The following is a 288,358-nucleotide window of genomic DNA, read 5'->3' on the forward strand; positions in this document are numbered from 1 at the left end:
TACGACGTGATCAGAGACATCTTGGTAAATGCTAAACAGTTAGTTCTCTTAAAAAAAAAGTATACATGTCATACTTTTAATTTTAATTGGTATTATTAACATTTTCTTCATCACTTTCTTAAGTCTAGACAATCAATAGAACAACAAATCAACCCCCCATCTGTAGTGTTTGCTGATTTCTAAGACATAAATACTCACCCTGAAAATTTAATAATCAGCTCCACTGAGCTGGTTTGAGCTGCTTCCAGCAAACGCCAACCCTTTCTTTCCCCCTCCCCCCCAGTCTAGAACTTCCTGTGAGGGATGGGGAGAGGGCCCTCCTCACCCCAACTCTTATGGTGGCTTTGAATAGGTGTTGCTCATTAAGCTTGAGCTGGGTCTCTTTTATGTTTTTTTTTTTTTTTGAGCATCATTGGCCAAGCAGCATTCCTGATATGAAAGTGCCCAGCCTTGGAGGTAACCTTGTGAATTCAAAAAGTTGGAAGCTCTTGGATCCCTCAGTTACTTCTAGCTGTTCTGTGGGAGGTGACCCCGATAGCCACTACAGGATTTCCTGGAGGAAAAGATGTTCACTGACAGAAGGATGAGCCCAATACCTCATCTGGCTTTTGAAGACACTGAGGGAGACCGTGAAGAACTGAAGTGAAGGTCAAATGTGGATTCAGCAGTCTTGAGAAATATTTCATGTTTTGATGTTTTAAGTATCACTCTTCCAGAAGAGTATTATAGTATCTATAAATTACTGCTTCATGTTTAAGTCTTTGTCAGTATGTGCTTGTGAGCCTTTTGTCTTTTAAGCATATCTGCTGTTATTTTAGAGGAAATAAATAGCTGCCCCATACTTGATCTATACTAGACATTGAATTCCTTTCTACTACCTCTTTTACAGATTCCGTTGACATTATGGAAACCTAATCATTAAGTGATTTTTACTGGGCTCCAATAACAACAATGAACATTTACATAGTGCTTTAAGGTTTGCAAACCTCTTTGCATATAGTTTCTCATGCGATCCTTGCAATAACCCTGTGAAGTAGATCCTATAATTATCCCCATTTTACACATGAGGAAACTGAAGCTAAGAAAGGCTTAATGAATTGGCCAAAGTCACACAGCTGGTAAGTATTTGAGGCAGAAGTCAAACTCAGGTCTAGCATTCAATCCACCATGATTGTAAGGTGTCTAGGTACATTAAATTTTGGCTTCTTCATCATCAGGGTCCTATAGATTGTATTTGCACTTTGAACCCTATTCAAAAACAAATAATTCAGTAACTATTTTGACAGCTCCTTGGAATACAGCGTTCAAATTCTTATTTTAAAATACATTTTTCAGAGATGTCAGTAACTCTTAAATTTTTGTAGAACTATCACTTGAGCCAGTGTGTTTTCTACTTTTCTGCATAATTCAGTAATTTTTTTATGTCTGTATTCCCAGCTGGGAAATTATTATTTTTTCCCCTACCGAACTGCCTGATGCTGGTTACTTCTGTGGATTTTTTTGAGGTTTTTTTATTATAGTCTCCATAGCTGCCATTTTCCTCCACTACTTTGTCTTGACCTTTATTTTAAAAATTTTTAATTCTTTTGATTTCTTCTTTGAGCTTCTTCTGTGAATGTTTTTACTTTATAATCTCTCATTTATTCTTACAACTTTATTATGAGGTTAATTCTTATTTGTTTTCTATAAATGTGGCATTTTTCTATTTGAGGTCATCTTGAATGTTTCCTTTTTCCATTTCCATTGCTTCTAGTATTTTTACCTATTTAGTAGCTCCAGGCCTTGCTCATTTCCTAATGTGGTTGATTTTTATTTTCTTGGGCAGTTTTTAGCTGTTCTTTCCTTCTGTGTATCTCTTTGTTGTTTTCCAAAGTATGTGTGTGAGAAGCTTGTTCACGCTTTTCGCATTGCACCATCATGATTGGAAAGCTTTTAAAAATGACCATTATAAAAATCTTGTATGTGTCTTGATAAGTCAATAAAAGTATTTGTAAATTTTTTATTATTCTTACTCTTTGTTCTTCCTATCAATTTCTTTTAGAGTTTTTTTTTGTGGTTGTTTTTCAGTCATTTTTCAGCTGTGTCCAATTCTTTGTGACCCTATTTGGGGTTTTCTTGGCAAAGGTATTGGAGTGGTTTGCCATTTCCTTCTCCAGCTCATCTTATAGATGAGGAACTGAGGCAGCCAGGATTAAATGGCTTGCCCAGGGTCACACAGCTAGTAAGTGTCTGAGGCAGTACTTGAACTCAGGAAGATAAATCTTCTTAATTCCCAGCCCAGTGCTCTATCTGATTTGCCACCTAGCTGCCCTTTGTTTTGGTGGTTGTTGTTAATGAGATGGAGAGATGTCAGTAATGTTTTTCCATTTATTTTATATCATTCTGCATATTTTATCAAAATTGGTTGATTTTTAAAGTAAATTTCTTGGGTTTAAGTAAACCATTATGTCATCTACAAATACAAATATTTACCTTCATTTTTATTGCTAATTACCTATATTTATTTATTTTCTTGTCTCATTGCTATAACTAGCCTATTCAGAAAAGTCCAGTAGTGATTGTGAAAAGGATAAGCCCTGCTTTACTCCTAGCCTTAGTACAAAAACTTGTACTGTTTCTTTCACTTAGTGCTGACTCTTGGTTTTAAATAGTTACTTTTAAAAAAATCAGATCTAGGAAGAGTTCTTTCACTCCCAATGTTTTCATCATTGAGGGTTGTCATATTTTAGCAAAAAGCCTTTAATACATCTATTGAGATAACCCATATATATAATTTTAATTAATTTTATTATTAAGAAAATTATTTTCCTAATGTTGCATTCCTGAATCTGATTTGATCAGAAGGTATAATTTGATTATGATTATGATTTGATCATAATGTGTAACCTGCTTTTTTCTGCTATTTGGTAGAATTTTATTCAATGCCTTTGCATTTATTAAGCAATTACTATGTGGCAGTTTTCATTTCACTCTAGGCTGTACTCTTGACTCTCCCAGACTTTCTCTATAGTGCGCCATAAAACTCTTCACCCTAGAAGCTCACTTCACTCTTGGACTTCACACACTGGAAATACCCTCCAGTCCTTCAGCCTCTCCCTCTGATTGACTGATTCCTCTTAGAACCACCATTTGAAAGAGGCCCAAGCCAATCGTGGCTTCATTCCTCTCCAGGCTGTTCTCCCAGAATTTCTCAGCCATGGCCCTTTTCCACCTATATTTATCTCTTCCCCCAATTCCCTTTATGTATTATCTCCATCCACTGGAACATAAGCTCCTTGAGGGTGGGGACTATCTTTTTTGCCTATATGGTCAGTTCTGCTATAACAGAAAATGTGAATTTGTTTCAATGTGATTGATATATTAGGAAACATTTTGAGCATGACTTTTTGCTTCTGTACAATTTCTTCCGCAAAAAAACAGCGAGAAGGCAGAAAATCCTATTTCAAAATAACACGTAAGCAACAGCCCTTTTGATGGTCTCTTCCACAAGCCAATTTTAGGTTTTTTGTTGAAATAAAGTGCCGTATTTATTGTATATGTTCTGGTGCTGTAGGAGCAATGGGTAGAGAAAGGCTGATCCTCCCCACCCTCTCCACCCCATGGCCTCCTGCCCCCTGGCCTTAAGTTTTTGGCTTGCCCAACACAGGGGAGACTTTGCCAGAGGAGGGGCATGGGGGTGTGTCCTGTACCCTGGGTACAGCCTGAGCAGCAAGCTGAGGCCTCAGAGATCACAACTATTGTATTTATGTATTTCTAAACCATTTAACACGTATAAAAATAGGTTACCATTTTTTGGTATGTTCCTATTTATTTATTATGCCATTGACAGAGTTTTTGAGTGTTGTGCACCTAGCTCCATTTCTCCCATAAGCCTTTGCGGTTTTTCTTGTGAGATTTTGCATAATGTAGGTGCTTTTAGGGAACCTATAGGTCATACTATAGCAGAATTGACTGAATTTGTATTCCCAACACTTAGCACAGTGCCTGGCACATAGTAGGTGCTTAATGAGTGCTTGTTGACTTGGTTTGATAAGTACTCTAATAAATGCTGAGAATAAAAAAAAAACCCCAAAAGAAAAGGTCTCTGTCCTTAGAGCATAGATTCTGATTGGGGAGGTCACATGTACATAAATAGGTGTATATCAGACTCATGTATAGTGGATAGAAGGCAGCCTTGGCTGGAAAGGTACCATCCTCTAGGGCAGAGCTTCTTTAACTTTTTCCACTCTTGACCCCTTTTCATGTTTTGGCTGCATTCATTGGCTCTGCATGTCCTGAGGGCATGTGCAGTGCAAAGTGCGCATGCTTTGTGTTCAGAACCAAGGCTGCAGTCAAGTTGCACTGATACAACATGGGCAAACACTGCCTGAAACAACTCGGATTCACTAGGTGTTTGATTTTTCATTAATTTTTGGTCACTGTGTGTTCAGAAACATTCTACCGATGCCAATTTTTTTGTGGGTCACGCCCCACAGTTTAGGAAGTGCTATGGGAGGTAGGACCAGGAAAGGCTTGTTGTACGAGGTAAAGTTTGAACTGAATCTTGAAGGGAACCAGGAATTCCAAGAGGTGTGTATGAGGAGACAGGACATTCCAGGCTTGGAGGACAGACTGTGGGAAAGCCAGAGATGAGAGATGAAGCCTCCTGTGAGGAACAGCAAACAGTCTAATATGGTTGGATTTTAGCTGCATTGGGGGGAATAATATTTAAGAGGGCAGCTAGGTGGTGTCATAGTGCACAGAGTGGGCCTGGAGTCAGCAAGACTCATCTGCCTTGAGTTCAGATCTAATCTCAGACGCTTACTAGTTGTGTGACCTTGGGTGAGTCACTTAACCCTGTTTGCCTCAGTTTCTTGCCTCATCTGTAAAATTGAGCTGGAGGAGGAAATGGCAATCCAGTTCAGTAACTCTGCCAAAAAAATCCCAAAAAACCCAAGTGGGATCACGAAAAGCTGGACATTTCTGAAAGGACTGAACAAATGAACAATATTTAAGAAGGCTAGAAAGATAAGAAGGAACTAGGTTGTGAAGAGTTTTAAGTGCCAAACAAAGACATTTACATTTGATTCTATAGGTAATAGGAAGTCATTGGAGTTTATTGAGTGTGTGTGTGTGTGTGTGTGTGTGTGTGTGTGTGTGTGTGAAGTATGAGATAAGATTCTCAGTTAAAAAGGTGGGGAAGGGGAGCTTTGAGGAAAGAAGAAAAGGCCTGGAACAGATGTTGTGGTGAATAGGATAGAGAGTCAATTGGAGAAGAGGAGAAAGATTGATTGCCTTGCTGAAGTGAGGGCCCAGTAGAGATTGTGGAAAATTTGTAGTGGTCTATTCGACACAATTTCATGACTTCCTTCACTTCTGTTCAATAGCACATGAATAGATACTAAAGAGGTGGATGGTGAGGGTCATTGAGTGTTAGGGTTAAAGACTTGAGAAATCAAGACCACATTTGCTTCATAAAAGGAGGTCGGTGGAGTGCTCTCTGCAGTCTTGAAACTCTTTTATATTGTACAAAGATTTATTAATGCTTTAAATGTTTGACAGAATTTACTTATAAATATGTCTGGTCCTAAGATCTTTTCACATGACATTTCCTTAATAATATGGTCAATTTATCATTCTGATGGTGGTTGATTTGAGTCATCTATTTCCTGTTTTATGAATTTGGGCTTCTTATGCTTTTGCAAATATTAACTCATTTCTTTCAAGGTTTGCTGTATCATTAATCCATTTGTTTTATCAACTTTTTTATGTTCTTAGATTGGTTAGTATATGGTTGTTTCTAATAATTGCTGGCAATTTTCTTTAATCTTCATTTGTTATGATTTTTCCTCACTCTTTCCTAGTTTTGGAAAAGCTATTTATCTCTCTATTCTTTTGATTAAACTTGCTAATAGTTTATCAGCTTTATTGGTCTTTTCACCAAATCAACTCTTTTATTTTAAAATTAGATTGTACTTTCATCTTATACTTTATTAATTTCTCTTTTCACTCTGACATATTCTTGTTTTGTACTTTTGATATGATAATTTGTTCATTTATTCTTCAAATTGCAACTGATTTTATTTTTCTCTTGTTAATATAAATATTAAAAAATGTTCAAAAATTTTGCAAAGATGTAAAATTACCTTTCAGTCTTTGTTTAGTTACTTTACATGCATTTTCATATGATGTATTTATATTATCATTCTCTTTAATATAATTTTATTCTTTATATAATTTGATTTTTAAATCGAGATTTATTTAATTGTAGCAGCGTCAGACTGTGTCTTGCTAACAGTCATGGCCCTGGAGTATTTGGTTATCAAACATCCATGGCTCTACCCCTCACCACTACATTCCAGGCTTTTTACTGAGGGGTATATGACAATCATCATCTATCACATGTGGTTCTGCCCCCAATTACTAACCATATTCCTTCCTTTCCAGATCCAGGATATGGTTTTAGTCACCTATTTAATGGATTACTTTGACAAGCAATTAAATCAAGTTAGATGAGAGCATAATAAATTTCAAAAGTCATAAATGCATTATTGAAAAACACAATAGACACTCAATCCCAGTTCCAAAGCTACACCAACCCACAAAACCCCAACTGTCTCAGGTTAGAGTTCAATTCCTCCCTCTTCTGCCACTCAGAAGACAAACAACCAAGGAGTTGGAGGGACCTAACCTATGACTAATTAAACGCATTGTTCTTTTTCTAAAAAATAAGTTTTTATGAGTATCTTCTGTTTCTTACATAGCTATCCCAAGAATCCCTGCCCCTCTGCCACCCAGAGAACGATCCCATAGGGCAAATAGTATTTTTCCGCTTTTAAAATTATTAATTTATTTATTTTTAGTTCTCAGCATTCACTTCCATAAGTTTTAAATTTTCTCCCCCTCCCTCCCCTCCCCCCCACCTGAGATGGCATGCAATCTGATATGGGCTCTATACATACGTTCCTATTAAACGCAGACAAATAGTACATTTTAGAGAGGAAAAAAATCAGCACAACAGATGGACACATTGAAAAAGTCTAAAAATGTGTGCAATGTGCAATACTTGTGGACTCCCCACCTCCACAAAGGGGTGTGTGTGTCCATTTGAGTCCTGCTTGGTCTTCATAATTTTTTTAGATTTATTTTTAATTTTTTGGTGGATCATTGTCCTTTCCATTTCCCTTGTTATTCTCGTGTCTGTTGCTTTCTTGGCACTGCCTACTTCACTCTGCATCAGTTCATACAGACCTTTCCACGCTTCTTTGTATTTATCATGCACACGATTCCTTTAGCTCAGTAGTATTCCATGGCATTCCTGTTCCACAATTTGCTTAGTCATTTCCCCAAAAGGCATCTACTCTGGAGTTCAATGCTTTTATAATTGACATACCAGCTCTCCTGATTGAGGCCACAGAGGAGGAAGACCAGTATTGCTCTGGCTATGAGTGCCCACCAGAGTGGGCATGGGGCTTCTCCTTTTGGGTTGTGACTGCTTCCGCAAAAGTAAGGCACCTCAGGCTTAGCTGTGGCTTGCAATGTCTCCAGCCTCACAGTGTCTCCCAGAGTACAGGAGGAAGGAGGAGAAAACTCTCAAAGTCTTGTGTCACTTGGTCAAAGGAAGGAAGAGAAAGTCTTGGTTTTCACAGTTGTCATTTCTCCCACTTTGAATTCTGCTTATTGCCCTGTACCTGATGTCACTTCCCCACATACTTTCTGTATCACTTCTTCCAAGATTCCTCCTCAACCTCACCCTAATTAGTGTGCATCCCAAGAAGCAAAGAGGCAATTGGAGCTTTGTCAGAGGTGGAAAAGGAGCAATCTCTGGAATCAGAAACCCTATAAGTCCCAACTCTGACCCTTACTACCTGTGTGTCCTTGGGAAACTCACTTAACTTTCCCTTGGACCTCAGTTTCTTTCTCTTTCAAATGAGGGGTTGAACTAGATAACCTCTAAGGTTTCTTGGAACTTCAAATCTATGATCTCATGACTGTTATTAATAGGGTATTCCTTCTTGTTCCCCCCAATAAATTGTAATTTAACCTTAATAAAGTCCTATGCTTTTATTAAATTTTCTTAATTTGCTGTCATTTTATTGCATTAAGATGTAGTATTTAAAGCTTCTCTCTGTCTCTGTCTCTGAATTCATTTAATAGCAGAGGTATCAAACTCAAGCTAGGCAAAACTCCTGGGTGAGGCCTGAATCAGATTAGAACATCACTGGGAAATGTTTAATAAAATATAATACAATATAACTAATGTTAGTTTGTGGTTTTCTAAGGCAATCTATGGCAGACAGCAATCTGTTTCTATTTTAGTTTGACAGCACTGACATATAGCTTATTTGTGTCTCCTATTACCCTTAGTGGTGGTGGGTGTTTCTGCCTCCCAGCCTGCCTGGATGTTTGGGGTACAAGGGAAAGAGATGAAAGGAAGTCAAAGAAAGAAGAGCACCCCCAGTGGGGATGGGTCTTTTTCCTTTACCCTTTCTCTTCTCCCCTTCTTGAGAGTCACTCCGATAACAAAGAATTTTTTAAAAGAGTAAGATGAGAAAAAGAAATTCAGTTAAATCAATCAAAACATTGACAAAGTCTGTCATCTGCAGTGCTTAACAACTGTGGACCCCCCAACACTGTGAATGAGCAGGTGAGGCATCTTCTTGCCTCTCTTCTTTGGCATCATGAATGAGCTTTGCAATTTCACAACTTTCACTTTTGATTTTTCATGTTTTTTTTCTATTTAGTCATTGTATATATTGTTTTCTTAGCTCTGTTCACTTTGCATCAGGGCATATCTTTCCATGCTTTTTGGTTTTCATCACGTTTGTCATTTCTTATAGAGCAGTCCATTACAGTTTTGTGCCGTAATTAGTTTAACCATTCCCCAATTGATGGATGGAATGGGGTGAGTAGGGAAGGGAACAAACATTTTTAAGCACTTACTGTGCATCAGGCACTTAAAAAATATCATGTCATTGAGGCCTCTACTTTATTTCTAATTCTTTACTACTCCTCAGAGGTTTTCTAATGCAACCCATACCCCCCAAAAGAATAACTTCTATAACATACCTGGTGAGTGGTCAACCAGCTTGACCTGAAGACTTTAAAGAAGGAGGAACCCACTATATTCTGAGGCAACTCACTCCATCTTTGGATAATTCTAATTGTGAGAAATTTCATAAAGCCTAAATTTGACTCTTTGCAATCTGCAAATTGCTCCTGCTACACAATGAGCAAGTCTAATCCCTCCCCCATATGATAGACTTTGAAATCTTTGAAGGCAGATGTACCTCTCTTAGTTGAATTACAGGGAGAAGAATAGAGCAAAATTATAATAGTTTAGGATATAAACATATCCCTTTCAGACCCAGGCAAATATAACCAAAAGATAAACAAAAAAAGAAGTTAAGGACTCAAATAGAATTTTAGAAAAGTTAGATATAATAGGTCTTGGGCAACTACTGAGTAGGAATAGAAAGGAATATAGATATGTCAGTTTTTCATGACACCTTTTTAAAACATCAACTGTGTTAGGGCATAAAATCTCAGAAAGAAATAGTGAAAAGTGGAAATATTAAACACATCCTTTGCTGACCACAACATAATAAAATTATAACCCATGAAGAATATATGAAGAAAAGATTCAAAAATAGAGACTAAAATAATTTAATCCTAAAGAATTGGTGGGTCAAAGACAAATCATAAAAATAATGGATAATTTCAGCAAAGAATACGACAAAAGTGAGATATTGCACACCAAAACTCTTGGGATACAATCAAAACAGTCTTTAGGGGAAGATTTATGTCTCTAAAACCTTCATCAGCAGCAACAACAACAATAGGCTATGTACAGTGGCACACACCTCTAATTCTAGCTGCCTGAGAGACTGAGGCTGAGGCTGAGTGGACCTTGAGCTTGGGAGTTCTGAGCTGCAATAGACGGAGACAAATAGATGTTTTCATTGAGTCTGTCACCAATAGGGTGAGCTCTCCAGTAGAGGGGAGTGAAGAGGCCACTGGGCTGCCTAAAGAAATGTGAACTGGCCCTGGTAGGAAACAGAGTAGGTCAAAGCTCCTACATTGATTGGAGAAAGGGAGATTCAGTTTAAAGCAAAAAAGAGAACACATCAACTAATTAGATATGCAACTGAAAACATATAGACAGTCAACAAAAAAATAAACAGAAAAATAGAAATTCTGAAAATCAAAGAAAAAGATTAAATAAATTGAAATAAAAAGCCCACATTAAATTGTTAAAAATAACTGAGCTGTTTTTTAAAAGAGAAAAGACATAAAAATAAAAAAAAACCTATCAAATAAATAAATCATTGGATAATCTGAAAAAAGAGAGGAAAAAACAAAATTCTAATAAAAAATTAAAAAGAATTCACAACAAATAAAGAGGAAATAAAGGGAATTATTTGTCCCCCAAACCTAAAAAATTAAATAAATGAATATTTACAAAATATAAAATACTCAGATTAATAGAACAAAAAAAGAGAGACTTCAACCCAATTTTAGGAAAAGAAATTGAATAAGCCATAAAGGAACGCTGAAAGAAAAGAACCCCAAGTCTGAATGAATTTTCAAGTAAATTCTCTCAAATGTTCAAAGAACAACTAATTCAAATATTACATAAATTGTTTGCAAAAATAGTGTAAGAAATGATCCAATGACATTCATTCTATTACATAAATATGGTCTTGATACCTAAACCAAGGAGAGACAAAGCAAAGAAAGAAAACTATAGACTAATATCCTTAATGGCAATTGATATAAGAATATGGAATGAAATGTTTGCCAAGAGGGTATATTAACATATTAAAAAGATTATACACTATAATCAAGTTTGATGGGTACTAGGAATATGGGGCTGTTTAGATAATAGATAATAGGGTGACTATCACCATAGTAGACCACAAAAATAACAAAAACAATAAAAACCTCATTATTATATCAATATAGGCACAAAAATCTTTTAATAAAATACAGCACCCATTTAGATTAAAAACTTTTAAGAACAGAAAAATGGACCCTTCCTCAATGTGATAAATCATATCAAAATAAACTCTAGAAAAAGCTTTGTTTATAATGAAGAAATGCTAAAGGTCTTTCCAGTAAGCCCAAAGGCTTAAAATAATCATATAATTGGCACCTGAGTTATTTATTTAGTGTAATTCTAGAAATGTTAAGCTGTAACAATGGAAAAAAAAACTTGAGGAAATAAGCATATACAAAGAAGAAACGAAATTATTGCTTTTTTACAGATGATATTATGGGTAAGTAATGGGAAATAAAATAAATCCACAAAGCCATCAGCATTTCTATGTAACACCAAGAAAACCCAACAGAAAAAGACAGAGATTCCATCCAAAACAACTATAAATCCATAGAAAGCATAGGAATCCATCTACCAAGATACACATAAATTACATGAATACGGCTATGAAATGTTCTTTATAGAAACAAAGACAAATAATTGGAGGGATATTAATTGCTGATAGTTGGACTATACTAAGTGGTTGTCATAAAAATGATAATAATGATTGTCATAAAAGTGGCAGTACCATATAAATTAATTTACAGATTCAGTGCCATATCAATCAAAGTACCAAAGGGATGATTTATAGAGCTAGAAGAAGAATTCATTTGGAGAAACAAAAGGTCAAGAATTTCTACGGAAATAATGAAAAAAATGGGAAAGAAGGGGCCAAACAGTACCATTTCTCAGACTAACAATGTAATGGTAATCACTAAAATTTGTTTTATTGTAGATTTAAAAAATAGGAAAGCTGATCAGTAGAATAGAGGTTTACAAGATCCAGAAGCAAATGGGGGAATAAATCTCAATATGGTACCGATTATGTGACAAGCATTGTGCTAAGTACTTTATAAATATCATTGCAATATTTTCTCATGTTGTTATATTATCTGATTTTATTATCTCATTGATCCTCACAATGATCTTTCAAGAACCCATTTTACAGATGAGCAAACTGGAGCAGGCAGAAGTTAAGTGACTTGCCCAGGGTCACACAGCTGGCAAATATCTGAGACTGGATTTGAGCTCGGGTTTTTCTGACTTCATGCTCTATCTGCTGAGGTACTTAGCTGTCTCAGATGAAGAAAGTAGCATGATTTTAAGCTCAAGGATCTCAAGAAATGGGATAAGGCCTGACTTTTTTTTTAACCACTATTTGAAAAAAATTTTTGGGAAAACTGGGAAGCAGTCTGGACAAAATCTGGTTTAGAACAACATCTCACACCACATACCACAATGAACTCTAAATGGATATAGGACCTAAGTACAAAGGGTTCTGTCATAAACAAATTAGAGTCTCAGGGAAGGAGATCCTTTCCCAATTATGGATACAGGAAGAATTCTTGATTAAACAAAGGCTAGAGAGAATTATAAGCAATAAAATAGACAGGATGGCTTCATTTTTAAATTTTTGTATCACTAGCTTCTAACATAGTACCTGGCATACAGTGGCATTTAAAAATATTTGTTGATTCCGCAAAATTGAAAAGGTTCTGCCACGCCAAAAATTAAAACAAAATTTGAAGCTAAATAGTTAACTGGGAAAACAATCTTTGCCTCAAACTTCTATGATAAAGGTCTCCTATCCAAGACATATGGTGAATTAATTCAAACATATAAGAAAAAGAGACATTCCTCAATAGAGGGCAGCTTGGTGGCGCAGTGGATTAGAGTGCTGTGCCCGTAGTCACAAGCCCTGAGTTCAAATCCGGCCTCAGTTACTAGCTATATGACCCTGGGCAAGTGACTTAACCCTATTTGCTCTAGTTTCCTCATCTGTAAAGCGAACTAGAGAAGGAAATGGCAAACCACTCCAGTATCTTTGTAACAACAATGCTGCTAGCAGCTGCTGTGGGGGTGAAAGACCAACAACACCAGCACACAGGAAGGCTGCTGGCATAGGTTCTTTGATCTGCTTTTCTAAGGAAAGCAACTTTAAGGGGTTAACAATCTCATTTTAATCAAACATACATATATCAGTCACTTAGTTCAGGGGGAAAAGCTAGCACCCTGAACTTCAGAGCAAATATAAACAGAAATCCCAAATACAAATGGACCAAATCACAATACATAGTTACCATAGAAGCACCAACATCTGGGTTTTTTCAAGGTGGGGGGAGGGGTGGAGGGGCTAAAGTGGCTACCCAGAGTCTCCACATCAACACTCTTCCAGTGAGTGAGAGCCCCAAACAAAATGCTAACCTCTGAGTTTATATGCCCTTCTTAGCACCTGAAGGCTTCACGCCTAATCAGCAAAAGGGTGTGGGCCTAGGACTTAGCACCTAGCAAGACTTAATCAAAGGCACTTGATTACTTTAGCATTCTAAAAGAGAAAACAGTAAAAAAGTCTCACCCTGCTTCACATTACAAGCTTTGCCAAGAAAACCCCAAATGGGGTCATGAAGAGTTGGATAGACTGAAAGGAAAATAACTGAACAACAACCAAAACCATTAAGCAGAAGGTGAGTGGGAAGGGAGAGATAAGAAATGAAGAGGCACGTCTCAAGAGAAGGAAGGCAAATTATCAACAACCTTATGAAAGGTTATGAAAATATTCTCCAAATCACTGATAATAGAAGAAAGGCAAATTAAAACAATGTTTAAGTTCCACTTGCTTTCCACTGAATTGAGAATGATGACAAAATAAAATAGAAAATGACAATTTTTGGAGGCATTGTAGGAGAACTGGCACACTAAGGTACTGTTGGTGGGGCTGTGAATTGGTCCAACCAACTGGAAGACAACTGGGAAGGATACCCCAAAAGTCACTAAGCTGTCCCTTTGACCTAATGATGCCACTGCTGTTCATAACAGCATCATCTGTTGAAGAACTGGAAAGAAATGGAGTGCCCATCAATTGAGAAATGACAGAGTAAATTATGCTACCTAGATGTAATGGAATGTTACTGCCCGGTAAGAAATGGTGAGAGAGACTGATTTAGGGTAACCTGGGAAGATGTGTATGAACTGATAAGAGAATGAAGCAAGCAGATCCAAGGCAACAAATTCATAAATAACAAAAACATTATAAAGAAAAACAACTTTGAAAGAGTTAAGAACTCCAATCAACGCAATGACCCATCAATCACAACTCCAGAATGCTGCTGCTGAAACATGCTTCCCATCTCTGAACAGAGAAGTGGGGGACCAGAGATCTAAAGTGAGACATACATTTTCAGTCATGACCTCTGTGTGGGTTTTTTCTTTTTGTTTGGGCGTGTTTGTTTGTTTTCAAGGAAGACTTCTTGGGGGCAATAGAGGGAGGAAGGTTGATGCTAGTGATGCCAGAAAAAAAGAAACATAAAACAATATATTAATGAAACACTTAAAAACACAGGGGAGAGAACAGCAGGAAGTTCAGGGGGGAGATGCAGACAAGCAGGACAGTTTTAGGAGTAATGTGTGGGATTTATTGTAAACTTAAAAAAATAAGGGGTAATAAAGATTTGTAGTTTCCTACATGATCCTCTTTTTCTGTTCTCTGTTTATGGAAATGCTCATATTTGTTGATGTTTGTCAAATTCACAATGACAAAATATATATGTACATATGCATATATAAATATATGTATATAAATAGATACACATACATATACATATATATATGTGTATTACTATCTTTTCTATCACTGTTGCTTATGGTGGGGAGGGGGTGGGGTTGAATTCTTCCTGTGCACAAATCTCTCTCTCTGTCTCCTTAGGGCTTCTTGGAATCTTGCACATTCTCTCATTTTATCCTGATATTCTGGGTGCATGAGCTCAGCCTCACTCCCCGGCTTCATGGTTCTTCCTCCCTCCTCATCATACCAATGACCTCTGGAGGTTGGAACCCCTGAATCAGATAGTCAGTATTTGTCAGCAGATTTTGGTTCTATAAGCAGTGAGCTGAGACAATGAGAGACTTCAAGTGGCATACCTCTCTATGCTCCAGCTACGCTAGAACTATTGGTCAAGACTTAAGGTTTGGTAATGATGGATATGTTTCATTCATTCATTCATTCTTTCATTTGTTTGTTTTCTATCATCTATCTACCTGTGTATTTGTCTATCATCTATCTATCTATCTATCTATCTATCTATCTATCTATCTATCTATCTGTCTGTCTGTCTATCTATCTATCTATCTATCTATCTATCTATCTATCTATCTATGTATTTGTCTATCTGTGTCTGTTTATCTAACTACGTATGTATGTATATATGTATGTATGTATCTATCTATCTGTCTATCTGCCTACCTACCTACCTATGTATCTATGTATCTATCTCTCTATCTAATCTATCTATCTATCTATCTATCTATCTATCTATCATCTATCTATGTATCTATCTAATTTTCGATGTCTTGCTTTGTGCACAGGAAGAATCCAACCCCTCACCCATAAGCGAGATACTATCTGCTAATAGGTTAAGAGCAGTAGGAGAATCCAGACAGGAAGCTTCCCCAAAGATTCTGGGTTCATTCTGTTTTGGGGAATTGAGGAGTGGGTACTCTGCTGGGGTGAGATGGTATGTGGGAGGATGGCAAAGCCTAGTAATTAAGGGGCTTAGGGTCTTGTCTCCAGCCTGACTATCAGAGGTGGGTTTGGGGGAAGCTAATTTTTTTAGGGAAAAGAATTTAGCTAAAAATCTTTAAAAATCTCTTTTCTAAAGGTGTCCTAGGGCTGGGAGATGGGAGACCTGGGCTCACATCTTGGCTTTACCACGACTTCCTGGAGTGATCCTCTGACTCCATCTTTCGAGCCTTTGCCTTCTGTCCCCAATGCCTGCAACCTGGTTCCACCTCATCTCCACTTTTTAGAATCCTTTGTTTTCTTCAAAGCTCGGCTCATCCATCATCTTTCACATGAAGCTTTTCCTTATCCCCAGTTCCTGTTTTCTTCCCTCCAACATTTTTTTCCTTATATTTATTTCATGTATGTTCTTTCAATACTTATATGCAACGATGCATTCATTTTTGTCTTCGCTCAGCAAAGTGTCTAGCACACAGTAGGCACTTAATCATGGCTTGTTGATTTATAAGTTGCATCTCTTTTCTTTCTCTGTGCCTCAGTTTACTCATTGATACAATGAGGGAAATTCAGAACCAGAACATCCTGCCTGCTATTTTTTAGTGGCCAGCCAGCTAAGAATATTGTTTACATTTTAAAATGCAGTTTTGCTACATTTTGCATTTGAAAATGTAAAAACTGTTCTTCACTCGAGTACCTTAGCCACACAGACACTGGTGGAATTGGCCTTCAGGCTGCAGGTGGATCGATGCCCTGGTTATCAGATGATCAGTCACCAAGGTCTTCTTCAGTTTTGATTTTCTGTCATATGATTTCAAGGTTCTCTGACTTTGTAATCCACAGAACAGGATACATGGAACCTTGTCTGCATAGACCCCTGACAAGTGGGTGACATGGGCTGTAGAAATGGTGAAATGAGATAACTTAGGCCCCAGATTCTACCTTAGGCACTTACTCTTGACGTTTCCTGTCTATATAACCTACATTACTTTCCTATGTTCCCAGCCGGATTACAGAGATGTGACCTGAAAAGACGTGTTTTGGAAAACTAGACCCAGCTGCCTTGCCCAGACAGTCCTTGTCTTTCTGACGTCAATGACAGAGAAAAAGGAGGCCGGCTCCCTGCCCTGTGGGCAAAACATATTTCATGATCGGATGACTCTAAGTTGGGCCATTGCCTGACGCAATCTTCTATTGTCTGCCTCTCACCAGAACGGCTATTCTTTCCTCAGGGACAATGATTGGACCTAAGCCCGGGGAATCATGGGAATCATGGAGAGGGGAGTTCTGTGGGTGCTGGAGAACCATAGGATCATGGGACTTATTGCTGGAAGGGGGCCTTAGAGATCACGTCGTCCAGCTCTTCCCTTTTACACGTGAGAGGACTGAGGCCCGGAGAAGTCTTGGTTATTATGTCTTGGTCGTGAGAGGCCATGTGGGCTACTCGAAGTCCAGAAGAATCCCAGCGCTGACATTTTTAGTAGTCATGTGGCCCTGTACAAGCCGCTTCATTTCCTCATCTGCAAAATGGAGACGATAAGGCTTGTGTTACACACTTCAGAGGGAAAGAACTTTGCAAATCATAAAACACCGTAGAGCTGTGAGCTGTTACTATTGAAGGCTTATGAGCAAGGGAATGACACGGTTAGAGATGGGAGGTTCTGGAGCCTGCTTAAACCAGCTCAGGAGAGAAGACTGTTAAATTTTCGGGGTGAGGATTTACACCTTGGACTTTGGCAAACCAACAAATCAGGGATGGATTGATTGTTTTGTTGTTTGTTTAGACTTAAGAAAGTGTTAATAATGCAGATTAAATTTAGAGGTGTGTCAAACCTCTCTCCCCTTTTTAAACATTTATCGACCCACTCCTAGTCTTTGGGTTTCTGAACTTCGTAGGGATTTAGATCTGGAAGGAAACTTAGAGGTCATTTGATGCAACTCTTTCATTTGATAGAAGAGGGAAATGAGGATCAGAGACTTAATTCAGAGGTTCAGTAAATTTCCCAAAGTCACAGAACAAGTGAAAGTTGGAGATAAGTGAGATCTGAACCCAGATCCTCTGACTCTACATATAGGGGGTTTCTCACTATTCTAATGGTCTCTTGGTATGGAGCTCACCAAGCCAAAGGGGGAACAGGGGTAGAGCTGTGAGGCTGTCAGAAGCAGACCAGAGGTCTCCAAGTTCTGCGGCAGCTGCTACATACTACGCACTCTAGACCTGCCTAGAAGCTGCCAGTATTCAGGTCCATTAATTAACACAAGGCACAGCTCCAGGGCCAGACCATGAAGGTGTAATGGGCCTGCCTTTGGTTCCATGCCCAGTGGGAAGGTAGAATGGAAGAACTAATGTCCTCACCACCTGATGTCACTGGCTGGACTGGGACGTGCTAACTGGAATGAGCTCTGGGTTCATCTGGATGAAGTCCCAGCTGACATCAACCTAATCGCTGGCTGATGGCTTTGAGTCACCTCCACCCATGCCCTGTTCCTGTCTTCATTTGTTCTCATCTCCACTTGGAACCTTTTAGAAGAACCGGGAAGAGACAAAAGAGACTCCAGAGAAACCCAAATCCTCTTCTCCTTAGGCTTATTATGTTGTGATAGAAAGAGGGCTGGCCTAGGGGTCAGAAGATTTGTTAAATCTTGTCAGTCATTAATTTGCTGGTGACCTGGGGTGGACCCTTTCTTCTTTCTGACACTCGGTTTTCTTATATGTGTTGTTATTCAGTCCTTTCTGTTGTGTCGGACTCTTTGTGACCTCATTTGGGGTTTTCTTGGTAAGGATATTGGAGTGGTTTGCCATTTCCTTCTCCATCTCATTTCACAGATGAGGAAACTGAGGCAAACAGAGTTAGATGACTTACCTAGGGTCACACAGTTAGTATGTGTCTGAGGCCAGATTTGAACTCAGGAAGATGAGTCTTCCTGACTCCAGGCCTGGTGCTCTATCCACTGAACCACCTAGCTGCCCCAGAAGGAATGATTTACACCAAAACAAAGATGGGAACCAAGGCCCAGAGAGCCTGAGCAACTGTGCCAGGGACCCACAGAGTGTTAGCATCACAGCTGGGATCACAGAAACATGCTTCCTAAGATTCCATGTTCTAGGGAGGAGAATGGACTTGTACCTACCACCTGACATCATCAGTGTGACTTGGCTGTGGTCGCTTGTAATGAACTCTGGTTTTCGTATTAAGTGCCAGGGTTACACAGAAAGGCAAAAACACTGTCCTGTCCTCAACAAGTTTAAATTCTGTGGGGAAGAAACCTGTAAATATCTAGGTAATACAAGAGATATACTGTATAATTGGAAAGTCATGGGGGAGGGACAGAAAGTAGGATTTGAGCTGAGGCTGCCAGGGATTTTTTTTGCTTTTCTTCCTTTTTAGTATATTTTATTGATGACTTTTGTCTTTATATCACAATCATTTCTAGAAACTGCAACCTTCCCTCCTCCCCTCCTCCACTGAAACTTCCTTTGTAACAGATAGAAACAATTAAACAAAAGCACCCAATACAGTGACCACCTTAGACATAGTATACAACATTCTGCCCTAGTAATCCCCCACCTCTCTGCCTTGAGCGGGGAATGCTTCATCACAGGGGTGGGAGGATGGGGATGGAATGGTGGTCAGCAACAGTAGAAAGTGTAGCCTGAACAAGATTAAAATTTAATTGGGAAATTTTTAACAGAATAAGTAAAAATGCAATAAAACAGAAATAACGTTGTTATGTGGTTTTCTAAGTCAATATGTACCCACAGAGATCCCTATGTATGGTTGGCTCAGTGGCTCAGTTTCTATTTGAGTTTGACGCTACTGGGCTTCATCATCAGTTCTCAGAATCCCAGGGATTCTAAGAGGCAGAAATGAAGAGGACAGCTAGAGAAAAACTACAAAGGAGGAAAACGGACAGTCGGAGATTGTAGCTGGCTTCTAGAATATGTGAAAAGCAATAAGGCATAAGAAGACTGGAAATGTAGGAAGGGGTCAGGTGGTCAAGGGCATTAAATGTCAAACAGGAGACTTTATATTTGATCCTGAAGACACTGGAGTTTATTGAGTAGGGGAGGTACCATAATCAGACCTGTGTCATATTCAGAAAGTTCAGTGGAGGATGGGTCGGAGTGGGGAGAGACTGGAGGCAGGCAGACCCAACAACAGGCTGGTTATTGCAGGAGTCCAGGCATGAGGTGGCGAGAACCACCAGAATGGTGGCAGTGTCAGAGGAGAGAAGGGGGTGTATGTGAAAGATGTTAGGGAGGTAAAATAGACAAGTGCCTTGCAACAGATTGGATATGGAGGGGATGAGAGTGAAGGTTTCAAACCTGGATGACTATGAAGATGGTGGTACCCTCAGTAGAGATAGGGCAGTTTGGAAGAGGGAGGGTTTGGTGAAAAGATATTTAGTTTTATTTTGGACATATTAAGTTTGAGATTCCCAGGGACATCCAGTTCGAGATGTCCAAAAGGCAGCTTGTGTGAGACTGGAGCTGTGGAGGGAGAGAGGTTAGGGCTGGATATATAAATATGGGGTCATTAGCATAGAGATGATAAATGAATCCATGGAAGCAAACAAACTTCGCTTGGATGAAGCACCAGCGGAGATGACTAGGATTTCAGAGGTCAGCCAGCTCATCTTACAGATGAGGAGCATGGGACAGAAGGAGGAAGCAATTTGTCTAAAGTCACACAGGTGGTAAATTTTAGAACTGGGTTTTTAGCTTTGGATGCTTGACTCCTAACCTAGCATTCTTTCCTCTAAATTCAGCCTCCAGGTCTCAGAGTTACAATGCCAGGAAGGTGAGGGAGGAAGGACGTTGGAGGATGGAGTGCCACCCCACATTACACCAGAGACCCTTCCCCTTTACCAATGTTATTCCTTTCACTCCTCACACGGTATAAACCCATTGATGGGAGAATTAGTTTATTTCTTGTCTTGTATCTCCAGTACCTAGTACAGTGCCTGGCACTTTTAAAATTGGATTTATGTCTCTAGGTTGTGTAGAGAGCTCCTGGTGAGGCACCCTCCCCTCCTTACCTCTCACTGACAACTGTTCCGAAATTCAATCTTAGAAAAATGCCGGGGGGCACTGAATTAAGTGACTGGTTCACGGCCACACATTCAGTACGTGCCAGAGACAGGACTTGAACCTAGATCTTCCTGGCTCTGACACCAATTCTCTAGCTGCTATTCCCTAATGCATCTCTGAGACACACACACACACATATGTATGTATGTATATATATACTGTGTATGTGATATACATGTATATCCATATGTACTCATGTGTATGTGTGTGTATATATCTACTTAACAAATTGTTTTGACTGGTTTACTGATTTCAAGAATCCTCAGCCTTTTGTTCAACAGCACAATCTCACCGGTCCACTTCACTCTCTCCCCACTCTTGCCTATGGGCCTTGTTTGGAAACGATTGCTAAACGGGACAACGAGGATCATAGAATGTCAGACATGACTTCAAGGGAACCTCAGGGGTCATCTAATCCAAGCCACTCAGTTTACATTTGAGGAAGCTGAAATTGAGAGAAGGAAAATGGCTTGTCTAATGCCAGTTAACCAGTAAGTAGCAAAGCCTCTAAGGAGCCTTCTAGCTGGAACGTCCTAAATTTTTTTGGGGGGAAGCAATTGGGGTTAAGTAACTTGCCCAGGGTCACACAACTAGTAAGTGTCTGATGTTGGATTTAAACTCAGGTTCTCCTGACTCCAGGGCTAGTGCTCTAACCACTGTGCCACCTAGCTGCCCCTAATATTCTAATATTTTAAGAAGACTATATTTCTATGATACTGAGTAGATTATTTCAAAATTATAAGAATGTAAGGTTTGATAGTTCAAATATATGGGGTGCCTAAGAGTCTATATTCCTGGTCCTGTCACTGGACGTAGGCAGAGCTGCCCTCTAGTCACTACTGAGAGAACAGCCAGCAGGAGACACATGTGGGAGAGGTTCACAGAGGCCTCAGCCAACAGTTCATTTTTTTTCTCTCCTTGGCTGAATAAATCTCCTCTGCTCCAGAGAAGCACCAGCAGTGAGGGAGAGGGGCTGTATTTCTTTCTTTCTGGGCAGGATTGTTCCAGGAGCAGCTAAGCCCACCTATCCCTGGCAGGCAGGTGATAGCATCTTCAATCCTGGGGCCCTGAGGCCTGATTTGTGTGCCTGCTGTGCTAGCAAAGGGCTTGCTGGCTTTTTTATGAGCCTGGATGAGACTTACTTAGCTGAGAACTTGGCCCATGCTGGTGATGATCTGTAGCCTGAGGAAGCCTCCTCTAATCCCTCTTCCCTTCTTAAGCTGGTCTTGGTTGGGGAGAGTTGGGAGATGGTAGTAGGGGGGTGGTATTCCAGGCTTGTGTAATCAAAGGATTCAACCCCCTTGGGTTGCTCAGTTCATAAGCCTTCAAAAAAGGATAAGTTGTGCTCTGCTTCCTGGGTTGGACTACTAAGGCTGAATCACAAAGAGGCTTCCTTTGGAGACCCTGGAAGCTAAAATAAGGACACTGGCCTTCCCAGAGAAAGAGACATTACTGCAGAGAGTCAGAGCTCTGTCCACCAATCCACAAACCAACGAGATCTGCATTTTCCACTGTTGCAATGTTCTCCTTTGTGCTGGACTCCAACGTAGGGGATACAGGGGCAGCCTGGGGGAGTGAGAGAGAGCAGACCTGGACCCTGCCCTCCCAGAATGCACTGAGAGTGACTCTCAAGTAGCAAGGGCTGTTCTAGCTGGTCAATGCTCCCATTTTATTTACTCTGATGCTGTAAGGAGCCCTGGTTTTCACTCAAGTGGCTGTTTCCTTCACCGAGGCTGAGCCAGCCTCCGCGTACTTTAATTGATTGTGCTTCCTGAGTTGCTTTGGCCAAAAAGTGTCATCACCCAGCTTCTGGAGTGATGAAGTTTTCTATTCTTAGCCAGACTGTCCTGCAACAGGCACATTCACTGTCCACCACCTGTTCATCCTTGAGGTCTTTCCAGCTAACTTCATTGGCAATGCCTGCTAGAAGACAAAGTCCATTCCATGTCAAAACGAGCCCCCCGCCCCACCTTTCTTCCTGCCATTCTTTTTGTCTAATTATCTTCTTCCCTTCCCTTCCCTTCCCTTCCCTTCCCTTCCCTTCCCTTCCCTTCCCTTCCCTTCCCTTCCCTTCCCTTCCCTTCCCTTCCCTTCCCTTCCCTTCCCTTCCCTTCCCTTCCCTTCCCTTCCCTTCCCTTCCTTTCTTCTCTCCCTTCCTCCCTCCCTCCCTTCTTTCCTTCCTTCCTCCCTCCCTTCCTTCCTTCTTTCCTTCCTTATTCCCTTCATTCTTTCTTTCCTTTCTTCTCTTCCTCTCTCTCCCTGCCTTCTTTCTTCCTTCTTTCCTTCCTTCCTTATTCCCTCCCTCCCTTCCTCCCATCCTTCCTTCCTTCCTTCCTTCCTTCCTTCTTCCCTTCATTCTTTCTTTCCTTCTCTCCTTTCCTCTCTCTCCCTGCCTTCTTTCTTCCTTCCTTCCTTCCTTCCTTATTCCCTCCCTCCCTCCCTTCCTCCCTCCCTGTCCATTCCTTCCTTCCTTCCTTCCTTCCTTCCTTCCTTCCTTCCTTCCTTCCTTCCTTCCTTCCTTCCTTCTTTCCTCTCTCTTCCTGCCTCCTTCCTTCCTCCCTCCTTGTCCATTCCTTCCTCCCTTTCTTCCCTTCTTCCTATCTTCTGTCCTGTTTGCCAAACTTCCCCCCAACTTTATTAAGCACCTAGTATGTGCAGATGACTGCATAGATGCTATGAGGGCTACAAAATGTAGATAGCCATTTTACAGGGTACACTGAGTCCCAGAAAGGAGGGGAATGACTTGCTAAAGCTCATAACTCGTAAGTGGTAGAGCTGGGCCCTACTCGACCTTGGGCTGCTCTGGACTTGGCACTATTTTCACAGAGACACAGCCATCTCCCTCTCCTAACAGGATGCCCCTTTTGATAGTAGTTAGCGCTGGAGTAGAAGTCCTTTTGGCCCCATGGAGTCTGTTCCATTGTCAGGTTAACACCTCCCAAGTCTTCAAAGCACATATATCTTCGCAGACTCTCTAGGCAACAGACAGTAGAGGCCACTTTCTTTCAATAGGCCGGAGTTCTGTTCTCTGTGTAAATTGAATCCCTCACTTAAAATCCTATTCCTGAAAATGAGTTTTAAAATGTTGAAATAATTCAGCAGGGAAACGTCTGGGAGGATTTCTTTCCTTTTCAGGGTTGGAAAGGTCTTCATCTAATGCTTCCCGCAGTTTGTCTGCAGAATTTTCACTGGCCCAGGCTTGGGGTTGTATTTCATGAAAAATTGCTACAAATTTAATGAAGGGACCAATTTTCAGGAGCCTTTTTCCTAAAGGGATTAGGCAGCTAGTGTAAATGCTCACTGCAAAGAAATGAGAATGAAACCTGAGAACCAATCACTCACTCAGGATGTCCTGATAGAAATGAGGGTCTCCTTCCTGTGCCCCTCACCTTTCACCTCAATGGGCCATAGTCATGAGTACAGAATGTTAGAGCTGGAAGGAGCCTTAGAATCACACACCATACCGTGTTAGAGCTTATGGGGCTTAGAAACACAGGACATAGAATATTAAACTTGGAAGGGACCTTGGAAGATTGTCAAGCTGAACCTCCTCATTGTACAGAAAATGGGATGCAGAAGCTTCTCTCGGCCCCCCTGAAACCACCTAGATTCAGACAATGCCTTTGGTCTTTAGGCATTCAAAGCCACAGTTCCTGATTCCCCACCTTGATTTACAAGTCAAGCAGAAGCAGGCTAGTTCAAAACAAAGATAGTAAATTAAAAAGCAGAGCAAAATTAATGACAAGGAAAATCAATGCATACACCCAAGATATAATCTTCCACAGTCACATAGCAAATCGCCTCCCCACTTCCTCTCTGAGAATCTCATCTCTGTTCCTTCGGTAACCTTTCCACACCATAGGACAGAGTTGTTGTTGTTTGTCCTTCACTCCTGAAGAGGGCCATGATATCAGGGAGGTGGTGCCGTGACTTGCCAGTGAATTGGATTTAAGTGAAGGAGGGGTGTGCAAAGTCAGCAGCCTCACTTTCTCTTCCAGACTCATCAGAGTTTGGTGACCAGACATAGATTGGGATGACTAGAGATGGCCCAGGATGCAGTGGGGGACCTTGGCCTTGGCTAAGGTCTTTAACAGCTCTCGGTTTGACTGAGGCAATGCCCAATCAGTGATTAAGGCTAGGTAAGAAATGAGGCAAAGAATGGCCTCTTTTCCCTAGTCAAGAAAAATCAATCTAGGAGGAAAGGACCCTCAAGGTTTCTGGCCAAAACAAAAACAATGTCTATTTATATTCAGTCTGAGGGACTCTTGCAGTGGCTACCAGATAGCTCTTCTGCCTTCTCAACACAGTGAGAAGGGTTTACCCACTTATGGGAGAGAGTAGGGAAATCCTACAAGTCTTGGATTGGACCAAGAGTCTTAACAATGGAGCTCTACAGGATTGAAGTCAGTGGTATGGTAACCATGGGTTGGAATTGCTCCTGAGGGAAGAAGCTTCTACCTGGGAGACCCTGCCCTGGCTTGGTCTTGGTGTCAATGAGGGTAAAACCTGCTGGAGGGAAGCTTGAACCCCTCATCTTGTTACTTTGGTGCCACTGCTGCTTTCATTACCTGGGATACTGTGGACAGGGGCTAGACCCAACAGCTGTGATTGTCTTTTCCCTGTGACTTTTCCTTCCTGACTCTCTTTGATAATCTCCGATACATATTACTTTACTCTGTGCCTTGAGCAAAGCCCTCTGGCATATGATGTCCAGAAATCTCTCCCAGTAAGCACAGCTTACTGTCTCAGGTCTTGTGAGACATAGAGCCCAAACACTGGCCCATTCCATAAAGACTGAGAAACTGAGGCTGAGATGGGGAAAGGGGCTCCCTTGAGGTCACACAGCAAGAAGCAGCATCAGAACACAATACATTGGGAGAGGTATGGGTTGGACTAATGACCTCTCATGTCTCTTTCAACTCTGAAAGCCTGTAATTTTGTGATGCTATGAAAATTTCTAGCCTAGAGTCAACACTCTTCAGGCTGGACAGAGTGGAGAGAGGTCAAAGGCTCCCAAATAATTTTGGCTCAATAAAAGGAAAAAGATTTCCTGGAAGCCAGACCTGCAATAGTTTACCTTGCTAGGCAGTGAGTGCCCACGTTTGAAAGTATTAAAACAGAAGACGAATGACCCCTATCAGCAGGCTGGACAGGAGTGGGGATTTCTGTCCTGGCTGGGAAGTTCCACTCTTGCCATCTGTGTGACTCTGAGATTTTGTCAGATGCCTAAAGAGCCGGTGTGGAGAAGGAAATGGCAAACCAGTCCAGAATCTCTGCCAAGAAAAACCCAAATGGCGTCACAAAGAGTTGCCAAACCCAAATGGCGTCACAACTGAAACGACTGAACAACAGCCACAATACCAACGAGCTGGTGATTTCTAGGCAGCCTTTCTCCAAAGAGTTTGCCTGTAAATCCTTGGGCCCTTGTATAAAGGAAAGTGTGGGATGGAGTCCAGGGTTAGGGGAGCAGGGAGATCACTTTCTTCTCTTAACAAGTATAGAGATTTAAAAAAAAATTGCCCATCAAAGCTAGCCTCTCTGCTCTGACATCAAAGTGATGGGAGGTTTAAGCCATGAGGGAGTGGAAATTTCCTGCTGCATTTGGGAGTAACATTGTAATAAGCTGCTGCCATGCACTGTGTCAAGGGCAACGGCCTGGGCCGAGCTGAGCAAGCATCTCGGGGATGGTGGCCATGTGGCGGGGCAAAGAAGAGGCCTGGGTCTGAAGCCAGTCTGCAGCCTGGGCTTGAGGCTTGGCCCTGGGACTTACTACCCAACTAACCTTGGGGTTGGTTCCCTTTCTTGGCCTCAGTTTTCTTGTCAGTAAAAGGAAAATATTGAACTATTGAAGGATTATCGGCTCAGTGTTGAAAGGGACCCCAGAAGTATCTGGAAAGGTACAGGGGAGAAGGAAGGGAATAAGTTTTTTTTAAGGCCCCTACTATGTGCCAGGCACCATGCCAGGTGCTTTACAAATGTTATCTCACTTGATCCTCCTAGCAACCTAGGGAGATAGGTGCTGTTATTAGCCTCAAATGACACATGAGGAAACCGAGGCGGACAGAAGAAAAGTAACTTGCCCAGTATCACGGAACTGGCGAGTGTCTGAAGCTGGATTTCAATTCAGGTCTTCCTGCTTCCAGGTCCAGAACTTTATCCACTGAATCTTCTAGCACTGAGTCCTTTTTCTCTGCCTCCAGACAATACCCTTCCTGAATCAAGTCGATCAATCAACAAGCATTTGTGAAGTGCCCGCCATGTGCTAGCAATGGTGGTAGGATTGGGAATATAAAGACAGAAGTGTGGCAGTCTCTTCCCTCATGGAATTTAACAGGAGAGAATCAATCTTGCTCTCCAAGATCTGTAGAGAAGAGGATTCTACAGCTGTAATGGCCTCTATCCCAATATTGATTACTTATTATTGGGAAAGTCTAGCTCCATACATACCCCCAAGCCACAAGAGATGCCTGTGTCCTGGTCCTAGCCTCCCTGGCCTGGTAAGATGGGGATGCCATTCCCCAGATGCTCCTAATTCAGTGATCCAGGGACCTGAATGAGTCTGAATGAGTCCTATCTTTGGAGTTTCAATTTCCTTACCTCTAAAATCAGGCCAATACTGTTACTACCTGCTCTACCTCTGAGGACTCCGATTCTAAGGCTTAAAGGAGATTGAATACATAGGACCATAGAGTTAGAGCTGGAAGGAACCTTAGAGATCATCCAGCCCAACCTTTCCATTTTACAGATTAAGAAACTGAGGCATAAAGTGACTTGCCCAAGATCACACAGATTATAAGCATCGAACACTGTGACTCCAAACCCCATGTTCTTTCCATTATACTATTTGGTATGTACAGTACTTCACAAACCCTAAAGCCTTAAGTGGGGCATGGTGGATAGAGCACCAGGCTTAGAGTCAGGAAGAACCTGAGCTCAAATCCAGCCACAGATAACGTACTGGCGTGTGATCCTGGGCAAGTCATTTCATCTTAGTTTCTTTTTCTATAAAACGGGTGTAATAACAGCACCTTCCTCCCAGGCTGGTTAGGATCAAACAATATAGTTATAAAACACTTGGAGCAGTGATTGGGACACAATAATCCCTATATAAATATTCAGTTGTTTCAGTTGTGTCTGCCTATGACCACTCTGGGATTTTCTTGGCAAAGACAATAGAGTGGTTTGCCACTTCCTTCTTCAGCTCATTTTACAGATTAGAAAACTGAGGCAAATAGGGTTAAGTGGCTTATCTAGGGTCACACAGCTAGTAAGTGTCTGAGACCAGATTTGAACTCCGGAAGATGAGTCTTCCTGACTCCAGGCCCAGCTCTCTACCCACTGAGCCACCTAGCTGCCCGTATAAATGCTGGCTATTATTATTGTATGGACGTTAGTTATCATTACGGTTAGCTGGGTATTGATTAAGAATGGAAAGACCAGCTCTAGTCTTGGAGACATCAGTAATAACATTATGGTTGGTGCCTCTAGCCAGAGTCTCCTGGGCATGTCCAACTTTGGTTTGCTTCTAGGGTATGTTGGCATCAGAGGCAACCAATGAACACTGGGAGCATAGACATATGTGACAAGCACATATGTGATAAGGAGATTGCTACATAGGGAAGGACATAAATGGGACTCGTACCCAAGTCCAGTAGCAAGTAACAAACTCACAACATCCATTGGGAAGTCCTTGCCACATGGATTGGATTGGAGTTCCTTTGGTCAAGAAGCCAATGTCTCCCCTTGGCCCCCATCCTTCTCGCCTCTAACTTCCCCTTGGGCCTGGGTCCTGTCTGCCTCCATTCTCCCCTCTTTTCTGCACAGCCCAGACAAGGCGCAACTCCCACAGATCTTGACTTGGCTCTGAAAGTCCCAGACAACCATTAGCTCTGTTTCTGTCTCTGGCGCTGTTGCCACTGTCCCCTTGGTGCTCGGGGCTTGTTTCTGCCATATGCCTTTGGCCCGCAGCACTCTGGGAAATGCAGTCTTTGCCTACAGTTGCTGTGTCTGCCCTCACCGGCTCAGCCTCCTATCAGAACTGCTTAGAATCATTTATTAGGAAGCCTTTCGGCCTGAGGAGAAGCCTTATCCCTGGTCTGTCACATTAGTGTTATTATCTAGTTTGTGCTTGAATACCTTCAGTGCTGCTGGGCTTACTTCCTTCTGGGGGGAACTTATTTCCTTGTTGGGTGTTTTGCATTGTCTGGAAGTTCTTCCTTAAACAAAGCCCAGAGCTGCCTCCCTGAAACTTCTCCCCATCCATGTTGAGCTTTGCCCTCTCTGGCCAAGAGGAATAAGCATCTTTGCTCCCTTCTCTTCTCCATGGTCCTTGGATAGGACTGTACCTTGTGGTCCCTCAGTAGCTAGTTGTCGATTGAGTGTTGACTTTCCTTGGAAAAGATTTTCCCTCACCCCGTCATATTCCTGCATTTCTCTGGGAGGAAGGATGAGAAAATCTGGAGCTAGGTGGCCCTGAAGAAGAGATGAGAAAATGCGCCTCTCATTCCTCTTTGCTGAGGTGGGAGATTGAGGGTACGGAATGCTACACCCGCTGTTAGACTCACTATGGGTTTTGCTGAACTGCCTTTTTTCCTGTTTCTTTGAAAATCTTAGTTACGAGGGATGGGTCACTGGAGGGGAGAGGGCTGTATTAGGAGATGATGTAGAAACAAAAGATACTAATAAAGACAAGATATTTTAAAAGTCTAGGTTTCCTGGGCAGAGCTTTGGATTCAGCTCCACTCTGGGAGATTGCAGGGTAACCTTGAATCTTAGGGATATTTCTTATTGGTACCAAAGGGGCCTTAGTATGTATCATCTGGAAAATGAAGGAGTGGGATAGAATCTATGATTTTTAAGGCCCTTTCCAGTTCTGACTTTCCATGGAAGGTAGATGGGACAGTGAATAGAGGGTCTGGGCCTGGAATCAGTAAGTCATGAATTCAAGTCCAGCCTCAGACATTTATTCGCTGTGTGTAGGCAAGTCATTTAACCCTGTTTTGCCTCAGTTTCCTCATCTGTAAAATGGGCTGGAGAAATAAATGGCAAAGCACTCCAGTATCTTTGCCGAGAAAACCCCGAATGGGGTTACAGAGAGTTGGAGACGACTGGAATGACTGAACGACAATAAGCTATGTCCCTTAGTTTCCTCAACTTTGAAATGGGGATCATACAGTGCCTGGCATGTAAGAGGCATTTAATAAATGCTTATTACTTCTGCTCTCCCTCTAAGGACACTCCTAGCCCCAAAATCCTGCGATTAGATGGTTCTGTGGGAAGGGGCCTAGCTCGTCACTGACTCCATGTCATGGTTTGACCTTTGAGGAGGGTGCTGGAGCTGAGAATAGGAGAATGGGGGGCAGGAATTGATGAATGAGTTGAAGCCTTGTGAAAACATCGTTATTTAAAGAGCTTTTCCAAAAGCGTCTGGGGAAATGATGGTCCTCAGAGGAGCGGCTGTTAATAGAGACATATAAAGACGCGCCTCTGGCGTGTCAGTCTCATATATATGGATCAGCATTTGCGGCATGCACGGGTGACGGATCACCGCTCTCGGGTCTAACGGGCTGCTTCAGATTTCAGAGAGACAGCACTAAATATTTTAGAGCCCTCGGAATTTGGAGCGTCTGCTTTATCTGTGGGAAGGGAATAGTTCTGGCAAATGGCTTCTCTCTCTTGGAGCTGCGGATGAGTGATGGTTATGATTTGAGTAACTGGGATAACTTAGGGTGCTGCTCTAAAGGATCGTGGGACTTCAGGGTGGACAGGATCTTAGAGGTCATCCAATCCTCCCTTCCCAACACCATTTTATGGATGAAGAAACCGAGGCCTAGAAGGGAATAGTCCAAGGTTACACAAACAATAAGAAGCAGACCCATGAGTCAAACCTAGATCTTCTGATTCTAAATCCAAGTTTCAGAGGAGACAGTGTCAACCTCACAGGGGGTTAACCTTGCATGAGGTGCTGGTGCTGGTGAGCAGCTAACTTTTGTCACCCAGAAAGGGTGGTTTCATCGAAGGAAAAACTTAGAGAAAAACCATCTGCTCCAGCTAGACCATTCTTAGTGACTTTTTATATTTGAGGCAATCAGGATTAAGTGACTTGCCCAGAGTCACACAGCTAGTAAGCATCAAGCATCTGAGGCTGGATTTGAGCTCAGGTCCTCCTGACTCCAAGGCCAATGCTCTATCCCTTATACTGCCTAGTTACTCCATTCTCAGTGTTCTTGACAAAGGCCTTGGGTAGTCCTACCACCATACCTTTGACTTACCATTCTTCCCCTCCCTGAAGCATTCTTGCTCCTTACTCTCTGCTTATCTGAAATCTTTCTATCTTTCAAGGTCTCATCTAAGTCATACTATCTTCAGGAAATTCCCAACCCTCCAAATCTACCATGAGATGAGGCCTCCCTTTTCTAAGCGCAATAGACAATAGCATCAAAAATAAAGGACCCAAAATTGCATTAAAGATAATAAATGTTAGGTGTAAAGCTTTGTAAAGTTTGCAACCCTTTTAGGTCACTCGTGACCCAAGGGACCCCTTCCATAAGTGACTTCTGCTCTGGACTTCACTCTGGCTTATCTTGAGAGTGAGAGACCTGCCAGTCTCTATGGCTCAGTATGCTCTCACTGTGGAGCAAAACTCTGGAAGGCAATCTCTAAAGAAAGCTTGTTCTTATTCAGTCGTGTCTGACTCCTTGTGACCCCATTTGGGGTTCTCTTGGCAAAGAGTGGTTTTCCATTTCCTTCTCCAGATCATTTTACAGATGAGAACCTGAGGTAAATATGGTGACTTGTCCAGGGTCACACAGCTAGTAAGTGTCTGAGGCCAGATTTGAACTGAGGAATACGAGTCTTTCTGACTCTAGGCCCAGCACTCTATGCACTGTGTCACCTAGCTGCCCCAAAGAAAGCTTAGATATGGTTCATGTCTTGGGTCTCCCCCAACAAAAGATTAACAGGGGACCCTTCTAGTAAAAGTACTTGGTGTACAAAATTGCACAGGCACAGGGAAACCATTGATTTCCTTCACCCCCAAAGAGGTGTTTAAAACACAAAACACTCACAAACATGCATTAGCAGATACATGAAACATAAACAATAACCTGACATCATCATTGTAATTTCCCTGAAAGGTAGAGGAGCCTTGGGGGATGGCTGATCAGATATTTAAATGTTGCCTCAGATCTGCTCGGTTCAAGAGCACACCCAGTCCAGATTTCCTGGTCAGCCAGAGACAGCTCTTTAGTCCATTTCCATTCAGAATGATCCTGATGGTAGATGTCTCAGATGATCAAGGGAGGTCCAGGGAACACTTCCCACTGGGAAGCTGGCACCAACCCAGGAACCCTGGACCTCTCACACTCATGGAATAGCTGCCAAGGCTAAACATCTGTCTCTCGGGATCACTGGCTGCCAACCTGTGTTCAGGGAAGAAATAAGAAAGTAGAAGAAGGCAGCCAGGGACTTGACTGAGATCTAGGCTCAGACAAAAATATGCTTAATAATGATAATAGCTAGCATTAATATAGTGCTTTAAGGTCTGGAAAGCTCTTTACATCTGTCATCTCATCTTATTTTCACAATACCCTTACAAGGTAGGTGCTAGGATTATCTCTATTTTACAGATGAGAAACTGAGGCTGAAAGAGGTCTTACTCAGGGTCATATAGCTAGTATCTGAGGCTGGATTTGAACTCAGGACTGCTTGACTCTAGGTTCAGTGCTCACTCCACCTAGCTACATCTGTGCTCTTAATGATACATGCTTAAGATGTGGGCCATCATTGCTATTGGTTGGGAGGAGGGGAAATTCCCTTGCTTGCCTTGATCTAAATCCAAGGGAAAGATAGCATAATCTCAAAGTGACACATTCAAAAAGGGGCTAAGCTCTAGGGTTGCCATGTTGTGTATCTTTTAGCGAGGGGCCAGAGAATATCTTAGGGCAGTTAGGTGAGGTGATGAATCTGGACCAGGAGTCACAAAGACCTAAGTTCAAATCTGGCCTCAGACACCTCAGACCCTGGTCAAGTCACTTAACCTTGTTTGCCTCAATTTCCTCATCTGTAAAATGAGCTGGAGAAGGAAATAGCAAACCACTCCAGTATCTTTGCTAAGAAACCCCCAAATGGAATCATGAAGAGTTGAACAGGACTGAAATGACTAAACATCATCCAAAGAGAATATCTTGAATCCTAAATCTGCTGCCTTGAGTATAATCCATAGAGGGGATGTAGTTGGATTTATCCAAGGTCCTCCAGGGAGTCTGCTTATCCTGTTACTGGTTGACTGTCACTCAGCCTCAGATCTTTCTAACTGTGATGCTTCCATGGGTCTATGATCTCATTTTCATGAGGGCCTTCTTGATGGATAGAGATGACAATCCACTCTTCCACAGCTCTTCATACTGTATGCATCTCATCCACGTCCTTCCATAAATCACCGGTGGAGGATCAGCCTCATGCACTGGAGTCCTCCCTCTATTTCTTTTAATATTTCACGAACACCAGGACAATACCAGAAGTGTTAATCTATTATCCTCCCCAACCCCTCGGTCCATGACCAACCTGCCTCCTTTGTCTGGGCACACATGTCCTGGATGGTATACTTTATTGTCATGTCTTTGGTGCATGTCATCACTGGTTGGATGCTGCACCCACCATATGTCTTTTCATGGCTCCTGGACCACCAGCAGTACTGATTCTTTTGGAGTCACGCTGCTCCATGATTTGCAGCCACAAGACACTGCTCAGAGGACCTGTTCGGTCGTTCAGTCATGTCTGATTCTCCATGACCCCAAGGACTTGTCCATGGGGTTTTCTTGGCAAAGACACTGGAATGGTTTGCCAGTTTCTTCTCCAGAGTGTCCCCATTTTACAGATGAGGAACTGAGGCACTAGAGAACTAGCTGCTTAAAATATAAAATTTTGAAGCAAGGACCAATAAAACTGCAGTACTGGTTCCCAAATACAATTAAATCTGTTTTCTGCTCCCAAGTCCATTCTGGTCCCAATTTCTTATCTGTCTGTAGTGTCTGTCCAGGCAGCTGGGTAGAGCAACTGATAGAGCGTCAGGCCTGCAGTCAGGAAGACTCATTTCCATGAGTTCAAATCTGGCCTCAGACACTTACTAGCTGTGTGACCCTGGACAAGTCACTTTACCCTGGCTGCCTCAGTTTCCTCATCTGTAAAAGGAGCTGGAGAAGGAAATGATAATTCACTCCAGTACCTTTGCCAAGAAAACCCCAAATGGGGTCACAAAGATTCAGACACGACTGAATAACAGAAACTACAGCAATGTCTGTCCAACGTCCGTGACATGTATCAACTTATAAATTCTCCATTAAACCGTATCTAGGGAGTGTGCATTTCTTCATCCACTCCTTGCTAGGCTGATCTCTTTTAAGCAGCCACGGATCCTGCTAAGGAGGCTCTGTACCATTCTGGGGCTTGGTACAATCAACACAACGCCATCCACAAACAAGAGCATCTGGAGGACCTTATGATATCTAGGGAAGTCTTCTTCCATTTGGACTTTGTGCCAAGGATCCTCCACAACCATTGGGACCACCTTTGTTGAGCATATGTCTCCCAGTTTTCAGATGATTGGTGAACTAAGTTAACTCTATGGTTATATCTAGAGGTTTAGTTTGAAGTCTTTCCAAGATTTGTTGCCATTAACTGTATAAGAAAGGGTGCAAAGACAGCCAAGCAGGTGGAGAAGACAATGACCATGCAACTTTGCATCTGTATTTACCCAATTTACCTGTTTATCTAGGAGGAAGGACAGAAAAAGTTGAAGAGTACAGAAGTAGGGAAGCTTGAACCTCAAAATTCACCCAGAGTTATTGGATATTGGCTCTTATGGGGATAATTTTTTTTCAGAGATTAAGATTAGGAGACATAAGAAAGGCTTACCTAAACTAAGGTGAAATCTCTAATAGAGAGAATAAGTCTCTCTCAACCAGGAAGTCTGCTCTAAGGAAAATATTAAGCATGAAGATGTGAGTTCACTGAGAGGATCTTGCTCTGTGTCCCAGAGCTTGGCACCTTGGGCAAAGAAATTCCTGCTGGATATGGATACATATCTTCTAGGCAAGAGTATGTGATAGGAAAAAAAAGCAGAGAATGGTTTACCCTTAAGAATACTGCTAGTCTTATGGCTGAAGCAGTGGTATCTGATTTTCTAAAAGAATTATAAAAAAGTGTCTGGCTTTGAACTAAGAGAGCATTCCAGAGCCCACTGTCCTCCTGAGGAAGAGATAGTCAATGAGATCACTTCAGCCAAAGCAAGAAGTTAGAAGCTTATAAGAATTGCACAGCCTCATTCTTAGTGAGTCTGTACCTGGTAGCTTCCAGCAGACACTACGACCCTAATCTAGAGAAGTGTCCTGTTGAGCAGCATTCAATGGAACTGCATCTTACAAAGACATGGGACCAGTGGAGAGCCCTGATCTAATGGGAACCCCATGATGGCATCACCAGAAGATGACAACAGCCTTATAATGTCAGAAGCATGAGGTACACCTTTCCCAGATCACACATGTTCCTATATGCATGTCCCTCCTTCCATAGGCCTTGACCACATGTATACCCCCCATATGTGCCCCTTACACTCTTCTCACTGATGGAATCTATATTTGTGGGAGGGTTTTGTGGGAAATATCACTAAACCATTTCACTAAATAAATGCCTTTGCCTTGAATTCATTTTGCTTTCTGGTCAACTATTACCAGAGGCAAACACATAAGTGATGGTTTTCATGGATGCTGATCCAAGGAAGGAAGAAAGGAGTAGTTTGAACATAGGATAGACATTTCTAGGAAACGCCCCCTGTGAATAATGGCATGTCTCTAGGAGCTGCATACTTATAAAGAAATCTCTCATGGTCTTAACAAAGAACCTTTAACATGCACTAAAAATCATAGCTGGCTAGTCTAATGCTGATTAACAGCTCAACTGACCAATGACATTGCTAGGATGCCAGAGGGGCTGTGGTATCCTCCTCCTACATGTTTAATTTCCTGGATACTACTTCCTTTAATCCAAGATACATGACCAAGATCTTGTTCTCTATCTTTGATATCCCCACCTCCTTTTCTCTTTTCTTTCTCTTAGACAAGAGATAGGGAAGAAGAGGAGAAAGAACATCAGGTGTGATGTTAGAAGGTCTAGTTTTAAATCCCAAATCAGCTACATATTATCTGTGTGACTTTAGGGAAGTTCCTTTTAATTTGGGGGACTCAGTTTCCTCATCTGTTAAAAAAGTGATCTCTTAGATCTCTAAAATCTATGATCCTATTGGACTGTAAGTTCCCTAAGGGCAAGGATTTCTTCTTAGCTAAATTTTGTATTTCCCACAAGGACTAGGCTAATACTCCACATAGTAGCCACTTAATAAATGTCTTGTTGATTCTTTACTTTACCAAAACACTTCTGTAGTATAGACTCTGGGCTTACCCTGTTTGCTCCTGCTTCCCATGGTGGATTGGGTCCCTAAATTTGGCCACTCTCTTTTGGGTCCTAGGGAGTAACTCTTAGTTGTTGGGGGTAGTTTCTCTAGTAGTATCCCTTGCAAGTCCGCGTTGATATCCAGAACAATTTGATTGCAGGGTTCCTTTAAATAGCCATTGTGATTTCGAGAACTCAACACCGGCCTTCTATTTTGTACGTTCTTAATATTTAGCTGTTGAAGGTGGAAGGAAATTGCCCTGCTTGTATATGTAAGTATTTGTTGACACATCACCAACCAGCAGTTTGGGACAAGGGGAAAGGGTCCCTCAGGGCTAGAGATCTACCCCAACTGAGAATGTTAGAAATCACTCTGCATTGATCATGCATTAGAACTGATCATCTGCCTTTGAATTGACCAAGTAAATCAATAGAGAAAATGGAATTTGATTTACAACAATTCAGCAGAGGTGTAACATTCTTAGACAGTATGGTCCGGCACCAGAAAGGTATTATTTCTGGGCAGGATAAAGTGTCTACTCTGTACAGTATGGCACTAGGCCCTGGGGGGAAAATACGAAATTTAGATAAGAAAGAATACCTGCCTCTGCGGAGTTTACAGTATAGTAGGATCATAAGTTTCATTTCTTTCCAGTCTCATTATATGTTACTCCCCTTCAAACATTCTCTGGTATAAACAAGCTAATCTTTTTGTTAATTTTTGTGCACTACTCTTCATCCCCCACCTCTGTACTTTTGCACTGGCCCATCTCAATGCCTGGAATGCCTTCTCTCTTCTCCTTTGTCTTTTAGAATCCCTAGTTACCTTCAAAACACAGCTCCAGCACAATCTTGTGCATGAAGCCTTTTCTGATCTTTCTAGCTACTAGTGTCTCCCCTTGTCACCCTCTATTACTTTGTATTTTCTATGATCCAATATGTAGGGATGTCTCTCGATAGAATACAAGCTCATTGAGGACAGGGGAGGCCATTTTTGCTTTTGTATCACTGGTACCTGGCATACAGTAAGACCTTAGTAAATGTCGGTTGCTTGATTATGTCACGGGGAGTATTTGGGAGGTAGTGGAATGTTTAGACTAGAAAGCCTACTGCCTATTTTCCCTAACGGTTTGACACAGAAACAAGGGGATGGCCTAGTTGACCTTGGAAGGTCCTTCCAGTTGCAAGTCCAGATAGATGTAGGTTCCTCATTATATTTCTGGAGTCATGGCCAGGATAGGAAGGGGACTTAGATAGGATTAGAGATCTAGAATGGATTTTGGATGACAACTCATTTTTACAGATGAGGAAACTGAAATCAATGGTTCCACTCCTCCTCTGTGGGTCTCATGGTCACTCAGGAGACCCCAATGGTAGTTTCTTGCCAATTTCTCTGTTGGTCACCAATAGCTCTCTTAGCTTCTAAGTGGCATATATACCCTGAGGCCCCTCAAACAAGAGGTAAGGAAAGGGATGGAGAAGATGGGAGTCAGGCTACCTAACCTGGCTACCCTCCCCAGATCTTCCTCTAGAATTTTCCTTTTGGTCCCAGCCTAGTAGGAATTCAAGAAGCCTCATACAATGAGACAACAGAGGGAGAGCCTATCCATGTTGATTGTATGACAAACCTGCATGAGTGGATGCTATCCCAAGGATAGTGGTCAAGTGAGAAGGAGCCTAGGAAGTTGAGGGACAGTTCAGGTCTGTAGGTTTGGGCTCAGGGGTAGCAAGAGATCCAAGGTTGATCAACAATTAATAATAAATATTTATTAAGCACCTACTTTTTGCCACCATGGAGTATATGGGCATCCAAGGAGCACTAGGGCCTCTGGCATGAGGGCTTACTTAGCCCTTTACAGGGATGCTCATTCACCTTTCACCCAACTCTCACCTGTGACTCTAAGAAGCTGTAGCATGTGCAGTGGCCACATATGGGGGTAAAACTGTCTCCAGGGGTGGGGAAACTGTGGCCTCAAGGCCACATGTGGCCCTCTAGGTCTTCAAGTGTGACCCTTTCACTGAATCCAAACTTCACAGAACAAATCCCCTTAATAAAAGGTTACACTCAAGGACCTAGAAGGCCACATGCAGCCTCAAAGCCACAGATTCCTCACCCCTGGTCTAGGCAGACCGGCTAACCCAGGTTGAGGGTAACCGATGGGCTACGAACCTGATGGCAAGTTAGGGTGGTGTCTACCCCAAGCACAGGAAGACTCCCCACAGTGGAATGGGTGTATGAGAACAATTTGTTCCAATGGCCACAAAGGCAGCTAAAGCAGGCACTGCGGAGCACTTAGAGCATGGTTAGACATTGAAGACACCAAGGCCATCCATTGCATCCTGGGCCACTGCCAGTTGTCCTGACTTTTGTCTTACCACTAAACTTTGATGACTCTGGTGCAGAGAGTAAGGCTGATGACTTTGCACCTCTGCCTCACTTAAATCCAATTCACCCATGAGTCAAGATGTCCTGTGATGTCATCGTTCCTTCTCAAAAATGAAGGACAAGCAACAACTTATTGCCCGACACTAGGGAAACCAAGACAAAAGCGAGATGGTCTCTTGCCCTAGGGACCTTACATTTTATAGGGAGAAATAACATAGACACATAAAATTATACACAAAATATTGGTAGCACATTCAGCACCGACTTTAATTTAATTCCAGACTTTGTGGAGGCAAATAAGGACATCACTACCCAGACAGCCCCTCTTCTTCCTTCCCCCAGACACCTCAGGATGCCTCTTAGTGATTCCTATGTACTTTTGAGGCTGGTCTGGATAGTCATCTTAACCTAATATTGTTTGAAGGTGACCCAATATCCCCACTCCTGATGTCCTCCTCTTAAGCCTAAGCCTGAGTGGGAGGGACTGCAGGTTCTGAGCACTAGACCAAAAGAGCTCAAGTTCTGACAAATCCTGTGGATCTAGAGAGAATTCAAGTATGAGCCCAGCAACAGCCTAGGTATCTATTGCCCTCAGATCAACCTGGTTAAATATGGTAAGTGTCATCTCTAGAAAACTGGCTTTGAGAGAATTTTTTTCCAAAAGCAATTTATAAAAATCTTCCTACTAAGGTGAGGATGGGCTGTGATTTGGCAGAGGGAATATCCCCACTGGTGCAGTCACAGATATTTTGAAGTTCATCTAAATAAAAAAGGTAGGAATGGAGGTGGAGTAGGGAACCTCTACCACCTATTCTCATAAATCCCTCCAGAGACCTCTCAAAGAGATCTTTAAGTCAGAATCAGAAATCAGAAAAATACACATTTTTTTTTTTTTACCAAAGCCTTAGCTTTGGCATTGAAGGCATAGATGGCATGCTTCTCCAATTTGCAGAGGACATGATGGGGAAGGGAGAGCTAACAAGTTGGATGACAGAAATATGGATCCAAAAAAATCTCAACAAGCTAGAATGATGAGCCAAATCTAATAAGATAAAATTTAACAGGGATAGATGTAAAATCCTATGCTTGAGTTTGAAAAAAAATCATCTGCACAAGTTTGGGATGGGGTAGACATAGGTCTATTATAAATGTAAATGAGATGGCTAGGGGAGAAGAGGAAGAGGAGCTGCTCTGATTCCTTTGTTTGGGTAGCAATGTCCTTTTCTACCTCCATAAGGTCGGAGGTTAAGTAAAAGTAGGTGCTGAATGTGTCACCAAGATTTTGTTTATAATTTTATGTTACTTCTCCTTACAGAATGTAAGGTCCACAAGAACAAGGGGCCATCTTGTTCTCATGTTTGTTTTCCTAGTATGCGAGGAAGAAGATTTGGGGATTTTAGTGGACACCAAAGCTCATTCAGAACCAAGAGGTGTGATGTGGTGGCCAAAGCTGATAAAATCATGGGTGCATCATGAGGCAATGTGAGGAGGGGGTAGCCCTTTTCTCCTCTGACCACCTGTATTGGTAATTAAGATGGGACTTTATTTTTTTTTTTACTGTTTTCTCTTTTAGAATGCTAAAGTAATTAAGTGCCTTTAAGTATTACTTGGTACAAAGTCCCAGGCCCACATCCTTTTGCTGATTAGGTGTGAAACCTTTGTGCCCTAAGAAGGGTATACAAACTCAGAGGTTTGTAGGAGGAATGTTGATGTGGAGACTCTGGGTAGCTGCTGGAGCCCCCAGCTTTGAAGAAAATCCAGATGTTGGTGCTTTTCATTTTGGTAACTATGTATGTGATGTCTTGATCAGACAAAGCCTGTCTGTTGAATTGTGTTATTTGATCTGTTGATATTGTCTGTTTCTAATTTCTATTTGCATTTGCTCTCTGAACTAAGTGAATGATATATGTATGTTCAATTAAAGTGAGATTGTTAACCCTTTAAGGTTGCTTTCCTTAGAAAAGCAGATCAAAGAACCTGTACTGATGGCCCTTCTGTGTGCTTTTATTGTTGGCCTTACATAGCCACAGTAGAGGCAAGCCACATTGTTGTTACAAAATGGCATAGTCGACAGGATCTGCAGATTAAAAGGAAAGTATGGAGTTTTGGGGTACTGAGATAGTGATTGGATGTGTCCCAGTTATTTGGTTCCTCTTTATACTTGTGGTGGCTATGGTTCTGTGAAGCCTCAGGAGCAATGGAGGCCTGGAAGAGAACAGGCAAGTAACAGTGATGGGAATGGTTTCTTGAGTGCCCAGAGCAGGGCCCCTGAGAGATAATCTCTTTTTCCCCCTCCTTACTCACTAGCACTCCAAAGGAGACTGGCTGGAGCATAGGCTGTGGGAGGAAAACATGCAAAGGCTTGCAGGAGGCAGGGATGGCCAGAGCCAGGGCTTGAATCCTGGCTCCGGTCTGTGTTGAAGGCGTGGATGTCCTGAGATTATATTGTATGTGAAGCCTTAAAACAGGAGCAGAGGACTGCATCCATACAGACTTGAGAGAAAAATCAGAGAAAGGCCTACTTGGCAGGAGCAGTGACTCACTTGGGGCAGTTCTTACTTCTTTATTCCATTTGCTATTAAGCCCCTTATCTTGGTACATTTTGTATAGCTCATTAGTTGGAATATCATCTATTCTCTAAAATCTACCCCTGCTCTCAATAGAGCAGTAAACATGTCTTTCCTTGTCACTCTACTCGTTGAACATTGAATCCATTGGCTGTGTACCCTTCTTTCCTGAGGAAACTTATCTCTTCCCCAGTCTCCTAAGTTACTTAACTGTAGAATCTTATCCAGCACCTCTGAAAGAGGGTTCCATACTTCTGCGATCACCAGAGTCAGAATCACGTGTTTATAAGTGGGGGGAGCCATCTTAACTATCAAATTCCTATGAGAGACTCCCAAGGGAGTTCATAATAAACTTCAGCGTTCCCCAACATAATAGCAGTCTTCATTACTTCCTCCTTTAACTTTATTGTACAGTCCCTAATTGAATACCAAGGTCTATCTGCAGAAGGCCACATGGTATCAGCAGGATATTCTTCTTTACAGCCTGTCACAGCCAAAGCCAACAAATTGGTTGCTTGGTTAGTTCTTTGCAAATGATAATCCCTAAAAGCTTGCTGTACAAAAGAGTTCTAATACTTGTGAATCTCATACACTCCACAGAATCTACAGATTCTGTGGCCCCTTCATCACTGATTCTCACCATCCAAGGTATTAATGATTATCCCATTCTCTGGGTGAACCTACTCAAGATATCTGTGATTTCCTGCTGTGAAATATCCTCTAAAACCAGCCTAAACTGAGTAGTATCACCTTCTGTTTCCTTCCTCCTCTGCTGTATGGAGTGCACTTCTCTTTGAGAAGTCTGCTGTGATACTGTCTCACTGTCTCTGTGAGAAGTACCCTGCAACAAAGTATCATATCATACTGGAGGCTCTGACATTGTATCCTCCTGCTTAGATGCTCTGCCCCTGTTACTATGGTAATCAGACTGACTGCTAGACTCGACCTCAGCTGAACTGAGGTGCACTCTTGACCTCCTTGGCTCCCTCTGCCTTCTAGCTGAATTTACAACAAGGCTGTTAGCTCCCTGCTGTTCTGCCACCTGAGTTTTCTCCATCTTGCTGTGGTATAGGCTATTTTCAGACATTTTAGTAACTGTCTGAGCCTGAGCTATCTCTCTTAATAGTCTGTCTCTGTGTTCACACACAATACGATAGGCTGTGAGTAAAATCCAGCCTCGTCTAAGAGGTTACTCTTGGCACTTCTGTTCCTGGCTCAACAGTAATTTCTCTGAGGCACCGCTCCGAGTCTCCGGGTCCTCCACCTTGTAGCTTCTGCTTCCAGTCCTCACAGAGACCAGTGCCCTTAGACCATTCCTTTGCAAGGGAGCAACAAGTTACATCCTCCCATCCTGGGATAACCATTTCTTCTTCTAAAGCCCTTCTACCTCTAAATAGAGATTTTATACCTTGCAGTCCCATCCTCCTAGTCACCAAATGAAACTGTAAGGCAATAATAACAATATAGATGATAATTGTCAAGATGCCTATGTAGTTCTGTAGTGCAAAGTATATGTAAGACTCTCCACATAGAAGGCAGAAGAAGCAAACCACTTATTCAGACACCAGAGAACCATATCCCATAACAAAATGTTCAGCTCCCACAGCCAGTCAGTCCGTTTCATCATAATAGCAAGGAACACAAAGCATTCAATACAGAATATCACAACATGGAGCCTCAACATCCCAAAACCTCTCTGACCCCCTGCTGGGGTCTTCCCCACAACAAACTCACGGTACAGCTAAGTCAGCCTGTTCAGTTCTAATAATCATGAGGGCAGCCATTGGCAGCCACCAGCAGCTATAACATCTTTCTCTCTCTCTCAGCATTTTCTGTGACATAACTTCCTTTAGCAGGTCACACGGCCTATCAATGGGTGGGAAAGATCTTCTGACTGTGCTTTTTTGCTGCCTTCTCCTGGGACAGTTTGGGACCCAGGAGGAGGGTGGAGCTGACTACGGTGGGAAGTGCCATAGACCCCTAAGACCCCTGCCTCCGTTGGCTTTGTTACCCAGCTGCCCCTCAGGACCTGGAAGCGGGTGCTGGAGCAGTGTGGGGAGAACAGACCCCCAAGAGAACTTTATTTGGACCTTTTTTTTGTTTGCTTTGGGACTTCGCTAATTAAAGCATGCTGGTACCTGAGGGTACCAGGAGGAAGCCTGTAATGGCAGTGTGTAGAGAAGGATACAATCTCAAGAAGGACTTTACTGGGACCTCTGTATTGACTAAAGAGACTTGCTGTGACCCAGGGGTGCATCATGTTTGTATTGTTACCAAGTATTCGGGGTGGGGGGGATGAGACTGAATGACATGTTTTGTTATGTTGCTAGTTCCCTGATTGGATCACAATGTATAATGCCTCTATTTGTTCCAGGATCCATGGCTGTTTAGATTGTGTCAAGCCAAGCATCTTGGAAAGAGGTGAAGTGTATTGTAATTAAGATGGGACTTTTTTTTTTTTACTGTTTTCTCTTTTAGAATGCTAAAGTAATCAAGTGCCTTTGATTAAGTGTTACTAGGTACAAAGCTCCAGGCCCAAACTCTTTTGCTAATTAGGTGCAAAGCCTCAGGCCTACAACCTTTTGCTGATTAGGTATGAAGCCTTCAGGCCCTAAGAAGGGTATATAAACTCAGAGGTTAGCATTTTGTTTGGGGCTTTCACTCACTGGAGGAATGTTGATGTGGAGACTCTGGGTAGCTGCTTTGAAGAAAACCCAGATGTTGAAGCTTCTCATTTTGGTAACTCTGTATGTGTTGTCTTGATCAGACAAAGCCTGTCTGTTGAATTGTGTTATTTGATCTGTTAATATTTTCTGTTTGTAATTTCTATTTGTATTTGCTCTGAAGTTCAGAGTGCTGGCTTTCTCCCCTGAACTAAGTGAATGATATATGTATATTTGATTAAAGTGAGATTGTTAACCCCTTAAGATTGCTTTCCTTAGAAAAGCAAAGAACCTGTGCTGGCAGCTCTTGTTGCTGGTGTCTTGTTGACTCTTACACCTCAGTAGCAACTGCAAGCAGCATTGTTGTTACACCACCTCAGAAGTGCCATCTCTAGTTCCTTGCACCACATTTCAGGAAGGAGGTCAGTAAGCTGGATGGCCCAGAGGAAGATGATATAGACTGTGTCATATTGAGAATCAGCTGAAGGAAGTGAGTGTTTAATCTGGTGAAGAGAGAATGGGAGGGGGTCCATTATCTTCAAATATCTAAAGGGTTTTCATATGGGGTAAAGTTTAAACTTGTAATTTTTGGCCCTAAGAGTCAGAATTTAGGACTAATGGGGTGGACAGTACAGGGAGTCAGAATTCAGCTCAATATAAGGAATAACTTTCTTCCAACCAGTTGTATAGCAATGACAATCCCTGTGAAAGGCAGCAGATTTCAGAGGTGTAAAGTCATTGGGGCAGAGGCTAGATGTCTTCTTCTTGGCTGTGTTATGGAGGGAGGGGATACTTGTTCAAACTAACTGGTCTCTAAAGTCCTTTCCAGCTCTGACATTCTGTGATTTAAATCCTTTGCTCCTGGCAGGGATTAGATGCTGAGTTGGTGCAGTGACTGGGGAAGTGATGCAGGACAAAGAACCTGAGATGACAGAGGACCAGCTTCCCTCATACCATGCTTTTGTTGCAGGTCCTTCCTGAAGTAGTTAAACCAAAGACAAAGGAGGTAATCAAAGTTTTGGAAAAAGCAAATTTTTAAAATGAGCCACATTTGGAAGTAGGCAAAAAATAGGGAGGACTCTTGAAGCAGAAGGAGGATCTGAGACAGCCCCAAGGCCCTTTTCCTTTTCCTTCTCCTCCTCTTCCTCCACTCTCTCCTTCACCATTCAGTTCTTCCTTATCTTCCCAAGACATAAGACAGACAAACCAGCCCTTGGAAGCCCCCCTGGGGAGAACCACTTTGTAATCCAAATGTCAGCCAGATCTGAAAATTACAGACGTTTTTTGTTACTGGCCTTTGCCCTTAGGGAAAGAACAGAACCCATAGGTTCTAAATTCTCTGGCCTTTGAGGCTTCCTGGGAAAAGAATTAAAAAGGAGTAGAGGCTGAGACTTAGAGATTCCCCACCCTCCCAGGGGTCTCAGAGCCTCTGTTTAGAGAAGGGAAGGTTTAGGAGGCTGCATGCCAGGGGACAGGGCCACTTCTTAGAATCGTAAACCACAGAGTGCTCAAAACTGGAAGCAAACCTGGAGGTCACTTAATTTAGCTTAACCCACTTATTTTGAAGTGGAGAAGACAGGCTTAGAGTGAGGAAGGGAAGTGATGAGCATGGTCATGCAGTTAGGCAGCTAGGTGTCACAGAGCCATGGACTTGGAGACCAGAAGATCTGAGTCTGAGTACCTGCCTCAGGCACTTATTTGCTAGTTATGTGATCCTGCACAAATCATTTCACTTTTCTCACCCTCAGTTTCCTTATCTATAAAATGGGGGTAATCCCAGTCCCTGCCTCCCAGGGTTGTTATGAGGATTAGATGAGATAACATACATAAAGGCTTTTGTGAATCTTAAAGTGCCCAGCTATTAGGACCTAGGAGCAGAGCTGGGAAGCTACTCTTTAGGGAATAAATATTCTTTAATCCGAAATTCTTAATCCAGAATTAATCTAACCCCAAATTCTTAGCTCTCCAGCTGACTTGCCATACAACTTTTGGAAGGCTCTCTTAACTTCAGGTCCCCCAACTGTGAGATAAGTATATTAGACTTCATGGTTTCCAATTCCTGTCCAGTTTGGACATTCGTTCTATGATCCTGTCTTTGACCCTCCTATGGAAGAGGCATGAGAGAATAGACCCTGCATATAGAATTAGGCCTGGATTAGAATCTTGGCTTTACTGCTTCTTAACTGTGGAGACCTTGGATAAGTAATTTTTCCTTTCTGAGACACTATTTACTCATCTGTAAAATAAGTAAGAAGGACGAGATGATCTTCGAACTCCCTTCCAGTTCTAAAGCCTATGATTAATGTCCATGAGAGCATATCACACAAGGAGCTGACTTGTAATTGCTTGTGTGGTCTTACTTAAGTGATTTCAACTTTCTGAGACTCAGTTTCCCTCTCTATAAAATGGAGATAGTAATAATTCCGCTACTTATCTCTTAGGGATTGGTTAACTTTAAAATGCTATGGAAGTAGGAGCTATTATTATTTTGTCATGGAGAATAAATCAAAATTCTCAAAATTCCACAGCCATCCATGGGCATGCCTGGAACAAGCAGGCTCCCATCACAGGGGGTCCACATCCATCTTGCTGCCTGCTGGCTCCAAAGCAGCTACTAGGCTCAAAGGTAGGAAGGTATGGAAGTATATTGCTTTCCTTGTTGGGCTGGGGTCCACAACCTGCCATCCCTGGTCTAGGGAGGGAAGCTAGAGGATTTTTGGATGGATGAACGAAGCTCAGATTAGATCCTTGTGATGAACAATCTATTCACTTCCATTGAGAGTGCCTTCATTAACCCTCCAGATGCTGAGAGGGCAGGAAGGCTCAACCTGGCCCCTCTGCCTAGCTGGATACAGACCCAAAGGGAGGAAGCTGAGGATATAGGAGGGCCTAGTGCTTAGGAAGGGGATGATGCATCTTTCCAAAGAGATCCTCCTCTAACAGAGGATAGAATGAGGACGGCAATGGGCAAGCTACTGATTTTCTGTAGTTATATTAACAACAAATTCAAGAGATGTTTATTATGATAACTATTTTAAAAATGTATCTATTTTATTCTGAACTTAAGAAATAAAGCCAGCATTTCCATAACACAGTAGAGTAGGAAAAAAAAGGCGATGAAACATGAAACTGAAAATCTATTCAAGTCCCATGCTCAGGGCTGAGGAAGACACAAAGTTAAATAATACATGTCTGCTCTCATGAGACTCATAGTTTTGTAGAGGCATAAACACAAGCAGAGGTGAGCTGGTAAATGTTTAACAACTCACAAACAAAAACCCCAACAAAAACAAAAAACCCCAACAAAACAAAATGTATGCAAGACATATTTTAAAGTTTAATCTACATTTTTCACAATTTTCCCTTCACTTTCTTAGGTCTAGAATAATCAAGAAAACAATAAATCAAAGCCTAATTTGTATTTGCTGATTTCTGAGGTATAAAGTTCTCTCTGAAAATTTAACAAAGGCCTCTCTCAAGCCAGTAGGAGCTGGTTCCAGCACATCATTGTAAATCACTATTATCCACCCAACCACCTCTTCATTGAACATTTATTAAGTACCTACTGTATGTAGAACCTTGCTCCATAGCAAGGACCATAGATTTAGAGCTGGACATCACTAAAACATGGTGCCTACCCTCACAGTCTTGTAAGAGAATGACATAAATGTATGTAACTATAATGTACAACTTGACATGATAGAAGCATTAGGGAGGACAGACAAAATGCTATGTGAGGTCCTGTGGGTGGCACAGGAAGTCACTACTTTAGGTGGAGACCAGAGGAGGCTTCCTGGAAGAGGTGGCATTTGAGTTAAACTTTAAAAAGTCAGACAGGAATTCAACAGGCAAAGATGGAGATGGAGGACATCCCAGGCAAGCCTAGGGGATACTCTGATGCTGTGATGAACAAAGGCACAGAATCTGGAGAGCCAGGGGCATGCCCATTGCCCTTGGGAGGTGGAATGAAGCATTTCCTCACTTCAGACAGATACAGATCCCCAGCCTAGCGCCTGATTACTTTGCTTGTTGGGATTGCATGAATAATTCACCAGTGTGCAGGCCAAAGGTGCTCCGTGCTTTGATGGCCAGTAATGATTCGGGGGTGTTCAGAGAAGGCCTGACTTGTAGATGGGCAGAGAGGATTTCATTCAGTTCTTTGTCTGATTGTTTAATTACCCACTGCAGCCTTTTGAATCCTGGTTAGTTATTTCCTTTATAATCTCTGAGTGGCTAAAAATAGTTTCCCCCCTATTAAAGCAATAAAGGACTCTCCTTGTGAACCAAGAGGAAAAAAGGCTTAACAGATTCTGGTCTCGCCGTCCTTTACCTGAGCCACGGTTTGTCAAATCTGCTTCCAGAGTAAATATTCAGACAAAGCACATAGCAGCACATGCCTACTAGTTTGGAAGCTCTGACCCTGGAACAATAACCGCAGTGGGATTATTAGTGTTCTGTATGGAAAAAGGCAGGATCATAGGCCTTGGAGCAGGAAGGGACCACTGAGATCATCTAATCCAATGCCCTCACGTTCAGAGAGGGGTGCGGTGGGAAATGGCTTGCCCATGATCACACAGGTAATGAGGAGCAGAAATGGGATTCAAATCCAGATCCTCTGCATCTAAATTTAGTGGTCTTTCTACTATACTTGGCTGCACAAGGATCTTTCAGGGCTCTCCATTATCTACTTGATAAAGCCGTCAGTGTAGAGAAATGTTTGGTGCAGGGGACAGAAAGTCGGATTTGGAAAGATATTTGAGCCAGGAATCAGATCTCAGTTCCGCTAGACCAAATGTCAGATTTGGACCTAGGATTAAATCTTAGCCCTGCCACTAAGGAGCTATGTAAAATCAGGCAGTCATTTTCTTTCTCTGGGCCACAGTTTCCTTATCTGTAAAATACAAGGCTGAGAGAGGTGACCTCTAAATTTCATTTAGCTCTAGATCTTCTGAACCTATGAGCCCCTCATCCTTATATTTAAGAACTCTGGTTTTTGTTTTCCTTCCTTCCTTCTTTCCTTCCTCCCTCCCTCCCTCTCTCTCTCTCTCTCTCTCTCTCTCTCTCTCTCTCTCTCTCTCTCTGTCTCTCTCTCCTTCCTTCTTTCTTTCTTTCTTCATCAAAAACTACAATTCTTACATCAGAGATGAACCCCTTAAATTGAGCCAGGAGTAAACAGCATGAAAAGGACCTTTTGGGGGGTTTGTTTTTTGTTTTTGTGTTTTTGAAGGAGAGGGGAATGGCTTGCTACTTGGGGAGACAGAGACTCGGGCACATTGGCCCTTGTGAATAGACATCCTGGGATGTCGGTAGGCTGCTGCTTGGGAGGCACCCCCTGGGAAAGGAAGCAAACCACCTGGTATTTCCTATCTTAACTATTGATAACCAGGTGCTACAGTTAGTTGTTTTTTCATACTTGGCATTTGAGAAGCCTGATTCCTGGGTAGTGGAATGGTAGCCAGTCCATCAAGCTTCTAAGGAGGATGAAGAAAGGGGCCATGAAACCGACCTCCTCCCCATCCCTCAAAGCATCACGACAGAATGTTAATGCTGAAAGTGACCTTAGAGCTCAGTTAGTCCAAACACTTCATTTTATAGTGGAAAAAACCCGGAAAGTGGGCCCCAGAGAAGGAAAATTATTTAGGTCACAAAGCAAGGGCCTTTCTGAATTTGAGGCTAAGCTGAGATGGTGTCAAACATAGCTCAAACCCAGGCCTATTTCCTCCTGGGCCAGGACTTTCCCTCCTCCATTCTGCTGCTTACCCCCATAAATGCATGCCTTTTCTCATTTCTAGTACCTGCTGAGTCTGTTGGCCAAACCTTGGTCTTTCCGTCTCACATTGGGTCACTGTCTGACATTCCTCTGTGATGTACCTCCTAGGGAAGAAATAGACTTATTTGACTTGGGGAATGTGAGCCCTCCCCCTTCCCTCTCCCCTCCAGCTTCCTTCTTAGGATCGTTACCTTTTCCAGGTTTGGTTGCTCAGACTGACACCAGCCCATTAACAAGGACCCCGAAGGCCTTCCACTGATGGGCTATTTTCTAGACTGACAGGTTTGTTATGACCCTCTTCAAAGTGCTTCTGTAAATGATTAATGCTCTCACCAAGATTTTTTCCTGGGAGGTGACATCTAGAGACATCTGCTTCCCACTCCTAACCTCCTATATCTTCACCTCTCCAGAGCTCTGAGATATGTATTCCTGTCAACCCTCCTGAGGGTCAGAGGGAGGGCCCAGTGCATCTATGGAGTCTTCATGGGAGGGAAGTGGCAAGATGCAAATGTGATCTTAGATCTGTAGAATAGAAACTAATGCCTCGAAGGAGGGAGGTGATAGCTGCAGAATTCCAGAATCTCCGAGTTTTACTGTGGTCTGCATGGATCAGGCCATATCTGGGCTACCATACTAAGCTCTGGATGCCACATTTTCAGAGGAATCTTTCCAATCTGAAGCACACTGAAAGAAAGGTGGTCAGTAAAATAAGAGCACTGCCATATGAGGATAGTTTGAAGGAACTGGGAATGTTTAGCCTGCAGAAGACAAGACTAAAGGGAAGGAAAATGGAATGGGACTGGTCATGCTAGCAGTCTCCAAGTACACGAAGGGCTTTATGGAGAAGAGAACTGGATTTATTTTACTTTGGTCCTTAGGGCAGAAATAGGAGCACTGCATAGGAATTATAGGGAAGCATATTTCGACTCCATACTAGGAAAAACTCTCCAATAATTAGTTTCTTAAAAGTAGAATGAGCTGCCTCATAAGGCAGCTAGGTGTCACAGTAGATAGAGTGCTGGCCTGGAATTAAGAAGACCTGAGTTCAAATCTAGCCTCAGGTACTTACTAGCTATGTGACTGTGGGCAAGTCACTTAACTGTCTGCCTCAGTATTCTCAGCTGTGAAATGGGGATCATAATAGTAACACCTATCTCTCAGGGTTGCTGTGAGGACAAAATGAGATAATATTTGCAAAATACTTAGCACAGTGCCTGGTACACAGTAGGTGCTTAGTAAATGCTTATTTCCTTCCTCCATGAGGCAATGAGTTGCCTATTACTGGATGTCTTCAAACAGAGGCTGGATGGCCATATTTGCCAAAGATGCTGTGGATGAAACCGACACCCAAGAAGGGGTTGAGCTAGATGCTCTTTCAGAGACCTTCCAACTCATGAGAATTTAATATTCTATACCTCAGCACAGGTACAAACCAGAGACCTGATTTTATAGTAAGACCAATTTAACTTATTAAATATACATCTGCTAAATTCCTTCTATGGGAACAGGTCCTTGTGCTGGGTGATGAAGTAAAGATGAAAAACCACACAGCTCTCGACCTCAAGTATTTTCTAGTTTAATGTTAGGCTTTGGGGTACGAGGGTGGGGCTGGGAAAAGAATGGAATAACAGAATCATCCAATCCTGGACTGAAAAGGAAACTCAGAGTTTCCTTTAGGAAACACAGGGGTTTTTAACCATTTTTTTTTCGGTGTGTGTGTCGTGGATTCCCTGGGTAGTCTGGTAAAGTCAAGGTCTCTTTCTCAGAATGCTTTCAAATGTGCAGAACGAAATCCATAGAGATTATATAGTTTTGAAATTTTTTTTTAGGTTCCTAGACCCTAGGTTAAGCACCTCAGAGGTCAAACCCTCTGCCCAGGGATAAATACCCTCTTACAGATAAAGAGACTGATAAATTTCTGCTCATTCAGACCTGCTGGTCAGTGCTAGGCTCTGTCACAAACACCAGAGGAACCATTGGGCAATCATTTTCTTTTTTTTTTAAGTGTGAATAAATGTTTAATTAATTTGTTTTTTCCTATATTTTATTTATTTAATATTCTTAGTTTTCAGCATTGATTTCCACAAGATTTTGAATTACAAATTTTCTCCCCATTTCTACCCTCCCCTACTCCAAGATGGCATATACTCTGATTGCCCCATTCTACAGTAAGCCCTCCCTTCTGTCATCCCATGCCCCCCCATCCCCTTTTCCCTTACTTTTTTATAGATAGATTTCTATGCCCCATTGCCTGTATATCTTATTTCCCGGTTGCATGCGAAAACAACTTTTTTTTTGAACATCTGCTTTTAAAACTTCAAGTTCCAAATTCTCTCCCCTCTTCCCTCCCCACCCACCATCCCTAAGAAGGCAAGCAATTCAACACAGGTCACATGTGTATCATTATGCAAAACCCTTCCACAATACTCATGTTGTGAAAGACTAACTATATTTTGCTCCTTCCTAACCTAACCCCCTTTATTGAATTTTCTCTCTTGACCCTGTCCATTTTCAAAAGTGTTTGTTTTTGACTACCTCCTCCCCCATCTGCCCCCACTTCTATTGTCCCCCCCTTTTTTATCCCCTTCCTCCTTCTTTCTTGTGGGGTAAGATACCCAATTGAGTGTGTATGGTATTCCCTCCTCAGGTCAAATCTGATGAGAGCAAGATTTACTCATTCCCCCTCACTTGCCCCCTCTTCCCTTGCAACAGAACTACTTTTTCTTGCCACTTTTATGTGAGATAATTTACCTCATTCTGTCTCTCCCTTTCTCAACATATTCATGTCTCATCCCTTAATTTGATTTTATTTTTTAGATATCATCCCTTCATATTCAACTCACCCTGTGCCCTCTGTCTATACATATATATACATACATATGTACACACATGTATATTCCCTTCAGCTACCCTAATACTGAGGTCTCATGAATCATACACATCATCTTTCCATGTAGGAATGTAAACAAAACAGTTCAACTTTAGTTAAGTCCCTTATGATTTCTTTTTCTTGTTTACCTTTTCATGCTTCTCTTGATTCTTGTGTTTGAAAGTCAAATTTTCTATTCAGCTTTGGTCTTTTCACTGAGAAAACTTGAAAGTCCTCTATTTTATTGAAAATTCATATTTTACATTGGAGCATTATACTCATTTTTGCTGGGTAGGTGATTCTTGGTTTTAATCCTAGCTCCATTGACCTCTGGAATATCATATTCCAAGTCCTTCGATCCCTTAATGTAAAAGCTGCTAGATCTTGTGTTATCCTAATTGTGTTTCCACAGTACTCAAATTGTTTCTTTCTGGCTGCTTGCAGTATTTTCTCCTTGATCTAGGAGCTCTGGAATTTGGCAACAATATTTCTAGGAGTTTCCTTTTTGGGATCTTTTTCAGGAGGTGCTTGGTGGATTCTTTCAATTTCTATTTTACCCTCTGGCTCTAGAATATCAGGGCAGTTCTCCTTGATAACTTCTTTCAAGATGATGTCTAGGCTCTTTTTTTGATCATGGCTTTCAGGTAGTCCAATAATTTTTAAATTATCTCTCCTGGATCTATTTTCCAGGTCAGTGGTTTTTCCAATGAGATATTTCACAGTGTCTTCCATTTTTTCATTCCTTTGGTTCTGTTTTATAATATCTTGATTTCTCCTAAAGTTTCCCCTTGCTCCAATCTAATTTTTAATGTAGTATTTTTTTTCAGTGGTCTTTTGGACCTCCTTTTCCATTTGGCTAATTCTACCTTTCAAGGCATTCTTCTCCTCATTGGCTTTTTGGAGCTCTTTTGCCATTTGAGTTAGTTTATTTTTTACAGTGTTATTTTCTTCAGTATTTTTTTGGGTCTCCTTTAGCAAGTCATTGACTTGTTTATCAGGTTTTCTCGCATCACTCTCATTTCTCTTCCCAATTTTTCCTCTACTTCTCTTACTTGTTTTTCCAAATCCTTTTTGAGCTTTTCCATGGCCTGAGACCAATTCATATTTTTCTTGGAGGCTTTTGATGTAGGCTGTTTGACTTTGTTGACTTCTTCTGTCTGTATGTTTTGGTCTTCTTTGTCATCAGAAAAAGATTCCAAAGTCTGAGTCTGAATCTGAGAGCGTTTTCACTGCCTGGCCATGTTCCCAGCCAACTACTTGACCCTTGAGCTTTTTGTCGTGGTATGACTGCTTGTAGAGTAAAAAGTACTTTGTCCCAAGCTTTAGGGGCTGCGCTGCTGTTTTCAGAGCTACTTCTACACAGCAAGCTCTGCCACACCAGTGTTCCTTCTCCCCCAAGAACTTTCAACCAGGATGCAGCCCAGATCCAGACAGGGCAAAGCAGGCTTTGCGCTCCTGCTCTAATCTGCAGCTTTATTCCTCTCACCAGGTGGGCCTGGGGCCTGAAGCAACTGCAGCTGTAACTCTGGAAGCAGCCTCAGAGCTGCACCACCTCTGCCACCCCCCCACCCCAGGGTGGTGGCCAACCGTGAACTCCTTTCACTCTGTCCCCCGCAGCTTTTCCCACTAACCTTCTCTGTTGTCTTTGGCGTTTGTGGGTTGAGAAGTCTGGTAGCTGCCACAGCTGACTGATTCAGGGCGCTATGTCTGTTCTGCCCGGCTCAGATCTGGTTGTTCTTGGCGTGGCCCATGCTGGGCTCTGCTCTACTCCGCTCCCAGCTCCATGCAATAGACCCTTCCCCATGACCATTCAGGCTAGAGCCCTGCTTCTCTCTGCTATTTCGTGCATTCTACAGTTCTAGAATTTGTTCAGAGCCATTTTTGTAGGTGTTTGGAGGGACCTGGGAGGGGAGAGCTTAAGCAAGTCCCTGCTTTCTAGCTGCCATCTTGGCTCTGCCCCCTGGGCAATCATTTTCTATCATCAAAATACAGCTGTTGTGAACCTGCCAATGGCAAAGAACAACTTTTTAATTTTTTGCTCCAGAAAGGAAGTAAGCCCTTTTCTTGCCTTCTTATGAAGCAGCAATAACAGTAACAGCTGGTTTTACTACAGGCTTTTTAGTCTTTGTATTGGAATTCCATCTTCTGCAAGGGTGGCTAGGTGGTGCAGTGGGTAGAATATTGGGCTTGGAATCGGGAAGTTTCATCTTCATGAGTTCAAATCCAGCCTCAGACACTTACTAGCTATGTGAGGGCAAGTCACTTAACCTTGTTCCCTCATCTGTAAAGCTAGAGAAGGAAATGGCAAACCACTCCAGTATCTTTGCCAAGAAAGTCCCAAATGAGGGGCAGCTAGGTGGTACAGGGAATAGAACACCAACCCTGGAATTAGGAGGACCTGAGTTCAAATCTGACCTCAGACACTTGACACTTATTAGCTGTGTGACCTTGGTCAAGTCACTTAACCCCAATTGCCCTGCCATCCCTCCTCTAAAAAAAACAAAAAAGAAAACCCCAAATGGGGATATGAAGAGTTAGAAACAAGTGAACAAAAATCTTATACGTGGTTCTAGAGTCAGTGTGTTTAACCAACATTACGTTTAGTCAAAATTTCCTTTTTGTACAGGAAGACAGCAAAACCAAATTTATAACTTTGGCATTAGGATTGTCTTTAAGGATTAGAATGTGAAGTGGGGATGGACATGAACTCTGGCTGTTTTCCCACAATATTTAAATTGTTTCTTTCCTTCCATTTTTTCTTACTCGTTCCGTTCTTTCTCTCCCTTTTTCTGTCACCTCACTTTTTTCTCTCTTCTCTCTTTCCCTCCTTTTTCTTCTTTCCTCTCAGTGTCTTTGCTTCTGCAACTCTGTCTCTTCTTTTCTGTCTTTCTCTTTTTTCCTCTTTGTCTCTGTCTCTGTCTTCCTTTCTCTGCAATTGTGTATGGTTGAATTTGCCTAATTTATGATGAAACTCCATTTCCCAAAGCATTTCATCTCTACAAGCTTGTTTGAACCTCGTGGTAACCCTGGGAGCAAGACAGTGCAAGAATTACCCTCTCTATTTTACAAAGAAGGAAATGAAGGTACTTAATAAGTCAATTATTATAATTATTTATATTTACATATAAATATATATTTATATATTTGACATTTATAATTATAAAATAATCAATTAATTAATTAATAATTAACTGTAGACCCAAAGCCTTCCAGATTCTGAGTAGAGACTCTCTTCTTTGGGCCATTAGGACTGTCAAATCTTCTCTCCTTATGTAAAGCTGCATTGTGCTTGTAAAAAGTGCTGCATTTTGAATGCAGGAGTCAGTCACTAATTCGATGCTACAAATGTTCATTAAACATCTACTTCACAACAGGCATGCAGTGAAAGCCTGGAGATAGGAGGGGTAGGACACAACACAGTAATCATTCGTGGTCCAATTTAACTGGAGTACAGTAAAAGGGCGTCATGTGAAGTAAGGCTGGGAAGGAAGGTCGGGGCCAGCTCACGGGGTGCCTTAAATGCCAGAATGAGGGGTTTTTCAATTAGAGAGTGACAGGGTAGTTCCTGTACATTAGGAATATTACTTTGTGAGCTCTGTGAAGCTTGGGTCAGAGAGGGGAGAGACTGGAGGAGGAAAGACCAAACAGGAGGCTATTGTCAAGAGATGGGAGCCTGAACCAGAGGGGGCAGCCACAGGATTAAGGAAGAATGGGATAGAAGAAAGAGGAACTGCATTGGGAAAATAGGCAGGTCTTGGTAAATGACTCACTGTGTTCGGTAAAGGAGGAAAAGAATCAACAACTCTAAGGTCACCTTGGAGGTGCCATGTAGGGAAGACATCTTATCTATCCTGTGGACTGGAATGGGTAGGGTGGGTCTTTGGAAGAGGTGGGAGTTAAGTAGGGTCTTGATGGGAGGAGGAGAGAGCAAGCATTTATTAAACCCCTACCAGGTCTATGCTTAGTACTTTATAAATATTATCTCATTTGATCTTATGACTAGCATAAGAGAGTACTTGGATGGGGGCGGGGTGGAGGGATCTCTAAAGAAGAGTTGAAGTAATTGGGATGGGTGGGTGTGGGATTGTCTTAAAGCAGAAAATATTTAGTTGGGGTTGGGGTGGGGGATGATGACCATGTTCAAATATTTGAAAGGCTGACATTTGGAAGAGGAATTCAATTTGCTTTTCTTATCCGCAAAGGCTAGAACTTGGAGGTGTGTGTGTGTGTGTGTGTGTGTGTGTGTGTGTGTGTGTGTGTGTATGTGTGTGTATCTGTAGGGTGAATCATAAGGAAGTAAACTTTAACTCATTGTATTTAAAAGCTTTTTAACAATTAGAACTGGCCCAAAGTTGAGTGGGCTGTATTGGAAGCTACAGGATTGCTTTGAATGGCTTTGCATCTGCTGTATCATGAATTATTATGAATAGCAATATTTATACTACCTTGATTTTCAGTGGGGGTTCATCTACTACCAACCCAAAGCCCAACACCTGTCAGAGGATTTGGGTTCAAATCCTCTTCCACTTACTGTTGAGTGATTTTGGACAGTCTCTCAGCCTCAGTTTCTTCATCTGAAAAGTGAGAGAGTTGGACAAGATAGCCTCTTGGATTCTTTCCAGCTCTAAGTCTATGATCCTATGATTTCTATGCTTCAGTAGATGGTTATACCAGTTGGAGCACCAACTGTATGCCAGGAATTGGGCTAGGCACTGGGGATACAGAAGAAAATTAAAAACAATCCCTGGGTGTAATGTGCTTGCATTGTACTGAGAGGAAATAATATGTATAAAGAAGGTTAATGTAGAATATTTACAAAGTAATTTCTGGGGAAAAGACACAGGTCTAATATGTAGATAGAAAGGCTGTTAATGGCATGAGTTCAGAGAGTGCTGGGGAAAGTCAGGGAAGAGTGGGGTAGGGTGGAGGAGTGGGGCTGAGATGATTGGGTATGAGGATGGGCCAGGGCTGGTGAGAGAAGGGAGCTTCTGCTAAGTCAATCTGAGAGAAATCCAGGGCATTAGAGCACCATGCCCTTCACATTACCAATGATAATGTGGGTTTAATTATTTATTCCTTCAGTAAAAAGTGTAAAGGGTGGGGTTGGGGAGTGGTCTGCATTCAGTGGCAGGAAGATGGTGAGTCCTGACTGCTTGATTCAAGGCTAATAAATACTTGTTGGTTGATGGAGAGATGGAAGTAGCTCCGGTATATGCTACTTTCATACCTGCTCTGCTTCCTTTCCAGGGTGGTTGTGAGGATCTAATATGTATACAAATGTTTTGAAGTCTGACACTTCTCACTCATCTATGTCACTTGTAGCTATTACCACTCTCCCCCCATTCCTCTCCCAAGTGCTTTCCCTGTATATTAGACCATCGGAACATAGAATTTCAGATCTGGAAAGGCGTTTATACCGTAGAACCTAAGTCCTGGAAGGGACCTTAGAACACAGCACTTAGAATGTCAGTGCTGAATGGATGCTTAGACTATAGAACATTAGGGCTGGAAGGAGCCTTAGATTATAGAACATGGAAGGTTCTCTGCTGGAAGGGATCTTAGAAATCAGCTCACATTTTAGTGGGAAAATGAGTGACTTGTTCTTAGGTTTGTTTTTAAGTACTTAGCATTTGAACCCATGTTGTCTATCAGTGAAGTACACTCCACTGACTTTTAAACTGCTAATTTGCTTCCTGGGGTATTAGGAGGGGCTAACCCATGAGGAAAGCCCAGGTCTCTTACTTCATTGTTAAGTCCCTGCCCTATCCCCATCCAGTGTGTTATGGGTGGCCTTTTCTTGCACCATTGTCCAGCCTTGGTGAAGCATGTATAATGATTAGACTTAGCATGTTCCAGATGGAAGGATTAGGATTTGGGGCTCTTGGGCTCTAGGGGGGTTGGGATAGGAAGGTTCAACATTAAGAAGCAAAGACCCCAGATGGTGCTTGACATTTGGCCAGGCCCTAGAGAAGTCCACCGGGCTCCTCTAAATGGGTTCCCTAGGCACCTGACAGCTGGTAACTGGGTTTGCTATCAGCATCCTTCCTCACCTCTTAATTAATTCAATTCAATACAATTTAACAAATATTTATTATGTAGGGCACAATGCTAGATGCTGGGAATATAAAACCAGATACGGAAAAGGTCCTGGCCTCAAGGAGCTTAAATTCTAACGGGAGACAACATACGTACTTAAAGATGTTAATATGATGCAAAGTATAATGTAATAGGAAGACAAACTAGCCAGACATAGCATTGTAAGGACATTTGAAGAGGGAGAAATCACCTTTAGCTGAAGCAGCACCTGGACCTTTATGGAAGATTAGGTTTCTTAAGATGGGAGAAGGAGCAAGCACCCCTTTCCTGAAAGGAGCCATAGGAAATGCTTTGTCAGGTTCCTCGAGAATGGCCTCCCTTAGGAGTAAAGGACTGCTGTGTACATACAGTATAACAACCTTAACACCCTCATTAGGGCCCTCTGGGATAGTGGAAAGAATACAGGATTTGGAGTCAGGACTTGGGCTCAGATTCTGGCTCTGCTATCTCTTTCTAACGTTAGATAAGTCATTTATTTTCCCTTGGTCTTAGTTGCCTCATCTGTAAAATGAGCTTGTTGGACTAAATCATCTCTAAGATCTCTTGCAGCTCTAAATTCGATGAGGCTGTACTCTCTCAGCTCCCATTAGACCAGTCTCAGTGTCCCTGAGTGCACCAATTCTTTCATCTTTTTGCCTATATGCAATGCATTTCATCCAAGGCCTAGGTTAAGACTTCCTCGGATGCAATGTAAGCTCTTTGAGAGCAGGGATTGTTTCAGTTTTATCTTTGTGCCCCCAGTGCCTAGTGCAGTGCCCTGACACATAATAGGTACTTAACAAATGCTTGTTGCTTGAATTCTTCTTCCCTGAAGCTTTTCCTTCATCAGGGATATTCGGAAGCTGAACGATGTGGAAATGATATATGCTTCCAGTGGAGGTGTCCTCTGAAGTCCCTTCCAACTGCAAGATTCTGGGTTCACGTTCCAGTCCTCTCATGGATTGGCTGTGTGACCTTGGTCGGGTTGCTTTGCCTTTCTGTCCTCAGATTTCTTCATCTATACAGTTCATGGGTTGCATTAAATAGACACAGGGTCTTTTATAGTAGATTGGGGGTCAGAAGTCATGTTCAAGCTTTGCCATTTCCAGGTGATCCAAGAAAAGGTAACCTTTTTCCCCTCAGTTTCTTCATCAATATTTGTGCTATTAACCTTATAGAGTTGTTAGAAAAGTAGTGAAATTATAAAGGGCTACATAAATACACTGGGTAGCTAGGTGGTGCAGTGGATAGAATGCTGAATTTAGAGTCAGACTCATCTTTCTGAGTTCAAATCTGTCCTCAGACACTTACTGGCTGTGTGACCCTGGGCAATTCATTTAACCCTGTTTGCCTCAGTTCCTCATCTATAAGATGAACTGGAGAAGAAAATGGCAAACCACTTCAGTGTCTGTGCCAAGAAAACCCCAAAAGGGGTCACAAAGAGGGAGACATGGCTGAAATGACTGAACAATAACCACAATAGAAACACAAATATATGTAGAATTATAAACGGTTAAAATATAGAGTATGGTATGTAATATATGTGCGTATGTATGTATATGTATATGTGTGTATGTATATATGTATGTATGTATATGTGTATATATGTAGGTGTATGTGTGTATATGTTATTATGAATCTGCACAATGTAGGTCCATGGGCCAGTCAATCCTTTTTCCTGGGTCTCGGTTTCTGCCTTAATAAAAGATGCACAATAATACTGGCCCCACTTAACTTATGGTGCTATTATGAGAATCAAATGTGATAAACTTTAGGAGAGTTCTTTGTAGACTGTTAAAATCTCTAAACAACAAGCATTTATTAAGTGCTTACTGTGTTCTAATTACTTTCCCTAGGGGTGATATAAAGAAAGGCCAAAGACAGTTCCTGCTCAGGCCTCCAGTCAAGTGGGAGAGACAACAGGAAAACAGCTCTATACAAACAAGTCATTTACAGGATAAATTGGAGGTAATTAACAGAGGAAGGCCCTACCATTAACCATGATCAGGAAAGGCTTCCTGTACACAGTAGGAGTTTAGCTGACTCTTGGAAGGAGGTTAGGGAAGCAGGAGGTGAAGATGAGGAGTATTCCAGGCATGGGGGACAGCCAGTGAAAACTCCCAGAGAGTTGGGAGTTTTATTATTATTAAATGATACAGATATGAATAATGACAATTGATAATAGTTGAAATTTTTACAGCCCTGTAAGTTTTATAAGGGACTTTGTGTACATTATCTCATGTGATTCTTACAACAATTTCTGAGCTCTTACTATCCCTATTTATAGGGGAGAAAACAGGACAAGAGGAGTTAAGAGACTTGCCAGTGGTCACATACCTGGTGAATATCAGAGGTATGATTCAAACTCAAACACTGAATTTTTTTTAATTGATTCGATTTTTGCCTTTTCAAGTTTTATAAAATCATACTACTTATGGAGTCACCCCATCTGAGCACCTTGGGACTAGGGGAATCCCTCGAAATTTGAAACGGATGATTCAAAGCAAGAGGTAGGAAATACTTCGGGTTGTTACCTTGAGAGTTGCATGTGTTGGAAATAGGATTGCTTCAAAAGAAGGCTTAGACGAATCTGTCAAATCTTTTCTGTGAGTCAGCTCCCTGAAAAGCTCTGTTGCTTGACTATGTTGTGACACATTGGGGTGTGGGGGCAGGTGAGAGAAAAGTGGGGGTGGTTCATTGTCATGTATCTCTACTAGGGGATAGGGTGAATGAAACCAAGGCCTTTGTCTAGTATGGAAGATAGGCCTTTGTATTTAAGGCAATACAAAATAGTATAGAACAGGGGTGGTAAACCTGTGGTTTCAAGGCCACATATGGCCCTCTAGGTCCTCCAGAGTGGTCCATTGATAGGATTTAAATTAATTCTGTGAAGTTTGGATTCAGTCAAAGTGCCACACTCGAGGACCTACGGGGCCATATGTGGCCTCGAGGCTGCAGGTTCCCCACCCCTGGTATAGAACCATGGAATGTATTTTGTCTTACAGTCTATGAAGACATAACTTACCTATGTGTGAATGTGCACTGGAGCAGTGGGAGAAGGTTTCCTGGAAGAGTGGGATTTGAACCAGGCTTTGAAGGATGGATAGACCTTTGACTGGTAGAGAAGAGGGTGTATTCTAGTCAAAGGATCTCGGTTTGAACCCACCTTGGACACATATAGTCTAGATAATCTTGGGTAATTTAGTCAATACCCAGTCAATCAATAAATATTTATTAAACACCTACTATATGCCCAGAACTGTGCTAAGCAATGGGGATGAAAAAAGAAGTAAAAGACAGTCCCTGCTGTCAAGGAGTTCACCATTTAATGGTTAATCCAATTTACTTCATTTCCCTAGGCTATACTTTCCTCACCTATAAAAAGATAGGGTAGGACTAGATGGCCTCTGAGGTCCTTTTCATCTCTAAACCTATCATCTTAGGACATTCAGGTGGGAAGACCAACAGGCATAGAAACAAGAAAGCTCAGGAGATATTTGGGGAGGTAGTAGGTGAGAAGAGTAAGTCTGGTTGGAGCTAAGGTAGAGGAATCCTGGGAAATCAGACTGGAAACTGCCTTCAGTATTAGCGTTAGGAATTGGGTCTTTATGCTGTGGGCACCAAACAGCTCCTGGAGGTTCATGAGCACATGGAGAATAACACGTTCACAGTGGAGTCAACATGTCTCACTTCTAGTACATGCATGCAATTCCATGAGGAATGTGCTATAGGCTCTACACCACACTTGCTGATGTTTAGGTGAGAACTACAACTGAGTTGCGTGTTGTTGTTGCTGTTTGTGTCCTTCATTCCCAAAGAGGACCGACATCAGGAAGGGGATACCATGACTCGAAAGTGAATTGGATTTAAGTGAGGCAGGGCTGTGCAAAGTCACTGGCCTCACTATCTCCTCCAGAGCCATCTGGGTCCACTGGCAAGATATAGATCAAGACAACTGGAGCTGGCCCCCATTGGAAAGAGAAGCAGGGATGCCTACTAACTAACCAGTTTTAGCTCTGAAGATCTGTGAGAGAGACAAAAAATGTTATGATGCCAGAGTATACTTTCAAGACCTTCTACGAGGAGACAGAATTTTACTGAGGAACCCTGCCAAGGCATGTGGTTAGGCATGTAGTCACTGCAGCATCCTCCCAGGCGATGCTTTGGGGCCATCGCCAGTCATCTTGACCTCTGTCTTGCCACTAGTCTTTGATGACTGGAGGAGAGAGTGAGGCTGACGATGTTGCACGGTTCTGCCTCACTCAAATCCAGGCTTCTTTGAGACTCTTCAAGTCTCTTCAGGGTTTGGCAGTAGCTTCAAACCCTTCCGGCTCCCAGCTTCAAGAGAGAAGATGGAAGATGCCAACCCCACTTCAGGTTGCTGAAGGAAAAGTCTTTGGGGAGAAGCCATGAGAGGAGCTGGCATGTCCTTGTTCCCAACTTGCTACACTAGAGACTTGGGGGAGCTTTCCCTTGGATGAAACCTTGGCTGAGCTGAGTCACTTTTCTCCTGATGGGAGAGTTCCCTCACTCTTTGTCTGGCATATATTCTCCTTTGTATACTCCTTCTGATCTCTATTTTCCTATTGACTTAGATAAATGGTTTCTTTGCTACTTACTGGGTGTATTCATCATGGCTTCCAGTGGATAAGGGGTCGAGCCTTGGTTATAAAGCTTGGGTCCTTCTTTCACCATTGATGAATATCAATCAGAAATTTAGCTTGAGTCTGGAAACCATATTCCTTAGACTAGTAACAATTAAGACGAGTATTTCAATATAATTCTAGCCTTGTACAACGGATCAGTAGGGCCAAACTTCTGGCCCTAACTTCCTGCTTCCCCTCGTGTAAGAAATTAGAGTTTTCCTTGGAATAGAATTAGGGCAGGGATGGAGAAGAGATTAGAAATATCTATTCTGCCTTCCTTTGAGCCACACAATGATGCCTGCATGCTATACATTGGGGACAATTTCACTACATGCGTTAGGAAGATCCCTTTGGTGTATTTGCGAAGGGAAAGGGAAGAGAATGGAGGTCAGGAAAGTAGGAAGTTTTCATAATAGTTCTGGTGAGAGGTGATGAGGGCCTGAATTAAGGTGTGAACCTTGAAGACAACTAGGAGATGATCAATGTGAAAATTGTTGTAAAAGGCAGACTGAGCCCTAAAGTGTTATAGGGGAAGAAACACTCTTTAGTCATGGAGATGGAGGGCCCAAGCTCCAACTCTTGTCTGACAAGTGTATGGGCCAGGATTCGAACTTCTGACTCCAAGGCCAATGCTTTTTCTGCTTCTATACTTTCTCATTTATCACTTACGGCCATGATCCAATCTCTTTCTCCTCCCAATTCCCTCCTAGAACAGAGATGGAAGATGGTGGTGTTTGCCAGAGCTTGTGCCTTGACAAGGGTTGCCTGGGGGGTGCTTTGGTCATACTTGCCCTGCTGTAACCCTGAGTCCATTTGTCCTTATCACTGAACTGGCCTCAATTTCTGAGCTGCTATTGCTCCTGAGAAGCCCTCCTGCCTGTGCCAGCCCAGTCTCACACTCATTAGGCTGAAATGATTCCAGATTGCAGGGCTAGGGGCTGCCTCTCCATTGCCAAGGAGCCACAGAGAGATTTCTCCATACACGGTTGGATTCATTTTCCTCCTAACAAGCTCTGGGTTCCAGGAAACAGGAGGGAGAGCGAGAACATATTCCAGGCTTTGGATCCAACAGTCTGGAAGGAAGTTTGGCTGGGATGTTGTTCTCAAACTGCCTATCATCTTTTAATGAGTTGGCTGCAAGTCAGGTCCCCTCTGTGTACAACACAGGTCAACTCTGTTGGAAATTTAGGAGGGGATGTCTTCCTAATTTTTGCCTGTTTGCCTCTTATTCCTTCCTCATTTTTGGCTTGATGTTTGCCTATTACCCCTTCCCCATAAGGAAGGCAGGATAGGTATGATAATCTCAATTTAAATAAATGTGTGATGAAAGAAGGATGGAAAGTAGGAAGGGAGGGAAGGAGGGAGGAAGGAAGAAAAGCAAGGAGGGAAGGAAGAAGGGAGGAAGGAAAGGAGGGAGGGAAAAAGGAAGAAATGGAGAGAGGGAAGGAAGAAGGGAGGGAAAAGGGAGGAAGGGAGAGAGAAAGGGAGGAGGAAAGGAAGGGAAGATGGGAGGGAGGAAAAAACAAGGAAGGGATGAAGAAAGGGAGAGAGGAAGGGAGAGAGGAAGAAAGGGAGGGAGAGAGAGAGGAAAGAAGGAAAAAAGAAAGAAAGAAAGGGAGGGAAGAAAGAAGGGAGGGAGAGAGGAAGGGAGGGAAGGAGAAAAGGAAATGGGAGAGAGGAAAAAACAAGGAAGGAATGAAGAAAGGCAGGGAGGAAGGGAGAAAGGGAGGGAGGGAGAGAGGAAAGAAAGAAGGAAGGAAGAAAAGAAGGGAGGGAAGAAAGAAAGGAGGAAGAGAGGGTTGTAGAGAAATCACTGGTCTTAGAGTCAGGGGACCAGGATTTGAATCTTGCCTTTGCTGGCTCTTGACCATAAGCTAGCTACTTTACCTCTCTAAGCCTCAGTTTTCCCATCTGTAAAACAAGGAGATTGGGTCAGATGGTCTGGAAGGAACCATGGATTTGGAATCAGGAGACCTGGGCTCAAATTCTGGCACTTCTACTTAGGACTTCTATGTCCTCAGGCAAGTCACTTCACTTTTCTGATTTCCTCATTTGTAAAATGAAAGGCCTGGCATCACCAAGGTGCCTTCCAGCTCTGAACCTTGTGATGCTATGAAGTTGGAGGCAGAAGAACTAGTGGGAGATATGGGCTTGGATTCTAGCTCTTCCACTTAATCTCTATGTGACCAGGGGCAATGTGAGTTTTCTCATCTATAAAACAGAGCTAACAGCATTTACTCTACCTACCTCACCGGATTATCCTGAGGTTTAATGTGCTCTGTAAAACTCAGAGTGCCGAAGAAATGGGAGCTATAATTCGTGATTGTTATTTTATAGTTCCTCAGGAACTCTCAATGTTCTTTTATTGTTTTAGGGGTGAGGGTAGGAAAAAGGTCTTTTTTCGGGGGAGGGGATGGAATGATGGGAACGGAAATGCATAACTGTGAGGGAGGCAGGGCAAAGGGTTATTAGCTCCATTTTATAGATGAAGAAACTAAGGCTCAAATAGAGGAATTATGGCTAGGGTCACATGTCTTGGTGGATTCTTGAATTCAGATCTCCTGACTCTAACTGTACCACAGGCAACTTATTCTGCTGCTGAGCTTTGCAAGGCAGTGTGGTATAGGGGAAAGAATTCTTAGCCATCAGAAAACCAAAGTTCTAGTCCCAGCTTTGCCCCTGATCTGCTGAATGAGCTTCAATAATATACTTCATTGATCTCAACTTCAGCTTCCTCAGATGTCAAATCTATTTCTTTCCCTTCCCTTCCCTTCCCTTCCTTTCCCTTCCCTTCCCTTCCCTTCCTTTCCCTTCCCTTCCCTTCCCTTCCCTTCCCTTCCCTTCCCTTCCCTTCCCTTCCCTTCCCTTCCCTTCCCTTCCCTTCCCTTCCCTTCCCTTCCCTTCCCTTCCCTTCCCTTCCCTTCCCTTCCCTTCCCTTCCCTTCCCTTCCCTTCCCTTCCCTTCCCTTCCCTTCCCTTCCCTTCCCTTCCCTTCCCTTCCCTTCCCTTCCCTTCCCTTCCTTCCCTTTTCCCCTTCCTCTCTCACTCCCTTATTCCCTTCCTTCCTTCCTTCCTTCCTTCCCTCCCATTTATTAAGGGCCTACTATGTGTCAGCCGCTGTGATGGGCTATGGGGATACAAAAGCAAAAATGAAACAGCCTCTGTCTTCAAGGAACATATTTTCTATTCAGGGAGCAAAAGGTATACATATAAATATAGTAGGGGTTTAAGAATTGATTTATTGGATTTGTAGTTAAGAGAGAGAAGCATTTCTTTACTTGAGAGTGATCTGGACTATTGTGATCTTTGAGCTGGAAAGGGAATGTCTAGAAATTTGAAGAGAGATACCCAGCCTGCAAGAGGACAGACTGAGACTCCAAGAGATGAGCAGCAGCAGCACTTAAGCTGAATCAGAAAGAATTATTGACACAGAGCAACAGATGAAAGGAAAAACTGAAAGGATTGCTAAGCCATAGTAGGAAGGTTGATATGGAGATGGGTTATCAAGCCCCTGGAGGCATCTAGGAACAGATGACTGGGACGGAAGCCATTGATTACACTCACCTCTTCAAAGACTGGGGGAGCTTCCAAAAGTTCTGCTTTTCCCCCAATTCCTATTCCTTCTCCCTTTCCAATAATAGGTACTGAAATCTGTTCTTTTCTTTTACCTGTGTCTTTCCAGTATCTTAATTTTGTCCCAAATATAAAGAAGTTAAGGGTTGGCTGGAAATACACAAATTTTAAATTAGGATGGATAATTAAACCTTTATCTAAATATTAGGAATTTTCCTAATTGGGGGCTCTGAGCTACTGGGATTATATTAGTAACTTTTTGTCTGATATAAAGTCCTTAAAATAGCGGAGAAGACCTGAGGGTAATTATATTACCTCTCAGGTATTCATAAGGAGGCATGGCTGATTAAAACTTTACTTCCCAAGTGAAAAAGGAAAGAGGGGGAGGTCAGTCAATATCAGGCACAGTGCTAAGCGCTTGGGATACAAAGAAAAACAAAAACCTTATCTCTGCCATCACAGAGGTCAGATTCTAATAGGGGAGAACATTTGTAAATAAATAGGTACACAAGATATATACAGAGTAGAGAGTGAAGGCACCAGTAATGGGGCGGGGAGAGGGGAACAGGTGGACCTATAGGACATAGGATTTGAGCTGATGCTTGAAGAAAGTTAGGGAAGTTTAGAGACTGAGGAGGGAGAGCAATACAGATATGGGGGGGTGGGGGTGGGACAAGAAACAACCAGTGCAAAGGCATGGAATTTAGACCTAGAGTGGTATGGTGTGTGCAAAGAACATCAAAGCAGGTGACCGGCTGGATTGTAGAGTATGTGGAGGGAAATAAATTTTAAGATTTAAAAGCAAGATGGTGTTAGGTAATGAAGGGTTTTACTTGCCAAACTTTTAATTTTATCTTGGGGGTAATAGGGATCCATTGGAGTTTAGTGTGTGTGTGTGTGTGTGTGTGTGTGTGTGTGTGTGTGTGTGTGTGTGTGAAGTCTGTGCTTTAGGAAATCTGCCCTTTGGCAGCTGAAAGAAGGATGGATTGGTAAAGCCTAGGTGACAGCCTGGGTGGGATTCAGATCCATCCTTTCTAGAAAGTTGGAGGAAACGGGGCCTTCCCCAGGGTTACATCTCAGTGTTACAGAAGAATATTCAAAATATAGACACAGGACACATGAGGCAATTGTGTGGAGGGCATTAGTGACTACGGGTATCAGGAAAGGCTGCCTGTAGGAGATGGTACCTGAACTAAGCTTAGAAGAACCCTAGGAATTCAACAAGGCAGAGGTGAGTAGAGAGTTCACGGCAGGCCTGGGGGCAACCTGGGCAAAGAGACGGAGAAAGGATGCGGGGATGCGGAATTTTGTGCGTGTAGAACAACAAGGTGGCCAGTTTGATTGAATCATAGAGTGCATGAAGGGGATTAATGTGTAAAAAGCCTGGAAGGCTAGATTGGAGGCAGGTTGTGAAGGGATTAAATACTAAAAAGAAGAGTTTGCTTCTGATCCTAGAGACAACGGGAAGCCACAGAAACTTATTGATTAGGAGATGCCATAGCCAGGCCTATGCTTTAGGAATATTGCTTTGGCAGCTATGTGCAGAATACATCCAACAGGGCAGAGGCTTGAGGTCTGCCCTTCGCTGTCTCCTATCTAGGATATCAAGTCCTTTAACTCTCTGAAGAGTAGGGGTGGTAGGTAGAGGGATTGCATAAAAGGTTGTTATCTACCAAGGAAAGGGTGCTAAGGAGAAAAATTACGGTCTGTGCTTGGGGAGAGGTGGCCAAGAGTCTGACTAAGCAGCCACTGATGAGAAGAAAGGAAAAAAAATATATATATATATATAAATCTCATTAGTACAAACTGTGTTTTCTCCTCATTGAATCACCTAGAAATGAATTGGGAATTTGCTAATAAATCCTAGGTCACTGGATTTGGAACCAGAAGGGACTTTAGATTCCAACTCATTTGACCCTTTGTTTCACTGATGGGGAAACTGAGGCTCTTAGAGGAGAAAGCAACAGGTCCAAATAACACAACTAAGAATGGCTTGGCTGGGGTTCAAACCCAAGCCCTCCATCTCCAGACTCAGAGCTTCCCCCAAAAGCTACATTTCTTCTTTGGAGAGTATAGCAGTGACATCTTCTTGGCCTGTGGTTAGTGATGGGAGCCCAGGACCTCTTTGAAACACTTTGTCCAGCTTGGCTAATCCATCTCTGAGCAAAAAAGGGTGTTTGTCAACACCCTTGCAGTGGGAACGTCTGAAAGCTGGGCCCACAAAGGTGGCCTGTCCCTTTCCAGAACCCACTTCTTACCCTCTGCTGTCCACTGCTCAATAGCCACCATTCATTGCTGACTTCCTGAAGCTCAGCCTCCATGTTGCACTTTCTGCCGCCCACTGCCCACCATCCACTACCTTTAGGGCTGTCCGTGTTGCTTGGGACTGAGGAATTTCCCCTTAGAAATCTCTCTGTACTCAGGTTCTAATGACAGATTCAATCACGCTCAGCTAATAAAGAAAGTGCTGGAAGCTGCTATTAAATTCTAGCTTCTGTCAGCTTTACAGGAAAAACTTTTAATGAGGAAGCCATTAGAGTTGACCTAATGAATCAGAAATGCTTTCCACACTGGCTAATTACAGAGCACCCAGGAGAGCTCCCAACATATGTAATTTAGACACGACTGATCTGTGGTGCTCCATGGCCTGGGAGCCTGTTGCCTGTGCGTATGTCACAGAGGATGCTTAAAGGAAGAGGGGTGGGTTGTGTTATGTTGTGAATCACAATGCTGAGAACACAAATCATCAACACTGAATGAGGCCTTTGAACACAAACTGTCAAGGTGAGAAGGGGCCTTAGAACATAGAATATCAGGGCTAGAAGGTGCCTTAGAACACAGAATGTCAAGACTAGAAGGGGCCTTAGAAGACTATGTCAAGACTAGAAGCAGCCTTAGAACACAATGTCAAGACTAGAAGCGGCCTTAGAACACAGAATGTCAAGACTAGAAGCGGCCTTAGAACACAGAAGGTCAAGACTAGAAGCGGCCTTAGAACACAGAAGGTCAAGAGTAGAAAGGGCCTTAGAGCACAGTGTCAAGACTAGAATGGGTCCTAGAACACAGAATGTCAGGGCTAGAAGGGGCCTTAGAACATAATGTTAGGACTAGAAGGGGCCTTAGAACACAGAATGTCAGGGCTAGAAGGGGTCTTAGAACACAGAATGTGACAGACAGTGGCAAATACATTACTAGAGAGTAAATACCTATCCAAAAAAGTGAAGGGAAGCGTTCACTTCAACAGGACCCAGGGGCACACCTGTGTGGATGAGCAAAAAGTGCTATATAGTGAGTACCAGAGACCTGGGTTTCACATTCCCTCCTTACTCATTGTTGTATGACTTTGAGCAAGCCCTTTATTTTCTGATCCTCAGTTTCATCAAGTGTAAGCTCTGCCTCATCACCTTCTCTGGGCTGGGGTTAGGATCTGAGGAGGGAAGGGATGGGTAAAGGGGCTTCTGGAAACAGGTGACAAAGTGTATTGTCCCAACCCTTGCCTTGTAACTTCCTACTTTCTCCACCCAGGCAAATCTTGCCTCTTCCTCTCTTTCAAGCTCAGTAGAAACACCCCTTCCTCAGTGAAGCCCTCCCAGACTGCATTTAGAAGTTAAGAGTGGGACATGGAGCCTCAGAGGCTCTTTCTTCCCTGGTTTCTAACTCTAACCCTACAGACCAATGCACATCATGTGGAAACTGAGGGAAGAAATACCTGAGGTATCATTTGCCCTATGTATTTGTCATGTAAAAATCATGAACTTTCAGAATTGAAAGTCATGTTTTAAAATGACTTTTATTGATTTTTTTTTGTTTTTACTTCATCTAGATTTTCCCTTCTATGTTTTCCTCACCACCCTCCCCTCAACCATCCCTTATAACAAAAAAATAAAAGAGAAAAGGAACAGATGTATTCGGTAAAGTGGATGGAGTCAGGAAGACCTGAATTCAAATCCAGCCTCATATACTTACTAGTTGTGTTGACCCTTGGCAAGTCACTTAACTTTTATCTGCTTCAATTTCCTCATCCATAAAATGATAATACTACTCTAGTACTACAAATACTAACACTTACTTCCCAAAGTTGTTGTGAAGATCAAATGAAATATTTGTGAATTCACTTACCATAACATTTGGCACATAGTAGGCACTTAATATATGCTTGCTCCCTTTCCTTCCTGTTAAAAAAATCTAAAATTATATTACACACCTGTCCATCCCCGTTCCTCTCCCCTCTCTGCGAAAGAGTGGAGGAGGTCCTTTTTTAGATTTCTTCTTTAGGGCCAACCTTGTTTTTTATAATTTCACAGCATTTGAGTTCCATTGTTTTGTGGTTGTCCTTTCCATTCACATTATTGTAGTCATTCTGTATATTGGTTTTTTGCTTTTGTTTTGACTTTTTGTTTTACTTCAGTTTGCATCAGTTCATGTAGATCCTTCCATGCTTCTCTGGATTCACCCTACACATCATTTCTTACAGCACAGTCATGTTCCATTACATTCACATACCACAATTTATTTAGCCATTCCCCAATTAATGGGCAGCTACAATGTTTCCAGTTCTTTGCTACCATGAGAGTGCTGCTATGAATGTTTAGGTGCATATGGAGTTTTTCTTCTATCACTGCCCTTTATGGGGTATATACCTATCAGTGGGTATTGTAATAACTTTACTTGAATCATTTCAAGTTATTTTCCAGAATGACTGCCTAATTCACAGCTCCACCAACATTAGGGTACCTGTCCTTCCACAATTCCTTCAAGGTTAGCTACCCCCCTTTTAAAAGTCATCTTTACCATTAAAATGTGAATTCATTAAAAGTAGAGATTATTTCATTCTTTATACTTGTATCCTCAGCTCCCAGAATAATACTTGGAACACAGTAGGAACTTGATTACTTGTAGATTAATTGAATGATTTGCCAATTTGCTGGGTGTGAGGTAAAACCTCAGTGCTATTTTCATTTAGCTTTCTTATTATTAATGATTTGGACTATTCTTTCATAGAGTTGGTAATAGCTTGTAATTTTTTTGATTCATATCCTTGAACCATTCCTCTATTGGGAAATGGCTTTTGGTCTTATGTATTTCTTTTAGTTGTCTGTATATCTTATAAATCCAATCCTTCTCAGAGATATTTTACACATTGATTTTCCCCAGTAGATTGCTTCTCTTCTTATCTCAGACGTATTAATTTTGTTTGTGCAAAAACTTTTCAATTTCATGTAATCAAAATTATCTTTTTAAAAAATCTTTTGTAATTGCTTCTAACCCTAGTGCGGTTAAGAATTTATCGCCTTCCCTAAGCAGTGAAAGGTATTTGATATACTTCTTTTCTAATTTGTTTTTATGGCATCATCTTTGATAATTCAGGCCCAGTGATTGTCTCTTAACTAAACTTTTGATCTCCCCCATCATTTGTCACAGGGCTTCCCTTCTCATCTTACCTAGATGCATTAATGTTGTTTGTGTAAAAGCTATTCAATTTCATGTAAACAAAATTATTCATTTTATCTTTTATAATTGCCTCTATCTCCAGTTTGGTTAAAAATTCATCTCCTACATCATTTAGACAGCCTGTGTAGACACGCTCATTATACATTAGAAACATGCACCTTACAGAAGAGAGAGAAATTTCCATTGTCATCTCCCAAAGGGAAGGAAACAAGCATTTATTAGGTACCGACTGTATTCCGGACGCTACGTTAAGCACTTTACAAATATCATCTCATTTGATTCTCGCAATAGCCCTGGGGGGCAGGTGCTATTATTATTCCTATTTCACAATTGAGGAAACCAAGGCAGACAAGTTAATGACTTGCCCAAGTCAGAGGCCAGATTAGAACTCAGGTCTTCTCGACTCCAGGCCTAGCACTCCATTCACTGTATCACCTAGCTAAATGGCAGTAATCTTTCCGTAGTGTGCTAGAAAGAACATTGGATCTGGAGTTAGAAGGTCAGGGCTTGAATCTTGGGCTTTGCTGGTGACCTGTATCTCCGTGTTACCTGTATCTCTGAGCTTCAGTTTCTCCTTCTGTAATCTATAAGGCTTGAACCAGTGATCTCTAAGGGACCTTCTTGCAGGGCTGGGGAACCTGTAGCCTTGAGGCCATATGCGGCCTTCTACGTCCTTGTGTATGGCCTTTTGACTGAGTCCAGGTTTTGCAGAACAAATCCTTTTATTAAGGGGAATTCGTTCTGTGAAGTTTGGATTCAGTCAAAGGGCCACACTTGAGGACCTGGGGGCTGCATGTGGCTTCAAGGTTGCAGGTTCTCCACAACTGTTCCAGATGTTCTTTTGTCCTCACTGGGACCTCTACACCACCCTGTGACTCCTGTATTGCCCATTTACATCCCACCTTCTGTCTGCACGCTTGTCTTTTTTGCAGGGCTGTTGTATAATCCTTGTGGTCAGAAACACAATCTTGAAGTCCCACCTACTAGCAGAGGACTTTGCTCACAGAGGCTCTAATGCTGCTCCAACCCCTCCCAAAAGTTCCTTGTATTTAACTTTGTACAGACCAGAGGCACTGTGATATAGTGATGGAGACCCTGCTGCAGAGGCAGGAAGACCTTGATCTAATCACTGCCATTGACGCATGAGCCAATCACTTAGCTTTTCAATTTCCAAGGCAACTCTTAAGACTGCAAGGTGGAAAGCAAGTGCCCAGATATCTATATTGGTAAAGTGGATTTCCAGCTGGAACTTCTCTATATCAATGAAATCACAAGTCTGGTTCAGTTTCAGTGATATATTGAACTGTATGCCAGTTGTTTTACCCCTACTAGAATACACAATTATCCCTTTCACATTATTGGGGCTAAGGGCTCAGTGCCCCTGCAATTTGGAAAATCAGAGTAACATTTTTGGGCCCTCTCTTTTTTATTATTTTTTAATTTTTCATATTATTATTTATTTAATATTTTTAGTTTTCAGCATTGATTTCCACAAGATTTTGAATTACAAATTTTCTCCCCATTTCTACCCACCAACACTCCAAGATGGCATATATTCTGATTGCTCTGTTCCCCAGGCAGCCCTCTCTTCTGTCACCCCACTCCCCCCATCCCCTTTTCCCTTACTTTCTTATAGGGCAAAATAGATTTCTATTCCCCATTGCCTGTATATCTTATTTCCCAGTTGCATGCAAAAACAACTTTTTTTTTGAACATCTGCTTTTAAAACTTTGAGTTCTAAATTCTCTCCCCTTTTCCCTCCCCACCCACCACTCCTAAGAAGGCAAGCAATTAAACATAGGTCACACGTGTATCACTATGCAAAACCCTTTCACAATACTCAAGTTGTGATAGACTATATTTTGTTCCCTCCTATCCAGTCCCCCTTTTTTCAATTTTCTCCCTTGACCCTGTCCCTTTTCAAAAGTGTTTGCTTTTGATTACCTCCTCCCCCATCTATCCTCCCTTCTATTGTACCCCCTTTTTATCCCCTTCCTCCTTATTTCCTGTGGGCTAAGATACCCAATTGAGTGTGTATGTTATTCCCTCCTCAGGTCAAATCCAATGAGAGCAAGATTCACTCATTCCCCCTCACCTGCCCCCTCTTCCCTTCCTACAGAAATGCTTTTTCTTGCTACTTTTATGTGAGATAGTTTACCCCATTCTATCTCTCCCTTTCTCCCTCTCTCAATATGTTCCTCTCTCATCCCTTAATTTGATTATTTTTTTAGATATCATCCCTTCATATTCAACTCACCCTGGGCCCTCTGTCTATCTGTCTATATATGTATATGTATATGTATATGTATATGTATATGTATATGTATATGTATATGTATATGTATATGTATATGTATATGTATATGTATATGTATATTCCCTTCAGCTACCCTAATACTGAGGTCTGATGAATTACACACATCATCTTTCCACGTAGGAATGTAAACAAAATGGTTCAACTTTAGTAAGTCTCTTATGATTTCTCTTTCTTGTTTACCTTTTCATGCTTCTCTTGATTCTTGTGTTTGAAAGTCAAATCTTCTATTCAGCTCTGGTCTTTTCACTGAGAAAGCTTGAAAGTCCTCTATTTTATTGAAAGTCAATATTTTGCCTTGGAGCATGATACTCAGTTTTGCTGGGTAGGTGATTCTTGGTTTTAATCCTAGCTCCATTAACCTCCGGAATATCATATTCCAAGCCCTTCGGTCCCTTAATGTGGAAGGTGCCAGATCCTGTGTTATCCTGATTGTTTTTCCACAATACTCCAATTGTTTCTTTCTGGCTGCTTGTAGTATTTTCTCCTTGATCTAGGAGCTCTGGAATTTGGCAACAATATTCCTAGGAGTTTTCTTTTTGGGATCTTTTTCAGGAGGCAATCAGTGGATTCTTTCAATTTCTATTTTACCCTCTGGCTCTAGAATATCAGGGCAGTTTTTCTTGATAATTTCTTAAAAGATGATATCTAGGCTCTTTTTTTGATCATGGCTTTCAGGTAGTCCAATAATTTTTAAATTATCTCTCCTGGATCTATTTTCTAGGTAAGTGGTTTTTCTGATGAGAGCTTTCACATTGTCTTCCATTTTTTCATTCCTCTGGTTCTGTTTTATAATATCTTGATTTCTCATAAAGTCACTAGCTTCCACTTGCTCCAATCTAATTTTTAAAGTAGTATTTTCTTCAGTGGTCTTTTGGACCTCCTTTTCCATTTGGGTAATTCTGCCTTTCAAGGCATTCTTCTCCTCATTGGCTTTTTGGAGCTCTTTTTGCCATTTGAGTTAGTCTGTTTTTTAAGGTGTTGTTTTCTTCAGTGTATTGTTCGGTATTTTTTTGGGTCTCCTTTAGCAAGTCATTGACTTGTTTTTCATGGTTTTCTCGCATCCTTCTCATTTCTCTTCCCAATTTTTCCTCTACTTCTCTAACTTGCTTTTCCAAATCCTTTTTGAGCTCTTCCATGGCCTCAGATGAGTTCATGTTTTTCTTGGAGGCTTTTGATGTAAGCTCTTTGACTTTATAGACTTCTTCTGGCTGTATGTTTTGGTCTTCTTTGTCACCAAAAAAAAAGATTCCAAAGTCTGAGTCTGAATCTGAGACTGTTTTCACTGCCTGTTCATGTTCCCAGCCAACTACTTGACCCTTGAGTTTTTTGTTGGGGTATGACTGCTTGTAGAGTAGAGAGTACTTTGTCCCAAGCTTGAGGGGCTGCACTGCTATTTTCAGAACTGCTTCTACACAGCATGCTCTGCCACACTAGTGCTCCTCCTCCCCCAAGAACTGCCAACCCGGACCATGACTCAGAGTGAAGCAGGCTCTGCACTCCCACTCTAATCTGTCACTTTATTCCTCCCACCAGGTGGGCCTGGGGCTGGAAGCAACTGCAGCTGTAGCTCTGCAAGCAGCCTCAGAGCTGCACCACCTCTGCTGCCCCTAGGGCAGTGGCCAACTGTGAACTCCTTTCACTCTGTCCCAGAAGCTTTTCCCACCAACCTTCTCTGTTGTCTTTGACGTTTGTGGGTTGAGAAGTCTGGTAACTGCCACAGGTCACTGATTCAGAGTGCTATGCCTGTTACACCTGGCTCAGATCTGGTTGTTCTTGGCGTGGCCCATGCTGGACTCTGCTCCACTCCGCTCCCAGCTCTGTGCAATAGACCCTTCCCAGCGACCATACAGGCTGTCCTGGGCTGGAGCCCTGCTTCCCTCTGCTATTTTGTGCATTCTGCAGCTCTAGAAGTTGTTCAGAGTCATTTTTATAGGTGTTTGGAGGGACCTGGCGGGGGGAGCTTAAGCAAGTCCCAGCTTTCCAGCCACCATCTTGGCTCTGACCCCCGGGTCCTCTCTTCATATCAGAGAAGAAGTCTGAATTTTTTTCTTTTTCTTTTATAGTCCCTTATTGTAAAATTTGGTCTAAGTATTTGGTCATAGGCTATATTATATAATACTATACACATATTTTATGCATTTATGAGTTTCTAAGCTTTTTCTTTGTCATCTGCCAGCCTTCACTTCCACAAAACTCCCTCCCAATTCCCATTTTACTTCTTATGCCAACTTGTGATATATTGAAACTGCAGTGAGGAAAGTTGCATTTTGGAAAATCACGTTGTAGAAGGGCTAACCACAATATTTTTGAGGTCAGGAACTGTTCATATTCTTAGGGAGGTGACACAGTGCCCCAAACCCAAACTTAGTAGAAGTTTAATAAATGTTGGTATCATCAGATTGAATCTTTGTACTCCCAATACGGGAACTCTAGGAGGAATATAACAATGAGTTCTAGGCCTCAGCTTCTGGGAACATTCTCCTCTTGGAACTTCTCCCAGAGACTTTGCCCTCAGCCCTAGGGCTTTCATCTTTCATTAGCATGTCTAGCTTTCTGTGATCAGTGAACCTCTGCTTGAGGCCTAGAGCCTCTGCCCTCTCTGCCCCCCTACCAACTCCTCCTCTCCCCATGCCACCTTGGTTCTCTGGGTTAGAGAGTTAAAGATAAGCTAATCCATCCTCTAACTATCCCCTTTTGCTGCTGAAGTCACTAATGACTTGGCACCTAAAAGAGCTTGGCTAGCTTTAAAGTGCTATGTAAGTGTTGGATATCATTATTAGCATTATCTGTCTTCTTCTTCATCTTCACATGTTCAAAAAGTCAAGATTTCCTAGGCTTTACAAACAAGGAAAAAGGGAATATACAGATTTAGAAAAAAATATATCAAGAAAGGTCATTACGGGAAAGGAAGAGAATAAGTATTTATTAAGCTCCTCTGTGTGCCAGACACTGCACTAAGTGCTTTATAAATATATTGTGATCCTCATAACAGCACTGCGAGGTGAGTGCTATTATGACCCCCCTTTTACAGTTGAGGAAGCTGAGGCAGGCAAGTTAAGTGACTTGCCCATAGCTAATAAATATCTGAGACCAGATTTGAACTCAGCTCTTCATGACACCAGATCCAGTGCTTTATCCATTGTGACCCCTATGGTACTGTAGAGTACTATTTAATTAAGTATATTTCCCCAGACTCAACTGGCCCTATGATTCTCTCTAGGCATAAAGATTTCTGGCATCTCCTTCTGATTGTGTCCAAGAATATCCTCCACTCATTTGGTATTGACCTATTTGGATGCTTTGGTACAAGCTTATAGCTCTAGTCTCTAACCCTTGGCTTATGCTTAACCAATAAGAAAGCTTCTTGCTTGTGTTCTGGGTTGTCAGTTGAGTGCTCTGACCACATTCCGATGAAATTAGTTGCAACCTAATTTCCCTTCCCTTCCTGATGGCCCTTCTCTCTTCACCTCCTTCCTTGTCTCCTGCCCCCACCCCAAGGAATGATCAATTCTTCAAGGACCTGTGATTTCTTTGTGGGTGTGGGAACTGTCCTTTCTCTGAAGTAGATTTATAACTTGTAGTCTTAAAGATTTGCCCGAGGCTCATTAGTTATGGGGCTTGCTCATGGTCACATAACTAATAAATCAGACATGGAAATTTTATTGCCTCAAAAAATAATGTGTTATCTGGCTTGGAATATACACATGGGCAGGTCCTTCCATTCACTCCTCGTAAACCGTTGAATGATTGAATGAAAGGATTCTGGCATTTGATGAGTCACCTGTTTTACTGATCCATAATCTATCCAAACTATTATCCACCAAGAACTATTTAATCACCAGGAGGTGCTGCTGCCCAAATGCTTGACCCTATTCTGTGATTTATGCGCTCCATTCAACACCAGAGGGTACCTAGAAGTAATGCTAATCTCTCTATGACTCTCAAGGAGTTGGGTACCTCTGTCTCTTGGCTCCACTCTTTTTTGGGAGTGGTAGCAATCATTTCCTTAGGCTGGGGTATACTGCATGGACTTATGAAATTAGACTCCTGTGGTGAGTGGTGCTCCCACTTATAAGGGCACTTTGCCCTTTTTTCTGTGTTGTTTCAAATGAAATTCAAACATAAGCATGACTTAACTGTATTACAATTCCTTACTCATAACCATAGAAGAAAAAGGTTAAGAAAAAAGAAACTAATTATATTAAGACAACCACTATGAAATTGGATGCTTATGGTTCCTCCCAGACCCAGATAGTTTCAAACTTTTTTGTCTATAAGCAAGTTTTTATTTTTAAAATTGATTTTCCTTTTAAAGTTTGTATTGATATCTTTTGTTTTTAAATTATTTTCATTTCCCAATATATCCCTTCTCTTCTCCTACCCAGAGAGCCATTCCTTATAACAAAAAGCGAAAGAAGTAAAGAAAGGAAGAAAGGAAAAAAGAAGGAAGGAAGGAACGAAGGAAAGAAGGAAGAAAGGAAAGGAGGAAGGAAGGAAGGAGGGAGGGAGGGAAGGAAAGAGGGAGGGAAGAAGAGAAGGTAGGTAGGAAGGAAGGAAGAAAGGAAGAAAGAAAGAAGGAAAGAAAAGAAGAAAGGCAGGAAGGAAGAAAGAAAGAAAGAAAGAAAAAAGAAAGGAAGGACTGAAAGAAGAAAGAAAGAAGGAAAGAAAAGAAGAAAGGAAGGAAGGAAGGAAGAAAGAAAAAGGAAGGAAGAGAAAAAAGTTCTGCAAAATTAGCTAGTGCATCAATCAATTCTGGAAATAGAGACAGTGTTCAATACTCAGAATCTCTCCTTCTGCAAAGGGAGAGAGGTATATTCTCTTTTTTCTTCTTCAGGGCCAAACTTGGTCATTATGATCAAACATTATTGAAGCTTAATTTATTTTGTTGGTTTTTTTTCCACTTTCATTGTTGTGGTTGTTGTTCATATTGTTTCTGGTTCTGCCTGCTTAACTTTGCGTCAATTCATATAAGTCTTCTCCTACTTCTCTGCATTCTTTATTACATCATTTCTTATGGCACAGTAATAGTTCATTACATGCATGCTTATTTAGTCATCCCCTAAATGATGAGTATCTTCTTTGTTTCCAGAATTTTTCTGCTACCAACAATGCAACTATAAATGTTGTGGTGAAAATGGGACCTTTCTTTCTGTCTTTGGTGTCCTTGGGGTCTGTGGAATTAGGTAAGACTTTTAACCTGGTAGTTTAAGGAGAACACAGTTCAGGTGCTTCGATTCAATCCTTCCCTCCTTCCACTACAGGGAGAGAACAGCTTAGCCTTAGCTCTCGTTCCCTTTCACTGGGCATTCTAGGTCCTCTCTGGTTTTCAATGCTACTGCTCCTCCATTGGCTGTTCTCCCTTACACCAGCAGGAGCAAACAATGTGTATTTCCACAGGGCATAGCTGGCCTAGTTTTCTCAATCCACTCCAATGGCTACAGGGGAAATATCCTGATGCCCAAGTCCAATCATCCCATTTTCCTTTCCTCTGTCCTTTTTGCTTCCATTTGGTCCAACTACATACAGTTGGACATCCGCTCCAGTATCCTATTTCACTCTTCCCTTGTTGGTCAGCTCCCTCCCTGTTCCTCATACCCATGGATCCTCCTTTTGTAAGTTCAGCTATAGATTTGTGCTCTTGCAGTGCCAGAGAGAGATGGAGGGAGGTGTGGGAAGTTACAATTGTGTAAAGTTGGGCTAAGATTCTTATAATTACTTCAACAGATCTGTGTTCTCACCCACATGGATATTCCTTCCAATAGTATGAACTGTATTCTATCAATGCTAGCTCATCTAAATGTAATTCCCATTCATATTTTTCCATACGTCCTCCATAGATGATTAACCCAACGTATTAAGGCCTCCTTCTTGTTCTTTTTACATTTCATAGCCCTCCTCAGCCTGCCTATTTATTAGTCTTTGCTTTTCTATATGACCAGCTCACTTTTTTATTCTGACCATTCATGTCCTTGGTAACCTTTGGTATTATAATGCAGTTTATTTATACCCACCATGTATCACCATTTTGATTATTTGAAGATTCTGGTGTTTCATGATTTATAGCCATATGACATTGATCGAAGATTATTTCTGTTAAAAAATATTGGGCATGTCCCTGCCTATACATGTGTGAGGGAGCAAGTCAGGGATTACGGAAAGCTTTTGTATGATATCACACGTGCAATTTAGGCCTCTCTTTAAAGGCACCTAGGTGGCACAGTGCATAGAGCTCTGGGACTGGACTCAGGAAGATCTGAATTCAAAATCAGCTTCTTATTAGCTCTGTGACTCTGGGCAAGTCACTTAACCTCTGCTTGCCTCAGTTTCCTCAATTGTAAAATTGGGATAATAATAGCACCTACTCCCCCGGATTGTTGTACACATCAGAAATGAGTTAATATATGCTGGAATATAGTAGGTGTTTAATAAGTGCTTTTTTCCTTCTTTCTTTTTGCTCTCATTTAATTCTGGGTCCAGCTCATTGCATATATACATATATGTATAAATGTAGGTATTTGTATGTATGTATTTGTATGTCCATATGTATTACGTATGCATCTATATGTATACACATGCGCAGATGGACACATTTCTTAAACTGTTGCTCTAGCTGCTTTTCATGGTTCTGAACAAGAGACATTCTTCATTTATTTGGTTTTTCTCATCTTTTTGTTTAGTTTAGTTTTTTTGGCTGCTCCCTTTTGAGCGGTTATGGATTGAGTTGAGGAGGTCCCGCAAAGCCAGATAGAGTAGTGGTCAGAGGGATAGACTTGGAGTTAGGACCCATGTTGCAGAGCTAGTAAGTGTTAAAGGTGAGATTCGAACCCAGGTTTTCCTGATTCCAAAGTCAATATTCTACCCATGCCACTTTGATCCTTCTTCCACTGATATAGATGATTAAAGTAGGTCACTATAAAAACTCTGGCAGATTTGTTCCATTTCTCATCTTTTTATTGTTCTTTCAGTTTTGTTTATAAATGATCTTGGGATGATTTGCTTAAATTGGGCCTCAGGCTGTACCTTCTACAGACTAACTCTCCCTTTCTCACTCTTTTAGTAGTGGTTCTTGAGACCCTGCTGCCATTCTCCTCCTCCACAATATTTTACTGATGAGTTTGCATTCTAACTTGGTGACATCCTTGGCTGACATGTTTTTCCACTTGGTAAGAAGATCATATATTTGCAGGCTGAGATGGTTTCTGGTTAAATTTTTTTTAGCCTCTTCATTGTGGTGCCTTTTTTAATCAATTAAACTTAAGTTGCTTAAGTCAGAGTCAGTATCTTTTTCATTTTCCATTTTTGACATCAATAGCATGTTTGAATGGGATAACTTGGAGCTGTTTGGGATCAACGTATTGTATTTTCATCTGTATCTTTTCTTCTAGTTTGCTGTTGAATCCGACATTTGCTTTAAGTTGCTAATGGTCTGACTATATGCAAAGATTTGATTATTTGCCTATCAGCCCCTTCCTATATACTGTTGTTCAGTCATTTTCAGTCATGTCTGACTCTTTGTGACCCCATTTGGGGTTTTCTTGGCAAAGGCACTGGAGTGATTTGCTATTTCCTTCTCCAGCTCATTTTACAGATGAAGAACTGAGACAAACAGGGTTAAGCGATTTGTCCAGCATCTGAGGCCAAATCTGAACTCCGGATCTTCCTAATGCCAAGTCCAGTGCTCTATCCACTGAGCCTCCTAGCTGCCCCTCCTATTCATTTTTTGGTGATGTTGTTCTATGCTTGTCACATCCAGTGTCTTCCAAGTTTCTCTCAGAACTGAGAATTCATGATACAAAGGCAGAAGACTTGGGCTTATGGGATCAGAGATTTCCAGCTTCAAGGGACTTTAGAACAATCTTCTCATTTTACAGGTGAGGAATCTGTAGCTTAGAGAGCATAAGTGACTTGCCTGAAGTCACATAGATAACATGTGTTTGAGACAGGATTTGAACCCAGGACTTCCTGACTTCAGGTCAATTCATTGGTTATACCTCTATAAGCCTCTGGCCTATTCAGTTGCTTAATACTGAGCCATGTTTTCAAACATATTTTTCTTTGTCCTTTCCTATGTTCACTTGCACTTTGAAGTCAACAATTATAATACATATGTTCACTTAACATGAAGGATTTTTGCAAACCTGAAAGCATTGTACAGGCGTATGTTGTTGTTATCTTGATAAATTCTTCATGCATTTTTCTACGTCCTTCCCCTCTACAATGACTTTGATGTGTAAGTTGCAATTATCTTCATTGTGGTTTTTTGCTTATGCTCACTGTTATGGAAAGAAAACCTACTGCTTATGCTTTAGGGTACAAGTCAATAAAAAGTGCTTTTTTGTCCATAGTTAACAAGCCATGGCATGGAGAAGCATTAGCTGGCATCAAGAAAAGGGAGTCTCTATGGGGCAAGTGGGCTTCTGAATATCAACTATTTCCCATTTGTTGTTGTCATACACAGAAAAGCATCTATTAATTCTGGGTTAAAAACATATAGCCACTACCCTTGTGGGCATTTTATTGTGTTCTAGGGCAAGGGATAGAGACTTACTAACTTGCTCATTCATCCTTACTCTCGGGATCCAAAATATGGTAAACTTGTTTTGTCTTTCGTCTGACGTTGTACACAAATTGTGATAAAGGAGTCCTCAAAGATAGGGGGAGGGAGAACATGATTAGTTATTCACACCAAAATGGAGGTTTATTCTAAAATGAAATTACTGATATCGAGAGAGGGGAAACTTCAGTCCCTCTTCCCACCATCACCATGAGAACTTCAGTGTATATAGCAAAACCGGTTTTTAAATTTCTCTCTCCAACCTGGGAAGAACTATATGAACTGATGCAAAGTGAAGTAAGCAGGACCAGGAGAACAAGCTACATAGTAACAGCAATATAATAATGATAATCAACTATGAAAACCTTAGTAACAGATGAATACAATGATTCATGACCATTCCAAAGGACTCATGATGAAAAATGTTATCCACCTCCAGAGAGAGAACTGATGAAGTGTGAGTGCAGATTGAAGCACGTTGTTTCTTTATTTTTCTTGCTTTTTTCTTCAGAACATGACTAAAGTGGAAATATATTTTACATAGCTGTATATTTATAAGGGTATTATATTTCTTGTCTTCTCAATGAGTAAGGGAAGGAGTGGCAGGAGGGAAAGAATTTGGAAATGGAAACAAAAATTAAAATAATAATAATAAATTTGCCTTTCTAAGGAGAACCTGTGGACTATCCTTCCATTTAGTTACAACTTCCTTTGGCTTCTGGGTTTTGTTTCTCTATAGTAAGACTGTCAGGATTGATATGGTTCAATTCCTCTAAGAATATACTGACTTAGTTCTTGGACAAGGATCTCACCTTTAGAGTACCAACAGGGAACTCCATGTTTATAGACAGGTCTAAAAATAGTGTGATTTTCAGCAACCTCAGCTCCCTTTTCCTCCACTCTGCTGCCATTATTGTGAATGTTTTATGGGTTGCCATGGCCAAAGAATTCGCTGTCTATTGGTCTATTGATTGGTGGTGAGCCTCTCTCTACCCATGAAACCTAGTGCTCTGACAGCAGGCAGATACAGCTGGTCTCTGGCACTGTTCTCCCACTCTGTCTTGCGTGGTAGAGATCTTACCAGAGCTTGGGCTTCATTGGCAGAGTCTTAGAGAGCTTTAGATTATCTCCATATGATGATATGAGGTATTGGAGTGGTCCTTTGCTAAGGACCTTGTTGTTTATTACTATTTATGTATAGTTATTATGATTATTTATAATGTCATTTATTATTATGAATATCAATGGCTGATTTTGTGATCATTATTGTAATTATGTGTCCATCTAATAAGTTAACTAATGTGTCCACCACTGGGATAATTATTTCAGCCTTACACGGATGAAAGAGAAGTACTGTGCTTGGAGAACTTAACAGCCCCTTCAGGTAACATGGGTCTAGATTTTGTGCACCAGGACCTGAACCTGTGAAGAAGGCTCTGAGATGAGTCAGCACCTTTTATGCAACTGTTGATCCTGTCTGAGGGAACCAAGAGGTTATTTATTGCTGTTTTTCAATCATGTCCAACTCTCTGTCACCCCATTTGGGATTTTTTTGACAAAGATACTAGAATGGTTTGTCATTTTCTTCTCTAGCTCATTTTATAGATAAGGAAACTGAGGCAAACAGGGTTAAGTGACTTGCCCAGGGTCACACAGCTAGGGAGTGTTTGAAGCCAGATTTAAACTTAGGTTTTTCTGACTTCAGGCCTGGCCCTCTATCTACGTTGCCACCTAGCTGCCCTACTGAGAGGTTAGATAACTTGCTGTCTTGCTATACACCACCAATACTTAAAATGGAATAATATATAACTGCCTACATTCATTCAGTCACTAGGTAATTGCTTTATACCAGGAGTGGGGAACCTGTGAACTCAAGGCCACATGTGGCCCTCTAGGTCCTCAAGGGCTGAATTTGACTGAATGCAAACTTCACGGCACAAAACCCCTTAATAAAAGGATTTGTTCTGTAAAACTTGGACTCAGTCAAAAGGCTGCACCTGAGGACCTAGAAGGCCACATATGGCCTTGAGGCCACAGGTTACCCATCCCTGCTCTATACTCCATTTTACCTGCTGTTATGTAGTGTTGCAGTTGACACATTAAATTCCATTCCCTGTGAATGGGGGCTGTTTCACTTTGGGGTTTGTATCTCTAGAGAAAGGGTTCTTAACCTGGGGTCTGCAAATTGTTTTTTAAAAATTTTTTGATAAATATTTCAGTATAATTGGTTTCTTTTGTCCAATGCATTTTCTTTTATGCATTTAAAAGGTCCTTAGGCTTCATCAGACTGCCAAAGAGGCCCATGATACACACACACACACACATAAAAAAAATTAAGAATCCTTGCCCTAGAGCCCAGCATAGTTTCTGGCATATAGTAGGAGCTTAATAAGTGCTTGTTGATTAATTGTCATCATAGAGTAGGAGCTCAATAAATGCTTGTTGATGGTCATGATTACTATTATTTTTTACTAATGAGAGATTACAGAGCCAGCTTGGGAATCAGAAAGACCCAGATTCAGGTCCTGTCTCTGACACATACTGGCTTATGACCCTGGGCAAGTCACCTAACCTCTTAGTGCCTTGATTAACTCTTTAAGATCATAAGTTATAGACCAATAATTGATCTATATCAGTGGAGGGAGTTTTCACCTTATAAGTTCCTGATACCCATGAGATCACAGGCCCCTCTTCCCCTAGAAAATGAATGATGATGATAATGATGATGATGATGACATTAATCTGGTGCTGTTAGGTTGTTAAATGCTTTTTCTCATGCTATAGATCTTTCTTTGTTCACCTGCCCACATCCGGAGATGTTAAATGCGCCAAGTACTTTGCCAAGAAAAATCAAGAGAAAGCACTCTTGTCAGGCATGAAAGCCCAGAGGATTTGGCAAATGAATGGATAAAAAGGGACTTAGGCTATTTACCTCTGGCTAATGGTCAGGGGGGAATTGTTCTGGCCCAACCTACCAGGCCTTCCAGGGCATCAAATTAGAGTGTGCAAATGATGGGGACATTCAGTGTATAACTATGGGCCCAGTGCTGACACTTTCTGTTATTCAGTAAGAAAGAGGCCCTATCTGCCCTGTCCAGCAAGCTTTAACTACCTTTACTGTCTCTCTGCTCTTCACTTCAACAAATAACATTTATTCAGCACCAACTGTGATGATGGGTGGCAGGGCCCTGTGCTAGATGGTGGAAGAGACACAAAGTTTAATTAAGAGACAATCTCTGGACATGACTATCAAAGATCCTACCATAAAAAAATTAGAAGGGAAGCAGATCATATAACTTTCACATCTTAGAGAAGCAGATAAATTCATAATTAAACTAGTGATGGAGACAACTACGAAAATTAAAAATGATATCTTGATTGTATAAAACTGAAAAGCTTTTGCACAAATAAAATGAATGTTTCTAGGATAAGAATGTCTATTGGGAAAAAAAAACTTTGTTATCAAACATATCTGAAAAGGATTGGATAGCCAACACATATAGACAACTAGCAGAAATACCAAGACCAAAAGCCATTGTCCAATAGAGAAGTAGTCCAAAGATGTGAACAGTTCTGAAAAGAAAAAATTGTACGTGGATAACTATAAGATGTAAGAATCGATGTCAAGTACAGACTCTAGCTTCCCTTCCAGTAAAATGAGGGGGCTAGATTAGCTTTCAGATCCCTCCATTTTGTGTCTAGATGTGATTTCATTGTTGTAAGGAGCTCACAGGTGAGGGAACTTCTTTTACAGTGCAGGTAACTACTCTGTAAGAAGAGGTAATGTGGCCTAGAGCTGGCCTCAAGGTTAGGAAGGTCAGGAGTCAGCTGCTATCTCTGATACCATACACTGTGTGTTGTTTTTCAGTCATTCGATCCTATCAGACTCTTTGTGACCTCATGGACCATACCTTTGGCAATTCACTTGTTGTCTCTGTCCCAGGCAATTTAACTTTCCAAAGTCCCCATGGAGTGTGTGTGTGGGCGGGGAGGGATCTGAATCTTAGCCTAGGTGGTGAGAAGCATTGGTGATTGTAGAAATCATTTCAGGCCCCAAAGGACAGCAATAAGAGCATGGCAGGGGGGCTGAGGATCCAGAAGTATCAGACAGTGTGGTTCCCTTTGTGGTAGTCCATCAGCACCAACATCCCCCCGGCTCTGAGCCTCTCTGGCTATGTTGGGCACACTAAAATGGAGCTTCATTGGTTGTGGATAAACTGAGGACTCTTAGTCTGGAGAGGAAGTCTTTGGTATATGGTCCATGTTTTCAAGTTTTTGAAGTCCTGTCCTAGGGAAAAGGAATTAGGATAATTCTACTTGGTGCCAGAGGGCAGAACTTGAGACCCTAGGGAGAAGATTAGGAGAGGTAAGAAAAAAAAGTTCTAACGATTAGACTCATTAAAAAGTGAAATGGATTATGGCAAGCTAGTCAGCGCCACCCCACCCCCGACCCCCTCCCCTTTCCTAGAGGTCTCTCCAGAGGTAGGTCCTAGAGGACCTACCAGGTCAGATGACCAATTATTCAGGATTTTGGGCAGTACCAGTTGGATTAGAACAGGGGGTATTAAAATGAAATACAAGGGGATCCTGGCTGCTACATATTGACTTAGAAAACCACAAATTAACACTATCTCTGTTGGATTGTATTTTTATTTATTTTTGGTAAACATTTCCCAATTACATTTTAATCTGGTTCCAGAAAGATTCAGGAGTTTTGTGGGCAGCCTGATGATTTTGACAACTCTGGATTAGATGACCTCTGAAATCATTTTAGCTCTGGGATTCTGTCATGCTGGTATGGAAGTCCCTGGCAGGTCACTGGGTGCTTGGCTCTGTCCTGCATACCATGGGGCACTGTCAGTTCAGTTTACGGGCTCCCACACTCATTCTTCCCCCTCCTTTTGCTCATAACAACTTGCCTGCTGGTAATAAAGAGTTGGGAACTAATGTGCCCGCTACCTACCTACCCCTCCACCTCACCCTGCTCTGCTGCCAAGGGATGGGCCTCAGGCTCTGGGCTCCTTGTGTAATGAACTTTAATGGCCAGCTGTAAAAACGCCCTGTTGCTTGACTGGGGATGTTGAGTTACCTTGTTTAATGGTGCATGATGTAGGAACTGAAATATTACCGTCCCACAGGCGTTTGGCCTTAGAAGTCCTTTAGTGAAGGTAGGAAATTGCTAGCCTCTTGGGATTTTTTTCCCTGCCCATGATGGACACCAAGGCAAAAGCAAGCAATGGCCAGGCCAGGGCCCCCATTGCCAACTGGATGAAAAAAAATCATATCCAAAAAGACCCTAGAAGTCTAGAATGATGGGCTAAGTCTGAAAAGATGAAATTCAGTAGAGAAAAATGCAAAACTCCACATTTAAATTCAAAAAAGTCACCTGTAAGAATAAAGGATTGGTGAGGCCTAGATTATCCACACTTCAAAGGAAAAAGATCTGGAGGCTTTTATGGAGAGCAAGCTTGAGGTAGGTCACCACTGTGGCATGGCAGCCACATTTGGAAAGGGAGGTGATAGTCCTACAGTCCTCTGCCCTGGTGAGGGTACATCTGGAGCACCATGTTTAGTACTGGGCATCCCAGTTAGAAAGGATGTTGCCAAATCAGTGAGTGTTTCTGGGGAGGGAAAATTCAGATGATAAGGAGCTGGAAACCACGTCATACGAGCTTTGGCTGAAGAAGTTGGGGGATTCTTAGCCCAGAATAGAGAAATCTTGTAGAGCGGGGTAGGCAGAAATAAAGTAGCTTTCTTCAAGTATTTTAAGTCTTATCTCACAGACAAAGGGATATGTCTTTCTTGGTCCCAGAGAAGAGCACAAGTAGTATTTGTAAAGAAAAACCTCCTCATCATCAGAGCTACGGAAGGAATTGTTGTTCAACCCATTTGGGGTTTTCTTGGCAAAGATAATGAAGTGGTTTGCCACTTCCTTTTCCAGATGAGGAAACTGAGGCAAACAGGGTTAAGTGACTTGCTCAGGGTCATGCAGCTAGTAAGTGTCTGAGGCTGGATTTGAACTCAGGTCTTCCTGACTCTGCTGTACCACCTAGCTGCCCCATGATAGGGATTATATAAAGTATAAGGTTGGGAGTTCCCTGCTGTAGGTATTCAAATGGTGCCAGGATGAACCCTTTGTTGGGGATTATAATATTAATTAAGGTGGGACTTTTTTACTGTTTTCTCTTTTAGAATGCTAAAGTAATCAAAGGCCTTTGATTAAGTCTTGCTAGGTGCTAAGCTCCAGGTCCACACCCTTTTGCTGATTAGGCATGAAGCCTTGGGGTCCTAAGAAGGGCATATAAACTCAGAGGTTAGCATTTTGCTTTGGGGCTCTCACTCACTGGAAGAGTGTCATTTGACTAGACTCTGGGCAGCCATTGTTAAGAGCCCCCCGGTTTTGAAAAAACCCAGATGTTGGTGCTTCTCTGGTAACTATGTATTGCTTGGACAGACAGCTAGAAGCCTGTCTGCTGATTAGTGTTTATTTGCTCTGTTTATAAGGTATACTTGTAATTTGTTTGTATTTGCTCTGAAGTTCAGGGTGCTGGCTTTTCCCCCTGAACTAAGTGAACGATATATGTATGTTTAATTAAAGTGAGATTGTAAACCCCTTAAAGTGGCTTTCCTTAGAAAAGCAGATCAAAGAATGTGTGCTAGCAGCCCTCCTGTGTGCTGGTCTTGTTGGGTCTTATGCCTCAGCAGCAGCTGCAAGCAGCATTGTTGTTATAGGGACATTGTAGAAGGAATTCTCCTCAGGAAGGGGTTGGGCCAGATTTTTAAGGCCCCTTTCTACTTTTGAGATTCTTTGATTTGGGCATCTGTGATTCTCCAGCTGTTCAAATACTTCCCTTCCTTTAAGGCCCAGCTCAGGTGCTATCTCCTCTGTAAAGTATTATCTGATCCCTTCCTTAACTGTCTCAGGTCTTTTGGCTTAGAGTTCCCCTGTGAACTTACAATATCACCTATATTATAGCTCTCTGTGTAGTTGATCACTTGTCCAACAAACACTTGTCAAGCCTTTAACTCTATGCTAAATATTGAGAATACAAAGACAAAGGTGAAACAGTCCCCGCCCTCAAGGAGCTTATATTCTAATGGAGGGAGGGGGACAGAAGGCACATATAAAAGGGTATACACAATATTTCCAAAATGAATACAAGGTGCCAACTGGGGGGATCAGAAAATGGTTCCTGTAGAAAGTGGTGCTGGAGTTGAGTCTTAAAGAAAACCAAAGTCCAAGAGAAAGATGTGAGGAGGGTGTGCATTCCAGGTGTAGGGGACTGCCTGTGCAAAAGCCTAGAGGTGGGAACTGGGGTGTGGTGTATGTGAAAGGTCAGGTAGGCTGGATCACAAGGTACAAGGAGGGGAGTGTTGTGTGAGAATACTGGGAAGAGAGGAAGGGGCCAAGCTGTGAAGAGATCGGTTCCTTGAGGGCATGACTGTATCATTTCCCCAATTTATATGTTGGATTGTTGAATGATGAGCAAGATTGATGATGCAATTATTCAGACCAGAGATTTTTTTCCTGAAATGACCTAATTCCCTTTCCTTCTCCTAGATTTAGATGGGTGAGGGCTCTCTCTCTCTCTCCCTCTCTCTGTCTTTCTTCTCTTTCCTCTGTTTCTCTGTCTTTCTGTCTCTGTCTTTGTCTCTCTGTCTCTCTACTCTCTGTCTCTTCTCTCTCTGTCTCTTTCTGTCTGTCTTTCTTTCTCTGTCTGTGTCTCTCTCTCTGTCTCTCCACTCTCTCTCTGTCTCTCCACTCTCTGTCTTTCCTCTCTCTGTCTCTTTCTCTTTTTTCTCTCTTCTTTTTCTCTCTCTGTCTTTCTTTCTCTGTCTTTGTCTCTCTGTCTCTCCTCTGTCTCTTCTCTTTCTTCTGTGTCTCTGTCACTGTCTTCGTCTCTCTGTCCCTGTCTCTTTCTCCTCTGACTTTTTGTCTCCCCTTTCCTGGGTGGACTCTCTCAATGCTCTCTCTCATGGTCCTTCTGTCTCTTCCCTCCCATCACCCTAACTGTAACATGAGAATGTTTATGTATTTCTGGGCCCCAAGTGCTGACTAACAGTTCCAGGAGGAACTTTCACTCACGAAAGGGTAGGCCCTTAAGGAGAGGACATTTTGGGTCACAGCCAATCCAAGAAGGCACAAAGGGGACAACGTGACCTCCATCCATGGAGGGAGGACCAGGGTGCACACAATAAAATCGCTGATCTTTTGAAGCATATACAACTAAAGTGTCTATAGATGGTAAGATAGAAACACATGCAACATATGTATGTATGTGTAAATATATGTGGTGTGAATGCTTGAGGCAAAAAGAGGAAGTTGCTAAAATGAAGCCAGATCAGTCAACTATTTATACTTGCAAATGAGCCCCAACCCAGCAAAACCTGCCAAATAATTCAGGACAGCCACTGCCTTGGGGGACCACTTTGAGGCAAAATGTAGCTGAATGCTTAGATCATAGACACCTAGAATGGCAGAGCTGGGAGGGGCCTTAGAACACAGAACATGTAATGTCAGAGCTAGAAGAGGCTTCAAACATAGGATGCCAGAACTAGAAATGATCTTAGGGACCATTTAGGTGAACACTTTCATTTCAAAGTTTGGCAAACTGAGTCCCAGAAAGAAGATTTAATTTGACCGAAGTTACATGGCAAGTTAATTCCCATTCTCTGGCCTGATGGAGTCAGTGGAGTCCTGGGGCCAAGCTCTGAGGCGTTGAGAGAATTCTGCTGAATACAAAACTACTTCAGGTTGTGGCCCGAAGGGTAGAATCCTCTTACTTATCCCTCTGCTGGCTCACCCTCCCCCTATAATCCATTCCCTATCCGAGGTTTATTTGTTTTTATTTAGAACTGATAGAATATAAAATTTTCCAGAATATTCACTTGGTGTTTTAGAGGGACCTGGCATGAGGCTGATGGAAGGTACAGTGGATAGAATTCAAATCTGGCCTTAGGCACTTATTTGCCATGTGACCCTGGGCAAATCACTTAACCTCTGTTCGCTTCAGTTCACTTGGGATAATAATAACACCTAACATGCCAGGGTTGTTGTGAGCATCACCACTGTGCTTAGCACAGTGCCTGGCACATGGTAAGTGCAAATATAAATATTAGTTGTTGTTATTTTAGAATTTACTAGAGTATCCACTTGGTGGGCCTGGCATGAGGCATCCAGGTGGTGCAGTGGTTAGAGAGCTGGACTTGGAGATAGGAGGACCTGCATTCAGATGTGACCTCAGATCTTTACTAGCTCTATGATGCTGGGCAAATGACTCAACTTCTGACTGCCTTAGTTTCCTGATCTCATCAGTTTTGTCATCATAGTTAGAGCTTAACGTCGAGAGGATGAGACAATATGTGCAAAGCATTTGCAAACTTCCAAGCACTATTATTATGATCACACAGATAGTGTGTTCCAGGAACCAAACATCTGCACAATCTCACAGGAATGCTTGTGTATATAACATGCATATGCACTGGACTCAGAACTCTGTGAAGGCAAGGTGCTGGCCTCATTCTTGATCATCTCCCTTGTAAACATTCGCTGATTTGAATGGGAGGCAAAGATTGGGACCCAGTCCCTGCTTTCATGGGGTTTGGGGTTTAGCTGGGGATTGAAGGGGCTGTGATAAAACACAGGTGCATGGGCCTCATGGCTCAGGTTCCTTCCTCCTCCTTGGCCCACACAATCTGGTCCTGAGAGCGTTCTTCCCAAGAGGGTCAGTTTCTCTCTTTGTCTCTTTGCCCCCACCTGGAGTCAACCCAAGACAATCTCCAAGTAAAGATTAGGTATAGCTTGCAAGTGTGAGAAAAAGAGGCCCCTACTCATACATAGGCACCCAATGTATCATATGCATCTTGGGTAAGACACAGACTTTATTTGAATCAAGTGGCTCACCAAATCCCTCTCTAGGGGAACTGTGTTTGGGGTTGCTCTCAGACAGCCCTTTGTCATTCTGTCTTTCCCATAGATTAACAGCATTGCGCTGTGGTTTAGATCACAAGGCCAACATATTCTGAGGCTTGCTGAACAAGTAAACTTCTCTTTGAACCCATAATACACAGTTAACTTACTGGCTTCATTCTCCAAGTAGGACATTATGCAGAACCAATGTAGACTGTGCTTTTTTTTTCTCCCCCAAGGAGCTCATTGCATCAGGAAATATCTCTAAATACCTGGTTACCTGGACTTTTGAATTCAAAAATTCTCAAACTGGGCTTACCCACAAAACAGTTTCCAAAGCTGGGGCTGCCCATCTCTCTTTTCTGGACAGAAGACTAGGTTCTGGGACCATGCTGTCCAGGGAATTAAAATCCCCGTCCTTGATATGGGAAGCTGGGGTTCAGGAACAGTGCCCTTGAACCCTGCTTCCAGTGCTCCAGCACCCCTGTCATGAGATTCTGCTATAACTCACCATTACTGCTACTAGTTTGGGTGGGAGGATGGAGGAGAGGAGAAATCCTCCTTCACTGCACTTTGGAAGAGGGCACAAAGTGAAAAGGTGAAGAGAGAGTCCTAAACAGTGTCAAGTCCTGAAATAAATCACAGTCATGAGTTGAGGAATAAAGAGTCTTTAATTGAGATAACAGGGTAGCAAACCTGCCACCCCGAGGAAAGGCCCCCGAGGGCAGAGCACAATCAGTTTCCTAACCCAGGGACCCATGAAAAAGGTTTTTATATTTTTTTATACTCTTAAGAGGGGAGGGGGATGAGGTAGTAGAAAGGCCTGGTCATGAGATCCTAGTGGCCCTTGGTGTCTGGGCAAGGAAAACCACTTCATTCTGGCCATTTTGTCCTTTATGCCATGAATCCCAGTGGAAGGGGGCAAGGACATTAGAAGCTGAGATCTAGCTAAACGTAGATTCCTTTACAAGGTAAAAATCTCTGGGCACGGGGGACTTAGGGTCTGGTTCAGCTCAATTCGGTCAAGAGTAAATATCTTAAAAGCAGGAATGTGAAGACATTACTGAAATTCTGACATTACTAGGGTCATTAAGGGAGTGGCAAGTAACATTGCATTTGTATTAATAATTTTCCTTCACTATATTAACAATTCTATTAGCAATTTTCTGTCAAGAGCTAGAGTCTAAATGAGTAAAACAAGCTTGCTTTTATAGGCCATGAGGAGGGGAGGTTGATCCTTAGTCAACTAAGCCTTAAATTCCCTCCGTCCTATCATCGCCTCCAAAGAATGACCCCTACCTGAGAATCTCTTTACATTAATTAAAGTCCTCAAACTGATCAGAGACTTCCCTGATCTATCCTTCTTACATACATATCACTGCAATGCAATTTGTTGTTATTCAGTCATTTTAGATGTCCTGATACTTCATGACCTCATTTTGGGGTTTTCTTGGCAAAGATACTAGAGTGGTTTGCCATTTTCTTCTCCAGCTCATTTTACAATTGAGGAAACTGAGGCAGACAGGGTTAAGTGACTTGCTTAGGGCTACATAGCTGGTAAGTGTCAGAGGCTGCATTATTCATGACTCCAAGCCCAGAACTCTATCCAAGAATATTATCTCTCTGAGGGTAGCTAGGAGTGCTTTGTTGTCTGTGTATTTCTTTCTGTCACACAATAGTCACAATACATCCTTGATGAATTCCTAAGATCCTACGATGATAGGGTTAGGGCTGGAAGAGATTTAAGACATCATCTTGTTCAGACCCTTAATGAGGCCTAGAGGACAGTCATTTGCCCAAGGTTACCCAGACTGGATCTCCATGTAGCAAGGAGTAGTAAAAAGAGGTAGGGTTTGAACTCAAGTCCTCTGGTTCCAAGCTCAACATTTTTTCCTCTGTAAAATTGAATTGACTATAAGGCAGGATGTTATGAGGGTAATGAAAGGGTATAGACACATTCTCTGGGGATTCAGAGGAGGAAGAGAACACTTCTGATTGGAGGTGGTGGTGAGCGTGGAAGGCTTGCTGGAGGAGGCAGTGTTAGAACAAACACCAAAATACAGGTAGGATGTTTACAAGGGATTGAGGAAGAGGAAGGAGAAGGTAGAGGTGGGGATGGGTGGGATGAGAGACTTGTGTGTTTTTGTCAGGGCAGTGAATCATCCAGTTTGACTGGAATACAAGGAAAGATGAAGGAGACTAGAGGAAGATAAGGCAGGAAAAATGAGTTGGAGCCAGACTGGAGAAGGTTGTGAATGCCAGGCTTGAGGGCTTGGGACTTAATTTGACAGGCAAGATACTTAACTTGGGCCTGGCACCAAAGAACGTAACATGAAGACGCCAGCTCGGTACCCTTCATCCTTCTTTATCCATCATCATAAAAAGGGTGTGGTCCGCACTGTTTGTCTCTATGTAAAAGATTCCTATGAGGCACCACTGAGCTGAATGTGGGGGTGGCAGGCCTTGTACACTATGGAATTTAGATCCATGTGAGCCTTAATTAGCTAGTCACAGGGCATTCTGAGAACATTCAGACCCTGCCTTTCTGCTTCTCTCTTGAGATAGAACGAAAAGCAACAGCCCTAGGCTTTCTCATTTCTCATTAGCTGTTTTATTCAATGACAAATAGGCCTGGCCAAGTAGCAAAGGTGGCAGATTGATGCAACCGGATAGGAATATGGCCTTAGATCTGCTGGCCACTCAGACTGGAGCATTCTTTTAGAATTTAGACATCACCTAATCCAAGGCTTCACTCTTACAAATAAGGAAATAGGTCCAAAGAGGGGAGAGATCCTCTCCTTATAGGATCATAGGATTTACAACTAAAAGGACCTTAGATTTTATCTAATCCAAGTAGTTAATTTTACGCATGAGAAAAATGAGGCCCAGAGAGAAAAAGAGACTTTTCTTCTTTTGAAAGCCTAGCTTGAAAAACAAACAAAACTTTAGATTTTACATCATCTTCATATTCTAATGTATCCCTCTCTTTTCCCTCCCTAGAGAGCTATTCCTTATAACAAAAAACTAAAAAGAAGAGAAAAAAAACAGTTCAGCAAAACTGACACATCAACCAAAATCGACATTATGTATAATATTCTACATTCATAATTCCCTATCTCTGTAAAGAAATGAAGGAGGTATATTCTCATATTTCTTCTTTGGTGTCCAGCTGGATTATAATTTCATAGCAATATTCAATTTTAATTTTATTGTTATTTCAATTTATATTGTTACAATAATTGTATATAGTATATTGCTTATCTGGCTTTGTTTGCTTTATTTTACATCAGTTCATATAGGTCTTTCTATACTTTTCCGTATTCATTATATTCATTGTTTCTGATAGCAAATATCCCAATTTAGACACGTCACAGTTTATTTAGCCATTCTTTAATCAATGAGTATCTATTTTTGTTCAAAAGCCTATCTTCAGAGCTACCTCCTTTATGAAGCCTTTCTTGACCTCTTCACCTAGGAATATTGATCTTTTCCAGTCCAATACTTCTTAATTTTTTTTCTAAAATGTTGTTTATTCTTAATTTAATGAGCACCATAAGAGAGAATATTTCCATATTAAAAATAGAACAGAAAAAGAGGATTATGCATGAAACCCCAAATATCTATTACATACAGCTTGCTTTTAACATACAAATTTGTGTTACATAATCTCAACTGGGCTCTCACTGCAGCAAGGTAATCCTTATATATCTCCTTAATTGATTCATTATCCCACTCATCACAGTGGATTTTTTCAAATCTTTCCATCCTTCCTCAAATTTCCTATCTTTCCTCCTTCCTTCTCCCTGCTAGCTGAGAACCTTGCCTCCTATCTCCTTGAAAAACTTCATCCACATGCCAACAGCTCCATCCTCTTCCCTCTTCCTCATCTCACTTCAATCAGATGCCTTCTACCACTAACTCCTCTTCACTCCTGCCTCACATGAAGAAGCCTCCTTGCCCACACAAACTTCTCTAACATGCACACATGATCCCATACTATCCTTCTTCTCTCTCACTAATCTTCATTCTCTTCCTGTCTACTAATTGCTTCCCTACTGCTTACAATTGTGCCATCATAACCCCAAACCTCAAAAAGTCCTTGTTTAATCCATCCATTCCCACTAGACATCATCCTATCTCTCTCCTTATTTTCCCCTGGCTAAATTCTTTGAGAAGGTTGGCTACAATGAATGCCTCCACTTCCTTTCCTCTCACACCTTTCTTGACTCTATGTAGCCTGGCTTCTGATCTCAGCATTAAAGTGAAACTGCTCTCTCTAAAGACCTCAGTAATCTCTTCATTGCTAAGTGTACTGGCCTTTCTCAGCCCTTAACCTTCTTGATCTCTCTGAAACCTTTGACCCTATTGATTATTCTTTTCTCCTGATAATCTTTTCTTCCATTTTTTGGAGACACTACTTTCTGCTGGTTCTCATCCTTCTTATCTGATCACTCCTCAGTCTCCTTTGCTAAATCTTCATTCAGGTCACATCCATTCAATTCAAGTTTTTCCTAAGGATCTGACCTGGTTTTTCTTTCTCTCTAGACTATTTTGCTTGGTGATCTCATTAGCTCCCATAGATTCAATGATCTTCTCTAGGCAGATGCTTCTCAGATCTATTTATCTAACCCTAACCTTTCTCTTGACCTCTAGTCTTGCGCCTCCAAATGCCTGTTGGGCATCTCAGACTGGACATCTTAAATTCAACATGTCAAAACTGATGTGACGCCTCTTTCCCCTACTGGCCCATCCAAGGTCTTTTCTCTTCCTAACTTTTCTATTATTATTATTATTATTTTTTGTCTTTTTTTTTGGTGGGGGAAAGAAAAGGCAATTGGGGTTAAGTGACTTGCCCAAGGTCACACAGCTAGTAAGTGATTTGAACTCAGATCCTCCTGATGCCAGGGCTAGTGCCCTATTCATTGCACCACCTAGCTGCCCCTCTTAACTTTCCTATTATTGTGCAGAGTACCACTGTGTTCCCAGTCATTCAGGCTTGCAGCCAAGGTGTCATTCTCAACTCCTTGTTCTCTCCCCTGACACTACCACCACTCCAGTGCAGGCTCTCATCATCTCATACGCTATTTGCATGTTGTCTCCTTGAGAGCAAAGACTGTTTGTTTTTTGCATTTCTTTGTATTCTCAGAGCTTAGCCCAGTTCCTGGCACATGGTAGGTGCTTAATAAATGCTTGTTGATATAAAAAAGGTATAAAATAAACTTAAAATATTTCTTTAAAAGCTGTCCTGCTTTTCTGTATTTTCCTCTGAACTTCTTCCTATTCCTTTACGTATATTTTAAAGATTTTTCAATGAGCCTTTTTTATTTCTTTCTCTCTTTCTTTTGGCTACACTATTCCTAGCTCCTTTTCTCAAAAAAAGGGAAAAATACAATCTTTGTAAAAATATATACAGTCAAATTAAACAAATCCACTTGTTTTCCATGTCCAGAAATGCATTTCTCATTCTATACCTTGTACCCTTCACAGGAGTGGTGGTGGTGGTGGTAATATGCTTTATCATTGGTCCTCTGTTTTGTTGTTATTCAGTCCTTTCAGATGGTCTGATACTTCATGACCCCATTTTGGGGTTTTCTTGGCAAAGATACTGCAGTGGTTTGCCATTTCCTTCTCCAGCTCATTTTACAGATGAGGAAACCGAGGCAATCAGGGTTATGTGACTTGCCCAGGGTCATACAGCTAGCAAGTGTCTGAGGTCAGATTTGAACCCACAAAGATGAGTCTTCCTGACTCTGGGCCCAATACTCAATCTCCTGTACCACCTAGCTGCAATGCAGCTTCTAGAGGTGGCCTAATTTTTTTAAAAAAAATTCTTCTAGCTTGGTATTTTTTGCATCACTTGTTCTAGATCTCTATTTTGCTGTTACTACATTCAATCATACTCATTTTTATACAAGTCTTACTTCTCTCCCCCCCCTCCCCCCACTTGTGTGTAAGCACCTTGAGGTCAGTACCTTCTAATAATAGCATCTTCTACTGTAGAGCACAAGGTCTTGTATATAGTAGATGTTTAATAAATATTTGGCGGATTGAATTGCTTTAGGGTACACTGAAGGTCAGCGATTGAACTGGGCCTGTGTCTCATTGCATTTTCAGCCCGTGGGCTGGAAGATTTTTGTCATTCAGTGTTCAGAACCTTGCAGATACAGACAGTTGTTTCAGTGAGGATGGAATTGGTTTTTGACCTGGAATCACTATAGATTTTATGCTCATCCTTAACAGCTCATAAACTGGAACTGTCCTTCTTTAGACTGCATAAGGTACTGGCACCCAAGTGTCAAGATAACCACAGCAACAATCACAGCAATAGACAACATAATACAGTTATTTAGCACTTGTCAGGGTCCCATGGCCTTTAATTGTAGATGCCCCCAAGAATAATACAGTCCTAGAGGGTGTTGTTTAGTACACAGCCATTCCTGACCTTATGAGACAGAAACATAACTTTTCAGTGTTTTATGAGCCCAAGACCTCAGGCAGATTACAGCGTGGACAAAACACAAAACCTTTTCACTAACAACCTACAACCCAGGTTGATACCAACACAAATGTACAGGGAAATCCATCCACTTACCTGGACTTCCCAGCTGTGGAACACTAAGCAAATTTTACATGAATTGAATGGGATATGACCGTACTAGAAGAAAAATGAGTGTAATGAATTTGGAGAAGCATGGGAAAATCGATATGAACAGATGCAAAGGGAAGTAAGGGAAGAAAAGAAAACAATATTTTGTATAAAACGGCTATGGAAATGAAAAAAGCCACAATTTCCTGCCGCAAACAGTCCTGACCTGCTTCTCGTATTCTCCCTCATGTCGGCATACTCAGTGTTACGGGCCCAGCATCGTAAGGGCCAGTTAAGGGAATGTCAGTGTAAAGCCTTTCTCAACGTCACTCCTCTCTTAGCTGTATGTTTCTTGACAATGCCGTGCCTCAGGTGAAGACTCCCTCTAAAACCTCCCTCCATGCCTGGGGCCTCCTCCCTGTGGAACATCCAGCCATTCACCATGCCAACTCCCCTTTCCCATTGGTGAGTTTCTACGGGTGCTTCCACTTTCGGGAAGGGCCTGGGCTAGCCAAACTACACTTCCCTTCCAGTTGTACTTCTGACTTTTGGGACTTCACTTCACCCTCCTTTTTGTGTGTTGCCTTCCATAAAATGTAAACTCCTTGAGAGTAGGAACCATCATTTTTTTGCTTGTATTTATATCCCCGGCTCTTAACATGATACCCAGTACACAGTAAGTGCTTAATAAATGCTTGTTGCCTTGCCTCTCCTTGCTTTTAATGAAAGGAAGTATGGTATACAGTCACTATATTATATATTTTCCACTGTGCTATAGTACATTTTGATAGCTGAAGGTTGCCTCCTTAACTTCCGGTTTACTGGCTAGATTTCTTTCTCAAAAACCAAGCCTTAAACCCAATTCACTCCAGAGCTCATAGACTGTATAATAGGTCCCTGCCCTCAAAGCACAGAGTGAATGTAAATACCAAATTGTAACTGTTTCTCTTTTGGTCAGCAACCTTGAGGGGCTTCCCCTCCCACTTTGATTTTTCTTTTGAGTTTTGGTTAAAGGAGCCATCCCTTGACCCACTTCTTAAAGAGGCCTATCCGCTGAATGGGCATTACCTCACTCAAAGTGAGAACCTGAAAAGACCTTAGCCTGAAAGGGCCAGGGTCTGCTAATGCATCTTGGGCCATCTCCAGTCATCCTGGCGAATATCAGGCCACTGGACCCAGATGGCTCTGGAGGAGAAAGTGAAGCTGGTGACGTTGCATAGCCCTCCCTAACTCAAATCAAAGTCAACTGCAAGTCATGTCATCATAACCCTGATGTCATGGTCCTCTTTGAGAAAGAAGGACAAACACACAACAGATACTATAGTGGAAAAAGAAATGAGCCTGGAGTCAAGGGAGACCTGGTTTGGGAATCTTACCGCAGACACTTACTACTTACCTATGTGAGCATGGGGAAGATATTGCCCAGTGGATCCCTGGATACTTCCATATCAATGCCTACCTTCTCTGAGCCTACTTTCAGAGGATCATTGACTTAGGAAGTGAAAAGGACTATAGCGATCATCTAGTCCAACCTCCTCATTTGACAGATGAGGGATCCATAGGCCCAGAGAAGTCAATGAGTGATCTGGCCCAGGGTCCCCAAAATAGGAAGATTCATAGCCAGGATTAAAACCCTTGCATTCTGATTCTAAATACAATTGTCTTAGCTGTAAAATGGGGAAAATGATACCTATTAATACCCACCTTCAAAGAGTTTTGAGATAATAGTGTACATAAAGTGCCCATTTTGTTTCTAGTTCTTTGATACATCAAAAAGTGCTGGCATAAATATTTTTGTACACATGGGCCCTTTCCCTCTGTCTTTGAGTATAATTCCAAATTGTTTTCTGGAATAGTTGAAGCAATTTACAGACATACCAACAGGATATTAATGTGCCTCTTGTCCCACAGCCCCTCCAACAGCTTCCATTTTTGCCTTTTTTCATCTTTAGCAATCTTATGGGTGTGAGATGGGGCTTTTAGAGTTGATTTAATTTTCATTTCTTTCCATGTTGGTGATTTGGTACATTCTTTCATATGGTTGTTGATAGCTTTATATACTTTTCCATAGTCCTGGGAATACTAGTTTCCCTGTCCCCACCAAGACCACTGGACCTACCTCCAGCCTGGTTCCTGTAGCCATTACTGAAGGGAGCAATTCCTGTGGTGAGAGGTCCTGTGACCCCCTCCCACAAAGCCCACCACCACCTGCTGCTGCCTATCATGCATGGGCAGAGAAGCCTAATAGTCCTGGGAAGAATGACAGAATCCTCCAGACCACTGGCCCTATGGCCCCCATAACCCCCACAGCCATCAGGGAAGCAAACACTATGGAGATTTGACCTGGTCACTGTTCTGTAGGTTCTGTAGGTCACTATTCTGTTCTCCAGTCTCTAATTTCTCAGGAGCCACAGCTAATACACACCAGGAAAAGATCCTTCTTGATCCCGAAGTCCTTGTCAGTGTTATGTTATTTAATATGAGAAATGGATAGGGTCTTATCAGTGGAAATAATATTAAAGAAGATATATTACCATCTGCCTAAAGACCATGAGGCCCTCGATTTAATTTTCAGCTGAAATCTCCTATTATGTATTGTCTCGTCTTATTAAAATGAGAGCTCTTTAAGAGCACAGATAGTTCTGTTTTTCTATTTGTGTCCCTGTTGTTTAGCAGTGCTTTGTACTTAGTATTTAATTTAATAAAATGTTGTTTTCATTCCCTCATTTCCTCATTCGTTCCTCCATCCATCTATCCATCCATCCATCTGTCCATCTATCCATCCATTCGTCTGTCTGTCCATCCATCTGTCCGTTCATTCATTCATTCATTCATAGCTTTGCAGAGCTCCAACTGTTCTACACCATTCCCCTTCATGCATTCTTTTGTCCAGCTGAACAGACCTTCCTACTGTTCCTCACACAAGGCACTCCGTGTTTCATTTCTGTGCCTTTGCATACCCAGTCCCCTTTGTCTGGATTGTATTCCCTCTTTATATCTCCTTTTCACAATTTATAATTTCCTCCAAAATTCAGTTCAAATAGTGACTACCACTAGAGGCCTTTCTTGGTTCCCCTAGCTGCTAGTGCCCTTACTCCCCTCCCATTACATTTTAAAAATACACTCCTTTTGTATTTACTTATGTTTTTCTCTCCCAACAGGATGTAATCTACTTGAGGGCAAGAACTGTTTTGTTTTAATTTCGTATCCTTGGTGCCTGGGATAGTGCCTGGCATATAATAGATGCTTAATAAAGGCTTGTTAATTGTTTCTACACATGAGATCTCCCTAAAGGACAGTAATTAGAAGAAAATTGGAGATGAACTATCCTTAGGCATTGATGTGAGGCAATGTAGGAGGGGAATGATGACAAGGCTGGGAATCCAGAGATTTGGGAAGATCACTTTCCGATCTTCAGTAAGTCATTCCCTCACTCCGGGCTTTAGCTTTCTGTTCTATAAAAGAAGGCAATTGCACACACCTTTCGTACAGAGGCCAGTGAGAGAGTCAGCAACCCGTGGGTGAAGAATTCAAGGACTGGAAGAATTATCATTGCTTGATATTCAGCATTTTTGCGTCTAACAATTCAACTCAACAGACATTTATTAGACATTTACTGTGTTCTAGGAGGCTCTGTGCTGTACATTTGAGAGTTACAAAGAAGAAAGAGGACCTAGTTTCTTTCTCTGAGGAGTTATAATCTAATAGAGGAGATCTGACATGCGTGGAAATAAATGCAAGAAGACTTTATGGTTTGGTGCAGGGCTGTCAGTCGGGAGGCCCACATTTAGATCCTTGCTCTGACCCTGGATGCATGACTGGGCAATTGGCTTCAATCTTCACCCCCCTGCCCTCCCTAAGTTTTTTATTTTCATCTGAAAAATGAGGGAATACCTGAACAAACTACTTCATACGTTGTTGTGAAGAAAGTATTTGGTAAACCTTAATAGTAAAGAGACTCATCATTATTAAGATAGAATGTGATAGGGACAAGGACATTTATTTATTTACCAGTAAAATCTGGTCTGAGTAGAATTCTGGGATTCTGGAATTTGTGTAGTAATTAATCATGGAATCATAGAATCATAGGATTCAGAGCTGGGAAAGTCTTCAGAAACTATCTAGTCTAGCGCCCTCATTTTACAGATGGTGAAACTGAGACCTTAAGAGGGGAAGTAATTTGCCCAGTTTGTTCATAATCGTTTAGCTACATAATCCTCCAGAATTTGGATTAATGTTTCACTCTTAATCGAGTTGGAAGGCAATCTGGTTTTCATTTCATTTTTTCTTAAAATAAAACACACACACACACACACAAATGTCTTTGTTAGGCTCCACAGTAGGGAGTCTCCATGGGGCAGGTCATCGGTCACACAGATTCCATTAATTCTCAAGGTCAGAAGAAGGAGATGCTGGCCGATGGTGGGGAAGTCACAAATGCAATTAGGGCCTGGAATCTGATTGTACCTCTGCCCAGGTCGGAGAGTGTCTCTGGTAGCTGGTCCCCAGGGGTGGTGCCAGACCCTCACTGCACTCCCAGAAGTCTTTGGGAGGAAAGGGAGTAATCCTAACACCCACTGCAAACTCTGAGGGAGTATGGCTGTGGGGTGGGACAGAGGAGAGAGTCAGTGATGGTGACATTCAACAAACACGTTTCATCTTCCTCCAGCCAAGGTGAGAATGTCTTTCACTTGCTCAGTGCTGTGAGGCTTCTCATCCTGCCTTGGCAGGTTTCTGTGCCTTTGTTTAAACTATTTCCCATGCGTGGATCACTACTTTCTCCCTCTTCCCCCACATTTCTCCCTACATAGGTCCCTCTCTTCCTCCAAAGACCTACTGAGTTGCCACTTCTTCCATGAAGCCCTCCCCATATAGCCCCTTCAAGCTGAAAGTCATCTCCTCTTCCTCAGATTTTCCAAAGCACTGTCCCAGAACTTCCTCTTTGCAATTTCATTCTGCTTTGATCCTTTAGATGCCAATGTTTTATTTATATTCTGTAGGGAGAGTAGGACCCCTTGTAATAATGTTTTACATAATGAAGGCAGGAATCTGGGCAAAATAGAGGGAGGAGAAAGAACAGCGATTGCTTCCTTCTCTTACTTTTAGCCCTTTCAGGCTAAGGTCTTTTTGGTTTTGTGCTCGAAATCATTTGCATGCTAAGCCAACCAGGATTTGGAGAGCACCAAATTGAAATATTAATATAGTTAATATAGGCAGCATCCTGGGTTCAAGTCCTTCTTCTGATACACAATGGTTGTGTCACCCTGAGTAGGTCATTGAATGTCTCAGTGCTCAAGGCAATGTTTATTTCCTTACCAAGGGATTCCTTATACTAATCAAGTCCTAGGTCTAGTCCTTATCCCTACCCCATCTATAAGAGAAGGCTTTGATCTCTGACCCATCCCTACGGGTCAAAAACAAAAGACTTCATCTTAACCCTGGAGTGCTTTGGTTGACTGGATATGGTGGCCGTGATTAAAGAGAGGTCAGTTTGTGCTTAAGAGGGAGAGGTTCTAGCTCCCATACCATATCAGACTGGACTTGAGACAGGCAGAAAGGGCTACCAGAGGGAACAACTTCCATCTGAGACAACCACCAGGAGAGCAGTGGCATGAGGAGTCCAGCGATATCAGGGGCATGTAGGGAGCCATGTAGTGAACCTAGCTTTCTGGGGCTTAACAGGACAAGTATAACGCCTCTTCCAGGGATAACTCTTCAAATATTTGAAGATAATTATCATGTCTATTCCTTCTACCCCCTTGTCCCCTACTCACCCCACACTCTCCGCTTCTGCAGGCTAAAGTTCTTTCAATGTCTTCTCACATGACATGAACTCAAGAACTTTCTCCATATTGGTTGTCCTCTGGACTCTCTCCTGATTGGCAATATTTTTCCCAAAACGCAGCACCTAGAACTGAACACCATGCTCTGTGTGTGTTCTGACTAGGGCATGATACAGAGGGATTATTATCTCTTCAGTCTGAAAACTACCTGTGCTTCTCTTAATGTAGCCCAAGGTCACATTAGCTTTCCGATTACCACAGCACATCGCTGACTCGTGTTGGATTTGGCATACATTAGAAAACACTGATTTTGTTTTTTAGACAAACTATTATCTAGCTTTGTCTCCTACAACCTTACTTGGGAAGTTCATCCCAAGGGTAAAAATATACACAGACCTGTACTGAATTTTATCTTATTACAGACCCGCACAAATTGGCAGTAGGTAGGGCCCAAATTAAAATAGGCCAAGCTTCTTTGGGCCACAGATGGTTTTTTAGCGACTCCCTTTCTAAATAAAGGTATAATTAATGATTAAGCTATTTTGCAAATGAATCATATTTAAAAAGGGGAAATTCAATTAATATCAATTAATTACACTTATTAAGATTTTTATTTATTGTGAAATCCCATTAATATTAAAGATATTACTTTTCTGAATGGTACAAGTTTTAATATATTTTTCAGTTTTTCTTGCTGTTTACATTTAGTAACAACTGAAAACACAGCAAAAAGATGCAACTCTGGCTCCTCTCAGACTAGAGACTGACTGACTGATGGTTGGTAGCCCCAGGTTATATGACAAACAGGAGAGAGTGCATAATGGCAACCCACCAACCAAGTTATGTGATGGGCACAATAGTGACTAACGGGAGGTGGGTTAAGCGGGGCATGGACAAACACTTGTTACATTTTTACTTTCTTTTACATCCTCTACATTTTTTGTGGGCTGCTCAAAATCCTTTGTCAGGCTGCAAGCAGCCCACAGGCCACATGTTGTGCAGGCCTGTTTTATTAGACTCACCAGTGCTCTGAGCCTAGTGCTTTCCAAAATGGGTTGTATACTCCTCAGAGGTTACCTGTCTCACCCTGAATATTGGATGTTGTGGTCATTTGTTTTTCATTCTTGAAGAGGACTGTGATATCAGGGAGGTGATACAAGTGAATAATATGCAAATGAATTGGATTTAAGTGAGGCAGGGTTGTGCAAAGTCACCAGCCTCCCTTTCTCCTCCAGAGCCATCTGGATCCAGTGGCCAGATATGGATCAGGATGACTGGAGATGGCCCAGGATGCAGTGGGGGACCTTGGCCTTTTCAAGCTAAGGTCTTTAACAAGTCTCAATTTGACTGAGGCAACACCCACTCAGTGAGTAAAGCTTAATAAGAATTGAGACAGAGAATGACCTCTTTACCTAGTCAAAAATAAAAAATAATAAATAAAACTAAAAAAAATGATCTAGTAGGGGAAGACCCTCAGGGTTTCTGTCTAAAACAGAAACAATTGCTATTTATATTTACTCTGAGCCAGTCAGGGCCCAAGAAATGACCAAGTAAGGCTTAGCCTGGGACCTATTATTGGATGTCCTGTTGGGCTCACCAAATCCCAAACATAACTCATTATTTTTTTCCCAAGAAATCTTATCTTCTAAATCTCCCTATTTTTGTCAAGGGTACAACCATCCTTCTAGTTACCCTGGTTCACCATGCTGGTATTATAACAATATGATGACGATGATGATGACTTTCTTGACTCCTCATTCTCCAATCTCCATTAGACACAAAATCTATTTGTACTTCCACAACATTTCTCACATTTTCCCCTTTCTTTCTAGTTAATAGCTACTGCTGTAGCTTAGGCCCTCCTCACCTTTCACCCAGAATATTGCAACAGACTCCTACTTGTTTTCTGTGCCTCAAATCTCCCCCTCTCTAGTCCATCCTTCACATAGTTGCCAAAGTGAATTTCCTCAAGTGTCCTATTTAATAAACTCAGGTTTTACATTTTTTTACCCTTTTATCCTTAGCATCAAATACAAACTTTTGATTGTTATTTAAAATCCTTCATAGACCAGGCTTAATGTACCTTTCCAAACTTGGTCTATGTTACTATCTTTTCCATAATCTACAGTCTTAGGGCTGGTTGGATATATATATGTGCTGCCTTTGTTGAGGTATGAGGGTCTTGGGGGCTGATTCTCCTGACTTCCAAGTATCTCCTCTTCCCAGGTGTCCTGTTCTTAGAATCCTATTCCTCAAACATTTACTGAGCATCTCCTATCCATAGAACATTCTGTTGGGAGTGGAGGGAGATCTAAAGGTTAGATTAAAATATGGTGCCTGCTCTAATGGAAGTCATAATCTAATAGAGGGACACAAATACATATTATTCAGTAATAACTGTCATTATTTATATAGCAGTCAAAGTTTGACAGGATACTTTTTTTCTCAGCTCACTGAGGTAGGCAGTACAATATTATTATTCCTTACAGGTCAGGAAACCAAGGCTTAGAGTGTTTAAATGATGGGGTAGAGACAAGGATAGGCCCACATTTTTAACAGTGACTTGGATAAAGGCATAGACAGAATATTTATCAAATTTGAAGATTGCACAAGGGTTTGCTAACATGTCAGGTCGGAGTCAGTCAGTCAATAAACATTTTTAAGTGTCTAGTACGTGCCAGGCACTGTTCTAAGATCTGGGGATATGAAGAGAGGCAATAAACAGTCCTTGGCCTCAAGGAGAGTGACTAAGTAGCACAGAGGACCTGGAGTCAGGAAGACCCATCTTCATGAGTTCAAATCTGGTCTCAAACACTTACTGGCTATATGACTGTTTCAACAATCCGGCTAGCAGCTGTTGTGGGGGTGAAAGCCCAACAACAAGAATGCTACCAGCATGCTGCAAAAGCACAGGTTCTTTTGATCTGCTTAACCAAGGAAAGCTACGTGAAGGAGTTGACAAGCTCACTTTAATTCAGCATACAAATACCATTCACTTAGTTCAGGGGAAAAAGCCTGCACCCTGAACTTCAGAACAAATACAAACAAATTACAAACATCAACAGACAAACTTTGTCCGACTCAAATTCCAATACATAGTTACCTGAGTCCAACAAAGTCTCAGCACCCGGGTTTACGATCTGGAGGGCTCCTTAGCTACAGCTGCCCGGAGTGTCTGCATCAGCACCATCATGAGTGAGAGCCCTGTGCAAACGGCTCTGTCTTCTCTTCTTTTGGATTTCAGACGTCATCAAATGTCATCTGAATGACCAGAACTTAGGCTGCTATGATTGGCTCTTGAGTTAGCCCCTCCCCTTAGGACCCTGGGAAGTTCACATCCACATAGGTTAGGTTAACACCTAGTAGAGGTTAGAGCCTGGGGCTTAGCACTTAGTAAGACTCAATGAAATACACTGAATTACTCAAAGGAAATGAAAGCCAAACTCTTCAAGGGCACTTGTTGAACTAAGTGCTAAGAGCCCATTTTGCTTACCAACACAATGACCCTGGGCAAGTCACTGACCCTGTTTATCTCAGTTTCCTCATCTGTAAAATGAGCTAGAGAAGGAAATGGCAAATCATGTCACTGTCTTTGCCAAGAAAACCCCAAATGTTGTCATGGAGAGTCAAATACGGCTGAACAGCAACAGTAGCAGCCTTCAAGGAGCTCACAATCTAATGGGAGAGACAACAAATAAACAAATATGTATAAACAAGCAAAACAGGATAAATAGGAAATAATTAAGAGAGGGAAGGTACTAGAATTAAGAGGGATTGGGAAAGGCTAGAAGAAGAGTCAAGATCTAAAATGATCTTGACAGGCTAGAAAGATGGGCAGAATCAAATAAAGTGAAACTTAATAAGAATTCATGTAAACTGCTATGCTCAAATTAAAAAAAAAATAACTATACACTATAGGGGGGAATGTGTGGCTAAATATCAATTTAATTGAAAAAGATCTGGGGGTTGCTGTGGATTGTAAACTCCATATGAATCATCAGGGGCAGGTAGCAGCCACACATGCAGTGATGAGGTAGGAGAGTTCATGGAATCAAGGACTCTCAGGGTGAGAAGCAAATTCACAGTACATCTAGTCCAGTCCACACAAGAACAAAAATTCCTACAAATACATGACAAATGGTCACAAAACCCACTGCCCCTAGAGCAGATCATCCCACTTTTGGATGATTATTAAGTGCCATTTGTTATTTTTGATTTTAAATTCATTTTTAATTTTCAACTGGGCAAACATCTACAGAAAAAAAGAGGATTGTACATGAAACTATGACTCACTGTTTTATACAGCTTGGGTTTTTTTAATAGATTAAATTTACCTTGCTACAGTTAATTTTACTCTGATTGCCTGACCTTCTGAATTTATTTCAGTTTTCCTTTGGATACTTGGTTTTTCTCCTTTCAGAGACCTGAGGCTTTGGCCTTAAGAGATCAGATTGAGTTCCGGTCTCTCTGGAGTAGAGTGTCAAAAACACTATAGAACACTCAGGAATTCAGCCTGAACCAGATTAAAATATAATTGCGAACTATTTAACAAAATAAAAAAATACAATAGAACTTAGATAATGTTAATATGTAGTTTTCTAAGTTAATGAGTGGCCATTCCAAATCAGAGAAACTTGCTATAAATTTTTTCTCCCCACTTTCCTGCTTTTTTCTAATTTTGGCTGCATTGGTTTTGTTGGTGCAAAAATTGGTCCCCTTTTCTATTTGTATTTGACAACCCTGCTCTGCAGCATCCCTCCTCATGGCTCCCACAAACTTCCGGACCTGTGAGCTTATACCAGCCTTTTCCTTTTCAAACGATCTTTATGTATTGTTTAATGGCCCTCTTTTTTTCCAGTTCCAAATTCTCTCTCTCCTTTCAGCCCTTCCCTTACTCATTAAAGAAGGTGAGCAACATGATACTCATTATGCACGTGAAGTCACGTAACATATATTTCCATCTTATCCATGTTGCAAAAAAAAGACAAGGAAAATAAAGAGAGTGAAAAAAATTCTTCAGTTTTTCCCTCATAGTTCTTTAGTTTTCTCTCTGGAAAAGAATAGTATTTTTCATCAATAAGTCCTTTGGAATTGTTGTGGATCATTGTGTTGATCACAGTAGCTAAGACTTTCACAACTGGTTATCGTTACAATGTTGCCATAATGGTGTATAATGTTCTCCTGGTTCTGCTTGCTTCACATTGCATCAGTTCTTACAAATCTTCCCAGGTGTTTCTGAAACCATCTTACTTGTTATTTCTTACAGTATAATAGTATTCCATCACAATCATATGCCACAACTTGTTTAGCCATTCTCTAGTTGATGGGCATCCCTTAGATTTCTTTCAAAAAGAGCTGCTATAAGTATTTTTGTATATATAAGTCCTTTTCCCTTTTCTTTGGTCTCTTTGAGCTACAGACTTAGCAGTGGTATTGCTGGATCAAAGGGTATATACAGTTTTGTAGTCTTTTGGGCATAGTTCCAAATTGTTCTCCAGATAGTTGGACCAGTTCACAACTCCACCAACAGTGCATTAATGTCCCTATTTTTCCACATCCCTCCAACATTTATTATTTTCCTTTTCTATTATGTTAGCTAATCTGATAGGTGTGAGGTGGTACCTCAGAGTTATTTTGATTTGCATTTCTCTAGTCGATATCGATTAAGAGCAATTTTTCATATGACTATAGATAGCTTTGATTTCTTCTTCTGAAAACAGGCTGTTAACATCCTTTGACCATTTATTAGTTGAGGGAAGGTTTTTATTTTTATAAATGTGTCTCAGTTCCCTATATATATTTGAGAAATGAGACTTTTTCAGAGAAACTTGCTGTAAAATTTTTTCTCCCCAGTTTCCTGCTTTTTTTTTTTCTAATTTTGGCTGTGTTGGTTTTGTTTGTGCAAAAATTGGTCCCCTTTTCTATTTGTATTTGATAACCCTGTCTGGAGCATCCCTCCTCATGGCTCCCACAAACTTCCAGCCCTGTGAGCTCATACCAGCCTTTCCCTGTTCAAACTGTCTGCAAGTTTCAGGTTTGTTACCAGAGTTTTGGCTGGTTTCTCCCCAGTTTTGAACCCTCTCCAAAGTGCCTGCAGGCTTCCAGCTGTAACTTCTCAAGCAGTCCTGGTCTGGATGGAAGAGCTTAATTCTGTTTTCCTTTGGTTTTCTGGATCATTACTCTTTCTGGTGCCCTTTAAAGTATATTTCCTAGAGCGTATGTGGAAAGGTCAGGTTCCTCTTCAGCATTTCATATTGCCATCTTAACTGGAAGTCTGAAAAACGTTTCTTAATGATTTTCTTAATCTCTTAAACCTTATTAATTGCTAGGAAGTTTGTCTTTACATCGTTTGAATCTACCTCTTTATAACTTTCATCCATTTCTTCTTTGCCCTCTGGGGATGAATAGAACAAGTCTATTCCTCTTTGCACATGAAAGTGGAAAACAAAATTCACCTCCCCCCTAAGTTTTCTCTTCTCACAGGGCAAGTTGATGACAGAGCTCCAGCTAGAACCCAGGCTTTCCAACTCTGCTACCTTTCCCATACTCCTATTCTTTTCCTTTAATCACAGAGGGCCCTTTGAATAATGCTGGAGGAAGCTGTTAACATTTGGTTAAAATTCTGATTTGAGGGAGAATATAAATGCACTTAAAAAAATTACCATGTAATTCTCATAAGATCAAGACAGATTCTACCACTCATAACCAGAATCACAGCACCACAAAGGTCAAGGTCTCATAAATGCTAATTGACAGGATTCGAGATCTCTGACTTGGACACTTTTAAAAGAATAGGGAAGGCCGTAGAAGGTGTTAAGGAAGCAATTTTCATTCACCTGATGACCTGGCCCTTTGACTTTCTCTTTGGACAAGACCTCAGGCAGTTTGCAGCATAGTCTAACATAAAAAACTTTCCCAGAGGTCACACAGTAGGGAGACATCCCTAGCATCCCGGATCCACACTGCTTTTCAACAAAGAGGCCTCCTTTGGTTCTCTTGTTCTCCCTCCTATCAACACCAAGATTTGCAGCGACAATATAAAATAACAGTTTGGGGACTAATAGCCTGGGCCCTGTACTTTTCCTTCTTTTATCTCTCTCTTGCCTAGGGGCAACCTCAGAAAGGGAGAGAGTCCGGTGCCCTGCATTGGGTTATTGGTAGCAGCAGCCACTGATCTCCTCCTCCTTATCAACTACCTGACTTTCCTGATGGTGGCAACACCAGATTTCTCCACTTTGCAGGCCTGCATTTTCCCCTTTCCTTTGATCCTTACAGGGGCTATGGGCAGCCCTGCCGTACTAGTGAACTGCCCCGTGGCCAGAATGACGGGCCCACATTTCCATGCTTGCCCATCTGCTTGACTGACAAGTGACTTTACCGCATGCTGTATCATAATCGCAATGCCTGGTGTGGGAGCTAAGGCCAGTATTAAAAATTAATCTGGCTGTCAATCAGGGGTCCTGTTTTGCATTCGGGAAGGCTGGAGGTGAAACCTGCCATTGTTCTTGATGGGGGTGGGGGGCAGCAGTTTCAAGGTTTCCTTTTCATGATGGGGGAGCTGTCTGGAGGGGGGTGGGTGGAATTATGGTTCTTTCCCCCTAGAAAGTGACCTCTATGGGGGAGGAGAAAAAATGTTAGACCCAAAGGTTAGGCAGAACAGACAAAGGCCCAGTTAAGACATACAACAGATTTTCTAACAAGAGAGGCAGCCTGGGCAGTGAGAAAAGCCCAGGACCAGGAATCAAGAACCCTCTAATTCTGTTCCAGTTTTAAACTTGCTGTGTGACCTTGGACAAGTCATTTCCCTCTCTGTTGCTCAATGTCCTCTGTAAAAAGAGGGGGTTGGGCTGTATGATCTCTTAAGTCACCTGTAGTATTAAGGTTCCATGTTGACACTTCATTTTAGCTCTCAAAAGAGTTTAAACATGTTTTATCTTTTCAGTCTTTATTGAATGATTAAACGAATACATGAATGAATCAGCATTCATTAAGTGCTTACTATGCCAAGTACCATATGTGTTAAGTGGTTGGGACACAAATGGGGCAAAAAAGACAGTCCCTGCCCTCAAGAAGTTTATATTCTAAAAGGGAATACAATATACAAAGGAGAGCTGGAGTTGGAAAGTGGGAAATGGTGTCAGGGAATTTCCAGGAAAGACAAGATGCAGAGTTTGAGTTCCATTGGGAGGAGGAGGAAGGCCGGAGGTAGAGGTGCCTGGTTTGGAGAATATCGATCACATGGCCTTGGGTAGAATGAAGGCAGCTTTTTATAGGTGATAAAAATCCACGTGGGAAGTAGGCTGGTATGGGGGGAAGAGAGAGGAAGGGCTGTGCAAAGTCACCAGCCTCACTCTCTCCTCTAGAGTCCTCTGGGTCCAGTGGCAAGACATAAATCAAGATGCCTGGCAATGACCCTGGATGCAGTGGCAGACCTTGGCCTTTTTGAGCTAAGGTCCTCCCCAGGTCTCAGTTTGTCTGAGGCAATGCCCATTCAGTGACTAAGGATAGGTAAGAAATGAGGCAAAGACAAACAAACAAAAAACCAAAATGATCTGGGAGGGGAAGACCCTCAGGGTTTCTGGCCAAAACAGAAACAATTGCTAGTACTGAGCGTGGGGTAAAAATCTCAAGTTTGGATTCTATCTCTGGCCTTTCGACAATGCGTGACCTTCGGCAAATTAGCTGGCTCTCTGAGCCTCTACTTACTCACCTGTAAAATGGCAGTTGTGACGTTTGAAATACTAGTCTTACTGGGTTGTTCTGAGAAACAAACAGAACGAACACAAATTGCTTTGCAAACTTTCAAGCAGGAGGTAAAATACATTAATCATAGCGGAAAGAATAATGGCGTCACAATTCCAAGCCCTCCATTTGAGCTCTGGCTTTGCCTTTGTGAACCCCAATAAGGAGTGGGGATGTGGGTGGTGGTCAAGAGGTGGAGAAACAGTCAGGCTGAGTAACTTCTTAACAACCTGAGCTATCCTTTCAGCAATCTGAAGTGGGGTTGGTCATCTTCCATCTTCCATCTTCCATCTTCTCTCTTGAAGTTGGAAGCCAGAGGTGCTGAGAGAGAGAGAGAGAGAGAGAGAGAGAGAGAGGAGAGAGAGAGAGAGAGAGAGGAGAGAGAGAGAGAGAGAGAGAGAAAGAGAGAGAGAGAGAGAGGAGATGACAGTCTCCATCACTCCCTGTCCCTAGCATTGGGGAACTTTCCTTTGGGGGAGATCAGGAGTCCTCTCTCTTGGTTGAGCTGAATTTTTGTTCTTATTTTTCAGTTGCTTCAGTTATGTCCATCTCCTCGTGACCCCATTTGGGGTTTTCTTGGCAAAGATACTGAAGTGGTTTGCCATTTCCTTCTCCAGCTCATTTTGTAGATGAGGAACTGAGGCAAACAGGGTCACACAGCTAGTAGGTGTCAGAGGCCAGATTTGAGCTCAGGAAGATGAGTCTTCCTGATTCCAGGTCTGGTGCCCTGTGGCACCTAGATGGCCTTTGACCTGATTTACTTCCATCCTAATAGAAGAGCTCCTTCACTCTGTATGTCTTGTCTAGTATACTTCCCTTGACTTCTATTTTGTTACCAATTTGGACAAAATATTTTTTGGCTTAAAAAAAGGTAGTGAGTTCTCTCATGAGGGGAAGTGTTTAAGCAAAAGCTGGATGATCACATCTCATTTTGAGGTCATCCCATCCAACCTTTTCCTTTTTACAGATGATGGTGTTTTAGATGAGATTCCTGCTCAGTTATAAGTTGAATTGGATGACCTGGGCAAAACAGAGAGACCCAGTCTTTAAAAAAAATAAGGATTCATTGGAATCTATTACTCAGGAGAGAGACATAGGACCTGTGCACTTACCCAACTGTGTGGAAAATGGATTTGAGTGGGGAGAGATCCAAGGCAAGGAGACCAATTAAGAACCAGTCCAGATGAGAGGTGATGAGGACCTCAATTACAGTGGTGTCTGTGTGAATGGAGAAGAGGTCAGACATGAGAGATGCGGAGGGAGAAACAACCAGCTTTGGCCACAGATTGGATGTGTGTGGTGACGGAGAGTCAGGAGTTGAGCATAACACCCGGGCTGCAAACCTGGGTGACTGGCTTGAGGCGGTTCTCTCGAGAGACTTAGGGGAATTCCGAAGAGGAGCAGGTTTTGGGGAAAGGATAATGAATTCCGTTTTGGACATGCCAGGTTTGAGATCGTATGATTTCATGATTCCAAGTCACTTTCCCCTCTCATCGAGCTCTCATTTTTCTCGTCTTTAAAATTAAGGTAATCACCGCTGCTCTACCTGGCTCGTCAGGATGTTGTAAGGATTAGACGAGATTATACTTGCTTCAAGACTTCAATGGAGCTGTGACCTCATTGATTTCTCTATGGGCACTCCCTGGAGGTGTGTAGGAAGCAGCCCACATACACCTTCTCATTCTGTGCTGTTCTTGTCCATGTCCTCTCGTAGGAGAAGCATAGGGAGAGTGAGTGCTGGCCTCTGAGTCGGGAGGACTTGGGTTCAAGTTCTGCCCCTGAGCAAGCCAGTGAGCAAGCCAGCCAGTCTCTTAGTGTCCCAGGATACTCTCAAAGACTAAAAGTGGCAGAGTACCTGCTGCTCTGTATTTGTAGGAGGAATTCCCTAGATCAATCAAATCACAGGTGGGGACTGTCTTCCATAAACAATCTATGCGATATCCTGAAAGCATTCCTCTAGGTAGTCTAAATTTCCTGGGTATCAATCCAACAAAAATACTTTTTACCTTTTATACCAGTCTGCACATTGTGAGAGATTCTTACTGTAATGGAGGGTCAAGTTTATTTTTTTAAAAGTATTTGTTTGTCTGTCTATCTATCATCTATTTTGGAGGCAGTTGGGGTTAAGTGACTTGGACAGGGTCACACAGCTAGGGTCAAGTGCCTGTGACTGGATTTGAACTCAGGTAGGCCTGATGCCAGAGCCAGTTGCTCGATCCACTGTGCCACCTAGTTGCCCCTATTTATTTTTAATAATTTTCTTTTTAAGCTTTGAGTTTTAAATTCTCTCTCTCCCTCCTATATCTCCCTACCCACGGAAAATGCAAGTAATATGATATTTATATGTATATATGTGTGTGTGTGTGTGTATGAAATCATATAAAATATATTTCCATTTTAGTCATATTACAAAAAAAGCAAAAGAAACGAATTGAGAAAATTATACTTCAATTTTCACTCAGAGTTGGATTTTTTCATTATGAGACCTTTGGAATTGTCTTGTATCATTTTCTTGATCAGAGTAGCTAAGTCTCACAGCTGATTGTAGTTACAATATTGCTGTTACTGTGTACAATGTTCTCTTGGTTCTGCTCACTTCACGTTGCGTCCGTTCATATATGTCTTGCCATGTTTTTCTAAAGGCATCCTGCTTGTCATTTCTTATAGCACAATGATACTCCATCACAATCATATGCCACAACTTGTTTAGCTATTCCCCAATTGATGAGCAGCCCCTCAGATTCCAATTCTTGGCCACCATAAAAAGAGCTGTTATAAATATTTTTGTACATCTAGGTTCTTTTCCTTTTCCTTTGATCTCTTTGGGATACAGACTTGGTAGTGGCATTGTTGGTTCAAAGGCTATGCCCTTTGGGTATAGTCCCAAATTGTTCTCCACAATGGTTGGACCAGTTCATTATTCCACCAATAGTTCGCTAGTGTTTCTATTTTCCCTCATCCCCTCTTTGAATCAATTCTGATAAGAATGATGTTCAAGCATTGCCTGCTATCCCCACTCCCATTTTTCCCTCCACTGTAAAAGCTCTTCCTTATGTACTTCTTTCATGTGAGAAAATTTTCCCCATTCTATCTCTCCCTTCCCCCTTCTCCCAGTGCATTCCTCTTTCTTATCCCTTCATTTTTTTGTAGATCATTCCAATATAATCAACTCATACCCATGTCTTCTGTTTATGTAAACTTTTTGTAACTGCCCTAATGGAAGTTCTTAGGAGTTATGTGAATCATCTTCCCCTATAAGAATGTAAACAATTTGACTTTATTGGGTTCTTTATTATTTCTCTTTCATGTTTGCCTTTTTATGCTTCTTTTGAGCATTGTGTTTGAATGTCAAATTTTCTATTCAGTTCTAGACTTTTCATCAGGAGCACTTGAAAGTCCTCTATTTTGTTAAATATCTATTTTTCCCCTGAACAATTGTACTAAATTTTGCTGGGTAGGTTATTCTTGGTTGTAATTGTAGCTGATTTGCCTTCTAGAATATCTTATTCCAAACCCTCCACTCCTTTAAAATGGAAGTTGCTAAATCTTGTGTGATCCTGACTGGGGCTCCATGATATTTGAATTGTTTTTTTTCTGATTGCTTGAAAAATCTTCTCCATGACTTGGGAACTCTGGAATTTGGCTATAATATTCCTGGGGATTTTCATTTTGGGATTCCTTTCAGGAGGTGATCAGTGGATTTTTTTTCAATTTCTATTTTAAGCTCTGAATCTAAGATGTCAGGGCAGTTTTCCTTAATAACTTCTTGAAATACGATGTCTATGCTCTTTTTTTAATCATGGCTTTCTCATAATCCAATAACTCTTAACTTATCTCTTCTCAATCTCAATCTCATTTTCCAATGAGATATTTCATATTTTCTTATATTTTTTTTCACTCTTTTTACTTTGTTTATTGTTTCTTGATATCTCATGGAGGTATAAGCTTCCAGTTGTCCAATTCTAATTTTTAAGGAATTATTCTTTTCTTCAATGAGCTTTTGTAACTCTTTTTCCCATTTGGCCCGTTCTGCTTTTCTTCAGTGAATTTTTGTCCCTATTGTACCATTAGGCAATTCTGTTTTCTTAAGGTATTATTTTCTTCAGTATGTTTTTGTGTCTCTTTTTCCAAAGTTGTTGGTATATAGGGTGCTCTTGGAGGACTAGCACCTCTGGTTTGAGGGTTTGCCAAGCTCTTTTCAGGGCTGCTTATTCACCTTTGGTGTCCACCTGTCATCTACCTTTCACCTGTGGCTCCAAGAAGCTGTAGCATGCTCACACCCTAGTAAAAATGTGTCAGCAGATAGGCTAAAGCAGGTTGTGGGTACTGAGGGGTCTAAACACATCAGTGAGTTAAGAGGATGTCTAACCCAAGCATGTGAAGACTCCCCCCCAGCAGGATGAGTAGATGAGAATGATTTGTTCCAACAGCCACGAAGGAGACTGAAGCAGGCACTGTTTGGAGCACTTAGAGCTTGGTCAGGCATCAAAGATGCCAAGGTCATCCACTGAATCCCAGGCCATTGCCATTCATTTTGACTTTTGTCCTGCCACTGTATTTGATGACTCCGGAAGAGAGGTAAGGCTTACAACCTTGTGCAACTCTGTCTCACTTAAATCCAATACACTTGCAAGTCAAGATGTCACCCATGATGTGTAATTGATCCTCTTTGAAAACAAAGGTTGAACAACAACCAAGCTGTTAAATTATTTTCATAATTTTCTTGCATCACTCTCATTTCTTTTCCCAATTTTCCTCTACCACTCATTTTTTTCTTTAACTCTTCTAAGAATTCTTTTTGGGCTTGGATCCAATTAACATTTTTCTTTGAAGCTTTGGTTGTAGTTGTTTTCATATTGTTGTTGCCTTCTGAGTTTGTGTCCTGGTCTTCCTTGCCACTGTAGTAACTTAAAGTAGTTTCTTTTTCTGTTGTTGTTTGCCCATTTTCCCAGTCTATTTCTTGACTTTAAACTTTATGTTAAAGTTGGGCACTGCTCACCTTGGGGGTGGGGAAATACTGTTCCAAACTTCAAGCTTTTTCTATGTTGCTATTTTCAGAGCTAGTCTTGGGAGTCTTCAAGTTTTTGGTGCCTTCCAAAGTGATGTGATCCTGGGAGAGGTAGGGTCATTGTTCTTTTGTTCTGTGCTCTGGTCTTTCCCCAGGAAGGGCTCCTAGTTCTTGTAGTTGCAAGCTTTTGGATCTGGAACTGTGACTAGGCTTGCAGAGTGCTTACATCCATCTTCCCTTTTGAGCCTAATGACTCAGTTGCTGTGTAACTTTGATCAAATCACTTAAACTCCCTGGGCCTCCTTCTTCTCATCCTCAAATACTTGCTCTGCAGAGGGCAGAAGTTTCCCTTCTGTGGGATTTGGTCCTGCCTCCCAACCTTGAAGCAAGGAGAGTTTCACATGCTTCCTCTTGGCTTATTGTCCCAGAGTCTGACACCAGAGGAGTCACTGAGGATGAAGTTGGTCTTTAACATTGGACAATCCTCTGGCCTCTCCTTCTCCAAGATGCCAGTGTATTAGGACATAAACAGAACTGTTGCCGACAATCACTTGGATGAACCATTAATATGTAAAAATTAAGAATGCCATTTCGGTTTTTTGAGACTAGGTCTCCCTATTTTGCCCAGGCTAGAAGCACATCACCTGCACATGGACCCAATTCCACTGCTGATCAGTTTGGGAGCTTTGACCCAACCTGTTTTCAACCTGGGCCAGTTCGCCCCTCCTTAGACAGCCTGGTGACCTCCTGCTCCTGGGGCAACCTGACTTAATGTAGACACCTGATTGATTTTCAGCCCATTGCACTCGGTACTCCTGAACTCAAGCTGTCCACCAGCCTTGACCTCAGCCTCCCCAGGAGCGGGGATTACAGAAGTACACCACCATGCCCGGTCAAGAACACCATTTTTATCTGATGTCCCCATACCAAACACTTACCAACTCCAAGCTGCATGGAACGTGCAACATGGAACAAATTGGACAGAATCTTTCAAAATATAGAGGCTTATAAGAGATTACCAAGGCTTAAAAGGGATTACTACTATGTGCTAAGTGCTTCACAAATAGTACCTCCTTTGATCCTCTCAACTACCTGGAGGAAGTACTATTATCTCCCCACTTTACAGACGAGGAAACCCTGGCAGACAGAGATTCAATGCCTTTCCCTGGGTCACATAGCCAGGAAAAGTTTGAGGTTGGATTTGAACTCAGATCTTCCTGACTCTAAGCCCAGTACCTTACCCTTGTGTCACCTATTAATGGGAACTCCACTGAAAAAGATGAGAGGAAGGAAATGACCACAACAATAACTTCCATTTCTTTAGTTCTTTAAGATGCTTTCCTCATAATGATCCTATGAGATATTAGTGTATTATGTGCCCTGTATTAATAGATGAGGGAACTGAGGATCGGAGAAATTAAATTACTGGTCAGCTAATTAGTATAAACTAAATAGTCAGGATGTAGTCGTACAACAAGATGGGATCAAGGGTGATTCTGATGGTCGAATTTAAATGGTGCTCCTGGATGGAGAGATTTGGAGGCCTCAAAATACACAAATGTATTGTAAGCTCCAAATTTTCCCTTAAGTACTCTATCAATCAGTGAGCATTTATCAAGCAACTACTAAGTCATAGAAGCTAGGGATATAAAGACATAAATATTCCCTGTCCTCAGGGTGTTTACATTCTGTGGAGAGAGTGACCACGTGCACGTGCAAGTACAACTAGGTCTCCATTAGTGGGAAGTGTTTGTGTGTGCTCAAATGAGTGCTATATGAAGTTATAATTATGTCATTGGTTCCAGCCCAATGGAAATATGTAGTGTGAATTCGAATATTGTGACTTCCAGAGAAATCATTATTCCTGCTAATCAGAACCTAACTGTATAAACAAAATTAATACTTATAAAATATATTAAAAATAAATAAAAGGGAGAGCTACTAACAGGTACTAACAGTGGGGGCTATCGGGAAAGGCCTATTGTAAGAGGTGATACATGAGCAGGGAAAGCTAAGGAATATATGTGTCTGTGTGTCCTATCTATATATGCGTGTTTAACATCCATACAAACTGTCTATACATGTGTGCACATATATGTGTCTTGTACAGATGTATGCACGTGTGGATATGTGTACTGTATGGCTCTTTATATATGCACACATATTTACATAGATGATGTAGGCATACATGCGTGTGAATGCACACGTGTCCATGTACACGCTTACATGTGTATATATGCACCGATATCTGTGTAAGTGAATATAAAATAGCTATAATGCACATATCTACATGTACATACGTGTGCTGTATGTGTGTGAGTGCATGCATAAATATGCATCTATGGAGAGGTGTGTTGGGTTTTTGTTGTTTACAGTCATATCTGTTTCTTCATGACCCCACTTGGAGTTGTCTTGGCAGAGGTGCTGAAGTGGTTTGCCGTTTCCTTCTCCGGCTTGTTTTCTAGATGAGGAAACTGAGGCGAACAGGGTGAAGTGACTTGCCCAAGGTCACACAGTGTCTGAGGCCAGATTTGGACTCACGAGGATGAGTCTTCCTGACTCTAGGCCTAGCACTCTATCTTGTGCCATTTAGCTGCCCTGTGTGCATAATGTACGCATAGATATGTATATACGTGTACGTGTGTGATACACAAATATGCGTGTATACATACCGACATATACCGGACAACACAGATATGCATGTATGTCTATATATATGTTTATGTATATAAACAAGTATATATATATATACACACACACACAACACATGTGCACGTATAGAGTATACGTATGCCATGTATATGTATTACACATAGACATATGTACACAACACAATAAATATCTGTATATGTAAATACACATAGGCATACATGGCACACACATGTGTACATATATTATGTACGTACAGATAGTTGTGTGTTACACACATGCATATATACATATGGACACATATGCAGACACACATATACACACATTTTCTATCTATCTCTGTCTCTATATAGACTGGACTGTCAGTTTCATCTGAGGATGGAGTTCCAGCGGGGAACTCCCTCTCCTGCCAGAGATCATCTTTTACCCAGCAACCTGTAGTCCCAGGTTGATGCCTGGGGCATTCAGACTGGGCGCTATTTTCCTAGGGTTATAAAGCATCCACTTGTGTCTGAGATAGGCGTGTACCCAGACTTCCCTGACTCCAAGGCCAGCCCCCCATCCACCAACCCAGCAATTCTCACAGTGTGATGCAAGGACTCCTCAGGATCCCTGAAACCCTTTCAGAGGATTTACAAGGTCAAAACTATTTTCATAATAATCCAGAGACATTTTGTTTCTATTATAGCAAATATCAATAGAGAAAACTCACAGGAACAAAAGCTCTTGGGGGGTTCCTAATAATTTTATCAAGAGGAGTCCTGAGACCCCAAAGTCTGAGAGTCGTTGCACCACCCCTGCTGCCTCTCCAAACCAGGGGCTCTCAGAGGTAAAAGTGAGGAGGAAGGTATTCTGGGTACAGGGGACACTCCAGGCAAGAGCCTTGAAATGGGCTAGTAGCCTGGCTCAGGGCTGGGCAGGGTGGCATAGGAATGCCCCTTGAAATGAAGATTTCTATACTTCTCTAATATGGTTTTCTCTGAAGATGAAAGAAGCAGCTGATAGAAAAGGGTCTGCTTAGGGTAGAGAGAAAGAGATTGCTTTTCAGAGACAGGGTGAAGGCAAACTCCACCTTTGAAGTACGATGCTTTTTTGTGAAAGGGGACTGAGATTCAATTGCTGGTGTTTTTCTTTTAGGGGAGTTTGAGGCAATACGTACCTATGGATATTTGTGTCCCTGCTTATCTGCACCCAGCTTTTATGGCAAGAATTTCTACTGTCCCCATCAACCTGATTCAGATAGGACCCAAATAATTAAAAAGCATTGGGTTTAGAATCAAAAACCTGGATCCAAATCCTCCATCTGACACTTATTAGTTGTGAGATCTTGGCCAAGTCTGTTCCCCTCATTGACTCTCAGTTTCCCCACCTGTACAATGCAAGGGTTAGACTAGTTAGACTCTAACATCCACTTCAACTCAGCCATTCCATGCTCTGCGATCCCATTCCTACCTATTCTGAGGGCTTGGAGCTTTTTCCTAAAGAGGTAAAAGTCTTTATACCCAAAGTAGAAAAGGAGGGGGCAAAGGGATATGTGTGTGTGTGTGTGTGTGTGTGTGTGTGTGAAAGATATGTCAAACAACAAACAAATAACAGGCAACTTGGAGAATCATAACAACCTGAGGACTTCCCACCATCTGTCTCCAGTGGAAAATTTACCGGGAAGCAGGCATATAATTGCGTTATGAATCATGTCCAATAATGTTCCCCTTACAATCCAAACAGACTTGTTACTAAATGATCTTTTATGACTATCAAGGAACCTGCAGGTAGTGGGCATTTGTGCCTAAACCAAAGAGTTATTTGTGGAGATGATAGAGGCCATCAATTATTGATGGGGCTCCCTACCTCCCTGCTACCTTGACTTAAAATTCATGCTTCAGCCACTCATCAAATATTGATTTTGACCAAAGCTGATGTTTTCCCTTTAACATTATTATAATGAGGGATAAAAATCCAATTGCCTTCTCTGAAACTCAATCATTCTACACTACCAAACACATTGATCTCTTTTCCAGGTTTTACCATAAATTATTCTATTCAATTAAGTAAACTCACACATAATGACATTTTGCAAACTGAATAATTTATTGACTGCGCTGGGCCCAGGCATCAGCCTGGGATCTACCCCTCTGTCCCCAGTGCTTGCTAAGCCTGGTAGTCAAAGGGGAGGTGGGAGGGTGGTTTGTGGGGGACTTGACCTCAGAAGGCTGGCTCTCTGGACATTAAAAGAGGGGTGCTGGGCCTTTGCTCGTGCCCAGTATGACTAGCTGAATAGGGGCTTTTTGACTAGGGTCGAGCATGGAAGGTAAGGGTTTGGGAGATGAGCAGCAGGGTAAATAACATTAAGCTTAGATTCACAGACTCCTAGAGGTCATTTTGTTCAACCTGTACCCATAACCATAACTTCGGCGACAACATAGTCATACTCTTTCTTCTAGAAGACTTCCAGGGATGGAGAACTCACTACCACCCATGGAGGCCTAATCCACTTTGGGGTGGTCCTTAGGGAGATTTTCCTCACATTAAGTTGCAATCTACCTCCCTGTGACTCCAACCCCCTCCCTCCATTTGCTCCTAGTTCTCACTCCCTAGGGCCAAGTAGAACAAATCTAACACCTCTTCCCCCATGGCAGTCTTTCAACTACATAGAGACAAACCACTGTGGCCCCTGTTACATTTTCATTTCCTTCAACTGATCAATGGCTAATGTCCTCCAGTCCCCTGACCATCTGTTTGCCCTTCTCTGGACTCTCTCTAGTTTATCAATTTCCTTTCTGAAATGTGTGTCCAGAACTGAACATAGGACTTCCAGTGAGATCTGCAAGACATCCCCATCATTCTGGGGACTGTGCTTTTCTTAAGGCAGGTTAAGATAGAATTAGCCTTTTTCTGGCTGCTATGTCATGCTACTCTCTCTAATTCAGCTTATGGTTCTGAAACCACCATCTCTTTTGACGGGAACAGCTATGTAATCATGATTCCCTTCCCAAGGAAGGTTTATTTTTTGAACCTAAACATAAGACTTTACATTACTCTCTACAAAATTTTATTTTATTTTGGTCTGCACACTGCTGTTGTTAATTCCTCTTAAGATCTCTGGGGATCTTCACTCTATTGGGCAATATGTTAGCAGATTCAAATAGAGAAGCAACCTAAGGAAAAGCCTCCTCATGGTAAGAGCCATCCTGAAGGGTAACAGTGGTGCCTGGGGGGTAGTGCGATCCTCTCTGAGCAAAGACTGGCTGATCAGTTGTCAAGGATATTACAGTGGGGGAAGAATCTTGGGTCAGGTCAAATTCAATTCAGCAAGCATTTTTTAATGTAAATAGTATTTTCCCCCAATTACGTGTAAAGACAATCTCAACGTTCATTTTTAATAAGATTTTGAGTTCCAAATTTTTCTCCCTCCCTTCTTCCCCAAGATGGCAAGCAATCTGATCTATGTTATACATGTACAATCATGTAAAACACTTTCACATTAGTCATATTGTGAACAAGAAGGAAAAAAAACCATGAAAAAAGAAAAAGAAAGTGAAAATAGTATGCTGTGATCTGCATTCAGACTCTATCAGTTCTTTGTCTGTATTCTCATTTTCCATCACGAGTATTTTGGAATTGTCTTGGATCATTGTATTGCTGGGAAGAGCTAAGTCCATCATAGCTGATTATCGCGCACTGTGGCTGTTACTGAGTGTAATGCTCCCCTGGCTCTGCTCACTCCATTCAGCATCAGATCATGTAAGTCTTTCCAGGTTTTTCTGAAATCTACCTGCTCCTCCTTTCTTATAGCACAATAGTATTCCATTACATGCATATACCACAACTTGTTCAGCCATTCCTCAATTGATGGGCATCCCCTCAATTTCCAGTTCTTTGCCACCACAAAAGAGCTGCTATAAATGGTTTTGTATATGTAGGTCCTTTTCCCTTTTTTATGATTTCTTTGGGATATAAAGCTAGTAGTGACATTGCTGGATCAAAGAGTATACGTAGTTTTATAGCCCTTTGGGCATGGTTTCAAATTGCTTTCCAGAATGGTTGGATCAGTTCACAACTCTACCAACAATGCATTCATTAGTGACCTAAATTTCCTACATCTTCTCCAACATTTATCATTTTCCTCTTCTGTCATATTAGCCAATCTGGTACGTGTGAAGAAGTACCCCAGAGTTTCAACAAGCATTTATTAAGCACCTGCTATGTGCAAAATACTGCTAGGTTGCCATGGGAAAGTAAAATAAAACAAAAACCTCCCAAACCTGTTTGTACCCGTTCATTCTCTATTGGGAAATATGTCATTTGCACAGATATGTTAATACAAGATGATTTGAAGAGGGTGAGACCATTAACAACTAAGGGGATCAGGAAAGGCTTTCCGTAGGGGAGCTGGGCCAGCAGTTAAGGAGAGCCGAGTTCAAATTTGATGTCACACATTTACTAGCAGTGTGACCCTGGGTAAGTCATTTTGCCTCTGTCTTTCTCATTTTCCTCAACTGTAAAGTGGGAATAATTCCTATCTCACAGCATTATTATATCACATGAGATAATAGTTGTAAAGGGTTTAGCATAATGAAGGAAACTAAGGGAGGTAGGAGTATGGGGAGCAAAGTGAATCCTAGGTATGGGAAACTATGAAGGGGAAAAAAGACTGAGTTTGAGAAACAGAAAATAGGTTGATTTAGCTGGAACTTAGTAGCATGTGAAGACTGATTGATAGGAAATAAAAGCAGGTTAAAACCAGACTGTGAAAGGATTGAAATGCCAAACTGAGGAATTTGTATTATATTGTAGAGGCAATAGGGAGCCAGCGAAGATTTTTGAGCTGGGGAGCGACATAGTCAAATCTAGGTTTTAGAGAGACTACTTTTTAGCAGCTCCGTGGAGGATGGCTTAAAGAGGGGAGAAAGATAGGAAACAGAGAGATTAATAAAGAACTTCTTGCAAAAGTCTAGATAAGAGGTGATGAGGGATTGAAGAAGGTGGTGAATGAAGAGGAGGGTATGGTTTGAAAATGCTTTCAAATTCTGAAATTTTCTATAGAAACTTCTCAGATTTGTGTAATCTTTGGATCTGATAAGCACGCTGTCTATGTTGTTGAGTTGTTTTTCAGTCGTGTCTGAATCTTTGTGACCCCATTTGGGGTTTTCCTGGCAAAGATACCAGAGTCATTTTGCCATTTCCCTTCTCCAGATCATTTTACAGATGAGGAAACTGAGGCAAACAGGGTTCAGTGACTTGTCCAGGGTCACACAGCTAGTAAGTGTCTGGGATTTGAACTCAGGTCTTCCTCATCTGATTCTAGGCTGAGCGCTCTATCTGTTGTGCCACCCGGCTGACCCTGCCTAAGGTTACACTGGGCGTAAGCATCCCAGGTAGGATTTGAACCACCAACCTGGGACTCCAGGGTCTCAGATTTTTCCCAATAGTAAGGTTTGCCCTGGAAGTTTAACTTGGCCAAAAGTCCTGCTCCTGCTTATTAACAGGATGAAATCCAAACTCTTTAGTCTACCATGGAAAGCTCTTCACAATCTTCCCCCAACCCATCCTTCCAGCATTATTTCTCACTCCTTCCCTTAAAGTCACCTAAGCTCCAACTAGATGGTCTCCTCACTAGCCCCCAAACAGAGAATCACAGAACCTTAAAGCTCCTTTGATATTATCTCATCTAACCTTTCATATTTTATAGATGAGGAAGCTCTGGCCCTCGTATTACTCCTCCTTAGGTACTCTATGTCCAGCCAAAATGGACTATTTAATATTTTCCATAAATAGCCACCCATTTCCCACCTCCATACCTTTGAACAGGCAGCCTGCTAGGTTAGGGATGCTCTTCTTCTGCCTCTGGCACCTGGTATAGAGTAGACCTGTAATAAATGCTCATTGAATTAAATCAAAATGACTTGCCCAAAATCACACAGAGAGTGAGTAATAGGGAAGAGAAGGGAACAAGCATTTGTTAAGTACCTACTATGTGCTAGGCACTTTACAAACGTTATCTCACTTGAGCCTCACGAGAACCCTGGGAGGTAGGTGTTTTTGTGACCCCCATTTTACAGGTGAGGAAACTGAGGCAAACAGAAGTTAAGTGGCTTGTCCAGGAACGCACAGTTATTAAGTATCTGAAGTGTTATTTGAACCTAGGTGTTCCTGACTCTAGGCCAGTGCTCTATCTACAGTGCCATCTCGATATTCAAACTGGAATTTAATCCTGGTTTCCCTAAATCAAGTGGGCTCCCTGCTCCCTCCAGTCTCCTCCCAAATTCTACCATGTTACCACTACGTCTTATGATTCCCTACTTTGCGTCTTTGCTCATTCTTAGTTCACCCTCCTACCTAGAATTCCCTCCTCCCTGCCTTTTAGTTTATTCAAATCCTATTCATCCTCAGAATCTTCCTTAAATCTTACCTGGCCTAGGAAGCTCCTTCCCTGCTCACCCTTGCCTGCTAGCATCTTTCCCTGCTGTCACCTGGGTGTAACACATTGGGCACAAAGCACAGATAACCTCGTGACATCTCTTTTCTTGTTATCTGACTTCCCAGGTTGTCTGAGTTTTCTCTTGACAACTAGACCGTGAGCCCCTCTTTCTTTCCCACCCAGGGCAGCAGCTGTGGCTCGTCCATCTCTGTCTCTTCAGTCACTTGTCTGTGTATACTGTGACCACTCAGTAAATATTTGCAGATTGATTGATCTCCCTAACCTTACTGCAGATGTGTGTGAGATTAGTTTGTTACTTGTTTTGGAAGAAAAGCAGGAGGCTGGGTATGTGACTGTGGAAGAGCAGAGTCTCTCAATATCCAGATTATCAGAACTGGGAGGGCCAGCCGAAAGATAGAACCATCGGACGTCAGAGCTGGGAGGGACCTTAAAAACCGTCTCGTCCAACGTCCTCATTTTTGGGATGAGATAGCAAGTGCCAAGCAGGGAAATAACTTTCCTAAAGCCAAGACATTGAATCAGGGGCAGATTTGGGACCAGAGACATGTTTTCCTGATTCCCTGAGCCAGGGCTCTTTCTGCTGCTCCATGGACAAGCTCTCTGGTTCATTATCACTTCTCAAAGGTCCCCATTGCTTTGGCTCCAATTTGGAAGCTCTATGTGGGGGGAGGAACAACTCTCTGAGCCAGGCCGTTTTGTTTTTAGTGTTCCTTGTGGGAGGCATCTTGCAGTGATTTGGGGATAATTGAGGTCTAATTGCTGTTTGGATCATGGCATTCATAAGCCTGGCCCAGGAAGCCTTTCCCAGACAATCCCAATTGGTAATTAATTTATATTTTGGCACAGGCTCCTTCTTCTGTGCCAGGGCTGCTTCTCCAAAGGGAACTGTTTCCTTACTCATCTTCTCTTGGGCTCTCCTTTCCTAGAGTCATCCCCAGTGTGACTTCCACCCTCCAACACATCCTTCACATACTGCCAGAATTATCTTTCTTAAATGTAGATTTGGTTGTCACTTCTGTGCTCAAAAATCTTCTGTATCTCCCTATTGCCTTCGAGTAAAATTCAGAATTCTTAGCCTGTCTTTGAAGGCCTTCCACAACTTTGCTCCACCATAACTTTTCAGCCTTATCTCATGTTACTCTCCTTCATGCACTCTATGATCCAGTGAAATTTGATTATCTTCTGCCCCTGCTACTTCCCTGCCCTTTCCCACCTCCTAGTCTTTGCTCAATCTGTTCTCCATACATGTTATGTCTTTCTTCCCCCTCTTTGTCAACCCATCCCTTAAGGTTTAACTCAAGTGCCACCTCCTCCATGAAGTAATCACTGAGCCCATTTGTCAATCACCTCCCCCCAGGATCTCACATAGCACTTGTTTTTTTTTTTAGCTCTCTAGTAAGCTTTCTCACCATACTGTATCTTTTAAAATAGTATTTTATTATTTTCCAATTACATGTAAAGACCATTTTTAACATTCATTAAAAAAATTTCTTTTGCGTTCCAAATTTTCTTCCTCCTTCTCTCTCTTTCCCCTCCCTAAGTTGGTAAGCAATTTGATATAGATTATGTATGTGCAGTCAGGTAAAACATAAGTCCATATTAGGCGTATTGTGAAAAAAAGAAACAGACCAAAAGAAAAGACCCCAAAAAAATAAAGTGAAAATTGTATGCCTTGATTGGCATTCAGCCTCCATCAGTTCTTAAGATTTTCCATTATGAATCCTTCGGCATTGTCTTGGATCACTGTATCATTGAGAAGAACTAAATCGTTCATTGTTGGTCATCATACAATGTTGCTGATACTGCGTACAGTGTTCTCGTGGTTCTGCTCACTTCACTTTGTATCAGTTCATGTAAACCTTTCCAGGTTTTTCTGAAGTCCACCGGCTCGTCATTTCTTACAGCACAACAGTATTCCATTACATTCATATAACACGTAGTACCTTATAGTTATCCGTAACAGGGAAACATGTGGGAAGACAGGATAGGGATAGTGGAGTGGGAGGAAGGCAGCGTGAGTGTTTTACTGAGCTCCTTGAAATATTAGGAGAAAACAAGGAAAGTTCTCAGCTCATTGGGTGGGTGTCCTTTATAAAACGGTGGAAGGACATAGACATAGAGTTGCATAGGACAAACAGACATCAGTGGGTTACAATCCACATTGTAACAATACAATTATCTATTTTACAATCTATATCATAGACTGCTGGAGGAGGCATCAGATCCATGAGATCACGGAGATGTTTGGGCATTTGAGAGAGTTTTCTGCAGATATGTTATCTGTCTTCAAGACTGTTCTAAGAGTGTGTTTTACTTAAATTTTGTATCTCTTCCAGCATAATTCTCTGCACAAAGTAGGAGCTTAAATAATTATAATGATGCCTTTTTGCTGAATTGAATTGGAGTTACTGGGAAGGCCCGTTCAGAATTCTCTTTTAAAAATCTGAAGAAGCATCGGTACACAGAAGAAAATCAGAGTTGGAAGGGCCCTTAGGAATGATCTGATTCAACACCTCGTTTTACAGATGAAGAAAGTGAGGCCCAGAGAGGTTGTCAACTTGTCCAAAATCACCAGATCCAGGTTTCCTGTCACCCCAGGTCCCGGTTCACCTTCCCAGTTAGTTACTCTCTGAGCCTGGTAATTACTCTTCCAGAAATGAGAGATGAGGCTTAAGCTGAAAGTCACCCTGGGAGGGCCTGAGCTTCCCTGTAATAGTATCCCTCTACAGGGTAAATGCCTGACCTCAGGACTTTTTCTAAGAGTGGGCTTTGGTGGGGGATGGGAAGGGAAGGGGATTCCAGGATCACCAGGGGCTTTAAGGAATAAGAGAGTAGGACAGGATAGATGGCACTTAGGAGAAACTTTACTGATTTTAGGATTCCCCAGAGCCCTGGCTCAGTCACAGGAATGATAATAGTAACTCCCAACAGTAGTGAGAACAGTATTGGCAACTCCCTTTTCTATAGGGCTTTAATATTTACAAAGGGCAAAAACCCAGGTAGTATAAATTCATTATCCCCATTGTAAAAGGGGTACATATTTACGTATGTATGTATTTATGTATGTATGTATTTACATATGTAAATATGTGGAAACTGAGGCCCAGGAAAGAAAAGTGAAAATTCTGTAGAGTAAAAACAGTACTTGACATAGAGTCAGATTACCTAGATTTAAATGTTGGTTTTGGATATGTAACCTTGGGCAAATCACAGATCTTCTCTGGGCTTCAGTTGCCCCATCTAGAAAGGGAGATGACTTTTAAAATTCCCTTATAACTCTAAATCTTATCATCTTGATTTGACCAGGGTCTTATAACTAACTAGTTAAGAAGATAAGTCAGGATTCAAACTCTTTCCCTAGAACTTTGAGAATTTTAGAGTCACAGAATTCAGTAGGAGCTTAGAGATCTCTGATAGGAGTCACCCAGCCTCCGCCCAGACCCCTCCAAGGGATGGGGGGAAATGATGCTGTTGCCTCCATATTCTGCGGCTCTCCCCACCCTCATGTCCTCCACCCAAGCTTTCGTAGTGAAGTCTCTGGGACGAGATGGCTCAGCCCATCCTGGACACAGCCGCTGAACACTCTCTGGAAGTGCCCTGTGACAGAGGCTTGCGGCAAATTGAACAAGATAAGCTTGTGTGTAGAAATATTTGTGAAATGTTAATTATAAAAACATTGGAGCTGCCTGAGCTGCTCTCTATTCATGAGGAGCAAATTGCTGAGAAGAAATGCATAAAAATATGAAATGCCTTTTTTATTTACTCCTCCAAAATGCACCAGCTGAAGGGAGAGGGAATTGGAAAGAGTGGGAAGGGGGGTCAACTCCCCACTGGGATGGAACATCAACAGTCCTCACTGAGTCCTTGAGACCCAGAACACAGGAGGGCTGGGGAGCCACTTGCCGGAAGATATGAGGGCTTGAAATACACAAGATAATAATAGCTCACCTGTGTATACCACCTCAAGGTTCACCAATGTCCTCTTATGATCATCCTGTGGGGTCCAAAGATGATTATCACCATTTTGCATAGAAAAGAACGTCTAGAGAGGTTAGATGATTCATGTGGCATAGTAGAAACAACACTGGATCTGGAGTCAGATGTGAGTCTGGTATATATTTCTGGTATATAATCCTGACTCTGGTATATAGTCCCAGTTATATCTCTGTGTCTTTTTTTTTTGGCCAGTCTTAGTTTTTTTTTTTAGTAAAAAGAGAGGGCTGGATGGTCCATAAGAACTTTTCCAGCTTTAAATCCTGTAATCCATGACCTATTGTGGCCCTTATCATGTCCTATTTATATTGTGTTTATCTTTGTCTTGACCTAATCCTTCTCTCCCTCTTCCCCCCACTCCTGAATGCACCTGGAGTGTCTGGAGCTGGTGTTTTTTCATCTCTGGAACCCAATCATGCCCTAGACTGTCTTGCACAGAATAGTTGCTCAGTAAATATGGGTTGTTTGAGATCATAAGCAGTATCTCCCCAGCACCCAATTCCTTTTGCTCTGCGAATACCTGGATATTGAGTTTAATTTTTACTCGTATTTTATATACAATTCTAATAAGCTTTCTTTATCTCGTTTTCCCAGTCTAGGGCAAATGAAAAGCGATGAATTAGAAGCCATTTTCTGTATGTGAGCTTCGGTTTCCTCACTTGGTAAAATTAGGTGTTTGGACTCAGATGCTCTTGGAGGTATCTGGGTAACCCAACAGACACAGTGTTAGGTTTAGAATTGGGAATATTTGAGTTCTAAATCCTGCCTTCAGACACTGACTAGCTGTGTGACCCTGGCCGTGTCACTTTAACTCTTTTTGCCTCAATTTCCTCATCTGTAAATTGGGTGAGTAATAGCACTTCCCTCCCAGGGATGTCATGAGAATCAAATAAGATAATATTTGTAAAGTGCTTAGCAAACCTGAATGTGCTACATTAATACTAGCTATTACTATTTTGGGCGCAGCTAGGTAGCACGGTGGATCAACAGTGATATTAGGAAGTGCTGAGTGCAAACCCAGCCTCAGATACTTACTAGTAGTGTGATCGTGGGCAAGTCACTTAACCCTGTTTGCCTGAGTTTCCTCATCTGTAAAATGAGCTGGAGAAGGAAATGGCAAACCACTCCAGGATCTTTGCCAAGTAAACCTCAAATGGGGTCATGAAGAGACTGAAAATCCAACAGATGACAACACCACCACCACCAAGTTAAGGGGCAGCTAGGTGGCACAGTGAATCACGCACCAGTCCTGTGGTCAGGAGGACCAGAGTTCAAATCCCGCCTCAGAGACTTGACACTTGCTAGCTGTGTGACCTTGGGCAAGCCACTTACCCCAATTACCTTGCCTTCCCCCCTCCAAAAAAAAAGTTAAATGATCCCTTGTTAGGCCTTTGAATACAGATCACAGAATACTGGAGCTGTCTTAATGTTTACTTTGACCCAGTAAGCATTTACAAAGTGCCTACTCTGTTCAAGGCAGTACACTGAAGAATTGGAGATACACAGGTAAGAACACTGAATGAGTGTTGGCATTCCACTGATTTGAGGAAGAGAATGCTGATGAACTAGTGGAATCAGGGAAGGCTTCCTATAAGAGGAGGTGACTGAGGGGAACCCTGAAGGCAGTCATGAATTCTGAAGGCACAGGTAAGGTGGTGAGAAGGACGTCGGTTCCAAGCAGGGGAGACCATCGTAGAACGTGAGGATGGAATGCCTCTAGATCCTGGATGTTGGAGCTGGAAGAGCCTTTAGAACAGATAACAAAGAATGCTGAGGTGCTATCTGCTGCTGAATCTGGTCAGTTCTACCACCCCTCATCTGCTCCTTTCTCTACACTCACATAGCCATTCTCCTAACTCAGGTCTTTGTCTGAGGATTTTACAGATAAGGAAACTGAGGCAAGAAGCGGCACCTTCCCTTCGCTGAGCATTTCCAATTTGTCCTGTACACATTTGTCTATACATAGCCGTTTATTGTCTCCCCAATTAGATTGTGAATTCCTTGAGGGCAGGGGCTGTCTTTTGCTCTTCTTTTTTTTTTTTTTTTTTGGTATCCCTAGCACTTAGCACAGTGCCTGGCACATAGTAGGCGCTCAATAAATATTTTTGACTTGATTGACTGATTCCCTTCTCCCATCGCCCAAGTTGAACATAAGTTTCTTAAGGACAGACGCCATTTTGTTTCATGCCTTTGTACTCCCCACATGTAATACAGTGCTTTGGATACAGTAAGTGCTTAATCAGTGGTTTTGGAATTGATTTGGATTTGTTGAATGACACAACTGTATTGGGCCTCAGGTAAAAATAAAATTTGTTGTTTAGTTGTTTTTAGTTGTGTCTGACTCTTTGTGACCCCATTTGGGGTTTACTTGGCAAAGATCCTGGAGTGGTTTGCCATTTCCTTCTCCAGCTCATTTTACAGATGAGGAAACTGAGGCAGACAGGGTTAGGTGACTTGCCCAGGGTCACAGAGTTAGTGAATGTCTGAGGCCGGATTTGAACTCAGGAGGATGAGTCTTCCAGACTCCAAGAGCAGCACTGTATCCACAGTGCCACCTAGCTGCCCTAGTAGGTTCCATCTTACTGTTCTATAATTTTCGTACTTAGATTTTTTTTAAGCATTCAATTTTTTAAAAACTTGAAATGGGGATAATGAAATGAGAAAGCTCTTTCTAAGTTAATCAGGCCTAGAGGATGGAAGCCTGGCTATTTTGATCATGATGCCATAATTGGTGTTGGGCATTCTAACTATAGGCAAAATGCCCGAGGAAATAGCAGCCTTTTGAGTATCGATCTTGCATGTTTATAAAGTCCTTGAAGCTTTTTTTTTTTTTTTGGAATCTTCTGGGTTCCTGGTTTTAAAAGGCAGCAGTGGGTGCTTCCGTTGGGAATTCATTTTCCTCTGAGTGTGGAGGTTCGTTTCACATGGTAGAAAGTAAACACTCCCCATTTCCCTCCTTTTTTCCTCCCTCCCCCCACCCCAGGTTTCACAAATAAATGGCTGCTTTATTAAGGGGGCTTCATTCTCTGCCAGTTCCTGTTTGCCTAATTGTCTTTCCAATTAGTTAATTAGAGTCTGGGTTTTGGCATTTAAAAGTCCCCTCCTTTCTGTCAGGGAGAGCTGTTCCCGTTCTCTAGTTCCAGCTGTGGTTGACAAAAGGGGCAGATACAGTATTACAGGACGTCATTGGTCCACCTCTTACACCCTAAGAATTCTGGAGGATATTATGACTTTCACTTCCCTGGCTACCTTGAAGTTAGGTCTTTTGCCAAGCCTGCTCTTTGCCCCACGCCCACCCCCTTCTCCCTCCCCACATATAAAACACTTTATTATCACAGAAAACAGTGATTTCTCCCCAGGAGCCTGCGCAATGTGTCCTCTGGCAGTCACAATATTGGTCCTTTTTAGAGGATGCAAAGAGATGCAATTGGGGAGTAGGTAACTGGAGAAAGAGAAACACAAAAAACTGACCTTGTGCAATGAGTGGCTTCCTGGAAACTTTATATGGTTTATGTGGAGACAAAGATCTAAAATGGATCTTTTGTTTCCTGAGGGAAGTTTGGTGTTATTAAAATCACACTGCACAATTTCCCAAATGCAAACCTACCTGCTCTCCTCCTTGGCTTTTGCTCTGGGCCTGGCTTATTGTTCATTTGTAGTGTTTCTCATACACACACACGTATGGTGTGTATATGTGTATATGTATATGTACATGTACACCTGTATACATATACATATGCACACATATGTATGTATTTATATGGACATTATATATGTACATGCACACAGGTCTATATCTATCTATATCTGTTGCCTGCCTATTTTTTTATCTATCCATACCACAGGACTACCTCTAAAGTTTGTGTGTGTGTGTATATATGCACACATATACATACACATACACACATACACATACACACATACACACATACATATATACAATATACATTTATATACGTATGAACACACACATAAATATAATAGTCTGGGCAGTTTTCATCCATTTGGTTTTTATTGTGTGGATAGTTATTTTGAGTGACTAAGGATCTCATTTAGGAGGCTCTTCAATGCCAGTGCTTTCTGCAAACAACACAATGTCATCTGCAAACAGAAGCATCTTGAATACTTTACTATCTGTAAAGAATGACTCTTTGACTTGAACTCTACACTAGGTGGTAAACACCTTTGGCAAGCACACATGTTCCTATTTTCTTTCTTGTTTGATATTAGTAATCGGACAGTCATCAAGCAAAGTTATCTCTGTTACATCTTTTATGGAAAATGAAAGGACCGCTAAGATTCGTTTTAGATGTGGAACTCAAAGGGGCCTTAGAAATCAGCTCCTCCAACTTTCTCACTTTACATATGTAGAAAATGAAGAGAAATGATACAACTTTCCAAAGGACAAACAGATGAGGACAGAGCTAGGATTCAATCTTAAGTTGAACCCATTATTCTAAATCCAACATGCTGTTCATCCATTGCACCGTGGATAATACCAGCTCTTACTCTCTGAAATGAGCAGCCTTGAAAGCGAGTTCTCTGTCACTGGAAGTATTCAAGCAGGGGCTACTAGGAATTCTACAGAAGGGATCCCTGCTTAAATTTCAGGTGAACTAGAATTCAGGGTGGGTGGCCACCCCATATGGGGTAGTGAAGAATTTGGCAGCAGTAAAAGATTTCTGAACATGCAACGACCAAAAATTAATTAACAATCAAACGTTTGATGAATTCGAGGTGTTTCGGCCAGTGTTTGCACGTGTTGCATTGCACAACTTCACTGCAGCCTTGGTTCTGAACATGTGCCACATACACTTTGCATTATGCATGCCCTCTGCCCTGAGCATGCCCTCAGGCCACAAAGAGCCAGTGGACACTGCCAAAAAATGAAAAGGGGGATAGAGTGGAAAAAGTTTAAAAGACTTCCGAGGTCCTTTCCATTTCTGAGATGCTGTGATTCTTCTAGGAATATGATGAGAAAGGAGAGCAACACAGATGATAAGAAACCTGGAGACCAAAACCTGTGAGGCTGAGGGAGAGAAATGGGGAAGTTTAATCAGGAAAAGAATAGACTAAAGGGAGATATGACAGCTAGCATTAAGTATCTGGAGGGCTATCATGGAGTTTAATGATTAGATTTGCTTCGCTTGACCTTAAAGGTCTTAGAACTAGGAGTAATGGAGTGTGTATGTGTGTGTGGGTGGGTGGGGGGGAAGGGAGTTGAGGGAGTTACAGAGAGGCAGATATTTAATTCAAATAAGGAAAAACTTCCTTAAAATGAGGGCCATTTTAGAGGGAAATGAGTTGCTACAAGAAGCATGAAACGCCTCATCACTAGAGGTCTTCAAGCAGACGATGGATGGCCACTCCTTGGGCATAATGTCAAGAAGATTCCTTGGTAGGAGCTCAATAAACTCTTCCTACTCTGAGGTTAGGACAATCTGTGTTTGCAGAAGTGAAGAAAAAGGTTGAACACTCTCTAGTTTGAATCTGTGGTTTGAGTTCTGTTTCTCTGAGGGCAATGCTTAAGGTCCTCTTAGCTGGCTGGAGCCACATCCTAGAACCTAGAAGAGCTCCCAGTCCTAACAGGATGAGAGGGGTGGGAAATGAGCAGGGGGAAGAGAAAGGCTGCTCAAATTGGGGGCACTGCCCATAGAAAGCATGCGAACACTTGGATGGAAGGAGAGAGTTTGGGGACTGGGTATGCAGGAGGGTGGTGATGCCAGCTGATGGAGGAGAGGGTTTGCCGCACCTTTAAAAAAGGACTCTTGCACTCTTCTTGACTATACTGAAAAATAAAAATGACAACCACCACCACCACCACCACCACCATCATCATCATCTTCATCATCACCACCTTCATCATCGTCATCTTTATCACTGTCACTATTATCATATTTCACATGTATACAATTCTTTAAGGCAGTGGTTTTCAAACCTTTTGTTCTCAAGACCCTTTTATGCTCTTAAAAATTATTGAGACCCCTCCCCAAAGAGTTTTTATGTCAGTTATATCTAACAATATTTACCATGTTAGAAATTAAAACATCTTAGAAAATAGTTTAAGTCTCATGGAGCCCTGAAAGGGTCTTGGAGACACCTAGGGATCCCTGGATTATTCTTTGAAAACCTTGGCTTTAAGATTCACAAAGGGCTCTGCATTTATGATCTATCATAGACTTATAGAGAGCTAGGGTTGGAAAGGACCACAGGCCATCTAGTCCAAGCCCCTCGTTTTATAGCTGAGTAAACAGGACCTGGGAGGTGGTGACGTAACCAGGGCCACGAAGATAGAGGGGTTTGAACCCAGGTCCTCTGAGTCCGCATCTAATGCTTCTTTTATTCAATCAAGTTCTAACAGTCTTATGAGGTAGGTAATGTATTATTCACCTCTCATAAATAAGGAAACTGAGGCCCGTAGGATGATAAGGTTTAGCTTTGGAAGGAACCTCCGATATCTAGCCCAAACCTCTCATTTTGTAGATGGAGAAAATGAAATCCAAAGCAGAGAAGGAACTTAGATATTTATTACTCCTATACTCATGTCCACATACATGCATACACGTGCACACATACATATATACACACGTGTATCTTAGATGATGGAATGGCTCAGACTGGTCAGGGTCAGGCCCCTTGCCCCCTGGTGGTAGACTGGGGAATGTGTGGAAAGCAGCAGCCCAAGATGGATAAAAGTATATGCCAAAGGTGCTCAAGGTCCCGGGCCCTCCTCAGGTGGGCTTTCTTATCTGACTTGTCTTTCATCGGTATGCTCCTACGGGTGTGGGAATTCCCTCATTTGTGCTGGCACACTTGACAGAGGGTACTGGCTCCCCTTTTCTCCTCCCAAGTATAAAAAACCCCAATTTCCTTTATACATTGTTCTAGTCCTCTTTTAAGTGTAGTTTAAGATTGGATAGACAAAACAGTGTGGTAGAGTACAGTGGTGTCAAACTCAAATAGAAAAGATCCCTGCCAGCTGCATATTGACTTAGAAACCCACAAATTAACATTATCTATGTTTTATTGTAAGGGCAGCTAGGTGGCTCAGTGGATAGAGCACTGGGCTTAGAGTCAGGGACACTCATCTTTCTGAGTTCAAATCTGACCTTGGCTACTTACTAGCTGTGTTACCCTGGGCAAGTCACTGAATGCTGTTTGCCTCAGTTGCCTCATCTGTAAAGTGAGCTGGAGAAGGAAATGGCAAATCACTCCAATATCTTTGTCTAGAAAACCCCAAACAAGGTCATGACCAGTTAGACATGACTGAAACAACGGCACAACAAAAGTGGTTTATTGTATTTTTGTTTACTTTGTTATTTATTTTTGTTTATTTTTATTATTTAGGTTTTATTTTGTTATTTATTTTCTTTCCTTCATTTTTATTATTAATTTGTTTTATTTTGTTAAATGTTATTTTGTTAAACATTTTAATCTGTTTGATTTGGGTCTCTAGTTTGACCTCTCCAGTATAGTAAGCTGGCATTGGAGTTAAGAAGACCTAGGTTCTAATTCTGTTCCTGTCTATGTCACACTGGAAAAGTCACTTAATATCTCAGGGTCCCCAGGCAACTCTAAGACTATAGGTTTCAAAGGAAGTGTAGATGTTCAGTAGTAGAAGGAACTTCTTTACTAGGAGTTCTCTAAACCAATAAGACCGTAGATTTGGTCCAGCCCTTCGTCCCGCCGCCGCCCCCCCCTGCCCTCCCCCCCCAAATAAATCCCAGATTGCATTAGCTTTTTCCTATCTGACACACCAAATTTCTGATCCTTTGGCCCATAAATCCTCCAAGAATCCTAAGCTTTTTAGTCTGTCCCCAAAGGGCCATTGCTACTAGCTCTAGTAAGACAGTCAATAAGTCTTTATTAAGAGCGTACTATGCAATGGATAAAAATATAAAAAAGGAAGATAGTGCCTGCCCTCAAGGAGATTATAATCTAGTGGGGCCAGATGTCATACAAAAGGAAGCTGAAAAGGGAGGTTGGGGAGGAAGGTACCCAGTGAGGGGGCCTGATGGAGGAGTCCAAAGAAGTACAGCCCTATTATTGTCCAAGTCATCTTAGCTGACTTACACAAGACCTCCCCTCACCTAAGACACAGCCTTGTGCTGTGGAGAGAGCATCTGATCTTTGAGTCAGGAGACATGGTTTGAACCCCAGATCTGAAAAAGATAAAATATGAGATCTTGAGCAAGTCACTTCTCCTCTCCAAGCCTCAGTTTCTTCATCTCTAAAATGGGATAATGATCTAATGGGTATAATGAATCTACCTCACAGTATTATTTCATGAGCCTTCCAGCGCTAGAGAAATGTGAGTGGCTATCATCATTCTATTCAGTGCAGGGGCCTAACTGTGGGGGCTCAGCTGGCTTGAAGGGCAGGGGGATGGCCAGGCAGCTGGTGATGTTTTGTGGAAATGTAGAGAGCCAACTGTCTTTGCCTCATGAGGTTCTGGTTCTCCCATACTCTCCTCTCCTCAGCCTTTGAAATCAGCTACAGTGGCTTTGAGAGAGGCCTCAGTTTCCATAGTCCAAACAGCTGTTAAGGCATAGAAGCCTCTGTGAGATGAGATGTTATAAGGTATTATATTTATGGGGTGGGGGGCCAGGAGGGCAAGGCAGCTAGATGGTACCATAGTGCACAGAGTGTGAGGCCTGAAGTCAGGAAGACCCTTCTTGAGTTCTTCCTGAGTTCAAATCTATTGAGACACTTACTAGCTGTGTGACCCTGGGCAAGTCACTTAACCCTGTTTACCTCAGTTTCCTCATCTGTAAAATGAACTGGAGAAGGAAATGGCCAACCACTCCAGTATCTTTGCCTAGAAAACCCCAGCGGGGTCACAAGGAGTTGGACGGGACTGAGCAACAAGAAGTGGAGGGTGGAGATGGTGAGGCAGAGGGAGCAGGTTGTAGGTGGTATTTGTGTGGAACTCTCCAGGTAGGATTTCTTTGATGAGATTCTGAGAAACCCTGCAGGTCGCCTTAAGTTAGGACAAACCAGTACCTTCAGTGCACTTTGACATCTTAGAGAGCTGCCTAGAGAACAGAGAAGTTAAACAGACTTTCCCAGGATCACACAGCAAATATATGTTAAACGTGGGTCTATGTGCTCAGGTCTTCAGGGCTCAGAGGACAGCTTTCTATCCACTACACCAAAATGCCTTGCATTTGTCAGCCAAGACAGTTTTCAAACAGCCAGGTGGGTATTGTGCTCCTGTTACGTGCTCAGTCTTGTGCTCAGCCGTGCCGTGGTGAGGGGCTGAGAGAAAGACAAGACCTGATTTCTGACCTCTGGAGACTGAACATTTATCTACCTCAGGAGTGGCATGAAATGTGTAGTGGGAAAACCACTGGATCTGAAGTCAGGAGACCTGATTTCTGATTCTGACGTGGCCACTCGGTGACCCTTTGATCTTCTCTGGGTCTCGGTTTCCCCATATGTAAAATGAAGGAGTTGTACTAGGTGATTCACAGGGTCTCTTCCTACTCCACTCTATCTTCTTTCATAAAATCACCACATAGCATCCAATTAAGAAGAGCTTGAAGGGGAAGGGAAAATTTGAATTGAACCTGGAAGGATGTGTCGGCTTTGGGTGGGAGAGGAGGAAGAGGAAGACACACAACCAGAGGTGGGGTGACGAAGGAGAACAGCAGAAGCAAAGTCATCCAGGCAAGAAGGAGCTTGGGTGCATGTTGGGGACCATGATAAGACCGATTGAGCTGAGATGAAGGATGAGTCAGGGGGGCTGAGAGAGAACAGGCAGATAAAGGAGTTGTCATGGGCCCTCAGGGGTCAGGAAGACGAATACAGATTTGTCAGCGGCTGCCTTTGACAAATGTTCTATTCACCTGCCTCAGACTTACTATTTCAGACCATAAGATCATGGTGAGACAGTGTGGCATTGAGGGTGGAGCTCTGGAGTTGGAATCAGGAAGACTTGAATTTGAATTCTGTGATGTACTACCAGTGTGGCCTTGGTTGCTTAACCTTTCTGTGACTCAGTTCCCTTATGCGTAAAATGAAGAGGCTGGACTCCAAGAGGTCAGCTCGTCCAACTCCCACCCCCTCAATTTGCACAGGAGGAACCTGAAATCCAGAGAAGGATGCAACTCTCTCAATGGCTTAAAAGTAGGAGCAGACCTGGGATCTGAACTCAGGCTGATCCCGGGATTCTAGATCCAGTGCCCTGCTCACCACCCCTTGGATGTATCAGCTTTCTTACTGACTGAGAAGGCCGGCTTGATTCTCTTGGGAGACACTGCCATGAAAGTGTTCAGGAAGATGAGACAAGTGAGAAGCCAACAGAAACAGACGAATTGAAGTCAATTCCCACCCAGTTGTCCTCTTGGAAGCCTTCAGACTCAAGCAGAAACATGATTTTCTAGGAAGGTGAAAGTGGACACACGCGTCTATCTGTCTACTCTTTGGGACTAAAGACACCTGGAGCTTGGGGGACAGACTAGCTATCTCTAAGTTGTTTTGTTAGGTAAAAGTTGCAGATGTCAAGCTGATGATGACCTTGGTGAGCCCCTTTCCCTGTCTTGGCTCGCACAGAATGAGGCAGGGGATGAAGGAGGAGGTTTGGTACCGTATTGGCAAATGAGTCTGTATAAAGGAAGGTGACCAAGATGGTGGGAAGATTGGTGACAATGGTATCCCTGAATTGGTTGGATGAACTGGGGATGTTTGGCCTGGAAAAGAAAAGATTTAGGGAAAATGATCACTGCCTTCAAGTATACAATCACAGGATCCTAGACTTCTTGGGTGACATTGGGCAAACCACTTTACTGGACTCCTATTTTGTCACCTGTAAAATGAGAAGGTTGTATTTCATGATTTCTTAAGTTCCTTCTAGCTTTTGACTGTCATATCAAAGAAGGATTAGACTTGTTCTGCCTGTCCCCAGAGGGCTGAATGATGAGCGGGGATGGTAGGAAGTTGTAGGCAGGCAGACCTCATTCAATGTAAATAAAAACATTCATAAATAAGAATTTTCCAGTAATTAGAACTATCAACCCATGGAACAGGCTGCCATGATAATAGCCAAAGATACTGTCCCTAAACTGACTGACCACTTGTCAGAGACTTTGTGGAAGGGATTCGTATTATGTCTCTTAGACAGGCTGTCTTCTACTTTTCTGAGATTCTGCAACTAGATAAACTTTAAGGTCTCTTTTACCCTTAATGGGGACCAGCTGGGTGGAGCAGTGGTTAGCGTCCCAGGCCTGGATTCAGAAAGACTTATCTTCCTGAGTTAAAATCTGACCTCAGACACTAACTAACTGTGTGACTCTGGGCAAGTCACTTAACCCTGTTTGCTTTGGTCTCCTCATCTGTAAAATGATCTGGAGAAGAAAATGGTGAAGTACTCCAGTATTTCTGGCAGGAAAACACCAAATGGGGTCATAGAGAGTTGGACTCGACTAAACAGCAACAAAACAACAATTACCCTTAATAGTCTATGTTAGAAATTTAGGAGTCAAAGCTGGCCCAGGAAAACAAATGCTTTTGAAACCTTTTTGTAGCAAGGATCAGAAGCCAGAGATCCACCCCACCACTCCCTCATCATTCTCCTACCTATTCAATCACTCACCGCTCAGCTGAGACACTTGGCCTTGGCTCCCAGACAATATAAATATTTAATCTTTTCTCTTCATGTCTTCCTTCCATGTTTATTATTCCATCGTCTGCATGTTCCCTACGTGTTCCTTCATCATATGCTGTCTGTTTGGAGTTTATCCTCAGAGGACATGGGTGGGGCAGGTCAATAAGCCTTCACTAACCACCTCCCTCCACCCCTTCCCCAAACCCCAACTGCCTAGCCTAGCGTTCTGCTTAGTTGTGGGAAAGAGAAGAAGCACACAGGGTCTTGGAGGAGCTCGCAGTCTGGAGGAAGCTGGAGAAACAGGTCTAAGTCCTGCCCTCAGGGGACTCACAGTCTGGCCCAGACAAAAAGGGAGAAGACCCTGCTGGCCCTGCCCTCAGGGAGCTCATAGTCTGGGGGAGACAGAGCAGGAGCAGACTCAGGCCCTACCCTTGGGGAGCTCAGCCTGTCTGGATAGACACAATAGAGGATATTGTTTCTTCGAATCCATGGTGATGTGGATCTGACTAGAAAAGCTGCCAGGATCCAGAGAAGAGACATCACGGTGAGCTGGAGTTAATCTGTGAATGTGAGAGTTGGCTGGGACTTTGGAGATCGTCTGAACCAACAGTTCCCACAGTTTTCCGAGGGGGGAAACTGAGGTGCAGAGTTAGGAAGTGACTTGCTTTTATAGCCCTCACAACCTGGCCTGAACCTACCTTTCCAGACTTAATAGTATATCTTAAGTGCTCAATGCATCCTCTCCACCCACTCTCTGTGTTCAAGCCAAACCAGCCTATTGGCTTTTCCCTCTATTCAGTATTTCAGCTCCTATCTCCATGACTGCTTTCACCCATGCCTGGCATGTGGTCCCTCCTTCATCCCCGCCTCACAGAAACCCCATCTTCCTTCTTGAGCTTGACTCTACCACCTTCTACAGAAGCCTGTCTCCATCCTCCTCTTACTGTTAGGCGTTTTGCACATACTTCTCTGTGGACACGCTGTTTCCTCCAAGAGGTCAGCTCCTTGAAGGCAGGAATTATTTTACCTTTGTGCGTGTCTTCAGTGCCTAGCATAGTACCTGGCACATAGTAGGCGCTTGTGCATGCATACTTGTTGAAATGAATTGCCCCAATTCACATGGCTTAAATTTAAAATGTTAAGCTCAAAGCAGCAGATCTGGGATTAGAATCTAGCTCTTCTGATTCCCAGGTTATTTCCACTGCTCAGCATTACCTAATCAAGCCCTTGATGGATTGGATAGCATGGAAGATAAGAGAGAACAAGGAACAGGGAAGAGAAGGATTGTGGGCGGTAGTAGCAGAGAAAGCTTCCTGGAATCAAGGGGTGTTGCTTGAAGTAAATGGTATTTATAAAAAGCAAGAAAGTGGGAGTATTCCAGGTAGAGGAAAACAGAGTGAGCAGAATTGTGATTCTGTTTGTCAGTGCTCAGAATAGGGTAAATATGTAATAAATGCTTGTGGATGCAGAGTTGCAGGGTCAGTCACATGCATTCCTCAGCTTAATGTTTCACTCATTTCTATATCTAGCTATCTATGCATTCATTTATCTATTTTTCATTCACTCACTCATTCGTCTATGTATTTTTTTATCCATTTATTTATTTGTTTGTTTGCTTGCTTGCTCTTATTCCAAATCATAGGGCAGGGATTCTTAACCTGGGGGCCATGAACTTGTCTCTTAAAATATATTTCAATAAGAGTATTTCAGGATAACCAGTTTCCTTTGAGATCCTATGTATTTTATTTTATGCATTTAAAAACATTATTCTGAGAAGGGGTCCACAGGCTTTACCAGCATGTCAAAGAGGTCCATAATACAAAACACATACACACACACACACACACCCTGGCTCTAGGGTAATCCAGGGTATATGCTTGCATTTTCCTCATTAATTAATAACATTTTAATATCTCTCTCAATCATTAAGCTCACAACCCTCAACTAACTTCCTTACCTAGTCGTAACATGTTGCTATGTTAAATCCCTTAATCTCCTGTTATTAAATAAATATTAAAACTAGTGAATATACAATTTACTAAGAATGAAATCAATACTGAAACAGACATAGATACATATTTACAGTATTTTAGCTTTGGAAACAATCATGGCCAGAGTAGCCTCAAGCCTTCATTGTAACAGCAGATGACTTCTCTTTACTTGAGAACAGTCTAGCACCATTTAGCTCATTCAAAATAGCAAGTCTCCTAGCATGAATTCGCTTTATCCTCTTTCAAAAGAAAGGTTAAAACAGTTCCATCCTGAAAGAAATTCCCTCCGCTTTTTCTCTGTCTTTTTTAGCTTCTCTCTAGTCATGACAAAGAATAGTATCTTCAGCATTTCTCAAGTCTTTATCCTCAAGAGTTCCTCCCCAGACTCTTTATTCACCCAATTCTCTTTATGAGAAGCTCCTTATGGAAAGGTGGCTTTCTAACATCACAGATTAGTTGTTGATCTGCCTCGGTGGAGGCAGTTTTTGTGTTGAGAGTTCCCCACACCTAATAAAATGAAAAGGTCCACAACACCATCTCTTACCCACAAAACATCACCCACAACAACGGCAATAAACACAGCGATAGAAGCAGCAACAACAACAGAAGTTAGTCCTGTGGGTAGGCTGTCTTACCTCCTTATATCCAAACAGACCATAACCATTTTTAATCACTTTTTCCAGGTGAGGAAACTGAGGGTCAGATGGCTTCCAAGTTACGATTCCAACCCAGTGGTTATAGGAATGTGGGGTCATACAACGTAGAGATGAAAGGGACACTTATTTACTTCAATTTTCTCACTTTACATGTGAGGAAACTAAAACAAAGAAAGGAAGGAGAAATGAAGGGAGGGAAGGCCAAGGTCACATCGCCAATCAGAGTCAGAGTCAGGATTTAAACTCGGTTTTTCTGTCTCCCAAGGCCAGTTTTATTTCTGAGTGTATATCACATGGCCTGTAGGTGTCTGTCCTACAGGGTATGGTTAAGGCTCCTCACTTCACCTAGTTTGAAGTCTCACTTCCACTTTCCTTTTCAAAGATTTTTAAAAGCCAAATAAGGGTTTACATGAGGAATCCCAGCTTGTCCCACGGGGTGGGTGCCCTTGAGACTGGAACAGGGAAGAGCAGTGGTTTGGAGCTTACTGTGATTAATGGACCCCCATGGCAACGGTGGCATTTTCAGTGAGAGAGCTTTCCGATTCAATGGATTAAGCCATTTCCTTAGCGGGGAGGGCCTTGAAAACTAGTTAAGTGAATTTTACTGATGAATCAATACAGTGATAAGGGTTGAGCTGGAGAATAACAGTTTTTGCTTCCTTCTTTTTTCCAGTTTGTAAATCTCAGGGTCGCTTTCTTTCCCAATGGCTTTTAAAGGCTAAGATAGGGTTTATGATCCGAGTTCCGGGTGGGAGTGGCGATGATGAGCAAATGATGCCCTAATGTTGGCCCTGGACCAAAGTCAAGTCAGAGAAGAGAGAAAAATGACTTAACGTTTATACGGAGTTTTACTGTAGAAAAAAAGCACTCTAAATGCATTTTCTCATTTGATCCTTCTAACAACCTGTGATTTAGATGGTGCAGATAAGGCATACATTTCACTCCCTGGACTTTTTCTCACCAGCTTGGAAGACTTAACCCATATATACCTGGAACTCCTGCCTTGGGGCCCCTCAAGTCCTCACTGCTGCCTGCCTCAGTCTCCAACCACACCTAGGCCCAGGCCTCAGGCACGATTCACTTTACTCCCTGGTTCTTCAACCAAAAAAATTCCTTCTTGTTCACCACTCCTCTATATATCTTATCTCTTGTTTTCTTTATTAGAACATAAACTCCCTGTGGGCAAGGGCTGTCTTCCCTTTTGTATTTATATACCCTGTCCTCAGTATAGTGCTTGGCCCCATATTAAGCACTTAATAAATGCTTTCCCATTCATTCATACACCCTGAATATTAATAAACGTAATAACTTACATTTCCTCACAATTGCTTTGTGAGGATGGTAGCACAAGCGTGATCATTTCCATTTTACACATGTTAAAACTGAGGCTTGGTGAAAAGAAGGGACTTACTTGTGGTCCTATAGCTAGTAAATGGCAGAGCTTTCACTTGAACCTAGATCTCCTGACTTCAAATCCAACACTTATTCATGTGAAATGCTTGTCTTTCATCTTTGTAGAGGTGGAAGCTGACAACAGACATAGGGACCATAATTTTCATTAATTAAAGATTCCTCTCAAACCCAAATTTCTCAGGATGGGTTTCTGGCCCGTTTGGTTATATGCCAACCAAAGGTAAAAAGAGCAAGTGCCCCCATGACTCAGTGATTGCTGTCTGGACAAGCACTCTTGTCCTGATGAGGAGGTCTGCCTCTTAAAACATGGCTGCTGCCACCTGGCTTACAATGTCATCTGGGGTTTAAACATTCAGAATGAGGATAGGGCTTTTCTTTCCCCTTTCTCCTAACTAGTAGAGACAGATTCAATTTTAAAGCAATTTAATTTGTCAGGTTGTCACAATCAACCAATAACAAATTATCCGTGTACAGAAAAATGTGTCACACCTGTTTCATTGTACACCAGATGTCTTGGGGTTGCTAACAGCAGAAGTCATAGTTCCTGATCACGTGTTTACTGGGGATTCTCTGTTCTAGACATTCATTTGAGCTCATCAGTCATCCCTGGGGTTTCCTTTTCTTCCAAGGAAGAACCCGCTTCAGGGACATAAAAATAACACTGATAAAAGAAAATCAAACAAAACTACTTCTTAGAAGGTACTGAAGGTACTTGAAGGACTGGCCCTTAGAGTACAGAATGTCAATGCTTGAAGGGGTCTTAGAATCATAGATCTTAAGCAGTGTGAGGGGCTTACTTAGTTCAAAACCCCATTTCATAGGTGGTAAAACTGAGGCACAGAATGACTGTGAAATTAAAGTTATACATCCATTTATTGGTCAAGCTGGGACTTGAACCCAGGTGTCTTTCTCTGGATATAATTCTCTTCCCCTTGCCAGATACTGTCTCAGCTTAGGCAGGTTGCACCCCACCTCCTTTTTTTGGTTTTTGTAGTTAATGAAGCTCTTTCTTGGGATCCATAAAACAAGGGTGCTATTCTGGTTCACAATCAAAATGTGAAATCTGGGGTTCTTTGCAGCTGTGTGGGTGATACTTGTACTCGCTGCAAGGTCAGTTTTCAGAAAACAAGTCAGTCCTCAGCCCCTGAGTTCATATGGCTGAGAATAACTTACTTATTTGAGAGGCAAGCTGGAGCAGTGGACAAAGTGCTGACCTTAGAGTTAGGAAGACTTGGAATCAGACACTGCCTTAGGCATTTATGAGCTGCGTGACCTTGGGCCAATTACTTAACCTCTCTGGGTCTTACTTTCTTCAGAAGGATGATGACTTCTAAGGTCCCTTCCGTCTCTACAGCTGTGATCCTATAACCTTCCATCTCTAGAGCCCTTTAAGGTTTGCAAAGAGATTGCACATGAGATAGTGTAAGATTATTTCCATTTCACAGATGACAAGACTGAAGTTCAGAGAGAAGAAACTTGTTCAAGGTCAAAAGTGGGAGATACAGCAGTCTACCTTCCCTCTGTTCAAAGGATCAAGCCCAAACTCAGCCTGGCCTCCAACGCTCTCCACTGGCTGTCCTCGCTTGGTCTATCTAACCTGATTTCCCATGATCCCTGGGGCTTAGACCTCTGCTCTCTACAGGTTAGACTCTCTCCTAGGCCTGATCTATGGCATGTTCTTTCTTGACTCATGTTTTACATGCTTCACTTTCTGTTTGCTCCACTGCTGAGGAAGACCGTTTCTGCTCAGACTATTCCTCGGGCTGGGAATGCCTTCGTCTGTTATCCAAGTCCAGCCTGTCCTAAAGTCTTAGCACAAGCCCCGTCTCTTCCAAGGACACAGAAGCCCTGGAAAGAGTGGTGCATTTAGAGTTAGAAAACCATATTTGAACCTTGCTACTGCCCTCTATGACGACCTGTGTGATCTCGGACAATTCTGTCTCGGCTTCAGCAGCTGGGCTTGGAAATGCCTTTCCAGTTTGAGGGTTAGGAGTCTTTGATTCTGTGAATTACCCTCTGTCTATCCTAGAAACAATGCTAGTACGAATAATTAACATTTGATAGTACTAACTAGGTGCCAGGCACTGTGTTAAATACTTAACCTTCACAATAACCCTGTGAGAAACGTGCTATTATCACCCCCATTTTACAGAAGAAGAAACTGAGGCAAACAGGTTTAAGTGACTTTTCCTGGATCACACAGCTAGTAAGTATCTGAAGCCAGATTTGAACTCAGCTCTTCTTGACTCCAGGCCCAACACTCTATCCACTGTGCCTCCTAGAACACAGGGATCTTGCTTTCCTCTAGGTCCCTGTATCCTTAACTCTATGTGACCCTCCCCAAAACCCAGTAGGAATGGTCCATCTAGTCCTCAGGATCAGGAGCATAGATTTAGACCCAGAAGGGACCCTTTTGGTCATCTACTCCAATCCCCTAATACTATCTATGAGGAGCAGAGGCTCAGACAGGTTATGTAACTTGCCCAAAGTTGCAGGTAGTAAATAATAGAGGAAGAATTTGAACCCAGGTCTTTTGACTCCAAGTCTAGTGTGCTTTCCACTGTCCCAAACAGAACTCTCTCTAGGATGATCCTGACTGGCCATCCAGACTGCGCTTATTATCCCTAGGCCGATGATTCCTAAATGTATAGTATCCAGCCCTAATCCCTCTTCTAAACTCCAAGTTAATGTTATTGTTTATCTGCTGGACATCACCATAATGACATATTGACATCTCTGTTCAACTGCTCCAAGATGGAATTCTTCAATTTCCTTTCCAGATGTCTGTACTTTTGTTAAGGACACTGCAGTTCTTCTAGTCACCTCAGTTTACAGTCATAGAGTCCTTCTTGACTCCTCCTTCTCCTTCATCTCTCATATTTTAAAACTTGCTAATTCCTGTTGATTCCACCTTTACAATATTACTTACATCCTCCCCTTTCTCTCCATGTATGTAACTTTTACCTTTGTTCAGGCTCTCTTCACTTTTCACCTGGACTATTGCAATAACCCTCCTTGCCTCCAGTATCTGCTCTCTTCAATTTATCCCACATACAGATGTCATATTGTTACTCCAGACTATGGTACTCCCCTGCTCAAAACATTCAGTGGTTTCCTATTGCCTACAGGATAAAATACAAAATCCCGGTGGAGGTCTGACCCTGCCAAGCTCCAGGCTTGTATTATCACACCATTTATTGCCTTCACTCCTATTCATATGTTGCTGTGAATGAAGCTGGAGAAAAAATCATGAAACTGTGCTGAATGAGTCCACTACAAATTTGTATCTCAACTGGGTCCTCACTGAAGCAAGGCAATCTTTCTATACTTTCTGATCAATTCACTATGCTACTTATTACCATCGCTTTTTCAAATCTTTTCATCCTTCCTCAAACCTCCCATTACTCTTCCCTTTCCTCCCCTCTCAGCTAAGAATCTAGTATTATATTTCACTGAAAAAATTGTGCCTCTACAATCCCTGCTCTCTTAGTAATTTTTACTTTCTCTGTGGCTGCTTCCTCAGATGCCTATAAACACACCCAAGTCTTCCTCATTCTTGAAAAAATCCTCACTTAAGTGCTATCTCATATCTATCAGATTGGCTAATACGACAGAAAAGGAAAACAACAATTGTTGGAGGGGATGTGGAAAAATTTGGACAGTAGATGTAATGTAACACAGTATAATGTGTTGTAATGTAATGTGGAGTTGTGAATTGATGCAATCATCTGGATTTAGAACTATGCCCAAAAGGATATAAAACTGTGCATACCCTTTGACCCAGCCATACCACTACTAGGTCTGTATCCCAAAGAGATCAAAGGAAAGGGAAAAGGATCTATATGTATAAAAATATTTATAGCAGCTCTCTTAGTGGTGGCAAAGAATTGGAAACTGAAGGATCTCATCCATTGGGGAATGGCTGAACAAGTTGTGGTATATAATTGTGATGGAGTACTATTGTGCTATAAGAAATGATGAGCAGGATGGTTTTAGAAAAACATGGGAAGACTTATATGAACTGATGCAAAGTGAAGTGGGCAGAACCAGGACAACATCATACACAGTAACAGCAATACTGTATGAGGATCAACTGTGAATGACTTAGCTGTTCTCAGCAATGCAGCATTCTAAGACAATTCTGAAGGACTCATGATGAAAAATGCTATTCAGCTCCAGAGAAAGAACTGATGGAGTCTGAATTCAGTTTGAAACATACCACTTTTCACTTTCTTTATTTTTCCTGTCTTTTTTTTTTTGGTCTGTGTTCTCTTTTGCAACATGACTAATATGGAGATATGTTTTGTATGATGACACATGTGTAATCTATATCAAAGTGTTTGTCTTCCCAAGGAGGGGGAGGGTAAGGAGGGAAGGAATTTGGAATTCAAAAATTATAAAAATGAATGTCAATTATAAAAAATGATGATGAATAATATATAATTATATAATGGATAAAATTATTAAAAATGAATGTTAAAATTTGTTTTAATTGTAACTAATTTAATGTAATTTAAAACATAAAATAAAAACATTCTTTAAAAAAAAACACTCACTTGAGCTATCCATCCCCACTTGATGTCATCCCGAATTTCTCCTTTCTTTTGTGGCTAAACTCCTTGAAGAGGCTATCTACAATAAGTGCTGCTTCTACTTCCTTTCATCTCACTCTCTGAATTCTGGCTTCCAACCTCATCATTTGCCTGACACTGCTCTCTCTAAAGTTACCAGTGGTCTCTTAATCCTCATCCTTCTTGACCTCTCAGCAGCCTTCAACACTGTCAACCACCCTCTTCTCCCTCATACTCTCTTTGTAAGTTTTCATGACAATGCTCTTCCACCTGTCTGACTAATCTTTCTCAGTTTTCTTTGCTGGTTCATTATCCAGGTCTCATTCAATGACCACAAGTGTCCCCCAAGGATATGTCTGAGGCTCTCTACTCTTCTATCTTTATAATATTTTACTTGGTGATCTCATCAGCTCCCATGGATTCAATGATCATCCCTCAGCAGATGATTCTCAGATCTCTTTAGCCCTAAGAACTGTCCTGTTTTCTAGTCTTTCATCTCCAACTACCTACTGAATATCTCAAATCGTATGTCTTGTAGACATCTTAAATTCAATGTGTCCAAAACTGAATTCGTTATCTCCTCCCTACCCCACCCCCAAATCCTTCCCTCTTCCTAACTATCCTGTCATTACATTACATGTTCCCAGTCACCCAGGATCACAACCTAGTCCTAGGTGTTGTCCTTAATTCTTCAGTCTCTTACCTGTTCTTCAAACAAGAAATTCCATCTCTCAACTCTGCATTTTCACTGGCTATTCCCCATATCTGTAATTTTCTCTTTCCTGTTCTCTATCTCCTGGCTTCCTTCAAGTCCCAGCTAAAATCCCACTTTCTGTAGGAAACCTCTCTTAATCCACAGTGATAATGCCTTCTCTCTAAGATTATTTCCAATTTATCTTGTATAATTCTTATTTACACATAGTTGTTTGAATGTTGTCTCCCTCCACTAGGATATGAGCTTCCTGAGGGCAGAGACTGTTTTTTGCCTTTCTTTTTATCCCCAGGCCTTAGTGCGATACCTGAGACACAGAAAGCTCTTAATAAATGCTTGTTGGCTTGATTTAAAAAGCCAGGGGAATCAACAAGGGGAAAATCTGTTCTGGATCTTATTTTCACTAACCTGGAAGAACTTGTTGCTGGGGTGAAAATGGAACCCTAGGATCAGGGAAGTAGATACTACCTTCTAGAATCTGTGATAAAGTAGGGGACATATGGGCATAGCCTAGTATAGCTCCTAGATTTGAGTCAAGCAGATTTCAAAGGATTCAGAGAAAAGATAGTTAAGATCCCATGGACTAAAATGCTTCCAGTGGAGGCATTAGAGAGGCTCAACAATGTAAATCTGAAGAAAAAAAGGGAAGTACTTCCAGTGAGGTGGAAAAATTGGATTTGTCTGAAGAGAACAAGGAACTCACCAACCAACTTAGATTTTCAGAAGAAGTATATGTACACAAAATGGAAGCAAGGCAGCAAGGTAACAGAAGATGAATATGTGAATAGACTGGTACTGTTAAAACAGCACAACACCTCCAGTGCTTATCATAGTGCCTGGCACATAGTAGGCACTTAATAAATGCTTATTGGTTGATTGATTATAAATTTCAGAATGAGCCTGAGGCTGGCAAGGGAAGGGAAGTTGTTGTTGGTAGTGGTTTAAAGCTTTATTGGGAGAAAAGGGAGGGTCAGAGAAGAGATAGGACCTTTGCTTGAGCTGCAAGAGAGAAGGAAGAGCAGCTCAATTCTTATCTTCCTTCTTCCAAGCCAGTGACGATGAATCACGTTTCCTTAGAATTGATAGAACAAAAACAGCTAACAAGGAGTTGATACCCAAGATGAGTAAGTAGACACAGGAACAACAATGTACCAGGTTACTCTGAAAGAACTGGCAGGTGTGATTTTTGGAACTGTTGGCACTGGTAGATAACAAAGATAAGGGAAGACAAGGGAGGAATTGCAAGATTGGAGAAGGGCCAAGGTCTTGATTTTCAAAAGCCAGGAAGAGAACAGAACCAGACTACTGGCCTGTGAGGCTGACTTAAATTTCTAGAAAAATTCTAGAAATAATCATTGAAAAGATGGCTGGTGAGTATCTTGAAAAGAAAGAGGTGATTGCAAAGAATTATTAGGGCTTCATCAAAAACCCATTATGTCAGATTAACCTCACTTTCTGTTTTTGTTAGGATTGTTAAACTAAGAGAGGAAGGTGATACTGTGGATGTAGTTGACTTAGATTTTGGCAAAGCTTTTGATAAATGGTCTCATGATATTCTTGTGGAGGAGGTGGAGAAATGAAGACTAGATGATAGTGCCGTTAGAAGGATTCAGAAGTTTTTGGATAGTCCAACTGAAAGGGGAGTTGTTAATGGTTCAATGGCAGTATGGCAGGAAGAGTCCAGAGGAGTGCCCTAGGGATCTCTATGCTTTACCTTATGCTGCTTTACATTTTATTAATCACTTGGATAAGGTCATAGATGACTTGTTCATCATATTTATAGATGGCAGGGAGTTCTACCATGGGATAATAGATTCAGGATTCTAGGAGAGCTTGGCAAGCTACAGTTTTGGGCTGAATATAATCAGATGAAATTCAGTAGGGATAAATGTAAACTCTTATGCTGAGATGCAAAAAATCAATTTCACGAGGACAAGATGGAGGAGGTAGTTGTTCCGAAGAAAGATCAGGGGGTTTCGGTGGACCACAAGTTCCATATGAGTGAGCAATTGTAGGATGAGGCAGCCAAAAAAGCTAATGCCATCTTGGACTATATTAAGAGAGGCATCGCATTTAGGTGAGTGTGAGGCTAGTCCCATTGTACTCTTCTCATGTCAGATTTCATCTGGTGTGTTGTGTGACAACACAGTTTAAGGTGAAAAGTGTCCAAAGGAAGGCTATCAGGATGGTGAAGAGTCTTGAGTTCATTTCATATGAAGATGGGTTGAAAGAACTGGAGATGATTAGCCTAGAGAAGAGAAGATTAGAAAGGGGAGTAGCATTTAATAGCCATCTTCAAATATTTGAAGGGAAATTAAATGAAAGAGGAATTAGGTTTATTGTCTTTAGTTCCAGAGGGCATAACCAAAGTCAATGATTGGAAGTTGTAAAGAGACTAATTTGGCATGACATCAGGGAAAACAAAGAAGCAAGCAAAAAACATTCCTAATATTGGAGCTGTTTAAAAGTAGGACCAGTCATCAGATCTATGCTGGCAGTTTTTACCTTTCTCATTCATTTTCAGTTTGCAAAAAACCTCCAGCTGTCTCAAGAGGTGGCAACTTTCCCTTCCCTGGCGCTCTTCAAGCAAAGGTTAGATGACCACCAGTTGGGTATGTCAGAGTCGGGGATTTTGACATGTGGATTAGACTAGTTGACCTCTGATGGCTCTTCCAATGCTCAGTTTTTGAGATTCTGTGATGTATTGGGTAAAAACTGAAGACTTTAAAAGCAGAAGTGTTTTTTTTTTCATCACTATTGTTGATTGAAAGTAAAGGATTCAGAAGAGAAGACTATTTTTGGGAAGTGAGTCAAATCTATGCTGATGACTGAGAATAGAATTTGGATATCTGGACCATCACTTAAAATAGAGACGTTGACAATTTCTTGACCAGGGATGGAGTACACCTAACAAGGACACCTCTTTTCATGGAGTTTTGCAAACCTAATCAATAGGGAGTCCATACTGAAAAAAGAAGGGGAAAGGAGAAAATTGCCAGCATAGATCTGATAAGACTGGCACCATAGAGAGTAGCAGGCACATCAGTGGAAAAATAGCTTCCTAGTAGAAAGAAGCACATGTGTCCCTTAGGTATCACTGAAGGATGGGAGAAATGACTAGAATCTGTGTAGGAAGGTATATTCTATTCCAAAGTAAAAGCAGTGTTAAAGAGGAGAGTAGTATTGGATATTTTAAAGATGATATGTATGTGTGAAATATAAATTTAAATTTATATAAATATAATTTAAATTATATAAATATATAGATGTCACATATATGATATATTATCATATGAGGAAATCTAATATCACAAGATAGGAAACAGAGAAGACCCAACAGTCCCTCTAAGTTCCTGGTGAAGAACAACCCTGCCTATTTTCCTCCTTTCCAACATATGAAGCCTGAGGATAACTGAAGGACTTTCCCCTCTTTTAAAATCTCACCTCATAGGTTAGGTACACAAGAAATGGTAGTCAATGACTATAGTAATCTACTGATTGATAAGCCCCAAAACTCCAGCTTCTGGGATAAGAACTCACTATTTGACAAAAACTTCTGGGAAAATTGGAATGAGCCTGAGGCTGTCAAGGGAAGCTACAGAAAACAAAAATTGCTGTTGTTGTTGGTAGTGGTTTAAAGCTTTATTGGGAGAAAAGAGAGGATCAGAGAAGAGATAGGACCTTTGCTTGAGCTGTATGTAATTGTTGGTAACATTCAACAGAGAGAAGGAAGAGCAGATCAATTCTTATCTTCCTTCTTCCCAGCCAATGACAATGAATCACATTTCCTTCGAAATGATAGAACAAAAACAACTATCAAGGAGTTGATACCCAGGATGAGTAAGTAGACACAGGAACAACAACATACCTGGTTACTCTGAAACTGGGCATAGACCAATATCTTACACTGTATACCAAAATAAGGTCCAAATGGGTACACAATTTAGATATAAAGGATGATACTATAAGCGAACTGGGAAAGCAAGGAATAGTTTACCTGTTATATTTATGGAGAATGTAAGAATTTATGACCAAACAAGAGGTAGAGATTATGAAATGCAAAATGGATAATTCCGATTACATTAAATTGAAAAGTTTTTGTACAAACAAAGCCAATGCGACCAAAATTAGGAAGGAAGCAGAAAACTGGGAAAGAATTTTTACAACCAGTGTCTCTGATAAAGGCCTGTATCCGTGAACGACAATGTAGATGATAATTGTCAAAATGCCTCTGTGGTTCTGTATCGCAAAGTATATGAGACTCTCCACACAGATGGTAGAAGAAGTAAACCATTTATTCAGACACCAGAGAACCAGATCCCACAAGCCATTTATCCAATCTATCAGAGCAGTAAAACATTCCATATATAATATCACAACATGGAGCCTTGCCATCTCAAAACCTCTCTAACCCCCTGCTGTGGTCTTCTCAAAAACAGACTCACAGTACAGCTAAGTCAGCCTGTTCAGTTCTAACAATCTAACAATCATGCCATTATTAGCAGCCATAACTGCTCCCTCTCTCAGCATTTCCTGTGACATAACTTCCTTTTCCTCTCAGTAAGCTCCTCCTACCACATGTGACTTAGGCTTCCTGTGACATAAGCAGGTCACATGGCCTATTAATGGGTGGGAAAGATCCTCAAATCTAAATTGCTACTACAAGGGCTCCCTTCAAAAATGCATAGAGAACTAATATCTCACCTCTACTTATGCCCATGATCTCATCTTAGCAGATGACTTTTCATCCTACTTCATTGAGAATGTCAAAGTCATCCATCATGAGCTTCCTTCTCTCCCCTATTTGTCACCTCTAAACCCTTCTGCATTTTTTCCTGTTGTTTCTTCCTTTTCTCCAGTCTCAGAAGATGATGTGGCTTTCATCTTTGCCAATATTAACCCCTCATCTTGGGCTCTTGATCCATTCCTCTCTTGTCTCCTCTGGTAACTGGTCCCTTCAATCGTTCCTTCTCTCTCTTTAATCTTCAGACTTTCCCTTTTAACTACCTTCTTCCCTGTTGTCTACAGACATGTTCAGATTTCCCTAAGACTTAAAAAAAAACCCAAAACAAAAAACTTTCCTTTGACCCTGCATCCCCTCAAGCTACTTGTCATATCAGTTTCCCCTTTCATTACCAGACAAGAAATAATCACCTACACTCACTGCCTCCATTTCCTCACCACCCACTCACTTTTTCATGTCTTGTAATCTGACCTTTCTTTCCACCACTCAACTGAAACTGTTCTCTCAAAAGTTTTCCAACTGCTGAATCCAGGGGCCCCCTTTCAGTCCTCATCCTCCTTGATCTTTTTGCTGGTATTCACACCATTGACTACCTCATTCTCCTGGATACTCTCTCTCCTTGGTATGCTGTTTCCTGAATCTGACATGACATTTTTTTCCCCTCAAAGACATTCTCAAACAATGTTCCCCTTGTTTAGAATGTGCTCCCTCCTCATGTCTGCCTCTCCAAATCCTTGTCTTCCTTGAAGTCTTAGCTCAGCTGCCATTTTCCCATTGAAGTCTTCCTTGATCCCTACAATTCTTTATTCTCTCTCTCCTACCTTCTACTTATATATCTGTGAATGTATTGTATCCTCCAATAGAATGTAAGTTCCTTGAGAGCATAAGCTACCTACATCAGTGTCTACCATAGTGCCTTTCACATAGTAATTGCATGATAAATATCTCTTGATTTGATTATGGTTTTGATAGTATATGTTCTATTTTTAAGGTTTTTTTTTTACATTTCTGTCCCTGTTCAATGACTCTTTTTACCCATCCTACAGAACCCTCCCTTGCAACAGAGAAATGCATTAAACAAAATAACTCAATTCTTGGCCTTGCCTGACAATGAATAAATGCTTCTGTACCTGTAGTCCATAACCCTTCTTTTGAGAATCAGGAGTCATGCTTTACCTCCTATTTCTAGAAGTCATTGAGTTTATTGGTCACTGAATTGATCAGAGTTCAGATATCTTTGTTTCTTGTTGTCCTTTACATGATTACAGTCATGTTAATTGTTCTCTTGGTTGTGCTTACTTCCCTCTGCATCAGTCAAAGCAAACCTTCCCAAGCTTCTCTGAATTCTTCATAGACATAATTTCTTAGGAAACCCAAGACCCAAAGTCCATTCGGATGGGACTCTCTCCTTATTGCTTTGAGGTCCCTCAAGCACGTGCAGGGGATCAGTCTCCTCCAATGAGAAGAAAGTCCCATACCACTGGGCTTTGGGGCTTAGGTTACAGTTATGAAGCAGAACTATTCCATTACCTTTCTGTAATATAACTTTCTGAGATATTTTCTAGTCAATGGATATTCTCTTCTAATTCCTTAATTTCACAAACAACAGTATTGTTATAAGTAATTTTGTATATGAGACCTTTTCCTGTCTTTGACCTTCTTGAAGCCATATGACCAGTAATGGCATCATTGAGTCAAAAGGGATGCACAGTTTGGTAACTTTTCATTAATTATAGAAATAATAATAATAGCTAGCGTCTATATAACACTTTAAGGTTTGCAAGGTGATTTACAGATATTATCTTATTTGACCCTTATAACAACCCTGGGAAGTAGGTGCTATTATTATCATCCCCATTTTACACATGAGGAAACTGAAGCAAACAGAGATGAAGTGACTTGCCCGGGGTCACAGAGCTAATTAGTATCTGAAGTAGCATTTGAACTTCCTGACTTAAAATCTAGTGCTCCTGGCTGCCTTTTTCTAATAAAATTCTGAATTCTTTTTCAGAATGACTGAATCAATTCATAATTCAACCAATAACACATTAGTGTATCTGTCTTCACACAACATTTATGGTATCTACTATTTTTGTCTTTTGTCATTTTTGACGATCAGAATAAATGGCTGTGACTTCACGGTTGTTTTAATTTGTCCTTTTTTTATGGTGTTATTAGAGATTTGGAAGATTCTTTCACATGATTGTTGATGGTTTTATGTAATTGATTTCTTAAGGCCCCTTTCTCCTTTGATATTCCACACTCTATGTTCCAACACCCCTTTCCACTCTGGTCTGGTAGTCTGCAATTCTATGATTTCCTCAGTCATTCCCACAATGCTCCAGAAAGCAAGAGCAATTCCTTTATTTTATGAGTAACCAGCTATTCTCAATGTTTGCAGGACAAAAGACAGACAGACCCTGATCTGCTCCATGAAAAGCTCTTGGGGGTTTGTGGTTTTACATATCCCAGGCCAACTATTGAGCTCTTCATGTAAAACAAACCAGACTCTGGGGACACGGGAGGGCGTGTGATACTCTCTAGGGGAGTTTGGCTTTATAGAATAGATCCAGGATTAAGCTCAGTCCAAGATACCATTTGTCATGGGTGACAGATGTCAGAGTGATGATAGCCTTCAGCGGATAAGCCCTTTAGAGGAAAGCCTCAGCCAGCCACCCCAATATAGTCCATAGAAAGGGGGAGGAAGAAGAGCAGAGTATCTAGGGATCATGAAAATAATGGAGGAAGAGAGAAACTCATGATCGTAGTGCTGGAGGAATTTCAGAAGTCAATGTATCCCTGAACAAGGAATCTTTTCTATGACATTCCCCATTAGGGGCATATGGCCTCTACTTGAGGATCTCTAACAACGGGGAACTCACTACCTCATGAAGTACTCCATTCCCCTTTTGGACAACTCTAAGTATTAGGAGTTGCTTCTTCTCCTTTTATTTTTTTAAATAGAGAAATCTAATTCCCAGTAATACTCCTCAATTTCTCCCAGTTCTACCTCTTGGGGCCAAACAGAATACATCTAATATTCTTCCACATGTACTTCCACATGTTCCACAAGTACTTTAAGTACTTGAAGAAAGTGAGAATGTCTTGAGCTTTCTCTTCTCCGGGATAGACATCTTCCATTCTTTTCAGCCATACCTCTAAAGGCACAATATCCAGTCCTTTTGCTATGCTCGTCTTCTTCCTTAGAAAAAGAGAGGTTGTTCCATCTTGTCCATATCTTTTAACATATGGTGTCCAGTGCTGATCTGAATGCTCTAAATACAGTCTGGTGGGAGCAGTGGACAAAGACTCATTTCCATCATTCTAGACATTTGGCTTCTATTAAAACAGTTGAGGCTCAGTTAGCGATTTTTGGCTATTGTGTCATACTACTGACTCATATCAAGCTCTCAGTCCGTGATTTGTTTTTAACATGAATTATCATTTGGTCATGTCTACCCATCCTTTACTTTACGTATTTCTTTTTTTTTAACCCGAGGGTATGGTTATCTATTACATTTAATCTCATTGGATTTAGTCCACTGTTCCAGCCTGTTGAGATCTTTTTAGAACCTGACTCTGGAGTCTAATGTGTTAGTTCTCCCTCTCAGAGTGTGCTGGGCTTCCTTGTAAAAGTGGGAGTGTGATGCCAACTGTGGTGTGTGGCTCATTTTCCCAAGAGACAGCCAAAGGCATTGCTTTTCTTCCCAAGAGGCAGCTTACTGGCGTGGACTCAGCTGAGAGAGTGATGGGCCCTGGTGAAGAGCTTGGCTTGAGTATTAATTTGGACACTGCCTTAGACTGACCTAAAACAAGTCCCTGTCTTCCTCTGGGTCTTCGTTTTCCCATTTTCAAATGAAGAGGTTGCACTAGACATTCTCTAAGGTTACTTCTTGCTCTAAATCTTTTGAATTTGTGATATTAGAAGGACAAGGTCCCAGGAACCACCAGACTCCCATTCTGTTGTCAACATGTAGACAGAATGTTGAGTTTTCTGCTCAATAGGTAATTTTTTTTTCTGGTCACACAGAGTTCAGATCACATCCCTTAGGGCTTCAGCCCACGCACTAATCTGGCAGAATAGTAAGTGTTCCGCCCTGGAGGCTGGGCCAATTCCTATCATGCTCAGACACCCCTGGCTCTTGGAAGGTGAAATTTCCAGGGATTTGGAGACACCCAGTGTGACATCACTGAATCAGGTGGTGGGCAAAAGCCTGGTGGAATCAGCCCCTAGAAATCTGACCTCCTTTTATTCCTGGTCCCTTTCTTGGGAATTTGTACCCCCCGCCCCCCAAAAAAGGCAATGGATTCAGCCTCCACAGTCTCTCTAATGATGGGAACTAGGGATGTGCATGTCTGTGTTTATCCCTGTTTGTGTATATACATGTCAGTGTGTGCGTATTTGTATATTTGAATATGCTTATGTGCATATCTGCATGCAAATGTGTGTGTAAATCTCTGTGTCCTTGAGTGTAAGTTTTCCTATATGCCCATTACCATCTGTAACCAATGCATCTGTGGAGAAAACTGTGTTCAGTGGTCCTCTGGTTATTTTCATTAAGCGAAGTAAATGTTAAAAGAGAAGTAAATGTTCACTCAAGGGGCTCACCAAGCAAAACAAGGATCTCCCATCAATAATGATGTAAATGCTTGGAGGTAATATTGTGTTAACTGCACTGAGCCCTGGAGCACTAGGCAGGAGTCTTTGCCTCCTGTCCCTTCCCCTCCAATCCATCCTTATGAGCTGCCAGATTAGTCTTAAAGCGTTGGCTTCAGCACACCGTTCCCTTGCTCAAAACTCCTCAGTGCCTCCTCTTTGTCCCCAGGCTAAAATAGAAACTCCAGTTTTTCTCCCCACATTTATCTCTTTCTGTGTCCTAGACACTAGGAGCTGTTCCCCAATCCTGTTCTGCCCTCTTCTTCCTTTCTGTTTTTTCCTGGAATGTGCCCCCTCTTCATCTCTGAAAAACCCATCCTTTAGTTCACAGTTTAGGATCTATCTCCTCCATAAGGTTTCCTGATTGTCACTCTCTCTCCTACTGCTTTTATCTCTTTTGTGGCCTTTTCATATTTACCTTGTATCATGTTGTAAGATAGATATGTGCCCATGTAGGACATGTATGCTCATGTGGCTTGTCTGAGTGTATAGTTGTATGGCTCAAGAGCAGCATGGATAAATATTTCTGGGATCTGGCTTACACCTCTTCAAGGGAGGCCGCTATTTTTACCTTGAGGGGAGTGGGAGAAGGGCCAAGGCTGTTGTTCTTCCCTTGACTATCTCCAAAGGGGCATCAGGTTAGATTTATATATATTGGAACCCTCAAATATTTCTGGACTAGGGGTATATTTTTGAGATTCAAAACAGAAGTTGCTTCTCTAATCAATGTTAATGGAGAGTGTAACTCTTAACTCTTAAGGGCAGTTAGGTGGTGTGTGTAGCAGCAAGCACCCCAGCATACCCAGGACAGCCTGCTAGCATGGGTTCTTTGATCTGCTTTTAAAGGAAGAAATAGCTTTTAAAGAGGTCAACAATCTTTTTTAATCACATGTACTAGTTCAAGGGAAAAGTCAGCACCCCTGAACATCAGAGAAAATGCATGCACAGAAATTAGCACAACAGACAGGGCTCTAACTGCTTGATCAAAGCAATATTGCTATACACTTTATATACATCACTGGATTGAAAGAGCCTTTACATCTGAGTAGTCAAGAGGGCTCTGAACATATGGCTACTCAGAGTCTTGACCAGGAAATCAGAAGGTCCTTTCTCATAAGTGTACCCCCAAAGAAAAATGCCGACCTTAGAATATATATACACTTTTGGCTAATAGGCTCAGAGCCAGAAGGCATCACAACCATTGTGACTCAGTGCCTAATTAGCTTAGTACCAAAAGGTATGAAAGCCTTCCTATACACAAGCCTCCCTTAAGCAAGCTCCTCCCCCAAAGGGCTCCATGGTGAGGCCTATTAATGGGTGGGGAAGATCTTATATCCCATTAATATTACAGTGCAGTAGATAGAGCATTGGGCTTGGACTTATCTTCCATGAGTTCAAATGTGGTTTCAGACACTTACCAGTTGTGTGACAAGTCACTTAAACCTGTTTCCCTCAGTTCCTCATCTGTAAAATGAGCTGGAGAAGGAAATGGCAAACCACTCCAGTGTATGGGGTCGTAAAGAGTTGGACGTTTGACTGAGTGACCAAATGACAAAAAAATCTTTACCAAGAAAATCCCAAATGGGGTCACGAAGAGTCATAAATGACTGAAAAGGCCAGTCAATAACAACAAGAAAAGCGTTTAGCTTAGAGTCACCAGCTTAGCTCCTTTCCACCAAGTAGTGCTGGTTACCCAAAAGATCATCAGAAATAGTAACTAGCAAGTAAACCTCCCATTATGATGCCAATTTTCCAAATTATAACTTAATCAACAAACAAAAGATGAACATTTTCCATATGCTTCAAATAAAGATGAAAAGCTAAGGAAGCGTAGCATTCTACATCATTGAAAGGAGTGCTCACACCAATAAAATATTAAATGCACTGAATTACTAAAATGTGCTTATTTGTATGTGTGCTTGTGTGTGTGTGTTTAGATAAATAGATAGTGTGTGTTTATGTGTGTGTGTGGGTGTGTATTAGTTCTTCAATATTTTCAAGAATCTATAATTTCATTTACTGTGGGTTCTCCCTCTACTGAGACAGCTCCAATCTCTTACACCTTAGTAGTAGAATCTCTGTGAAGTGCTATAGTTGAAAAAAAATCTGTCCCTTGGTGAACAAACCTCTGGTGAGGAGTGAAACTAGTCTTCACGTGACAGACCGATGGCCTGTTGTTGAACCCGTGCTAAAGGCCTTTCTGGTTTGGTAGGCCCAGCCAGAGTGTGTGTTCTACTGAAATAACCTTTGCAAACCCAGGGTCTTCTCCACACCCTGATAAGGCATTGGAAGATGATGTCAATGAAGCGTGTGTGTGTGTGTGTGTGTGTGTGTGTGTGTGTGCGCGCGCGCGCGTGTGTGTTCATCAATCTGTCTGTATTCATCCTCCACCTTTCTCTGTTCCCTGCTAACTCCATACTCAGATTCTGGTCCCTTCAGGGATGTATCCAGATATATAACGTCAGGCCCCTTATCCAATGGGTAGAGGAAAGTTCCTGAGTGGTTGCTGGGATTGATCTGAACCTTTCCAAACTCTGTTCCTCCTTCAAGGCCCAATTCACAAAATCTCCAAGAAGCTCTTCCTAACTAGCCTATATCGTTCTCACCCTGAACCTCCACAACTCTCTCCTCTGACCTCCCGCCCCAATAATGCTGCCTCTCTGTTCTCTGGTCCTCTATGGGCACGGCTCATCTTTAGTTTCATACTTTGTTGAATTTCTCTTTGGACCTTTCTACATTTCTTTCTTTTCTGTTTCAGGTGTGAGAGTCCATCCCACCTGACTGTGAGCTCCCCAAGGGCAAGGCCCGCATTTGCCCCTTGACTAAGGTGGCCCCTTCTCCACAGCAGAGCAGAGCAGAGCAGAAGTAGGGACCAGTGTTAGGTACAATCCTAATTGAGTTGAGCTGAAGTTTTACTAGGAGCCTTCCCCTCCCATCCTCCCCATGCCTCTTTACCTCATCACCCCACAGCAAGGCTTTCAGGGAGGATTGCCAAACCAGAGGGTCATCTGTGGCAAATGCCCCTGGCCCTGGCTTATCAATTAGGGCTGCTTTATGAAGGAAATGTTTTCAATGGGCCTAGCACCTGTGTACCCCCTAAGGACCCTGCTGGTGGATTAGGGTGTCCAGGCAGTCCATGCTAAAGGATCTTTGTTCTGGGATCAACCAGTAATGGGGTTTTATTTGCCAAGTGCTAGAAAGCCTCCCTGGGAGTTACTCTAATTCCGCCCCCAATTAGCAGCAAAGGGAGGTTTGGGGCAGGGTTTTATGTTAATTGGAATTCTAAAGAGCCTTCCTTGATGAGAGTGTCATATCTGTGAGGATGCTTAGAATATAGAACATAGAATATCAGAGCTGGAAGGGGCATTTGAAGCCAAGTAAGTGCCCCCTCTTGCCATCTTATAGATAACAAAATTGAGGAACGGAATGGAGCTATATGCATTGTCCAAGGTCATATGGTGAGTCAGGGGTGAAGCTGGGATAGTCTGGTCTGTTGATTCCTGGTCCAAAGTCCTTTCCAAGATGCTTGCTCACACTGACTGACTTTCCTACGTTTTCCCTGTTTACCCTGCTTGCTTGGCTGCCTCCGCAAACCCTTGTAGCTGGATTTTGTTAGGAATTGGGGTGGGAGTGAGGAGAGAATTATGCTGAAGGAGTGTTAGGGTGTAGTCCTCCTCTCTGCCATCTGTGCGGTTGGTCCTAAGCTTTCCCACCCAGTCCTGCCTTTGCTGCAGGGGACAATGCGGGGGAGGGCGGGTTTTTGTTTGTTGCACAAGAAAAAAAAAAGAAATAAATCAACTGTCTTTAATTAACTTCATGTGGAGAAAAGTACAGTTCTGTAACCGACAGACAGAGCCCTAATCCTGGGTGCAGGCTGTGTCCTGATGCCACACCAGGGGCTTCAGGAGCTAAACAAGTTAACGTTGTGATAACTGTATCTCAGTATAATTGGTTTTCTTTGTCATCCTATGTATTTTATTTTATGAGTTTAAAAGCATTATCCTGAGAAAGGGTCCATGCATAGGCTTTACCAGACTACCAAAGGAATCTATGACTCAAAAGAGGGGATCCCTGTCCTAGACTATTTCCTGACCTGATCTGTTTCTCTCCCCAGGTTTCCCCCTTGGAGTTATCTTTGATTACTTTGTATGTACCTTATATTTACTGATCTGGGTATATTCTGTATCCTTTCAGGAGAGTTTAAGTTCCTTGAAGGCAGGGGCTATTTTCATTTTTTTGGTCTTTGTAACCCCAGTGTCTGGTGCGTAGTAGGAGCTTAATAAATGAATTCAATTGAGTTGAATTAACACCTTCTGTCATAGATTTAGTCCTGACCTTGTCCTCTGCCTGATTCCTAACTGGGGCCATGGACCTAATCCTGACTCAGACCCCAGAAGGCCCCTGACCCTGGTCAGTTATCTCATAAATATGTATCCAGCATGGGCTGGAGAAGAGGGTGTGGGTGCCATAAAATGAGTTGATTTGGCCTAGATGATCTCTACCTCAAAATCCTAGGCTAGGTGAGGTTTTCTGTGAAGGGTGGGCTGGGAAATTGTCTCTTCTGTCAGGCCTTCTCTCTCCCTCCAGTTTGATGTCTCTGTTTGAGGTGCTTAGTTACCCCTGTAACTGCTGCCTGCCTTGAAGGACCATTAATTACAAACTTGAATTGCTGTGGGTTTAGATGGTAATCTAATTGGGTATTTGTGAGGCGAGTGTAATGCTGTTGGTTGTAGGTCACTGAATCAGCGCTGCTGCTGATATCTCTTTTAAAAGGTTAACATCCCATTACCAGGCAGTACCAAGTTGACTATTTGTCTGGGTAGAGCGACCTATTCCCTCCTGCCTCTCTCCATGTCTTCCCAGGATTGCAAGTGCGCAGATACAAGCATCTGCACACATTTATATATACATGCAGGCACTCACACATACATACATACATGCATACACACATGCAGACTTATACAGGCACACACACATGCGCATATACACACTTAGTCAAGACGAATAAAATGAGATAGGCTGAGACAGATTTAACCAGCATTCTCTAAAAGTTAACTATGATCCTATATCTCCTCCATCCTTTATAGCTAACCTCCTCTAATAGGCTATCTATAATAGGTGCCTCCAATTTTTTCTATCTCTCCTCTCAACCCTTTACAATCTGGCTTCTGACCTTATCATTTCCCCCAAATTGTGTTCTCCAGTTACTAATGATTTCTTAGGTGCCAAATCCAATGGGTTTTTAAAAATCCTTATTCCCCTTGACCTCTGTGGGGCTTTGACAATGTTGATCACTCTCTCCTCCTTGATGCTCTCTAAGTTTGTGAGATGTCACTCTCTCCTCGTTCTTCTCCTACCTATCAGACTGCTCCTTCTCATCCGCCTTGGCTGGATCCTCATCCATACCACACCTTCTAACCATAGCTGTCTCTCAACATTCTGTCCTGGGCCCTTTTCTCTTCTCTCTTTATACTACTTCACTTGGAGATCTTATCCACTCCCATACTATCTCAATGCTTATATTCCTCAGATCTACCTATCCTGCCTCAAATTCTCTGCTGACCTCTGATCTCCCACCTCCAAATCCCCTTCAGACATCTCAAATTAGATATCCAGTAGCTATGTTAAACTCAATGGTCCAAAATTTAACTCATTATTTTCCCCTCTAAACCATCCCTCTTCTGCCCCCACCTTCCCTATTACTAGAGAGGGCAAAACCATCCTCCCTGTCTCTCAGGGTCACAGCTGAGGAGTCATCCTGGATTCCCTGGATGCCCCTCACCATTTCTCACCTCCCACATCCAATCTGCTGCCAAGGCCTGTTGATATCACCTTTACAACATCTCACCCATATGCCCCCTTCTCTCCTCAGACACTGCCCCCACTCTAGTGCATGCCCTCATCACCTCATGGCTGTATTATTGTAATAACCTGCTGGTGGGTCTGCCTGTCTCAAGTCTCTCCCAACTCCAGTCCATCTCCAAAGTTTCTTTGAGATCCAGTGTTCTGTAGTTGTGCCACCCTTAATACAATAAATGTGAGGAAATCAACAAAGACCCCCTAGGTCTAGGTGGCCCTAGGAATCAAGGAATGAATAAGGGTCAGAATTTCTTGTCTCTCCTGACCCACCCATCAATGTGTCTTGGTATATCCTAGGTACAGATAGACTCTAGTTCTTCCATGTAGCAGACATTAGTATTATTGTTACTTTTGGTCCAAACATGATTTTTTTTTCATGTGGAAGACAAGTCTGGATACTCCACCTACCAATTATAGAAATGATACCAGTAGCTGTCATTTAAAAAATATAGAGACAGGATCTCATTTGACCTCCATAACCACCCTATGAGTTGTGTAGTAGGTACTATGATTATCCCCATTTTATGGAGGAGAATATTGAGGGGGAGCGAGTGTGATTAACTGGCTCAGGGACTGACAAGATTGTGTCTGTGGCAAAATTAAAACCTAAGCTTTCTTCACCCTATCTACTATGCCATGCTGCCCCTCACCTGTAACTTACAGTTTGACAGAGTCACCTGGAGGCTCTGAGAAGCATTTTAGCCATGACCTCATGGCCAGAACGTTTAGGTATCAAACTTTGAACCAGGTCTCTCTGACATCAAGTCAGACTCTCTACCCTTTTTGGCAAGCTGTCAAATGGTCAGTTTATATCAGATGCTCATTAAATCTCTCTCCCATCCCTCATCCTATCCCATATTATTCATCCTGAATGAAGCACATGAAATAGTACCAGAAATCAAGCCCCAATTTCATAAAACCATAGGAATTAAGGCTTGGACATCAACTTGTCCAATTCATCCACTTAACAGATGAAGAAACTGAGGAGATGAAGTGATTTTCTTAAGGTCATATGGGCACAGAGTCTAACTATGGTGTCCTGATTTCAAGTCTGGCAGTCTTTCTCCATGTTCAGGCTGCATTTATGAAAGGTCTGTAGGGACCATAAAGCACCATAGAAATGAGAAGAAATGTGATTGTTATTCACTTATCATAATAATTACTATCAGTCACTGTAGAGGAAGTTTGCTAACGTTCTGCTGAATCCTCATTGAGTCCTCCCACTCTGGTTTCATTAGAGTACTGATTTATTTCTTTCCCTGAGGAAAAATAGTAAAGCAGCTGTTACCCAGACTTCTTCTCCCAACCTGCCTCTCTCTGTGTTGTTCTCTCTCTCTCTTTCTCTGAAATTCCAGTAGTTATGCACTTCCTTAGAATATTCAACAGGAGGGATGGAGTACCGACAGAAGGAGAGGAGGTCACCAACTTCAGAAGGTCCTCATTTGCCTGGCCTGATCTGGCCTCCCCTGGAATCTTGGATATGGGGCTTGGCTAAAGAGTATGGCAGTGTATGCCAGGGTGGGGAACAGAGCTTGCCTTGGGGACAGATCACCATGGACGTTGACGTTGGAAGAACATGGAAGGAAGTGAGACCTGTGGGAATTTACTGTATTCTCTGAGCCCCCCCGATGGATGGGAGAGCTCTCTGTGCTTTTTCCAAGCCTTGGGAAGCAAGACTTTATGAGCGAAAACCAACTGAGAAGGTCCAATCCCAGATTCTTTTGTTATCTTGGGTACGTCATTCATGGTGGTGTTGGGTAGGTGGGCAAGAGCTGGGACTTCTATGAGCCTTGTTTGTAGGAGGAAGGGAAAGAAGGAGATAAGTATTTATGAAGCACCTACTATGTGCCAGGCACTGTGCTAACTGCTTTACAAGTATCACCTCATCTGATTCTTCCAACACCCCTGGGACATAGGGGTATTATTAGCCCCATTTTATAGAGGGGGACATTACAGCAGATAGCAGTTAAGTGACTGGCTCAGGGTCACATAGCTAGTAAATGTTTGAGGTTAGATTTGAACTCCGGTCTTCCCGATTCTAGGCCCAGCCCTCTATCACTATGCCATTTAGCTGTTCATCTGGACATATCTTTTCCCTGGGTTGATGCAGAGTCCATGCTAGGTCTTCTCTTATTAGAGAGTTTTAGATTCATAGACGGATAGAACAAGGAGACCTCTTAGAAGATATTTGGTTTATAGATTATTATTATGAGCCCATCTTGTCTAATCTTTTCATTTTACTGATGAAGAAACCGAGGCCTGGAAAGGGGACCGGCCCAAGTTCACACACAGCTGGAAGACTTGAACCCACATCCCTGACTCCAAATTCTGCCCTCTTTTCACTACTGCATTCTCCCTCCCTTGATTAAGGTGGGATTTGGAGAGGTGGGGAAGGGGATGGAAGCGGTGCATGAGGCGGGTGTTGCTAAATGATTAACACCTGGCTCTCCAGAAACAAAAACAAACCAAAAACATACAAGACACTCTTTCAAGGGAAACCTGCATTACTAACATTTCTCCATCACTTTCTTAAGTCTAGACAATGAATACAACAACAACGACCCAAGCTCTGATTTCTGAGGTGTTAATGCTCTCACTAGCTGGCCAGAGCTGGCTCCAGCACACCTCCGAATGCATGAGAAGTATCGTGGAAAGCCTACCAGATTCTGAGTCTGAGGACTTGGATCTGAATCCCATTGGTCTCTCAATGTTGCCTGAAACTAGACATATTACTTCCTTTTTCTGGGCCTCCTTTTTTTTTTTTAAATCTGGAAAATGAGGTTGGGTTAGATGACCTTTGAGATCCCTTTTGGCTCAAAATCTTATGAACCTGTAATTCTGTTGGACATGGGGAGTGAATGGTGACTTTGAGCCCTAACAATTCCATTTGTATCACTGAGCTATTCTAGAAAGTGAGAAGGGAGTAGGGGGAGGGTAGCGATGGGAAAACATGAAGGTAGGAGAGGGAGAAGACAGGTTTTACAGTTTTGTTGCTGGTGTTTCTTTTTTTTTTAAACGTTAAGAGGCCGGATGTAGACGGAGCCCAAGAGGGGGCAGGACAAGGGCCCACACCATCAGAAACCAAGGTGAAAGAGAAGAGGGAATGTTTAGTCTGATTATCTTAGAGAAATACCAGGGAGAGTAAAGAATCATTAGGTGATAAGATTGTCTTGATGGGAGCTGGAGAGAAACCAGGCACTGCAGACACTTGAAATGAGATAAAGAAAAATCCTTGGGGGCATATGTGGGGAGCCAGCACACTCTACAGAGCCTGGGAAAGGACTAACTTGTTTCTCTCTTATTAAAGAGACACTCTAGCATAGTGGAAAGACCCAAGTTGGGAATCAGGAATTCTAGCTTTGCCCCTAAATCCTTGGGCAACTTCTGGCAAGCTTCATAACCTCTCTGGGCCTCAGTTCACTCCATCGGAAAAAGGGAGCAATAAAATTTCAGAGTTCAAAGGAATCTTCAAGGTCATTTACTCCAATTTCTTTCCCAACATGGGAATCCTCTCTACAATCTCTAAGAGGGGGGGGGTGGGGATAAGTTCTATTTTGGGATAACTCTGGGTGTTCTTTAAAGAATTTCAAAGGACCTTAAAAGGCAATTAGTTCAACCTCCCACCAAGTAAAGAAATCCCTACAACATGACTAGCTCTGGAAAGATCTGAATTTTCTATCCAAGCCTTGACTTTTTCTGAGTGGCCCAGGGGCAAGTAATTTCCACTTTAAAAAAAATATTTTTTATTTTCTTGAAACTGGATATCATTCCCCAATCTTCGCAGTTATGCAAAATCAGCTGCTACAGTGACCACGTCTGGCAGCGTATGCCACTTTCTGCCCCTGGAGTCCACCACTTCCTTACCAAGAGGAGTGTGAAGCCTGTTTCACTGTCAGTCCTCTAGAGCCATGACTTATGAGTCCTGCAGTCTTTTACTGTTGTTTTCCTTCTTACATTACTGTAATCTTTGTTCATATTTATATCTTCATTATGCTCTATCTGTTTTTCCTTTCTGAACCTCTGAACCTCCCCTGTAAAATGAGGATGCTAATACACTATATCCCTGGGTAGTTTTGAGGAAAGTGCTTTTAAACCTTACAACAGAAGTGGCAATTCTTAGGATTTGTCTTCCTATATAGAGGCCAGGAGTTCTTTATCTTTTCTGTGTAATGATGGATCCCTATAGACCCTTTCTGAGAAAAATGTCTTTAAATGCACAAAATAAATCGGCTCCACAAAGGAGACCAATTATATTGAAGTAGTTATCAATCTTTTTTTTAAAGATCATGGACCCCTGGTCAAGAACCCTATTGTCCAGGCAGATATTGGTGGGAAGAGTCCTAGATTTATAGTCAGAGGACTTGGGTTCAAATCCTGTCTCTGCCAATGACTAGCTATATGTTCTGTGGCAGCTAACATCCTTAGTTTCTTCCTCTAAGATGCAAATGCTAATTTCTGCTCTGCCCCCATCACAGGGCTGTTGTGAGGCCCTGGTGAGGGAATGTGTTTGAAGGGGCTTTGGAAGCTCCAGCCCAGCTGGTGTGGCTATGATCACTACGATTATGAGAAGGCTTCAAGCATTCTTGGCCCCCCTGAGGGGTGCCTTCTTTCTTAGATGTTGCCACAGGCACCTGCCTGTTGGAGCCCTAGCCCTCTTGCCCAGGGGGTTGGGGTTTAAGGTGCGGAAGGTGCTTGGGGGCTTTCATTGATCACCTCCTCATTACTGAAGCACGGAGGCAAGGGGGGGCCTTCCGGAAGAAGAGATGAAAAGGGCCAGCATCCTAGGGGATACTGCACTGTCCCAGAGAATTACAGGGAGTACTGACATCAAGTAAGCTGGAGAAAGATGCCAATTACTGTGTGTCAGAGCCGTGGTCCCCAGGAGGGCCTGTAGCCCAACCCTGCCTTGGAAATCTAGTGGAGAATCGACATCCCCCATCTGCAATCCCCCTAGATCTCCAAGCACCACAAAATAGAATTATTAGTATAACCACTGGCTGCTGACAAAATGTAAATTCAGCAATTAACCTTTTCCCTGGTGGAGGATATATTTTAATGAACAGAGTGGCTAGGTTGCTGTGGGAGACTATGTGTGTGCATGTGTATGCATATACATATGCATGCACGCACATGTTCACGTATGTATGTGTATATTTGTATTGTGTATATATGGTGGGGTGGGGATACAGTGTTAAGTGAGGGAGTGGGGTACTTCTGATTTAGGGGAAAATTCATGGGTCATACAGGACCTTGCTTCGAATACAAAACGGTAATTGTTCTTGGTCAGGCCTGCCTTTACCAGGGCTGCCATTCAACAGCTGAGAGTTTAGGGGTCTTTCTTGTGCCTCCCTGACCCCAAGAAAAGAGGACTGGATGGGTGATGGAGGGACGGGGTAAGGACATATTTATACTAAGCCCTGGGTTCAGTGCAGTCATTTTGGAATAAGGTTATAGAATCAATTAATCATAGAGCGATAATCTTAGAATTATGAAATCTTACAATCAGATGTCGCCAAATTTCAGAGCTAGGAGGGACTGCAGGGACTATCTAGTCCAGCCTATTCTTGAGCATGATTCTGTTCTTTGTGTTCCTGACAAATGGTCATTCAGCCTCCTCTTAAAGACCTCTGGTGGTGGTGGGCTCACCACCTACCAGGCAGCAACATTTCCACTTTGGAACAGCTTGAGGGTTGTTAAAAACCTTCTATCAAGTCAAGCTCTGCCTTCTTTTAACCCCTCCCCCCAAATGCACACCCCTACACTTCCAATTCTGCCCTCGGGGCTCAAGCAGACCAAGTCAAAACACGCATTCTAAGTTGTGTTACACTTACCTATATAAATGCTTCATCTTTCTAACTTAAGTTCTTGAGGACAGCGGAAGAGTCAAGAGACTTGGTTTCAAGTTCTGGCTATTAGCTGTAGGACCTTGCTTAAGTCACCTCACTTTTGGGTCTGTTTTCTTATCTGAAAATGGGAATAGTAACACTTGCATTATACCCTTCACGGCAGCTAAGTGGGGGCAGTGGTTAGAGCACCGGGCTTGGAGTCAGGAAGACCTGAGTTCAAATCTAGCCTACGACACTTACTCGCTGTGTGACCCTGGGCAAGTCACTTAACTCTGTTGCCTCAGTTTCCTCATCTGTAAAATGAGTCAGGGAAAGAGATAGCAAACCACTCCAGTATCTGCCAAGAAAACCCCAAATGGGGTTATGAAGAGTCGGGCACGACTGAACAACAGCTATATACCTCACAAGATTGCTTTGAAGATCACAAGGATCACAGAGTTCAAGCTGAAAGGGGCCTGAGACGCCAGTCTGGTCCTCTCCTTTTACGGATGAGTGAGGTGGGGTGCAGAGAAGCTAAGTAATTTGGCCAGAGTCACACAACTACTGAGTATTTGAGGCAGGATTCTTACTAGGAAGTTCTCTAGTTGAGAAACCTGTCCATGACACCACACTGTTTCCGAAAAGAAGTTGTTTGTAACAAGGGATGAGGGTATCATGGATCTGGAGCCAGAAGAAGTCTTAGAGGTCATCCGGTCCAGCATTTAGCATTGTATCTGGAACATAGCAATTTGTTCAGTTGTTTTAGCATGTCCAACTCTCCGCGACCCCATTTGTGGTTTTCTTTCTTTTTTTAATATTTAATTTACTTATTTTCAGTTTTTAACATTCACTTCCATGAGTTTTAAATTTTCTCCCCCTCCCTTCCCCCTCCCTCCCCAAGATGGCATGCAATCTGCTATGGGCTCTATGCATACATTCCTATTAAACACATTTTCGCATTAGTCATGTTGCATAGAAGAATTACAGAGAATGGGAGAAACCATGAGAAAGAAAACAAGACAAAACAAAGAGAAAATTGCCTGCTTCGCTCTGCATTCCGACTCCACAGTTCTTTCTCTGGATGTGGATGGCATTTTCCATCATGAGTCCTTTGGAAAAGTTTTCGGTCTTTACATTGCTGAGAAGGGCTAAGTCTATCAAAATCGATCCCATTGTTCCTCCTGGAAGAGATACAGGAGTGGTTTGCCATCTCCTTCTCCATTTATTTCACAGATAAGGTAACTGAGGCAAACAGAGTTAAGTGACTTCTCCTGGATCACACAACTAGTAATAGGTACTTAATAAATGCTAGTTGACTGAGTGACTAGTCCAACCTTTTCATTTTATAGAGAAATGACTTGCCCAAGGTCACGCAGGTCATAAGTAGGAGAGCCAGGGCTTCATTTCAGGTCCTGGACTGCAGATCCAGGCCTCTCTTCCCACTGTGCCTGTGGATGTTCTGAACAGATGGAGAAGATCATAAAAAATAAAAGAGACAAATGAACAAGATATTCTATCTGACAGGGTTACTGCAGGAATCAAATGAGACAACGTACATTAAAAGTGTTGCCTAGTAAAGCACATTTGATATCAGTCCATTAGCAGTGTTACTGTTATTGACGTAATTATTATCATTATTATAATTAGACTCTCGGTGATAGAAAGATGCTCACAGGCCAGCTAGCACAACCTCCTCCTCCCAGGAGTGAACCCTCTCCTCTGTTTGAACACCCGTTCCATTCATTGCAGGGCAGCTCTGGGTTTTAGAAAGTTACTCATGGAAGATATAGATACTGAACTCTGGAATGAAGAACATTCCCTCTGCTTATACAGTCTGGTCCTCTTTATGCAAACTTCTTGTCTTAGCTGCCTAGAGAACAAAGAAGTTAAATTACTTGCCAGAGGCAGGATTTGAACTCAGGTCTTCCAGGCTCCAAAGCCAGCTCTTGATCCACTAATAGCAAGCAGAAATTATTCATATTGACCTGGGGTCTGCCTTTGCAAATCCTCCCTCCTTCCTCTCCCCAACTCCTCCTCTCCCCACCCCCCGCAATTGCCTCCCCATTGGCCCTCTGGGGACACACAGAGCAAGCATCTTAATTCTTCTTCCACAGGACAGCCTAACAGGTGAGGGGAAGGGGTGAGAAGTCTATAATAAAGAGTGCTTAAAAAGGTATTACATAAATGATGCAGAACAGAGATACAGACCTCTGAGGTAAGAGTTCACATTTAGACTAAAACGGAGTGGAGAACCTGTGGCTTCCAGGCCAGAACCTGTGGGCCTCTAGGTCCTCAAGTGCAGCTCTTTGACTGAATCCAAACTTCACAGAACAAATCCCCAGGCTTTTAGTCACTAAAAGAATCTCCCCTTTGTGGCCTTAGGCAAATCACTTCTGCTCCATGGGCTTAATGAGGAATTTGGATTAGATGATCCCTAAAGTCCTTTTCTAGCTCTAAATGATTCTATGATTATTGGTAAATAAAATAACAGAAAGTCAGAAATGGAAAGGATGTTATAAATAGAACACAGAATGCCAGAGCTGGAAGAGGTTCCTGAGACCAATCCCTTTATTTTATAGAAGGAGAATCTGTGGTCCAAAGGACAGTGACTTACCCAAGGTCTCACACAGACACGTAGGGGAGTAGGCTGATGTCTGGAATCCAGCTCTATTATTAATCTAGCCTTATTTCCACTGTACCTACTGCCTCTCACCAGGATATCAGACTCTTGGCTGTGTGAGTTCAGTGCTTTTGATGTGAGCTCCCTGAGGGCAAGAGCCCTTTCTTTTCTTCTTCCTGTCTCCACGGTAGTTGAGCCAAGAATAAGACCAGGAATTAGAGGGGCATTCAGGAAAGACTGCTGTCACAAGTGAAATTTAACCAAAAGGTAAACCAAGACAAGATAACATTTTATTAACAGGAGATGAACCTGAGAATAAGATGGGTCAATGGATACCTTAGTTTCTAGGTAAAGACCTGGAGCAGAAGCAGAGCTCTCATTTTATAGCTTTGGGGGAGCATAGAACAAAGAACAGAACAGGGCAGATGCCACCATGAGGTTGAGGACCGCATGATTGGTTACATGGCTGAGGCATGGGGAACAGAAGGATTGGTTGGAAGTTGGAAATGAAGGGCTAGCAACAGCTTTCTCCTTCCCTCCTGTGACTAAAATAAGTTTATTGTTCAGAGTCCCAGCCAAGGACAATAGCCCAGACTTCTTTGGACAGCAAATCAGCCCTCCTCGAAGGATAGCTTGGTGGTATAAAGATACAAGATCTGACTCCCTTGTGTCCACTGGCATCCCTCAAGGATAACAGATTTCCTTGAGGCAAAAACAGAACAATGATTAGTAATAGACCTGGATCTTACACATAACCCATGGCAGGACAGCTGAATTCTGAATTAAGTTCAGAGACAGACAACCATGGCTGGAGTGGTTACAGGACAAAATCATTTAAATATAAATAGAATCAATAAAAAATGATACAGAATCAATTTAATCTTCTCATCTCTTCGAATCAATGAATACAATCTCACTTGGATGAAAAAGCTCTAAGATTGTGAGCAGAAGTATAAACAGTTACAGTCCAGCATCACCCTTACTTTCCAGCCTAATCATTCCTAGTAATAAACTGGATGCTTTGATAACATTCTCTGAACTTCTCTTCCCTTCTCCTGTCTCTCTGTGAGCATCAAGCCAGGCCAAACACAATCTGGGAGCACATTCTTTCTTCATCTCCACCTATTGAAAACCTTCTTCTCTGTCAAGACACAGCTCAGATGTCACCTCTTTCATGAAGCCTTCCTTGATTTACCCAGCAGAAAACCATCTCTCCTTGTTCAAATGTTCCTAAAGTATTTTATGTGGATTTCATTGTTCTTATCATAAGATCCATCAATCCACAAGCATTTATTGTGTGCCAATCTCTGCGCTAGACTCAGGATACAATAGAAAAAGTAAAACTCTAATTGGGGTGACAACACAAATGAATTTCAACATCAGGGTGAATCCTAAGGTGCAGAAGAGGAGTAGATGGCGAGGCCCGGGGGTCCTTAGGTCAGCAGGTCAAAGGATATCTGGGATTTGCAGGGCACGGAAGCAGGGAAGATGATGGGGATGGAGGACATTGGGAGGCAATGGCATGGCAGATGGTAGGTAAGGACTAGTGGTCTTCCATCTCACTAGAAGGAATAGAGCGGACACTTCTCCTCCAAGCCACATGAGCAGCCCAGCGGCCTGGATTGGTGGTAAAGGGTAGGGGGGAGACAAGAAGGTGAGTGTCCTCCATTGGTGGTGGGTTCTTCCTGGTGGAAGCCCTGATCCGTTCTAGAATGGCCTGTTATAATGCAAAGGGTAAAGTACTCTGGTGGTGAGGTCTTCTGATTGCCCACCCGTCCTGGATTCTAGAACACCCATCCCCCCTGGATGGGTTCTAGAATGTCTGGGGGAAAGGAAAAGCACAATGACTTTAAATACAGGGCAGTTTGGGTGGGTGGATTATTGATTTTGAGCTGGAAGGGACCTTCAAGGGCATCCAAACCTAATACCCTCATTCTACAGATTTAGAAACTGAGGCCTGTGCATCTAGAAGGGGCTTTCTACCTTATGCCATTGTCATTTGTGGTCTTTCCCCCACCCCCATTCCTCACAGGTGGCAAGATCCTCCAGAGCAGAGACCAGATCAGAGCAGAGAGTTTTGACCTTTTATCCACAACAGCAGTACCTTGCACCTGGAAGGAATTTTGGGGATGTATCTGAATTGGTTTGAATGGACACAGTTTAATTCCACATTCAGGAAACAGGAGGCTTGGGATAGAGAGGAAATTTCTAAATTTAAACCATACCGCTCTAGAGAGAGGGACAGTTTTACACACAGTGGACAGTGGGGTGTGATTTCAAGGGTAGCCCCAGGCCAAGAAATTTCTTCTCCACCTGTTCTGGTATCTTAAAATCTTCTTTCTAGTTGCTTTGTGATTCTGGGCAAGCCAATTAATGTTTCAAAGCCTCAGTTTCCTGATTTGTAAAATGGGATGATAATACTTTCCTTTCTAGGTTATCATGAGTAAAGTACTTTGTGAGCTTTAAGGCACTGTAGAAACAGGAATTATTATCTGTTTTCTCTTGGCTAATCCCAGATGCCAATGAATGGAACACAGATCTAGACGTGGAAGGTACTTTAAAGGCCCTCTGGTCCAATTCTCTCATTTTGCAGATGAGAAAATGGAGGCCCAGAATGGTTCAGCATAACGGAGATGGGGTTTCAGCATTGGTTCCAGGGTGTGTGAGGGAAGACAGTAGGGCGTCACATCTTTCAAGAGTTCGCTAACCCAGTTTAGCACTGTGCCTTGTACATAGTAGGCACTTAATAAATGTTTATTGAATTGAATTGGATCTCCATGTTCTTCCAGTTCTAGACCTGAGCAGAACATCTCTGCTCTCAGGTTCAGGCAGGGGAGCTATACCACCTACTTTACCAAGTCCTGCAGGGCCCAGATCTTCTTCCTCTGAGATACAGAATGGGATTCCCTTTCTTGGAAAGCACTCAGAATGTGACAAATGGGCAGAGAGAAAATCCTAGAGTGTGGAGAGGAAAAATTTATTGTGAGGAATCCGTGCTCCAACTCTTGTAGGTTTTATAAATAGACTTTGCAGTACATAAATCCCACAGCTTGAGCCTCTCAGATAAGCAGGTACACTCCATCTGCAAGAGGTTGGGAGTGACAAATAGTGTGGTGGGCTTTGGAGACAGAGATTGAATCCTGGGGCGTGTCAGGAGCAGCTCCAGCTGGTTTGGAAACCATTACTGGCCTTCATAGGTAACATTATTCTTGTATCTTGCATCTGGGATGAAAATCGTTGGATGGCCTAGCCCAAGGAGTGGGTCAAATTGGCTGACTCCTAATTCTCTGGATTGTTGCAAAATGAAGGAGCCAAGGACTCCTTTTCAGGACTGAATGCTTGCTGAGATGCTCAAATAGCCTTGTAAAGAAGCATAAAGGTTTATTGGACTGTGGACTGTTCCTTAGGAAGATGCAGTGAGAGTCCAGAACCTGGATTTGGAATCCCTTTGTCTTTGATCAGACTTTATCTGCAGTGCTATACTCAGCTCTGGAAGTTACATTTTAAAATTTTTAATTTAATTTTCAATTAACAAGCATTTTACTTTCTCTCTAGCCCTTCTCCCCATCCCTGAAAGAAAAAGAAAACCCTTGCAATAAAATGCACAGTCAAGCAAAATCAATTCTCATATTGGTTATACATACATATACATACGTATATGTGTGCATGTGTGTATATACATACACATACATGTATGTATGTACACACACACATATATATGTCTCATTCTGCACCTTGAGTCCATCATTTCTTGGAGGTTATATTTTAAGAAGGAAGTTTGTGTCCCGAAAAAATGCAGCCAGAGTAGCTGGGGCAGGGAACTGACCCCTTACTATATACAAATCTGTAGAAGGCATTGAGGATGTTTAACTTAGGAAAGACCTGGGGGCACAAGATACGTGCTTTCAAATATTTAAAGGGCTGCCATGGAAGAGGGATGAAATTTGTTTTGCTTGGTCCTAGAGGGCAGAACAAGGAGCAATGGGGAACATGATACGACAGTTATCCCTTCCACATCAAGGGGGTTAGGGGTACAGAGCCCCCACAATCTGACAAAATCCACGTAAAAATTTTTGGCCCTCCCTTCATACCAGAGAAGAAGTTGGAATCTTTTCTTTTTCTTTTATGGGGTGTTTACAGTACCTTATTGTAAAATTTGAGTTAAGTATTTGGTCATAGGCTCTGTGTCATCTGCTGGCCTTTGCTTGTCATCTGTGGTTTCTGCAAAATTTCCAAAAAATTCCTATTTAATTTCTTATGCCAACCTGTGATATATTGAAACTGAGATGGGGAAAGTCATGATGTGGAAGGGATAACTATTAATAGCAGAGCTGGTATAGTGTATATAGAAAGAACAGAGGATTAAAAGACTTGGGTTTGAATCCTGGCTTTGCTATTTCTTACCTGTGTCACCATGAGTCACTCATTCCCTTTCTCTGGGTCTTGGCTATGTAAGATTCCCTTCCAAGTCTAAATCCTCAGCTTGTAGGGAGAGGAGTGGGACAAAAGACATTGTCATCAAGGACATCAACATGGAATTATGGTTTTAGAGCTAGATAGAAACTGAGGTCTAGAGAAATGAAATGACTCGCTAACCTCACAGAGGTAGCAGGAGAAGAGGCAAAATATGAACCCAGGTCCTCTTATGCTAAATCCAGCACTCTTACTACTGTCCCACACTGTCTCCAGGGAATAACCAGGAAAAGGAGATGGGTTGTCTGTGCAGTGAGAATGAAATACTCCAAGTGGACAGCTACAGAGCTGAACCGGAAACCATGAGATAGGGAAAAAGACGGAGAATAGCATCCATTGGCATTAAGTGAATTTCCTGTTAGAAGATACATGGAATGACACGGATGAAAATCGTGGAATCATAGCATTTAGATCTGAAAATGACAACCTGGGGCCAACTTCTTCATTTTACAGATGGAAGGTTAACGGTCAGAAGGGAAAAATGATTTACCTACAGTCCCTTAGATATTAAATAGCAAGGCTGAGACTCAAATCTGGATCCCCTGACTGTGAATACAATGTTCTTTTTGTGAAATTAAACTACCTTTTTGGGGCTTAGGATCTGAAATGAATCAGAGGAGCATGAATCTAGTTTGAATTTGAGGAGTATCACGGAAATCAAAGATCCGACAAGGTACCAAAGTGTTGATGCACCAAAGATGAGATAATCTATGAGGTCATAGTAAGGCAAGGATTAGCAGGTCTGTGTATCTTGTGAGTAGGTTACCCACCCCTCATTCTTGGAATAAATAATGAATAGGGTTTCCTGGTCCCGGGAAATGGACTGTGTGATCAGCCCTCCCTCAGTGCAATAATTCTATCTTTGTCCATGTCCACTTCCACCTTTAGAATGTAAGGGTTTTCCCAGAAAGACTTATATGAACTGATGCTGAATGAAGTAACCAGAACCAATCAAACATTGTACACAGTAACAGCCACATTGTGCAATGACTTTGATAGATATCTCTTCTTAGCAATGCAAGGATCTAAGACAACTCCAAAAGACTCATGATGGAAAATGTTGTCCACATCCAGAGAAAGAACTATGGAATCTGAATGCAGATTGAAGCATATTATTTGTTCTCGCTCTCTTTTTTTTTCTTTTTAATTTTTCTTTTTATTTTACAACACACAGTTCTACATAATTTTGAGTTCCAGATTTTCTCCCCTCCCTGCCCCCTCCCTCCCCAAGACAGCATGGAGTCTCATATAACTACCATGTATAACTTCGCATTGAATTAATTTATACACTAGTCAAGTTGTGGAGAAGAATTATGACCAATGGAATGAATCATGAGAAAGAAGAAACAGAACCAAAAAATAAACCCAAAAACAAAAACAAAAGAGAAGAAAAAAAGGGTGAAAAAAGGTGAGCATGAAGTATGCCTCAATCTGCATTCAAACTTCATAGTTCTTTCTCTGGATGTAGATAGCGTTCTCCATCGTGAGTCCTTTGGAGTTGTCTTTGTACCTTGTGTTGCTGAGAAGAGAGAAGTCTGTCAGGGTTGGTCCTCACAGAATCCATATATTTGTGGTTGTGTTTAATGTTCTCCTGGCTCTGCTCCGCTCAATAAGATCGGGGGTGAAGCAAGGATGTCCATTGGTGAAACAAGGATGTCCATTATCACCCCTACTATTCAATTTGGTACTAGAAATGTTAGCTGTAGCAATAAGAGAAGAAAAAGAAATTGAAGGAATTAGAATAGGAAAAGAAGAAACCAAATTATCACTTTTTGCAGACGATATGATGATTTATTTAGAGAATCCTAGAGAATCAAGTAAAAAACTACTTGAAATAATAAACAACTTTAGCAAAGTTGCAGGATATAAAATAAACCCACATAAATCCTCAGCATTCCTATACATTACTGACAAAGCCCAACAGCAAGAGATAGAAAGAGAAATTCCATTCAAAGTTACTGTAGACACTATAAAATATTTGGGAGTCTATCTGCCAAGACAAACCCAGGGCCTACATGAACATAACTATGAAACACTTTTCATGCAAATAAAGTCAAATCCAAATAAATGGAAAAACATCAAGTGCTCATGGTTAGGCCAAGCTAATATAATAAAAATGACAATTTTACCTAAATTAATCTATCTATTCAGTACCATACCAATTGAACTACCAAAAAATTATTTTACTGAGCTGGACAAAATAATAACAAAATTCATCTGGAAAAACAAGAGGTCTAGAATATCTAGGATATTAATGAAAAAAAATGCTAGATAAGGTGGTCTAGCCATACCAGACATTAAACTGTTCTACAGAGCAGCAGTCATCAAAACTACCTGGTACTTACTGGCTAAGAAACAGAGGTGTGGATCAGTGGAATAGGATAGGAATACAAGATGGAGAAGTCAACAACTATAGCTCTTTGATAATCCCAAAGAATCCAGCTTCTGGGCTAATAATTCACTATTTCACAAAAACTGTTGGGAAAATTGGAAAATGGTAGGGCAGAAACTGGGCATAGACCCATATCTTATACCATATACCAAAATAAAGTCAAAATGGGTTCATGATTTAGAAGTAAAGGCTGATACTATAAGTAATTTGGGAGAGCAAGGAATAGTTTACTTATCATATTTATGGAAAAGAAAAGAATTCATGACCCAACAAGAGATAGAGAGCATTACAAAATGCAAAATGGATAATTTTGATTATGTTAAATTGAAATGTTTTTGTACCAAAAAGCCAATGCAACAAAAATTAGGAGGGAAGCAGAAAATTGGGAGAAAATCTTTACAACTAGTATCTCTGATAAAGGCCTCATTTCTAAAATATACAGGGAACTGAGCCAAATATATAGGAATACAAGCCATTCCCCAATTGAGAAATGGTCAAAGGATATGAACAGGCAGTTTTCAGAGGAAGAAATTAAAGCTATCTATAGGCATATGAAAAAATGCTCTAAATCACTTCTGATTAGAGAAATGCAAATCAAAACAACTCTTAGATACCACATCTCTCCTGTCAGATTGGCTAAAATAACAAAACAGGAAAATGATAAATGCTGGAGAGGATGTGGGAAAATTGGAACATTGTTACATTGCTGGTGGAGTTGTGAGATGATCCAGCCATTTTGGAAAGTAATTTCGAACTACGCCCAAAGGGCCATAAAAATGTTCATACCCTTTGACCCAGCAATACCACTTCTAGGGTTGTATCCCAAAGAAATCACCCAAGAGGGAAAAGGACCCATATGTACAAAAATATTTATAGTGGCTCTTTTCGTGGTAGCCAAGAATTGGAAATCAAAGGGATGCCCATCAATTGGGGAATGGCTGAACAAGCTGTGGTATATGAATGTAATGGAATACTATTGTGCCATAAGAAATGGGGATGATACGGACTTCATAACAACCTGGAAAAACCTACACGACATAATCACTCTCTTTTTTTGTTTCTTCTTTCTTATGGTTTCTCCCCTTGGTTGTAATTTTTCTTTACATATTACATACCATCTTGGGGTGGGGGAAGGGAGAGATGGGGAGAAAATTTGGAACTCACAATCTTATGGAAGTGAATGTTAAAAACTAAAAACCAAAAAAAAAAGAATGTAAGGTTTTTGAGGGCACAGACTGTTTTTGTTTTTTCTTTGTATCCCTAGCATTTAACACAGTGCCTGGCGGAAAGACTTGGTCATGCCCTTCAGAGCCTATATGAAACCACCTAGGGAGCTGGAACCCAGGATTCAAGTGAGCAGTGAGCCAAGAGGGAGCGTTCTAGCCTGACCTCTGAGAATGGATCACTTGGAGGAGGTAGAGAACCATGTGAAATTTGAAGGATCCCGGAGATTTCGGGACTTTGCACTGGCATCTTATAGAATACACGGAAAGCAGAAACTTGATGACAGTATCTGAATTAGAAGTCAAGAACAGACTGGATGAGAGGGTTCTAGGTGATAGCTACAAAGAGTCTGTCAGAAAAGCTATACTATACTTATTGGGGATGTCCTGAAGACTCCAGCAAAAGGATTTTTAAAAGCTATACGTTGACCTTTTGCCATATATATATATTTTAAGATTGAGCCCCTTTTCCAACTTGGTTTCTATATGTAGTTAGAGAGTATAACAGACTTGGGGAGGGATTTTTTGTATCAACTGTTCTTACTATATTACCTTAGTAAATACTCCTTTCAAGGAGCTAATTAAGGCTAATTGGTATCAACTGATGATCATGGCATTGGCACACTGGTGGAGGCTTGTGAGATATAGCTTTTAAAAAAATTCTTCTAGTCCCTCAGGCCTGTCATTAGAGCAGTGAAGGGAGATGCAATAACCATGTTCTGGATATCCAACTAGTGAACATGAGTAGGAGTTGCCCCAGAACAAGGTTGATTTTGAGCCTGGGTGGCTAGGAGGACAGTGGTACCAACAAAAGAAATCTGGAATTGGGAGGGGTAAGGCTAGCTTGTGAGCTGGTGGTACAGATACTGGGTTCAGTTTTGGACGTTTTTTGGACATTCTGGGGTTTTGAGTTTGAGAAGCCTGTTGGATACTCAGGTGGAGATGTCTTATAGGAGAATGGAAATAGGGGATTGGGAGTCAGGGAGTGATCATGGTGGAGAGATAGATTTGGGAGTCATCTTGTGATGCATTACAAAAAGTGCTGAATTTATAGTCAGAGGACATGGGTCTAAATCTGGCTTTGCCAGGACCTTAAGCAACTCACTTCTCTGTTCCTCAGCTCCTCAACTATAATTAGACAATAGGTCCCTGCCCTCCTAGCACAGAGTGAATGTAAATACTAAATAGTAACTGTTTCTCTTTTGGGCAGGAACCCTGAGGGTCTTCCTCTCTCAGTTTGAATTTTTTTTTTGATTTTTTGACTAAAGGGGCCATCCTTTGATTAACTTCTTAAAGAGGCCTATTCACTGAATGGGCCTAACCTCAGGTGAGAACCTGAAAAGGCCTTAGCCTAAAAGGGCCAGGGTCTCCCATTGCATCCTGGGCCATCTCCAGTCCTCCTGGTGAATATCAGGCCACTGGACCCAGGTGGCTCTGGAGGAGAAAGTGAGGCTGGTGACCTTGCATAGCCCTCCCTCACTTAAATCAAAGTCAATTGCAAGTCGTGTCTTCATGGTCCTCTTCAAGAACGAAGGGCAAAACACAACTGTAGAATAACAAAGTTAACCTAGGTGACTTCAAAGATTCCTTACATTTCTAAATTGATGATCTTATGATCTGCAGGGAGATAATAAAATGCTTTCCCTGGTCCTAACCCTTAGGCCCTCAAACCTGTTTCTAATTGCTTATTAGAGGGAGCAAGGAGGAATGACTCCAACGGTGGGCATACCGGATACATTTGCCCAGTAGGATGGCCACGTCTGGGAATGGGGGGCAGGAGATAAGAAGCAGGTGGCATCAGCTCTGCCTGAAGGGAAACAGAGCTTGGCATTGTTTTTCTAGCTCTTCCCCTCTGATGAGCTGTCGCCATGGTACCTGGGCCTTGCCTGAGGCTATGCCAGATGCTTTGGGCTTCTGCGGTGAGAGGGCTGCCTGTCTAAACTTCCACCTTGGCTCAGCAAATTGGGCCTGAGGCAGCATGGTACAGAGGAAAGAGTACTAGATTTAGAGTCAGCAAACCTGGGTGTGCATTCCATCTAGGCCATTTACCACCTGTATGACCTTGGGCCACACAACATGTGATCTCTCTGGGCCTGCTTTTCCTATCTATATATTAATAGGTTGGACTAGACAATGGATGTGGTTCCTTCCTGCTCTAAATTCCATGGCTTGTCTGGGATCTGGCTGGGGAAATGCTGGTTTCTACTTTGGGGTGAGAAAGGGCGGGAGTCAGTGGAGCAGAGGATGGAAAAGAAGGGGCTCTGTGTTGGGCACTTTGTCTTGTGATCTGAAGAGATACTGACCCTGGCAAATATTTCCTAATTAGTAGATGTGCTAGTTACACTATCAGCAGTAATGATTGTAATTATTATTTCACATGGCAGTGAAGCGGAGGAAACAGTGAGGTGAAGGGGAGGAAGGGGTGAGGTGAAGGGGAGGAAGGGGTGAGGTGAAGGGGAGGAAGGGGTGAGGTGAAGGGGAGGAAGCGGTGAGGTGAAGTGGAAAAAATCCTGGCTCTATCTGTTACTGCTAGAGGGTAAGTGTGACCTTGTGTCAAACAAGTGTGTGACCTTGGACAAGTGACCTCCCTTTTGTGAATCTCAGCTTCTTCATCTGTATTGACTTTAATACTACATAGATCTGGTCTGATGAGCAGTAACAGTAATGATTGTGGACGTCATAATGATTATAGTGATGGTGACAGTAATGGTAGCGGTGATGGTGGAGGTGTTGATGATAGCGGTGGTGATGGTTGTGGTGAGGACGATAGAGGATGGTCACAGTGGCGATAGCGATGTATACTTTTTACACTCACCTAACAGAAATCCAAACCCTTTCTGTATCCTAATACACTGCTCTTTATGAGGTATCATGGTAGCCAGGTGATGTAATGGATAGAGAGTCCTGACTTTGGAGTAAAAAAAGATCAGAGTTCAAATTCTGCCTTTAATACTTACTGTGTCTATGTGACCCTAAGTAAGTCACTCACCTCTTCTCAGTCCCAGTTTCTTCATCTGTAAAATAAGGAAAAGTAGCACCTAACTTGGTTCATTTGATCCTCCTCTGTCATGCTCAAATAAGGTAATACATGTAAAGTGTTTTGCAAACTTTAAAGTGCTCTGTAAATGCTAGCTAGCTATCTTTTAAAAAAAAAACTGCTTCCTGGTAACCATCTCTGTGGTGATGAGCCTCTTCACACTTACCTTGGCCTAGTCCTTGCACTGTGGCATAATGGACTTGGAGTCAGGAGAGACATTGGTTTGAGTCCTCTCTCTAGCCCTGCTGTGTGGCAATGGCCAAGTGACTTGACCTCTCTGAACCTCAGTGTTCTCATCTGCAAAATCAATATAATAATACTTGTAGCACCTATTTCCAAAGGTTGATGTGAAGAGCAAAGTACTTGGAAAGCTGCCATATAAATGTCAGCCACTGGGATTATATTACTCTCTACATTGGGAAAGGACCTCAGATTTTTTCAAAGGACTTTGGTATTTTGTTTAATTTGATCTTTATAACTATGCTGCAGAGTAGGTAGGGCTGCTCAGCTCAATCCAATTCAGTTCAATACAAATTTATTAAACATCTACTATGTACAAGGTGCTGTTCTCAGTTTACAGAAGATGATAATGCTTTCTGTTTCTCAAGGGTTTTGCCATTATTGGAGATGGTATAGTTTTTAGTCAATCACCACCTCAACCTGGCATCAGTAAACCTCTGGAATGAATGAAGGTGTAGGGGAACTGCTGATGCAGTCTTCATCACCATCAGTCACACGATCATTCTCACCACCGTTGTTACATCACTCCCACCACCATTGTCAGATCCTAGATTTATAGCTGGGAGGAACCTTCAATGTGGCAGAGACCACTTCTTCCCCTTTTACAAATGAGGAAACTGAGGCGTGGAGAATTCAAGTGATTTGTCCAAGATCACATAGCTAGTGTCTGATACGTGATTCTGAAGCCAGTGCCCAAGTCCACTACTCTTCTCTCTCTCTTTGTCTCTGTCTGTCTCTCTCTCTCTCTCTCTCTCTGTCTCTCTCTCTGTCTCTCCCTCCCCCTCTCTCCCCCGCTCCTTGGTCTCTCTCTCCTCGGTCTCTCTCTCTCTCTCTCTCTCTCTCTCTCTCTCTCTCTGTCTCTGTCTCTCTCTCTCCTAGGTCTCTCTCTCCTTGGTCTCTCTCTCCTCGGTCTCTCTCTCTCTCTCTCTCTCTCTTTCTCTCTCTCTCCCCCTCTCTCTGTCTCTGTCTGTCTGTCTGTCTGTCTCTCTCTCTCTCTCTCTCTCTCTCTCTCTCTCTCCTAGGTCTCTCTCTCCTTGGTCTCTCTCTCCTCGGTCTCTCTCTCTCTCTCTCCCCCCCCCCCTCTCTCTGTCTCTCTCTCCCTCTCTCTCTCCTCTGTCTCTGTCTCTCTGTCTCTCTCACCATCACTATCTCACCACTCTGACCACCACTGTTCTTCATCATCCTCATCCCAGCAGTCACCATTAGGATCACTACTATTACTGTTACTAGAGTCATTACAATGTCCATGACCATCACGGTCATCACTGCCATTCCTATCAACTACTGCCAGTCCCAGGTCAGGGTGATTAAATGCCCTGCCTGTTCCTACATTCATAGGGCCAACCAGCCCCTGCCCCGTTCCTGAACCTCAGTGCTGCTTTGCTGCTGCAGCTCCCCCAGCCCAGTCCCTAAGGGGGTCTAGAAGGGTCTCTGAAGGACTCCTTTCTCCCCAGTTGGCATTTTCTGCCTAATTCCTGCGTTTCCTCAAACCTGAGATATGCTCCTCTCCTTTCTGGCTTTTAATCCTACCCATCCTTCAATGCCTACTTCAGATCCTTGCTTGTTCTTCCCAGCTCTAAGTGGTCCTTCCTTCTTCAGTTTCCTTAAAGCACTGCATTATCTAACGTACATATCATATTTTTCTTTGTATTGTCCTTATGTCAACATTGTATCTATGCCCCTAGACAGAAGGAACTGAGCATGTTTGGCTTGGAATCCATCAGAAGAACTGGGCATGTTTAGTCTGGAGAAGAAAAGACTGGGGGGGAGGGGAGGCATGATGGTTGCCTTCAAGTGTCTGAAGGGCTGTCATGTGGGAGGAGATTAGATTTTTTTTCTGCTTGGCCCCAGAGGGATGAACCAGCAGTAATGCATGGAAGTTACAAAGAGGCCAGAAAGAACTTCCTAGAGCTGTTTAAAAGTGGAATGGGCTGCTTTGAACTAGTGGGTCCTCTTCCTAGGAGGTTGTCAAGCAGCGCCTGAATGTTCACTTGTCAAGAATGTTCTAATGAGGATTCTTTTTACGTATGAGTTGGACCACATGGCTGCTGAGGTCCCTACAACCCTCCAGTTCTGTGGTTCTGTGACCTTTCTAAGGACAGGGAACCTTTCTTCTTATTCTTTACTTGTCTTTTCCTCCCTGCCCTTCCAGCTCCAACTAGGAGCACACAGTAGGTGCTTCGGCTATTTTTATTGACTGAGATGTTTGAAAGAATGTTCACAGTCTGGACTGCATCCAAAGGAGGGTGACCAGGATGGTCAGGAACGTGGAGAGCAGGATTAATAGATGAAACTAGAGGATAGAAAGCTATCTTCAAGTATCTGAAGGACTGTGGAAAGGCAATTTAGATTTGGTCCAAAGAGGGAAAAATTAGGCCTAGGTAAAAGTTAAAAGGGCATAAATTTTGGCAGGATATAAGAAAGGACTTACTAATAACACTATTTGAAAGCGGTATTGGTTTTCTTTAGGAGGTAGTGAGCTCCCCATCACTTGAGGTCTAGGTGTGGAGTTTGTATGACCATTTTTCAGGATCATAGGGTAAGGTGCATGCCCTCTCTGCCTCTCTCTCTGTCTCTCTCTCTCTTTCTCTGTCTCTCTCTCTCTCTCTCTCTCTCTCTCTCTCTCTCTCTCTCCCTCTCCCCCTCTCTCCCCTTCTCTCTCTTTCTCTCTCCTACTTTAGGATTTCAGGTGGCAGCCCTGAGGACTTGTGGGTGTCTCTTCTACTCTCTCCAGCTCTAGCCCCCACACCTATGTTCTCCTGCATTGTTAGGGACCAGAGACTAGCCTTCCAGTTCCATTTAACTGCTTAAAATTGATTAGCTTTTTACAAAAAGATATCTACTTCAAGGATATAGTAAGACTAACATTTTCCCCAATATGTAGGGGAATACTCTCTCCTATATCACCTTGGTCTTTGGGGAGAATAGTTCAGTATAGTTCTGTTCCTACATAGCAGCAGTCCCACCAAGTTCATGTCCAAAGCATCAGTCCCACCTGATTTATGTCCTGGGCAGCATCTCTGGTAGATGAGTCCTTCTTTCAGCTACCTCTGGGCTGGGGTCCTGAAGGTCAGTCCTCATTTCTCAGGAAACTGGTGCTGTGCTAGCTTCAGACCTGAACTTTGGAACAAAGGGATGTGGAGTCAGCCTTTGCATGGTTAGAGCAGTAAGGGACCTCAGAACCCATCTAGTCAAACTCCTTCATTTATAGACAAGGAAAAAAAAGACATGTGAGGATATTGCGTAACTTAGAGAAGATCACAAAAAATCCACTCTCCACAACCAACGTTCTTTCTTCTGTACTAGGGTTATAATAGCGAGAAATCTTGTTCAGATTGGACTAAATGTCTTCTGATGAGATGAATGTCTTTCAAATCATTGAGAATCTGTGAGTGAATTTGCTGAGCGTCTTCCATATGCCTAACACACAGGATATCTCCAACTGGTACCAGGCTAGTTCAGTGATTAAGAATGCAGGACTTGGAGTCCTGACTTCAAACATAGCCTCAGATACTTACTAGCTGTGTGACCCTGGAAAAGTCACTTAACCTCTTTCTGCCTTAGTTTCCTCATCTGTAAAATAGGGATAAAAATATCACCTACCTCTTCGGGTGGTTTTGAGGATCAAGTGAGATGATATTTGTAAAGCATTCAGCACAGTGCTCGGCACATAGTAAGCACTTAGTAAATGCTTCCATTCCTTCTTCCATTCCTCCTTCCTTCCTTCCTTCCTTCCTTCCTTCCATCCTCTCTAAAAGCATCTTGGAACCTCGAATTGGAATGTTAAAGAGCTACAACATCAACAAAGTCTTCCTGAATCTCCTTCAGGGCTATTGGAGGAAACAGTGGCTCTTTCTAAACTGATAAAGCAATTTACAAGGGTCTCCCTCCAAACCCACTCTCTGTGCAGATGCTTTGTAATAATTGTCTGAGTGCATTGAAGGCTTAATGAGAAAATTCCACTTTTCACACCTTCTGTTGTCAAGGCTGTCCTCCTGATTGCCTTTTCACACCTTGGAATCAGCTTCAGCAGTAGAACGAGGCTCACAACTGCCCTCATCCCTCCAGTTTCTTACTCTCAGGGATTAGGGAATATTGCTGTCCTGGGTAATTTTGCAGCATTCAAGAATGTAAGTGTGGAAAGAGACCTCAGAACATAGACCGTCAGAGCTAGGAAGAACCATGTAGCCTAACACACTCATTTTATACATGGAGAAACTGAGGTTGAGAGAGCAGAAGTGACTTTCCCCAAAGTCATGCAGCTGGTAAGTGACTGATGAGATCTGAACCCAGGTTCAGGGTTCATTTCTAACATATCAGATAATAGTATACTCCTAGTATGGTGGAAAGACTTGACCCTATGTGGTCAGAAGTTGCGGATTTTAGTCCCAGGCCCAGTGATATATGACCTCAGGAAAGTCACTCCCTGCTCTGGGCCTCTGTTTGCCAGCTGTAAAATGAAAATGATAATCCTTGCATTCCATGCCTTCAAGGGCTTTCGCAGAGTTGGAATGCAACAACGAGATGCAGGAAGTATTTTGTACAGGTTGTCTGGAATAGCAGAAAGATCCCAGGATTTAAAAAGATAAGAAGGGGGTGGAAGTCCTGGTCTAATTTTTGCCCCTTGGTTGCTGTGTGACCCCAAAGGTCTCTAAGATCCTTTTGAGCTCTAAATTTGATGATCTTGGGTCAGCTAGTGACTACATGTTTGGCATTGGATGGGTCTGTCCCCTCTCTGGGCTTCCATAATAACCCACACTTATATACGTTATTTCACTGGACTGATGCCCCAGGCGTTGCACTAGGCCTTGGGGGTACAAACACAAAAATAAAATGGCTCCTATCCTTGAAGACTTTCTCCCTTACTTCAGGGAAGACCAGACTGAGCAGAGGTAAATACAAGGTATTTGGAGTTGGGGGGAAGGAGCACAATGAAGAAATGAATGGCCAGTCACTTAACTTCTCTGAGCCACTGTTTTCTCACCTGTAAAAGGGGTGGTAATAGAACCTGAGGGCAGCTAGGTGCCTCAGCGGATAGAGCTCCTGCCCTGGAGTCAGGAGGACCTGAATTCAAATGTGGCTTCAGACACTAGCTGTGTGACCCTGGGCAAGTCACTTAACCCTGTTTGCTTCAATTCCCTTATCTGTAAAACAAGGTATACCTACCTATAAAAGAGGGGTCAGGTTACATTTTAAAGGTCCTGAAAATTCTAAGGTTCCATGCTGACTGCCTCTCCTTATCTTTCCAGGACTGGGGATTGTGGGAAGGGCATAGGGAGGTGATGGGGCTAAGGGCCTGGACCTGTCCCAGGAAGAAATTATTGGAGATGAGCTATGACACCAACCCTATTTTCTTGCCATTAGCTTCTTTGCTCTGAGTAGGCAAAAATAGTGAGATATTAGTTCTAGTTTCTGGTCTATTGGGCTCAGGTCAAGTAGGCCTGTCTCTGTGAACCTTTGCTGATTTGATTAGATTTTAATTTGATTCATCGGGCCTTGGTTAATTGAGGTTTTCTATATGTGGAAATCCTACATTACAGAACATTCATTCATTTATTCGTTAAATAAACATTTATTAATAATTATATACTGCTTTAATTTAAATAATTAAATTAAATTTAAATAATTGTATGGTATTTTAAAGTTTGCGAAGTGTTTTCTAATATCATCTCATTTGTTCTTCACAGCAGGAGCCGTTTTTGTTGCTGCTGAGTCTTTTTGGTCATGTCCTGCTCTTCATGACCCCATTTGGGGTTTTCTTGGTGGAGATACTCGAGTGCTTTGCCATTTCCTACTCTAGCTTGTTTTACAGATAAGGGAATTGAGGCAAACAGGGTTAAGTGACTTGCCCAGGGTCACACAGCTAGTGTCTGAGGTCAGATTTGAATTCAGGTCCTTCTGACTCTAGGGCAGGAGCTCTATCCGCTGAGGCACCTAGCTGCCCTCAGGTTCTATTACCACCCCTTTTACAGGTGAGAAAACAGTGGCTCAGAGAAGTTAGGTGACTGGCCATTCATTTCTTCATTGTGCCCCTGCCCCCCAACTCCAAATACCTTGTATTTACCTCTGCTCAGTCTGGTCTGCCCTGAAGTGAGGGAGAAAGTCTTCGAGGATAGGAGCCATTTTATTTTTGTGTTTGTACCCCCAAGGCCTAGTGCAGTGCCTGGGGCATCAGTCCAGTGAAATAACATATGTAAAATGCTTTGCAAACCTTAAAATGCTACATAAATGTGGGTTATTAATGGTAAAATGAGGGCATTGGATTAGATGATCTCTGATGCCTGCTCCCGCTCTGGGGCCTGGGTCACGTGTTTTGTGAGACAAGCCACGGTCTCTGACCTGTAGGAATGGAGGCAAGACAGGATCACCCACATCTGTTAAAAGAGGCAGGCTCTGTGGGATTGGTGCCACTAAGAGCAATGGGTTCAGGGGAAAAGGTACTGAGTTTGGGAATTAATTAGGTAACTGGAGTTAGATTTTGACTTGCTAATTTTCTGCTCTTTTTGTTGTCCCTTCACTCGTCAGGGGGCAGCTTCGTCTTCTGTAAAATGAGGGGCTCCTGTGACTCATCCCCAACAACCTGGGAAGCCAGGACCATCGTGTAAAGCGGGGCATGCCCGCGGTGCTTGGAGACACTCTGCTTCTTGCCACCAGACCTCAGGTGCCCATAGAAGCCAACAGAGCATGAATCCTGTCTGCCACACACCTCCCTATTCAGCGTGGCACCCTGGGCTCTCACAGACGGTCTTTTCGGAAATGCAGGCCGTGTTTAAAAGGGCTAATGTTCCTTTAGGGCCTGACGCTAAAGCTAATCGCTGCCTGATTGCCCTCCTTGCCCTTTTCACTGCACATAGAGCTCCCTTCCCAGGCCTAGAGCAACCAGGAGAGAGAGACATTGCCCACCTGGAGTTACGTTAGAAACTCAGGTCTTCTCTGTAGAAATTCTGACTTCTATTGTTCTAAGCCCCCCCCCCCTGCGGTCCTGAATTCTCTGTTCTAAGACCCCCCCCTCCAGGCCTGACATTCCCTGTTCTAAGAACCTCCCTCCAGCCCTGACTTTCCCTGTTCCAAGAACCTCCCTCCAGTCCTGACATTCCCTGTTCTAAGGACCCCCCCTCCAGTCCTGACATTCCCTGTTCTAAGGCCCCCCTGCGGTCCTGAATTCTCTGTTCTAAGACCCCCACCTCCAGTCCTGACATTCCCTGTTCTGAGACCCCCACCTCCAGTCCTGACATTCCCTGTTCTAAGAACCTCCCTCCAGCCCTGACTTTCCCTGTTCTAAGGACCCCCCTCCAGTCCTGACATTCCCTGTTCTAAGGACCCCCCTCCAGTCCTGACTTTCCCTGTTCTAAGAACCTCCCTCCAGCCCTGACTTTCCCTGTTCTAAGGACCCCCCTCCAGTCCTGACATTCCCTGTTCTGAGACCCCCACCTCCAGTCCTGACATTCCCTGTTCTAAGGACCCCCCTCCAGTCCTGACATTCCCTGTTCTGAGACCCCCACCTCCAGTCCTGACATTCCCTGTTCTAAGACCCCCCCCTCCAGTCCTGACATTCCCTGTTCTAAGACCCCCCCCTCCAGCCCTGAAATTCCCTGTTCTAAGGCCCCCCTCCAGTCCTGATATTCCCTGTTCTGAGACCTCTCCTCCAGCCCTGACATTCCCTGTTCTAAGGACCCCCCTCCAGTCCTGACATTCCCTGTTCTGAGACCCCCACCTCCAGTCCTGACATTCCCTGTTCTAAGAACCTCACTCCAGCCCTGACTTTCCCTGTTCTGAGACCCCCACCTCCAGTCCTGACATTCCCTGTTCTAAGACCCCCACCTCCAGTCCTGACATTCCCTGTTCTAAGACCCCCCCCTCCAGCCCTGAAATTCCCTGTTCTAAGGCCCCCCTCCAGTCCTGATATTCCTTGTTCTAAGACCTCTCTTCCAACCCTGACATTCCCTATTCTAAGACACCCCCCCCACCTCAACCCTGACACTCCCTGTTCTAAAAACCTCCTTCTAGTCCTGGCATTCCCTGTTCTAAGACACCCCCCCACCTCTAGCCCTGACATTGGATGACTGAACAGCCAATGTTCCAGGTGCTGTGCTAGGTGCTACTATAAAGACAAAAATAAATGTCCCTGACCTCAAGGAACATATATCCTATTTAGCATTTTTAAAATAGAAAATTAAGCCCAGAAAGAAGTGACTTGCCTAAGGTCACACAGCAAATTTATGGGACAAATAGGACTAGAACCCAGATCTCCTGATTCCTAAACTGTTGGGATTATGACTACACCAAGATGATTGGAGTCCATTGCTGCTGTGAATGTTGAAATTCACTGTTAAAATTATGATGTGATAATCACACCTACATCTTTCTGATTCTTTAATAGCGACATTTAATTAACATCAGATTGAATCTCCCATCAAACTCTGTCTAGGGCTACAAGCTCCATTTTGCGGACAGGGAAACTAAGTCCTGGAAAGGGGCAGTGATTCCCCAGATTCAGGTCTCCCGATGCCCATTCTCTTTCCACTACACCTGGGAAGAGCTTGGTCTAAAATAAAGTCTTCTCCCTCTCCCGCCCTGATCTCTTTTATGAAGCTTCTCCATTCTGTGAAATGGAAATGGAAGGCTGCATATCTTTGGGATGTGACTCAGTATTTCTGAAATGTCTGCTAAAATAGCGTGTTTGTGATTAAAGAGCCCCTGAAACAAACCGATTTGCAGGTAGGTGGCTCAGTGGATAGAGCTGGGCCTGGAGTCTGAAGTCAAATTTGGCCTCAAGCACTTAGGAGCTGTGTGACCATGGACAAGTCACTTAACCCTGTTTACCTCACTTTTCTCACCTGTAAAAATGAGCTGGAGAAGAAAATGGCAAACCACTCCAGGATCTTTGCCAAGAAAACCCAAAATGGGGTCACAAAGAACCTTAAATTACTGAACAACAAAAAACAAGTCCACTGGCAATGGTAATAACTTCATTATGAAGCTCTATTTTCTTTCAGGACCAGAAGGGCCGCTAAGAATGTAGGATCAAAGGAGTCAGAGTTGGAAGGGACATTAGGGATCATCCAGTCCAACACCCAATTTTCTAGACTGGGAACTTGTTGATTATCAGAAAGTGAAGTGACTCACCCAAGGTCATGCACAGCTAGCAAGAAGCAAAGCTTGAGATTTAAATTAAATTTAGACTTCAAATCCTGGGTTATTTCCACCACAGTTTGCCATCTCTCTCTTTCTCCATTGCTGCTGGTTCAGCCTAAACTATTAGCATCTAGTCTTGCTTTCTTTCTTTTTTTAAATTAGATTTTTTATTTTTAGTTTACGACACTTAGTTTAACATGTTCTTGAGTTTCAAGTTTTCTTCCCTTCCCTCCCCTCCCCCCTCCCCCCCAAGACAGCATGCAGTCTGATATAGATTCTACATAAACCTTCACATTAAACTTATTTACACAATAGTCAAGTTGCAAAGAAGAATTATGACCAATGGAATGAATCATGAGAGAGAAGAAGCAAACCAAGAAAAAAAGGGGAAAAAAAGGAGAGAGAGTGAATAGTTTGCCTCAATCTGCATTCAGACTCCACAGTTCTTTCTCTGGATGTAGCTAGCTCTTTCCATCATGAGTCCTTTGGAGCTGTTTTTGAGCCTTGTATTGCTGAGGAGAGCCAAGTCCATCAAAGTTAGTCATCACAGAATCCATATGTCTGTGGTTGTGTATGATGTTCTCCTGGTTCTGCTCCTCTCATTCAGCACCAGATTATGTAGGTCTTTCCAGGTTATTATGAAGTCCGTATCTTCCCCATTTCTTATAGCACAATAATATACCATTACATTCATATACCACAACTTGTTCAGCCATTCCCCAATTGATGGGCATCCTCTTTATTTCCAATTTTTTGCCACCACAAAAAAGCAGCTATAAATATTTTTGTACATATAGGTTCCTTTCCCAATTGTGTCATCTCCTTGGGATATAGCCCTAGAAGTGGTATTGCTGGGTCAAAGGGTATGCACATTTTTATAGCCCTTTGGGCATAGTTCCAAATTGTTCTCCAAAATGGCTGGATCTTTTCACAACTCCACCAACAATGTATTAAATGTTCCAATTTTCCCACATCCTCTCCAGCATTTATCATTTTCCTGTTTTGTCATGTTGGCCAATCTGATAGGAGAGATGTGGTACCTGAGAGTTGTTTGATTTGCTAGTCTTGCTTTCTTTCCAGAAATACTTACCATCTTTATCATTATAACCATCACCATGTTCACCAGCATCAAATGTTAACCCAGTACTGAATATATAAGGCCATTATATATTATGTAAGGCACCTATATAAGGTACCTATTATATTATAAGCCACCTCTTACCTGGATTAATAGAAATGACTAATTGACTCCACAATGCTAAATCACTGAGAGAGGAGGAGGGATTCCTGAGTCCCAACTCTAGCCTTAGTCAGTGAGTGGGGTAGTCCAGTAGTATCAAAATCAAATAGAAACAGGGGCTACAAATCTGTGCGTAAGAATCCCTGAGGGCTGCATATTAACTTTGTTTCCAAATTATATATTATATTAAATTATATATGATCAAATTACATATTATAGTGATTATATATTGATATCATATATAAAATGATATCTGGATATATTATATGTTTTATTGTATTTTTACTTATTTTGTTCAATATTTCCCAATTACTTTTTAATCACACTAAGCAATATTGTGGGCCACATGCCCCACATGTGTTAGACACCTCGGGTTTAGTTAACTGGGGGCTGGACTTAAAGTCAAGAAAGACCTGAGTACAAATCCTACCCAGACATTTACTAGCTATATGACTTTGGGCAAATTACTTAACTTCTCTGTGCTTCAGTTTTCTCGCCTGTAAAATGGGGATAATTATATCAGAGACTTATAGTACCTCGTTCACGGGATTGATCTAAGTAAGGCTCAAATGACCTTGAAGGGCTACATCAATGTCGACAATTCATTCATTCAACAAGCTTTTGTTCAGCCCTTATTACCTAGTAAAGTCTCTAGTAAAGTTGTTCTTTTGTTTGTCTTTCATTTCTCGAAGAGGACCATGACATCAGGGAGATGATGACATGACCTGCAGTTGACTTTGATTTGGGTGAGGAAGGGCTGTGCAAGGTCACCAGCCTCACTTTCTCCTCCAGAGCCATCTGGGTCCAGCGGCCAGATATTCATCAGGACAACTGGAGATGGCCCAGGATGCCATGGGAGACCCTGGCCCTTTCAGGCTAAGGCCTTTTCATGTACTCAGAGTGAGGCAATGCCCGTTCAGTGAATAGGCCTCTTTAAGTGCTGGGGATAGAAAGGCAAAAGTCGCATTATTAAAATAGCAGATACGCCAATCATTATAAAGGCTTATTTCATTTTTATCTGTGACTATCTGTGAACAAGGTACTTACTTATAGGTTCCTGTTTTATAGATGGGGAAATTGAGGCTCACAATGGTTGTGACTAGCCCATTACTCCAGAGCAGGTAAGTGTCTAGTCTCTCCTGCCCCTAGGTCCAGATCTCTTTCCACTGCACCAACAGTTTCTATTTCTGTCAGTGTGACCAAGCCTCACAATTTCTCTTCCCTTGTGGAATTCTTACCTTCCCTTTAAAACCCAAATCAAAAGGTAACTCCTCCAGGACTCCTTTCTCCACTGCTGGTAACAACCATCTCCATCAGATCTTACACAGTATTTTGTTTTAAATTTATCCAATGTATCCTTTAACATTGTGCATTTTCATAATGTTTTGGACCCTCTTGCTATCAGCCCCAGGATAATTAATTAATTGGCTCCCTAAATCCCTACCCAGAAATGACAGCAAGGGGGAGGGGGTATGCAGAGCCAGTGGACTCATTTAAACTTTGTATTTCTCCTATAGCAGAGCATAGGGCTCTGTACACAGTAAGTGCTTAATGGAGGCTCTTGCACCTGCACTAGTAATTCCACCAGCTCTGAGTGTTGCATGGCATAGCCATTTGGGGCCTTTTCTGATCTCTCCCTTAGCTTCTCTGGACCCTGGGAGGGCTGGGTGTGGGAGGGAGAGTCTGTCTGGGGTTCACACAGTCACCATGAGGGATGGGGGTGGGAGGGGAGAGAACAGCCTCGAGCCAAGCCCTGTGCTGCTGTCTGTTCCTTTGGATAAATAGTCAGCCATTGTCTTTAAAGCAGCTTCCAAATGAACTGAGGGTTGGCAGAACAAGACAGCAAGGAAAAGTCCCAATGGAAGGGGCAGGCCCAGACAAGCTGGAACATGCTTCTTGCCACCAGTGAATGGGGGAGTGGCGCTGGGCCGAGTGAGAGGGGGAGTGGAGCTAGGCTGAGTGAGAGGGGGAGCCTGGGCTAGGCTGAGCTGAGAGCCCTCATCCCCACCCCCTCTCTACTGCCAGTTGTGGGCTTCAAAGAGCCCGGGGCCAGAGGCTGTCAGAGCTGAGCCGAGTGCTCTGAAATCTTCTGTTTGCATAAATTCATAATTAAATACAGTTGTGTGAAGGGGGAGGGAGACACTTTCCTTGGTGAATTAACAGAGTACTCAGTGTTGTGTGTGCAAGTGTAGGTGTGAATGTATGTGAGAACATGTCACAGGACCAGGGGGCTTAGAGCTAGGAGGGACCTTAGGACATACTTTAGTTCTATCCCCTCTTTTTTGTTTTTTGTTTTGTCTTTCAGAGGAAGAAACTGAGACCTAGAAAAGGTGAATAACTTGCTCAACGTCACCCAGTGAGCTGGCAGCAGAACCACAATCCAGTGTGCTCCCCACTATTTTGGTAGGCCATGGAAATAGATGAAGTCCATGTGTACATTTATGCATGTATGTACATGAGATTTTTTTTTTTTTTTGTCAGGGGCTGGCAGTGCTTCCTGGTGTGCAAAGAATGGTCCCAGACTCCTGGATTCTGTTCTGAGGTGAAGGAAAGAATCCCGGATTTGCCTCAGGGGGAGCTGGGAAAGTGCTGATAGATTGCAGCTGTTGTGGCCCAAGCACTGAGGGAGGGTTTTGCCCCCCTCCTCCCCACTCCCCCTTAAAGGCTTTCTCAACTGCTGCTGGAGTCAGGCAGTTAGCCCTTACTCCACATTCCCAGACATTCTTCTCACTCCGGAGAGAGATCTAATAATTTTAACAACAAAAATAACAGTAGGAGCTGATATTTCTGCATTGTCTGATGTTTACAAAGCACTTCACATGAATTACCTCATTTGATTCTCATCGGCCAATCAATACAACTCAAAGCCAAATCCGCTGATCCCTTACAGGGAGAGTCTTAGGTATTTCTCTGGTTTATTGGTTGCTCAAGGTCTTGTCCCAACGTGACTTAAAAATCTCTGATTGAAGTTAACCTATTAACTTCCCATCTTGACCAACTTTTTACATTCAATTTATTTTTCCAATAGATAAAATTTTACTCCCTTCACTAAATGCATCTCTAATGGGGCCTTTGGAGCATGCGAAGGATCTTCAGGCAGTGGGGGCTGTGTGGCCACAGTACACATCAATGAAACCTTATTGACATCTTTTATTTTTATATCACCTACATTTCCCAATATACGTCCCTTTCCCAGAGAGCCAGCCTTTGGAACAAAGGGGAAAAAAAGCCAGCTCAGCAAAACTAACCAAAGCATCATATGTTCAGTATTCCACACCCGTAGGTCCCCATTTCTTTAGAGAGGGGTGACAGGATACTTCCCGTAGCTCTTCTTTGTGGCCAACATGTGTCACTAAAATTGTACAATTTTGGTTCTTTCATTTGCCATCGTTATAATCTTTGTGTATATCATTTTCCCTATTTTTGCTCACTTCTTTTTGTATGAATTCAAACAGATGTTCCCATGACTTTTTCTACATCCATCGTTTCTTACAGTATCTTCTAGTCATTTTCTAAGTTCAAATTCAAAATAGACTCCATTTACCAAAGAATTTAGTAGCTGCTTATGTAGCATTGCTTTCCCAAAAGAGGAGTTATTTTGAAAGCTACAATGTATTTGTATTTTGCTATTTCCCAGCTCCCTAAGAGATTATTTTATACCTTCATTTGACCCATTCCAGTCACTTTTAGTCATTTAATCAGCCCTTTAAGAGAGCTTAGAATAACAGCTACTGAGTACAAGCCAATAAAAAAGAGAATCTTTCTTTAAAAAACAAAACCCAACATTCTTTTCTCTTATGCTTGCCTGTTTTCAATCTGGTTCCTGAGGAAACTGGTTTAGTTGAGGACCCTGATTGTGGGCTATGTCAACAGGCTCATTCATGTTATATTTATTTCACAAAACCCATGACTCTAATTGTAAGGAAATGAAATATTAGAAAGCGTATCGATTTACTCCAGATGCTTGCTTCCTTCCTTCCCAAGGAGCTCCTAGGCCTATACAGAAGTGAATCTGGCCTTCTTTAGTTCTCTGGGAAAGACCAGGTCATAATGGAAAGAGCCCTGGGCTGGGAGTCTGGACACCCAGGTTATCTAGCCTGGGCCCTGCCACTAAACTAGATATTAGGCGATACTGTCCAAGTCACTTAACTTTTCTGGCTTTCTGTTTCCTCGCCAGATTTAATTGGATTAGATGTTCTCTGAAGCCCCTTCTAAGAAATGATAATCTATGTTCTAAGTTCTTCAGCACAAACATTCTATGTTCCATAATTCTTCAGTTATTTCCAGTTGTGTGTGACACTGTGTTCTTTGTTGTAATAGCCCTTTCAGCCTGGATACTATACAATTCTCTTATTCTGGTCTTGCCATGTAGCTGTTGGTGGAAATTAGCTCTATATCACATGGAAAGGAATGTGTGTGTGTGTGTGTGTGAATTTTGCAGGATCACCTGGTTGAATTGTTTTGAATTTTGAGGTGCTGGGAGCCTTGTCTATACTGTTTTCGTTTCCTTGTTTTCTTTTTCATTGAGGCTAGGGGGAAAGGGACAGGTCTGTTTTTTTGAGTGATTACAAAATAAACTTTCTAACAATCTGTGCTGTTCAAAAGTAGAACAGGTATTTGGCATAGAGGAGAGAAGGTTAACATGGGGTAGAGGGTAGGGAGGATAACGATTGTTGTCTTCAAGTATTTGAAGGGCTGTCCTACTTGAAGAGTGATTCAATTTGTTCTGTTTGGCCCCAGAAGGTAGAATTTAGAACTGAAAGCAATGGGTGCAAGTCGCAAATGCAGATTTCAGTTTCAGGTCAGGAAAAATTTCCTAACAATTAGAGGTACCCAAAGGTGGAATGGGCTTCTTTGAGAGGTAGTGAGGTTCCCATCACTGGAAATCTTCAAGTAGAGATTGGCAGATCAAGAGTCAGGGATGTTATGGGTGGGGAGGGGAGATTCCAGTTTTCAGTCTCTTCCTGATCTGAATCTGAGTTTCTTAGTTTCTATAATGGGGGGGGAGGGTAGAGAATAGGAGAAAATATCACCAGGAAAAAGGATCTCAGAAGAGTTCCTGTGCCTTTAGGAAGTCCATTGATTTACCCACAGGTGGGGATTTTTAAATGGGCAAAGGTGTGTGGGGCATCACCAAATCAACATGGCAGTGTTGGAGGACGGATGACATACCATGCTTGACTAGGGCTCCTGGCCAAGAGGGAAGCATGAGAAGTTAGGCTCATGGCCCTATTAGCTTTCTAGGGTATCACAAGGAGTTTATGGACCAGAAAATAAAGGCCTGAGTAGATTTCTCCATACTTCTAATTACCTTCCCCTGGTCTATTGTTCCAAAATTTGTTTATTCTCTTTTCTCCTGTGTATCAGCACTGGAAAATACTTTCTTGTGGTTTGGGGTATGCTGGAGGCATTGGGGAGAAAGGGAAAGAGGGAACTAGGCACCAAGGTATAGTCATAGCTCAGGATAAGGGGGAATTTAATTACAGATCCAGGCGGCAAATCTCTGAACTCTGGGAGTCAAGCAGCCCCAGGGTTCAATAGAAGAACTTCCAGTTGGAAGTATAACAAACATGGCAGGTTTAGAAAGCGCTGACAGCCCTCAGGCTGAGGGCAAATATCCTTTGGGTTGAGTGCAGGAGAAGCTGATACCCCATTAAGCTGATATAGATCAGGGAAGCCCAAGACCCAAGACAGGATCCTTTTGGAGGAGTGTGGATTCTTGCAGTTTCTAACAAACTGGAAAATTAGTTAGTTTGGAAAGGCTTGTTTCCAGATGGCTTGCAGGTCGATGAATAGTTTGGCCATAGTAATTCTAGCATACTATCTTTTTAATTGAAAAGAAGTTGTGGTCTGCTTCAGTTGGGCTATGGTCTGCTCCATGGGGTGAAACCAATCAATGAATCAATAAATTAACAAGCATTTATTATATGCTTATTTTGTACCAGGCACAGGTGCTAAATTCTGGGGATATAAAAGCAAAAATGAAACAGTTCTTGTCTTCATGGTGCTGAGAGAAAGGATTATTTCTCTCTTAGATGAATAATCATTTACTATTAGGGGAGATCCAGGATTTTTTCCCTTCCTATTTCCTCCTTCTCTACTAGGTCAAATCAGCCTAGGAAGAATAGGACTGATAAAAAGATTGGATTTAACTTTGATTTCAATTTTGTTCAGACTCCACCCAAGTGGGGAAGCCCATTGTATTCTTCTCAGGTTTGGGTAGGGAGGTAGATCTTTTGTCTGGATTGCCTAGGGCTGGGGGCAATCTGGGTGATCTGGGAGTAAAAGTGACATAGTCAAAGTCACATCCCCCAACCCCTCATTAGAATAGGCCCTCCTCTCATTATAATATTCATTCTTCTCATTGTTAACCAATCAGAGTTCATTGCTTCCTGTCAGGCACACTCACTCTTCCAAGGACATATAAGTTCATGAAGCCACCATGATCTTTGTTTCAGGAGAGACAGCCAAATGACCAGCTTTTTATTAATTACTTACTAGCCATAATTAATAAAATGATTAATTACTCAGAAATTATGACTCGTGAACTTTTTATATGTCACAGTGCTATTTGGGGGAGCAATAACTAGTGTAACCCAGGGCTCAAGCCTATTTGCTTAAGGATTTCCTCATTGGTGGGGATTGCTTATTAAATGCTTCTGTGCATAGAGGGGTAGAGTTGGTAAGAACTTGGAAGAGAAGAGATCTTAGTCTTTTAGTTTCCAACTTCAAGAGCAAGAAAATATGAGGTTCTGGAATCTCTTCAGGGAAAGGTTCCTGAAGGGAGAGAAAGACTCTGGAAAGAAACCCAGGCGATGGAGGTGTCAGCTTTTCTACATAAAAGGCATTGTGTGGGAGGTAGCATTTGACATATTGAAGTATAAGTATTAGTCTATGATCCTAAAATACTAAGATTCTAGATTCCATGATTTTGATATAAAAATTCTATGATTTTTAAGATACTGAGATTCTATGACTCTAAGTATAACACAGGCTTCCCTCATTACATAGAAAGCTAGGTAAGTAAGACTTTATCCTTCTCCCTCCCATACTCAGGCTTCTCAGGTAACCAACCTTAAGGGGTTTAGGGCGTATTTAGGTTCTCTGTAAATGACTTTAGCCCCAACTGATGGTGTTGCCTTACGTGTAGGGGGTGATTTCCTGCACCCCAGTTCCATTTAGCACTAATAGAGTAATAAGTTTTACACAGAAATATTCATTTCAGAAGGCATGATCACAAATATACAAACACACTCTGCCCTCCAACACATGGGAGACATAATCCTCCTTCCTTCTCCCCACCCCACTCCCCACTGCAGTCTCTGGGGAGGGGAAGGGCTAACCCCTTCATAGCTTAGTTCATAGCTTAGCTTGGTTCCTATAGAACATAGTACCAGTTCCAAGCCCCATACGCACTTGGCCTCAGAGTCCCAGGCACCCTGGCTTCTAAGGGCTTCCATGCCAGACTGGGTCACCACTTCTGCCATCCTGGCTCTGGTTTCTCAACCTGTGGGATCACCTCCAGCACCTGAAACTGAAGACAAGCAACACAAAACAGAAACAAACATCCTCAGACTCATTTCTCCTAGTTAGGGTAAAAGAGAGGGAGGAGAGGAAGAAAGTCGCTTCCTGGTCATTGCTTTAGCACATGGAGCCCTTGCTGTGGTTGAACTAGGATCTTCACTCTCTGAACATGGCAGATAAGAGTTGCCCAAAACAGAGCAGCAGAAGGAAAGTGAACAGCTTAGCCTTTCCAGTTTTAAAGATGGAGATGACCTTGACCCAGGGTGGTAGGGGAGGAAGAGACCTCCATGTTAATCTAGACACATTCAGACTCCTCAGAGGTGAACTGGGCATGCTCAGATATGCGTAGGTTGTATAAGAAACATAGGTTTTCGGATTTTAAGATACTAAAATTCTATGATGATGATGCTTGGTGATGGCGATGACTTGGTGAAAAGTCTCCTTCTAATTGCAATTTAGCAGTGTCTTCTCCAATCTCTTGGAAGACACTAGGCTAGGATGCAATGAAGTCTATCCCAACACTTCCACCTTTCTCACAGCAGAAATGGTGTATTTCTCTCTCTGATCTGGAAGCTAGCAGCTAACACGCTAGCCCAAGGCTGAACCTGCGGACCCCATTAGCTCTAGCTATCAGCGATGGGGCATAGCTCAAGGGAGAAGAAAGTAGAATAAAGATAAAAATTCCCAGCCTCCTCTCCTTGGCCCCCTCTCATTATCTCAGCCCTTCCCAGAGATGATCAATAAACAATTTGCATAGGTTTCCCTTTCTCCTCTCCTGTTTTTAAAATCAATATTTAATGGGGGGCAGTGGGGCCCTTTTGATGGTTTCCGTCCTTCTGTGCCCTCTTTTAATATGACAGAGACAGACACCCCAGCAGGTGCTCAGGTGTAGAGGTCAGGTCTCCATTCGGAACCTTCGGGAATGGAAGGCCGGGATAATGTGTGCAGCTGGCCTGGCTGAGGGCAGGAGGGAGCTGGGGAGTGTGGTGATGAATTTTAACGATCTGGGAAGACAAATGAGCCTGAGCTGCCATGCAATTAGTGGGCTGTGGAAAGATGTGTTGGGTCTAAATGAGGGACATGATCTGCTCTTCGCCCGCAGTGGGGAGGCTGCCCTCCCTCTGAAGGTTGTAATGAGCGAGGGAGATGAGATCCCAAACAGGTTGACAGAACAATTAAGGGAAGAGAGGAAGGGGAGGAAATTCAAAATGTGGTGAACCATCAAGGGGATAGATAGGTGGTCAGAGATGGAAATCCAGGAGGGGTCTCAGTCCTTAAGAGGGACACCCAATTGTTTTGGTATTAAAGAGTGGGGGGAGATCAAAAATCTTCCTCTCTAGTAGGGAGGAGGAAGAGGAAACTAGATAGTCTCCACCTTGGGGGAGAAGTTAAGCCTTAAAAATATAGTAAACAATTGTTAGAGAGGCTGCAAAAAAAAAAAAAATGCTGGGCTTGGAATCAGGAAAACTGGGTCCATTTCCTAGCTCTGACACTTGTTTATTCTGACCTTGGGCAAATCACTTAACCTCTAAGACCCTGAGTTTTTTCATCTGTGAATTGGGAATAGCGATTATTATATTATTCATATCAGAAGTTTGTTGTGAGGAACATGTTTTGCCATCCTTAAACCATTATAGAAATTAGTTATTCTTATCCTCATCTTTCTTAGTTCCATGGTTTGCCATCTTTTAGAAAAATTAAATAAAGAAGCATCTTTTTAACATCAATTTTCTTCCAGTCACAGTGTACAGCTGCAAGTCATAGAATGCTACAATCTCTGAAGAATTAAAATTGAGTATCATCCAAAGGGCAGTGGAGAGGTGCATGGTGGGCAGAAAGCGGCTGCAACACATTAAAAAGAAGGAATTATGCAGGAGAAGCAGTGTGAAGGATGTCATCAAAGAAATGTATGATTGAAAAAGAAGTTGGGCCAGTCCCATGGGGAGAGTGAGGGCTGATTGATGGATAGCTCATGGGCTCTATCAGTCTCCTTGCGATGTCAGGAGAATGCCAGGTAGGCCCACAGCATTCAGCAAGGCCTCCATCCAGCACATTGGGTGCACTCCCTATGGGGACTAGAGCAGGGACATAGTGGTAGTAACAAAAAGTGGGCAGGCTTGGATGGGTTGCTATCTGTGTCCTTGGAGGTAATACTCTCAATCATGAGATTACAGATCCATTGGAATCTCAGAATAGTATTATTTTTAGTGTTACTATCACTGTGCTGGAATAACTGACTTCATGTGACTATAAAGGTGCCTAGTAGATAGGAGGGAGGCCTTCTCTAAACATCGGGGGTGACTTGACAGATGAGAAGGGGTGTGGAAATAAAGATTCATATTTAGCATCTGACAAACATTTCCTTAGCTCCTACCACATAGAATGCTAGTGTCAAAATTAAATAGAAATAGGGGTGACCAAATGGTACATAAGAATCCCTGTGGGCTGCATATTGACTTCATATTTTCTATGTTTTATTGTATTTTTATTCTTGTTAAATATTCCCCACTTACATTTTAATCTAGGTTGGGCCACACTCACAGGTGTTGGCTGTGTGCCTGACATCTCTGACATAGAGGCCCTGTAGCTCTGGTAGTGGGGAAGGGTGAGGTACACACTGAAGACAAGGAGCTCGAAGTCTGGTGGGGTTGGGGCAGAACACATGCATAAATGGCTTCATCAAATACTTTAAAGGATCTACGATTTCATCAATAGGGCTATTGCTTCCACAGATGCTGATTGCAACTCCTCCATTAATTAGTAGACAATTAGTTCTTCATGTATTGATGCAGCTAAAAATATTCATCTCCCAGTGTGTGCATGTGTGTGAGGGAGACAGAGACAGAGAGAGAAAGTTGGTTGATTTTTTCTTTATAATGTGTATTGAATATTTGGTTTCTATTCAACACAAGCTTCATTCATTTAACAAAAATATTTGTTGAATGAATGAATGAGTAAAAATTATTAAGGAGGATCTATTGTTAGTATTTGTTCTCTTTTCTTCCTTTCCTTCCTTCCTTCCTTCCTTCCTTCCTTCCTTCCTTCCTTCCTTCCTTCCTTCCTTCCTTCCTTCCTTCCTTCCTCCTCCTCCTCCTCTTCCTCCTCCTCCTCCTCCTCCTTCTTTTTCTTCTTCTTCTTTTGTTGCTGCTGCTGCTGCTAAATTCTATAATCATCAAAAAGAATTTGATTTAACTATTCACACAGGAAAAAAAAACCAAGTGGATAAAAATGCCTATTGATTGGCTAAGGATATATAGCAGGATAGAGAAACCAAAGAGCTGGTCCATCGGTGTGTTTGTCTGAGATAGACACTGAAGAAACTGATGAGCTAGACCAATAATTGAATAGGAGGAAAATAGAGTCAATTGCCTTTGGGAAATTATTCAGCACTTTTAATTACCCCAACCTTCTCGCTAATATATTTTTTATTAACCATCAATATTTTTCCAATGACACTATATAGCTATGAGTTATGGAATACTGTAGCCTCCAAAGACTTAAATTTGTGGGTCACCTGGAGAGCATTGGAGAAATATTTGAATAGGGGGCAGTGTTCTACTGACAAAGAATTGTGCAGAGGCTAAAACAGCATAAAGGAGAGGAGGATGTGTCTCCTTCGGATGCACACAATGCCCATCTGATCAAGAGGAAGGCTCTGGTGCATTATTGTTATTATCATTAGTCCTTTTTGGCTGGAGGAAGATACCTTGTAAAGGACTGATAGAAGACATAACTGGACAGTAGAGGAATTTGTAGCCAAGTTGTAAACCACACCAGTAGAGGAGATCTGTATCCACATCAATGAGACCACAGCGTCACAGGATCAAAGAGTCAAAGAAGGAAAGGCCTTCAGAGGCCATTTAGGTCAACTGCCTCATTTTACAAATGAGGAAAGGGAGGCCAAGAGAAGTTAAATGACTTTCCCACAGTGACACAGGAAGTGAGTGAGAGGTATGGGAATTGGTTCTTAGGTTCTTTGTTCAGTCAATCAGTAAGTATGCATTAAGGACCTACTATGTGCCAAGTATTGTGCTAACTGCTAGGGATACAAAGAAAGGCAGAACACAACCCCTGTCCCTGAGGAGCTCACACCCAAATAGGGGAGACAACTCCATGAAAACTGTATATGAGATAAAAGAGGAAATCACCAAGAGAAGGAAGGCATTAGAATTAAGAGAGATTGGGGAAGACTTCTGGTAGGGGGTGAGGTTTTAGCTCAGACCTGAAGGAAGATAGAATCTAAACAAAGGATAGAGGCAGCTACCAAAGATAAAAGAGATAATTATAGGAAACTCAAAAACTTTTCTACAAACAAAATTAATTGATCTAGGATAAGAAAGGAAGGGATTGGATGGGAAGAAATCTTTGTGCCAGATAAAGGTTTGGCATCTAAGATGTATAGAAAAAATTATTAATATTAGAAACTACTAATAGAAAATATTACTAGAATTACTAGGTGTGTGACCCTGGGCTAGTCACTGAAACTTTCTTTGCCTCAGTTTTCCCAACTGCATGATGGGGGTAATAATGTTGTTGTTGTTAAGTTATTCAGTTGTATCTGACTCTTAGTGAATAGTATCTACCTAATTGGGTTGTCATGAGGATTAAATGAAATAAAAGCACTTAGCACAGTGCCTGGTACATAGTAGACTCTATATACATGCTTATTCCCATTCTGTGTGTGTGTGTGGTGTAAGGATAGAAAGATTTCTCAAAAGAATTGTCAGCTGTTAATAATCATATGAAGGAAAGTTCCAAATCATGAATAAGAGAAATGTAAACCAAAACAACACTGAAGTTTCACTTCACACCCAGCAAACTGGCAAAGTTGATAAAAGACAGAAATGGCCAATAGGGGAGGTTGGCAGGAAGACAGGCGCACTAGTGCATGGTTGGTGGACCTGTAAATCAGTAGCACTTTTAAAAGCTATTTGAAATTATGAAAATAAAGTTATTAAAGTGTCCATACTCGTTGACCCAGAGATTCCAGTAACTAAGCTCATACCCCAAAGAGACCACTGATAAGAAAGTCTTTATATATACCAAAATATTTATGGTATTGCTTTTTGAGGTAGTGAGGAACTGCAAATCAAGTAGATGCCCATCGACTGGGGAATGGCTAATCAAGCTGTGGTGCCTGAATGTAATGGGATGTTCCTGTGTTGCAAAAAAATGATAAATATGATGAATAAAGAGAAGCATGAAAAGATTTAGATAATCTGATACTGAGCAAAGTACACAGTCAACAAACTGACAACAATATAAGTGGAAGGAGTAACCACAAAATGTCAGAAGTGAATATTGTAAGGAACTGGAAATTGCAGAGATGGGCATCCATTGGGGAATAGCTGAACAAGTTGTATGTGATTGTGATGGAATACTACTGCGCTATCAGAAATGATGAGCTCCATGATCTTAGAAAAACCTCGATAGATTTGCACGAAGTAATGAAGAGTGAAATAAGCAGAACCAAGAGAACACTGTATGCAGTAACAGCAATATTGTTTTAAGAATGACTTTGAGCGACTAAGTCATTTTGACTATTATAAATACTCAAATGAACTATAAAGGACCTATGAAGGAAGACACTATCTGCATAAAGAGAAAGAACTAACAAATAGAAGTATGTATAGAATGATTTTACACATATGTATATGTGTGTGTATATGTAGATACATATATGCATGCACATACATATTTCTTTCTAATCCTAGCCATCTAATGCTAGCAGCAGGGAGGGAAGAAAAAAAAAGAAAGTTACATGATGACTTTATTATATATTTAAAAGGACTAGCAACTTGTACATAATAAATTTGCAGTTTCTTATGCAATCATTTTTAATTCTATTATGTTATAGAAATGCTTGTTTTATTTCATAAATTAAAAATAAAATGAATAAAATTTTAATAAAGAAGCAAATATTGTAAAATTACAAAGAAGAAGCCAGAATAGGAATATGAGAAGATTCCATTCTTTTGCAGGGTTAGGAGGCTCGTGGGGGTGTAGCACTGCAGGGATTTTCAGATTTTTTTCTACCTATTCATTGAGTTTGCGGATTTTTTCTCCCGTTCTATCAAAATGTTATTTGCTATGTGGAATGGTTCTCTGGAAGGGCGAGGGATACTTGGAGAAGTTCTGGTGATATAAAAAGCAAAACATTTTTTTAATGGAATATTGATACTCTCCTTGAAATTTGATTGACTGATGGGTCTGGTTGTAGCTTCCTAGTTGCCTGACTACAAAGGCCTAAAGGAGGTTCAGCTCTCTCTCTCTCTCTCTCTCTCTCTCTCTCTCTCTCTCTCTCTCTGTCTCTCTCTGTCTCTGTCTCTCTCTGTCTCTGTCTCTCTCTCTCTGTCTCTGTCTCTCTGTCTCTGTCTCTCTTTCTCTCTCTATCTCTGTCTCTGTCTCTCTGTCTCTCTGTCTCTCTGTCTCTCTGTCTCTCTCTCTCAATGTCTCTCTCTCTCTCAAGCTTCTGACCTCAGACAAACAGTAGGGACAACATCAGGATGCCATACTCCCCTGAATCAGTGTGGTGTCTCATTATATATTCTTGCTGCACATCTTTCTCCTGTATGGCTAGGGGACATTCCTTTTATTAACTGTTAAATGGACTCTAAGTGTCTCATTCCATCCCGATGTCAGACCTAGACCACTGGGGAACCTGCCCAAGTCAGGCCTTGGCCACCACACCTTTTCTACCTTGTCTTGAAGCCTTAAGTTACAGGAAGGATAGCTGGGGTGGTCCGGATAGGGGGTAGTGGCAGAGGGTTGGGATTTTCATTTTGAATTATTTCTTTGATATATTGTCATTGACGGCTGTGCAGTGTTGGTGGTGAGACTGGCATTTTCTTTTTGGGTGACTGGACTGACAGGTTGATTTAATAGGGCCTGGTGTCGGAGGAGCTTTCCCCTTTGTTGCTTCCACAAATCCCTTCCTCCTGTGCTTCGAATCCTAATAGGTCTCTCTGAGGGGTGGGGGTGGGGTACAAGTTGAGGGACAGGGAATCTTTCCTGAGATGGCTTTGGATTTGCCCCCATCTAACTTAACACCCATCTGGGCCCTTTATCATGGTGAGGATGCCTTGGCTTAGGTCTCCAGGGCCTGGCTCCACTTAGTTTTGAAAATAAATACCCCTGAACACCAAATTAATGTATCAAGTTAATTTCCTGCTCTCCTAGCCTTGGGCTGATTACCACAAATTACATTTCACGGTCTTTGGCCTGGGCTCATCCAAGGCCCTGAGATCAGCCTCCCAGTCTGGCCAGAAATTGTGGCTAATCCCTGGTAGAGAGTAGGAAGAACATGGTATTTGGAGTTAGTTTGGACACGGATTCAAATTCTCTTCTGTTGCTTATAAACCACATGAGCTTGGGCGGTTTGATTTCCCCTGTGGGCCTGGATTTCCTTATCTGATGAGGTATTAGGAGAAGGGAAGCCATGGATTTAATGAGCACCTACTATGTGTCTGACTCTAGGCTAAGGGCTTTATTATCTCATATTACCTCATTTGATCTATTATCTCTATTTTACATTTGAGGAAACTGAGGCAGGGGTTAAGTGATTTGACCAAGGCCACACACTGGTGTCTGAGGCAGAGTTTGAATTTCAAGTCTTCCTGACTCCGGGCCCAATGCTCTATCTACTGCATCGCCTAGCTACCTTGATGGGCACATAACGTGGAGAAAGTACTGGCTTTGAAATCAGAGGGCCTGGGTTCAAATTCTAACACTGGGCAAGCCACTAACCTGCTTGGGTCTTAGGACTCATTTGTAAAATGAGGAGGACAGATTAGTTGGCCTCCAAGGTCCCTTTGAGTTTTACATCTGGGAAACTGAGGCCCAGAGAGGTTAAAGTGATTTGCCTGAGGCCACACAGTAAGGAGACAAGCCAGTGTTAGAATTCAAGTCTTTTTGCCCCAAATCTAACATTTTTTTTTTCCACAGAACCATGATGCCTCAGCATCATTATAATTATTGTTGCTAGTAGTGATGCGGTGCTTGTGCTTGGACCCTAAATTCTAACAGCCTCTGCTTGGGCGCCTGTGCCTGAACCCCAATTCCAAAACAACCAGTTCTCATAAACACATCTAGTTCTCAAAACATATTCTCTCTCAGGCTGTCTCTCTCTAGCTAAAGGGCAATTGGGGTCAAGGGACTTGACCTTGCCCAAGGTCACGTAGCTAGTAAGTGTTTCAAGTATCTGAAGCTGGATTTGAACTCAGGTCTTCCTGACTCCAGGGCTGGTGCTCTGTCCTCTGCACCACGTAGCCACACCGATTAATAATTGTTTCCTGAATTGAATTTGGTCATTCAAGGCACAGCTGAAATGCTCTCTTCCATGAAGCCTTCCTTGATCTTTCCCAGTGAAAAGTAATCCCTCTCTCCTTTGAACTGCCCTCTGCCTCTAGCTCTCTCTGTCTCTACATCTCTCTTTTTCTATCTGCCTCTTCCTCTCAGGGCTTATGACACTGTGCTTTGTACTGTAATTTGCAGATGAATCTTATCCCCACTCCTTACTTACTCACCTCCAATTAGGGTCCTTGTGGGAAGAGGTTTTGTCTTATCTATGCTGGTTTTTACCACAGTGAGATCCAGCAGAGTCCTAAGCTTAGAAGGTACTCAGTAAATATTTGATAAATAGAAGTGAATTGGGCCTCACCACTGATTTTGGAGAAGGCCCAAGTTTATTCCATAGTGCCAGGTTTAGGAGGGTCCCCCTTTCCTAAGCAGCGTCTCCAGAGAGAGGCGATAAATGCACATTTTTCTCTCCTTTTTCATGCTTAGCATTAACTTCTGTTCCTGGATCGTGGATTCAGAATTAGAAGATAATCTTTAAGGTTGCTAAATCCAACCCCTTTATTTTTCAAATGAGGAATCTGGGGTACAGAAAAGTTAAGTGACTGATCTAAGGTCACACAGCTAGTAACTATCAGAGGTGAGATCTGAAGCCTGGTCTTCCTGATTCCAAGTCCAACATTCTATTCAAAATGTCGAATTGTTTCTTTCTCCCTCATCCCCTTGGCCCTGGTTTTTGCCTTTTCTGTGAGTAAAGAGTGTGAGCTCACTTAGTCCTGCTCTTTAGAGGTAAGAAACAGGGGAAAACAGGGGTAGCTAAGAGGCTCGGTGGATAGAGCACCAGCCCTTGAGTCAGGAGGATCTGAGTTCAAATCTAACCTCAGAAACTAGCTGTGTGACCCTGGACATATCACTTAATCCTGATTGTCTGCTCCGCCCCCCCCCCAAGTTAGATTCTTTGTTGTGTGAATTGTAGAGAAGCAATGTAGTGTATCTAAGAGTACACTGGGAGCCAGTCCTTCATTCACTCAAACACTAGGTCTTCTCCTTACACCTGTATCAACCTGAGGGAGTAACTTTTATTTTGGTCCTCAGTTTTGTCACATGTAAAGTAAAGGTCACAGATAAAGTAAAAGTCACACGTAAAGTGAAGACATTAATTCAGGCCATTCTCTGGAAGATCAAATACTGAAGGTGAAGGTTAAATTCTTTGTCCAGATAATGAGAAGATTGGGCTCATTGTTAAAGACCCTGACGTTGGGAAAGATTAAAGGCAAAAGGAGAAGATGGCAGAGGATGAGATAGAGAGTGTCATGGGAGTAACAAACATGAGCTTGGACAGACTTTGGGAGACAGCGGAGGACAGAAGGGCTTGGCACGCTGTTGTCTGTGCACTCACAAAGTCAGACACACTGAATGACTGAACAACAACAACAAAGTAAAAGTGTTGGACTAGATGGCCTCCCGAGGTCATAACGTTAAATATAGTCTAGTTCAACCTTCTCATTTCAGAGATGAAGAAACTGAGGTGAAGTAATGAGGCCACATTTACCCAGAGCTGGGATTTGAACCCACATCCCTTGATGCCAGATGCATTCTGTCTACTATACTCAGATACTCACATTTCTGAAAAGAAGTTTCTTCTTCTAAAATTGGGGATGATAACATTCACACTATTTAACTTTCAGGGTTTTATGAGGGTCAGAGGAGCTATATTTATTATGCCATAAAGAGTGAGCCATTATTATTTTAGTAGTAGTATTTATTAGTATCAGTATTGGAAATAGACAGCTCTCCCTGTCACAAGGTCCTCAAGGCCCTGAAATCTTTCTCCCTGTCGTACCTTTTTCCCGGTAGTCTGAGTTCTGACCTTTGGTGCCAGCAGAACGAGTCAAATCCTTGGTCCATTAGCTGGCCTTCAGACTTCAGCCCTATTCTAGTGATTCACATAGTGATAAATGATACCTCCAGAAAGCATTTCTAGAGATTATGAAGCTCTGGGTAAGAAGCCAAAGATGTTAAGAGGAGATTTCATCTTTACCATGACTAATGATTGGCTGTAGGGTCTTTGGAAGAAAGGTAGATTTGGGATGGGGACACAGGCACGCGAAAATGTTGTCTGAGATGGAATTAGAATTTCTGGGTCAGGTCACAAGATATAGCAGTGATGGCTTCTGTCCAGGAAATATGGTACACCTTACTGGTAGCTAGAGTGCTAGTAAGAATATGTTGAAGGCAGCTAGGTGGCACAGTGTATAGAGCACCAGGCCTAAAGTCAGGAAGGCTCATCTTCTTGAGTTCAAATCTGGCTTTAGACACTTACTAGCTGTGTGACCCTGGGCAAGTCGCTTAACCCAGTTTCCCCCATCTGTAAAATGAGCTGGAGAAGGAAATGGCAAATCACTCCAGTATCTCTGCCAAGAAAACCTCAAATGGGGTCATGAAGAGTTGGAAACAACTGAGCAGCAACAAGATTACATTTGACTGGTGACTTGTGATTTTGGCTAAGATGACATTAAACAGAAAATGGAAGGTGGTGAGGAAACTGTTCGTCTCTGTTTGTCTGTCTATATATCTCCACCAAACCAAGTAACAGCAGTTATAAGCATTTATTAAGTGCTTACCATGTGCCAGACACTGTGCTAAACTCTGGGAGTATGAATACAAGTATAAAGAAAAGAGAGTCACTGCCCTCAAGGAGTTTGCTCCCTAATGGGGGAAGATAACCCCTTACAGAACTGCTGAAAGGGGTGAAGGCAATTTCTGCGGAGGCATAGTAGAGAAAGTCCTGTAGAGATGAGCCAGCAGGGAAGCCCAGAAAGGAAGGAGGCCAGGTTGTCCAGGACCTCCTCCTTAGAGTGTAGGGTTTGCGGAGAACTAGCCAGTCAGAGGGAGAAGCTGAAGGAGATGCTGAGTACTTCCAATGTGAGAGGCAGTCCAGGGATGGAGTGAGCTTCCCCTGGGGAAAGGAAGAGAAAGACTTAGAGATGACTCCTCAGTACAGTCTGGAGAGGAATGAAGGCAACATCAGATGAGACAACATGTACATGTATAAATACATACAAAAAATATGAAATAAACCAAAAGAAATTTTTTTGGGAGGTGAGAGGGATGGGCCCAGGAGGAAACTAGGTGGTAAATCAGGAAGTCTCAGTTCAGATCTGGCCTCAGACATTTACTAACTGTGTGACCCTGGGCAAGTCAATAAATTTCTGCCTGCCTCAGTTTCCTTATCTGTAAAATGGAGATAATAGAATCTACCTCCCAGGGTTGTTGTGAGGCTCAAATCAGATAATATTTCTAATGTGCTTAGCACAGTGGCACATAGCAGATACCCTATAAATGCTATTTCTGTGATTCTTATTTGCATTGTTACTAGAGCCTGGGGGGAATCAGGAAAATGTAGAAGGTAGCGGTTGAGTTGAGCTCTGGCTAGATAAAAGGTGTAGATAGGATGCAGTCTCTGCTGTTAAGGAGTTTACAGTTGAGATAGAAATACAAAAAAAACCAAAGTAGGGGGGATCAGGGGAACCCCCTCCTATAGAGCTGGGTGTTCACTCTAACCTCTCGCTGAAGTGGATGCACTTTGTTGTTCTGGGATGACGTGGCAGTTTTTGGTTGGTCACTTTCTGGGTCCCCAAAACTAAGGTATTGAATAATATATACATAAATGATAAGTGAAGTATTGAAGATGAGAGCAAAGTTCAGGCCTTTCACTAAGAGGCCAGAGAGTATGTCTAACTCCATGGGAGTAATGGGGTTTGCTCCTCATGGTCCCCGTCCCTACATATATAATGCACAATAAAACTGGATAAGTTCATGGAGATTACTGTTGTGTCCTACTCTTCAAGACCTCATCTGGGTTTTTCCTTGGCAAAGATACTAGAATGGTTTGCCATTTTCTTCTCCAGAGGAAGAAACCAAGGCAAACAGGCTTAAGTGGCTTGCCCAGGGTCACATAGTTAGTAAGTATCTGAGACCGGATTTGCACTCAGGAAGATGAGCCTTCCAGATTCCAAACCTCCATCCCAGAGCTCCATTAACTGTACCACCTAGCTGCCCTGTAACATAGGGACTAGATCTCTCATTGGCATAGTGTACTCCTGGATAAGGAAACTCTATTAATGCTGGTCAGCCTTTCATTGCAAATCAACTTTAGAATTGTCTAGAGAGTACTGAAAAGTTCTTTGACAAGCCCAAGGTCACTTATCCAGTATGTAACAGGGTTGGGATTTGAACCCAGATCTTCCTGGCTCTGAAGCTGGGTCTCTATACATGATGCCAAGCTTCCTCTTCAAATACACTCAGCAAGTACATTAGAAAGGTACACACCACAGCGCTCTTGAGGCAGTCACAGCTTAGTCTTCTTACACCTTGACCCCCATCTTGTATTCTGCCATCCGGTGACACTGCCCTTGCTATTCCTCAAATAAGCTACTCCATCTCTCAACCTCAAACGTTTTCACTGCCTGTTGCCCATACCTGGAACTCTCTCCAGGCTTCTCTGATTTCATTCATGTCTCAGCCAAAGCCTCCCTTCCACAAGGAGCCTTGCGGTCCCTCTTAATTCCAGTACCTCCCTCTGATATTATCCTTAGTTGATTGTGTCTATGTCTTATTTGGATGCAGTTGTTTGCATGTTCTCTCCTCAGTGGCCTATGAGATATTTAAGAGCAGGAACTGGTTTTGCCTTTGTTTGTATCCCTAGTGTTTAGTACAGTGCTTGGCATATAGTAGGTACCTAATAAATGCACAGTTTACTGACTGAATGATTGACATAGGAAGAAATTCTGTAAAAAGGCCTAGTGATTCTTAGGAGAAAAAATATGAGAAAAAGAAGGGTAGCAATAAAACCCCTGGCCCTATACACAAATGGACAAGGTATGGGTCATAAACAGGATGATCTAGAGATCTTAATGCAAGGAAATAAATTTGACCTTGTATATATCTGAAACTTGGTGGGTTGGGATTTATGGTTGTAATGTAGCTCAGGAAGTAAGACCTTATTCAAGAGGGGCATAATAGATAAAAAGGCAAGTGGAATAACATAGATTCAGAATATATGATGCATATCTGCCTCCACTTTCTCTCCACTCACTCTTATTAACGCCTTATAATCTGGCTTCTGACCTTATCATTCCCCTGAAACTGCTCTGTCCAAAGTTGCTGATGATCTCTTAGTTGCTGGATCCAAAGGCCTTTTCTCAATCCTCTTTCTTCTTGACCTTTCTGCAGCTTTTGTCACTGCTGATTTCTTCTTCTCTATACTCTTTCCTCCCTTGGCTACCATGACAGTGTTCTCTGGTTCTCCTCCTACCTTTCAGACCATTCCTTCTCAGCTTCCTTTGCTGGATCCCTTCCCAGATCACATTCTAATTGTAGGTATCCCACATGGTGTTTTGTCCCAGGCCCTCTTCTCTTCTCCCTCTACAATACTTCACTTGAGGCTTTCATCAGCTCCCGTGAATTTAAGAACCATCTCTATGCTGCTGATTCTCAAATCCACATGTCCTGATCTAGTCTCTCTGCTGACCTCCAGTCTCATATCTCTAACTGCCTTTCAGACATCTTGAATTGGATGTCCCCTAGGTATTTCAAATTAAATATGTGCAAAATTAAACTCATCATCTTCCCCCCAAACCCTCCCTCAATGAGGGCAGCGCTACTCTCCCGGACCCTCAGGCTCGAAATTTAGGAGTCACCCTGGACATCTTACTATGTCTCACCCCCATAAGCCAACCTGTTGCCAAGCGCCGTCCATTTCACCTGTACAACATCTCTCAAATACACCCCCTTCTCTCCTCTGATACTTACACCACCCTGGTGCTGGCCCCCATCACCTCATGGCCTGGATTACTGCAATAGTCTATGGTGGGTCTCCCCTTTCTAGTCTACGCTCCATTCAGCTGTCAAAGGGATTTTCCTGAAACACAACTACTTATTAAACTCCAGTGGCTTCCAATTGCCCCCAGGATCAAATAACAAAATGCTCTGTTTGGCATTCAAAGCTCTTCATGACTTAGCCCCCTTCTAGCTTTCCAGACTTCTCACACCTTGTTTGCCATCGCACACGCTTCCATCCAATGATGCCGGCCTCCTTGCTGTTCCGCGAGCGAGAGATGCCATGTCTTGGCTTTGGGAATTCTTTCTGGTTGTCTTTCACGCTTGGCATGCTCTCCCTCCTCTACTCTGACCGCTGACCTCCCTGGCTTCCTTTAAACCCCAACTAAAATCCTGCCTTCCACACGAAGCCTTCCCTAACTGCTCTGTTCCAGTGCCTTCCCCCTGTTAATCATTTCCCATTTATCCCGCACGGAACTTGCTTTGTATATATTTATTTGCTTATTGTCTTCCCGATTAGACTGTCAGCCCCTTGAAGTCGGGGGTTGTCTTTTATTTCTTTTGTGTCCACAGCACCTAGCTCAGTGCCTGGCACACAGTAGGCACTTATTAAATGGGGATTTTTTTTCTTTTTGACAGACCGAATGTAACAACTGAGGACTGGCTAAATGAATCGCAGTTGATGGTGCATTACCATATAGAAGAAATGATTAATGGAAAGAATTTAGAGAATCATGGGAAGACTTAATTGAAGTGAAGCAGCATTAAGTAAATAGAACCAGAAACAAAGTGTGTTCAGCGACTGCACCAATTTAAACAGAAATAACAATAAAAACAAAAGAGAAATGGAATACCCTGAAAATACAATAACTGAGTTTGGCCCAGGAAGAGGTTGAGAAAATGTACCTCTTTCTTTTTTTTTCAGAAGTGGGTGATTAGGGAGGCAGACTGTCGTATGCCTTGTCAGACATGGACAATGTGATGGTTAGTTTTGTTAAACTATCTTTTTCTCTTTCCTTTAAAATCTTGGTTACAGAAGATGGCTTGCTGGACAAAGGGGAGGGATGGAATATATTTGGAAATGAATGTAATATAGACACAAAAGTTATGACTAGAAATAAAATTATATTTCAAAAGAAGAACAGTATATATTTATATAATGACCTATATTTATAGGTCATTAACATTTGTAATACTAAAGTCTTTTAAATTGCACTTGAGCATTGTTAAAAATAATTGGAAATGATAAATGCAGGTGAATATAAGCAGCTATACATTTATGTTAAATTTTTATACTTTTTTATTTCAATTAAATTATGGTTATTTTTGTCACCTTAATAGAAGCAGCATGCTAAACCAAATATATTAATGAAGAGAGGAGCTAATACATAGTTTACATAAAGCCAACTGGTACTCTCACATTGGCCCAAATATTTTAAAGTAATAATTTGTTGGATTTTTAGTATAAAAGGTGATAAATACTTATGGACTTTTCACCTGATGGTAATTACAATATTAAAATCTGGAATTGATTCTTTTTTGTTTACTGAAAATAAACCAAGCAAGGATATCGAGGCACAGAAAATCAGTAAATCAGAGGGGGAAAGCATCTGTGGAGAATATCTGAGTGAGATTAAGGGAATAAGTGTTTATTAAGTGCCTATTACGTGCTGGATGCAATGCTAAGCACTTTATAAATATTAGCTCTTTTGACCCAGTGACCCTGGAAGGTAGATGACATTATTATCCCTATTTTACAGTTGAGGAAACTGAGGCACATAGAGGTTGAGTGACTTGCCCAGGGTCACACAGCTAGTAAGTGTCTGAGGTCAGATTTGAACTCAAATCTTCTTGACTCTAAGTAAGCCCAGTGCGCCACACTCTGTGTCACCTCACTGCCTCAATGAAGCTCACACACTCAATGAAGCTCAATGGAGGAAGAATTAGAAATTATATTGTGTTGGAAATATATGGCAGACCACTGAGATAGAACAGAAATGGATGATGAGATTTTAAGCCTTATATAGATCATGACAGAGAAGTGATAGGGAATGTCAACAATTCAGGAATCTGTTGTAACTGTCTTTTTTTAAGAACACAGCAACCTTCAGGTTAGCATTATCCAGGAAGGGTCATAGAAAGAAGGGACTGGTGGTGATGGTTTGTGACTCTGTGCTAAGAGGGATATAGATATCTACATATCTCTACAATGGTGACATCTGAAGACTGATTCTTTCCTGGACCATGTAGTAGAAATGTGTTAGAAATCCTTAAAAAACCCAATCAGTTCTAGTGGCTACCACCTAACCCTGTTGATTAGCCTGGGCACAAATATTGCTTCCAGGAGGAATTTGGATAGTGTTATTAAGGGTAGAGAAGTCCTCAGTGAATCCACATCCAGAGAAAGAACTTTGGAGTCTGAATACAGATGGAAGCATACTATTTGCTCCTTTTCTTTTGTTGTTTGTTTTGTTTCTTCTTTCTTGTGGTTCCTCCCATTGGTTCTAATTCTTCTTTACATCATGACTAATGTGAAAATATGTTTAATATGAAGGTATAAGCAGAGCCTGTATCAGATTGCATGCTATCTTGGGGAGGGGGGAGGGGAGGGAGAAGGGGAAAATTTAAAACTCACAATTATATGGAAGTGGGTGTTGAAAGCTAAAAATAAATAAATTAATTATTTAAAAAAGAAGTCCTCAGTGAGATCCTGAAGATTATAGGGACACAAGTGGTATTTTCATCGTTGGCGATGATTGAAGGCAAAGGCTTCAGAGAGAGAGAGAGAGGCAGATTTGAGAAGTGACCAATCAGTTAAGAAATACCCAAGAAATAATTTTCAATTTCTGAACCATGCTTTGGACTGGATTGTAATACACCTACCAAAAACTGGTAAAAATATATTTTGTCTGGAGTCTCATAAATCTAATCATGAGGGTTTTAAATTGAAAAGGAAAGGGGAAGAAGAAACTGCTGTTACATATCCAGCCAGATAGGTACCATAGAGACTAGCTGTGGTAAACGAAGCAGAGTAGCACTAGAGGTGGCCAGAAATCCATAGGAGATAAAATCTTGAAAGAGAGCCAACAACAGAAGCCATAGCTTTGGATGTTACTGCATAAAACCACAAAATATGTGCAAGAAGTAAGGAGAACCAGGGAGTCTAGTGAGAGGAGCAAATTTGACCTTGCAGATATCACTGAGACTTGATGGGATGGAACCTATGCTTGAAATATGGTTTGGGAATGCTTGAAGAATAGACTAGGTAAAAAGGAAGAGGGTAACAAAGCACTATGCAGTAATATTATTACCACCAGTAATGATAATAACAGCTGACATTTACATAAGATATGCTCATGTGAAGAAATTCAGGCACCAGATGGGGAAAGCATGGTGGAGAACATTTTGAACTCAATAGAGGCAAAATGAGGGGTGATAGTGTCATCAGAGAAAACTACAGACCACCTGGACAGAATAAGGAAATAGATGAGGAGTTCAGTAAACACATCACAAGGCTGGCAGAGAGGCATGATTTAATAGTGACAGGAGACTTAATTATCCATGTATCTGCAGGAGCTCTCTCTTTGCCAGAAACACAACATCTAATAATTTCTTGGCTTAAGTGAATGAAAATTTTGTTACTGGTTTAGAAAATGTCATTCTTCAAAATGTGGAAGAAGTAATAATCTGCACCTGATTCTTACCAACAAGAAGGGAACTGGTTGTTGAAGTTAGTCAAAATGAGACCTTTGTGGGAAATGACTGCTTCTTCTAAGAGCTTTTGATCGAAGAGAGGAAAGCCCAGCACATTCTGCCAATAAATTTCAAAGACTTCAGAAAATTGATAAGTGGGTTCCTAAGTAATAAAATTCTCCCGGCAGAAGTTAGCCCAGGAGGGATGGGAAACTCAAGAAGAACATTTTGAAGACATAAAGAGAAATAATTGCAATATAGTTGTCCAAAGAAATCAATACGGTTGCACAGGTACCCCACCTACCAACATATTTTAAAGAGGACATGTACTGTGAAATCAACTGTGGTATAGAAATTATAGCCACTTGTCTGGCATGTTGTAGTAGGCAACCCCACTCATTCTTGGACTACTGACCTCTGTCGTCCCTGAGAACTCTTTCAGCTAAGTCTTTGCTTTTCTAGGTTAAACATCTCCAGTTCCTTGGGGATATCACTTAATGGTTTGTGTTTGTAAAGATACATCCTATCTGTGAGATATTTATTGAAGGCACAGTCCATTTCCTGATCCCTTACTGAAGAACTTTGAGGTCCATCTCCCTGGAAGGGAACTCTTGAACATAGAATTTGGTCATCAACTATCTGAAAGAGTACCCCTCTTTGTCTGGGTCTGGGTCCTGGTCCATGTTCCCTCTCCTTATAACTGGAAGTTCTTAGTGGGCTTAATGAGCTGTGGTAAAGTGCTTTGGGCGTGGCATCACTTGGTATGGAGAGAGGATAATGATACACTTACTATGATCTCCTTATAAGCCAATTACTTCTCCCAAAGGATCACAAATTCAGAGCTTGAAAGGACTTTAGGTGATATCTGGACCAATCATCTTATTTTACAAATGAAGAAACCCAGCATCAGAAAGGCTATATGATTTGCTCAAGGCTATACAAGTCTTAGAAAATGTCTGCTACCTAGTAGAGTCAGGATTTGACTAGCTACTCTGTCCCACAGATCCAGAGATTTTCCCATTAAATCGAGATGCCTCTCTACCTTCCAAACCTCAGACTAGGCTTGTCCCAGACTCACCCTCTATCTATGGCCCTTTGCAGGGAGCCTGTCTTAGAAACAGAACGAGCTCTGATCCTGGCCCCTAGACTCATCTCCAACTCTTCCGAGATAAGAGCCTTGTGATTTATGACTTTTAACGACAGCAAAAAATTCTTTCCCCCTCAATGAATCTGTTGACTATCACTTTTCTTGACTATGAGCCAGTGAGCCTGCCCTTCCCTGTCTCATTTTCATTGGCAGGAAAATCAGATTTTTAAAAAAAAAATTGTCATTTTTGGATAAAGTAATGTTGGAAGAATGGAAAGAGGATTGGAATAGAATTCAGGACACCTGGTTTCAAGATCATCACTTACTAATTATAAGACTGTGGGCATGTAACTTCAATGAGCCTTACCTTCCTCATGGGTAACATGGGGATATTAATATTTGTAATGCCTACTTTACAGGATTGTTGTGAGGACCAAATGAAACTATTATATGCAAAGTTCTTTGCAGCTCCATTGGCCACCCAGTAATGTTCCTCCACCGGCTCTCTGGAGCCAGCAGAATTTCAGGGGTTGTAATGGGGAGTCAGCTTCCAATTGTGAATAAGTTCAGATTTTCTTCTCCTGAGTTACTTTTTCACACTTGGTAATTTTAAGGCAACATTCAGCAAATTTACCTTTGAGGATCACACAGAAGGTGCTTGGAGAGAGAAAGAAGATGGGAAATAGGCAGGGGCTATTTCAGCCAGGAAACTGGATTTCGCTTTGATGAAACTACAGAGCATTTCACTGAAGTGTTTCTGGGGAAGGATGAAATGAATTTCTGGTAGCTAAGCATTAGAGAGAGCGGCAGGTGGAGAGCGATAGCCAGACTAATCGGTCTCACCCCATTTTAAGACCTTCTAGCAGGGAAAAGAATCAGGTGAAATCGAGGTTAATGTTTTCATTAAAGTCTGAATAGATTTTCATTCACTGAAGGAAAACAGGGAATGATGTGGCTATGGAGAATTTCGGTGAGGAATGTTTCCTGAGTTGGGTGTGGATGCCAGACTTGTTAAAGACAAAAGGGACGCAGGGCCGTGCAGCGGAAAAGGCTTCAACTTTGGTGTCAAAAGGATCGAGTTCAAGTCCAAGAACATTGGGTCACTAGTAGGGTGAACATGGGCATTGCATTCAGGCTTTACTTCCTTCATCTGTAAAATGAGACAGTGTGGTGTAGTGGATAGAGTCAGGAAGATCTGAGTTTGAATTCAGCCTTAGACACTTACTAAGCTGCATGACCCAGGGCAGGTCACTTACCTTTTATAAACCTCAGTTTCCTCGTCTGTAAAATGAGTGGGTAGGACTCCATGTCTTTTCCCGATCCTACTAATCAATCTTCCTCCTCCATTATGTCAAAGCCCTCTTGTAAGGGAACTGTACTTGAGGCTGCTAGAGAGTTAACCCTTTTTCCATTAGACTTGAACCATCCATGTAACTCTCAGCAGCAGCTGAGGGCCGCATTTTCTCCCCGACTTTGTCCCTCAGTCTCTTGCTGTTCCTCTAGCTCCCAAGGTCAAATGGTTGCTCCTCTCCTCCTCATGAACACTCTTCTCCTACCTCTTGCTAAGAGTCTACGCCCACCCCACTGTTGCCCCCAGCTGCTTCCATCTCACAGAGCCACATGCTTTCTTCTCCTCTCTAAATGGCAAGATTCTTCTATTGTGGGCTACCTCTGGTCAGATAGTTCTTTATGATAAGTCCAAATCTGCCTCCCAGTGATTTCCACCCATGACTCCTTATTCTAAACCCTGGGTTCGAGTAGGATTTATTCTAATTTCTTTCCACAGGATAGCCCTGTCAATACTTGAAGGCAGAGATCATATTCCCTCTCTCACCTTTCCTAGGTTTTAAATTTTTTCCCTCCAAGCTAAACAGTCCCAGTTCCTGAAGCCTCTCATTGCAGGCCATGATTTCCAGTCCCATTGGCATCTGAGGTCACCCTCCCCTGGGTCTGCTCCATTTTGTTCATGTCTTTCCTAAAATGCACATTTCTCCACATGGGATCTGACCAGGCTGGAGGACAGGATCCTGTAAGGTACACATTTACTGGCTCTCTCCTTGTGCACCCTCCACTCTGTGCTCATGCTGTGGAGGAGATGAGAGAAGATTCAGCCCCTGCCAATTCACATAGATTCATAGATTGCTAGGAATGGAAGGAACCTTAGAGATCATTTAGTTTCCCCTTCCCCCAATCCTGTTTTTCTTCCTCTGGACGCCGTCCAGGTTGTCATTTTCCCTCCTAAAATGTGGCCATTATGTTGGAGGGAGGCTCAGAAGCTGCAGCCCATGAATACAAGCGAAACATTGACCACCGTCCCTCTTTTTCAGATTTGTAGCCCTCACACTGTGTTCCCCATCACTCATTTCCAGAGTACAGCAATTATGCTAGATGGGGTGAGGCAGCTTGGGATGGGAGCCAGTATAAAACTTGTTTGAAATATAGTCGCGCTGAGATTTTTTAGAGGAGCCTGGGCTAGGAAGCAATCTAATATACAGAGCTGTCTGCCAGCTCTGTCATCCACCCTAGATCAGCTCCTGGAGAAGGAAGTGCGTGCTGACCTTCTCTGAGAGTGAAGATGGAAAGGCCAGGCGAGAAATCGCTAAACGCGTTTGTCTGCAGGAGGCCAGAGCTGCTGATTTCTCCTCTGAGGCTCTGGGGCGATCGGTAGGGGATGCGGCAAATGCCTTGATTCCATGAACATTTATTAAACGAGGTCAGAGTGAGACAAAAGAACTGCAGTGAAAAGATCATAGATGATAGATTTAGAAGGGGCACTCCAGGGCTAGCTCTCCCATTTTACGGGTGAAAATACTAAGGCCCAGAGATGGTTAAGTAATGTCCAGAGCTATACAGATAGTGACAGACAGAATCATGGAATTATACATTTAGAGCCGGAAGGGACCTTAGAGTCCACTGAGTTCAAATCCATCATTTTCCAGACGAGCAAACTGAAGCAGACAGAGGTTAAGTGACTTGCCTAGGGGTTACCCAGGTAATATAAGTCTAAGGCAGGATTCGAACCCAGGTTCTCCTAATTCCAGGTCCGGTGCCTTATCCACTATACCATTCTGATTCTCCTTGAGCTCTGGATTTGGACCCAGGTCTTTAACTCCAAAGTCTATGATCTGGCCTACTGTACCATGCGGCCCCTAAGGACTTGTTCAGGGCAGCATAGCTATTATGATTGGAAGCTAGGACTCAAACCAGATCTCCTAGCTGCCTCTGAGTACCTCATTCTTTTCAGTGTAGTACACAGCAAAGGACTCATCTAGAGGCAGCCAGGTGGTGCAGTGGACTGAGCCCTCTAGGTCCTCAAGTGTGGCCCTTTGACTGAATCCAAATTTCACAGGACGAATCCCCTTAGTAAAAGGATCTGTTCTGTAAAACTTGGACTCAGTCAAAAGGCTGAGCCCAAGGACCTACAAAGTCAACTGTGGCCTTGAGGCCTGGTCTAGAATCAGGAAGCCCTGAGTTCAAATTCTACCTCAGATAATTATTAGCTGTGTGACCTTGGGCACACCCTCTAATATGGTTGCATAGGTGGTGATGATCTGCCGTGGTGGAAGGAGTTTCCTGACCTGGGAGTTCTATAGACCAACGAAATCACAGATCTAGTCCTTTTCTCTATTCTTTTTTGTCCAACCATGAACTTGAAAATAATGGAAGAAACCTTCAGCATGGTGTTGTAACGTAAAGAATACAGGCTTGGCTTGGACTCTGGAATTATGCCCAAAGAGTTATTAAATTGCCTATACCCTTGGACCCAGCAATACCACTACTAAACTTGTTTCCAAAAATGAAAGTATTTATAGCAGCTTTCATTGTGGTGGCAAAACCCAGGAAATTGAGGCAATACTCATCCATTGAGGAATGGCTAAAGGAATTGTGGCCTGTGATCATGATGGAATACTACTGTTCTACAAGAAATGGTGAGCTCGATGATCTTAGAAAAGCATGGATAGACTTGCATGCAGTAATGAAGAGAGAAATGAGGAGCACCAAGAGAACGCTGTATACCGCAACAGCAATACTGTGTTAAGAATGACTTCGAGCAAATAAGTCATTTTGACTATTATAAATACCCAAGTTAACAACAAAGGACATCTGAAGGAAGATGCTGTCTGAATCCAGAGAAAGAACAGATAAATATGAATAAGTATGAATAGAATGATTTTACATATATATACATATATATATGCATACACACACAGAGAAAAATATATATATGTCTAATGCTAGCTATCTCTAGGGTGGGGTGGGGGGAAGAAAGAAAGGGAAAAATAAGAAAGCTGCATGATAACTTTATATATGTTTCAAAGTAATAGCAAGTTGTACATAATAGATTTGCAGTTTCATGTACAATCGTCTTTTTTTTCTATTCTACTATGTTATAGAAATACTTGTTTTCTTAAGTTCAGAATAAAAAAAAATATTGACTTGGGAATGAGAAGCCCCAGGATTAACTATAAGAAATAAGACTTATTAGCTCTATGACCTTATTTACATGCTTTATAACCTATGTAACCTCATTCATTCATTCCACAAGCATTTATTAAGCACCTATTGCATGCTGGGCAGGGCTGATATTGACACATCTCTATTGACTGGTCACTGAGTGTAGTGAGGAATTCTACCTGGGAATACAGAGTTGCATACAGTAAGGAGATCACAACCATGCAGGGGAGACTGTGAAGAATGCCAGGATCCTACCCTGGCACTTGGGTGTTTCCTCCTAGGGGACTGGAGCCAATTCCCAGGAGTCTTTGGCTCCAAGTTTCTTTGACCTTGACCTTCTCAGTAAAGAATATCCCTTGAGTCCACCAGAGGCCCTGAGCACACTGACCTCTCAGACTCCCCCTGCCTCTTCCTTGGTCTCAGAGGACTGTTGGCCCCAAATCCCCAATTGCCTACCATCTTCTTTTGCTACCACTGCTCTCTCCAGGTGCCCTGTCCCAGGGCCCAGTTCCCTCTTCTCCTCTCCCCACTGTCTCCACACATCCCAGACCACAGGAATCCATTTCCTAGGGTTTATTTACAGAGGTAAAAGAGTGTATATAAATTTAGATATAAAAGAGAGGAAGTTCATCAGAAGTGCACGTATGAGAAATCTGTCCAGTGCTATACTAGGAGCAAGGTAAACTAAACTTCCTTAAATTATCCAGACTCAAGTCCCCCCTAGATCTATCCTGGTAATTCAGATCCTTCTTGGAGCCACTGCTGCCACAGCCTTCCTGGGTTCAGTATAGTAGTTTCCTTTCAGAAGACCTCCAAATTTAATTGTAGTTCTTTGTTGGACACACTAAGGTCATTGGCCCATTCTACAATTCCTAGACTTCTCAGCCAATCACAAAACCCTCTAATGGTCTGGTATACTCGATATGCTTCCCCACAATACACATTCACTTCTGAGTTAATTTGCTAGCTATCTGTCCATACTTCTCACCTAGGAACACTCTAGGTAGTACCCCTCATCTAAGGGAAGGGAATTATTCACGATCACATGGAGAGTTCATAGGATCAGAGATCTAGCTAGACCTGACAAAATCCTTTGAGGCCATCTAGTATAGCTTCCTCATTTAAGAGAAAAGGAAACTGAGGCACAATGAGCTGAAAAGATTTGCCCAATGTCAGGTAGTTAATATTGGAGGTAGGATTTGAACCCAGATCCTTAGAATCCAGAGCCAGTATTCTTTCTGTCATATTAGGCAGATCATAGACTATAATATATAGTTTTATGATTGTATGATTTGGAGTTGGAAGGAACCTTACAACTGACACAATCCATTCCCCTCCTTTTTATTGTGCCCATTATTTGCAGATAGAGAAACTGAGACCCAGAGAGTGGAAGGGACTTTTATTCAGTTCAACTTAAACATTTATTAAACTTATTATATGCAAGACCTTGTGCTGAGTAATGAGTGTAGAAAGATGTGAAAGGAGGAGATGGTCCTTTGAGGAGCCTTTTGAGGAGTGAAGCATGTATATACCATGCCAGGTACAGAGTAAGAGAGACAAAGTTCCCCAGTAAAATTTGAGGAAAAAAAGGTTGTTTTCAGTGGGAGTAGAAGCACAAAGTGTAATTGGGGTTTCTACAGAGGATCCCCAGAGTTCCCCTGATGGATTTCAGCTGAATACCTGTGCTGGCTCAGCATTGGGACAATTGGGATGATGAAGTCCCGGGATGCTTCCTGTCCTCCAAGTGAAACTGAGTCTTGGGGATGATGAAGCAGGAAAGGCCCATGACTCATTGGACCCTCAAAAGGGAGGGAACAAGCCCTCAATTGACTCTTGCTTCTGCCATCTGCAGAGCATAGTAGGAGCCTTAGGATGCCATGAGGGGTGGCTACCATGTAGCTGTGAGCTCAAGGGAGCTAAAGTGAAACTTACCTCCCCCAGCTCCCCAGATCAGCTCCTTGTGGCTGAGGCTGGTGCCCGCCCCCAGAAGGCAGGCTCTGCACAGTGGGGTAGTGACGATTGAGTAAGAACTTCTCTCCCTCTTTTTCATCTTGATTGGGCCACAATAAGTCAGACAAAATGAACAGACATGGACGGATTTTGCTCTACATTTAAGACACAACTCTAATTAAATTATCTTTTGCCCCAAACCTGCCTCTCTTTCAATTTTCATTTCTGTCAAGGGCATCAGTCAGGTTCACAATCTAGAAATCATCCTTGATTCCGCTTGCATTTATTCAAGCAGTTACCAATCTTGTAATTTCCATCTCTACAACATCCAGAGCATTCCCTGAATCCTCTCTACTCACACAGCCAACTCTAGCTCAGAATCTCATCCCCTCTTGTCTGGCCCATGACAGTAGCCTTCTGTCAATTTCTCTCCCTGAAATTTCACCCCCCGCTGCATTCCATCCTCCACACCTTCACCTCCCCTCCTCAAAGTGCAGGTCTGACCATATCCCTCTCCTCCCCACTAAACTCCAGTGGCTCCCTATTGGCTCTAGGTTCAAATATAAACCATTTGTTTGTCATTTAAAGCCTTTCAGCACCTAGACCCAACCTACCTTTCCAATCTTATTATTATATAGGGTGTTCAAAAATTATGTTTTAGTTTAAGTTCTTAAAGTTTTAATGTTAAAGATAGATTTTGGGAAACTCACTTTGGCAACTGTTTGGAGGATGGATTGGAGCAAGGGTGAGATTTGAGGCAGAGAAGCCAATTAGGAGGCTGTGGCCGTGGTACATGCAAAGCATGATAGCTGAAAAAATGGCATTAAGACTTTTGGAACACCCTGTATGGGGCTCTCCTTCCTGAATGCCTCACTGTAGCCTGCTTTTCTTTCCTCTGATGCAAAAACACTTGTCAAATATCCAGACAGGGATAGGAAATTAAGGCACGATACCTTTCATTAAGCAGAATCACAGAAAGAAAGAGGAATCAATTTATGGTAAATTGAAATCAAGGATAATTCACTTTTTCTTGTTTTTGCTTCTTCATCTATGGTGAATTTCTACCAACAGAGACCTATGACTCCCTGATGAAAAGCTGTTGTATTCACTGTTACGACCAATTGTTTTGTTGTTGTATTATGTATCTCTCAGTTAAATAGTACCTAAGATGTTTACCTGCTTGGTTAGATACATTGATCAAATTAAATGAATAAGGAATCATTAGTAGGTTATTACTATTTGCAAGTATGCCCTATCTCCTAGAATATAAGCAGGGATCTTTTTTGAAAACAGTTCAGTTACATTGCTATCATTCCAAAAAAAATTATCATTCATGTTTATGGTAAGAGTAAAAAGTTTTTATACCATTAATAAATAAAATTTTAGAATCCAAAATATTATTTATCTTTATATTATCTTTAGCTCATCCTTTAAAAATTTTGTGTATGACTTATGAGCAATCAGCAACTATTTATAATGTACCTACTATGTGTCAGGCACTGTGCTATTCACTAAAGACACAAATAGAATGAATCAAACAATATCACAATGAACTTATATACTAATGTATACATAATATATTAGTGTATCATATCCACACAAATAATTAAATAGATACATTAAGGTGCATGCTCAAAATGTTTTTACTGAGAGGGGTGTGTGATTAAAAAAAAAAGCTTGGACGCTACTGTTCTAGACAGTAGGGAGCCAATGAAGGCTTTTCAGCAGCTGGGAAATTTGGTCAGATCTATGTACTAGGAAAATCATTTTGATAACTATGAGGGGATTGTCAGGGAGACCAGTTAAAGGGTTATTCTACTAGTCTCTCAATGTTGGAGAGATCCTGAATGAGGAAGCTGGCCTCCAAGGACTGAACTATGAACAATGGGTGGAAGTCATAAGGAGACGAATTTAGCCTTTTGTAAGAGACTTTTTTTTTTAACAATTAAAACAATTAGAACTGGAATGGGCTTTCCTGAGAAGTTGCTGGCTTCTCTCTCCCTAAAGATATTCAAACTGAGTGGTATACAATTGTGACGGAATATTATTTTGCTACAAGAAATGACAAGCTGAATGATTTCAGAAAAACTTGGAAGACTTACATGAATTGATGCAAAGTGAAGTGAGCAGAACCCAGAGAATGGTATACATAGTAACAGTGATATTATATGATGAGGAATGGTGAATGTCTTAGCTATTCTCAGCAGTACAATGATGCAAGACAATCCCAAAGGACTAATGATGAAGCATGTTATATACCCCCAGAGAAAGGACCGATATTGTTTGAATTCAGACTGATGCATGCTATTTTTTCACTTTCTTTCATTCTTTTTCTTTTATTTGAGTCTTCTTGTACAAAATGACTAATATGGATTACAAAAGAAAAGATATTCAAGCAGAGGCTGGATGACCACTTGTTGATTGGGCTATAGTCAGGATTCCTTTTGGCTTCAGGGTAAACTTGATGTCTCCCAATGTTCCTGTAACCCTGGAATTCTGTGGTTCCATGATTCAGCATGATTAAAGAGGAAGAGACAAAGGCAAGAGAGTTTATGGACATAGAATCAGCTGGCCTTGGTAACTGTTTTGATGTGAAGGATAAAAGAGAAAGAAGAATCAAAACCAACTCTGTGGTTCTAGCCTTCCGTGACTAAGAGAGGAGGTGATGCCATCAACAGAAACTGAGATGAGCTGTGGATTTGATGGGAAAGATGATAAAGTCATTTATGGACACATCAAGTTTGAGATGCCTCTGGGACATCCAGTTGGAGATACCTACAATAGGTATTTGGAGATATAGGACTGGAACTCGGGAGAGGAGTTAGTGCTGGATTTATGGATTTGGTAATTATCTGTAAAGAGGTAATGCAAATGAGATCAACAAGGAAAACAGTGTGGAGATAAAAGGGTTCAGGTCTTAGCCTTAGGGTTCACCCACATTTAGGGGAAAGGACATGAGTAACAATCCAACACAAGAGACTTAGAAAAAATCATCAGATGAGGCAGGAGGACCTCCAGGAGAAAACACAGTTATGGAAGCTAAGGAGGAGGGCCAACAATGTCACGTGCTTTAGAAAGTTCAGGGAGGACAAGGACTGAGAAAAAAACCTGTGGACCAAGCAATCGAGAAGCAATCGATGACCAGCTTCGGGGGAATGGCGGTGGTAAGAGGGAGAGGACTGGAAGCTGGACTGAAAAAGGGTCATTAATACATTTTTCAAGTTAGCGACAGACCTTGTGGAATAGTTGAAAGAGTCTTGCATGGAGTGAGAGAACAGGGGTCCAAATTTAACTTTATACATACAACCTTTATCGCCTTGCGTGAGTAGTTTTTTTTTTAACCTCGGGCCTCGTTTCCCTCATTTGCAAGATGAGGTGGTGGGGTTTGGAACAGATTCTCTTTAAGGTTCATCAGGTGTTGTTGTCAGGCATTTCTAGTCATGTCTGAGTCTTCGTGACTTGGTGGTATATCCAGCGCTAAATCTGTCATCTCATGATTAGAATCTAGGATCCTATGCATGCGTCAGACCTTAGGAAGATCATGTTATGAGGCAGCTAGGTGGTTCGTAGATAAGAGTCCTGGACTTGAAATCAGGAAAACTTGGCTTCACTCTTGTCCTCAGCACTTATTCCTTGGATGATCCTGGGCAAGTCCACTTAACCTCTTTCAAATCTCAGTTTCCTTATCTGTAAAATGGGGATAATAATAGCCCCTACCTCTCAGTGTTGTAAGAATCAAATGAGATAATTGTAAAGTGCTTAGCTCAGTGCCTGGCACATAGTAGGTGCTATGTGTAAACGTTAGTGATGATGATGGTGATGGTGATGGTGATGACGATGATGATTCAAAGAGACCTGGGTTCAAATCTTGTCTCAAGTACTTACTACCCGGGTGACCCTGGGCAAGTCCACTTCATCTCTCTCAGCCTCAGTTTTCTTATCTGTAAAATGGGGATAATCATAACCCCTACCTCCTAGTGTTGTTGTGAATGAGATAATAATGAGATAACGTATGTAGAGCACTTTGCAAGTCTTAAAGTTATATATTTATATATACACACACGTGTGTATATATATACATACATATTTATGCGTTTATTATATCTGACCTTCCTGATCCATTGGACTGTGTTTCCCTAAGAAAGGACAGGACTTGTTCAAGGTCATAAAAAGAAGTTACCAGTTGAGCTTTCTCACAGTGAAGCTGTCACCAACCACAAGTCTATACACGGGTCTGACTTTCTTTTGACCTGGTGATGTTTACACGGTGCCTGTTGAAGGATGGAAGTGCCAGCAAGGCTTGTTCTCTGTACTCTCTCTCTGCCTTTGGCTGCCCCCCTGCCTGTCCATGTGACTGGAGTTGGCTGGCAGGCACTGGGTCAGTGCCAATCCATGTCAAAAAGATTGCATCTGGCGTTGGTTTGGCAAAGTGCTGCCAACTCAGACTTCCCACTTCTGGTGCAGATGTTGGGGTGGAATGGGGGCAAGGGGTTATGTAACCTGTCTGCTCTTCACAGCTGCTGAGAGAAGAAAACAGACCCAAGTTAACCTTGGCTCAGCTCAGAGGGTTCCCACAGTTAAAGACTAAGAAGCTTGGGTGTTCGTCAGCATTTGGTACTGAAACCCAGGGGGTATGTGTGAGCCAGGTAACTCCTTCTGAAGATCTTAGCTCTGGAAGCAGCCAGCAAGGGCATTAAAATACAATGGAGTTAAAAGAGGCCTGGTTATGGAGTCATTAGACCTGCTTTGCCATCTCTGATCCAGTACTTGCCAAATCGGGCCACCTCCATGTGTCTGGGTCTTCTGGTCCACTAAGTGAAGATGATAATATTACCTACCTCCCAGGGTCATTCTAAGGAGCAAATGAGATAACGAATGCAAAATGCTTTGCAAATCTTAAAGTCCTATCTAAATGTCAGCTATTTTTATGATTTTGCCCCCTCGCTGTTTCCATATCTTTAAAAGTCTCAGAGAATAATTTTTTAAAAATTGATGTAGGAAGCATGGTCAATTCATAAGCCACCTTTGGCAGTAAAGACCCCCTTGAGTATTAATGGAATAAGAGAATGTCAGAACAGGAATCAGCATTTAGAAGTAGGAGGGATTTTAGAGATCCTCTAATCTAACCTCTTCATTTTACAGAAGACAAAACTGGGGCCCTGACAGGGCAAGTGACAGCCAAGGTTCACACAGGTAGTTAGGAGCAGAGTTGGAACTGAAACCCAGCTCTTCACATTCCCTATCTACTATACCATAAGGGGCCTTAAAACAACACACATAAAAAAGTTAGAACTTAATAGGGAACCCTAGCACCTACAACATGGCATTTCAAGAAGTGCCCTTAGAACATGGGAAAGTTCCATGTTTCTCTGACCTGGCCAGACCACTTCTGGAGTGAGAACTGGATGCAATTCTGGGAGCTACATTTTAGAAGAGATGTAGAAAAACTGGTGAAATGGCAGCTAGGGGGTATAGTGCATAGAGTGCCAGGGATGAAGTCAGAAAGACTCACCTTTGTGAGTTCAAATCCAGCTTCAGACACTTACTAGCTGTGTAACCCTGAGCAAGTCACTTAACCCTATTTGCCTCAGTTTTCTTATCTGTAAAATGAGCTGGAGAAGTAAATGGCAAACCAGTCCAGTATCTTTGCCAAGAAAACCCCAAATGGGGTCACAAAGAGTCAGACATGACTGACATGACTGAATGACAACAACAAAAGAAAGTCTGAAGGGTATAAGAAGAAAGGTGACCATAGTGAGGGCCCTCGACAGCAGGTCACACAAAGATCAGTCAAGCAAATTGAACCCGAAGAAGAGAAGACTTAGGGGTGGGACATTATCACTGTTTTCTGATATTCCTGATGGGGGAAAAGAATTAAACTTGCTCTGCTTGGTCCCAGAAGTCAGAACTAGGCAGTTTTTGCACGGCATCAGTGAAAGGGGGTATGTTTAGGCTGGATGTAAGGAAAAACGTTCTAAGAATTGGAGACGTTCGAGAGTGAAATGCCTATCCTCAGGTAGTGAGTTCTCCTTTCCTGGAGGTCTTGAAGCTTCAGGCTTAGATGGGCTCTCAGGGGTATAGCAGAGTGAATTTCTATTCAGATAGAGGTTCAGTTGAACTACCTCTGAAGTGTCTTCTAGCTCTGAAATTGTGATCGATCATCAAATGTTAGCATTAGAAGGGACACAGAATTTAGAAATTAATTTAGGAATTAATTCAGGCTATTCACCGGAAGGTCAAATAAGCTGAAGCTTAAATGCTTTGGCCACATAATGAGAAGATGGGACTCACTGGGAAAGACTGCTGTTGGGAAAGGTTGAAAGCAAAAGGAGAAGGGGACAGCAGGGGATGAGATGGATAGAGACTGTCATGGAAACAATGAACATGAACTTGGACAAACTTCGGGAGATGGCAGAGAATAGAAGGGCTTGGCGTGCTTTGGTCCATGGGGTCACAAAGAGTTAGACATGACTGAACAACAAGGATTTGGAGCTGGCATAACTCATATATCACTTCATGTAACATTTCATTTTACAGATGAGACCACTGAGGCTCGGTAATCTGCAAAATATTCATTGTCAGAATCAGTGGATGAACCCAGATCTTCTGGCTTCAAATCCAGGGCTCTTTTCACTATATAGTGTTGCTGATGGAGATTTTCTTTTTTAGGGGAAATTGTAGCAGGGATTTTAGTTTTAGAGGGATGGTCTCTGGCCAGGTGGGATATGGCAGCTAAGACCCCCTAGGGCTTTAAGGAAATTGGACCAGGGAGGAGAGCCCATATTTGATTTGCCGGTTAAAGATTCCAGCTTCTTCACTGTGTGTGTGTCCGCCTGAGCCCACTTCATCAAAGCGAATATATATCCTCATTTCCCATCGACTGTGTTGAACAAAGCTTTGGAGACATCAGCTGTCTTATTACCATTTGCATTCAACTTTTGGAGATTAATACTATCTTAGAGAAATTCAACAGAGCTTATTCATGTTGGAATTGGTGGTGAGAATGTTTTTGGTCTTGTTAACTCCCAAGGAGGATGCATGAATGACGACTCCTGAGCTTCCACACAACTCCACACTTCCCTCTGCTTCAGGAGCTGGCCATTTATTGTGGTGTGGACATGGTTTTAAAGAACACAGACCACCCGCTCTTTGAAAAGCAATGAGGTTTGGTGGGAAAAATGCTGCATTTGGAATCAGGGGACTTGGATTCAACACTCTGTTTTACCAGTTAGCAATGGTGTGCTCTTAGGGTTTGGCACTTTGGGGCCTCAGTTTCCTCATTTGCAAAGTGGGGGCAGTCTGCTATTTGCTATACTCATCTCATAAGGTTTTTGTAAGGAAGGCACTTTGCAAAAATTTTAAGCACTGTGGAAATGTGAATTTTTTTTCCTTTAGGAGAAAGAAGGAGTACCTAGCTTCAGATCTGTTTTGGAAGTTGCACAGAAAATATTAACCCGTCTATCTTCAGGCCATTTCTTTTATGTGGGTTGAGACAAGTGCTAGATTTAGAATCGGGAGACTTGGATTCAAGTTCACATTTATTCACCGCTCATTAACTGAGCAGACTTGGGCAAGTTCAGTTAACACCTTTGAGCTTCAATCCTTCATCTCTAAATTAGTGGGGATGATTCATGGCTAGCCTACTTCACAGAGCTGTGTACATCAAACTGTGTGTACTGCTGTGTGATGAGTGTAGCTAGGGGTGGCCCTCATTGCCTCCACTGATGAGGATTCAATCTGATATTGACAAGGGGTGAATTCTTTTCCCCGTCCAAGGTTGCCCCCATTAGTGTTATTTTGAGGACAATTGATTCTTTTCCCATTCATACAGCTGTGCTATTCCCTTGACCTTGGCTTCTGAAAGGGAGAGAGTAGAGAGACACAAGGACAAAGAGAGTCAGAACTGGGAAGTTCTGCTTGGTTCCCTGCAGGGAAATCTGTATATCCAGGGAAAGTACGTGCTGTAGGAAACCATGTGCACCAAGGACTCTGCCTTTTTAAAAAATTATTTATTAATTGTATCCCTGGTGCTTAGCACAGTACCTGGCATGCAGTAGGTGCTTAATAAATGCTTACGGGATTGAAATCATGAGGGCCTAGTAGGTGACAAAAAGAATCCAAAGAGAGGAATTCTTCCTGGAACCCGTGGAGTTCCTGGCCCCAAATTGAAGTTCCTGACTCAAGTTTTTGGATTCAGCAAGAGCTAAAGCTGAGGAACAGCAAAACACAGAATGATGGTGTAGAGGAGCAAACAAAGACCTTGCTTCTTTGTTACTTACTGTGAGTTATGTGGACTGTGCGTATTTGGGAAAAGGGGTTGATGCTTTAGCAACCACAAGGGCTTTCTCCTGGTGGACAGGTTTCCACCCAAGGGTAGTACTATAACTCTGGAGGAATTCATATTAATGGTGGTGAGATAGTTTTCTTGAACCTCTAGCCATCCAGGTCCTCCCCCACCCTCCTTTTTTGAACATGTGTGGCTCAACCCCAGGTCAGTATTAGGAGGAGTGGTGTCAAACTCAAATAGAAATAGGGGTCACTAAACCATATATATTCATCCCTGCAGCCATATAGTCCCCTTCCAGTTTGAATTTTTTTTTAATCAAAGGAGCCATTCCTTGACTCACTTCTTAAAGAGGCCTATTCACTGAATGGGTGTTGCCTTACTCCAAGTGAGAACCTGAAAAGACCTTGGTTTAAAAGGGCCAAGGTCTCCCATTGCATTCAGGGCCATCTCCAGTAGGGCTGATAGATATCTGGCCACTGGACCCAGATGGCTCTGGAGGGGAAAGTGAGGCTGGTGACGTTGCACAGTCCTCCCTCACTCAAATCAAAGTCAACTGCTAATCATGTTATCATCTCCCTGATGTCATGGTTCTGTTAAAGAACAAAGGACAAACCACAACAACAATATTGTCTTAGAAAATCACATATTAACATTATCTATGTTCTAGTGTATTTTCAATTCTGCTAAATAATTGAATTATTTATTATAATTAAATTTATTATAATTAAATATTAAATAATGCATTTAATTCATTTTAATTTGGCTTGACCTATGACACTTGGGAGTGTTGGGGAGGCATACAGCATGTTTAATATGGAGCTCACCAGACCAGGCAGGTTGCCCAATAACCTTAAGTTGTTACCTTTGTAAAAAAAACAAAAACAAAACTACTAATTTTGTGGGAGAAGGTTGCATGAAGAAGGATCTGAGCTGGAAAAGCAACTATTGGTGAGTCACTTTTCAGGGCTACTGAGGCAACTACGCATAGGCCTGATAGCATTTGAGGAGTCTGGTATATTTCCAGGGCATGTTTCAAAGACATTACAGAGAACCTCCTAAGACTTATAAAAAAGATGACTACTGCCCAGTTCTGGCAAGCATGGGGTATGAGGACAGATGCATGATATGCTTGAGGTACCAGGACAGAAAAATGATATAGATTAGGAGTTTGAGAATCAGATCACACAAGCCTGGCACAAAAGTATGATCAGGGGGCTTCAATTATCCAGACATCTGCTGAAGCTCTCTCTCTCTCTGTCAGAAGCAGAGCAGTTAAAAGCTACTGACTTGTCCTGTTCATAATTTCATCCTTTAAAAGGCAAAGGAAATGACAAGGGAAAATTCTATTCTGGACCTCATTTTCACTGATAGAGAGGAACTGCTACTAGGGAGGAAGGAAGGCAATAAACATTTATTAATTGCCTACTATGTGCCAGACGCTGCACTAAGGACTTTATAAATATTGTCTCATTTAATCCTCAGAACAACCCTGGGAAGTAGGTGCTATTATTATTCTCCATTTTAAAGTTCAGGAAACTGAGGCAGACCAAGTGACTTGCCCTGGGTCAAGCATCTGGTAGGTCTCTGAGGTTGGTTTTGAATTCAGGTCTTACTGACTCTGGGCCCAGAGCTCTATCCATTGCATCACCTAGATGATGGAAATGGGAGAGAAGGAGGGAGGGAATGATCCCGCCTACCATTTCTGGTAGAGGAGAGGAAATCTGGACAGGAGATGTTAGAAATAGTCTGACATGCATGCTGGGATTTTGGAAAGTAGATTTCAAAGAGTTCAGAGGAAGGCCAGATGACCCATGAACCAAAATTAGAGAAACTAGTCTAGGAGGGATGAAAGTAGCTCGAGAAGGCAATTGTGAAGACGGAAAGGGAAACAGTTCCATTGATGAGAACAAATGGGATTTATCTGTTGACAGTGATGTGGATTTGCAAGAAACTTACCAACCAATTCAGATTTTAAAAAGAAGTGTCCAGAAGACAGAAGTAAGGATAGGTATGAGTGTAAGAGTGTGATACTATCCTATAAAAATCATGCCAGGAATGCTAATGCTCAGGATAAATTGAGGCTGATGAGGGAAGCTAAGGATAACAAACAGGATATTTTTTTTCTTTGTTAAGAAAGGAGAATCAGTGAAGAGATAGGACCTCTTCTTAGAGTGGATGGGTTGATGTTCACTGGCAACAGGAGATGGGAGAGCTTCTCAATTTAGATTTTCCTTCTGTTTTCTCTGCCAAGGGTATTGCCCTTTGTCCTGGAAATGGAAATTGGATGCATCTATGTTGAAAACAAAAGGGTGCCCGGGTGCCAAACTGGATGCATGCATGGCTTAGACAGACCCTGAGACCAATGACTGAGACTAGCGCTCCCGTGAGAGACAATTCAAGTTCATAATGTCTGTCCAGACGCTGAGCTAGCGCATGAGACCTAGGGTCTGGATCTCTCACACTGGGTCATGGACTTTAATCAGCCACCAGTTTGTGTGTTTGGCATGTTCCTCCTTTACTTTTTGATATGATAATAGATGAAACATCTGTGCTTGGCTATGTTCTATTTTACATTATTATCAATGATTTAAATAGGGTCAGTCGTCATTCTCTTCAGATTATCCAATGATACAAAGATGGGAAGGATAGCTGGGATACAGAATCAGGATCAAACAAATATCTTGATAGGCTAGAGCAATGGTGTCAACCTCAGATAGAAATAGGGGCCACTAAGCCATACATAAGCATCTGGGCAGCCATATGTTAACTTAGAAAACCACAGATTAACATTATCTATGTTCTATTGCATTTTATTCTGTTAAATATTTCTCATTTATATTATTTTTTAAGACAATCGGGGTTAAGTGCCTTGCCCAGGGTTATGTAACTAGTTAAGTATCTGAGGCCAGAATTGAACTCAGGTCCTCCTGACTCCAGGGCCTTTGCTCTATCCACTGCACTACCTGGCTGCCCCTCGACTATATTTTCATCTAGTTTGACTGCACTTGGGAGCATTGTAGGAAGAATTGGCTGAATCTAAAGAGAGGAAATTCAATAGGCATAAATGTAAAGTCTTACACTTGGTTCCAGAAATCAACTTCACAAGTAGCGGATGGGGGAGGCATGGTTAGTTAGCAGTTTGTCTGAAAAAGGTCTTAGTCTTTCAGTGGACTGAAAATTCAATATGAATTAGGAGTGTGATGTTGCAGTCACAAAACCTGGTGCCATCTTGGGTTGTCTTAAGAGAAGCATGGCTTCCAGGGAGAAGGAAGGGATAGTGCCTCTGTCCTCTGACTCAGTCATCCCTCATCTGAATAACTGTGTTCAGTTCTGAGTACCATGGTTAAGGGCAGGAAATAAAGAGGAGAGTGTTCAGGGGAAGGAAGCCAGGATGGGGAAAGGGTGGGAGTCTATGTGTTAGGAGTGTTGGTTCAAAGAACTGGGAATGTTTAGCTTAGAGATGACTGGGTGGGGAGATGGTAACTAACATTCAAGTGGCCAAAGGGCTCTCATGTGGACTTAACTCTGCTAGGACCCAGAGGACAAAATTACCATATAGTGGCTGTGGGTTGAAGTTGCAAAGATGGCAAATTTACATTTGATGTCAGAAGAAACCTCCTGCCAATTAGAGCTGTCTCAAACTGAGAGGTGATGGGCTGTCCCTCATTGGAGCTTTTACAGCAGAATGAGCAGTAGATCTTAGATGTCGCTCAACCCAATTTCTCATTTTATACATGAGGATACCCTAGGATGTGATTAGTCTGGGCTGATACCTAGGCACTCTTTTACTGTCTCGCTGTTCCTTTTGGGTTCTGATTCCCTATTTGCCATTTTTCGTTCTGTCCCTTTTAATCTAAAGATTATTCTCCTCGGCAGGAAAAAAAAAACCAGGATTAAAATTAGGTTTGTCTTTTTGTATTTCCCTCCATGTGGAGATGCCACCTAAGACACTGTGTATGTGGGCCAGACCCTGGCCCACTTGTCTGTCAAAACTTTTCTAGGCCTTTGGGGGCCAGACTCTAAATTCACATTTAGATGGAAATGTTCTCAAAGTCCGAGGCCTGACAGAGGTGACTACTGACATGGATCTATTGTCTTTGTTAGGACGCTACAAGTACAGAGTGTTAATGGGCAGCAATTGATCCTAGGCCAATTAGGCCTCCTGGGTTGCCTGAGCTACAGTCAGTTATATCTGAAAGATCATGGAAAATGGGAAGGGTGCCACAGGACAGGAGAAGAGCAGATGCTGTTCTAGTTTAAAAAGAAAAAGATATATATATATATATATATATATATATATATATATATATATATATATATATATATATATATATATACACACACACACACATATGTATACACACATATGTGTGTGCATATATATATGTACATACACATGTGTGTAATTATATACATATACACATATACATATTGTGTGTATGTACATGCCAGCCATTTTACTTTGATTCCCATAATTCCAGAGTTCATCCCTTTGCATAGTCAGTGAACAACTAGAAAAAAGTCATTCTCACCAAGAACTGGCACAATCTCATTGAGAGCAGATTTCACTTCCTTTTTTTGCCCTAGTCTACCAGGGGATTAGACTCACCTGTAGATATAATTTGGGGTTCAGGGGGTATTCAGGGAAGACTAGCACCTCATGTGAGGGCTTTTCAGGGCTCCTTATCCACCTTTGGTGTCCACCTTCACCCAGCTCTCACTTGTGGTTCCAAGAAGCTCAGCAGCCGCACCCTGGTGAACTGTCTCGGCAGATGGGCCAAGCCAGGTTGAGGGTAACTGACAAGCTTCAAACCCATCAGCGAGTTAGGGGGATATCTACCCCCAGCATATGAAGAGTGGGTGGATGAGAACAGTTTGTCCCAATGGCCATGAAGGCAGCTGAAGCAGGTGCTGTGGGGTACTTAGACCTTGGTCAGGCATCGGAAACGCCAAGGTCATCCCGTGCATCCTGGGCCATCTCTGGTCACCTAGACTTTCGTCCTGCTGCCGAACTTCAGTGATTCTGGAAGAAAGAGTGAGGCCGATGACTTTTGGGCAACTCTGCCTCGCTTAAATCCAATTCAAAATTGTCAAAATCTTTTGTGCTATTTTGGTGAAAAACATGGAGATATGTGAGCTAGACAATATCACGAGTGGGCAAATTCAGAAGAATTCAAAGGGCTGCACCCAAAGAAGAGGTGTTAATGATTTAATTCAACTTGGAAGGAGGTCTCTAGTGGAGTGCTACAAGGATCTGCCCTGGGCCCTCCTTGTTTCCACAGTTTTATCCGTGACTTAGATGAAGGTGTGGATGACATGATGTAATATTTGCCGATGACTCAAAGCTCTTAGGGAAGGCTTAGGCTTCACTCCTTTCATGGCTTGCTGAGATTCCCCAAGAGTAGTGAGGCAAAGACAGCGTCACTGACACTCTGCAAATAATCACAGTCTTCTCTGCAACATTCAGTAAGGGGTCCAGAACCAGTCACAGAATGTCTACCCATGCTTCACAGTTTGTTTCCAAGTTACTTCCTTGATAGCGATGTCATCATGATTCTCTCAGAAGCAGTTGTCAAGGTTCTCCTATATGAAGAAATCATCTGAGGTACCGTGTGCATGGACTGGATAATCATCAATCAATGAGTAAACATTTAGTAAGTGCCTACTATGTGCCAGGCACTGTGCTAAGCACTGGGGATACAAAAAGAGGCAACAGATAGCTTTTGCCCTTAAGGAGCTCACAATCTAATAAGTGGAAAAGAAATATGTACAAACAAGCTATATATACAGGATAAACAGGAAATATTTAACAGAGGAAAGGCACTAGAATTACAAGGAGTTGGGGAAGACTTCCTGCAGGAGGTGGGATTTTATTTGGGACTTAGAGGAAACCAGGGAAGTCAGTGGTTGGAGTGGAGGAGGGAAATTATTCTAGGCATGGGAGACCGCCAGAAAAACATGCCTGGAGCCAAGAAATGGAGTGTCTTGTTCATTGAACAGCCAAGAGGCCAGTGTCACTGGATCAAAGCATATATGTTGGGGAGTAAAGTGCAAGAAGACTGAAAAGACAGGAAAGAACTAGGTTATGAAAGGCTTTGAATGTCAAACAGAGCATTTTGGTTCTGCTCCTTGTTGCTTGTCCTTCATTCTCAAAAAGGACTATGACATCATGAAGGTGATGTCATGACTTGCAAGGAATTGAAGTGAGGCAGGACTGTGCAAGGTCTCCAGCCTCACTTTCTCCTCTAGAGCCATGTAGGTCCAGTGGCGAGATACAGATCAGGACAATTGGAGATGGCCCTGGATGCAGTGGAAGTACCTTGGCCTCTTTAAGCTAAGGTCTTTGCCAGATCTCAGTTTGTCTGAGATAACACCCAATCGGTGGTTAAGGCTAGGTAAGAAATGAGACAAAGAATGGCCTCTTTTACCTAGTCAAAAAAAAAATCAATCTGGGATGGGCAGATGCTCAAGATTTCTGGCCGAAACAGAAGCAATTGCTGTTTATACTCACTCTCAGCCATCGGAGTCCGAACAATGACCTAATGAGACTTGGGTTGTGACCTACTGTTGGCCAACCAACGAGAGTCAGAGTGATTTGGGTTTAAGGTATGATCCTTAAAAAGAGAAATCTAGCCCATAAACCCCACGACATCTTGTGATGTTTCAGCTATCAAAATTCTATATTCCTTTGGGCAGAGCACCTATAGGTAAGGGTATGATTCCCTATGTGAAGAAAGGGAGAGGAGGGAAGAAGGGGAGGGAGAGAAGAAGAGAAGGAGGGAAGGAGGGAGGGAGGAAGGAAATCAGCATTTGTTAAGTGCCTAGTACAACACTGGAGTCAGAGAAGGTGAATTCAAAATCTCTCTCATGCTTGCTTCCTTCCTTCCTAAAAAACAAACAAAACTAACCAACCAAACAAAAACAAAGATATGGGACAAAGACAGCAGAAATAGGTTTGTCCTGAAAATCAAGAGGACCTAGTTTCAGCTCTGCTATTGACTTACTGTGTGGCCTTGGGCAAGTCCTTTCCCCTTCTCTGCACTTTCTCTGGGAAATACTGGGATTGAACTAAGTGTTCCCTAAGGCCCTTTCCAGTTCTAATATGTTTAAGACTAAGACCCCTTCAAGTTCTGTGAGTAACATTTCATTCAACTGGGTGAGAAGGTTTAATATCCCACCTAAAGCACTATCCCTAATTGCGTTCTCTACTAAAAAAGAACCTTAATTGACCCTAAATTTCCCTTCTCACTCTATAAAGATTGCATTTCAGTTTAAGTCCTCAGCCTCTCTAGATCAGGATCTCACTGGGGCTGTAATAAGTCCCTGCTACATTTTCTTCTACCAAAAGCTCTGTCCTAATACCAAAGCAATTACTTACTAGGGATCTAATCCAGTTTTACAAGGAACAAGTGACATAAATAACTTGGTTGGAGCGGGGAAAGCTGGGTGTTCCCATCCGAACTCTTTATTTACTGAATGATAATGTGATTAGGGCCATGGCTCGGGGAGTATTTATGGTATTGGACTCTCTCCTTGAACATCTGAGCTGTTGTGATGACTGTCTGTCTGTATTTATTGGCAGCTAATATTATATACGACCAACCAGCAGCTAGAGCTGAGGACGGTTTATCGTTGTCCTCCAGGAAAGCCGAATGGTGTCTTTCACTGTCTTAGAACAGCACAAAACCTGAATGAATGAATGAATGAATGAATGAATGAATGAATGACAATTCCTGTTTCTATGGCACTTAAAAACATGCTTTCCTAACAATCGACATTTATAAAGTGCTTTAAAATTTGCAGCACACTGGCATACACTACTTCACAATAACCTTGTGAGCTGTGTCCTTCAGGTATTCTGATGTCCCTTTTACAGATGGGGACACTGAGACTCAGGAACCTTTACTGGCTGTGACGGAGTCAACGAGTATTACCCTCATTTTGTAGGAGAAATGGCTTTCAGCTAGGGATGATGGGCACTGTTTGCCCCCATTTTGCAAATGAGGAAACTGAGAAGCAACAAGGTTAGTTGGCTATGAAGTAGCAGCTATAGAGGCTGTTATCCACATTTTATAAATGGGGAAACTAAGGCCCAGTAAGATGAAGTAACCTGACCAAAGTTGGGCAGACAATACATTTCATATCTGACATTCAAACCAGGTCTGCTGCTTGGTTTTCATTTTTTTCCCCCTCCATACACCATGCTGCCTCCCCAGGAGTTATCTATCAACTCCCAAAGCGTCTTGTCCTCACCCTCGTGAAGAACAATTATTTATCTTAAACATTTACAAAAAAGGAGAAGAATGTGGAGTTGAATCTCAGAATTACCAGGCAGCCCCTTTGCTTTGCTGTCCCCTTGTCTGTTTTTTTTTTCCTGTTCACTTTTGAGGCTGGCTGGCTGTAGCTCCCCATTCTGCACAGATTCTCTTCTTTGAGAGCCTTAATAAAGAGCATAACGTGATGTGTGTGTGTTTTCCATAGCCAAGAACAGATATTATCTCCGTAATTCTATATGCAGCTTGTTGCTGCTTATCCTAGAAGTCCAGTAGCCTACAGCAGGGCCAGATTATCAGCACTGCCTTGCAGAGCCCTCCCGCTCAGCCCCGTGATAAATTGGACGCAGGTCTAAAATTGAAAAGAAATCCTGTTTTTATTATTGGAGACAAATCTAGTAAGCAGGAGGCATATGTTGTGTTCAGAGCCTCATGCTGGGGCCAGGGAGCTAGAGGGTCTCACACCAATCACTTACTTCAAACAATACCCTGCATCCACCCGGGACAAAGACACCTCTCTGATTTCTCCCTCCTCTGCGTCAGGCCCCTCCTTCACCCTCCTCCCCTCGGCTAGACTGGAGGGGGCTCCTGATGCCACCAGGAAGGATGAACTGACAAACCGTCAGAGAGACGGAAATGATCGATAGAGTGCCTATTGATTTGCATTCTTTCCGGTGATTTGATTTTTAAAAATGCATGTTGATGAGGCCGGGAGGGTGCTGGGGCTTAGGTTGCTAGCAGGAGCCGGAGGTGGTTTTTAGTGAGATCTTTAATGTTTCTGAGCTGCTGCTGGGGGCTTGTCCAGAAATAGCCACTCCCAGGGTCCCGGGTTTTTTTCAGAGGGCACTGGTAAGAATTGATCTGTATTAGAAATGATAATGAGCATTTCTTTTCTTTTTTTTTTTTTTTGGTGCCTGAATGAAATACCTTAACTATTTCATCTCTTTGAGGGCTGTAGCTTGGAAAAGGATTTTTGCTGGGGTAGCACGTGGCTTTCTGTTTCCTCTCATCATGGAAGGGACCCCAGGAGCTGACCATTTCTGTCTGTGTCTGTGTCACCACCACTGAAGTCTTGCCCCTTCAGTCCCACCCTATCCCATGCCATGCCCTTATCCACCTTTGCAAACTTGAGGTTATCTCTTTCTTTTCCTTCTCTCTCACTTTTCGTATCTAATCAGTTACTCATCTTTGATAGTACTAGCTATGTGACCTTGGGTAACTCACTTACCCTCTTAATTTCCACAAAAATGGGAATTATGATACCTTGGTGTATTGAGGATCAGATGAGATAATAGAATGTCCTATATAAACATCAACTAAGGTCATTCTATTGTTTTTTATTAGAGCTGTCTGTCTTTTCACACGAATGAATTACAAAAGAACATCTATTAAGTGCTTACTATGTGCCAAGCACAGAGTCAGGTATTGACAAAGAACAAAGGGATGATACATACTACCGTCAAGGATCTTATATTCTAATGGGGCAGGGAATTGTAACAACAATGCTGCTTGCTGCTACTGTGGCTGTGTAAGACCAACAACACTAGCACACAGGAAGGCTGTTAGCACAGATCCTTTGATCTGCTTTTCTAAGGAAAGCAACTTTAGGGGGCTAACAATCTTACTTTAGTTAAACATACATATATCATTCACTTAGTTCAGGGGAAAAAGTCAGCATCCTAAATTTCAGAGCAAATACAAACAGAAATTACAAACAGAGATAACATAAACAGAGCAAACATACACAGTTATCAACAGACAGGCTCCCAGCTGTCTGACCAAAGAATTACACAGTTACCAGAGAGAGAGGCACCAACATTTGGGTTTTCAAAGCTGGGGGCTCAAGCAACTACCCAGAGTAATGTCTGGTCAAATCATACAACACTTCCAGTGAGGGAGAGCCCCAAACAAAATGCTAACCTTTGAGTTTATATACTCTGTTCAGGATCAAAGGGTGTCACAACCATGTGACTCAAACCTATGTGAACTAGGCTTTCCTGTTTCTCAAGCAGGTCAAAGACTCCTGATTCAATCAAAGACTCTTGATTGAAACAAAGGACTCGACCAAAGGCACTTGATTACCTAGGTACTCCAAAAGAGAAAACAGTAAAAAAAAAAGTCCCACTCTAATTACCAATACAGGAATCAACTGTTTTTCTGTATCATGGATCCCTTTGTGAGTCTGATGGCACCCTTCTCAGAAAAAATGTTTTAAATAGATAAATGTATGAAAATAAAATATAGATAAATATATAAAATAAATAGAATTACAAAGTAATCAATTATATTGAAATACATTTATCAAAACATTTAAAAAAATAAGTTCATGGACCCAAGGTAATGTCCACTCCCCTAGGTCTGACATTCAAGGCTTTCTGCAATCTGACTCTACCTTTCCTTTCTAGCTTTATCCCATTCTCCAGTCAAACTGGTTTACTCTGTTCCCTAATTGTATTAGTATGTTATTTCTTTCCTCAGTGTCTTTTCAGATACCATCTCTTGTGTCTAGAACATCTTCCCTCTCCCTTTTGCTTGTTGAATTCCTTCTTATATCTTAAATACCAACCCAAATATCTCCTATGCTAAAGATGCTTTGCCTTATTTCTCTTGTCTGTAATAATCTTCCCCTTTGACCTCATGGGGTTTTTCCCCCTAAGCCTCTCTAATCCAGTTATCATGTAATATGATGTAACCTCCTAATTGGTCACCTTATCTCAAACCTCTCCCCTTTTTAATCATCTTTCATATCACCAGGCTACCAAAAGTTTCTGCTCTGCTCAATGAACTTCAATTCCCTGTTATTACCAGGATCAAATACAATTCTTTTGTTTGGCATTTAAGACCCTTTATAACTTGGCGCTAATGTATCTCAGCAGTCCTCTGGTATACTGCGGAGGACAGAGGTTATGGGACTTGGCCAGAGTCACACAGCTACTAAGTATCTGAGGTAGAATTTGAATTCTGGTCTTCCTGACTCTAAGCCTAACACTTTATTCACTGCACCACCTGCCTGCATACTATAGGACAGGATAGGACAGGATGGGACAGGACAGAATGGGATAAGACAGGACAAGACAGGACAGGATGGGACAGGACAATGTTAAGAGAATTCCCTGGTTACAGAGAACCCAAAAAGTAGCGGTCTCAGAATCTGGAGATTGTATTTGAGTTCTTTCTCCAATACCTACCTGCTGCATAACTTTAGTTAAGGCAATTCTTCTCTTTAAGCCTCATTTTTCTCATATATGAAATGGGCATTATAGTATTTGCCCTGCTGACTTCATGGCATTGCTGCGAGGATGCAGACCTTCAGAAGAAATAAGCATCACTCTGATGTGTTTGGCTTCTCCCCTCCCTCCCCCCTCCTAACCAAACTTTGAGTTCTTTGGGGATAGTGGTTATGTCCCTGGGACTTCTTTGTGTTCCCCTATTGCACCTAGAATTGGGCTGAGGACATTCTAGGCACTCGCTAATATCTGTCAAATAACCCTTATACTTCCTGGGATTTCATCAGTATAAAGGACACTCCTTCTGCCCGGGCAGCTCCTCTGTAATAGATACTCTTAGTGAACTCTCAGGCCTAACAAGAGCTCAGATGGTTTTCCCAGGGACTGGGAATACTGACTCAGGCACTTGCTAGCTGTGTGACCCTGGGCAAGTGACTTCAACACTGTCTGCCTCAGTTTCCTCAACTGTGAAACAGGAATCCTAATAGCACCTACCTCCTGGAGCTGTTGTGAGGATCAAACGAGATAAAAATTGTAAAGTGCTTGGCACAGCGCCTGGCACGTAATATATATGTATATGTAGGTGTATATGTATATGTATATGTAAATGTGTATGTGTATGTGTATGTACACACATATACATATACACACAAACATATATGTGCATGTACACACACACACGCACACACACACACACACACACACACACATATATATACACTGTTATTGTGTATATATTCTTCAAGTGCTATAGAACTGTGAGCTGTCACCTTCATCCCCAATAATACCAATACCACCACCTCCAACACAACAAGGCCACCAATGACATTAGAGCTGGAAGAATCCTTGGACTGCCAACTCCCTAATTTTAATGGGGAAATTAATGCCCTCAGACAGGAAGTGATTTGCCCAAAGACACACAGTGAGTCAGTTGTAGCAATCAAGACAAAGCCCCATGCCGTCTGACTCCCAGATCAGTGCTCGTACCATTGCATTACATATTTTGTAATTGAATCAAATTGATTGGATTTCATTTCTTACTAGGTTCATTGTCCAGCTTCTCTCCGGCTCTCCTATTGGCCTCTTTCCTGCCCCCTTTATCTGAGGATCCCTATGGTCTCTGTTTCGTGGCTCCTGAGGGGAGCTTCCTTGGCAGCATGGTACAGTGAGACCGTTCAAATACCATATTTGAAGCTTATTACCATTGTATTGTTAGACAAATTATTTAACCTTGCTGGGCCCCAGTTCTCTCATATTTAAAACATGGAGGTTGGACTAGGGGTCCCCTAAGGTCACTTCAGGAGATCTATGATATTCATGACATTCCCATATTCTATGATTTCCCAAAGCAAGGCAGTATAAATACTGACAAAATAACATAGATCTCATTTTCTGGAGGTTGGAAAGGAATGGGTTAGTTTTAAATTCATCAAATATTTATTTTAAATCCCTATTATGTAAGTGACCTTACGCTTAGGGCATGGGAGCTAGAAAGATGAATATGACTCAGTCCCTCCTCTCAGGAACTCAGAGTGTAATGGGACATGTAACACATTAATCAACCAATCGATTAACAAGTATTTATTAAGAACCTACTATGTGCTGTCCACTGGGAATTCAAGTACAAATGTAACACTATTCCTGCCCTCAAACCCCTTATGTCCAGCTAATCTGGGGGTACTTAACCTTTTCTGTGTTGTTCTGGTGAAGCCAATTGACATCTTTTCAAAATGATGTTTTTAAATACATCTTAAATACATAAAAAACATAGGATTACAAAACAAATCAAGCATACTGAAATTCAAATATCTCAAAATATTTTTTTAAAAGTTCAGGGTTGGGGGCAGCAAGGCGGCACAGTGAGTAGAGGAGGACCTGAGTTTAAATCTGGCCTCAGACACTTCACTTGACACACTTACTAGCTGTGTGACCTTGAGCAAGTCACTTAACCCCAATTGCTCTGCCTTCCCCACTCAAAAAAAAAAAAAGAAAAAGAAAAAAAAGTTCAGGGACTCCAGGGTATAGGATCACAGAATTTCACATTCAGGAGGGACTGCAGAGGCCCATATCCTCCATACCATACCTGGAAAAGAATCTTTTCTACCATAAACCTGACAAGTAGTCATCCAAAGACACACCATGGAAGAGGAACCTTCTAGTTTCTGAGGCAATCCATTCCAATTTTGGATAACGCTAATTGTTAAGAAGCTTTGCCTTACATTGAATTCAAATTTTAATCTCTGTTACTTTTACCCATTAATGGGTGATTAATTGCCCTCTGAGGCTAGCAGACCACAATAGCCCTGTCATGTACCCCCCAAGTCTCCTCTTTTCTAGGCTAAACATCCTCCTGTCCTTTGATTCGTATTTATATGGCATGATCCTGAGGTCCTCCATGTTCCTGACTGGCCCTCTTCTGGATGCTCTATAGAACATTAAGGATGCCCTTCCTAAAACATGGCACCCAGAAGTGAACACAGAAGTGAATGCTCCAGTTATGGTCTGACAAAGACAAAATAATACTATCATTGCCATGGTCTTGGCTGTTATAATCTCTCTCAATGTATCTAAGAACTGCATTAGATTTGTTTTTTACCTGCTATATAACAGTGTTAACTCATATTCAGTTTGCAATCCACTAAAACTTAAAAACTTTTTCCTTATATTTATCTTTCTATGATCACCATTTTTCCCCCTAGCTATTGATTAGTCATCTCTTTAATAATACACTTTGGAATTTTGACAGATATTCAAGTAAGTTAAGCTCTCTGAACTTAAGTTTGCTAACTACATTGATTTTTCATTTTTTGAAAATCAGGCAGAAATTAGGTTTAGACAAGCAACTTACACCACATTCCACAATAAACTCCAAAGAGATCATTTATCTTGGTATAAAAGGGCACATCATTACAAAACAAAAACCACCTCGGAGGAAAACCTAGAGGAAAACAGAAGGATATCTTTCAAATCTATGACTTTGGGAAAAAGTGACCAACAAGGGATAGCAGAGGTCACAAGAGAGACAATTTTTATCATATAAAATTTAAAAATATTTTGCACGAACAAAATGAATGACTAGAATAAATAAACTGTTGTTTGGGTAAGAAGTCTTCACATCACATACCTCTGATAAAAGTTTGATATCCAAGATGCATAAGGCAGAGTTATAAATATGTGATTGAAAGACATTCCCGGTAGATACATTGTCAAAGGATATGAATAAACAGTTTTCAAAAGAAAAACATAAGCCTTCGACAATGATATCAAGTATTCCAAATACTGATAAGAGACATTTGACTTTTAGTACTTCCAAAATGAGATATTATTAGAGGGGATTAAAAAAAGAGAGAAATGGTTAATGTTGGGGACTGAAGCAGGCTGTGAGAAAGCAGGACTATTAATATACTGTTGATAGAGCTGTGTGTTAGTCTAGCCTTTCTGGGTAAGTGATTTGGAACTAATCCAGAAAAGTGATTAACTTGTTTCTACCTTCTGACCCAATGATACTCGTACTGAACATTTACTATAAAGAAGTGAAAAACTGAGGGAAAGGAGTCACAGAAACTCTGATATTCACAGCAGCAATTTTTGAACTTGAGTTTCACATCACCAGTTGCCTATTGGATATTTCAAGCTGGATGAACTGGAGACATCTGTCTAAAACATCTTAGACTCAACCTCTTTCCTAATTCCAATCTTTCCTATTTCTGTTGAAGACACCATCATCTCTCTAGACTCCCAGAGTCATAATCTTGGTCTTATCCTGGATTCTTTACTCTCTCTCATGCCACATAGCCAATCAGTTATCATTTCTTGCTGTTTCTGTTTTCACAATATCTCTCACATCTGCCTCCTCTCCACTCATGTAGCTATCATCTTAGCTCAGGTCCACTTTAACTCCTGCCTACATTGTGGTTAATAGCCCTCTCCTGCTCTCTCTGCAAGTCTCTCACCACTCCAGTCCAGCCCATTCTAAACCACTACTAAAGGAATTTTTCTTAAGCATAGATTTGACCATGTGATTCTTCTGCTCATTAATCTTCAATGCCTCTTTATTGTTTTAGGAGAAAATCTGAACTCCTAAATTTAGTTTTTAAACACCTTCATGATCCAACCTCTATCTGTCTCTCCAGATTCATTGTGCAATAACACCTTCTTGCTTGCTTTGGCCTAGTCAAATTGGCCTTCTCCTTGTTCCTTACCCATAATACTCCTTCTTTTATTTCTGTGCCTTTTCATTGGCTGTCACTTATGCCTGGAATTAACTACCTCCTTACCTTTTCCTCTTTTCTTGCTTTAAGACACAGCTCAGGCTCCATCTTCTGCAAAAAGTGTTTTTTCCTGATTCACTCAACCCCTAACACCCTCCCTCCCCAAAGTATATTCTATTTCAGTGCTTGTGTATATTTGCATTTGTCAACTTAACATTTTTGCTGTATATACTTATACATGTAGTTGTTATCTCTCCTATGTAAGGTTCTGAATATATGTTACATGACTTCACATGTGTAATTGATATAACATTGCTTGCCTTCTCAAGGGGTGGGTGAGAGTCAGGATAGAGGGAGAGAATTGCGAGGTCAAAATTTAGAAAAAAGAATGTTTAATTCTTTTTACATGTCTTTGGGAAATATTTAATGAGATAAATAAAAAATATATTTAAAAAAGAATGTAAGGTCCTGGGGACTAGGGACTGTTTCATTCTTTATGCTTGTATGCACAACATCTAGTACAGTGCCTGGCAATGTGTCAGTAATAAATGCTTAATAAATACTAGATTAATAAATACTTTATTTATTGAGTGTATTAAAAGAACCATATACCCTTTGATAGGGGAATACCTAGACAAATTGTAGTTTTGTAGTGTAGAAATTCAGGGAAAATCAGGAAGACATGTTTTAACTGATGCAGATCAGAGCAAAGTGGAACCAAGAAAATAATACACACAGCCATGTAAAGGAAAACAGCACAAAGGGCTTCAGACTGATGCACTGATTTTGGCCCCCAAAGACTGATGAAGAAATATCTCTCTTTCCTCTTTATAGAGAGGTGGGTGGACTCTGGTACAGAATGAAGCACACATAGATTAATATTTCAGCTTAAAAAAATACCCCTGTACTTCTTTGTTACAAGGGAGAATTCTGTTGTGGGAGTGGTGAGTGGGAAATATGATGTTTATATATAATTTTATATGTCAAAACAATAAAACATTAAAAAAAGAAAAACAGGATAACATTTGTTTTTATCCTGTCCTGTAGCATTTCTACCATACTCAGTGACCTTCCGCAGTTGCTCAGGAATCACATCCGCTACTTCTTATAGTGACATAGGATGTAGTTTGTTTGGGCTGAGTGACTTGAAGTCATCGGGAGCAGCTGGGTACTCTTTTCAGATCTCCATAGTTTCAACTTCCTATTAACCAATTCTGTTCTCTCCTTTCCAGTCTGAAGCTCATTCCCTTTCTTGGTCTCCTTTGCTAGATCATCATCTGTATCATGCCCCTAACTGTGGGTGCAGCAGAAGACTCTTTCCTGGGCTCTCTTCTCTTTTTCCTCCATACTCTCTCATTGGTGTCTCTATCAGTTCACGTGAGTTTATCTCTATTCAGATAACTCCCAGATTGATATATTCATCTCTAGGCTCTTTCCTGAGCTCCTGTCTTACATCTCTAACTGCTTACTGGAGATTTTAAAAGTGAATGTCCCATAGATATCTTGGCCATAACATGCCTAAAATAAAACCAATTATCTTTCCCCTAAAGCCCGTCTTACTTCTGAACTCCCCTCTTTCTGTTGAAGGCACTACCATCCTTCTAGTCATTCACGTTCACAAACTTGTCATTATCCTCGGTTACTCACTCTCACTCCGTATACCAATCAATTTCCATACCTCGCCATTGTTATCTCCACAATACTCTTGCATCGATCCCCTTTTCTCTACTCACAAGGCTACCACCCTAGTTCAGGCTCTCATCACTTTTAGTCCGGACTATTTCAATAGCCTCCTAATTGACCTTCTTACATCAGTTCTTTCCCCACTCCAATCCATTCTTTCCACAGCTTACGGTGATTTTCCTAAACTCCAGTGGTTCCTTGTTGCCCAAGAGATTGGTTAAGGTACTTGGTTTGTCTTTTAAAATCCTTCAAAACCTGACTCTAACCTAACTTTCTAACTATATTATACATTATTCTTCTCAAATTCTGCAGTCCAGTTAAACCTGCCTTCTTTCTATTTCTCACCCATGACACTCCATTTCCTTTCTCTATACCTTTGAACTGGCTATGTTCCATGCCTGGAATGTCCTTTTTCATCTCCACCTCTTAGAATACTTTTTCTCCTTCACAATTCCACTCAGGTGACATCTTACATGAAGTCTTTCCTATTTTCCCCAACTTCTGGTACCCTCTCTCCCTAAACTACCTTGTACTTAATCTATGTATCCATCTATCTATCTATCTATCTATCTATCTATCTACCAACCACTAGGTGATGCAGTGAATAGAATACCTGATCTGGAGTCTGGAGAAGCTGAGTTCAAATCTGACCTCAGTCATCTGTGTGACTTTGGACAAGTCACTTAACCCTATTTGCCTCAGTTTCCTCACCTGTAAAATGAGCTGGTGAAGGAAATGGCAAACCACACCAGTGCCTTTGCTAAGAAAACCCCAAATAAGTTCATGAAGAATCAGACACAACTGAAAATGATAGAACATTCACCATATCTATCTATCTGTATGTCTATCATCTTCCTATCTATCTATGCATTTACATATGTATATCTTTATACACACACATAAGATTGTATACAGATACACACACACTCCTTGTGGCTACAATGCAAGCCCTTTAGACCAGGGGCGATCCCATTTTTGTCTGTGTATTCCCATGCCTAGCATAGAGTATAACAAATAGTAATCACTTTGTAGAAGTTTGTTGATGGATTAATTGGAAGAGAAAACAGAACGAAGTGAGAGTTAAGCAATTTTGTCTTCTCTCCATCACTGGTTATGATCATCCTATATACCCATCCCTTCTTTTAGCCTTCTCTTTTCTGCACTGTAGCAAAGGGGAAAAAAACACACAGCAGAACCCTTTTTCTTGTCATCATTTCATCTTTCCCCATCAGCCTCTCAGCTCATCTTGAGCTTTAATATTCTCGATGTGATGCTTACATACAGACCATGCTTTTGTATTCATCTTCCATTACCTGGTCTTTTATCTTCTATACATGTCTTTTTAAAATATAAGTCAGTCGATGAGTTCTCTGTGCATCCACATTAATCTCTTTCAACATCCCCTGTTTTTTCCTCATAAGAATTCTTTTCTCTTTGTATCTTCAGAATTTAATTCTTGAGACCTTGTCATATTTCTTGGGGTGATTTCCCTCACAGAATTTTAGCCCAGTGGATCCTGCTTGTTCTTTCTATGAATTCTTTGGAATCGGTTTTCCCTAAATCTCAAATGCATGCTAGACTATGCCTGAAGCTCCCTTCCTCTATCCCAATGTTCCCATCTTTTCTACCTCAGCAACCAGTTTCTCCTTGTTGATGAGAATTTTCTCTAGAATGTCAGGTCACTTCATTGGTTTTGCTGAAGGATGCAATCACTGTAAAGGCAAGTTGAGACAATTTTAACTGTTCTGCTTCTGGGGGAGAGATAGTTGCAGCAGATATCTGTATAATTAAAATCTTACATCACTATGCTATAATGCCTCTAAGCCAGGTTGATGATCTGTTTCCTTAACTAATCTATTTCCTCTTTCTGTCTAGGTGGTCTGTAGTTTACTCTGATAACAATACTGCTTCCATTTCTGCTTCCGTTGACTTTCTCCCAAATGTGCCTCTCCACTCTTCACTCACTGATTCTGGTATTTCCTCACATAAAAGTCTCAATATATGCTGCTTCTTAACTCCTTCTCATCCCCTTCCCCCTCTTTAAAATTTCTTCTATTCCTTTAGTCTATTATTTCAGTGGTACATTTCAGTTATGGGTCTCACCTCACTAAATCTCAGTAATATCTCTATTGGCAAATTTACCTCTTTGCACTGAGATGGGTAGTTCACCTCAGTAGCTAGTCACATTTTGTGCATTTGCATATCTGAGGCCATTGGTTGGACTGCTGTTTTTTTTTCTCTTGTGCTTTTGTCTCTTGTGAATTTCTGGACATCCTTCCTGCTGGTCTTCTTTCTATTTTGTAGCTATTCTCTATGTCATTTAGTTGGTATCTATGTATGAATAGATGCTTTTCTTCCCTCACTTGTTTAAAGACATTTAATGATGGGGAGTCCGCTACTGCCCAGGGCGTTCCATTCCACTTCTGGACCATTCTATTTGATAGAAAATTTTCCTTTATGTAACCCTAGTTTCAAAATTCTTTTTCATAGAGACTATAAGAACTGTTATGATCTCTCCAGCAGGTTGATAAACCAGGGGAGTTACAATTGTAACTGTCATTCTACCAGGCACATCTATAGAGTTAGGACAAATGTGTTTTTATTACTTAAGTATATAAAGATCTATGAAGAGTTTGAAGAGAAGACAGAATAGGAAGGTGAGGAGAAACTTCTTTCTTGTTAGAATTATCTCAATTCATTTGTGAATAAACCTAATAAAGAGAACTTTATGAGCCTGGAGGGAGACTATAAAAAATGAGAAAAACTGAAGATTTTTCTCCCTGTCATGGATGGAAAAAAAGTCTAAGAAAAGAGAGAAAAAAGGTGGAGACATATTTTTTCATTATCAAACCATTATAATTTTTATCCTGTGAAGAGGATGAAGAAGATTCTTGGGGAGATATTGATTGTACTTGCTATCCTCAATGAATTGAATGTTATGGTTACCATGTTCTCAGAAATGGTCATCTGCTTTTAAGTCAAGAATTTGAGGTGACTCTGTGGTCTTTCTTATAGCTAAATATTAAAAATTATTATTTATGCCTTTGTTTTTTATTGATTTAATTGCTAATAAATTATATATTCAGTAGCTTTAATATTAATTTAATCCTAGAAGATTAAGGGATTTAACATAGAAAGACATATGAGTAACTACTTTTGGGAAAGTAGGTTTCCCCAGTTTATTAAATAATATTTGATGAAATAGAATGGAGGTTCTGAGCCTAGATGATGAGAGATATATTAGAATTTTATTAATTAATTAGGAAATATACCAAACATACTTTTGGACAGCCCTAGGACCCAGGAAGATAAGAATAAATATAGGAATGAATCAAGTATCAGGTAAAGGGGTGACCTGAAAGTGGAGTTGTTCAACTCCAAACTTTCTAACTCTAATACACTTATTATTCACATTACATTATATTTAATTATAATAACAATAATACTTATTTGGCTTGGTTAAAATCTACTGCTCTGCACCTAGGCCTAATGCTTTTTATTCTAACTTCTAGGGACAAATTAAATGAGTCCAATGCATCTTCCACAGCAGAGTCTCTCACTTACTTATAGGGATCATAGTCCTCCAGGCTATCCTCGATTCCTTCACCAATCCTTATATAGCATATACTCAGCACCCTTGTCATTCATGAACAAATCCCTTTTCTCTGGGCTTCAATTCATTCATCCAAAATTGGCAGGGTGCTTCCAAATATCCTCTGTGGTTCCTTCCACAGCTGATGGCTCATTGTCCCCATGTGGGCAGTGCACAAAGAGGACACAAGTCTGGTCGGAGACCTGTTCTTATAGTTTTCCCTGTTTTTTTACCGATCAGTATCTTTTGGCTTTTTTATTTACTTGTCCCTACCTGCTACGGGTTGAGTGACTTGACTGAAAGTAGAGATCGTGCACTCTGTCTTGATCTTCAGTTTATTAAAAGATGTGATGATAATGAATCTGTTATTCCTGTGAGCCCAGCCAAGTCTCACACAAGATCCTGACAGCTAAAGTGTTCCTGCCTGAAGTGGGCTCAGAAATTGCCTCTTCTCTTCCTTGTTTCAGTTTCTATCTTTAGAACAAGAACAATTTCAATAGACACTTTCATTTTATTATTATTATTAATTCTTTTGTTTTTGACTTAACAGATACTGTCTTACCAAACATCGAAAATTACAAAGAATATTTCCTGAAAACAGTTAAATGAAACTGCCTTATTGCATATTTAAGCATTGATTTCAACTTGAATTTTACACATACTTCGTATATTTTGGTATAGCCATTGGAGTTAACCAGTGGTGGTCATCTATTTAATGAAAGGTTGAAAGACGGGATGCATGCGTGCTTTAATTTTGATACAATGGCCCTAATGTTGTCTGTTGCACCTGACCTGAGTTTTGCTTCCTTTTTGTGTTGTGTTTATTTAAACTGTTGTAGTCACTGTGTGTTCAGTTACTTTGCTTCCATCTTCTTCTCTCTGCATCACTTCATACAAGTTATCTCATGTTTCTCTATTCTTTATATTTGTCATTTCAGATAGTATAGTAACACTCCATTCCATTCACCTACCATCTGCCTCCACCATTTTCTAACCATGTGACATTGGACAAGTCCCATAATCTTTCTGGGTATCAAGTTTCCTTATGTGTAAAATGAGGTGTTGGGATGAGATGTCCTTTAAGGTTCCTTCCCTCCCTCCTTTTGCCCACGTCTGCAATGCATTGTCGCCTCACCTTCATTTTTAAAAATCTCCATCTTTTTCTAAAGCAATGGTTCTCAGTGGGTGGTCTGTGAATTTTCAGGGGTCTCTGAGACTCTTTCAGGGGGTGAGGTCAAAACTATTTAAATAATACTAATATGTTATTTGCCTATTAAAATGATCCTCCCTTTTGCAACTGCAAATCTGCAAAGCAAGATTTTTAAAAAAATTCTTCAATCAAAGCGATATATTGCAACAAGTTGAATTCAGAAGGAGATAAGAGGCTCTTCTTGTTCAGTCATTTCAGTCATGCCTGACCTGACGACCACATTTGGAGTTTTCTTGGCAAAGATACCGGAGGGGTTTGCCATTCTCTTTTGCAGCTCATTTCACGGATGAGGAAACTGAGGCAAACAGGGTTAAATTAAATGCCTTGCTTGGGGTCACAGGCTAGTAGGTGCCTGAGACCAAATTTGGACTCGGGCCATCCTGACTCCACGACCCAGCACTTGATCCTCTGAGCCACCTAGCTGCCCTCCTGAGGCTCTCCCTGTCTTCTGTTAAGCCAGATATTAAAGACATTTGTAAAAATGTGTAAAACAATGCTGCTCTTCTCACTAATTTTTTGTGGAAAACGTAGTTATTTTATATAAAAGTGTTATAATAACATATAATGGGTTTGCTATGGTTATTTTTAATGAATTAAGAAATATTTTAAAATTTTGTCCATTTAAGTTTCTATTATAGTAATATAGATAGATATAACCTACATAAAAACAAGTTCTTAGAGGCTCCTCAATAATTTTTAAGAATGGTAAGCAGTTCTGAGACTGGAAAGTTTGAGAACTGCTTTAAAACTGATCTCAGGACTTACGTCCTATATGAGCCCTTTCCTGACGATTAGTGCACTAAAGTCTTCCATATGTGTAGTCTTTACCATTAGATTATGACCTCCCTGAGGGCAGACAGAGACTGTCTTACTTTTCTGTTTGTATCCTTATAGTTTAGCTCAGTGTCTTGTATATAGTAAGTGCTTAATAAATGCTTCATTCACTTATTTACTAAATTACTTTGTAATAATTTGTACTTACTTATCTATTGATGAGTATTCTTCCAGTAGAATGTGAGTTCCTTAAAAGCCGGTATTGTCACAATTTTTGATCTACATGCCTAACACTTAGAGCTATGCTTTGCATATGGTAAGTGCTTAATAAATGCTTCACTCCTTGTGACCCTGGGCAAGTCACTTAACCCTGTTTGCCTCAGTTTCCTCATCTGTAAAATGAGCTGCAGAGGGAAATGACAATTCCATTAGATTTGACAAGAAAACCCCAAATGGAGTCACGAAGAATTGGACACAACTCAGCAACAACAACAACGAAACTCTTATTGACAGCATTCCTCTGGTCTACTTAAAAAGAAAAAAAAGCATTCATTCATTCTATTACTTTGAAATAATTTGGACTTAGTTATTTGTTTATAGGTAGTATCTATCCCTCCAGTAGAATGTGTTCTTTGGGGGCCATTTTTATCATGTCTCCAGTGCCTAACACAGTGCCTTGCTCACATTTGGCTGTTAATAAATGCTTGTTGAATTCAATTGAAAAAAGCAGCATCTCATAGCTGTTTTCATCTGTAGTAGCATGAATCCTGGAATTCAGAGAATCTGGGTTCAGATCTTGGCTCTGTCACTGCCTGCGTGACCTTGGGAAATCACTTCATGTCTATGGGATTTCATTTTCTCATCTACAAAACGAAGGGAGATGAGGTGGGCAAGGGGATCATTGTGGTCAATGTTCTTCAAGCTACTTTCCAGCTTTAGCTGATATGATTCTATGTGTGGCCTGTGGGACTTCCACCAGGGCACTTCTCTGGGTTTGAGTTTTCCCATCTGTAAATGGCTAAAATGGGTGGGGGTGGGGATGCCAACAAAGGCATGGACTTCTAAGGCACCTCTAGCTCTAAATTCTATGCCCTGTAACCTAATTCAGAGACAGAATGTCCAGGAAGGGGAAGGTTGTAGTCCTGTAGTTTTCCTCCTTGGCTGGGCCACTTCTGACCAGTGTCTGACAAGTTCTGGGGGCCTCACTTTTGCAATGATATTAACCAAATGAATCTCATTGAGAAGAAGTTGGCCAAGATTTGGAGAAGACGGGAGGGAAGCCAAACCGGGGAGCAGAACAGTTGAATGAACAGAGGATGTTTAACCTGAAGAAGAGACTGGGGGACATGGTCACTTCCTTTAAATATCTAAAGAATTGTCAGGAGGTTCTAAGGCAGCTCTGAAAGACTCATGATGGAAAAAGCTGTGCACATCCAGAGAAAGAATTATGGAGTCTGAATGCAGATTGAGGCAAACTATTTGCTCTCTTTTTTTTCTTTTTTGGTTTTGTTTCTTCTTTCCCATGGTTCATTCCATTGGTTGTAATTCTTCTTTACAACTTGACTATTGTGACAATAAGTTTAATGCGAAGGTATATGTAGAACCTATATAGGATTACATGCCGTCTTGGTGGGGAGGGGGAGAAAATTTGGAACTCAAAAACTTGTGGAACTGAGTGTTGGAAACTAAAAGTAATAAATAAATAAATAGAGAAAGAAAGAAAGAAAGAAAGAAAGAAAGAAAGAAAGAAAGAAAGAAAGAAAGAAAGAAAGAAAGAAAGAAAGAAAGAACTGTTGGGGTGGGGCGGGGGGGAGATGGTTAGATTTACTCTGGTTGGCCCCACTGGTGGGTAGAACTAGCAGCAATGGGAGTGAGCTGCAGATATTTAAGCTTCAGGTTGTAAGAAATGGGAGGAGGAGTTTTGTTTCCACAGAACTAAAGGTGTGCTTCCCCGCCCTCCCCCACCCCAGCTTTAGCAGAGACCAGGCCTCAAAGTTGGTCAGGTGAGAGGTCAGAGGCTTGTACCCATGTACATGCTTTTTGAGAAGGCAGTCTGGGGAATTAGAGAGGCCAAACCCACTTGAACCAGTTCAAGCTTATCTAGGGTCTGGTCTTGGTCAAGAATGCAGGCCTACTGATTTGCATAATTTGCATATGTTAAAGAGGGAAAGTAGGGGAAGTAAAAGAATGTAGTTTAATCCTAAACTAAGACAAGGAAAATCTAATTAACTTCACTTTTGCTTCTGTATCCTTATTATCCTACCTGTATAAACTGTATAACCTAGGAAAACTATGTAAAAAACAAAGATTGTAAACTAACCATAACTCTAGCAGGAGTGGAGGGAATGGTTACCCCTGCTCCTGCAGCTATATCAGTGTGAGTGTTCCCGGGTCTCTTGAGGAGTGTAATAAAATGCCTTCCTCTGCCCACTCTGGTCTTGAGTTGTTTGGGAGAGAATGGGCAAATCACATGGATCTTCCTAAGGTCAAATGAAGGGAAGCAACAGGCAGCAGAAGCTTGCTGGGCTTACTCCTGGATCTTGCCTTGGGGTGTCCTACGATCCCCACTGTGGTGTTAAGAGGGCTACCACTCCGGATTCCCTTGGGGAACCCTGTGGTCTGTACAGCCTTCTTAAGGGGACATCACTCGGGACTTCTGGCCCTAGAAGTCCCTGTCTCGGGAGCCTTGTGATCTTATTGCTGTCCTAAGGGGCCATCACTTGGGTCCTCCTTAGGGTCTCCCTGTGATCCCCACAGATTAAGGGGTGGCTACCACTTGGTCTTCCTCTGGGAGTCCTGTGGTCTGTACAGCCTTCCCTAGGGATTATCACAGGGTTCTTCCTCAGGACTTTGGCCCTGCCTAGGAAGTCCAATGAATCCCCAAAGCCACGTGTTCTCACAATTTGGGGAAGTCCAGTGATCCCCAAAACCACGTTTCTCACAAGGTCAAAAAATTCTTCCTATGAACCCAAACTGTTGATCAAGAGAAGAAACTGTCTCTGGAGGATTTTCATTGCTGGGGCTCCTGAAGGTGAGACTGACAGTTTGTTGGGGATGTTGCAGAAGTAAGTCTATTCAAGCATAGGTTGAACAAAGATTATGTTAAATTCAGCAAGTATGTGTAATGTGCCTTATGCAAGGTGTTAGATAAATAGATAGATATTCTCTGAGATCCCTGCCAGATCTGAGGTTCTAGGATTCTGTAATTTTAATTTGGGAAGATATCTGACTGACTGAATGGGCTGTTGTCATTAAAGCTGATTCCCTCTCCTCCCCTCCCTTTCCCTCCCCTCTTCTTCTCCTCCTCTCCTCTCCCTTTCCTTTCCTCTCCTCTCCCCTACCATCTTCTCCTCCCCTCCCCTCTCCCTTCTCTTCCTCTTTCCCTTCCCCTTCTCCCACCCTCTCTTTTTGTCCTCTTTCTTTCTCCCTCCATACTCCCACACATCTACCAGGTTTCTCTGCTTCCTCATGTCATAGTGGGAGCCAATATGTTCTCCTTGTCAGCCCTCCTGCCCTACAGCATCAGCACTGCACAGCTGCAAAGGAACCTATGGCCCAGTTGTGAGCACATGATAGTTGAGAGGATATTGTTTGGGGTCAAATCAGAACAATGTCTTGGATGAGGCTGAGTTTGAAGAGACACCACACACATGGTCCAGAAAGTTACCCTTCTGGAGATGCTGGCTGTAATTAAAAAACAAACCTCTCAGTTTTCCAGATTTCCCTGTTTGCATCAGCTGCTTAAAGAACTCTAAGGCCTGTGTCGGGTACAGCATTCATAGCAAATAGAATTGTCTTGGGAATCTGAAAGACAAGAATTCAGCTCACTCCTTCTACTGGTACTGGCTGTGGAGCCCTTAGCAAGTCAATTAACCTTTCTGTGCCTCTAGGCAGCTCTCTGCATTGCAAAATGGGACCAATTTGCATTGGTGGAGAGTTTCCTCCCAAGGACTTCCCTATGAAGTCACTGGTTGAGTCCAAAAGATATTGAGTGTTACAGCCTGAGCAAACGTACTTCCAGGGTGGGAAAATCGGAATCGTTCTATAAAAAGGAATAATGCCGAACCATTATGATTGGACAGTACTTTAGTTTCCAAAATGTTTCCCATCCTTGGTGAGTCTTTGTTGTCAGAAAGCCAACAGGAGAATGTAGGCCCCTGGAGGAAAGAACTGTCTTTTGTTTTTGTCTTTGTTAGGACCCAGCACAGTATCTCGTACACAGTAAGTATTTAATGAATGTTTTTATGCATTAGAGGAGATGGGGGCCTGAAGTAACCTGAGCAAACTATAGTTTCTCAGGATCCCCCAGCTAGAAGGGTCCTCAAGAGTTTATTTATCTGTCATCTTTGGCTTTTTGAAAGAACTGCCTGATATTGAGCTGAAATCAGCTTTCCTATAACTTCAGCTGCTCCTAGTCCGGTCCTATCCTCAAGGGCCAAGCAGACCAATAAATGAATGAATGAATAACTGATACTACGCTTAACAACTAAGCTCTGTCGATATGAACACTGTCACTTCTTCCAGGAAGACTTCTCTGATCCTGACTAGTGGCCCAACCCACCACTGACCTTCCTGATAGGATCTTTAACAGAATAGTCTTTGTACCTCTCCATTGCATCCACCATGTGTTGTTGTGTTGAGTCATTTCAGTCATGTCCCACTCTTCATGGCCCCATTTGGGGTTTTCTTGGCAAAGATACTGGAGTGGTTTGCCACTTCCTTCTCCAGCTCATTTTGCAGATGAGAAATGTAATGCTGCATATTATAGTCATCTGTATATATGCCATCTCCCTACCAGCTGTGAGCTCCTTTGGGACAGGGCTCTGGTCTGATCCAAACTGTGTATCTCCCTAGCCCTGAGCATAGTGCCTTGTATACCATGGGCATATACTAAATATTTGTTGAACTAAATTACCATTCCTACATGAATAATTTATGTGTAATAGAGGCCTCTAATACCTAACTAACACTACCGGGATGAATCTCATGCTAGCATTTCTTGAGAAGCCAGTTGGGAGAGGTGGGTACTTTTGAACAAGTGGAGCCCAGGGAATACATACTCAATTATTCAATTATGCACCTTTGTGAAGTGTATCCCATATGTATAGCATATGTGTGTGGGAGGATCCTGATACTGATGCCCTAGCTCCCTCTGGGAGGTGTACTGCAACATCCAGAGAAGAGCAACCAGGCTTGTGAGAGGACAGGAAATAAGACTGAATGAGAACTGGTTGAAGGAATTCGGGTCGGGTGACAGTTAACCTGGAAAAAAGAAGATTTAGGAGCCATAGGATCACAGTTATCCCTTCCACACTGTGCAACTTTCCCTATTGTATTTTTGCAGGTCAGCATAAAAAATTAAATGGGAATTTTTTGGGAGTTTTGTTGAAGCTGAAGATGACACGTGAAGGCCAGCAGATGCAGAAAAAATTTAGAAACTCAGAAATACACAAAATACATGTATAGTACTATAAATATCCCATAAAAGCAAAAGGAAAAAAAAATCAGACTTCTTCTCTGGTATGAAGGGAAGGCGAAGAAGAAGAAGAAGAAGAAGAAGAAGAAGAAGAAGAAGAAGACGAAGAAGAAGAAGAAGAAGAAGAAGAAGAAGAAGAAGGAGAAGAAGAAGAAGAAGAAGAAGAAGAAGAAGAAGGAGGAGGAGGAGGAGGAGGAGGGGAGGGGGAGGGGAGGGGGAGGGGAAGGGGTAGGACAGGGATGGGGAGGAGAATATCATTCCCATTTTATAGCTGAGGAAATAGAGACTCACCATTGAAGTGATTTGCCATAGTCATATGGCCGCTAATAAATTCCCGAGCTGACTCGTAGTACAGGGTTCTTTTTGCTCTATAGAGAAGAGCGAAGGAAGGAAGAAGAAGGGAAAGAAAGAAGATAAAAAAGTGAAAGGTGAGGAAAGGCTAAAAGGGATGGGAAGAAGGAATAAGTGAAGAAGGAGGAAGAACAGGAAGAAGGAAAGAAGAAAGAGAAGAAAGAAGCACAGATTTCAGGTTCAGGTTAGAAAGAAGGCAGGCCATAAAAAAGATGGAAAGCATCTAGGAGTCTGCCCGGGCGAGGAGCAATTTTAATCTATACAGTAAGAGGAGAAAAGGGAAAAAAATGAATCTGTGGTTCTTAGCAACTTAAGCCATCAATTCCTTGTCAAGCAAAGAAAATGCTTTTTAATGTGAAGATTAATTATTGATCTTAGGTAGTGGTACCCAATTGTTGCTCCGTGTTCGTTGACATCCAGTTCATGCTGAGGTTTCCAGTGGGAGGCTCCATTTCTCTACGCCCTGGTGCTGACACCTCATTTATCATTATCTATCCAGAGATATTTAGAAGCAGAGATAAACTGAGAGCTATTAAAGCTTGGCTCTCGGAGCTCCTGCTAAGGAACTCTATCCATCTCCAGGTATTATAAAGACTGCCTCAGGAAGCCTTCATGATACCAAGGCCCCTCCCTTGGGCTTCTGCCTTTTTCTCCTGCTTTCCTGACCTATGCTATTTCAATAAGAGGAACCTCATGGGCATAAGTTCTAAATTGGAAAGGACTCATTTTCAAAAGATCCTAGGATTTTGAGCTCAGAGAGAAAAAGAAAGGATCATACATTTGGAGCTGTCTCTATTTATGCCAGGGGGCAGCTGGGTGGTGCAGCAGATAGAGTGCCAGGCCTGGAGTCAGAAAGACCCATCTCCCAGAGTTCATATCTGGCCTCAGACACTTACTGGCTGTAGGACTCTGGGCAAGTCATTTAACCCTGTTTGCCTCAGTTTCCTGATTGGTAAAATGATTTAGAGAAGGAAATGGCGGACCCCCTCAGTATCTTTGCCAAGAAAACCCCAAATACTTCACATAGAGTCTGACATGACTGAAACAATCAAAGAAGAAGAACAAGAACAGATTTTTATTGATACAGGGAACTCCTAGATGAGGGAAATCCCTCTACCAATGCAGATTGTCATCTCCCCTGCAATTTAGGGTCTTAGAGAGTTACTTAGAACAGAAGTGTTAAAACTTCTGCTAGTGGACCTACATGCTGACAAAAGGGGCCAGAACGGTGTTTAAAATGTAACCGGGATTTAAAATGTAACTGGAAAATATTTAACAAAATAAGTGAAAATGCAATAAAACATAGATAACATTGCATTGTGAAGCAACGTCAATATGCAGCTCACAGGAATCCTTAGGTACAAATTAGTGACCCTCATTTCTGACGTAGAGGATTCAGAGGTTAAGTGATTTGTCCAGAAGCCGTCATCTAACATGTGTTAGAGATGGGATTTGAGTCTTTCTGGTTTTCATGTCAGTTCTCTGTCTGTTATATCATAAGGCCTTCAAGACCTTCAACCTATTTCTGTCTTGGTCACTACCATCCTTCCAGACACCCAGGTTGGCAACCTAGAAGCCATGTTGGATTTTCACCTCTCCTTATCCAGTCAGTAACATCTAATCAGTTGCTAAGTCTTGTCATCTGTAGCTCCATGACGTATCTTGAATCTGTCCCCTTCTCTCCGCTCACACGGCTGCCACTGCAGTAAGGGACCACCATCTCTCCCCTGGATTATTGAAATAGGCTCCCGATCAGTCTCTCTTGTTACCATGTATTTCTCTTCTCCAGTTTATCCTCCACCCAGTTGCTAGATAGTCCTAAAGCACGTATCTGACCATATTCCTTCCCTACTCAAGAATCTTCAGTGGCTCCTTATTGCCTCTAGGATAGAATACCAGACTGATTTCATGCTAATCTTTCTGGCCTTCTACATATATATATATATATCATCCAAACTGACCTCCAATGTGTTCCCTGTATCTAACAAAACATCTTCTTTTTGGTGTCTTTTCATAAGGCTCTCTCTCTTAGGATTCAGGGAAGCAAATAAGCATTTAGATAGTACCCACTATGTGCTGGGTGTACTACAAGTATCTCATTTGACTTTCACAATGACCCCGGAATGTAGGTGCTAGTATTATTCCAACTTTACAGATGAGAAAACTGAGGCAGACACCGCTTAAGTAACTTGCTCACAGTCACATAGGAAGTATTCGAACTCAGATCTTCCTGACTCTAGGCCCAGCCCTCTCTACTTGCCTTATAGCTCCCTTCAAGACTCAGTTCAGGTGCCATTTCCTATGACGTCTTTTCTGATGTTAGTGCTTCCCTATCTGAAACGATTGTGTATTTTTTGTATATATTTTGTCTACACGTGATGTCCTCTCGCCCCACCCCCCCCCAGGTAGAATGTAAGTTTTTTGCGGACAGAAATGGTTTCAGTTTTTGTTTGTGTATCCCCAGAGCCCAACAGAGAACTTGGTCCATAATGGACATTTAATATTTAATTGAAGTGTGTGTGTGTGTGTGTGTGTGTGTGTAAGAGAGCATAGACAGAAGATTAGGTATTAAGTTTATGCACAGCAGGTGCTGAATACTGAGGAGTGAGCTCAAGGAAGGAGAGGTATCCAAATGTGTACCCTTAGAGCAGATTCTATACTTGGTCTGTCCCAGGGAGGATGGGAGTCTGAGAGGTGATCTTTGAGGTGGTTCTGTGGTGAGAATTTGGGGAGTTTTTATTTTTTTTTTTTAGCAGGGGGAAGGGAGACCAGGGGAAGATGACTTCTGCCTATGTAACTGTTAGAGAGGTTGTCTTCTCTGAGTCCCAGTTCTAATTCCTCGGGGGTACCAGCATTTGGAGAGTTACTGGGGTAAGCTTCCTGAAAGATGCCGGCGCTGGCAGTCTTGTGAACTTTAAGCAGTTTCTGAACAGGAAAAGAAAGAATGTGTGGCCAATAAACTCAGAATTTGGAGATGAGAGTATGTGAAGGTGTGTTTGTATATGAGTGAGTATGTGTGTGTGTGTGTGTGTGTATGTGTATGTGTGTGTGTGTGTGTGTGTGTGTGTGCGTACGTAGTTTATGTCAGATAACCTGAATGACTTTTTTTTAATTCAATAATTATATTCTTTTCTTTTTGGAGGGGGGAGGTGAGGCAATTGGGGTTAAGTGACTTGTCCAAGGTCACACAGCTAGTACATGTCAAGTGTCTGAGGTCAGATTTGAACTCAGGTCCTTCTAACTCCAGGCCCAGTGCTCTATTCAATGTGCCACCTAGCTGCCCCAGTAATTATGTTCGCAAAGTCACATAATTATAACAAAGAAAGTGACAGAGATGGTCCTCAGACCAAGCCTTTCCACTACAAATGTAGTATTTATTTTTACCCTACCAAGAACAGAAGGGGTAACCGGGGTCCAGAGAAAAGTAAGGACTCACCAAAGGCATGCTACATGTTAGTGTCATCTTTGGGATTAAAATCTAGATTAAAAAATATTTTATTTCCCCCCAATTACATGTAGAGACAATTTTTAACATTCATTTAAAAAAAATTGAATTCCAATTTCCTCTCTCCCTCCTTTATCTTCCCCCTCCCTGAGATGCTAAGCAATTTGATATAGTTTATACATGTTCAATCCTGCAAAACGTATTACCATATTCATGTTGTGAAAGAAGACACAAACCTGAAGGGGGAAAAAACCAAAAAATAAAGAAAGTGAAAAATGAGATGCTTCAATTTGCATTCAGACACCCTCAGTTTTTTCTCTGGAGATGGAGAGCATTTTTCATCATGAGTCCTTTGGAATTGTCTTGGATCCTTTCATTGCTGAGAAAAGCTGAGTCATTCACAGCTGATTATGTACAATATGGCTGTTACTGTGCACAATGTTCTCCTGGTTCTGCTCACTTCACTCTGCATCAGTTCATGTAAGTCTTATGAGGTTTTAGATTCCAGATTTTTAGAAACATAATATCCACTGCTTTTTCTACTTCCTATGCTGCCTTCTAGAAGCGAAGACCCTAACAGGAGAGCTCCTAGGAAAGAAATGAAAAATTATGTAAATTTAGATCTTAGAAGGGACTCTAGGGATCATCTAATCTACTGCCCTACTCCCTACTTGGCAGTAGGGGAAACTGGGACTCAGAGAAGATCAGTGACACATAATGTCATGTAGCAGTGTAAGAGTCAGAAAATACAGTGAATAATACACACCTCTATATATCTATATATGTCTATCATGTATACACATACATAGCTCTCTCTATATGTACATCTATATATGTTGTATGTACAAATATGCACACACACATGCACACTACTTATTTTCCATTTGATTCAATTAAACAAACATTTATTGAGTGTCTTTAATACACAGTGCATAGCATTTTCCAGGCTAATTTCAATTTCAAGGAAGTTTTGTTTAAAAAGGAATTAACCTCTGTTTTTAACCATCCTGATCCTAGATTTAGAGACTATGGTCCCTATAATTAGACCAAAATGCTGTCTAAAGAATTGGTGGATATTTTCTGAACACCTGCTATATTCCCCTCCTTGTACTTAGCTGCACTGAAGGATGAAAGAGGAGGAGGAGGAGATCTGGCCTTTCTACCATATTTTTTAAGAGAAAGGAGGCTACAGGTGTAACCCTTGAATGCAAGCTTGTCACTTGACAAAGGGGCAGGGCTGCCTTTGGGGGCACTTCTCACTTCTCTGTCTCATTGGTTCCACCCAGGAAATCCAGAAGCCTCATTCTATGATGCCATCCCACCCCCCCAATCCCATATGCTGACACTAATTCACAAGCACTTAGTGCACAGAATTCAAAGGAGTTTTATTTACAGGTTGAAGATAACAAATAGGATTCATAAACAACAGCTCACGGGAAGCACTAACACCTGAACATGAGTAACTCTTGCCCAGGAATTTGAAAAGCTTCAGTCATTTATAGCATCACAGAATCTCAGGAGTTGAAAGGGGTCTGAAGAGTCTATACCTTAGCTAAACAGGAATTCCCTCTACAAACATACCTAGCATGTGGCCAACCTAGCCCCCCGGGCAGGGGAAGCCCCTCCCTCCCAAGGAAGCCCTTAGTGAACAGCTCTAAGTTTGGCAATTTTTCCTGACATCAAGGGAGTAAATTTGACTGTTTTCATCTTCCATCCACTGTTCTTGGTTCGGCCCACTGGGATCAAACAGAATGAATCTAACCCTCTTCCAGATGATGTGTCTTCAAAAACTTAACGAAGGTTATCGTGAATCTCCCTGTCTCTCTTTCCCCTTACCCTCTTTTCCTCCATAGTTTTTGTGATTATGAAGTATCCTTGCTACACACACACACACACACACACACACACACACACACACACACACACACACAGAGACACACACATACGCACACACACAAACCCCTTGCTATTTCCTTGGCAATCTATGAGAAACTTTGTCCTCTGACCCCAGGGTTATAGAGAAATTCACCTTCCACTAGCCACTAATTCCCACTGCCACTTGGTGGCCTCTGAAGAGAGTTTAATATAGTCCTAGCAGCTGCAGGCTTTGGAGGACACATTAAATGCACCCTCAGCCTCTTTCAGCTGTTGCTTGCCATTCCTGCCTGGGCCAGCTGGGCATAAACTTTCCATCTTCCTCATTCCAGTCGGTGGAATCTTAAATTCAGAGATATTTCTTGGGGTCCATGACATCTCACATTCAGCATCTCTTCCCCCTTTCATCTTTCCAGAGCAGATGTTGTTGCATAAAACTGGGTGGGGAGCTAGGGAGGGGTGTGTGTGTGTGTGTGTGTGTGTGTGTGTGTGTGCGCGCGCGTGCGCGTGCGTGTGTGTGAGGACCAACATATTAGAAAATTTTAGAGCACTGTAGGCTTTTCTTTCTAAACTCTTGAAGTCAATTAGTATTAGCCCAAACTGGAAGGCACAACAGTTGAGCTGTGGGGACAGGAAGGCAGCAGTTGTTTCTAATAGTTGTCCCAAACAGAGTACAACTTCTTTGTCCCTCTATGAGACTGCATATGGATGATAGCAGATAAAAGCAGGGAGAGGCCAGGCCTCCAAGGTGGTCTTTCCTAACTAGTCCTTACATTATAGTTGTAGAATTTAGTGTGCTGACAAAAAGGAGAATGAGAGCCCTAATTGTGATGGTTGAATGCCTTTGTGTTGTGTGTCCCTGAGAACATCTTGGCTATTTTTAAAGCTAAAAAACGTTGCAGGCGCTGAATGAGCTCTTCTGAACTCTTCCTTATTTTCTCCACTGGACCAATGGCAGAAGTTGTATGTCTCTGACAGTCAGTGGTTACAGGATCCTGTCAGTGAATCTAAACAACAGGGAATATTGCCTGAAAATCAGCCTAAACCAATCTCTAAGCCCCAAGCCTGAATACTATCTAGTACCCTCTAATGGGGGTCACCGTCGTGGTTAGTGTAAATGGTTCAAGTCAAAATTAGCTAACTATTTGCATTATTTAGCAAGCTCTTTCTCAAAGCATGTTTAATTGGATTTTTTTTTAAAATGGAGATGTCTGGATATCAGCCTCTAGTTCAGGGATTCTTGACCTGAGGTCCACGAACTTAAGAATTTTTTGACAACTATTTTGATGTAATTGATTTCCTTTATAATCCTATATATTTTATTCTGTGCATTTAAAAGCATTATTCTGAGAAGATGTTCATTAGACTTCATCAGATGGTCCATGACACAACAAAGGTTAAGAAGCCTGTTCTAATTATGTCTCTCTGTGTGTTGATGTACGCGTACATACTTTATATACCCACATATACTCTCCATGTACCCATGGGTATTTCTATCTGGGATGCTAACAATAATGGATAGAGTGCTGAGCTTGGAGTTAGGATGACCTGAGTTCAAATTCCACTTCTGACACTAGCTTTGTGATGACCTCCCCCTCAAGCAATTTCACCTCTAAATTTCTCAGGTAACTTCCTAGGTCTTATCTACCAAGATGGGCTGACGTTTGCATTGGTGGAAAGAGTTCATACAGCCTGTGAGTGCCCCAGTACTGCTAAAGTCATAGGTCTTTGTCATAGTCATGACATAACAATAATAAAAACATACTTATTCATTTAGCATTTAAGGCTTACACAATTTCTTTTCCTCAGAATCCAGTAGGTCTTGCAAGGGTTATAACTCCATTTTACAGAGGAGGAAAGCGAAGATCAGAGCAGTTTTATAGTCCCAGGGCTAATGAGTGTTAGAAACAGAACTTGAATCCAGGGCTTCTGACCTCAAATCCTGCACTCAATTCACCCAGGAATTATCAATGTTAAAATGTATATCAAAAATGAATAACAATCAGAGATGCCCAACAATGGCAAAGACTCGCTGGAAGTGTGTTAGAAGATTATGGATAATTGCTTGTCAGGGAAGCTCTATAGGAAATTCCTGCTTTTAGTTGGGGTGAGGCTAGATGACCTCTGAACTCATTTTCCTGCTCTGAGATTCCAGAATTCTATTTCTAAATGGCCAGAGGAGTGAATAAAGAGTATTATAATGGCTAGTCCGGACAAACTCAGGTAAGATGGTGTTGCTGAGACTTGGGGGCTGAAATTTGCAAAGAATTTTGCTTTAATAGAAGATGAGTTCATCTAGATTCTCTGGGTCCCTGAGGAATGAGAATTACAGGAAGATAGAACACTAAAAGATCAGAACTAGAAAGGCTTTATAAATACAGAACATAAAATTTCCAAACTGGGAAAAAAAATCTTTTAGGTCTAATCCATCATTCCGTTTTTGAAATGAATAAACCATGGCTCAGAGCTTTCTTATTTAGCCTTGGTACCAGGTTGATCCATCAGGAGAATGCTGCAGATATAGTTTATTTGGATTTCAGGATTGCATTTAACAGTTTCTTTTCCTCTCTTGTGGACAAGATAGAGGGAGTTTGGCTAGATGACAGCACAGTTAAGTGTATTTGTAACTGGCTGAATGGCCAGATTCATTGGGTAGTCATTACCCTCTTGATGTCAACTTGGGAAGGAAGTCTCTAGCAGAGTACCCCAGGGATTTGTCCTGGACCCTGGTTGTGCTGGTCAACATGTTTATCAGTGACTTGGATGAAGATCTATCTAGCATGCTTGTCAGATCTTCAGATGACCCAAAGCTACAACACCCTGAATATCCAAAAGCATCTCAATGGGCTAGAACAATGGACTAAGATGAATGTTGATAGAGATAAATGGAAAGGCTCAGACAGGATAAAAAAAAATCCAAGAACAATTGGTGGAAGCTATAAGAGGCAAGTTTCAGATAAAGAAATGCTGTCTAATAATGAGAGAAAAAGCCCTGGGGGCTTTAGTGGACTATGAACTCCATATGAATCAACAAGGTGCTTATGTAATCTAAGGCTGTATTTGGAGGTGGGATGCCCAGAACAGAGATGCTTGTTATCTAGCCTGGGACATGCAGTTGGAAGGCTAGTTCATTGAGGGAGTTTATTAGTACCTCTTATTAAGAAAGGGTATGGACCTCTTAGGCATATAGGTTCCCCCTCCCCTCCCTCCAATCCTGAAATAGGATTAGGGTTCCAAGCCCTGAGGGATATAGGGAAGGCTAGGCTCTTCAATTTAAAAGGGTTTTTGAACAAAGACAAGAGATAAGCAAGCTGAGTATACTGTTTGTCTTCCCTGTCTGTTTACCGGGAGGCTTAATCTAAAGAATCATATAGATAGGTAGCCCTCACTGATTTGGTGGAAATTGCATTTTTGTCCAGGAATTTGACCCTATGAGGAAATTAGATCTGGCTGGAGCTGACTAAAGAAAGAGAGAGGGAAGGGAGAGAAGAGGAGAGCGAAAATGATAAGTGAGAGGCTGCAGGTGTTTGGGGTTAGGCTAGAGGCAGTGTTCAGTGATACATTGGTTTCTGTAAAGATGAACAGCAGAGGGTTGACCACTAACTAACCATTCGTGGACCGAACATTGAGTGCTGAATAAAGCTTTAAGAGATGTTTACTTATACCATGAAGTGCCCAAGCTGCCATGTCTCTCTGGGAGTCCTTGGCTATAGGAGTCGGGGATGGCCAGAGGAAAAGATGTAATAGTCACTAGAGATGGACATTGTGGTTTTAAAAAAATGTTTTATTTATCCACTTGCCTTTCATCCCCAACCCCTATATTGGATCCGCTTATGACCAAGAAAGTGAAAACATCGAATGCAAACTTTTCACATCTCTGCTGCTGAAATGTACTTTGTTATCTTTTCTCTAGGACCTTTACTGGTTTGTCTCCATCTTTATTACTATTAATTATTATTATCATTATCAGTGTTATTGCTGTTGCCTTCCCTGCCTTTCTGTCTTCTCTCCCCCATCTCTCCACAATAATCTCCCCTTCCTCTACTCTAGTCAGGCTTCTTCCTCTTCTTGGAATATCTTTCACTCTTTTTTCTTCTCAAAATTCTCCACCTTTTAATAGTTTCATAATTAATATAATAATTTATAAATAATAATTTTCATATTATATTTTATTATTTATATATTAATTTCTATTTTATTTATGTATTTATTCCTATGTTTATTTATATATTTATTATATCATATTTTATATAATATTTTTATAGTAATTTAATAATTGTTCCCAGAAGACTCCAGGCCTCCTTGTTTCTCCCCACTTTGGAACTTAAATTCCACTTACAATGCTCCTCACCCCACACAATAACAAACTGGCTTTACCTGGCAGTTTTGGCTCTGTTAATGAGACCTCTCTGCCCTACCAGGAATTTCCTGAGGGCAGGATCTGGGAATCACAGAATCTCTGAGTTAAGAGGGGTCCCTGAGATCCTCTGGTTCTAACCCCCTCATTTTATAGATATGGAAACTGAGGCCCAGAGAAGAGAATTGATTTGCCCGAAGCTACATGACGAGCTAGTGACAGAGCCAGAACAAGCCTTTCGATACTCAGTTCCAGCATTCTTCCTACTGTAAAACACATTAATTTTGGGTCCTCTTGAAGAAATCTGGTCTAGACTAAACCCTCTTGATTCTTCACTAAAGCATCTCATAGCTGTCCCTAAATAGGGCTGGATTCAGAGCGAACAGTTGGTCAGTCGTTTTCAGTAACGTCCAACTCTTTGTGACCTCGCTTAGTGTTTTGTTGGCAAGGAGACTGGAGTGGTTTGCCATTTTCTTTTCAATTCACTTCACATATGAGGAAACTGAGGCAAACAGGGTTAAGTGACTTGTACAGGGTCACACAGTTACTACAAGTCTGAGGCTGGATTTGAACTCAGGAAGAATTCTTCTTGACTTCAGGCCGGGTATTCTATTCACTATGCCACGTAGCTGCTCTGAGTCAACTAACTTGGGTTCAAATTCCGATCCTGTCATTTACTACTATGACCCCTTGGACAAGTTGCTGAACCTCTATGGACCTCGATTTCCTTTCTATAAAATGAATGAGTTGGACTAGATAAAACTTTTAATATCCTTTCTGACTGTAAAGCTACGATCCTGATTCCTGCCTCTCTTGTCTAGATCTTCCCCTCCTTGTGTCTCTCCAAGACTGAGAGCTCCCTGAGGGAAGAAACTATGTCTATTTCTCCTTCTTCTGTCTCTGCTCTATTGGGAGCTCCCTGAGAATGGATCTTGAGTCTGTTCCTTCTGTCTCTCCCAGAGTGTGAGCTTCCCAAGGGCCAGTTTCCATTTCCTCCTGTCTCCTGCTATAGCAGCGATGGACATGGAACTGGACAGGCAGAATCAAACCTTTTTGAATGATTGATGGGTTGTTTGTATGAGTGGCTCAAATTCCTGGACCAGATTTTAGTTACTAATGATAATCTGCATTCAGAAGAGAATCTTAGGGGGTCTTGACTAAAGCAGAAGTTTTTAACCTGGGGTCCAAGGATACATTTCAGAGAGGGTCTGTGAACTTGGATGGGGAAAACATTACACTTTTCTTTTCACTAATGTGTAAGTGAAATTTCACATTTTCTTCCATGAATTAAAAACATGATTCTAAGAAAGGTCCAATAAACTTCAGTACACTACCACACAAAAAAGGTTATGAATCCCTGGCTAGGTGATCTCTCAGGCTTTCCATCTCTGACATTCTATGGTTTCTATGGTTCCGACCAGCTGCTGACCCTTTAGGAATCTTATGTATTCCAGCTGCTTGTGTTTTGTGCTACGGTAACATACAAAAATGTCCTAGGAATGGACTAGATGGGTGACCCTGGGGGAAAGATTCCTTTCTCAACCCCTTAGCTGCCTGGATTCAGCTTTTATGTATGCCTGAGGTATAATTATCCCCCTCTCTCCATGCCAAAAATATCTCTAATTGTGATCAGTAAAGCTGGCGCCCACAGGAACTTGTTAGAAATGTGCCTGCTAGCGGGTGGTCTTTCGACTGTCAATCCCCCCCCCCCCCCCCCCCGTCTCCCCACCCCTTGCTTCTAGACCCAAGAACTTACACTGTTCCACAGGTTTTCAGAGGTTTAATGAAAATGGATTTTGAATTTAGAGTTAGATCATCTGGATTCAAATTCTGACCCTGGTGCTTACTTCCTATGTGATCTTGGGTAAATTACATGACTTTGTTATGCCTCAGTTTCCCCATTTCTAAAAGCAAAGGGGTAGACTAAATGATCTCTAAGGAGTTGTATAGCCTTGACACTCCATGTTAGGTACTCTGAGATCTAAATATTGTGATGTGGGGAGAGGAGAAACCTTTCTGATGCTGTCAGGGGCAGGAAGCTGCTGAGAAGCTTGCATTCATTGCCTGTAGATCCTTCTGTCACTTTTGTTTACACTGAGGGGTGTGTGTGTGTGTGTGTGTGTGTGTGTGCATGTGTGTGTATGTGTATGTGTATATGCGTGTGCATGTATATGTGTATGTGTGCGCGCATGTGTATGTGTATGTATATATGTATGTGTGCATGTGTGTATGCGTGTGTGTATATGTGCATGTGTGCATGTGTGTATGTATGTGTGTATGTGTGTGTATATATGTGTATGTGTATGTATGTGTGTATGTGTATGTGTGTATGTATGTGTATGTGTGTATGTATATGTGTATGTGTGTGTATGTGTGTGTATGTGTATGTGTGTGTGTGAATGTGTGTGTGTGTGTGTTGCCTTCTGGTCCCACTTTGTGTCCCAATATGTGTGTGTGTATGTGTGTGCATGTATATGTGTATGTGTGTGTATGTGTGCATGCGTGTATGTATGTGTGCATGTGTGTATGTGTGTACATATGTGTATGTGTATGTATGTGTGTATGTGTATGTATATGTGTATGTGTGTGTGTGTGTGTGTGTGTGTGTGTGTGTGTGTGTTGCCTTCTGGTCCCACTTCGTGTCCCAACATGTGTGTGTGTTCTTATGCTGCCTACAAGTGCCGAGCCTTCCCTGGGAGTCCTGCTCTTGGTACACAAATCCATCAGGGGACTCTGAGCCGTGTCTGTGGAGTCCTCCCCTCCCCACCTCCCCCCGGTTTACAAAATCCTCTGGACTTTGGGTTTTCTCATTGGCTCCCTAGGAGTGTCTTGAGAGGGAAGCAGACAAAGTCTGATTATCCTCATTTCATGGGGAACGATAGCAAACCCTGTTTCAGGTTTGCAACGTGCTTTACAATTGTTATCTCGTTTCATCCTCAAAAGAACTCTGGGAGCTAGGTGCTGTTATCATCCACATTTTATGGACGAAGAAAATGAGGCAGACTGAGGTTAAGTGGCTCGCTCAGGATCGCACAGCTAGGAAGTACTGGAGGCTAGATTTGAACTCGGGTCTTCCTGTCTCTGGGGCACTGGGTGGATAGAGCTCTGGGCCTGAAGTCAGGAAGACTCACCAAGAAGATCCCTGGTGGGGTCGTGAAGAGTCAGACACAACTGAACAACAGGAAGGTACAGAGCAATGTGCTAAGGACTGGCAAGCGGAGGCAAAAGACAGTTTCTGCCCTCAGGGAGCCTATGGGGGATTCGGCATCTAAACAAACATATATAAAGTAAGCTCTACGTAGGATAAATAGGAAGCAACCCTGGACATTGGAATTAAGAGACGGTTTCCTTTGGAAGGTGAGTAGGATAGCTCAGGATGGAAACTATAAGGCCTTGGACCAGAGAGGACAGTCTAGGGGTTGACCCAGAGAGAAGAAGCTGTCCTGGAAGAGTCAGAGAATCATGGGTTTGAAATCAGATAGGACCTGAGGGATCACCTCCGCATTGTACAGATAATAAAAGGAAAGCACAGAAGCAGGGAAATCAACTCAACAAACATTTGCTAAGCGTTTGGGGTATGCGCCCCGGGTGATCAGCACCTCTGGCATGAGGGCTTGCTGAGCCCTTTTCAAGGGTGTTCATCTGCCTTTGGTGTCCACCGCTCACCCGACTCTCATCCATGAGTCCAAGAAGTCACAGCGTGGACGGTAGCCACACCCTGGTAAAACCGTCTTGGTAGATGGGCTAAACCAAGTTGAAGGTAACCAATGGGCCTCAAACCCATCAGCAGGTTAAAGGGATGCTGACCCCAACCATGTGAAGACTTTCCCCAGCAGAACAATTTGTTCTAATGGCCATGAAGGGGGCTGGAGCAGATGCCGTACAGTGCTTAGAGCGTAGTCAGACATCGAAGACCACAAGGTCATCCTTGCATCCGGGGACCCTGGCCAGGCATTCTGACTTTTGTCATGTCACTGGACTTTGATGACTCTGGAACAGAGAGCAAGGCTGACAACTCTGCGCAGCTCTGCCTCACTTCCATCGAATTCACGCAGGAGTCAAGATTGCGATGTCATTGGTCCTCTTCGAAAACGAAAGACAAACAAAAATGACAAAGCTTAAGCATTGATTATGTGCCCAGCTAGGCACTGGGGATACAAAGAAAGGCAAAAATAGCCCTTTCTCTCAAGGATCTCTCAATCTAATGGGAGATTTTTGCAAGCAAACAAGACATACACCAGATAAATTGGAGACAGTCACAAGAAGGAGGAGCTAGGATTAAGGAGAACCAGAAAAGACCTCTCGCAGAAGGAAAGACTTTGCCCGAGACTTGAAGAAAGCCAGGATGAAGTCACACAGTTCACGACAGGACTTGAACTCAGGCCTTCTGCCTTTGAATCTACCTTGGTTGAACTCATTCTACATAGAAGCCAGATAAGCTAAGGAGTCTGGGCTTCCCACATGATGCTCACAGGGCCCAGCAGTGGGGAGACTTCCTGGGAGGATGAAGTAAATGAGTAATGTATGTGACAGAACTTTGGAAATTGTAAAGTGCTGTATTCATGGAAGAGGTGGTTATTATTCTCTAGGATAGGAAATATGTGTGGTATAAATAAACATTTCTATGCCTTTATATGTTCTTTTCCTTGGGCCTTACATAGATAGTATCTATCCTCATGAAAAATTCCAACAGGAAGAGAGGGACAGTGGAAGCAGGGCATGATCTTTCTGTCTTCAAAATATCTGCAGTGCTTTCATGTTGAAGGAGGACTGCCTTTTGTTTGGGTCCACAGAGTGGGACAAATAGAAGTAAGGGAAAGACTTTGCAGGGATTCCTAGGAAGCTCTTCTTTCTAGCAGAGCTGTCCAGTGTGGAACGAGCTGCCTTGATAGGTAGTGAGTTCTCTGTCACTTGGAGGTGTTTAAGAGAAGACTGGATCCTCACTTGTTGGGAATGTTACAGAGTGGAATTTCTGTTTCCAACATTTAGGATGGGTTGGATTAGGGACATCTGATGTCTGATTCTGAGCTGCCGATTCTGTGAAAGGGCATTTTTCCAAACCTGGTCAGGCCAGAGGTTCAAGAATCCAGGAGTATTGGGGACAGAAGCCACCCCAGTTCCCTGAGTGAAGGAGGTAGATGGGAAGCTGGCGCTTTTAGAGAGGGGAAAATTCGGGATAAGGAAGGCCGATGGTTAGCTAGGAGTCTAAATTCTTTGCCACTTGTGATTTTTTTCTGTATCACATATTCCCATTTTTTTTTCAGAGGAGCAGATTGAGGCCCAGAAAAAGGAGGGGACTTGTCTATGGTCCTAACATGAGTCAGTATCTGTGCTGTGACTAGAACCCTGGTCTCTAGTCCCAGACCCATTTCATAGGCTCTCACATTGCAGCTTTTAATAAGAAAGGAGTTACCCTGGACTTTGCCTGTTCTGTTGTCAGGCTCTTGGCAGGGGCTGCCTGCCTCATCAGCAGTCTGGTTCTGCTGATCATTTGCTGCCTCATTTTGACCAAACTTTCATTGGTGCTTTTATGATCTCAGAAGAAGAGCCTGCAGGGGGAATGTACGATTGATACCCAGATCATGTCTGATGCGTCTTTGAAGGGAGAGAATAGAAAGACAAAGGCAGAATGTGATAGAATGTTATTTAATGCGTTGGCATGAAGTGTAAATACATCCGACACAGAGGCAGGAGGCCTCCCTCAGGCTGATGGGGAATAATTACCCAGGGGATGCTGAGCAAAGTCAGCCCCCCCCAGCCCCCCAGCTGCGGGAATGAATGCGGAGGCTGACCCCTCTCTGGCTCTGGAGCCCTGCCACAAACAGAAATGGGAGGGTATGCTGTGCTCTAACCGGGAAACGGACACACAAAAATGTTAATGTCCATAATTTCATCTGAATGACATTGGCAACACAGAACAGAAATCTCCATATAAAAGTGATAATAATAATGAAAGCCGGGATTTACATGGTGCTTGAAGATTTCTAGAGCAGTCTGTTGTGTTGGATTGCATAGTACTGAATTAGAACTTTAGTGTGTCTGTGTCTATGATTTTCTTTCTAGTTTATATCTCTGTAAAATGTGTGTGTGCGCGCTTGCGTGTGTACGTGCGTGCGTGTGTGTGTGTGTGTGTGTGTGTGTGTGTGTATGTTTTTGTGTATGCGTGTCTTGGATTAGAATTAGATGGTCTTTAAAGCCCCTTTCAGCTCTAGCATTCTATGATCTATGTGGTGTAATGGCCACAAAACTGGGTCTTGGAGATAGGAAGACCAGAATTCAAATGCAGCCTCAGATACTTCCTAGCTTTACGACCCTGGACCAGGTCCTGAACTGCTCTCAGCCTCAGTTTTCTCATCTGTGAAGTGGGGATAATAATAATACTTCATAGGGTTGTTGTGAGGATCCAATGAGAAACTATATCTATATCTATATATATCTATATATGTATATATATATATATGTATATCACTTTACAAACTTTAAATTGCTTTATGAATGCTAGGTGGTGGTGTTTGTTCTCAGGCCTCTTCTGGATCTGACCAAATACATCGCAAGGTCCCTCCTCTAGAGAGAATGTAAATTCCTCGGTGATTGCTTTTCCTTCTTCTTTTTTTCTTTTTCCTTTTCCCTTCCCTTTTCCCTTCTGTTTTCCCTTCCCTTCCTTTCCCTTTCCTTCTCCTTCCCACCTGTCCCCTCCCCCCTCCTCCCCTCTTTTTTAGGTATCTCCAGCACTTGATGGAGTGCTTGGCCCATCTCGGTGCTTAATAAATGCTTGTTGATTGATTAGGTCTCTTCTAGAGATGACATTCTGTGCTTTGGTTCTTTAGCTTGGGAGATGAGACTTTTTCAAGAAAGCCGGGGCCTCTCCAATGAAACAGGGCTTAAAGCCGGGTGACATCTTGATTCAGAGGCAGGTCTGGCCAGGGGACGAAGAAATATTCCTGCCTGGCTCCAGGATCCCACAGCAACCCAACCATTCCTTGAGTTTGCTCTAGAAGAGCCTCTATTTCCTCACTGGGACTGAGACCTTTCTCTATTCAGTGGAGAATTGGAGAGGTTTTTGAGGGAGTCAGGAAACTGACCTACAGTTTCCTCTTTTTGCTAGACTTAATTTTCATTTGGGGCGCTATATTTGCCAGCACTTGGGGATGGGGAGAGGGGTTAGGGTCTCTGTTTCACTGGAGTTGGGAGGGAAAACTCATTCAACCAATGCAGGCTAGCAACTGCTCTGCAATTTATGGGGTTAGCTCGTGGGTCACCGAGAGGAGAAGAGACGTGTTTAGGGTCTCAGGACAGGTGTCAAAAGCAGCTCTTTTGGACTCTGAAGGCAGCTTTCTATCCAGCAGACCACCTGCTTCTCCAGTGTAGTTTAGTGCTCCTTACCCCTACCCTCACCCCTGCCAAGAAACTCCTGAGCATGGCCAGAGGAAAGCTAACAGGAAGGTGACAAACCACATCCAAACCATGTCCGAGATGGAAAGGTTGAAGAAAATAGAAATGTTTTACTAGGGAGAAGAGAAGGCTTTAGGGTTGGGGGTCTGGGTAATTGTCTTCATCTATCTCCAGTATCGTGGTGCAGGAGGGAACAGATTTGTTCTGCTCCACCCTGGTAAGCAGATCTGGAAAGAGCAGTGGTGATGGGTTGGTGAGGAAGGGACCTCCAGGGGAGCAGGTACTTCCTGACTTCTCTGAGATGTAGCCAGAGCGGTGATACAACTGATATTATAATTCAGTCATTGACTAAAGGCTCTGAAGATCCCAGGGGACCTCAGAAACATTTTGTCTAAATCCTCACCCAATACAGAACTCTCTTCTGCAGAGTACCCACAATCATGGCAGCCTTGGAGACTCTGCCTGGGTACCTTCAGTGCTAGGGAAGACCCTATCTGCCAAGGCAGCTTGTTTTATTGTTAAACAGGCTCCAAGATCTGGGTTCAAGTCTCATACCTGATACTAATTGTATGACCTTAGGTAAGTAATTTAACCTTCCTGAGCTGTCATTTCCTTATCTGTAAAAAGTCTCTCCCAAATATGACTTTCTTTTAAAAATTTCTTATTAATTATAATATTAAAAAAACTTAGCATGTAGACATTAAAGAATAGTATTGTGTCAAGGTGGACGGAACACAAAATTCTCATCTTGTTTTCCCTGTAAGGCACACTTACTTTAACAAAATTAATTAATTTTATTTTTAATTTATGGAATAAAACAAGCATTTCCATAACACAGTATAATAAAATGATTGGGTCTTCAGATATAACTTCCCGTGTTGTTGGTTCTCCTAGTTAGGGGAGACTCCTTGAACAAAACTGGTGCTTCTCGAAAGAACCAGAACTTAAAGCTGTGAGAGGCAAGAGGTATATCCTATAAAATGAGGGGAGAGGACCCTGCCTATTACTTTGTTTTGCCTCCTTTAGCTTTGTCCCCCGGAGCCAAGCAGAAAAAGTCTATTTGCTCTTCTATAGGAAAGCCCTTCCTAGATTGGAAGTCAGCTGTGTCTGCCTTAAGGTTTCTCTTTTCCCCTCCAAACATTCCCAGTTCCTTCAATTGATCTTTTGAAATGGGTTCAGCTGTATTCCAGTGACGCCCTATTGTTGGATCTCTGAGCAGAAGCCACACTATTATCCCCCATTACTTAAAGAGTTTGCTAATTTCCCAGTTTCCTCATCAGCAAACATGTAAAAGTTAATAATATTTATACTTCTTGTTCCATAGGGCTATTGTGAGAAAAGTGCTTTGTAAACCTGGAGCTGTTGTTACCAATAAATATCAAGGTAGGTACCCAAAGATAAGAAGGAGAAATAAGCCATACACTCAAGTAACTATCTGGGGCTCTATAGATAGAATGCTGGCCTGGAGTCAGGAAGACCTGAGTTCAAATATAGCCTCAGATGCTTTCTAGCTGTGTGACCTTGGGCAAGTCACTTAACTTTTAGTTGGCTGACAAAATGGATCCACTGGAGAAGGAATGGAAAACCACTCCAGTATCTCTGACAAGAAAACCTCAAATGGGGTCACAAAAGGTCAGACATGATTGAACAACGACAAATAACTACAATAAAATTGAGAATGCAACCAGTGCCAAGAAGATGGCCAAAGGAAGTGCTAGGGATGGGGGAATTGCAGAAGGCTTCATGGAGAGGGTGATAACTAAGTTAGGCCTTGAAGAAAGGTTTTTAATGGGTGGAATAGGGCAGGAGAAAGGAAGTCCATTCTGAGAATGAAGGATGACATCCCCAAAGACATGGAGATTGGAGGAGATGGCACAAGAGTGAGATGGAGAGTTTGTCTGGAACATAGAATTGTGTGAGGTTGGGAATAGGTGTTTAAGGGAGGGGGTGAATGCTTTACTCGATCAGGTCACCCCATTCTCACTTAAGGTAAGTGATAAGGGTGCCCTGGTACCTTAGCCAGGTGAAAACATTCAATCAGTTAGTCAATATATGTTTTAGACTAAGTACAGAAAAAAAAAAAAACCTTAGAATTGGAGTGACTTTGAAAAGGAAGAGGATTTGGATTGGCTGAGGAAACTTGGTTCTGTCCAAGGAGTCATCTACAGATTATCAAGCAAATTGAGAGGAAATCGTTCCAGAGGCTGAAGCAAGTGTGATGTACCAGTAATCTCCCACTCCTCCCAGGAGGAATCACCTGAGTGTGGGAGGGAAAGACATCAGCTTTGGCTTTGGCCCAAGTCTCCTTCCTGCCCCCTCTTGGATGGAGAAGGATTTTTGGAGTTTTGAAGGGTCTAGGGGATGCTGGACTTGCTATCTTCCAATCAGTGTCTTGGTGGCTCTTGCCTATGGCACTAAATACACCATGTCTCAGGAGAACTTCCTGAACACCCCATTAATGGGAAACAAAAGAACTTCTAGCAACCAGGAGGCTGAGCTACTCCTTTGCCACATGTGCTGAGCTTGATTCCACTTTCCCCTTGGAGACCCTATATGTACTCATAGTAAAAAGTATCACAGACTTTTGGGAAGATATTCTCTTACTGTAACGCTTTAGTAAATGCCCCTTTCTAAAAGTTACTTAAAGTTGGATGACTAAAATAATTATCAGCTGATAATCTTGAGGGTGAGAAACCTATTGATGGTGGTTTGAGCCAATGGCATTAGAGAATCAATCACCCCTGATCCCTAGAACCTAAGAGGGGGGTACAGCCGTGAGAAACTCATCAATGAGAGTAGAATCCCTAGAGCATATATGGACTATACATAATAAGGTTGGAAAGTTAGGTTTGGACCCAGATTGTAGAGAATCTTAGTATTTTCGATTTTGTAAGTGATGGGAATCATCTAAACTAGGT

Source organism: Trichosurus vulpecula, chromosome 3 (assembly GCF_011100635.1).
Source record: "Trichosurus vulpecula isolate mTriVul1 chromosome 3, mTriVul1.pri, whole genome shotgun sequence".
Classification (NCBI taxonomy): Eukaryota; Metazoa; Chordata; class Mammalia; order Diprotodontia; family Phalangeridae; genus Trichosurus; species Trichosurus vulpecula.